Here is a 284,396-nt window from a genome sequence, read left to right as displayed (position 1 = left end):
CATCTCGTGATCGCGAGCAAATAGCCGTCCGTAGGTGAATTTAAGCCACCAACATTCTAATAGTAAATCTTGAGCTTGTTGGAGGAAGGATCAGGTTCCACAGAGAACGAATCCATGTTATCGTTTTGAATGCGTTGGAAGGTCCTTTCGTCAATCCCATCAACAATATCGAAACGGCTGATGGTTACTTGGTCGACTGTGGTGGGAGATTCGAGGCATCCCCAATCAACTGCGTCGCGTCCCAGACCACGAAGATTGTCGTCGGCGAGAGAAATGGTTAGAACCTGGTCACAAGATGTCGGAGAAAACAAATTACTGAAAACGAAGAATGCCTCAGCGTTTGAAGTGTTCTGAGTAGAGGTATACTTGCCATTTGTGGTGGGTTGGAAGACTCTTCTCCCACACATGACCGGGACGACTGATTATCGCTGGCTGCAATTGTTCGACTGTGATGGGAGGAGCGAGTTCTTCCATAATGCCAACTGCGGTGCGTCCCAGTATGCGTTGAATCCAGATGGCGTGATGCGGACAGCAAGAACGGAGCGGTAGCAGCTTATGGCGAGAGCCAGACGAAAACGGTTCAACCGTTGTATCGTTACAATTTGTATAATACTTTCCGGGAGAGATGGCTTGGAAGACCCCTTCTCCACCCACACTTACAAGATCGGGACGACTGCTAAATGCTGGCTGCAAGGGCTCGATTGTGGCAGGGAGACTGAGGGCTGTCATTATGCCAACTGCGTTGCGTCCCAGTATGCGCTCAGAATCGAAACTCCTTCACAATGGTGGTGCAGCTTGGTGTACTAGCATTGCCAATCATTGCGGAGTCTTCTGCAGGGTCGTTGATGGGCCGGGTTGCATTACCGGGGCGAACGCTTCTTCTGAAAGCGGAAGAAAATCAGTTTGCGGGCACCAAATGTTTTGGGTACGGTTTTCCTCAAACTCCCTGAACAGTATACCTCGCGGCCATGTGTCAGGGTTATGAGCTGTATCACGGTATGTTGAGTGAATTTCAAAGTCCTGACGTCTACGCCTTTTTAACAAGCGGAATAGCCTTATCTCCTCGCAGCAATTAAGTCTTTCTTTGGACAATATTTGACAGTCTCCTTAGTAATGCTGGGATGAAAGTGGGACAGATACAACCAGAACAAGGGCGTGGAAGGGGGAACCGTAACAATGTTGATATTATCGACTAGCTTTCGACCGCCAAAAAGAATATTGCTCGGATTTGAACCATCTTGCTAAGCGTTGCGTGTATCCAGTTCGTGATGCATGAAGGTACTGGAGGACCTCGTGCTGGTTCCAAAATGGATTCGAAAGACACGTTGTCAAAAGCACTTTCAATATCAAGAAAAACTCCTAAACTTGATTGCTTTTGCGAACAAGCTTTTTCAATGTTGTAGACATCGTGTAAGAGGGTGATAGTGGACTTCTCCTGCTGATAGAAGTAGAATGAGTAGAATATGGTCAAATGGGAATGGGGGTACAATAGGTATAGGGCATTATCTTTGCTATGGTATTGCAGAGGTAGATCATGTTGCGTGAATTAGACACACGGTAGAGAACATCGTTAACGATTGTCATTTCGGCTGTTACCGTGGATCAGTTGTATTCGTTACGGCGTCGTTTATATTTTCGCGTATTTTTTGCGAAAACCCATTGTTTTTCGTGTTTGGTACAGTACATTTAATTAGTGTAAAATAATGTCAAATGAGTTTTTTCTTGCGTAAAAATTGATGCTGAACAAGAGTATTGTCTTGGTCTTTCGATATTTTTGTTTTTGAAAAAACGGACATCAACATGGCACGATAGGTAATCCGTTTGGGGACACTATAGGTCACTACTAAAATGAAAATTTGAATTATTTTAACAAGAAAATTGCGCATAATTTCATGTGAAAAACGCCCAAAACGAAGTGAAGGGGATATAAAGAACGCAATTGCATCTGTTCAAGATGGCGCCAGTATTCGATCAGCCTGTAAACAATTCAAGGTTCCGTTCGAAACATTACGTGCTCGTGCGAAAGGAAAGTACTCGACATCAATGAAAGCCCGTTAGATATTTCGCGTGAGTTAACAATATAATAAATTAAGGTGTTGTTGAACCAGATAAACGAAAAAAATCATGATAGAAGAATAGAAGTGATCGTCGCACAGCTAAGCAACCACATGAGCAATGCACAACTTCAATTTCACACTCTGCCGACGACAAGGACACCGAAGAAGTAATTTGCATGTACAAAACCAGACGCAGCTGCTAAAAAACAGGATTCTTTCGACATTTCTTTCCGTAGTTTCATGATTTTTCACATGCTTGAAGTGTTCATTTGCCCTTTGAAGTAGAACTGATTCCATCTTATCCCAGAGCCTTATACGGAGCAAAACTTTCCATCGCCCATTTGATCGATTTGGTTGTTACAATTCTACAAGCAAATGCCCAAGAATCACAACTACCTGTAAAGAGCTCATAACCAGTCGTCGGTGATGGTTCCGTACAGCCTAACAAATGTGTGTGAAAAAGACAGTTGAGTGCTACAACTTCGCAGACGAGTATTCACCATTAGCAGTTCTAATCGAACTGACATGAAAGTCTTTCGATTTCGAATGTAACTTTTTTAATCTGCTACATTTGTGCAGAGGCTTTTCTAAACACTTCGCTCAGATGATCGAAGCACATTTGTGTATGCTTTGCGAGCCCACCTCCGATCCGTTGTTTTTCGTGTTTGGTACAGTACATTTAATTAGTGTAAAATAATGTCAAATGAGTTTTTTCTTGCGTAAAAATTGATGCTGAACAAGAGTATTGTCTTGGTCTTTCGATATTTTTGTTTTTGAAAAAACGGACATCAACATGGCACGATAGGTAATCCGTTTGGGGACACTATAGGTCACTACTAAAATGAAAATTTGAATTATTTTAACAAGAAAATTGCGCATAATTTCATGTGAAAAACGCCCAAAACGAAGTGAAGGGGATATAAAGAACGCAATTGCATCTGTTCAAGATGGCGCCAGTATTCGATCAGCCTGTAAACAATTCAAGGTTCCGTTCGAAACATTACGTGCTCGTGCGAAAGGAAAGTACTCGACATCAATGAAAGCCCGTTAGATATTTCGCGTGAGTTAACAATATAATAAATTAAGGTGTTGTTGAACCAGATAAACGAAAAAAATCATGATAGAAGAATAGAAGTGATCGTCGCACAGCTAAGCAACCACATGAGCAATGCACAACTTCAATTTCACACTCTGCCGACGACAAGGACACCGAAGAAGTAATTTGCATGTACAAAACCAGACGCAGCTGCTAAAAAACAGGATTCTTTCGACATTTCTTTCCGTAGTTTCATGATTTTTCACATGCTTGAAGTGTTCATTTGCCCTTTGAAGTAGAACTGATTCCATCTTATCCCAGAGCCTTATACGGAGCAAAACTTTCCATCGCCCATTTGATCGATTTGGTTGTTACAATTCTACAAGCAAATGCCCAAGAATCACAACTACCTGTAAAGAGCTCATAACCAGTCGTCGGTGATGGTTCCGTACAGCCTAACAAATGTGTGTGAAAAAGACAGTTGAGTGCTACAACTTCGCAGACGAGTATTCACCATTAGCAGTTCTAATCGAACTGACATGAAAGTCTTTCGATTTCGAATGTAACTTTTTTAATCTGCTACATTTGTGCAGAGGCTTTTCTAAACACTTCGCTCAGATGATCGAAGCACATTTGTGTATGCTTTGCGAGCCCACCTCCGATCCGTTCCTGCGTCTGCGATTCCAAGCTCTTCTGCATAACTTTTTGAGTCGAACAAGTTTTGTATTTCACCAAGGTATTTCTCTAGAAGCACGCATAACTCGAAGCGGACAAGCCTCATGGTATGCTGCTACTATGAGTGAGTTTGTTTTATCGACGATCTCATCCAAATTACTTGGAGATTCAATCGTCGGAAGATACCCGTGAAACCTAGTCGCCAAACCCCCTTCGTAGAGGTTTCAAATCGTAGACGATATGCAACGATATCTAGCGAGACGTTTAAATGGCCAAAGACGATGTATGTACTTATGGTCAGATAACGACGATTCGAGCTAGTTTGCCACCTCATACGTAATACTGTTAGAGTAGAGAGTTACATCTAACACCTCTTCTCTGCCAGGTCTTGTGTTGAGCGATTTCCTACATTAAGTATGTGCAGAATTCTACTACTTGAGTATTCCATCAATTCGGTGCCTCTCAAACTGATATCTGAGCTGCCCTAAATTATGTGGTGGGCATTTGCATCACCGCCGATTATGAGGCCATTTCAACTACAGGTTGATAGAACCCTTTTGAAATCATCAGAAGGCGATGGTGTATTATGCGGCAAATATGCGTGACAACAGACGTATTTTTTGTTTATGTTATCAACAGTCATACTGACCACGACAGTACAAACATCGCGAGTTGTGAGGTCAGGTATAAGACATGCGGTAATAGCACTATTCGCAAGTATACATGCACGAGCCATTTCACGTGGATTTGTCATGCAATTTTTGATGAAAGCTATGAAGCTTCTCCTGTCGTTTTCTAGTCTATGTGATAGTTTGTCTGATTAGACTTATATTTTAGTTATTTTTTATACTTAATTTAATTGTTTTGACACTAATAATATGCATTATAATGAGTGCTCATCAAAATAAAATAAAACAGCAAAAGTTACAGCAAAGCAACAAGGAGAGATATGAGAAACCAACAATAAACTACGCCACGCAAAAATTTGCCCAAAATTGATATGACAAATTTATTCATGGTACCTTAGTTTTGGTAGATGTTTGTTTCAATGTTCTGATTTAATAATTTGTCTTACAATAGAAGTGCTTCAGAGACGGAAACGAGAATATGTCGATACTGTCCAATTGCCAGTCACTGAATCGGTCTCTTACTGTGACGCTGTGCCATAGACTGACCGACGTAGCGCTTAGAGATGGGCAATTCGTTCGCGAACGGTTGAAGTGAACTGGTTCTTTGAAGAGAATGAGCGAACGGAAGTTCTTTTTAAAAGAACGGTAGTTCTCAATTCTCTTCAAAGCGAATGAACTGAATATGACCCAAAGCCGTTTAGCGAATTTCTCGGACCGATTTTAAGGCGAACGAATGAAAATGAACTGACTTGCCGTCCCACAAACCGCTCTCTGTGCTCTCCCAGAATAAAACCGGCGAAGAACGACTCATAAGCGAACGACTCATCTCATTCTCTATTTCTCTAGTTATACATAATGAAGAAATCGCCACCATTGATGAACTTGTTAAGCATACAGATAATAGTTTGGGCAGCATCTGTTTGGTTCCTCTCCAAGAATCGAATGTTTTGAGAGACATTCGCTAGATACAAGTAAAATATCAGCTGAACGGAAGAACGGTTCATCTGAACTAGTTCTTTTTATAGAACTGTTTAGTCGGGAATGGTTCTTCGAAGTGAACTGTTTCGCCCATCTCTAAGCGCTAGAAAACCTTTTACTGCTCTCGTAATCTTGACAATTTTTAAATCCTCCCGGTTCTATAGTGTTACAAAAGATGGTGTATTTTAAAAATTGTGTGTTTGCCATAATTTCCGTAAATTTAAGTGTTTTGTTTCGCGGTCTGCGGCTATTATTTTAATGATTTCCCTAGCTTTACATACAACTTGTATCGTTCGTATCCCGTAACCAGCATTATAGAAGCCATCGACGGAAACAATAACAAATCGATACCTACAACAAATCACCAACTACACACATATATACCAATAAACATAGAGGTTGTGCTAGTTTACGAACCACCGTAGGGATCCCCCTTGTGCTATAGTGGAAGAACCGAAACTAGGTGAGAAAGTCGAAGACAGCCATAGTAGTGCTCACCGCCGCCGTCATCATTAGACCTTCCTCGGTGTTACTGAATCCAAACAAAAATGAGCATGAGAAAAATAAAACCCATAACAAACCACAAAACTTCAGCATATTCAAACGGCACTTCGATTAGTCTGCTAGTAGGTCTATATAGTGAATGAAATATTATATTGATTATGAATTATCCATTGAAAACAAAAAACACATAAAATTAAGTAAAAGTCAGCTATTTACATGCAGATAGAGAGCAAACGTTAAATAAAAAGAATACTAATTACTTGTCCTTTACGAAAAATGTTCAGTATTAATTTGATGTTGTTCCGAGCAGTTGTATTCAGACTTATCAACGTCTATTAACGAAAAGCAAAACAAACAAAAAAAACACATATTAAAATCTTTCCTTATAGATAGTAGCAAACAACACACAAAAAAACAGTCAACAAGTGAGCCACGAAACAGCTTCTGAACAATTGCATGTAGTTTTTCGAGCTTAGTTAAGTGCAGATTTGGTGCTCTCATCCCTTTCTTCCTTCCAGCAAAATCGAGACGAGACTTTAGTCAACGCCGCCAAAAAATGCAGTAAATAAGCAGCATAGAGAAACTGACTACTACATACTATAGGTAGGGGTAGGTGCCATAGCTGAGCATCGCAGCCAACATGCTGTTCTAATGTATATGTTTGTTCTAGCGATCGTAAAAGCAAATCAAATTGTTACGAAACCTAAGAATGTATAAAATGTGATCCCACCAAGAGTAAATTAATTCACACAACAAATAAATTTAAAAAAAAAATGGAAAAGATCTACAATTTATTAGGTAATTTCAATAAGAGAGAGGGAAAAGTAAAAGTTTTAGATCACTAAACATTTAGATAAGGCAGAGAGAAAAATAAGTTATTATATAAGAAAATGGAATCAACAGCACGTGTTAACATTTTTAAAGTGGATTTAAGTGCATATATTTGATATATGCTACCAAGAGGGGAAGAAGATGAACCAACAAGTAATTATTTTCAGATGAAGTGTAACGTGTTCACCATTTGCCGTGAGTTGATTCAGGCATCGTGGCATAATTTTCCGGTGTAATTGGAGCCCTGCTCAAACTTGTGTCGTCTATTGTTTGTGTAAATGTTTTTAATATGTTCATTGTTTAATGTTACAATTTCCCTCACTTGTATGTGTGCCCTTTTGTTGTGTTAAATGGATATCAGTAATGTAAGCAATAAATACGTGTGTACACGGGGATAAGGTTGACGTTGTTGGTGTAACGAGGTCCTAAAATATTACACATAGAATATATCTGAGAGCTTTGTTTTATGTGGGTCAAACTGTTTTATGCGCCTTTTTATTAGTCGTGGCTTAGATAAGATATCATTAGGCATCAGTTTTGTCAAACGTTTTATTTATTGACTTATTCTCATTTTTCATCTGACCGATGTTGGTCTACATGAAATGTTTTTGTTGTTGTTGGATGGGAAACGCCCATTTCAAGGTTCACTTCAGAAACAGAGCACGAATGCGTGTAAAAACCCATCGTCTTTTCGTACATTTTTAACCTGATTATAATGGTCTCAGTTTACAATTTAACAAAATTACATAGTTTACAGCATTACAATAACATTACAAAAATATGTTAACTTAATCTTATAAACTAAGTCAATCTCCTAAGTCTATTTTTGAAAACATTACTAGAAACAGAAAAATCAAAATGGTCATAATACACTCTATTTAAGGTAAAGCGATGCCAAAATCACAACAAAGGTTCGGTTATGTTCGGCTATGTTCGTGTTACGTTCAGCATCTGTGTGCGGCTAGAAAGTACTATACCGATATGAGATGGCACGCACACAAGCGTATCGTTCAGCAATCAGCTGACTGGTTTTTGCACCCCGTGTTTCATTTGTTTTGAAAAATAAAAGGGTACAAATTTCCCAAACGAATCAAAATTCCGTGAAGAGAACCTATTCATCAGCTTGTGCTAACATGCCTGCATACAGTGATACAATTTCTAAGCAATCTGAGACAAGACACTCAAGTTACAAAAGATTTTGTCTTGCGCGCCAATGATTTTGACGATGAAATAAAAAGAAGAAGCAGAAACGACGGCAGCCATTTTAGCTGCCACCTTGTGGCTCTATTCAGCATGTCCTTAAAGACGCTGAATCCCTTTGGATAAATACTCGCAATCTGAATATTATTCTTATTATTTATATGTAAGTGTCATTCCAATCGAGAACAAGACTTGTCAAAAGCACTCGATCCGAAGAAAATCGCTTCGAATCCTTCTGAAACGAGGGCCATTGACAGGTCTCGTGCTCGATTGAAATGGCACTGACAGATAAATGGTAAACAAACGATTGACGTGTCGAGTCTTTATCCAGGGGGATTCAGCATCGTTGACTCTATTGAAAACATTACACATCGCCCTCATAGGTTCATTCGGTAGATACCCGCCCGGGGACAACTTGACAGCTCCCATATATTGAACTCATAAGCAAATTTTGTGGTTATTTGTTGATGCATGGCGGAACGAATGGAGCAAAATTTGAAAAAGGCGCATCCCATATATTTCCATATCTGTAAAAAATAAACAATTTAAGCATTTCCATCATCAAATTTATTTCGTTGTTCAAATTAGAAGCTGTTTTCATTCCGCTATACTTGAACAGAAACATAGATTCCATTTTGAATTTAAAAAATTCAAAATAAAATAAATTCGATTCTCGGAAATACAAGAAGATGACTTTCCAAATCAAGACACTTCCACTTATATTGGAATTCCCGAAAATCTTCCGGATCGAATCAACATTTCCCCAGGCATGAAATCTTCCGGTAGATGCCGTTCCGTTAGGTTTCTATCAGAGTGGAGAGTAAATTGCCAGAATAATTCGGGGGATTCGTACCAAAACCATCGCAATATCTGTCGGACAGAATAATTGCAAAAGTCGAACAAAACGCTGGCAGGAGTCGAACGAAATTGCACATTCCTGGCAGCATACTTGTTGAAACCGAGCACTACCTTGCTGCCAGAATTCTTATAAAAGCATACAAACTCTGCTTAAAACCAATTTTGCTAAATAGGTTGAAAATCCTACATATATTATTTTCCCGATCAAAATATTGGAATTCTTGACATTCTTAATGAACTTGAAACAAAATCTCGTAGGTTCACGATATGTTAAGCTTGGTGATTTACTTTCATTTGCCAAAATGTTTTTCATTTATATTTCTCAAGAAAAAAGAATTAATGATTTACCGACTACAAACTTCACACAAGAAAACTGAAACATTTTTAGGAAGGAGGTTGCTAAAAACAACGACTTCCAGCCAAATTTGTAATAAGATTTATATAACAGTGCTGACGGTTTCCAGTTAGGGATAAATTTATTCTCTAATAATAGTTTTCTTTATCCACATTCTGGAATACGCTTTTTCTGAATGTTGTTCTAGCCGCATTGATGGCGTTCATAACACACGTAACAAAACGCACTTTTCTCTTGAAACTTTTTCGTTTCGTTGTTCGTAGGGCTCGTACAGAGAAGACATACTAGCGCCACCATCAAATCGGTGGTACATATATGAAACAAGCAATATCTGTCAAATTGCCTCTGGGTTGGTAGATACAGAACACAAGATTTGGATTGTCGCTGGCAACATCATTAGGTTTGTTCCAGTACATGTAAGTCACTCAGAAGTAAACAGGAGCAAAAAAAACTTGCTTCTTTTTACTCCGGTTTGCTACCAGAAGAAGAAAAAAAGAGAAGAAGAGAGTACAGGAACGATTTTCTCCGGAGTACTTCCAGTTTCTCCTGGTACTGGAACAACCCTATTATTTTGATTCTGGTATATACCTGTCAAATGAACCAAATAAAAAAAGCAAAAAAAATTGTCTATCGTTTTATAGCGACTAATCGTTTTTGTTTCTTATAGCCAGCAAAACAATGGCTCCACATGATTGGAGTTTTGCGTATGAAAGAATTTGGACACGTTGAGAACCAACAAGTTGCGATTACACCAGTTACCGAAAGCATCTAAATATCGTTGAAGTTCGATACAGTTCTCTATTGACTGTACAATGAGGAATGCTTTGAGTGGGTATAAGTTTGCGCCCCAAACGTCATTGAAGAATAATGAAAAAAGCAACGGTCCAAGATTGTCCCTTTGATGTACACCCGACAAGTTGATGAAGCTGTATGTCCCGTTACTTCCTAATTTTACAGACCGAGAACGATCTACGAGACACGAGGGGTTCCCTGAGGCCGACTGCAAAATATGACCATCGTCAATTCGAACAAAAATTTGAAGTTATGTTCAGTTTATGAATCCCCATGATTTTCTCTGCCATTTGCAATATTTTGATACAAGCGCAATTTTTCAAAAGAGCGTAAACGTTTCTGTGTGCATTAATTTAAACAAATGTTTACTCGATTACTGTATTTTAAACAGGAAAACTATCTGAGAACGACTAACAGGTAATGCATACTTCTGTACGAAAAATGCGCACTAAAAAAATGTTGTGTAATTTTGCACAAAAATAAAAATTTAGGTTCAAAATTTAAATTACAAAGAACCCATCTTGCCAAATTTTTTATATTTTGTCAACGAAAACCGAAAATAAATAATTTGAATGTGATTGCATGATGGAGAACTTATCGGTAAAAAGTATTTCTAATAATAACTTTAAACGTGTTTTTAAATTTCATACAAATTGACATACAAAACTGTAATTTTATTACAGAATATATTTCTAAGCATAATTTCAAATCATAATGTATTTAACAAAAATCACCAGAATGCGATAATTGTCAAAATATTTGGAATTTTGCCCCAACAAAAGGAATTAATTCGTGCGATTATGCCCTTTTAAGAGTTATTCTCGTTACCGCGTTTTCAAACCAGTCTTGCGACGCATATAACTTTATAATTTTGTTAAACAAACGCATTGACCAACAATGCTGAGGGTTTTTGGTCGAATCGGCCACATCCTGGAGTATTCCGGGAACCTGGTTCGTCCGGCAAAAAGGTCACTTCTGGATCGATTATAAAACCCGTCTTGCGGGGTGCCAACTTCATATTTTTTCAACCTTTTTTGGGTTTTAAGTCAAATTGGACATACCCCGGGATATTCCGGAAAGCTGGTTCTTCCGGTAAAAGGGACGCTTTTCGACTGGTTGCAGAACTTCAAACTTCATAATTTTGCGAACCAAGTTCACTGAAGGACATTTTGAGAGTTTTTGGTTTAATTGGCCACAACCAGGGATATTTCGACAAAGATAGTTCCTCCAGCAAAGAGGACACTCTTCGACCCGTTATAAAACCCGACTTGCGGCATGACCAACTTCATGATTTTGCAAATCCGATGGTCTACTTTCACAATATTTGGCATGCGACATAAAACGGGTTTCACGACGGACCGAAAAGAGTTCTCTTTTCTTTTCTTTTCAGCATGAAGTTTGACATGTAGCAAAAGTGTTCTCTTTACCGGAGGAACCAGGATCTCGGAATACTCCAAGGTGTGGTCTATTCGACCAAAACGCGAGTGCATTTTTTACAAAATCATGTTGCAAGACAGTGTTTCAAAAGGGTCGAAAAATGTCCTCTTTGCCGAAGAAACCAGGTTCCCGGAATACCCCTTGAATGTGGTCAGTGAGACCAAAAACCCTTAAAATGACCTTTAGTGTACTTGTTTTGCAAAATCATGAAATCTGACGTTCTGCAAGATGGGTTTTGTAACCAGTCGAAGTATCCTCTTTGTCGGAAGATCCAGGTTACCGAAATATCCCGGGAATGTGGCGAATTAGACCAAAAGCCCTCAAAATGTCCTTTAGTTGTTTTTCAAAATCAAGAAGCTTAACGTGCCGCAAGGCGGGTTTTGCAACTAATTGAAAAAAGTCCTTTTTACCGGAGGAACCAGATTCCCAGAATACCCCAACGTGTGACCAAATAGAAAAAAAACCCTTCAATGAACTTGATTTGCAAAATCATAAAGTTTGACGTGCCGCAAGACGGATTTTGTCACCAGTTGTAAAGTGTTCTCTTTGTCGGAGGAGCCAGGTTTCCGGTATACCTCAGGTTGTCTCCAGTTTGATCAAACTCTTCAAACTATTCTTTAGTGCAATTATTCTGCCAAATTCATGAAGTTTAACATGCCACAATACGGGTTTTTTAATCGATCGAAGTTTTCTCTTTGCCGGACGAGCCAGGCTTCCGGAAAACTCCGAATTGTGGCCAATTCGTCTTAATGCTCTCAAAATGTCTTCCGGTAAGCTTGTTCTGTAAAATCATGAAGTTTGACGTGTCGCAAGATGGATTTTATAATCGATCGAAAAGTGTCCTCTTTGCCAGAGGAACCAGGCTCCCAGAGTACTCCGGAGTGTGGCCAATTAGACCAAAAACTTTCAAAATGGCCTCTAGTGTACTTGTTTCGCAAAATCATGAAGTTTGACGTGTCGCAAGATGGGTTTTATAATAGATCGAAAAGTGTCCTCTTTGCAGGAGAAACCAAGTTCCCGGAATACCCCGAGGTATAGCCAATTGCTTCGAATGCTTTCAAAATGTTCTCTAGTGTGCTTGTTTTGCAAAATATGAAGTATGAGGTGCCGCAAGACGGGTTTTGCAACCAGTGGTACGACGTGTGTGTGTATACAAACCATTTCCCACTGTCCGGCAGTGCTTTTATGGAAGAAACTTGTCTGCATCTGTGTAATGATATATTTGTTTTCATCGATAGATGTACACATGTTTGGCCCTGGAAATGAAAGGCGATAGCTTTATTGTACATCCAACGACCCATTTCAAGAATGCCTGTTCCTACACGTACATTCCGATACCGATGTACAGACCGCCTTCACATACAATAAGCCCTGCGCAAATTCAATTGGATATTTGCAATATGTTTGCACTTCCAGAATGAAAAATAATTTTTATTTTGGCTCGTATTTACAAAAAGAAAAATATTTATGAAGGTAAACAAGCATTAAAAAATGACATGAAACGTTCTCACCAGCTCTGAATAAATAAATTCATGAGATTTCTGTGAAGAATTCTCCTCCATCCGTGAAATTGTTGCATCAGCTTCTCAGGTCCAGGCGGTGCTGCAGGCACTAAACGGAACGAACGGACGTATTTTTTCGCGTCTTGCTTCACATCACATACTTCAATGGCAAAGTTGTGACGACAAATTTCACGCTTTTCTTGCGATATTTCAACCTACAAAATCACACTTTTCTTGCGATATTTCAACCTATTAACACGTAACTCAACAGGAAAAACTACCTACTAAACGATTGACTTCATTTTCCTGTTGAATATATTGTATACCACTGAAAAACTTCGAAAAATATTGGACGTTAACGATAACACGTCCGGGCGATTCGCCGGTGCTGCCACTTCACCGGCAGGGATGCCACATTAAAATCTGTGTTTCAGTCAAAACAATCTTTTTACCATCTGTGATGGATAAAACAGAAAAAAAATCTGTGAAAATCTGTGATAAATTTCCAAAAATCTGTGAAATATCACAATATTTCCAAAAAATTGTGAAAATCTGTGAAATTTTCATCAAAACGCCAAAAATCTGTCATCTGTAAAAAAGAATCTGTGATCAAAAATTGTGAAAAAAAATCTCTGACATTACAGAAAAATCTGTGAATATGGTAACCCTGTTCACCGGTCGCCACAGCGTGCCGACGTGTGACAAAACGCCAAAAATAAATGTCTTGTAATTCTTTTTTAAATATTTACTTCATCTTTCTCTCAGTTTAAATAAAATTATCCACAAGTTTTACGATAATTGGATGAAAAATGATTTTTAACATGTCATTGAAGCAAGTGATGTCGAGGATTTCTGGTTAATTCAATTTATAAGAATTGCTCGTACCTTCAAACTTCAAATGGCGATACGCGGCCGATTGGAGTAGTTTTGAGTTCTTTGGAAAGAAGAATGAATGTGCTAAACTATAGATGTAAGTGTTTTTGTAGAAAACATTTACGTTTGTTCTGCATCAAGAAAAAGCAATAGAGAAATTGAATATAATATCAGTAATTTATCTTTATACGTCTTGCAATTTTTGAGATAATCTACCATGGGTCACTTATTATGAATCTGACTCAAAATTTAGTGTAGTTTCAAGATATGTAGGGCTCAACTTGCGCATTTTCTTCTTTTCGCATTTTTCTTTTTCTACTATTCGATGTAATTGCTACTAATATTAACGTGTATATTAACCCTTTAACGACCAACGCCCTCAAATGCGTTTACATAAAAATTGTTAAAAAAGACCCAAAATTAGTTAGAAACTTTTAGCTACATAAACCAATTTTGTCACAACTTTGTATGGAGAGGACAGCTTCTTTTTTACCGGAGGAACCAGGTCCCCGGAATATCCCAGTGTTTGCATCTGTTTTGCAAAATTATGAAGTTTGACACCCCGCAAAACGGGTTTTAAAATCGGTCGAAAAGTGACCTCTTTGCGGGAGGAAGCTAGGTTCCCGGAATACCCAATGAGCCAATTCGACCAAAAATCGGGGTTATGAGCCAATTCGACCAAAAATCCTCTGAAATTTGGTCAATGAATTTGTTTCACAAAATCTAAAATTTTATGTAAGGCTGGTTTGAAAACAGCTATGAAAGTTTTTAGCTTTTTTGGAATGGGAGGTAACCCCAGTACTCCTAGTAATATACCCGGAACTATGGTCAGTACCGGAAATATGGGCTCGGTTCCTAAAACAGGACAAATTTTGTAATCGTTGTCAAAAAACCTAATTTGGATGGAACACAGCTGAGAACCATTATTTTGAAATTTAGCATTTCCAATGAAACGGTGGTTGTGGACGTAAGAGTTATCTGAAAAAGTTGCATTTCAGCAACACAAGACTCAGAAATCATTCATCCAAAAATCCAACGTCGAAGAATTCCAACAGTACTAACTGAAAGCCTCTCTGGTACCGTAGTGATATTCGATCGGCTAAACACTAGTAATCCAATTAGTATAAAACAGTTTGACAGACACGATTCGACTCTGTTGCATATGGTTTCGCTTTCGGTTTCCCCTCCTCCATTTATTGATTTTTGTTACCTCATACCGATCCCCAGCAGCGTGAATATTCCAAACCCATGGGAAATCGACAGTATTCAAAGAAGCAAAACTCAAATAGAGAAGAGGATAATACAAAAGAAAGAAAAAACGTAACCAAAATGATAAGAACAACGTCATACAACGATATAGTGAACAGTTTTATATTGTGTAACAGTAACACCTGTAGTGAACTTTGATATAAATATACCCAATTCCCAGGATATTGATCAAATAAGATAGACATACTATTATTATTATTATTATTGCTATTTGATGTTTAAAGTAATGGACCGCCGATCGCCCAAAGTTAAACGACCAGCATAAAAAAAGTAATAGTACTTGGTCCCTTCCGGCAATCGACGCACTTCATACAATCATTTCGCATAATAGAGCAAACACAACACAGTTTTTAATAATTCTCACAATTTGTACAGAAATTAATTCTTTTTATCGAAGTATGTATCTGCCTATTTATACAAGTTAAACAAAAAACTACGTATTACTAGGATATAGTTCTTCCAGTTAAGTCTCTTTCTCTTTCGATAGAGCAACATTTTAGCAACTGAACGTCTACGATTGCGTATGGTTAATTACTTTCGTGTCTAGGTAGCATCTGTAGTTAAAAGGCATCATCATTTTCCTATACCAAATGAAAAAAAAAACTAACGAAGAAACATCGTATGCATAGATTTCATTCTAGATTTATATCTCTTATAGCAGTATTTATCAAGTAAAGGCAACTAAAGAACAGAAAAAAAGTATTTAAATATATTTGTGGAATTTTAATACAAAACAAAAAAGTTTATCCATAGGTAAATGAATATGATCTTAAGTGTATGTTTTTCAGTGTATTTTCGAGATTTATGATTATACTCCTATCTAAATAATACGAAGAAGAAAAAAAACCTTATCCAGTGGTTACCAACTAGTCGAAGAAGAAAAAGAAGATGCTCTATAGTTTGTAGAAGATATTATTGATGTAAAACGTTCGTCTACCAGACCGCTGAGGCTGGAGGCAGTATAATTAGCTATCGTTCATTGAATTCAACATACTAAGTAAGCGGTGTGTTTCGTTGTTTAGTCTTAGGCCGATGACAAGCTGAAGCGGAAAGCGAAGCGTTTGCGGACGCGTCCATAGTGTTTTGCCGCGTTCGCCCCGCTTTTACTATGACAGTATTACGCGTTCTACATGCACACGCCAAAGAGATAGGTCAAACGCATTCGCTTCGCTTACCGCTACCGCATCGCAAATCGCGTAAGCATGTCATCGGCCTTAACGTCGCCGGAAACGCAAGATATATTAGTTGTCCAAGCTCTAGACAAATATAGGAACAACGGAAACATAATAAATGCTAAAACACCAACAAAACATTATATACATCTACACACGTTAGCTTAGGGAAACATTTTGAGTTAATAAAGCGGAAGATCGGGAAATATTTACAGATACAAACTAATCCAAAGAGAAACCAAGCAATGAGGAAGCAAAATGGTACTATAGCAACGGGAAACTTTTAATTTATTTGATTTAAATATTTCTGAAAACGTAAATCGACCGGTCATTTAGCGAAAGGGAACATACATAAACTGCACAGCAGTGATTCAAACTAGAAACCAAACGAACAAAACGGCGGTGGACGAAATATTCCGCTGGGTACCGCTATTGAACGACGGAGGTGAAGGACGGCTTCGAAATTTCTTCTGGTGAGTGGCGGTGACGATTGTCTTGACAGGAATTGATATCGAATATAATTGAAATTTTTCTAAACTTAACTAATTCCATTCCAAGTAAAAGACCATAAATCCATGAATAGTCCCTTCAAAAGATTATGAATACGGTCTGTAACTATCAAATTTCACTACCATCAAAACACTATTTTTGCTAGGGTTGTTCGCCCTCCGCAGGAGCGGGTCCAGAAAAAAAATTCGGAGGGAGGGTCCGAAATTTCGATTTTGAAATGTTCAATGTACAATACGTAATATGTAATACCCTTTTTTTAATTAAAATCAGTTTTGGTTGTCGAATGTGGTATGGAATGATTTGGAATTTGGAACGAAGTTAAAATAGAAACTATTTTAAAATTTCTCAAGGAGATAAAAAATTTCGGGGGGTGGGGGTGGGGGGTTCCGATCCCCCAGGATCCTCCCGCTGGATCCGCCCGGGCCTCCGGGTTTCGCCTCAATTCCTCCGGGTCTGGTGAGACGACACATTTTTAAACCTTTATAGTGCTGAGTATATATGCATAAAAAGAATTCGTCTGGTGTAATGCTGCCTGCTCCTGCAGCGGCCTTACCTGTTAATCAGTGAAGAGAGATTTACTTCTTAGTTGATACTTTTGTTGATATTTCACTTGCGACGAATAACCCGCAATGAATTTCGGAAGACGTTGCAGTGTTTTTCACTGTTCTAGAGTAATGCTCGGCTTATCCACTACAGCGAGAGTCGCTGGTGCTCTTGAGTTCTTTCCGGTTTAAAGTGAGGAAGTGAAATTCTACGCCCATCTAACTAAACTAACACAAAAAATGAGTGGTCTCAAAGCTTAATGTGAACGGAACAGAACAGTGGTACAAATTATGCTTTGCCAATATAAAACACTCACCGATGAATGTGAGTCAATTTGGTAATTTTTCAACCAACCAACCAACCCTGATCTCAGTAGGTAACCGATTACAGTTCTACAAAATGTGAAAAAATCGTTCTGATTCATATTTCTGTCTGATTTCAGTCTATACTCATGTTTTTTACAGTCTATCCTAGGTCAGTAAAAATCTTCGGGTGCAAACCTCACTGGAGGTGGCAACCCTAATTTTCGCACACTGCGCAGACCGTGATAATTGCCCAATCTACAAAAAGGGTGACAAGTGGGATTGCCGCAACTACCGCGCGATCACACTACTTAGCACTGCCTACAAGGTCCTCACCCAAATTCTTTGCCGCCGATTGTCACCATTTGCAAGGTAGTTCCTGGGGCACTACCAAGCGGGATTCATGGGTTCCCGCGCAACCACGGACCAAACATTCGCGATTCGGCTGGTTCTGCAGAAGTGCCGCGAATACAACGTGCCCACACCAGAGTTAAAAATATTCAAATTCATTGAATGAAAATCGATCATATTCAGCCGCATTCATTTTCTATAATCAGTGACGCAGCTGAAAACGTCAAACGAACAAACCGCCCATTCATCCATGCAGATTTTCATTCGTATCCGATTATTACACGAAGCGACCGTGCAGCCATGAATCAAACGCATCAAAGTAGGCCCTGGCACAATGTAAGCGATGATGATTGTTGTTTCGTGTGCTTTACCGGCATTTGAAAACATTTTCCTAGATAATTAGTGAAATGAATATATTGTTCGATATTCAACTGAATGAATAAGGATCGATATTCGAATGAATATTTTTTCTATTCACCGCGAGTCGCGTCAGGTTCATTTTCAGCCGTCAAAAAAGAGCTTCGATTATTTTTAACACTGGCCCACACATCATTTGTTCATGGTTTTCAAATCGGCTTATGACACAATCGATCGAGATCAGCTTTGGCAGATAATGCACGAAAACCGTTTTCCGGATAAGCTAACATGATTAGTCAAAGCGACGATGGATCGGGTGATGTGCGTTGTTCGAGTATCAGGGACACTCTCGAGTCCCTTTGAATCTCGACGAGAGTTACGTCAAGGTGGTGGTATATCGTGCCTGCTGTTCAACGTTGCGTTCGAAGGAGAGCGGGGATAGACACGAGTGGCACGATCTTCAGGAAGTCCGTCCAGCTTCTTGGCTTCGCCGACGACATTGACATAATGGCACGGAACTATGAGGCGATGTCGGAAACGTACATCAGACTGAAAGCTAAAGCCAGCAGGATTTGACTTGCCATCAACGTTTCGAAGACAAATTCATGAGAGGAAGAGGTTCTAGAGACGACAATGTGAACCTCCCATCCCGAGTTCGGATTGACGGTGACGAAATCGAGATGGTCGACGAATTCGTGTATTTGGGCTCAATGGTAACCGCCGACAATGATACCAGCTGAGAAATTCAGGGACGGATCTTGGAGGGAAATTGTGCCTACTTTGGGCTCTCCAAAGGATGCTCCGATCGAACAAAATTCGCCGCCGCACGAAGTTGTTTATCTACAAGACGCTGATTAGACCGGTGGTCCTCTACGGCCACGAGACCTGGACTATGCTCGTGGAGGACCAACGCGCCTTTGGAGTTTTCGAACGAAAGGTGTTGCGTACCATCTATGGTGGCGTGCAGATGGAAGACGGAACGTGGTGCAGGCGACTGAACCATGATTTGCATCAGCTGTTGGAAGAACCATCCATCGTGCATACCGCAAAAATAGGATATTTGCGGTGGGCTGGACACGTCGTAAGAATGTCGCACGACGACCCGATGAAGATGGTTCTTGAGGGCGACCCTACAGGAACAAGAAGACGGGGCGCACAGCGGTGGATCAACCAGATAGAGAACGACCTGCGGACCCTTCGAAGACTGCGAGGCTGGCGACAAGCAGCAATGGACCGAGTGGAGTGGAGACGGCTTCTGCATACAGCAACAGACAACAAGGCTTTAGCCTGAACGGTAAGATAAGGTAAGGACTCGCCAACTGCTTGTGGATTTCAAATCGGCATACCTACGATTCAATGAAACAAAACAAACTGTGGCAGATGGCTTTACGACAAAACTGGTAAAGCTGATTCCTTATAACGCTTGATTGGTCAAAATCAAGCGTCATAATAGTCGCAGAGACATCCTGTTCGTTTGATGGATGGCGGTAGATTTTTATCATTTGTACAAGATGGCGCTCGAAGATGTGACACGAAAATCTCATGTAAAAGAGAATGTAATCATAATCACGAGGCCTCGCTTGCTTCTTGGCTTAGCGAACGGCAACGACATCAATGGTGTTGATCGCAGAGCTTTGCAAGAGGCATTTGTATCTTTTAAAAGGGAAGCGGTGAGAATCGGAATGATTATAAACTATGACAAGGCAAAATATTCAGTATCTGGTGGAGGGCGAGGTAGTCCGAACGGTGATGGTTCCGAAGTGGAAATCTATGGGGTACGATACGAGATTGTCGACGAATTCATATATATTGGAACATTAGTTACATGCAATAACAATGCTAGCCGTGACGTAAAAAGGCGAGTTGCGGATGCAAAAAAGATTTTCTATGGTTCGCGTACTCAGGCAAAGTTCGATACCCAAGTAACAATTGAAGTTTTATAGCACGCTACACCTGCCATCTAAGCATTATCAGTGGATATAAAACTGTCATAAAACCATAATTGTTACTAGCGATAATCTACATATGTACATGACACTTGCTCAAATCGCTGATACTCCCTGTTGCACTGACACTATCAAGTGCTCAGTGTGTTTGAGAAAAGAATTTTGCCTTCAATACTCGGCAGCATAGTAGAAAATTTAAGATGGAGTAGGTGCATGAACTACGAGCTGTAGGGGATCTGGGGGTAAGACGGACCTAAAAAGGATATACTCAAATGTAGCATAGAAAATGCATGTTTTTGACAATATATAATATTATATGTTGTAGTTCCATATGTTGGTTTTCGAGTGTACAGAGGAATCGTGTTACAAAAATAAATAAGTATCTATTTTTAAAGAAATACAAACGAACTAATATCTGCACTTTTTTCAGTCTGCGGGTGAAACGGTCATATGGTGGGAATAAGACGGACATGTTGGGGATACAATTATCACAAAACAAATTATCACAATTTACTGTTTCTAATTGATGTTTTTGAATAGATTGTGACTCTGGACGGGTATAGCGTAGTGGGTAAATCGATTGCCTTGTACGCAGCTCACCCGGGTTCGATTCCCAACCCCCGCACATAGGGTTAAAGATTTTTCCAAATGAGATTTCTCTAACCCAAAAAGAGGCGAATGACCCTAAGGTTAAAATTACTATAATCAAGATTACAAAAAGATTGTGATTCTCCTTAACATATTTTCATTTCGAGGCGTAAATATACGTTTTGGGGTTAAATTTAGAGTGGAAGCATATGAAGTATTTTCTAATATCATTTTACTGTTGTTATAAAGAGAGCTGTACAACTTATAATGATCACTTAATATTCAAAACTGGGAAGTTATATATTACTTGTGCTATTGATAACATCAGTTCCTCGATTGCACACAGCCAAAGTATGGGTCGTCAACCATTTCCAGGTTCTAGGAATGTCGTATTTAGCCTCGGTCGTATTAACGTACATCCTGTCAAACTTCTGCTAGTTAGACGGTTCTACACGTTTGAGGGATTAGGTTTTCGTTTTTATACGTGAGATATTCCTATAAGGAGATATCAATCGAATTAATCAAGACAGTCTGTCCTGCACCTCCCCCCAGTACACATGTTTTTTAACGTTTGCACTTTTCCGCTCATTCATCAATCTACCTGTTATTTTTAACAAATATGTGACTTAAGAGTCACATTAACGAAATAATGGAAAAATTTGCGAAAAGATTGAATTTTTCCACAATAAACCTTAAAATTAGTGACTTGAAAATTACATCCGCCCGAAGATGCACTACGGATTATTATCAGTGGTTGCTTAAATTGTAAATGTTTAACAGTATTCATGGCCTACTGAGTGTTGGATAATTCAAGGTTATACATTTACCCACCCAATCCGTCTTTCCCACAGTTCCCCTTCCAAGTATACAAACATGCTGATACTGAAAGGCTGATCAAATACAGCAGACTACAGTGCGCTGTACATGTAGCGCGAATACAGGAAGAGAGATCAGCAAAAGTTATGCTCAGTAGAGAATCTGGAAGAAATTCTCAATTTCGGGGTTAATCCCGCACGTATTGATTGTGTTCAATCGAGGAAGATGCGGGTGCGAACGAACGTTCGGGATTGGATACACTGAAACCTCCATTTACGAACCAAACCGGGGGTTCGTAAACTGAATTAGTTCGTAAAAAAAGTGTTCGTTATTTGGGATTTAGTTCGTAAAAAAAGTTTGCTTCACATTCTTATTAATATTCGTTGGTTGAGAAATATTCTGGATAACCCTAACAATATGGGTATTTTTGAAACGGGCTTGACAAGTAGATGCTGAAAATGGACAATTGGAACCGATTTGAAATCCAAGATTGCGACTTCCGGTTGAGCAATATTCTTGATAACGCTAGCAATATGGGTATTTTTGGAACAGGCTTGACAAGTAGATGCTGAAAATGGACAATTGGAACCGTTTTGAAATCCAAGATGGCGACTTCCGGTTGAGCAATATTCTCGATAACCCTAACAATATGGGTATTTTTGGAATGGGCTTGCCAAGTAGATGCTAAAAATGGACAATTGGAACCTTTTCCAAGTTCAATATGACGATTGCCGGTTGAGCAATATTCTTGATAACGAACAATATGGGTTCTATTTCCGTCATGCGCTCGTCAACCCTATCCCGAAAATACCCATATTGTTGAGGTTATAGAAAATTTATCTAAACCAGAAGTCGCCATCTTGGATTCCAAAATGGCTCAAGACATCGATTTCCGTCAGTCACTCGTCAACCCCATTCCGAAAATACCCATATTGTTGTGGTTATATAGAATTTCTCTAAACCGGAAGTCGCCATCTTGGATTCCCAAACGGCTCAAGACATAGATTTTTGCCATGCAGTCGTCAACTCCATTCCGAAAATACCCATATTGTTGAGGTTATAGAAAATTTATCTACCGGGAGTCGCCATATTGGATTCCAAAACGGCTCAAGACATCGATTTCCGTCATTCACTCGTCAACACTATTCCGAAAATACCCAACTTATATTAGCAACAATTAATTAAGAATATATAAGTATATAACTTCATGCTGTAATGTACGAACTCAAACTTTCCAAAAAGAGTTCGTTATTTCGAATTTAGTTCGTAAAAAAAGAGTTCGTTATTTCGAATTTGGTTCGTAAAAAAAGTTACGTAAATTGAATATTACGTAAAAAAAGAGTTCGTAAATGGAGGTTTCAGTGTACTGGCAACTCAAGATTGAGTGACCTGGATATTTAAGATAGGGGCCATCCATATACCACTTGGATAATTTAGGGGAGGGTAGAGGTCACGAGAAAGTCCACGCTGGTCCATGGGGGGGGTGGCAGTATCGGAAACGTCCACGTGGACTTTTCATTATATTTTTGTCTTTTATGAGAAAATGAAATAAATTGGAATCGTCATTGTTGTTTTGAAGATTTTAAAATAGTTAAAGTGCTTGTAACAGCATAATGTGGTACGGTAACTAAGATCAAAAAAATCATAGGAAATCATGCGAAAGTCTGAGAAAAAATTCAGTCTGGTATTTGATTCAATCTTCTGTGACTTGGTCAAATACTACTAATTTTGTATCTAATGAATCGTTAACACGTAAATATAAAAGATCATAATGTTGTTCAGAAGTGAGATATTTTCATGGAAATTTCACGAAAGACTAAATAAGTATATGAAGTTCTGTTGTTGAACTTTGAACGATTTTTATTAAGTTTTTCTTCGCCATAGTAGTCTAACACATAGGAAAATTTTCTGAAAACTTAATTTTTATGAAACTACCCAGGGAAGGGGTACAGCAATTGTCCACGGAGGGGGAGGAGGGTGTTAAAACGAAGGTTTTTTGTCCACATGGTATATGAACGGCCCCATATATGATTCGAAGTATCCGGATTGGCCACGATGTGAGCTGGTACCCAAAAGAGGACGTTTTTTAAAGTCATAAAGCAAGAATTTGGTCGGATTTCAACAGTTTTAATCTGGATTCGCTCAAAGCAATGCAAGTACAAACCTTTCGTGTCATTTCTCATCGGAGAGATCCTGCATAACTCAAAGCTCTGTGCTGCGCTAGTGGTGCTGGATTTCAAAGAAATTGCCTACTCTCTAAGGGGGGGGGGGCAATCTTGCCTGGAATCGATAAGACTTTGGTTTAGTAGACCTTACCTTCTTCGCGGTTCTGAAGATTTGTAGCCTGTTCAACCTCCCTTAGCCTAATACTGGGCAATCGGGCGTTCGAGGAGGACAATTATGTCAGTGTCGCATCCGACGGGGATGTACCGGCGCCCACTATGAATGAAGTTAACGAGGCTATTCAACAGCTCAAGAACAACATGGCAGCTGGTAAGGATGGTCTAGTAGCGGAACTCTTCAAGGCAGGGCCGTCTTAAGACTACGCGGGGCCCCTGGGCACTATTGAGCTAAGGGGCCCCAATAACACGGTACTACAAAATAAAATAATTGAATGTACTTTGATATAGTTAAGGTTGTAGGTCTGGTCAAATAATCCACACAAAACCATGTTTGATCAATTTAATATACCCTCAAAATCATGGTTTATAGCAAAAAAACTTATTTTTCGGAACTTTCGGCACTAACAATTTTTTACGACGTCATTTTTCAACTGATTTTAAATTTGAGTTTTTTGGATAGAAGAAGAAATGGCCTTTCCAACGATATGCTATGTTATGTTCTTTTGTTAAAATTACTATGCGGTTTTGGGACGACAACAAAAAAATTACCATTATTTTGCAATTTTTTTATTAAAAATATGAAAATTGCGCAACATTTTTATTACAAAGCGTCTTTGTTTTAATAAAAATTTAAGAAGAGTAATTAATTCCCTATCCAACGACCTATTTATGATTAAAATTGGTTGAAAAATGGCAGAAATATTTTTTTTTCAAATTAGAATTTTGCTCGCGTGAACTTTTAAGGTGACGATTTTATATAAAATTTTCAAAAAAAAACCATTTTTTTGCTCGATTACGTATACGTTCAACAGTATGTGTGTGAACTTTGAACATGCAATTGGATAAATTAACGGAAGATATAATTATAGCATCTTATATTGCGAGACAATACCTCACTAATCCCTCAAGAGTTCATGCGAGCAGGTTTCTAATTTGAAAAAAATCAGCCATTTTTCAACCGATTTTGATCATAAATAAGTCATTAGAAGCGGAATTAAATGCTCTCCTTATTTTTTTTTATTAAAACACAGAAGTTTCTTAATAAAAATGTTGAGCAATTTTTATAATTTAAATGAAAAAATAGCAAAAATAATGGTAAGTTCGATGTTGTTGTCCCAAAACCGCATAGTACTTTTAACAAAAGAACATAACATAGCATGCCGTTGGAAAGAAAATCTTTTATTCTTTTTTAAAACAAAAAAAATTAAAATCGGTTGAAAAATGATCACGCAAAAACTTGCTTAGTGCCGAAAGTTTCAAAAAATCTTTTTTTTTTTAATATAAATTAAGATTTTGAGAGTACACAACATTTTTCATACATTGTTTGGTGTTGCATTTGATGAGATCTACAACCTACACTAGGTCTCTTGAAAAGTACAAAATCACTGTAGCGTCGTGTAATTGAATAGGTGTAAACAACTGTAAAGTAGGATGATCAAAAAATGATTCCCAGTATTACAGAATTATTTCTACTCCATGCCACCCTGAGACTCTTTTCCAAATTTGTGCCAAATCAGTCAACCGTGTTGAAATTATTTAAAAAAATAAAGTGGGATTCAACATGTTTTGAGAACAAAGAGTATTTCTGATTTCCACAACCAGGTGTCGTTGCTGATGGCCAAACCACCAAACACACTAAATACATTGATGGGAGTTCGATCTCAGGTGATGTATAGTGTAATGGACTCACCAACTACGCTATAGTCTTCCTAGACGATGTAATCTTACCTTCATAATTGTAAGACGTTGTTTGAGGATTAAAAGTGCCTCCATCAAAAAGGAGGAATGTAGGAGTAAGGTGGGTTAAGCGTCCATTAAACCAAAAATGAAGCGCAATTCTGTTTCCAGAATACTAGATGTAGTTTGCACATGTTTATTTACATTAATTCGTTTAGTGTTGATCTTAATAGCTTCTTGACGTTCCTGATATAGTGAAACTAAACAGAGCCGAAGCCGATAAAGCCATTTTTTCTATCAATAGAATATTGTGAATAATTGTTCACTTACAGGTCGCCGAATCTATATATTATCGGTTTTATTTTAAGTCCATGCGGGAGAATAGCCTTGTAATTCATTCATTTTATTCGCATTCCTTTCTGCCGGAATAGGGGGTACGGTTCTTTGAAATATTATTTCTTCATTATACGAATTGTTGGTGAGGTAGATTTTTGTTATATATTCCGACAGACGTTTTGTGCATTCATTTATTGTGACCGGTTCGGGAGGTGTAGAAAGCGAACTGATGCATTTTAAGAAATAATACTCAACAAATTGGTGTTTGAAAGACTGTTCTGGTGGTTGAGCGGCAAGGCGGAATGTGGGTCTGGGTTCATTCCCAGAAGAAGTCGTTGAGATCCTTTGATTTGAAAAATCTCTTGCTACATCTTCCTACGTGGGAGAATTAAAGCCATGTCATATGTAGGGCTCAGACTAGCACCAAAATTGGCACTGGTTAAACGCTAAAACCTTCTAATTGGCACCAACAAGATGCTAGTTACTGATGAGGAGAATCCAAAACGTTAAAAACTAACTCTAAGTTAGGTAGGATGCCTTCCGCACAAACCAATTCGGATCGATCAGAAAACTTTTTTCTGCGTCCCAACAAATAACATTTATTCCAACAGCATAAGAATGTTCTATTTGTGTGAAGCGTCCTTTGAAGACACACCACAATGCTAGAATGTTGAAAATATTGACGCTACTAAATGTCCAAAATTCTACAAATATCCTCAAATGCAAGTACATTGGCAGTGACACATTTAGTCAAATCTAAGGTAAAGCTAGGTTTGATACGTGTAGACACTCTCACAAGGGCATTTGAAACTACTTTTTTGGAATTTCATGAACATTTGTCATCATAATGGAATTAAATTGTTGTGATGGGGCGGAGTGTAGTGCAAAAACAACATTATTGGTTCTGTGCCAGTCTAAGACTGATTGAGCAGAGCGAAACATGCCGAATCCGTCCAAAAAGTGTCGATTCTTCGTAAGACCTCAAGAAGTCACTTTTGGGCCGTTGACAGACTCGGATGTGACGAAGAAATAAATATTTTGCCACATCCACAGATCGCTTGCCAAACAAGGTTTTCTGGTTGGTTGGCTAAGACTAAGGTGCCTTCCAAACTTTGTATACAGGGTGTACCAAACGTTGCATAGCTGTTGTTGAAAATAAATTGAAGCTTGAATCGAATTGTGTGATCGACGTTTGAATTGATACATTAGTCATGCTGTGCCTCGTTTCCTGTTACCCGGATGCTTTTTAATATCTTGATTACCTGAGACGTAGTGCAATGTGCGATTCCGAGTTGCTACTGATCAATTGTTACCCTCGCATTAAAAAGTAATGAATAATTGTTTGCGACTTTTATTTGAAATATATTCTACAGACGGATTTTATATTCATCCTAAGTACGGGGCCCCCAAAATCCCGGGGCCCCTGGCCCTGGCCCAGTGTGCCCATGCGTAAAGACGGTACTGCTTCAAGGTGGGTCCGGTGAAACTGGCGGAATGCATGCACCGAATAATGGAAAAAATCTGGGACAGGGAACAACTACCGGAGGAGTGGAAGGAAGGGGTCACCCCGATATACAAGAAAGGCGACAAATTGGACTGTGAAAACTACAGAGCGATCACAGTGACAAATGCCGCTTTCAAAGTGCTATCCCAGATTCTGTTCCGGCGCAGATCACCGTTGGTAAAGGGATTTGTCGGGAGTTATCAGGCCGGTTTCATAAACGGCAGATCAACAAGCGACCAACTCTTTACTATACAGCAAATCCTCCAAAAATGCCGTGAATACCAGGTCCCGACATATTACCTGTTCATCGACTTTAAAGCCGCATATGACACGGTGGACCGTGTGGAGCTATGGAAAATGATGGACGAGAACGGCTTCCCTGGAAAGCTGACAAGACTGATTAAGGCTACGATGGACGGTGTTGTGTCAAAATTTCGGGCGGCCTCTCGGGTCCGTTTGAAACATGCCGGGTACTAAGACAGGCGATGGGTTGTCCTGCCTGCTGTTCAATATAGCGAATGTAATGCGAAGAGCGGGATTCAACATGCGGGGCACGATTTCGTGTGATTCGCTGCAGACGTGGACATAATCGGTAGAAACAAGGAGACGGTAGCAGATCTGTATACCCGACTGAAGCGCGAAGCAGCATTAGTAGGACTGAAGATAAATATGTCTAAGACGAAGTATATGCTGGCTGGCGGAACCGATCGCGATAGGGAACGCTTGGGCAGTAGTATTACGATCGACGGCGCGAGTTCGAGGTGGTTGATGAGTTCATCTATCTAGGCTCATTGGTGACTGCGGACAATAACACCAGCCGGGAGATCAGAAGGCGTATTATCTCTGGAAAACGTGCTTACTATGGGCTCCACAAAACTTTGAGATCCAGGAAGCTTCACCATCGCACGAAATGCGCCAAGTACAACACACTGATTAGACCGGTGGTTCTCAACGGGCATGAAGCGTGGACAATGCTCGAGGAGGATCTGCAAGCACTCGAAGTCTTCGAAAGAAACGTGCTGAGAACGATCTTCGGTGGTGTGCAGGAGGATGGCGTGTGGAGGAGAAGGATGAACCACGAACTTGCGCGACTCTATGGTGAGCCAAGTATCCGGAAAGTAGCTCTAGCTGGAAGGGTGCGGTGGGCGGGGCATGTTGCGAGGATGTCGGACAATAACCCTACCAAGTTGGTTTTCACCTCCAACCCGGCAGGTACAAGACGGAGAGGAGCGCAGCTTTCCCAGTAACTGAACCAAGTGGAGCAGATCCTGGCGAGTATCGGGCACCTGAGAGGTTGGAGACAAGCAGCAACTGACCGAGTGACGTGGCGGAATATTGCGGAACAGATTAAATCATGATAATATGATGTATAATCAGGAAATAATAATAATAATAGCCTAATACAACTAAAGATCGCTGGACGTCTCAATTGTATCCGTGTTACAGCTGTTATCTCCGAACCATTGGTTGACGATTCATGTATCTCTCGATGGAGTGTATTGTTGCACTTTTCTACGGCTGATGTACGTACACTATACATAAAACAAACACTATAATTCAAATTTATCTAGGTTATCTCCATTACCGTTGGCCTGCAGTCGCCCTCCTGTAGGCAGGGCTTTTAAAGCCACCCGTCTGATGGTGGTTCTTGTCCGCTGGAGTATAAGGCAAACACTTCGGCCTCTGCGTGCAGTCTCTCGCAAGATGGCCCGACTGTCCGCATTTCCAACACATCCTAGATCTATCCGGGCCTTTGTAAACCCCTGCCAAATGTCCAAAGCTGAAACGCTTGAAGCATTTCTCCGCTTGCTTATTCACTCGTTGGACGGCATCTCGGCCATCCAACTGTAACTTTGCCTACCTCCAGCACCTTACCGGCAGCGGCTACCGGTAAACGAATCATCGATGTCTGAGTTGCTCCGTATCTCTTCTTTAACACTGCCGCGTTAGTGCACCTCTCAGTTCGCCTTCTGTCATGATCTCACCAGGTTCTTGTTCACAATCACAATTTCCGAGTTTAAGGTTTTAATTTCTACCTTTTCACCCAGTGATCTGGTTACTACTTACTACTTTGGTCTCCTGCAAGGTCGGGCTGTTAATCGTGGGATTCTCCTTCCACTCGCATGATCCCTATGCTCCGGGTCCGCTCTGACCTTCTTGAGTAGCGCTGCATACGTCTTCGCGTCATTGACTTTGACGAGCACAGCTTCTCTCTTTGGCGTCTTCCGACGAACCGGAGGTTTTCCTTCGCTCTCCTACTCCCCTTTCTTTTTCCGATCTACAATGCTACTCTAGCTTTCTCCCTGTTTGAGACCAAAGCTTCCATTCCGAAAATTCCGGGTTTTTTGGATTTCCCGGGATTCCCGGGACATTGTGTTCTCTCATTCCAGGGATTCGGAAATCCCGGGAAATTTTTTTTAGTTTATTCCAAAAGGCTTAAGTTTTGCAAAAGTTATGTAAGAAATATCTTGACCGGCAAATATTTGGAGTGAGTAGTGAATGCAAATTATGCTTTTTCAACTGATTTGAGATCAGTGGACTATATAACTTTAAGCTCGCAGATATTTTTTCGTGGTTTTTTCAGGTGTATAGTCCAAGCCTTACTTAAGTCACTTCTGAAGAATATTCATAATTTCATGCAAAAATGAATAAATTTGCCGGCTGTTGTACCGAAGCTTTTGCTTACAGTAGCGTTAGTGGAGCGCACGATATCTCTGTAACTGATGAGTCGATTGATCAGATATTTTAACAGTTTGTTTTAATAATTAGATCTTGAGTGGGCTTGCCAAACCCAAATTAGTTATGAAAGTGGTGCTACTTTCTTAAAAAATCTATTGGTGTTTGTTTCATAAATTGGAATGGTTTTTAGAGAAATCGTGCTTAACGAAAACACTAATAAGGAATGTTTCTAGAACGTCTGCAGAAATATTTGGTCGGTTCATCAAATGCATATTTCGTCTAATTTATTATACCGGAATTGTAATATCTGTTTCTCGTGAATTATTACAATTTATAATGTCCAGATATTTGAAATTTGGAATATATAAAAAGAATTACAGAACGCTGTATCTGTCCAATGTCATGCGCATCCAAACTCTTTTAATGTCGCTTTCAAGGATGCAGGTAGGATTTTTGAAGGGATCAAGCAATCCAGATACTCGCCTGTTGCTGGAAATCGATAGTAGACTTCATCCATGGCTGCATAGTTCGTCCATTACCTGCTTGATTTTGATTCGTATTTAATTCGGAATGATGTTGATCCTACTGTGACGGAAATGGATTCCATATATAACGTTTTCTCATTTGATCGGAAATAACTGCACATTACCCTGAAGCAGCTCAATCATTTCATTCAAGATTACCAAAGCAGGTGCTTTGCATTAAATTGATCATCGAAATGTTTTGATACGAAATATAATTATGGACAGTAACTCCAGCAGTTGCATTTATTATATCGTCCCAATCGCAATCGTAATTACCAAAATTTAGGTTACACATATTTCCAAGAAAAATTATCAAAAGAAGTTGTTGCTGTGCAAACTGAATGACGAGTTATCAAATGATCCAATGATGTGTAGTCCACTAATTCAAAAGGCAATTTTTTGCAGAACAAACTTTATTAAATTTTCTCTCTATTCGCAAACATTTGTCAGCTTATTACCTTAATGTAATAAAAAATTGGTGCCCATTCGAGCAGCTTTGCGACAGTTTGCAGGAACTTTTTCCATGGCAGTCGAAAAAGTCGATGTTGGCATTTCCTTGATTTCTTTCTTAATTTTGGTTATCAGATGTTTGATTGTTTTCGGACGAAAATTGTTGTGATATACTCTACGTTTTAAATTAGCCCAGAAATCCTTAATAGGACGCAGTTGTGGTACATTTGGAGGGTTATCAGTTTTTTGAATGAAAGGTATCCCATACTCCTTCATTGCGTCCAAAGTTTTCTTGGCGTAATGGCTAGATGCCAGATCAGGCCAAAACACAATATTCTTGTGTTTGTGCTTCCGGTTGATGAAATCAACAATTTTTGGTAAGCAAAAGTTTATATACCCATCGGCATTGACGGCTAAACCCGATTCGACATTCGGCTCCGACATTCCAAGCGGGCTGATTGCAAGCCACATTAGGACTTTTTTGGAAATTTTGTGTGCTCTACATACTTTACTTGATCAGTTACGCCCTCATTTGCTTCGTAATAATGATGACCTTGCCACTCATTTCCATCCAAAGTGAAATATGTTTCATCATCCATGATGCAAATTACATCATTTTTTGCGAAGAAAACTTTTTGAACTAGCGAATTCAAACGTTGTTTCTGTGTAATTTCTTGCTCCTTAGAAACCGCTGGCTCCACTTTTCTCGATCTTTCCCTTATTCCCATTGCGGCTAAATAAGTTTTCACTGATTTCCCATCACAATTATACTTTCTGCCCAGTTCTCTATATGATTTTGCAACTTTGTTGACAGTTGCTTTTTTCAGTTGACATCTTACCTTAGGATCCCCTAAGCTGCATGATTTTCCAGAACCAGACTTTCTGGCAGTAGTTTTTCGATTTTGGTATGTCGACAGAATGTTATAAATAGTACTGCGACTTAATCCAGCTGCGATGAAATGATAGACCACCCTTGGTTTGTTCCAGTCAGCAAAATTACAAATATTTATTCGTCGATGTTCCTCGTTCGTTGCCATTTTGTTTACAAGGTATCTCCTAGCGGGTCAAAATCAACACTGGATGTAAAAAATATGTGTGCCTCGAGTTCGAGTATGACGTTTAGTATGATGCATTGCACAGGGTTGCAAAAAAATTTTTAATGCTGGAAAGGTTGTCCAAATTTCATTCCGCATACGTTAGGACAGATATGCATGCAATCAAACGAGTTTGAAAATTTCAATATTTTTTTTTGTTTTCATGGAAATCTTTAACTTTTTTATTTTTCTTCTGTGTTTCCGGAATTCCGGGATTTCCCGAGAAATTTCTTTATTTCCCGAATCCCGGGAAGCTGAAAACCGTCGGGAAATGGAAGCTCTATTTGGGACGTCCTTTTATTCGGCAACGACAGCGTCTACCTCTTGGGCCTGCCTCATCTTCCGTCTCCTGGCGAGGTTCCTATCCTTTTTGGACTCACGAAATTAGCGTTAAATCTGACAAACTTGTGTCAGTTTAAACGACACACTCATACATACACTCAAACATTTTCGGATCTCGACGAACTGAATCGAATGATATATGAGCCACCCGCTTGTTTTCATTGGTTATTAGCAGGCTTTATGCAGAGCCGTAGCGTGACCTTGTGGCGCCCTTGGCGAAGTCCCAGTTTTGCGCCCCTTTTGTATTAAACATTGTCATTCTTTTTAGTTCGACTTTCGAACAATGATTTCGTGTGTACATGGAAATGGCTCCGTTTTTCTAAGGCGGTGGCCACAAAGGCTTATGCTAGCAGTAGCAGTATTATCAGCGAATATGCCGCGGTGAACATGGATTCCCCCGAAGAAAGACTTCATATGTAAAGGTTTAAAGAATTTCATATGTATATGTAAATACAACATGCGTTGTATAACATTCCACTGACACAAACTCGGGGATCAGGTGTTTCAATTCAATAACACCAATTTCTTTCTTGAATTGGGAGGGTCAAAGAAATGTTACAATGCAGTCAGATGTTTCCTTATTCATACGTAATCACAGGGAAAGGTTTTTTCTGACTTGACAAAACAGTTTCGGTTGAAAACCGTAGGGAATATCATCCCTTGCGGACCCCAGACTTACCGCATGTTTGCATTACTGTTCTTTGGCTTGTCATTCAATTTATTATATCACCCGTAATTTCTATCTCTGCCTTCGTATTCTTTAAGTTTTCACTTTGCAGGTAGGACGGCCTTTAGGTACGGGTATAAATAAACTCTCCAGGAATGACCCAAATTCCAATTTTCCGTTTAAAACATGGTTGAACTCGGTTGGACCATATTTGAGCTTCTTTCGGACCAAAGATAATTCGATAAGTATCGTAAAGATTTTGAAAGAACTAACGCAAACATTCAACAGTGACAGATATCCCGAAAGATCATCCATGGAACCCTTTGGTGTTTACATTCTCTTTCTTTTCAGTGTTCAGTTCACTTGGAAATGACACATTATCTTGACTTATTTCATGATTTATCCTCACAAAATTAAATACCGGTCATGATTTCAGCGCCGCTCTGAGGCTTGCGCCCTTGGTGGGGGCCAACCTGGCCAACCGCACGCTACGGCTCTGCCTTGTATAAAATCATTATTGCCAAAACGTTGCCAGATGTGTCACCTTTCCAACGAATGCTTGTTTGTCAGAATCAGTGCAGAAATACCATCGCACCAGCTCGCCAAAAAAAAAAACTGATCTACTTGATCCCACTCTACTATATTTGAAGATCTATCACGATTCAAGACACGTTCCTTCCTGGTTTAAGCAACCAAAACTTCGTCGTTCAATATCGGTATCATTTTGAACTAAACCCAACGAGAGTGACACAAGACAAGCTCATTACTCATGTAATTCTTATGTACGTACAAGCTCACATATGTAGCGGCAGTACACAGTGGGACAGTTATTTTAATAATTATGAAATCAGATCAATCAGCAACTAAAACAAAGAAAAAAACATGAATCAGACACAGACTGATTTCGCTCAATACTATATACTGATGATTCAATGGACACGTGAACTGAGGCGAAAAACCTACACATATATAGAAACAATGATAAACAGAAACAATATAGACAAAAAAAGAGTTATTACTAATATATATAGAGTATATTAAAATGATTCCTGCCAAATGTGATAAAGAAAATCATTAGTAAAATTTTTAACCGTGGGATGTGAAATAATGCCAAGCAAATGGGTTGAAATCATGCAATCGAGAATGAGTCAAATACACACAAACACAGATGCACTAATTCGTAAGTGTTTTTTACGAACGTTTTATAGGAGATCCACAGCAAAAAATACCGAGTAAGATCTACCCGTGGAATCCGACAAGGTACTAAAATACTGAGCGAGCGAGCAGTTGAAAAGGAAATCAAAATGTAGGCTAACCGAGAGATGAAGGTACTTGAAAAGTACCAATCTTAGAGAGTGGAATCGATTAAATCGATTGAATGGGCGGAGCATAAATCGAATGCGTGACGGATAACAGCACGTATATAAAGCTTAGGAATAATTATATCGATCAGAATGGGACAAACATGAAATCCAGAAGCAATGACGTTTAGAGAAACAGACAAACCTAAAAACTACCGAATAATTACAAACATGGGCCAACATAATAAAATAAACACAAATAAATTAAAATGTTTAACACATACACACACTAACGAAACGAGCAGTTTACCAATTATGTCCTAGTCTGTGTACCGAAAGGAAGAGAGATAACGGAAGGAGTAAACGATGAACAGAAGTACGCTTAGATAACGGAAGCTGAAGGAAGAGGCGCGATCCTTTCTGCCAGCGTGTGGCGAGGGGGTAGACTTTCCGACACCTTGTATGATGTTATCCTTTCAGAAATATCTAATTTGGAATAAATTTTAAGTCAGTCGGTTGATATTTTGATTGCCGTTGAAGTTTGGTTAGCTTTGAACTTCAATAAGTAGAACATCGTCGTTTGGGAAACGAAAAATCATGCATGACAGTGCTAGGAATGTTTCGGCGAGCTGAAGGATTATGTTACTATAGTAATCAGTTAGAAGAAAGTTACCCTAATGTTGATGTTCTTTAATTTTTGGTAAATTCAAAATTAGTTAAAACAAAAATTAATTAGTAATACGTAACTGCTTAATTGAAATATTATTCTTATAAGTCAAACAAAAAATGTACAATTCGTTTGACGTGAAACACGTTTAAAATCAGTTCGAAGAGAATATTATAGTAGTCACATTCACAATCGTAAACACGAAAGAAAAAAAATATTAAAACAAGAAACTATGTAATTAACAAGTTCAATAACCAGCGAATTTCTACATGTTTTATTGTGTTTCTGTAAGCAGTAAAATTATATATCAATACATTTGATTGAATTGATATCCAGATTATGATTATATTGATACATTCCTACTGTATAACTTTAATAAAACTGGAAGCAAGAATAAAACACCACGAAAACGTACCGCCATTCGTTTCGTTTGATTGGCCAACCGAAAATCCAAGCCAAATGATACCTATGTCTTCTAACTTCCCGCATGTGCCGTTTACCAGGTCCCGGTATCGCTGATCGTTTTGCGATAATTTAATTATTTGTCCTCCGCCGTCAAGCACGTGACGAGTCCTGGGGTAGGAGGGAAAACATATTACCGTTTGGAGTGGATGGTTTCAGCGACATGTATTTACGCCATACGATGCTATATCTTTAGGAGTTGGTTGGTTGGTTGGTGCACCGGCCCGGGGCCTCCAGTAAGGACACAATTCCAACATCGATAAAGTTATTGGCTCCAGGTACAGGTGTACTTTTTGTTAGACAAGTTTCAAACGTTCCTTCTGCCTCGTTGAAGCATGTTACGGAAAGCGATAAATTGCACAAAGAGAACCGATGATGATGATGATGGTAACCGTGGCAGCCGATAGAGGATGTCATTGAACTGGAACGTTTTGCTAATTTACAAAGAGCACATATTGATTTTACTATGCCGAAGTGTTTGAAGTTAAACTAAATAGAACAAAGGAAAGTTATTTCGGCACCCGGATATTCCCGGACTTTAGAAATAATGTGGGTCTTATATGTGTTAGCCTATGACCACAATAACATAAGAGAATTTCTGAAAGAATGTTGATAGAAACTGAATCAAAAGCCCCCTTAATATCTAACACTGATGCCATCTGCTCCTTGCTAGCATAGGCCATTTTAATTTCTTTTGAGAGCAACGCAAGACAATCGTTCATCCCTTTGCTTTTGAGGAAACCAAACTGTGTAACTGACAGTAAGCCATTTGCTTCAACCTGATTGCCGAGGTGAAACAACATCATTTTCTCGAACAACTTTCGGATACATGACAGCATTGCAATCGGTCGATAAGAGTTGTGGTCGGAGGCTGGTTTCCCTGGTTTTTGGATGGCAATGACCTTCACTTGCCTCCAGTTATGAGGGACAATATTATCCTCAAGAGACTTAATAAATAAATTCAACAAGCGTCTTTTGGCAGAGTCTGGCAGATTCTTTAACAAGTTAAATTTGATTATGTCTGTCCCTGGGGCTTTATTGTTACATAATAAGAGAGCAAGTGAGAACTCCACAATCGAAAACAGTGTTTTGTTCGCGTTATCGTGAGGGGACGCAGCGCGGTAGATCTTCTGTACCGGGGCGGAATCCGAACAAACCTTCTTGGCAAAATCGAATATCCAACGGTTTGAATATACCACACTCTCGTTAGTACTGTTTCGGCTTCGTAAGTGCTGGACCGACTGCCCCGAAGAGTGGTCATCGATGTTTCTCTCGCTAGCCCGTCGGCGAACCGGCGCTAGTTGCTACGTTTTTTGGCTTTCATTAAAGTCTTCATGCGCGTTTCTGCCATCGCGTACTGTCGGTAGCTGACTGGTAGCCCGTCGTCCCGGAAGGTCTTATACGCGGTGGCCTTCTCCGCGTACACATCTGAGCACTCTTTTTCCCACCATGGGTTGGGAGGAGGTCCGCGAGAGTTCGCGTCTGGTACACGTTTAGTCTGAGCTTGAATCGCTGTATCGAGAATAAAGCCAGCCAGGAACCCGTACTCTTCCTCCGGAGGAAGCTCTTGTGACGACTCTACTCTCCGGATATCGCAGACGCGTAGCTCTTCCAATCAACATGGATGTATTTGTATATGGAAGCAAGTTCTTTCTTTACCTTTAATTCTGGTTTGCTAAGCGACAAGTTCAATTCCTGGTGTCGAGAAGAGGTCGATTCGATTGAAAGAATAGCACTTTTTAATCCCCAAAAGTACTCCTCCGTAAGAGTCTTTTCGATCCAAGCGAATAATATTAAAATCGTGGAAGTGTAGGTTTATTTCTGAAGTAAGCCATGTCTCACATAGTGCAAATGCATCGCATTTCAAGTTATTTAGTAGGGTTTTAAAGGAATAGATTTTCGGAATCATGCTTCTGCAATTCCACTGTAGAACCGTGGACCTTGTAGCATCTTTGGTATCAGTTAAGAAATTAGGGTTAAGAAACACACTCCAACAAGAAACAATTAAGCGTACACACAGCAAGTCACACGCCCCTCGCACGCTTTGCGTCGATCGACTAAGGCGCCGCCGCAATTAATCAAGACGTCAAACATTCGGCTGTCAGTGATATTTCCGCTAAAACCACACTATAGAAATTCACTTCGAAAAGCAGCTCGGTCCAGTTGGCCGCACAAAGCACACGGTCATTCTCGAAACGGTGGACCGGCCTTATAGCACAACGGGAAGACAAAGCACGCTCGTAGGAGGCTGCATCACTGGAAAGATATTTTCACCAGGTTAGTCGCAAAATTGAAATTAAAAGAACGTGTACTCACAAGATCCGTCACTTCGCAGCACAGCTTTAAAGTAAGGCCGCTACTCACAGCTAAACGGACCTAGCAGGCAAGATTATTAAGACCGCTCACTCGATTCACCCAATCCGCATGCGATAATCGGCATATGGGGAAGCAAATCTGTCGAAGCGGTGGAAACCACGAACACGCAGAGGAAGATCTGAAAGACAGGTTAGTTATCGGATGGTTCGCAAAGCGTGATCTAATCAGCACCAACTCGTTCCACAGCATAACAAGCGAGACAAAGTCAAACGGATTGAGTGTCCGTTGGGGAATACGTGCATCATTACGACACGACGGGGATCGAAAAGTGAGTAACACAAAATACTGGTGAAATGACATTGCTGACTCTTGTTTCCTGTCAGGGTTCCCGTTTTTGTACATCGAACGAAGTCGTTCCGGTCATTGCGTGGTGAGAGATCCGCGACGAACGAGGTGAGCGATACCATCGTAAATACAGCACGTAAACTGCTGAGCCGTGAACGGCAGAGTTGTTGGATTGATATTGGGCGCTCAGTCGACCACGTGTGGCATATTATAGCAGGCGTGACCAGGATTAGAGGGCGTGCTTCTTCGTGTTGGAAACGCGGTGGACCAACGAACTAACCCACCGATTTTCGTAACGGTGGATCAAAAGACATAGGAGTGCTGCAAGACAAGCGTGGCGGACGAATGGAAGTAACGTGACGTGTGTAGTGTGGGGCCCCGCTCAAGTGTAGTGAGTACCTAAAATTAAGCATGCAATAGACAGGAGAAAGAGGAAAGAGGATAGAAGGAGAGGAGAGAGAAGAGAGAATGAACAAGATGCAGTAGGTTAAGAATAAATGTAGTAGTTGGAAGATGTGTCGTTGTTTTGTTGGTGCGTTCAGCTTATTCCTTTTTTGGTGCTAGCGGCACAGCGGAGGCATGTTCACGGCCGAAGCGATAAGATTATTACAACCTCGTTCCATGAATTAGCCATCGAAGAATACAATCGCTGAGAGGAGGGGCCATTTCGCAGTAAACTTCATCAAAAATGTTTTACTGCGGAGAGAAAGCTTATCAAGATGCTTTTAAGAGGGTCAGAAATATTTAAATGCTGTAAAAATACGGTCCATAATATCAGAGAAATTTATTAAGCAAGCGCTGGTTTCTTTCTCTGATTGAGATATGGGAACACTTAGGGTTTTTGATGTTCCTGGAAGTGCTTGGAACTCCTTTTCTGAGCATAGGTTTCTGCGACCGAGAACGACTTGCTTCGGTTTTGCACCAGTACTTCCTTGAGTAGTTATTTTAGGGGGACCTTTACGACGAAGCTTGGGAGAGGAAATGTTCCACCTTTTTCAACAGCATAAGATGTTCCCTCCTGGGGTTCATCGCAGTCGCCTTCTCCAGTAGACAAGTTGGTATAGAGGTTCGTACAGGCCGGTGGCGTAACATTTCTGCAAACGATCGCTTAGAGCGTCCCTGAAAGAAACGCTTAAGCTTCTCCTCGCGCTGTTTGTACGCGGGACATGACGGGAGATCATGTGGGTTTCCCCCAAAGCAGAGACACTTTTCGACATCCTTCCACTTCCGCATAATTCCCACCGCATTTCCCGCAATGGACCTTATTGCCACAATGAGTGGCGGTGCTGGGCTTTTTGCCGCTCGGGGCTAAAAGTGAAATTGGGCCGCTCTTACATATTTTTGACTAACCAAACTATCTCATCAATGCAGTTGTCCGTGTATGTGGATGAAAATTGTTGCAAAATAGTTAACAAGGATTACTTTGAACTGTATATATTCTTTTTGTGAAAACTAGTTTAAAAAAACGAGATTTGCCCGAAACATTACTTGATGTTCAAATTATTTGAAACTTGGTAGCGTCGCCACAAATTTCATTTTTTGGCAGATTTTTCATCAACAATTTAAAATCTTGCGGCATGAAATACTTTTCATGCTTTCCTTAAATTTTAGTAAATGAATGAATATATAGGATAAAAGCACGGACCAAATTAAATGGACGGAATTTCCTGTCTTTTTGACAATTTGGAATCAACAAAATAAAACGCATTCAAACTTGACCAAGTAGCCTTGCAACAGCGTTACATATCACGGTGCGCAAAGTGAGGCTACGATCTATGAATTCTATGAAATTCCAGTAATCTTTCTCAAGCTGGAAATTGCTACCTAGTGGCATCTTAGAATATCACCATGCATAGCTTTTGGGGGAATGAAACTAATGATACAGTAATTGGTGGCTTGAGGAAGGGCTCTTGATTTTCTTTTACCCTGTAACAGACCTGCAGAGTACACTGGTACCCCCAAAATCGAAATACTCATAACTATGACTTTTTTTATCCGATCCGGACACATTTGTATGTATTGAATTCAGAAAGTCAACTACTTTTAGAATCTGTAAAAAATCACCGAAGTCGCAACGTACCCTTGGTATTTTCAAACGGAAGGTGTTGAGAACGATCCATGGTCAGATGCAGTTGTGTTCCATGTGAAGATGGCGTGGAAACTACGAATTGCAACAGTTGTTTGGAGAAATATCCATCGTTCACACTGCAAAATATACGCGGCTACTGTGAGTTGAGCACGTCGCCAAAATGGTGGTCGACAACCCGGTAAAATGGTTCCCAAAACTAATCGGACTGGCGCAAGTAGATCGTTACGTTTGAAATTCAGGTTCAGATATACATTGTTTTGTTCCATCACATTCGTCGTTGTGATCGTTAACACTCTTAATCTACTACAGGCGCCAAAGTAATATGAATTCAAGCATTTATCGCGGTTAAGAAAGAATAATAATTAATTAAAATTAATAATAAAGTAATTTTATTATTAATTTGAATTAATCTTTCGCCCTCCCTAGCGCCGCTACTGGCCACAATGGGAGGCTGTGTGTTCCAATTGTTTGCTATTATTACAGTTCATGAACCGCGGCACAAAAAGGCGAACAGGTAGACGAACTTTGTCAAAGAGGAGGTAGCTGGGTAGCGCAGAACCGGTGAAGATCACCCGATTAGAGTCTGAGTTGACATATGTTTTCTTTCCGTCAGCTGCGACTAATGCTGAATGCAAGAGTTTGCACTCGAGTATCTTCACTGGCACTGGTTTACTTGAAACGGAAACAACCCCACAGACTTCAACCCTGTTAGCTGGAATATACACTCAGTACTCCTTCGTGAAAGGCCCGTAACCAGCAATATCATTTGCCTGATTTAAACTGTTTACAACGCCCCGAAGCTTATTCGATATTTCTGTCACGGCCGAACACCGATCCGTCAGAACTCGAGAAATCTGCAACAGATTCAAATACTTTTTGTCTCTGGTCTGGAAGAAGATCACGAATGGCCGAGCTTGGATATACTTTGAGCCGGGAAGCCGATTTTTTTTTCGACGTCCATCTTACCTTGGGGAAGTCATTTTTGCACGGGCCTATTGCCCAGTGCACGTTAGTAAGTGAACCAAGAAGGGGAAACGTAAACTAATACTTAACTTGTGTATGTAACGGTATCCAGACCAGAGTTAAAAATATTCAAATTCATTGAATGAAAATTGATCATATTCAGCCGCATTCATTTTCAATATTCAGTGACGCAGCTGAAAACGTCAAACGAACAAACCGCCCATTCATCCATGCAGATTTTCATTCGGCTCCGATTATTACACGAAGCGACCGTGCAGCAATGAATCAAACGCATCAAAGTAGGCCCTGGCACAATGTAAGCGATGATGATTGTTGTTTAATATGCTTTATCGGCATTTGAAAACATTTTCCTAGATAATTAGTGTAATGAATATATTGTACGATATTCAACTGATAAGATGGATAGTTGAATGAATATTTTTTCTATTCACCGCGAGTCGTAACAGGTTCATTTTCAGCCGCCATAAAATAGCTTCGATTACTTTTAACTCTGATCCAGACGGCTTACTAGAAGAACACTGCTTCACTGGTCACTGGTCAGCTAACCGTACTCGGCAGGCTTGTCATTTGCTCACACAATGTGCCCCAAAGATCGAACTACACTGATGAAAAATAGAGCATCACAAAAACACTGCGATGTGCACAACGACCGCACAAAGAGAAACTTGAAAACGAAAAAGAGAAAGATCTGTGCACCAAGAGTTGCACAATTTCGTTCAAAGTGCCTCCCCTCACTGGCAAACAGGTAGGAAGGCGAATCAAAGTACAATTTAGATAAAGTTAGATCGGAAGAACGTTTTTAAAATGTTTTTTGGTTGCTTTCTCTGCTTCCGTGCGCGTTGGACTAAGATTCACACTAAAGAGCCTCTTTATTTCTACTCTTTGAGATGTGCAGCCAAGGAGTAGAATACACGTATGGGAGCAGCAAACACCGGAGTGAAAAGGTTTATTGTGAAAGAGAAGAGCGGTGGTTCGCATGAAAAGTGCAAAGAGCGTTTTTTATTCTTCTCTTTGTTTTCTCTGAGTTGCATTACATCCCTGGTACTCGGAAGCAGAAACACAAAAGAAGCGAAAAAATACTGAAACCTCGACGAGGCGGAGAGTGCGCAAGATAACCTTGAACGCGGATTAGCACTATTCTTTGTCGCTATGCACTGCACGGACTGGCAACAAAACACTTGTGTCTCGACCGAGCCCTCGAAAACGAATGACATCTGAATGATTAGTGATTAAGATACTACAATTACCCTGTATGTTTCTTGTTAGACATGTATCGTACATAGTTGGTGAAAATGCTTCGACATTAACATATTTTTTCAACCATTATTTTAGATTTCAAAAAATGTCCAAAATAGGGCACGTTTATAGCATGTGGGTAAAATGAACACCGAGTAAAATTGTTTTTGCGTACAGCATGTCCTGTATGTATGCAATGCGCAATATGAATTTGCATTTTTCGAGTAATGCTGATGTTTGTTTCAGTCCGGACACAAAGCCGTGTTGTGTACGGCGGGCTGAAATCTTTTTGACTGTCTCAGCCAAGAATAGAACCTCTGGGAACTGCTCTCATGTTGTAAGAGGCGACTAACAACATGCTAGGAGATCCTAGGTCGAGGTATTGCTCTGTACCGAAGACTTAACGTGGACGGACCTTAAGGTTTTTCATCATAATCTCTATCCATTCTGTATTTAGTGAATCACTGATATATAGTCACCTTTTCTGATTCGCTATTCTCGATTGTGTACCAACGTTTTAAGTTTCTTCTGGCGGTTGTATATTAGCCGTAAAGGACGAAATCTAATTCTACACTAAGTAACAGCATATATTAATATACCAGCTCTTCCATGCCAAGGTTTAACTTCCAAAGCTTTGGTTTAAAAACCGTTTAAAAAAAAGTAAACTTTCATGTGGGAAATTTATTTAATTGACCTGACATGGAGCTGTCGAATTGCACAAAAAGCTTTTTATGTTGCAAGCGATCTGTAGATGTGTTAAATTAGGTTTTTTACATTTCTTATAAAAGAAATGTATAGAATTCGCTCAAACTTTTTTCCGAGGCCCGGAGGGCCGAGTCTTATATACCAATCGACTCAGCTCGACGATTTGGGACAATGTCTGTGTGTGAGTGTCTGTGTGTGTGTATGTAACGGACAAATTCTCATTCGTGTTTCTCAGCAATGGCTGAACCGATCTTATCCAAACCAATTTTAAATGAAAGAACCAAAAAACAGTATGAACGCTATTAATTTGTTTTTGATTCTGATGTTTAGTTTCCAAAATATGAATGTTTGAATGCGCAAAAATGGCGTTTTTTGCAGTTTTTTTAAAAATATCTGCCGAAATGAACAGTATAGATTAACAATTTATATGTTTTTAGACAGCTTTAACGAATACCTTTCGAACAAGCTATAGATTGTTGAAATCGGACTTTTATCAAAAGAGATATTTAACATTAAATGCGGACGAAAGATTTTTATCATTTCCCATTGCCAGAAATATGACCAAAAACATGTAATCTATTATTAACGCCAAAACGGCTTATTTTAGGTCAATAGTATCTTCGGGGAATTTAATGGAGGTAATATGCCCTTTCTTTTGGTATTGTGCTTTTGCTGATTAATCCCCCTATGAGTGAGATATTTTCACAAATTTTCTTGGAAGTGATTATATCGAAATGATGCCTTCAGCGAATTTGTAGCTTTTACTTTTGCGAATAACTTTACTGAAGACTTTAAATATCTATTTTGAATACTTTAAAAGTTATGGCTTGTTGTTTGTGGATTACTCTTTGTCGCCTATTTATTGTTCAATGTAGTAATAATCCATTGAAATAAGTCAAACATTATTTCGATAAATTGAATTTTGTATTTCATTTTTCTATCTACAACCGCTAGAAATAATCACCGAACACTTCCAAGTTGTCTGGAAGGAACTTGATAACTTATCAGTGCAAAAATGTTCATTTGTGCGAACCTTCTGACTGCAATTTTTCTAACTTATGACCATCGGATCGATCTGAAACCTTTCGGAAAATGAAAAGCGAAATAAATAACTCCAAGCAACGGCGTAGCCAAGAGAAGGTTTTGGGGTTTAACACCATACAACCCCCCCCCCCCCACACCACACCAAAAAAATATTGGATTGAAGTTTTAAATTTATTGATGCAGACTGATTTAACTCAATATTACAATAACATTATCTGATCCGTAGATTGATAACCTGTTGTTGTTAACATCATGAGGACTTTTGATAAATTGTCGGAATGGGGTCCTGATATGTAACTGATCTATTGGTCTTGATTTCACAGTTGTCTAATAGCATCAATATCAAATTCCTGCCTGAAAACATTCCAATAGAAAATTCCAGAGTTCTGTAATCAATCATAATCCTCAAATTTATTTTCAAATTTTCAGCTTTTTTCCTACACAATATTACGAAAGCTTATTAAACAATTTTTCCTAATAAGTTTGTGAAAATTACAAACTATTTGAAATTTTTTAATAGTTTTATTTTTTATTTAACCGTGATTTTTTAATAAATAGTGACCATCGTTTCACAACGTAGTCTATTTTTCATGGCTTGCGGTGAGCACGATCTCTCGAATTGCTGAACTGAAAATTATGGAATAGAAATTAATTTTTAGTATTCTTTACAGACCCGCTGGTGCCCTAAGACGATTTCGCTAGATTTTCAGAGCACTGTGCACCCAGTGCATTAACGCAAGTGACGGAAGGTTATCGAAAAGTTTCGTGAACATGAACATTCCAGTAATGATGATGATTTTCCCAAACGGTTCGTTTTCGTGAGGTTTTTATTTGTTCTTTGGCATTAGGATTAGCGATAATAATTCAAATCAAGGATACTGCTGGGAAGTCAACTTTAGAAAAAGTCGATGTAAAATTTGGAACTATGCACGCATGCACTTCAGAGATAGCGTGATATCAGGAGCTGCGATTTCATTTCAACGCTTTTTTGTGAAAAGAGCGATACTTACAAATGTAAACATAGGGCATTTTTCATACATGCGAATGAGGGCTTTGAAACGCAACAAATTAACCTAAAAATTTTGATACTACGATATTGCTTCCTTAAACTACAGCAAAAAATACAATGGGCGAAACTGTATTTTTGTTTGTTTATTTAAAGTTTCGCCCTCCACGCTCCATGCAAACAAACAGGGCGATACTTTTTTGCTAGCAGTTTAGAGGCGAAACTGTTATTTTCGTATTTTTTTAGGATTAACAAGCTGATACCAGCTGTAAATAGTAACAATGATCTCTATTGAAAAAACACGGACGAAATCTGTGGTGTAGAACGGTAGTTATTGTAAAAAAACGTAAGGGCAATACTTCAATGCTGATAGGTGGGACCGAAAAAGTAAACAATCGCCAAAGGGGCGACATCATTTTATCAATTTCAATAGCAAAAACAAATTTTAATTTAATAATTTCAAATACTTTATGAAATTTTTGGTTTCGATCACTGAATCATGCAATCTAGGATGTAAAAAAAAACACAATAGTTCTTAAATAGGAAATAAAACCAAGTCTGGAAATATTCACTGTTGATTTTCTTTGAATGGTATCACTGCTACCCGATCAGAATGAAATAACAAGATTATAACAGAACACAATTTTTGTAACATATTGTGTTATAAATTAGGTCTCGTTAGTAGTTAAAATAACAGAAATTTATAACAAGTAACAATGCGAGATATAGTTGTGAAATATTTCTGTTATGTGTTTCTGATCGGGTAGTATCGCCCTTTTCCAGAAAAAGCGTTGATTTCTTAGTTCTCAGTCGCGTTGGAAATTTGAGTAAAATATAAACTTCAAATCGATTCAAAAAAAATTCGTTTCTTTTGTTTCAGTACAATATATAACCCATTTAGGAAAATTCAGTTTTCCCACCACAATATAGATATTTTATTAACAGAGCATTAACAATAATTCGTTGGTATGTCTATTTTATGGGCCTTTTTTTCTCTTTCCCATTGATTTGGTTTGAGATTTCTAGCACTGATGTTGTCCTATGCTGATTTGAGCGATTCTCTGAGTCTTGTCACTATCCCATGTAGTATGTGTTATCAAAAACATCGCGAAGCATCAAGTTCTAAACGCTCTCAAACGATATAATATCCGAAGAGAGTGATAAGAGTTATAAGAAATGTCTTATCACACTGTTAGGTGGATTAAAAGCGTTTTTATCAAAAGAAATGGTTTCAATATCCTTTGAATACTTGGCAGATCAAGTGGCAAGGCAGTGTAGTTTGTTCTGAATTTTACAAATATTGACTTCATTTGGCTACCTGCTCATTTTACCACACTTCCCACCCATCTCGTTAATTTTACCCCTAGTTCCCCTATTCGGACGAACCACTAGAGAGTCACTCACCAATGAAACTCCCTCCACCGACATAATGACAAGATTTCAAAGAAAAAGTTTCCCTTCACTTTATCTGACACTGGAAAAAATTAAGGAGGCGCCCACAAAATGGACGGATCGTAACGACAGAGCTGTATAAAGAGTACTCTTCAGACTTCGTAGTGGAATACTTGTTGGTCAATTGTATGAAACTCCAGAACTTGCGATCACATTACCAATTCCCCCTCTATCGAGGAGATCTTCGCTAAACATCCGGTTAACGAAGAAATCCTCCTGTCATTCCTCAAGGATGCATGACTCTACGACAAAATATAAACGGATTCAAGTTAAGCGAATCCTTCGCCTGTAGAAATGCCCTTTCTATCTAACAATCAACAAACAACATCAATAGGCAATCAGAAGCTAAAACAAAACCAGCAGCCCTCCAGCACTGACCCTGACTGGGGATGTCATGGGTCCTCCCGATGCGCCTCCTGAGGCTGTCGGCACAGGCCCGGGTTTTATCCAGACAAGTACTGCCGTTCTACGCATAATTGTCCCATGTATACAGGAAATCCCATAAAACATGGGACAAATATGCTTTTAACGGCAGAGTATTTTTTTCATAAAAGGCATATCGACGAGGTGAACAGAGACCAGGCAAGAACGTCACGAAAAGAGTATCGTCAACTTCACATTAAACACACATTATAAAAGCTGGCCTCGGCATACATCTGCTTTAGATGAAGGGGAGGCTTGCCGTGGCTCATAACAGTGACCAGTAGTGCACCTCGATCACCACAGCTTTGTAACCAGCGCCTCGATGAGCAGGACTTGGTAATCTTTTCTGATTGAAACGATCAGTAACAACAAAATTATGTAATCAGGGATCAGTAGCGACTGGTTCAAATGGCACGTTTGCCATGTTGATCGTAAGCATTTTAACCTTTTAAGTGATATAATGCTAAAATGTTTGAATACACTGAAATTGGGTCATCACCATATTACCTGGAATATTTACAATTAGATATGCCCTTCCGGGTGATAAAAATCCTTCTCATACCGACGCACAGTGGCTGGAGGCTGGCCAAAACCTCAAAAGTTTATTTCTGAAATAATGATATTTTATATTTTTCCTGAATTTCTCATGTATTGAATGACGTATATTCAAAATTTTATGATTATTGGATAAGAGCACAATTTTTAACATGAGTGTGATCGTAGCAAAGTCCAGACTTTTTAATGATTTTCATTTCCGAAACCACCATTGCTCTGTTCACTTCAAATGCATGTTGCTCTTTTGATTTTGGTCCGATTTTAGCACAACTATTTTCATTGTGTAGAGGAACGAAAGAACTTGACTAGTGGATAAAATAAGTTTGGTAAATTTGCTTGGAACTATGACTTTTTAGTTCAAATATGTTTGAGGTGGTCTGATCACAAATACTTTTTTCACTAATGTATTCTGTACAAATTTCGGAATCATTTCGGAACGGTGACATAGAATACATTCTATGGGAAATAACCTCTACTTTTCGAATATCATGGTCTCGTTCTGCGCCTAGGTGCGCAAAAAGGTTTAAGGAGATTTTGAAGCTTTGTTGCTGATATGGAGGTACATGGTGTTTTGTGTAAAATAGTTAAACAATCTACAGTAAACCAACATGTTATACAATGGGTTTAAATTAGTGTTCTTCATTTTTTATGATATTGCTGTCATTGGTGAACAGTAACGGAAAATCTATCATATTTTCGCAATTTCTGCAAAGTTTTAATTATGTGTTCTTCAATAATATTGCACCAAATATATAAATAAAAAACTCGCGATAATCACCTGAATCAGTTTTCTCTGAAACCAAAAAAAAAAAACAGCTACGCTACCGAACAAATGAGAAGTTGTATTTTCAGTCACTGGAAATGTTGCACAGTGGCACCTGTTCATACAAAGTTGTGACAAAATTATAAAAATTGGTCTATGTGGCTAAAACTTGGAATTTTAACTAATTTTGGGTCGCTGAATCCATTTCTGCTATCAGTTTTGAAATTCCATATTACATTTTTTCGACTACTTTTATGTAAACCCATTTGAAGGTGTTGGTCGTTAAAGGGTTAATATAGACGTTAATCATAGTACCTAATCACATCGGATAGCAGAAATGGTTGATAAAACTAGTAAAAACCACTAATTTTTCAGAAATATGATGTTGTTTAGGCAACTAATTTGTAAGGAGATTTATGAGCTACAGGGCGTCTGCATATTTTCAAAAACATAGATATACCAACTTCGGCGCAAAAATGCGCAAGATGAGGCCTGTACTGAATTTTGAGTCAGATTCATGATAAGTGACCCATAGGAGACCATCTCAAAAATTGGAAGACGTATAAAGATAAATTACTGATATGATAAAAAATTTTTCAATTGGGTTTTTTTGATGTAGAACAAACGTAAATCAGCTTGGCACAAAAATCTCACATCTATAGTTTGGTATATTCATTTTTCTTTCCAATGAACTTAAAATTTCTTCAATCGGCTGTGTAGTTCTTGAGATATCGCAATTTGAAATTCTAAGGTACTGGAAATTCTAATTCATTGAATTGAACAGAAATTCTCGACATCACTTGCTTCAATGACATGTTAAAAAGTCATTTTTCATCCGATTATCGTAAATTTTTGAGATGCTTTTATTCAAACTGAGAGAAAAATGAAATAAATATTCACAAAAGAATTATAAGACATTGATTTTGTGGGTTTTGTCACTCGTCGTGCCACTTTGTGTTGTAGCGCACCGACTTGGCCGAATGCGTTGATTTTTAACGAATTCTAGATGGAACCAGACAAAGATTCGAAAAAATCCATGCAATACCGACTTCTGGATTAAATATGAAAATATTTATAAATCGGCTACTTTCAAAGCCACTCCAAATTTCGTGCAGATATTTAAAAGGATTTACGATAAAAATTTGGTCGGCTTAAACTTGACGGATTTCTTTGCATGAAATTCAACAAATTGGAAAAAAAACCCTCATTTGCGTTCGTGCAGGCTTTTTTATTTGACATTTGCTCTTGGACAGTGTCGTCCAAGCAAGAAAAGAAACACAGGGAAATTTTGCTCGCGTATTGCCTGAAGTCGAGGTACTTGCACGCCAAGTTAGTGAAACCGTTAAAAGTGACCAAATCAACTACCACCAGCGTAAAGGCAACCGGGAGGAACAGTTGCCGATATTTTCAAGCATATAAAGCTGTCGAAGATCACACAGAAATATCTGATTCGGCAGGCTTTCTGTACCTGTGGTTTGATGTGACATTTTCATTGCGACCGAGCTCGTCAACAAGGAAATTTATGTGAAAAAGTGCATGAAAATAACGTCTTTCATGAAGCAACACGATTATTCCATGCTATTTTGTTCGAATTTGGAATACTGCCATTACGGAAAAAGGACATGTAGTGCGCCTACAAGGATCTGGTGGCACCCAAGGACATGAACTCTCCCAACACACCAGAACTCCGCCCTATCGAGGAATATTGGTCCATCGTCAAGCGGAACCTGAAGAAGACTGTCAAAGTAAACTGTATGTGGTGACCAAATGGGACGAGGTGGTTGTACATAATTTGATGGCAGTAATTAAATGACGAACAACCGAAAGCATAGCTGAATATTTTTCTGTATTTTATGCTATTTTAACTTAATCATTGTTGTTTGACAAAACTTTGATTATAGACGACGCCGGTGGTTAAGTGGTAAGCGTGATCGCTGCTCAGTCCAGTGGGTCTGGCGTCTACCCCAACCGAGGTCGTTAGGATGTTCTGAGGTGAAAACTCTGTGTCACGTCTTTATTCACAAGGGAAGTAGAGTCGTTGGTCCCGGTGTAGATGAACCGATCCGATCTGGTTTTGGAGTTACCTCTCTGGTGTCAGTGATAGGCACACATTGCGGACAGAGACCGACGGAAAATAAACAAAAAAAATTGACCGCACTACCCTTTGAAATGATAAAAGTCATTGAAATTAACAGCACTATTCTCCTATAGTTCACCATGAAATACATAGCTGATATTTATTTTTCAGATTTGGAGATTAACAGTTTCTGTGTTCGAAAAATCTACAATGATGGAGGGGGCCCTGACTACGAACTTCCTCGTGCGGGGCATACGAAAAGACGATGACTGGGTCCATGAAAAAAAAAAATTTGAAACTCATTGAAAAATAATATTAAATTGCTTAGATATGTAGGCTGCGATAACTGATAACAGAAAAAAATTGTTTTTGTCGCGTTCCTCTTGAATGTTGGTTTAATTTCGTAGATATACATTAATTGCAAAGTGTACTAAAAACGTAACACACAATTTTAAAATTACACTTAACATAACCGTTCATGTAATTAATGTATGAATGAGAAAGACGCATTCGCACCACTAGATGGATTAAAACATTTTTTTGTGTAGTAGTTCTTGAAATATGAAAAATCTTATAGATAACACGATTTTGTGGAAGTATGCGAATAAAACCGTTCAATGTTGATTGCAAAAAGTTATGGATAGCGTTCCAGTTCGAAACATCGTCCACCATGCGCTCTCCTTGGCTTATTTATTGGCAGTCATCACGACAAACCTGTCGCTCATTCATCAGCTGATAGGCACCTACTATACAGGTGACATACAAGCACGCTAGGCGACGATGCATATATGCATCCCACCCCCACTGCACTGCTGGCTGCAGTGAATGCAGATTTCAACGATCGAGTAGGAACATCGCGCACTCAGTCAGACTCAGTCGCACCGATATGGCAGTGTAGTATCTCGACCGAGTTCTACTAGAGACAGTAGACAGCTAGCTATGTAGGTATATGGGTACGGATGCAACCTAGCTTTATACGCGACGCTGCCGTAGAACGATATCGACGACGAGTATGAGCTAATGTGTACACTATAAGCATAGAGGTAAGAATGGAACGAACATCGGCAGCAGACGAAAAAAAAACTGTTCAAAGTGGCCACTCAAATTAGTCGCTAAACGTTGCTCGTCGCGAACAGTACTCCACCGAAGCAGAGTGTCATCAGCAGCGGGTGTCTACGACCGCCAATCGAACGCAACGGTGATCTTCGGTGTCGTGGTGATAAATAGTTTCTGTGGAATCTTTCGAATCAACCAAACCGGCGTCGGTCTATAGTAGTCAGTGTCGGGCTGGTGTATCGAATGTAAAGATTGAAGAGCGTGCAGAGTAAATTGATTCCACAATTTTGGAGCACTCTCGGTACAGTGTCAGTGGTGCAAGAATTGGCGTGGATAGCTGAATCGTTCAAAGGCGCTTATCAGAAATCGTGATAACGTTCTGTGACAATTGATAAAGAGATTATTTGTGTTACTTCGAAAGCGGGGCATATCGTAGTAAAGGTGTGTGTTTAAGTTAATATTTATTTACAGTCACTTATCAGTTTGGATGTGTTAATCAATCATTTGCCCTTAATCTACTTTGTAGTACTTAACAGTTTCATCGTACTTTTGAGCTCTTGAGTGGTTACTTGTTATAGTTGTCGGTGTTGGGCGGAGTTCTATTTTCACACGGTTACTATTTTCACTATCGATGAGTGTTTGAAATGTGCGCCTTGCTAAGTTGTTTGTACCTACCAGCATTGACTCAAATGGCTGTGTCGGTATTTACACTCGTTTCGAATCGTTATCTCGTCCAACCACCACTGTTTACTTTTGTCACTGTGTCGTGGATATTGTTTTGTTTTTTTATCGGCGGGGGGAAACAGGGTCCGTTACGACGGCATGTGATAATTTTATTGTTTGTGTTTCAGAATCGAGCTTTTCCAAAGTATTCATTTGGCTTGTTTCTGCTTTATTTTATTCCATCTAATTGGAGGCTGATGTCCGAGCATGTAAACTCACAAAGCAAAGAATTTTGATACCTGCATCAATAAGTTTCGGTTTACACTGAATTGCAGGTAGTAACACCCGGAGTTTCTGGATCTATAAAAATTGTCAATGACGAATTTCGCGTCAACTCGAACAAATGTTGGCAGCACCCTCTCAGATTTTAATTAAACTTTCTGTACATGAGAACTTTGTCACAAAAGCCACTTTGCATACTTTGTTTTTCCAAAAATGATCTAGATTGTCTTTTGAAAAGGGTCAAACTTTTTTTACCATTTTTTTTTAAATGGTTGTAGTCTAATAATGACGAATCATATAAAAAATGTTGTAGGGGTGATTTTCACAAAATTAATCACATCACATTGAAAAAATTCTTCATCGACTGCTACACTGAAAAAAAAATCAATTTTAAAAATTTAAAGTCGATTTACAAAAAAACCCAATATTTGATTTGGATGAAATTCAAATTCAACAATTCAAGTTGGGCACTTTTAAGGAAAAAAAGTTATTTGAAAAAAAACTTTTCCTTGTCCGAACTAAGTTTTTTTCTTAGTGTATTTTTATCGAAAACTAAACCAATGAAGGTCATAATCATCTCAGAATTCAATGTTCCAACTGCTAGTTGCCTGATACATGCAAAAAGTATCAGTAACGAATTTGGTATAGCATCTCGAACTGTACTGGAACGAGACCGAAGGGATTCGTTTAACGGAGATCTGGTACTAGAACACTTAGCACACGACCATACAACATGTTTAATATCGCGATAACCACCACCACGAGCGCAGAGACCGCTCTTCACGACCCCAATACGCCGGAGATAGGCATTCTACGTATAATGATTGTAAATGACCCGAGATATCACCCGAATGAAGTCTTGACCATCAGCCATTCTCTTGGACCAAGGTTTGTTGATACCTTTGGGATTCCTGAACTTCCATCGCTCCACGAAATTTGCCAATTTTCTAGCGTCCTCTGAGCAGAAATATTTAAAAACTCGTAGAAGCTACGCGATCTTCAATAATTCAACCATCTCATTATCATTCTAATCCAATTGTCCGCCTTCTCATTACCAGGAATGGATTGCTGCGAAAGAACTCAAACTAAGGTAATCTGCTATGATTTTTCAAATAGGAACTCAAAAACTCCCATGTATTCCCCAGGAAATACAAAGAGTGCTTTCCATGCTCCATCAAACGGAGAACTTCCCGTAACTGTAACGATGTGGGCATGGTCGTTGTAGGTAAATATAAAACCATCAGTTTTGTGGAGAGAATGTTGGCAGCACAGCCTCTTGTATGATTGCACTCACCACTACTGTCATAATATTTAGCATAAAAGTGAAGCATAGCTGTCATCATATGACGAACGTTCCGTGTATTTCAACGATGAATCGAATACACAACGTAGGCCCTAGCCACCAGACAAAACATTGTTTCTCTGATGATGCGTCCGTTAAGCCATCGACGGACTGCTGCCAATAATCGCGTTTTCAGCTTTCATCAAGTTTTTCATTTGCATTTGTAACATTGCGTACATTGGGAAAAAATCGGGCGATCCGACGTTCAAAAGTCCCTTTCGCGTACAATTCTAAGCATTAATTCGCGTTGGCTATTCGTTTCGTCTGATCTTTAATCGTAGTGCAAATGCATTGTGAAAAACCTTGGGGAAAACTGTAGGACCTGAAATATAGTGACGCTTGGGGTTTTTGATATCCCATGTGGAAATTCCTGCTAGTTTCTCAGATTACCGTCACCAGGACCAATTTATTTCGGTTTTGTAACGACATCCTTCAAGGAACACTCTCAGGCCTTTACGAGGAAGCTTAGGAGAGAAAACTGATTTTCCTCTTTCGGAAATTTATAGGCACATGAGAAGATGTTCCCACAATCAGACAGGATGGTCAGACTCTCGCTCATTAGTGTACAAGGAAATGAAGAAATTAGTCGTTGTCGGTGGCGTAGCGCTCTTTTGCATTTCTTATCGGAGCGTTCTTTAGAAGAATGCTTCATTTTGTCCCCACATAATTTTTATGCGGAATATGTCGAGAGATCATGCGGAGTCTCTCCACAGTAGGAAAAAACTTTTCATGATTCTCTCTGCATTTTCCACAGCGTGCCTTATTTCTACAATAAGTCGCTGTAGGCCCAATTGTTTGCAACGACGGCAGTTCATGCCTTGCGGCACAAAAAGGCGAACAGGTAGACTAGCCCCGTTCAAAAGGTGAAAGTTTAAAAGAGCAGATTCGGCGGCGGGTTCGAAATGAGGCTGATGGAAAATAAGTTGTTTTCATATACACCTCTCCTGCTTTTTCCTGAACGGAATTGCTTGTGAACCAGAATTTTCACTGGCCGAAGCAAAAGGTTCTTGAAGGAGCGAAACTCATACTTCGCAAATAAGGTCCCTGTTGGAGACTGCGCCATCAATCCCTACTTCCCAGGCGGATACATAGACAAAATACTTCTTCGTACACGGCCAATTGGTGTCTCGTATATATCGATGATGTTAAATCGTTATGTTATCATTGCCATCATTCACGTTTGTTATGAATATATACCGAATTCGTTACTGATACTTTTTGCATGTTTCAGGCCTGGATGCCCGGTTGGGAAATTGGATTTTGAGATGACTATGACTTTCATTGGTTTAGTATTCGATAAAAATCCACCGAGAAAAAAACTCAGTTTGGACAAGGAAAAGTTTTTATCAAATAACTTTTTTTCCTTAAAAGTGCCCTACTTGAATTTTTGACGGTAGGTAGGGAACATAATTACCTATCTTGGAACAAAATTTCATGCAAATCAAAGATGGTTTTTTTGTAAATTGACTTTAAATTTTTAAAATCGATTTTTTGCAGTGTAGGAGTCAATGAGGATTTTTTTAATATTTTTATTAAAAGATTTGAGTAATTTTGTGAAAATCACTCCTACAAGATTTTTTGGAAGGAATTGTCATTTTTAGACTACAGCCATTTGAAAAAATGGTAAAAAAAAGTTTGACCCTTTTCAAAAGACAGTCTAGATCATTTTTGGAAAAACAAAGTATGCAAAGTCGCTGTTTGTGACAAAGTTCTCATGTACAGAAAGCTCATTGAAATCTGGGAGGATGCTGCCAACTTTGAATACGATTTGGCGCAAAATTCGTCCAATGCAGAGTGTCATTTTCCCAAAATTGTTCGGAGAAGTTTGTGAAGTGCATATAGTTTCAAAATTTAGGCGAAACCATTTTAGAATTCTTGTTAAAATAAAAAAAAAAATCTTTTTTTGAATGAATGTTTTTACCTTTCTGCCGTTTGGGTAACCTCAAATTAATCCATCTAGGAATGAGATGATTGTAGAAGCTGCTGCCCAGGAACTTATAAAATACAATTCCAGGAAATTTTCCTCAATATAAGTCAATATAAGTAGAATTTTCCTCAATATATATTATAATATCTTATTAGAAAAAAATCAATTAGGCCGCAACGTTTCTTATGCACACCTTAAGCGCACTGAAAACTTTAACCACGTTTTTCTCTAAACCCTTTTTTTGAGCAGGCCGGAAATGTTACTCAAACAAATGGTTTTCGATGTTTCTGAAATTGTCACAGTATATTTAAATCTACTTTCTCGTACGCTTAACGACTTTCGTAGGATTTTATTTTTTCATTGCGTAATTTTTTTTGTAATATTCAATTTTGTGTTGATTTTCAAAACATTTTCAGCCTTTTCCTATTGAAAAGTGTGCCATTTCGCGAAAAATCAATATATCGAAAAAACTACGTATGTCGCTTGGCTATTGAACTAAATCTAACCACTATTTCACAGAAATGTGTAGTTCGTGGGAATCGAATCTTGATACACAACCATGCACTACTGGGCCTCATGCAAAACTGACTCAGAAGTCGCTTCATTAAAATTTTAATAACTTCTTTTAGTAAAACCGGATTTACTAGCAGTCTTCGACAAACTTGTAGACAATTAAATTATTTTTCTTATTTTCACTTTTAGTGATAATACGATGCATACAGTGCTACCTAGCGCCGAAAATGCGAGCTAGTGGGTTTTCTCCATGTAAAGTGTCGAAAAAGTCCATACAAATTTTAGGCACGTTGGTCCGGTAGCTAGACTTGTCTGATTTGTCTCAAATTTGGTGCAAGTACTCCTGGTGATACTACACATCGACTCAGGGGTGGGCCGATTGGTTTTCAAAAATTCACTATTTTTCTGGACAGTCTAATGTATAACAAATCAAAATTTGGTGGTTTAAAAAATCCGAAATATCGGTGTTATCTTTGTGGTCACTTCCTAGCAGCACTTTCCGTTTTGTGGGTGCAATAGTGTTAACAAATTTTCTCAGATGCATACTGAATTATAGATTTTTTCCTTATACTTTTTCATCGTTAATAATACTTCTAAAATATCGAAAACGGATGATTCAATATATTCGCAGGAACGATAGTATTTTAAATAGAAATAATGTTGGTATATGAGATAAAGGTTATATAAACCATAGTTTTTACAACACCAGTTAGGTCTTACATTTTTCAATTACGCTCATAAGATCCAAAAACGAGGTATTGAGAAAAAACGCTCATTTAGCTGCGTTTGGTCAGCGATGTGAGTAGTTCGAGTTTCCATCGAAACTGCTAGCACGGTGTCCCTAAAACCGTTATTAACTAAAAAAATGACCATAAATTTGGCATACGGCATTCGAAAGATACAGTATCCAAGCATCTTCTCAGTGAATTTCAAAATGATCCATCGAGGGATTCGAGAGATATGGCGATTTGAAGTTTTATGATTCGTTTCATAAGTCTACCAGCAAATACCCACGGGTTTGGTCCAATCTCTATAAACAAAAAAAAATATTTGTCTACTTATTTGGTACATGACATTCGAAAGATATAGTAATCAAGTATATCCCTTGCAAGTTTGAAAATATTTCATTGACGGAATCGAAAGTTATAACGGTATGGATGTGGTATGCGGTCATAGATGGGTTTTCTACCAGAATTCAAGTGTGAATCCATGTTTGTCCATTGACTATTTAGATCGTTTATACGTGTCGCGGTTTTTAAAGGAAACCCTTGCGACTTAATTACATAAATATTATGTACAAATGGTGTTATTTATATGGCGCACTGAAAAAAATATGGAAATAGGGTTGTCTGCCAAACGTTAAATATAATGTGTAAATTAAAAAAAAAATAGAGGAAAGTTGGAATGTTTACTTCAAAAGGCCATATCTCAATGGTATGTTGACTGATTCTAATTATTTTTTCATTATTGAACAGGTAGACGTTTCATCGTTAATTTTCATCAAGAAGAATATAAAATAGAGTTGTCTACATACATAAATAGACAATATAATTGATCTCAACTATATGTATTACAATTATTTAGTGATTATTTTTGTATTAAAAATAGCGGCCTATCAATTTTTATATACTAGTTGATTGCAATTGCTGTTTATTATAAATTATGGATATATGACATGTTAAAACTAACACAGTCGTGATTCGCTGGTCGTTCAATTTTTAACAGGAGCCGTTTTTAGTTGGACCTCCGCTAGTTGGTCCATTGTCGACATCTGAATGTCAAATTCTCATGTTAAATTCAATTCTACAATAAAACTGACAATAGTGACAATAGATGAACTTGTACTAATAACATCCCCTTTGATCCCCCTACTAATAACATCCCCCAGTTTTAACATCTGTGAACCCAACCAGCGAATCACGATTGTACAAAATTTCCAACAAAAACCGTATCATAACATAAATTGATCTGAATCAGCAAATACCTTCATATTTTTGAATATATGTATTGAATTTATGATTTTATTTTTCCATGATTTGTAGTTTGCGTTCGTTGCATTCAACTAATGTATAGAAATTGATAGGTCGTTGTTTTTAATATAAAGATATTTACTAAATAGTGATAATACATATAGTTGAGGATAATTAAGTTGTCTATTGTTTGAAGTAGCCAACTCTATTTTATATTCTTCTTGATGAAAATTAACGATGAAACGTCTACCTGTTCAATAATGAAAAAATCATTAGAATCAGTCAACATACCATTGAGATATGGTCTTTTGAAGTAAACATTCCAACTTTCATCTATTTTTTTTAAATTACACATTATATTTAACGTTTGGTAGACAACCCTATCTTCATATTTTTTCAATGCACCATATTAATAACACCATTTGTACATTATATTTATGTAATAAAATGGTAAGGGTTTCCTTTAAAAATCGCGACACGCATAAACGATCTAAATAGTCAATGGACAAACATGGATTCTCACTTGAATTCTGGTAGAAAACCCATCTAAGACCGCATACCACATCCAAACCGTTATAACTTTCGATTCCGTCAATGAAATATTTCCAAACTTGCAGGGGATATACTTGATTACTATATCTTCTGCATGCCATGTACTAAATAAGTAGACAAATATTTTTGTGTTCATAGAGATTGGACCAAACCCGTGGGTGTTTGCTGGTAGCCTTATGAAACGTATCATAAAACTTCAAATCGCCATATCTCCCGAATCCCTCGATGGATCATTTTGAAATTCACTGAGAAGATGCTTGGATACTGTATCTGTCGAATGCCGTATGCCAAATTTATGGTCATTTTTTTAGTTAATAACGGTTTTAGGAACACCGTGGCTAGTCATGCGAATATCAATGTACGAGACTCTGCACTAAAATTTTGTGTTCATAGTGCTTATAGATCAAATATCAAAAATCGTTTTATCATCACTCTAGATATTTACCTAAAATTTGCACGATGTTTGAAAAATTTATCCAAATTTTACAGATTTCCTTGAAGATAGTAGGGCTTCTCAAAAGCTTGTGGGATATACAGGGTGCGCCATCGGGATGCGTCCTATTTCAACATTGAACAACTCTGCCATTTTCCATCCGATTTTGACAGATTAACGCAATTCTGAAAGGTCATTTAGTGTCATTTTAGCTATGAGTCGATTTACACCAAAAAACGCGCTGGAATCGTAGCGCTTTACATTGAAAACGATCGTTCAATAGTGAAAACTGTGCGTGCTTATCGTAAAAAAATACAATCTGTAATTTTGTGAAGAATTTCTTTGGGTACGAGTATGTAGCAACTCCCCAGATTCGTATTCGGCACATTTGCTCACCTATTTGCCACACCGCAGCCGCTCCGATCAAGCTCTTGCAGAGCAAATTCTTAGGATGCGTTGTCTCAAAAATGATGATTTGAAATGGCCTCCTCGTTCTCCGGATTTAACGGTACTCGACTTTTTTCTGCGGGGTTAATTTTTTTTGTAAATCGTTTATTTGGCACTGCTCAAGGCGTTTGCTTCACGGAGCCGTGGGTCTTTTATATATTTACATGATGTAAACTATAAAAATAATAAACAACGCTAAGATTGATCCCGTACGCGCGACTTGCAATTGCGCGCGGAGATCCGTTTTCGTGTCGGGGAAATATTTGCATCCACGTCAGCTATATCATGGGGGTCATTTGTATCTCTGTCGCCTTTGCACATGTCCGGGTCATACCCGGGGTTACTGCCTTGATGTTTGCGATCAGGTGTTGTTCCTAACTTTTTTCCCTTTCGGGTCACGAGCGTGAACCCTCCGTCATTGCTAGTAGCTCCCTCATTGATGGTATTAGCTGTTGAGTATTTGACACTGCTTTCGCAGTTGTCATTATTGCTTGAACAGCAGCCACAAATTTGGCAACCGTTTGTGGCTTAGGGAATGATATTGGAGACTGAGTGTTGGTATTTCTTTCTGTAGATGAGCTTTTCTTAACGGTTTTTGGGCAGGGGTGTCCGTAATGTGTCGTTTGTTCACAGAACTGGCACGTGTTTGTTTGTCTTTGATATGTATATAGAGTTCGCTGTATAATGGTATCATCCCTTTCTGTTGTGTACTGCAGGGTAAGGTAGGAGGGAATGGGATGGTCTACCCGCATTCTCACCACAAAAACACCATTTGAAATACCTGGAAAGTAGTTCCTCCACGTATCCTCCGTAATGGATTCCACTTCTCCGAAATACGACATGAATCTCCTAATGGCCACTTTGCAAGTACGTGGTGCCAAATCATGTAATTTAACTTCCACGTTTCCGTTATCCATATACACAGGGATCTTGATTTTTGCGGTGTCACAATCCAGAACGTGCTTCAAGTTGTTTTGTGAAATGAATCTTTTCGCCTGGGCGAATTTGTTGAACGTTATCAGCACCGCGTGTCTGACGTGCTCCAACTGGATGAAACTGACGCACAGTGGCGGATTTCCCTAAAAACCTGACCAAAAGTCGAACATGGTTTTGATTGATCTGCAAAGGTACAAACTACGGTTTTTTGGGGCGCAGATTACGATGTCAGATTTTCGAAATTCAAAATGGCGGATACAAAATGGCCGACATTTTTATATAAATATAATTAAATTTTCACGAATGAATGGTTTTAATGGTTCCACTGTATACCAATAACGTTTATAATGTATTGAATTTCAAATGGTGTATATGATATAATTTGTTGATTTGCACGCAATAATAGTTTTGGGTATCTAGATTATGTAGCTTTTATGAGAATTGATGTTATTAGTCATTTCAAACTATGTATTTTGAAATATTATACACCATAGTTATAAAACTGTTCAACTCTCTGTACGATTATTATTCAATTGCTGTCCCATGAACATATTTCTCAAAGAACGAAAAATAGTATTTTTAAATTATAGAAAATAAGCCGATTCTGCTACGAAATGCATGGATTGAAAATTGACAACAGGTTTGCATGCAAATTGTAGTAACTAAAAATGAATATGACAAAAATTCGAAAACAAGTGAAATTGACTAAGATTCATAGCTTTATTTAAATTATTAGACTGAGGATTTGTCCAAAGTCCATTATTACGATGAAGCGTCTATTTAAATGCATACGTTATATTTGGTTAGAACATGCTTGTACTGCTTCCTGGTATAGTTTTGAACAACTTGCTGACATACTACTACTGACAACCTTCTCACACACGGCTCACAGAAAGGAGGCTTGCTTTTCCGCGAATTGACAGTTTTCGGTGACGTCAGAGAAATCGTTGAGATAAACAAACGGATTTCTCGAAAGTTGTTAATTGACAATATTTGAGCTCTTACGGTGGAAAAAATAGTGTGCAATGGATTTTTGACGTAAATTACGCTATAATTACACTAGACACAGTGGATAATCAGTGCATCTATGTGATTATTGGCGTAAATCGGGAATTTGGATGCATGCCATAGAAAACATATCTCACCGTAATTTTCTGATCATAGCTAAGGTTTTGGACATCCGCATAGCTTCCTTGTGATTTACCAGGTGCCGATCATTCGTTAGCAGCAAGGGACCATTCATAAATTACGTAACGCAAAAATTGCCCAAAATTGACTTCCCCCTCCCCCCATGTAACAAATTGTCACAAACTTCTCTATCCCCCCCCCCCCTAGAGTGACAGAAAAAAATGACCCCCATCGGCCCACTCCTGAGTCAATTCCTAGTCCCACCAGGAGTGTCTGCTCCAAATTTGAGCCAAATCGAACAAGTCTAGCTACCGGACCAACGTGCTTGAAGTTTGTATGGGATTTTTCGACAATTTACATGGAGAAAACCCTCTTGCTCACATTTTCGCCGCTAGGTGGCACTGTATACATCAGATTATCACTAAAAGTGAAACTTAAGAAGATAATTTTATTATCTACAACATTGTTGAAGACTGCAAAGCGATCCGACTCCAATAGGAAAAGTTATTAAACTTTTAACGAAGTGATGTCTGAGTCAGTTTTGCATGGGGCCTAGCAGTGCATGGTAGTGTATCAGTACTAGGTTCTAACAAACTAAACATTTTTATGGAATAATGGTTAGATTTAGCTGAATAATATGTTCGGAAGAATTGTAGTACATAATACGAGTTATGTTTTGGTTAGAAAATTGTAGTTCCAGATCTGACCGCATAGATGGCGCCAACACTAACTTTTCAACGAAGAGAGATAGAAATTAGGTGTCTTCTACAAAGTTGTAGAACAAGAATATTGCAGTAATTCTTCCAAACATCTCGATATTCCATCTCTCTCCGTTGAAAAGTTAGTGTTGGCGCCATCTATGCGGTCACAGATTGAACTAAAATTTTCTAACCAAAACATAACTCGTAGTATGTACTGCAATTCTTCCGAACATACTATTCAGCTAAATCTAACCATTAATCCACAAAAATGTTTAGTTTGTTAGAACCTAGTACTCATACACTATCATGTACTGCTAGGCCCCATGCAAAACTGACTCAAACATCACTTCGTTAAAAGTTTAATAACTTTTCCTATTGGAGTCGGATCGCTTTGCAGTCTTCAACAAAGTTGTAGATAATAAAATTATCTTCTTAAGTTTCACTTTTGGTGATAATCTGATGTATACAGTGCCACCTAGCGGCGAAAATGTGAGCAAGAGTGTTTTCTCCATGTAAATTGTCGAAAAATCCCATACAAACTTCAAGCACGTTGGTCCGGTAGCTAGACTTGTCCGATTTGCTTCAAATTTGGAGCAAGTACTCCTGGTGGGACTAGGAATCGACTCAGGGGTGGGCCGATTGAGTTTTCAAAAATTCATTATTTTTCTGGGCAGTCTGCCCCCCCCCCCCTATTACGTATTACGTATTACGTATTACGTATTACGTATTACGTATTACGTATTACGTATTACGTATTACGTATTACGTAGTTTACTCCCCCTCCCCCATATGTCACAACATGTCACAACTTGCGTATTCCCTCCCCCCTAAACGCGTTACGTAATTTATGAATGGTCCCCAAACAATATATGAATTTCATGTAATTGTTTTCGCCGACGATTTCTATGACGCGCTCTCGTCAAATGTTTACACTCTAACGAGCTAGCCTAGTATATATAAGCCGTGCTTCTCACAAACAAATTCGCCAAGCTGGAGTGTACGCCAAAGTGAGATTTTTAACCAAATCACGGCCGGAGATCCCATTATTCTTTTGCACTACTCTACTGATTTTTGCTCGAAAAATCCAGTCATATATTCCACCTCTAGATTTGTTTTGCTTTGCATGATCAGACGTCATAGTTTCCCGGTAACGTTTAACCATGATATTCGTAATCGATTTCTGAAATTTGGGACCTTTGGCGTTTATTTCTTTTGACCTTGTTGGTTTTCAATATGAACGAACAAAATTATTTAAGTTTCTTGCATTCCACCTTTTTTTTATTCATTTCATTTATTTGTTAGGCACAAATGCGTTAGCTTGGCGGTGCCAAATTCTTTTGTTTTTACATTTTGGATATCTTAAAACTAGGAGGTTACAATGTTGAAATATTTTTTTTTACGAAAGAAAAGAAAGTTTACAGCTATCTTAAGACTAGAAATAAGATTCAATATATAAGAGAGGGCCAAAAGATTTTTTTATGAAAAATTTTAAAACAAGAGATTCAGTTTGATATACAAGAGGGGGAGTAATAGTATTTTACGAAATATTTTATAGTTATCTTAAAACTAACAATATAGTTTAGTACACAAAAGGGGGAACAAATATTTATGAGAAATTTCACAGATATCTTAAAACTAGGGATACAAAGCGTTCCCTCTTTTGATTACTTTTGAAAATGGTTATGAATATCGATGAGCCATTGCGTTTCTACTGTTAAATAGTGATCCGGCAATACTCTCACGATCGGCTGTGTGGAGTTGAAATTGCTTCTGTTTAGAAAACAGGATACTCTCGGTAGCCGGCTACCCAGAGTTTAAAAAGAACCAAAAACTAAAGAAGATCATCTTTTTCGAGCGATCGTGTTCTCGAAAACTAACTAAACTACTACGTAATAAACTATGCTTTACAGGTCGCATTACTTGCTTGGAGCGAATCCTAGACCCTATTTCCTTCTAAACCACCAACTCCGCGACACCTATGGAAGAGACTGATGAACGTTCAGTGTAAGATTCTTCATTTTATTCAAACGGTCGCCGGGTAAAATAAGCACCGACACGATAAAATTTGTTGCGTGATTGAATATTATTAAAAAATATAAGCAGTGCTCCTCATAGCCGGGTATCTGAAGTTCAAGTTGCATATTTTGCTAATCGTATTAATACAACAAATGATAAATTTCCCAAATTCTCGGCAGCCGGCTGCCTAGAGTAATTATTACATGATAACGCTATTGGCACACGTACTAACAACTCTCCCCTTCCCGTGATACATGTGGAGATGCAGAGGATTCCTCGGTCTCTAGTAGCAACATGTATCGGACTAACATTCCTTCCTTTCCCAGAAGATCTGCATTCGGACGTGGCCGGCGTCGGTACTGATCAACATGCAGGGATCAGCATGTTGTTCCAATGAACATTTTGCAACCTAATTTGGTTCTGGTCAATAACGGAGTAGCAACTGCGGGCGATCTCTTATGCTTATGCTTTGCTTTTGAAAATGTTTATGAATATCGATGAAATTTTCACTACTAAATACACAATTCTTCCTGTTCAAAATGCAGTATTGTGCGACACGCTATGACAACCAGAGGTGCAGCAGTAATTAACAGTACGAGTCTAAATTTTAAACTGAAAATCTTATAACCTGTCTGCGTCTCCACTTAATCAAATATTACGTAAAAACGGGCAAATTCGGGAAAGAGTTCTATAGATTTCTAAATAGAGAATCGTTCAAGGAACACAAATTGCCTTGAAACATACACACCAAAAAATAATGAAATTTAAACGACATGTAAATCAATACGAATGTAAACATACAACGATTGAATCAAAAATTTGATTGAAAATTACGTTAAAATCAATTGAGGCACCAAACAGCATGCAATTTTACACTTTCATTCGTGTAATATTACATGCCATTCATTTTACAGCAGTACTCGAGTAAAAATACATTGAAGTGCATTGGTTTTTCGTTTAAAGAAACTGTAATTTTCAATCCACGTGTAAAATTATAGTAAAATTTGTTGAAGAAAGCACGACAAGTCGTGTGTATTTGTGGTGGAACTTAATTTTACATTTTTATTAATGCTCCAAATATGTGCATGAAAATAAACTTAAAATTACAAAATATTTTTTTCTGTGTAGTGGACATACGTGGACAAAAAAGCATTTCAATAATTCAGCAAAAATGTGTGCTGAAACCGTTTACTACAAAATCGTGAAAGTTATTGACATTTTTTATAAACAAACAAAATAATATCTTTTGACATCAATACATATAAATAAAGCATATTCCTTCAGCATTCCATTATTCCATATTAGAAACCGGTAGTTTTATCAAAATCCAGCTACATTTGAATAATGCTGATATTTCGAGCGCTCGATAAAAAATATGAGCGATGGTTTAAACTGTTTGGATATGCCATCACCTCAAATATGGAAATTTTTGAGCGTTTCACTTAAAATAGCATGCGGCAGCACCATCTGAAGGACAATATATGTACTAGAACCCAAAGTACTAGCATGCAATTTTCGACTTTTGGCCATGTTTTTAGGCAAATCCGCCACTGTGTGACGTCTGAAAACCGAAGCTGCATTTTCTCCTTCAGCAAATGTTCCACATCACCAATACTCGGTCTTATGCGGAAAGACCAGAAATCAATGGTCACCGTGTTAGTCTGAAGAATCACATTTTGTTGTCGCGACTCAGTCATCTTGATATAATGATAGTAACGGTTCCCTTTGTTCTTCAGACAAAGCACACAAGAAAAAAGCAACTGCTTGCGCTGGCTTGGGTAGCAGCAGAGAGCACACTGGTATTGTGACTGATGCCTTTGGTGTTTGAGAATAGACTGAGTGGGTTACTTGAAAAACCCCTCTCTCAAACCTAATAACCTTGACGAACTCAAAGTTAATATACGAGCTGAAATTGCTGCAATTAAGCCCAAAATGCTGTCCAAATTTCACGCAAAAGCGCTGCTTTTTGTGTATCAAATCATTGAATCGTTGTATTCTAAGCCTGGTTTATAATAAATCTCGTAAAATAACCTGTTTACTTGTGAAAATCGGCTGAAAAAAGGGTGGAGTTGCTCAATGTTGAAAAAGGATACACCCAGCTGGAGCACCCTGTACATATTGTACCCCCATACCAATTTGACCCCATTCTACTCTAAAATTTTGGCAAAGTATTGGAACAAGCATGTATAGTGTATATTCTTCTACCTAACGAATTAAAATTAATATAACAACAACATATTTAAAATCAGATCGACGCGCTACTTGAAATCATAAATCGCTGAGTTGATATGAGAAACAAGACGATCAATTACTGAACAACTGCAATTTTAGCAACTTTTTTTTCTTACTTATATGTAATTGAATAAATTCCTAACTTTATGTTCTGTTCTATATTACTATAATTACATGGCCCGACAGGGGTCGTTTTTTCTTTGGTTTTTATGACATCCCCCGTTAAATACTTGAATCTATTTGCGTCAAATAACTTTTAATGCCACAAAGTTGGTAACGCTCATTGAGACATTATTACTACTGTCCATCACTAGATGCCATCATCTTAACCCTCCGGAAGTCGCGCAAATGGCTCACTGAACGAGCAGCCGCAGCTCTGCTCTAAGACGATTTCGATAGATTTTCAGAGCAGCGGAACTGCCGGAAGGTTAATCATAAGGGCCGCAATGGTCTTTACGAACACCACCTTTCTGGTGTTGCTTTCAAAACCTGCCGATGCAATTCTCTACTTTTCACCCACAACAGTAGATCACACAGATGTTTCGAACTGTATAAAAGAGGATGTGATTTACTTCTCTGCTAGTATCGTACTACCTTACCTAGCTGTGCAGGTGAGAGTAAGAAAGTAGGGCACTTATTGACAGTGTGTCGATTTGAGTATTCTTTCGAATGCAGCACGGAAGCTTCCGGGTAGTGAAAAGGCTCAATTCCATGGAGGCGGAAATGGTAACCCAGTTGATGGAACCCATTGAAAAGGATGAATCTGTAATGGTATTGCTTGATATTGATATTATTTTTCTAAATAATATTAAATATTAAATTTTGTGTTATCAATATTAATTTGGAAACGGGCTGTGATGGAGTAAATAGTGCAATCTTTTCTTGTCCTAAGATTTGTTGAGTGTCATTTGTTTAATTATTTTTTCTGATGACGGGCAGAAAATATTCAGATAATTTTATTATTTGATTTTTGTTACCTGCGGGAGGATAATAAGCGCTACCGTGTATCATACGCCGCAGAAAATATTGGTCTCGATCTCTGCCCCTACTAAATAACAGTGTAAAATAGCGTTTATCGTGCATAAATTCTAGTGGCTCCACAATTAAGTCTCATGCACAAATGCTAGTGGTACCAAGAATAAAGTTTTTTTTTGTCAGGAGAATCAAGTTTGTTTACTTATATAAGAAAATTTTGTATCCAAACCAAAGAATAATAAGTATAACATCATATTGAAAAAGTTTTTATTTTTAGTTATTTTATTTTTTCAATTATGTAAGTTATTAATTTACATAGATTCTGAGCTTGCAAATCGATCGGCTTATCAAATAGTATTAACACTTTTCCCACCGTGTCAGTTTCACTTACACGAACAACTATGCTTCGGAAACAGTATGTAAACTATTTTCAACTCGCTATAGCTCAACCAATTTTTACAATTGTGGAACTTACGGATTTTTTGGACTTTCTACACTACTGCACAGTGGTCCAGAATGCAAATTTAGCAGGAATTTTGAGATTTTACTAAAACTAAACAACTTAGCCTTATTAAGTCTTTGGAGAAGTTTTCGTAGTTTATGGGCCCCCTCTTTTTGTTAAAACAACAGTTAGGGTGGTTCTAATTTCACCAAGATCAAAAAATTAACCTTTTTAATCATTCTAGCTAGAGCCAAACGACCTTCAGCGAAGTTGTAGAACGACAAAATTTGGAAAAGTTTGCTGAAGACATATAAGGTCTATCTGTCATACTTTTTATTTTACAACAAATTTAAATTCGGAGCTTAGGGTGTTTCTTAGAAATACAGTTTTATTCAAATGACTTTTGCTATATTCATTCAAAACTAAAGTAGTCTTCAGACAACTTTAAGATTGTTTCAAGGCGAATAATTTGTTTCATGGCACCATATATCTAACCATTTCCGTTGAAAAGTTATGAGCACTTTTTCGCCAAAAATTGATTTTTTTTGGAATAACAATATCACTCATTTGGGACAAACAAAAGATAATTCTTTTTGAACTATAAATAAGTTCATGATTAGAGTTATAATTGAGAAAAAAATGGCGAACACAATATTTTTAAAAATTTCAGAAAATTAATTTAAAAAAATCTATTTTTGATATATTATGTGCTTATATCTTCTGAACAATAAAAGCTAGAGTTTTGATGTATTAGAAGAAAATGATCGTCTTCAAAAACTCTGAAAAACATCTGAAGGATAGTGTCGTACCGCTCTGAGGAAAAAAAAATGAAAACTGACAAAGTTATATTAAAAATTTGCAATGGCAAATTGTTTTGAACGTAACACTCGGTGAGAATCGTGTAGACTAACAATCAACCCAAGCAACCAGAAGTTCGGGTAATACTTAAAAAGTACACTTTAAAGTTCACATAAAGTTCTTAGCGAACTTTCAAGCTGCTTAAGCTTTAATGGAACTTCAAAGCTGCTTAATACACAGTCCACGCACTTGTATCGCTTACCTCATGAAAATAAATCTGCTAATATAAGTAAAAATTGTTCTGAAATATGTTGGTATAAGTTTAAGGCTCCCAAATCATAGATATATAGAATTTTTTTAAAAGAATTTTATGACGCTCGTCAATAAAAACCAGTAATACATTTAAGATTCGTTTTTTATAATTATCTATAATAATTATTCCCGTACCACACCGGTATATTCGTAATACAATTAATTTGGAGTGATCTTAAATTCCATTTTATGGTTCACATATTGTACAAAGATTTCATCTTTGGACGCAGATTTTTTGAGTGAATGGATGGCCGGATAAAAGGGGAGCAAAAATTGACCATTTTTGCGTTGTCCCCTAACGCAAAAATCATGTTTTTTTCAATTTTTCACGAAAACAATGCACGATATCTATGAAATATTTTCAGAAAAAAGTGTGCTATTTGTATATAACAAACTTTGAAATCGTTCTTTCATAGGGGTGCATTGAAGCGTTGTCCCCTAACGTTTCCGTTACAGTACGGTAAATCATTCTGCAGAGATACTTTGGGAGCCTACAGAACAGGATATAGACATAAAAGATATAAGCAACCTATTTCAGAAATAGCGCAGCCATGCAGTGGTATGAGTGGCCTAAGGGGTGGAAAGAGAGGGGGGGGGGGGTTATGCCATTAAGGGGAAGACCTACCTTATAATATTGCAAAATTATCGAGTTTTTATTACATCTATCAATGGATAAACTATCTAAGGATAAATCAACAATTTCAGAACAGAGTTCAAAGATATGGAATGGAACGCAATATGCCAAACAAGTATGAGAGCGCACGGAAGAACTTGGCCATAGGGAATAACACTCACTTGTCCTTCTTAAATATTCTTTCAATTGACGGTATAACACTGTTCAACACACGATCGGGGAGCAGAACGAAAAAAAAAAATGTCAAAAGTTTTTGGTCCGAGGAAACCCCTGGTGAATTTTTTTTTGAAAAAAATGGGAACCGGGCTTCGCAATTTAAAACCAAAGTTTGTATGGAGAACTGGGGGTGTTCAAGAGCCAAGATATCAATGAAAATGGTCATCTTAAATTTTCGCATAAAGTCTTACATAAAATATTTATTACATCGAAAAAGTAATCTATGCAAGTTTTTAGCGCAATCGGACATCATTAAGGGGGTGCGGCGTTTGAATATTGTTTTCATAATATAAGAAAAAATCCAAAGGGGGGAGCACATGAAATGTTGAAAATCGAATTTTTTTTTTGTCGAAATATGTCTAAAAATAGCATGAAACATCAGCATCTAGTCTCAAAACAAACGAAAACCGCTGAAAACAAATTATAAAATTTTTTTAGATCCAAGAACTTGGAAATTGTTGAAAAAATGATTCAAAAATCGAAAATTTTACTGTAATGCCCTTCGATTGAAAAAAATTCCCATCGAACTAGACTTGGTAGCAGCACAAATAAAAAGATGGCAGGGATTTGGGGTTCCAACTAAATCACCGTGAAGGAATATTTGAAAAAAAGGAACGGACTTGACACTTTAAAACCAAAGTTCTGTGAAATTTTTGAAAATTTGCATCTTTTAAGTGAAAATGGACATTTTTGATCGAATTTTTCCAGCGTACTGGGCTTAAGAGCAGAACAAAAAAAAAAGATGGCGGAGATTTACGGTTCCAACTAAATCACCGTGGAAAAATTTTGAAAAATATTGGAACGGGACTTCACAGTTTATTGACCACTTGGAACAAACCACGGTTTGTCTTTTCGGAATTGATTTTATTCTACATGAACCAAACATCGTAGTTTAACACAGCTTTTTGATATTTTATAGCACGTTAAAGTCAAAATTTTATCAATGATACGCCTTTCTCAGAATTCGCAAATAAAAGATACAATTTCACGAAATTCTCCAGTTTTCTATCATTTAGATAATTCAGTGACAAGCCGGCCAGCTGACCCATAAGACCGCAATTGTGTGCAGATTTTTAACAATTTTACTGGCTTATACCGAGTGATGTCTCGATAGTAAGCACAGAAGTTCTGTTTGCCGACGAAGAATATGAACCGAAACTGTCTTATCAAACAACAAAAACCGTACTTGATGTAAGGTATGTGTCTTTATGCACAAAAAAAATTTGTATCGTCCAAAATTTTCCCATTTGGAATCTGCATAATTTCAGGCGTTTGGGTCTTCAAACCATAAGACAGTTTCGGTTCATATTCTTCGTCGGCAAACAGAACTTCTGTGCTTACTATCGAGACATCACTCGGTATAAGCCAGTTGTTTAGTGTTCACGCAAGAAGTGTGACTTTTTGGATTTTAGTGTCTAACTAGTGCTAGTTTGGGTACTAGCTTAGATACATCGTCTAACCAGACACCCAGTTGGTGCTAGTTACTGACGAGGAGAATCCGAAACACTAACACAAAAACCGTACCTAATGACGTTGTTTGATCTGCCCTAATCAACAGTCAATCTTATTTTCAAGATTTTATAATGTCAAAAAACAAAGTCAGCGCATTAAAATTGCTTGAAAAAACTTATTTGGTCAACAAAATAAAAAATTGTTGAGTCACCCTAATAAACAGTTAATTTTATTTAATATATTTTCCGATGTCGATAATGTATTGAACTTACCAAAACTACTTGAAACCACCTTTTTCGAACCATTAGAAAGGGGCGATTGTGGTCTACACTCTACAATCTTTTCTATACCGGGCCACACTGTGGTATGCGGTGTGGCCTATTCTCAATCCATATTAATTTTATTTCTAAATATCATTTGTCAAATAAACATCAAGGTGAAACTAGAAATACATCTAGTTTGGTATTTCAAATCTTTGTTTTGAGTTATTTACATGTCTAGAGGTAATATACTTTGCTTTGTTTGAGCTTCAACAAACACTTTGGTCGCGTTAGGGGACAACACTTCATATGCGACCGTTTGTGTTCATTTTGGTGTTGTCCCCTAACGAAGCGTTTGCAACGGTCGTGAAAAAAATTTCATGAATGCACGAAAATCTAAGCATACAGTATTGTTCTGTGACTATCGATGATCAAATTCCTAGAACAAATGGATGCTCTAAAGTTTGAGATAGAGCAGGTTTTTTGATAAATACAAGTGTAGGTTGGAAAATCAATATTTTGCTCTGTTGTCCCCCAAACGCGACATTTTCACCTCTCAGAATGAAATGACAACCTGAAAAATATCGAACCCATAACATTAACGTTGTGTTAGGACTTTTAAAGTATTCAATAAGTGTTTTGAGCGTGCATCGTAGGATTTTTCAAACGACAAGCTGTTAACAGTTGCATAATGCGTGCAAACGTTGTCCCCTAACGCTGGAATGTGTCTTAAGCCTCTATTAGAACACAAAACGTATTGCAAAATTACTTAAAACGGGAAGCTTTTGCTCCTTAGCGAGTTATTTAAGGTGGAAGTTACCCCAAAAATATAGCAAGTTTCCAAGAAGGTGGGAAAATGTCTAAAAAAGTTATAATGAAAAAACTAACTTTAATGTTTCTTCCATACAATATATTCCATAACTTGCAAACTGTTAACGCTAGATATATGGTGCCTTCAGCAATTTCTTTTGTAGTTATATTTTCTACAACTTTGCCGAACACACAAAGGCTCTATCTTAATTAGTCCAGAAAATAAATTTCGTATATCACTTATAGGTGAATTAATCACTAAATGATATCCTCCTGTAGATGTGCAATTATGAGGGCAACAACTTCTCCGAACAAACTATACTTCTAAAGTTAACGGTTTAGACGCTATTAATTTTGAACACGAAAACGACGTTTTAAAACACTGTGCAATCGTGCAATATACACTAAATAAGTAAATATTACGAAAACTTTCGTTCATCAAGCGGCTATTTCTTCATACCACAATAAAATAGATTTTGCCGGTTTTTGAATCGTGATAAAAAAACGGTGTTGTCAAACATCGATCCCAAAAGATTAAATGGAAACAATATGAGGGTAATAAATACGAAAACTTTTCTAAGATGACCGAAATGAATACGTGCGATCAACGAAATCGTTCGTAATACACACAATCGTCTATGAAAATAAACGAAACATTTCGTTTCATTCACGAAAAATAATGTCGTTTTCTCATTCGTTATCGAGCACTCAGTCGAGATAGAAGTCTTTTGTCATCGGTCCGTACACTCTATAGCGACAAATAGTGTTAATCCGCGTTCAAGGTTATTTGCACACTCTACGCCTAGTTGAGGTTTCAGTATTTTTTCCCTTCTTTTGTGTTTCTGTTTCTGAGTACCGTTAGCCGGTCAGTGAAGTGAAGCAGTGTTCTTCTAGTAAGCCGTCTGGATATCGTTATCTACACAAGCTAAGTATTAGTTTTCGTTTCCCCTTCTTGGTTGTCTTAATAACGTGCACTGGGCAATAGACGTCGAAACAAAATCGGCTCCCCGGCTCAAGGTATATCCGAGCTCGGCCACCGGGCCATTTGTGATCTTCTTTCGGACCAAAGAAAAAAAGTGTTTGAATCTGTTGCATATTTCTCGGGTTCTGACGGATCGGTATTCGGCCGTGACAGAAATATCGAAAATTCGCCCTGATAAGCTTCGGGTGGTGGTTAACAGTTCTACTCAGGCAAACGATATTGCTGGCTACGAGCCCTTTACGAAGGAGTACCGGGTTTATATTCCAGCTAGCAGGGTTGAAGTCAGTGGGGTCGTTTCCGATTCGAGTCTGAATTGCGAGGACCTGCTAAAATATGGGACTGGCTGTTTCAAAGACCCCATGCTTAAGTCAGTGAAGATACTGGAAAGCAAACGTTTGCATTCAGCATCAGTCGCAGCTGACGGCAAGAAAATATACGTCAACTCAGACTCTTATCGGGTGACCTTCGCCGGCTCTGCCCTGCCCAATTACCTCCTCTTTGACAAGGTTCGTCTACCTGTTCGCCTCTTTGTGCCGCGGGTCATGAACTGTACTAATTGCAAACAATTGGGACACACAGCCTCCCATTGTAGCAATAAAGCCCGCTGTAGGAAATGCGGTGGGAATCATGCGGATGATTCCTGTGGTAGAGATGTCGTGTCTCTACTGTGGGGGAAACCCACATGATCTCCCTTCATGTCCCGCGTACAAACAGCGCGAGGAAAATCTTAAGCGTTCCCTTCAGGGACGCTCTATGCGATCTTTTGCAGAAATGCTTAAGATAGCTACGCCACCTGTCTCTACAAACATCTTTACCAACTTGTCTACTGACGAAGGCGACTGTGATGAACCCCAGGAGGGAACATCTTCTGCTGTGCCTAGAAGTAGTAGAAAAAGGAAGAACATTTCCTCTTCCAAGCTTCGTCGTAAAGGCCAGAAGGTGTCTCTTCATGGTCCCCCTAAAATAACTACTCAAGGAAGTACTGGTGCAAAACCGAAGCAAGTCGCTCCCGGTCTCAGTAACCTGAGCTCAGAAAAGGAGTTCCCAGCACTTCCAGGAACATCAAAAACCCCATGTGTTCCCATATCTCAGCCAGAGAACGTAAACAGCGCTGGCTTAATAAATTTCTCTAATATGTGGACCGTATTTCTACAGCGTTAAACATTTCTGACCCCCTTAAAAGTATCTTGATAAGCTTTCTCCCCGCAGTAAAAACCTTTTTGATGCAGTTCACTGCGAAATAGCCCCTCCTTTCAGCGATTGTATCCTTCGATGGCTAATTCATCGAACGAGGTCAAGGATTTAATCACTGTTCTACAGTGGAATTGCAGAAGCATTATCCCGAAAATCGATTCGTTTAAAATCTTACTAAATAATTTGAAATGCGATGCATTTGCCCTATGCGAAACATGGCTCACTTCAGAAATAACCCTACACTTCCACGATTTTAATATTATTCGCTTGGATCGAGAAGACTCTTACGGAGGAGTACTTTTGGGGATCAAAAAGTGCTATTCTTTCAATCGGATCGACCTCCCCTCGACACCAGGCATTGAAGTTGTCGCTTGCCAAACCAGAATAAAACGCAAAGACCTTTGTATTGCTTCCACCTACATCCCCCCTAGAGCCTTAGTTAGCCACCGACGGCTTTGCGATATTGCGGAACTCCTCCCCGCACCGAGGCTAGTTTTAGGTGACTTCAACTCCCACGGCACGGCATGGGGTTGCCTTCATGACGACAATCGATCTACCCTACTCTATGAGCTTTGCGACAACTTCAATATGACTATTTTGAATACGGGTGAAATGACACGGATTCATGCCCCTCCAGCGCGTCCGAGCGCCTTAGACCTGTCCCTCTGCTCGACATCGCTGCGGTTAGATTGCATGTGGAAGGTAGTCTCTGATCCCCACGGCAGCGACCATCTGCCAATCGTAATTAATATTGCTAACGGTTCAGGGCCACCGAATACAATCAATGTTTCGTATGACCTCACACGAAATATTGATTGGAAGAGCTACGCGTCCGCGATATCCGACAAAATCGAGTGCACTCAAGAGCTTCCTCCGGAGGAAGAGTACGGGTTCCTGGCTGGCTTGACTCTCGATACCGCGATTCAAGCTCAGACTAAACGCGTACCAGACGCGAATTCACGCGGGCGTCCTCCCAATCCATGGTGGGACAAAGAGTGCTCAGACGTGTACGCGGAGAAGGCCGCTGCGTATAAGACCTTCCGGGACGACGGGCTGCCAGCTAGCTACCGACAGTACGCGATGGCGGAAACGCGCATGAAGAGTTTGATAAAAGCCAAAAAACGTAGCTACTGGCGCCGGGTCGTCGACGGACTAACGAGAGAAACATCGATGAGCACTCTTTGGAGTACGGCCCGGCGCTTACGAAACCGAAAAAGTACTAATGAGAGCGTGGAATATTCAAACCGTTGGATATTCAATTTTGCCAAGAAGGTTTGTCCGGATTCCGCCCTGGCACAGAAGATCTACCGCGCCGCGTCCCCTCACGATAACGCGAACGATTCACTGTTTTCGATAGTGGAGTTTTCACTTGCTCTCTTATCATGTAACAATAAAGCCCCAGGGCCAGACAGAATCAAATTTAACTTGTTAAAGAATCTGCCAGACTCTGCCAAGAGACGCTTGTTGAATTTATTTAATAAGTTTCTTGAGGGTAATGTTGTCCCTCATGACTGGAGGCAAGTGAAGGTCATCGCCATTCAAAAACCAGGAAAACCAGCCTCCGACCACAACTCGTATCGACCGATTGCGATGTTGTCCTGTATCCGAAAGTTATTCGAGAAAATGATCCTGTTTCACCTCGACAATTGGGTTGAAGCAACTGGCTTACTGTCAGATACACAATTTGGTTTCCGCAAAGGCAAAGGGACGAACGATTGTCTTGCGTTGCTCTCAACAGAAATTCAAATGGCTTATGCTAGCAAAGAGCAGATGGCATCAGATTTCCTAGATATAAAGGGGGCTTTTGATTCAGTTTCTATCAAAATTCTTTCTGAGAAGCTGCACCAGCATGGTCTTTCACCGACTCTAAACAACTTTTTGCTAAACTTGCTGTCTGAAAAACATATGCATTTTTCGCATGGTGATTTATCGACATCACGAATTAGCTACATGGGTCTTCCCCAGGGCTCATGTCTAAGCCCCCTTCTATATAACTTTTACGTGAATGACATTGACGAACGTCTTGTCAATTCCTGCACGCTAAGGCAGCTTGCAGATGACGGTGTGGTCTCTATTACAGGTTCCAAAGCCGTCGATTTGCAAGGATCATTGCAAGATACCTTGGACAATTTGTCTGCTTGGGCCCTCCAGCTAGGGGTATCGAGTTCTCCACGGAGAAAACTGAGCTAGTCGTATTTTCAAGGAAGCGTGAACCAGCGCAACTACAGCTTTAATTAATGGGTCAAACTATTGCTCAGGTTTCAACTTTCAAATATCTCGGGGTCTGGTTCGACTCTAAAGGAACCTGGGGATGTCACATTAGATATCTGAAACAGAAGTGCCAACTTTCTCCGTACAATAACCGGAACATGGTGGGGTGCCCACCCAGGAGACCTGATCAGGCTGTACCAAACAACAATATTGTCGGTGATGGAGTACGGGAGTTTCTGTTTCCGCTCCGCTGCGAACATACATTTCATCAAACTAGAGCGAATCCAATATTGTTGTTTGCGTATTGCTTTGGGTTGTATGCACTCGACACATACGATGAGTTTAGAAGTGCTGGCGGGCGTCCTTCCGCTGAAAAATCGATTTTGGGAACTCTCCTATCGATTGCTCATCCGATGCGATATCTTGAACCCGTTAGTAATTGCAAATTTCGAAAGGCTTATCGAGCTCAATTCTCAAACCCGATTTATGTCCTTGTACTTCGATTACATGGCACAAAATATCAATCCTTCTTCATACTATCCCAACCGTGTCAATCTCTTTCATGCTTCTGATTCAACTGTAATCTTCGACACATCCATGAAAGACGAGATTCGTGGAATCCCGGATCACATACGTCCGCAAGTGATCCCAAGCATCTTTCATAGTAAATTTCGAGAAGTCGACTGGAACAAGATGTTTTACACCGACGGGTCAAGCTTCGACGGCTCCACTGGCTTCGGTATATTCAATCAAAACCTCACCGCCTCATTCAAACTCAATGATCCTGCTTCAGTTTACGTCGCAGAGCTTGCTGCTATTCAGTATACCCTTGGGATTATTGATACTTTGCCCACCGATCATTACTTTATTGTTTCGGATAGCCTCAGCTCAATCGAGGCTCTCCGTTCAATGAAACCTAGAAAGCACATTCCATATTTTCTGGGGAAAATGTGGGAGCGCCTGCGTGCTTTGTCTATAAGATCGTACAAGATTACCTTAGTTTGGGTTCCCTCGCATTGCTCCATTCCAGGTAATGAAGAAGCGGACTCTTTAGCTAAGGCGGGCGCTTTACAAGGTGACATATATGAAAGACCAATTAGCTTCAGCGAATTTTTCAGTATTACTCATCAGAGAACCCTCGAAAGTTGGCAAACTTCATGGAGCAATGGAGAACTGAGAAGGTGGCTACATTCGATAATCCCTAAGGTATCGACGAAACCTTGGTTCAGGGGGATGGATGTGGGTCGGGATCTCATTCGCGTGATGTCTCGGCTCATGTCCAATCACTACACGCTGGACGCACATCTCCGGCGTATTGGGCTCGTGGATACCGGTATCTGCGCTTGTGGCAACGGTTATCACGAAATCGAACATGTTGTCTGGGCATGCGCCACGCGGTGTGTTTCCGATCCGTATCTGAGCCGTACTACGAAATCGTCCGGAGGAACCCCTGCCGACTCGAGGAAAACCGCCCGGCGTCCCAATACTTGATGCATCCGTTCGAATCTGTAATCCTGGCCGTTAATTCCTGATGCCGGAAACTGAAAGTTTATATCTCCCCCCCCCCCCCCCGTTCAGCCTTGTCCACCCTCCCTCCCATGTCTCTGATACACAGATGTATGAATTCACCCCCTGCTCCCCTTGAATATCTTCCCAAAACTTATGTGCCCCCCTATCTTCTAGTTTTAGTTGATCAATATTTAATCTCGTTAAAAAATGCACAACAGTACCACTACTTTAAAATAGCCCTAATTAATTCCCCTTAATCTTGAACCACTCTCTCTAGTTATTTCTAGTTAATAAGCTTGTAAACTGTTCCGCTTAGTTAATAATTAATTTCTCCTACAATCTTCCTTCTAAAAATCATAAAGTGAATTATTATACAAAGAACACACAAAATGACCCGTCCCCCAAATCTTACGAATATTATATTATACCCTCTTTTATATGTATAAGTTAGCTGTAAAGTTTTTTTCTAGTTTCATTATATAAAACAAAATAATATTGAAATGTGTAACCCCCTAGTTTTAAGAAATTCAAAATGTAAAACAATGAAAAATGGCACCTTTAAGCTAACGCATACGTGCCTTATCAAATAAACAAATTGAAAAATGTCGTTTTCAACAATAACATTCATGTAGTGTATACTAAATATGTAAAATTTACAAAAGCTTTCGTTCACCAAGCGGCCATTCTTGTTCATGAAATGAACGAAACCTACTTTTTACAATGCACGAAAATACTTCGTTGCAGAAAACGACGAATGAATTCGTGCATTGCATGATCAATTTTGTTATATTCACGAATTTATATTATCAGTGCAGCTCACCTGGGATCGATTCCTAACCCAGCACACAGGGTTAGAGGTTTTTCAAAAATAGACTTTTCTAAACCGAAAAAAGAGGCAAACTTAAGGTTAAAACTTAAATGTGTATGTACTATAAAGAAAAATGTATGTAATTAGTTTCATTACTGGCACAATTAACCTCACTTTTCTTACATGTTCACTAGTATTCTTTATGGATGACTAGCTTTGCTCAAAGCCAAAACGCAGAGAATTTTTCTAGGTTCATGTAAACAGTACAAGCGAATGTCCAAAATGAACTCGTGCGTTACATCGAAAATTTTTAGATTTTCTTTTGTTTCTCTTATTTATAATAATGTTTTGGATAATTTTCATTACTGATTATATTCGTTGTGCTTTGTTTAATTTTCGTACGTACATACTGTCAAAATTGGATTGTTTCTCATTATTTGTTACTCTCCCGATTATTATCTAATTCGTGGCAAGCGAACTCATTTCTCCAGATAATTTCATTCACGTGCTTCGATTTCCCTGAAACAAATCCATAATCTTATCGTTCTTTTAACAACTCAAGCTGAGCGCTTCCACCTCAGTCATTAGTGTTTTTCATCACTTCGACTTGGGCTAGAATCTATCTAACGTAGTGCGATTTTCTCATCCATTGTGCGATTATCAGCGTTTAAGTTGTCTATTTTTCTACACAATTGCATATTAGCACAGTTGCCGACGTTCGGATGTGTTCCGGTCGCGGTGGTCGTGCTTCGCACAATTCACGGCTATCACTTAAGCTGCTTTTACTCTGAGCGATCGAGTGAGACAAATAATACGAGCTCTGCTAAATGTAAACAGACAGACACACAGACAGACCGACAGCATCATATCATCAACAGTTTGCCGATGATCAGTTCCCATCGCTTCCTCCCAATCGACAATGGATGCGACTTCACGACGAACGGTCGTTTCATGGCTGCCTAAATACACACGATACCGGCTGAACCGACGCGTTGCAAGGTTACGGCAGTTTACTTAGCACTGGCCGAATAACACGAACTGCAAACAGGTGATGTCGGCGTCATTGCGTTGTGCTCGTCCGTCCGCTAGTTCTACGGTGGTTGGGAGGGTTGGCGATCGTTCCGTCGTGGTAACTGTTTAATTTGTGAGTGCACAGCCTAATTTTGCTAGTTAAGCGAGTGGCTGAGTTTAGTTTCGGGCAATTAAAACTGTTAGAAAGAATGAAGTTAAATGAGTAATATAATTTCTCGCGCCTATTCTTGATTTTGACGTTTACAATGATCAACAGCGCAAGACCGTTTTGATTTCTATGTCAGTTGTACTCCCAGCCACCGAGTCATCGAATGAATGAAGACGGTGAATTTTAGATGAAAGCTAATTCCACCCTCACCGAGTTCACCCATTTTATTTCACCGCCAAAAACTGATTCGACTGTTCGTCGATTTTCCGATACTGCACCGCTTGCAAGAAAATATCCCTCCAGCGGAAGGCGCATGTCTGAGATAACCATTTCCCGATCTTTTTATATTTCCATTATTTTGATTTTTGTTCATTGTTTTGTACCAACTTTCTTTATGATTCATTGCACCTTAATTTAAAAATAGTGATGTTAGTATGTCATGAATAAATAATAATCTCCAGAGCTACCTCTACTCGGCAATGGGAAACCATTCCGAACGGTCCATTTAAATCTTCCGCCCAAAAATTTCCCTCTCGCATGAGGCAACATTTTCCGCACCAACACACCGACACCCGCGGTTGGTTTGGGTGCGTTTTTCCATCGATTTCCCACACAAACGGAGAGCTGCTGCCCACCGCTCTAATGCCATGTTGATCTACTTGCAGGCGCGATGGATCCCAGTATTCTAGCAACCATGGACCGTGACGCACTGAAGAAGCAGATCGAGAACATGAAGTACCAGGCTTCGATGGAGCGGTGGCCATTGTCAAAGAGCATCGCAGCGTAAGTACCCTTGTTATCTGTTATATGCACTAATATGAAAGGTGAAAAAATGAGACCTGATGAATCACCGTGGAGAAGAAACTTTTCAATGGAAACAAACTGGATTACGGTGCGAGAAGGGCCGGGAAAAATTAGTGCCAAATCAGAGTGAAAAGAAGAGGGAGGTGTGTGAACCCGTGTGCCAGGATAAGAAGGATACTCATTAAATGATTGTCGATATTTTCGGGGTGTGTATTTCCATTCCGAAGCCTACTGAGGATAGTTTGAAATTGTTTTCTATGAGTGTAAAACAGTCGGATAACATTTGCTCAAGCTTAATGGGCGATAAGGTTACCTCCAGGGACGAAAAATGTGATTTTTGTGAATCGGTGTTACAATAAGCATATCCGATGAAAAATAAGAAGAAAAACCGCACGCATAATTATGCTGCCGCTCCATGGTGTTGGTTCTCTTTCGCTATAAATCTCTCTCTCCCGTGCGGTATCACAACAGAGGGGTGGCTGACTATAAACCCTTGATGATGACGACGACGACGACGATTGCGATGATGGTGCTATACACTAATACATGTGATAGGGTGAGATAGGGATACAAGTATCGATTTTCTCGTGTTTTCCCTTCCGCCTGTCTCGTGCTCCGTCGACAGCGTAATGCAAAACTACTAACCCTCGTGAGTCACGGTATGTTGGTTGATGATTGTCGGGAACATGGCTGTCAATCAGTCAGTGGATATATGTATGAGATTGCTTAGTGTTTTGTCGGGCTTTCAAGTCGGTGTCTAAGGGATGATGGAAGATCGTTACCTGGTCTGCTTGAGTGTTTGAACTGGCGTATAGAAGTTTGCTCATATTAACACGGGTATTAGGATTGTGATGGATGATGTATTCCCGTGTGGGCTTACCCCGGATAATGAACGTTATCAGTCGAGTTTAATCCGCTGACATTCTAATCTATGTCTACATTTCCACTCCTACAGATATCACGAAGAAGATTAAACACTCTCCTCGGTTAGTGTAACTGACGTTTCGTAAAAATCGGTTGTTTCTCGTCAGTGTGACAGCTGATGATATCTAAGCAAGCTGTCAATGCACAGTGGTCGGAAACGCCGAAAACGTGAACTTAATTCATTAGAGGCCAAACCATCGAATATTTTCACAGAATGTCTTTGGAGGAATTGTTCATATGAATATTCCCCACAATCTGATAACAATTGAAATTAGGCATGGCTTACTATGATCGAACTAAAAAAATTATCTTTTTATACTGACGAGATAAAAAGTTGGTGTCTTCGACAAAGTTTTAGGAATACACATAGTGAAGAATTTTGTTGAAGAGCTTGAGCTTGTAGGAGTAAAGATTATCGATTTATAAGGCATTTTCTATGGCAACCCCCTTAACTCTAGTTTTTTTAATATACATTTTTTCATTGCGATTTTTCGTGCAAACTATGTTCTAGACAAATGTGTAGGTATCAAAACTACATAATATTGTCGAAGACTGTATGTAAAAATACTCATTTTGTATGGAAAAAGTTAAAAAACATGATAAAGTAAGCTTACCCTATTCAGGGTTCTAGAGTGCCACGCACCAAACCTTCTTAGCTTTATTGTGCATAGTTTAGAGAGTTAAAAAAGTGCCTTTTCGTGAATTTTGGTTTGCACCTTTCTTTCTTATAAGTAGTTGAAGTTGGTGTAAAAAATGTAAAAATCTTCTATAAATTTGAAAAAAATGAGTATTTTTACATACAGTCTTCGACAATATTATGTAGTTTTGATACCTACACATTTGTCTAGAATATAGAAAAAACTAGATTTAAGGGGGTTGCCATAGAAAACGCCTTATAAATCGATAATCTTTACTCCATTAAACTCAAGCTATTCAACAAAATTCTTCACTATGAGTATTCCTAAAACTTTGTCGATGATACCAACTTTCTATCTTGTCAGTATAAAAAGATATTTTTTTAGTTCGATCATAGTAAGCCATGTCTAATTTCAATTGTTATCAGATTATGGGTAATATTCATACGAACAATTCCTCCAAAGACACCCTGTGAAAATATTCGATGGTTTGGCCTCTAGTGAATTAAGTTTACGTTTTTGGCGTTTCCGGCCACTGTGCAATGGTTTTGTCTGAAATTCGACGGCAGTGACTTATTTTTTTGATAACCTCACAACTAATAATGCAAATAGAACGGCTAGAGCAGTGTCGTAGCCAGGAGGTTGGGGGTTCAAACCCCCCAATCCAAAATTAATTGGATTGAAAAAAATACTTGATGCTGACTAATGAAATTAAATATTGTACAAAAATAATTTTGGAAGTATACTGTCTGATCACTACATTGAGAACCGTAAACCGAGGTGACTTTGATCATCGGGGTGACTGATCACTCGAAACTTTTTTCGTTGATTGGTTATTTGGCCAGAATAGTCTACCGAATCCTTGAAATTTGAAATAGGTCTTATTTTAAACTTATAAAATACTGATTTGTTATATTTTTTGAGTGTATTGTTCGGTTTTTGGGCACAAAAAACACAAAAAAGCGAAATTTTAATTTATCTTATTTTACAAAGCTTCGTATAGTGTCTACTGTTTATAAAACAAAGAAATCTTAGATTTTAGCAAGAGTACTAAATTCTAAGTGAGTTAGTTTTTTTTTAGAGTAAGGTGCGCCGAATTTATTTTTTAATAGTTCGCTTATTTTAAAAACCTGTTTTAATCCACCTAGTGGTGCAATTGTGCCTTTCTCATTTGTCCAAACTACGATTCCTTGGCTCATTATGTTCAATACAATGGTGGAAATGTATATTACATATTCAGTACGATTTTCACATAGTGCATACAATGGATCGACAGCTACGAAAATATTTTTTTCTTTTCATGAAATATGTTTGTTATATGTTGAAAAACAGTATCCAAGGTACATGCATTAATGTTTGACTTATGGTACATTAACCGTTCACTTTATATTCTATAAAGTGAAAGTAAGACATGTAATAAGTTATTTAGCCAACTTATTTTATTGCGTGAAAATTGACATCAACCGCTTTGCTTTGTTGTTAAGAACCAATATAATAACACAAATGCGTTGAAAACAGTAAAATTCTCGTGTTTGAGCACAATGAAAACTCGAATCGAGTGCCCCTATTGTTGCGCTACCATTGGACTCAATGCGTTGAACAAAGATGGCAGACACTGCTCTAACCAACGGCTTCAAATGGGTAGGGTGATAATAGAAACGTGGCGCAAATAGGCTCATTACCCTACTTTTGTTTGGTCTAATAATCAAAAGGCATAAAACTAAATTCTCTGTGTGAAACTTTAGTCAACTTAATACTGGTTTTGGTTGATTCAGACAGAAATAACCACTGAGATTGAGATTGCGCACCAATAGTTTATATACAACAACAAAACTTTGGGAATCATCCAAGCGAAGCAACACTATAGAGAAGCCCACAAATTTGGTTCAAAACCATCCAACACAAGTCCAGTAATGGACGCCTGCTGAGCGTCGCCCAACGTTGGTCCAACAAAGAACCAGCATTGGACGATTTTGAAATATGGATTTGTATGGGGGATGAATTTTGCACACGAGGAATTCCACGAAGATCCGTCCGAAAATCTTTAAAATCGTGACCGACCATCTTAGATTCCAATGAAACTTTACACGTTTCACCGTCATGCAAGACTAAATATTTTCCACAGGTAATAAGATTATTTTGACTCAAGAGCAACTTTTCAAAAGGGCGTAAACGTTTCTACGTGTATGAATTTCAAAATTTTTTTGTTCGATTACTGTATTTTATACAGCAAAACTATCTGAGAACGAGTTACAGGGAATGAATACTTCTGCCTGAAAAAAATATGCACTGAAAAAAATGTGTCATTTTTCAAAAAAACAAAAATTTATGATAAAAATTTAAATTGCGAAAAAACCCATTTTTTTAATTTTTTTATATTTTGTTACCAAAAACCTAAAGAGAAAAGAAACATTTTGAATGTGATTGCATGATGGAGAAAAAATCGGTAAAAAAGTTTTCCTAACAATAACTTCGTACATGTTTTTAAATTTCACACTAATAGACATTCAAAATTGTAGTTCTATTACAGAATATAATTCTAAGCACCATTTAAAATCAAAATGCATTTAACAAAAATCTTCCAAAATGCGATAGTTTTCGAGATATTTGAAATTTTGCTACTTCAAAAACAATTAATTCGTGTAATTATGCTCTTTTTAAAAGTTATTCGCGTTACCCCATCAAAAAATGTCAAAAATTTAATGTTTATCGTTTTAAAGACGTAAAAGCAACTTTTTTAGTGTATTTGGATCCTGGAGAAGTTTTCAATAAAAAAGTTTTCCTAACAACAACTTTTGACATTTTTTTATAATTCTTACTATTTGCAGTCAAAAATACAATTTTCTATTTGAATATGATTCTAAACGCGATTTTAAATCGAAATGCTCTTAACAAAAATTTGACATCAAGGCGATATTGTGAAACATTTTAAAGTTACATGAAAACAACCAACATATGATTCAGCTATATAGTTTAATCAACAGACCCTATGGTTGAAATATATTTTGGTTGCTTTCATGTAACTTTCAAAGGGTTTACAATATCGCCTTGATGTCAAAGAGAAAGTTGCACGAAAGTTTACGGGCCTTTTGAAAAACCTATTATTGTTGATGGAGAAACGCGACTAACTTATGAAAAGGTCGCAATAAAACAAAATAATTGTGTTTTTAAAACAAAAGTTAAAATATCTCGAGAACTACTACATTTTAGAAAATTTTTGTTAAGAGCATTTCGATTTAAAATCGCGTTTAGAATCATATTCAAATAGAAAATTGTATTTTTGACTGCAAATAGTAAGAATTATAAAAAAAATGTCAAAAGTTGTTGTTAGGAAAACTTTTTTATTGAAAACTTCTCCAGGATCCAAATACACTAAAAAAGTTGCTTTTACGTCTTTAAAACGATAAACATTAAATTTTTGACATTTTTTGATGGGGTAACGCGAATAACTTTTAAAAAGAGCATAAGAGCATGATATTCTTAAAATATTTAAAAAGTTTAGATTGTTTTTTAAACTGATACGATAATAGACTGGTTTCGAAGAGTATTCTATATTATATCACGATACTGTTGGGAATATGTGATGGCATCATCACAGTTCCTCGATGGCGGAGTGGTTAACGCACCCAACTGGATACTGGAAGATCGCAGGTTCGATTCCTGCTTGAGGACTTATCTTTTCTCAGTGTTTCCGATAAAAAGGTGAATTTTCACCGTTTCTTCATTCTCACCGTTCCGGTCATTCTTTCTCTGTCTGTTTTCCAGTGGACACGTTCATAAAATTATAAAATATTTATTCTTCAAACAAATTTATTTCGAGATTTAATGTCTTTAGCAAAGTTTTCGAAAATGCTCTTTCATACAACTTTGTTGAATGGGGAGGGCAAAGCGTAGTTTAAGTACATCATATAACAAATTTTTCTATTCCTAAAAAAGCCGTGAGATACTAAGCTTAAAACCTGAGGGGGGCGTCACTTTAACATTCTGATTGGATTGATAAAGATGGACATTGGTTGGTTCGGAATAGATTCAAATTTTCAACATTGCTTGATAATGGTTTGGACTGGCCGATGATGGTTTGAAATGTGCCATGAAAATTGAATTGCTCGAAATTCACGTTTTGACAGTTTCAGTACCCAATGAAATTAGTCTTCCCAAATGAACATCGTACACAATGTTCACACTGGTCATGTGCTCATTTTAAATCAACACTTCATGTACGAACTCAAATGCGCTATTTCATACCCAAACACGTGCACACGGTCGCCTGCACAACTGAACCACATGTAGGTACACGGTGTGCATACACATAGGTTTGTGGCACCAGTTTTCTCTTTCTCACTCTCATCATCACTAGCGTTGACTCTTCTTGCCTTGTGCGGATTGTTCTCGTGTACATACCCGGTATACGTACACGAATATTTGAACTAGAGTTTGTACATCGTTCGTTTGAGTTCGATGTTCGAGGCGAACCTGTACATCGAGACGAAGCATGCTTGAGGTAGGCCGCGTGCACGAAATTTTGTACACAGGTACAAACTTGTCGATGATCATGGGAAGTATGGCTTATACTTCAAAAGAACAGTTCACTAAACTTAACTGAATTCTTATTTTCCGAGCATGAATGGCGAGTCGTAACAAATTTACTAGGAATTATGAACCTGTTCACGCATTCATGAATAATGTTTTATGTAATACACTTACTTACCTTACCGTTCAGGCTAGAGCATTGCTGTCTCTTGCTGTATGCATAAGCCGTCTCCACTACACTCGTTCCATTGCTGCTTGTCGCCAACCACGCAGTATTCGAAGGGTCCGCAGGTCGTCCTCTATCTGGTCGATCCACCGTGCTCGCTGTGCGCTCCGTCTTCTTGTTCCTGTAGGGTCGCCCTCAAGAACCATCTTCACCGGGTCGATGTTCGACATTCTTACGACGTGTCCAGCCCACTGCAAACGTCCTATTTTTGCGGTATTCGCGATGGATGGTTCTTCCAGCAGCTGATGCAATTCATGGTTCATTCGCCTGTGCCACATTCCGTCTTCCATCTGCACACCACCATAGATGGTACGCAACAACTTTCGTTCGAAAACTCCAAGGGCGCGTTGGTCCTCCACGAGCATAGTCCAGGTCTCGTAGCCGTAGAGGACCATCGGTCTAATCGGTGTCTTGTAGATAATCAACTTCATGCGGCGGCGAATTTTGTTCGACCGGAGCGTCCTCCGGAGTCCAAAGTAGGCACGATTTCCCTCCAAGATCTGTCTCTGAATTGTCGGCGGTTACCAGTGAGCCCAAATACACGAATTCGTCGACCATCTCAATTTTGTCACTGTCAATCCGAACTCGGGATGGGAGGTTCACATTGTAGTCTCTAGAACCTCCTCCTCTCATGTATTTTGTCTTCGAAACGTTGATGGCAAGTCCAATCCTGCCGGCTTCAGCTTTCAGTCGGATCGTTTCCAACATCGCCTCAAAGTTCCGTGCCATTATGTCAATGTCGTCGGCGAAGTCAAGAAGCTGGACGGACTTCCTGAAGATCGTGCCACTCGTGTCTATCCCCGCTCTCCTTATTACACGTTGAGCAGGCACGATAAACCAGAACCTGCCGAATCGCGAATATTTGGTCCGTGGTGGCGCGGGAACCCATGAATCCTGCCTGCAAATGGTGACAATCGGCGGCAAAGAATTTGGGAGAGGACCTTGTAGGCGGCGCTAAGTAGTGTGATCACGCTGTAGTTGCAGCGACCCAACTTGTCACCCTTTTTGTAGATTGGGCAAACGACACCCTCCATCCACTCCTCTGAAAGAATCTCCTGCTCCCAAATTTTGGCGATTACCCAGTGCAGCGCTCTGGCCAGTGTTTCACCACCGTATTTTAATAGCTCGCTAGGTAGTTGATCTACACCGGCAGCTTTGTTGTTTTTCAGCCGACTGATCTCCTCCTTGACTTCTTGGAGATCAAGGGCCGGTAGCCTATCCTCTTCTGTTATGTAATACACTAAAGTTTTTTTTAACACGGCAGCACTTCGACGAGCACCTGAACTGATGACCAAGGCAACGGAGGATTTGACTATGTCAGTGCAGTTGAGGACGGGAATGAACCAACTCCCACGTTGAGGGAAGTTAAGGATGCCATCCAACAGCTCAAGAACAACAAAGCAGTTGGTAAAGATGGTATCGCAGCAGAACTCATCAAGTATGGCCCGGAAAAGTTGGCCACTTGTCTGCACCGGTTAGTAGTCAGGATCTGGGAAACCGAACAGCTACCGGAGGAGTGGAAAGAAGGGGTGATCTGCCCCATTCACATGAAAGGCGACCATTTGGAGTGTGAGAACTACCGAGCTATCACCATTCATATTCCGTCGTCTATCACCTAAAGTAAATGAGTTCGTGGGAAGTTATCAAGCTGGCTTCATCGATGGCCGGTCGACAACGGACCAGATCTTCACTGTACGGCAAATCCTCCAGAAATGCCGTGAATACCAGGTCCCAACACAACACCTGTTCATCGACTTCAAAGCGGCATACGACAGTATCGACCGCGTAGAGCTATGGAAAATCATGGACGAAAACAGCTTTCCCGGGAAGCTAACTCGACTGATCAAAGCAACGATGGACGGTGTACAAAACAGCGCAAGGTTTTCGGGTGAACTTTCCAGTCTATTCGAATTTCGACGGGGACTGAGACAAGGTGATGGACTCTCGTGTTTTTATTCAACATCGCTCTGGAAGGTGTGATGCGACGAGCCGGGCTCAACAGCCGGGGCATGATCTTCACAAAATCCGGCCAATTTGTATGCTTCGCGGACGACATGGACATTATCGCCCGAACATTTAGAACGGTGGCAGACCTGTACACCCGTCTGGAACGCGAAGCAGCGAAGGTCGGACTGGTGGAAAGCGGAACCGAAAACGACAGGATCTGGCTAGGAAACAGCGTTACGATCGACGGGGATACCTTCGAGGTAGTGGAGGATTTTGTCTACCTATGATCCTTATTAACGGCTGACAATAACGTGAGCCGTTAATAAGACGCATCATTAGTGGAAGTCGGGCCTACTATAGGCTCCAGAAGAAACTGCGGTCAAGAAAGATTCACCCCCGCACCAAATGCACCATGTACAATACGCTTATAAGACTGGTGGTTCTCTACGGGCATGAGACTTGGACCATGCTCGAGGAGAACCTGCAAGCGCTAGGAGTTTTCGAGAGACGGGTGCTAAGGACGATCTTCGGCGGTGTGCAGGAGAACGGTTTGTGGCGGCGACGGATGAACCACGAGCTCGCTGCATTCTATGGCGAACCCAGTATCCAAAAGGTGGCCAAAGCTGGAAGGATACGGTGGGCAGGGTATGTTGCAAGAATGCCGGACAACAATTCTGCAAAGATGGTGTACGCTGATGATCCGGTTGGTACAAGAAGGCGAGGAGCGCAGAGAGCACGATGGGCGGACCAGGTGGAACGTGATTTGGCGAGTGTTGGGCGTAACCGATGTTGGAGAGCTGCAGCTACAAATCGAGTATTGTGGAGGCAAATTGTTGATTCAGTGTTATCATGAAATTTATGTTGAACTAAATAAATGAATGAATCTTGAACTCTCGTAAGCCTCACAGGTCTTTGTATAAATCGTCAATCTACTACTTTGTTCGTTGAAACATTTTCTATGACATCTAACGTTGAGTCATATTGTCACATCTGTCAGCGAAGCAAGTTACCATGTTCAGCGAAAACCATCGAACAGATATGTAAATGCTACGAGGGGCGGATCTTCTTTTTTCGTTACATGCCCGCAGCCCCGCCACATATGCAAATATAAAGCTAAGCAAACTTCGATTTTTCCTCCTGCAGCTGCCAGCCAATACCGTATTCAAATACGAAATGCAAATACATCTTCTCCTATGCGGGCGGTGTTATATTGAGCACGTTTTCCCTGATGGTACAATTTTCTACTTTTTTACCAAACAAAGTGTTGAATCATGGTGTGCGCTGTGCCGTAGACGTTGATGAAAATGCAAAACATAGCCTTGGTGTTACATTCCGTTGTGGAACTTGGCCTTCCGATAGAGTTTAGTCATCGATTATTTGCTTCTTAAAGAGCTTTTGCAGTAATCCTTATTAGACTTTTAAACCTCCTTGGGGCTCAAAGATTCTGGTTTATTTATTTATGTGGTCTTCTTAAAGCTAAAAAGCTATTGTTATCTATCCCCAGAAATATGGTACAGGTGTATCGAACAAAGAATCCATCACCGAGGCGACGATGGAAATAAATTTACCCTACATTTTCCTCCCATCCACCGATCCACACCGAATGAAAAATCACTCCAAGTCAAAGATCTCTTATTCATTGTTTCAACAGATTCATTGCTTTTTAAGCCTCGTTCGGTTCGTTGCCCAATTTTCCGACGCTGCTGCTGTGCTAAGAGGCACCTCGCCCCCCCCCCCCCATCTGAAAACCGCAGCAATAGTGGTTGTCTCATTTTCACCCACACATTACCATCAACCAGCGAAACAGATCGGCAAAGCGGTTGGGTAATGGGTGGGTTGCTTCGCACTTTGTAGGCTCTCGTCGTATACGGGCCTGCCGTTTTTCGGTTAAACGATAATTAATAGAACCGTTCCGTCCGGGCTCGTTCAGGTGAGACCGAAACGCGTCTGTGCTGTGTCGGAGGGGTATTTCAGTACCGACTTGCTACGGAAAATGCGAAAGGAAAATTGTAGACCGGGCGAAGACAATCGCCCCATTCCTCGTAGGCTTGGTTTAAGAAAATGAGTTCATCTTGGGAGCACAAGTCAAACTCACAAACCAGGAGGTTGTTTAGTAAAATCTGTGATGATTAGTCTTGCTAATCCTTTGCCAGAAACTGAATCGTTTATCAGCTGATCATAATGCATTATCATTATATGTGAGTACCGTTTCAAATACGTTATCTAGTCAATTGCGCGAAAGCTTAATCTACTACAATTTTCCTTACATTTAAGCATAAATAATAATCACATTACTTGTAACACAAAGCTACAGCATATTTCATAACCGCCATATCAGTCCTGCACGGTATGATATTCTACATTCTTCTCTACGTTGACCGTGGTCGATCCAGCGATTCTGGTTGGAGGGTGGCTTTCGGTTCACTAGTGCCCCGACGACCCCGTACTGGTGGTTTGTCGCGTTCAGTGCTACTCGGCGTAGTCCCCTGACGGTGCCGGTGGTTGAGTGGTAAGCGTGACCGCCACTCATTTCAGTTGGCCTGGGTTCAATCCCAGCCGAGGTCGTTGAGATTGTTCTGAGGTGAAACAATTTGTGGTCACGTCTTCCTTCGGAAGGGAAGTAAAGCCGTTGATTCCCGGTCCATGAGTTGATGGATCGATATCTAGTCCAGATAGTGGAGTCACTTCTCTGGCGTCGGTAATGCAGAAGTAGAATCCAACTTCTATACTTACTAACAAATATCCTCCTCCCCGCGATACTTGTAGAGTTCGCAGTAGTATATACGGCCTCTAGCAACAGTATGTATCGAACTAACGTTCCTTCCCTTTCCTTCCGCGATCTACGTTCGGGCCCGACCGGCGCCGGTATTGATCAGTATAACAGTTTAGGATTCCCTGCAGTTGCACATTGAAACATGTTTCGCTACTCCCAAACATAATTATTTACTGATTCCCTGTGCAACTTCAGCTAGTCCAGATTGATAACCGAGTAGCCGCCAAGGGTGGTCGCACAAGCTCAAGCTCAAGCTTCAGTGCTACTCGGAGTAGTTCCCGGCGGTGGAGCTAGCCTACCTAGACGGAGAGTTCTCCGACGAGCGAATGTCTCCCGCAAACGTTCACGGACGCGTTATTCTTCCTTCGATGCAGTCCAGCAGAATGTCGAGGTCTGTCCAGCGATTCCGGGTGGAGGATTGCGTCAGATGCACTAGTGCCCCGACGATTCAAGCCGGCGATTTGCTACGGACTACTCGGGATAGTCCCCGACGGTGGATCTTTCCTACTCCGATGAGCAGTACCCCGGCAGTGGAAGATCTTCCGAAACCGATAATACCCATGCAGATGCCAAGGTCGGTCCTGCGATTCTGGGTGGAGTGTTCCAGCTCACAGGCGCTCCGATGACCATTTGTCGGTGCTGTCTAACCTATTCCGAAAAAAAAATTTCCAGCATTGAAATATCTCTCGAAACCGTTATCTCGATGCTGGACGGTTAGGTGCCGAAGTCCGAGGGGAAGATGACTACCGGTTCTCAGGTGCCCCGACGACCTACCCCTTGGTTAAGGTGACAGCTTGGGCTCGCTTACGGACTCCTCTCGTACCACGATCCCTATAACACTCGCTATCTTCTTCGAGTAGAAGGTTTATGGGAGTCGTTACAGCTATCACGTAGGCGAGATAGTCCGATACGCGCTAGACACCTGCATGGCCATCAGCTTGAATGTGCGGTTAAGCCAAGATGTGTTCCTCTTCGTCTGCAGTGCCGTCACTCAAGCGGGCCCTGCGCACCTTAGCACCGATGTGGAGACACTCGCCAGCTATTTACTGCTGCTAATCGCCGAATTGTTGGGCATGATCCGCGATAGTGCCGCGATCACTTTTACAGCCCTCCCGCATGCGTGGTCGATGTGGCTATTAAAACTTAACCGATCGTCTATCATCACTTCCAGTTGGCTAATTTCCCGCTTTGAGTTGATGATACACTCTCCGACCATCTCAGTTTTGTGGTGAGCTAAATTCAGCTTCTTCTCGTGCATGCAGTCTTCCACAACATCTATCGCCTCCGTTGCGAGTTCTTCTACTTCCGCTAGTGATTCGCCGATCGTCGTCCGCAAAACCAACGGTCCTGAACTTCTTTTTCCGGCGTCAGTTTTGCAGATCAGTTGCCGCTTCTGGAAGTAGCTCCTCGAGAGGTACTCGGGCACTCTCAAACTGTGCAGTGAATCGGCGATTGTAGCCCAACAAGCGCTGTTGAAGGCGTTATTTAAGTCTAGTCTAACCACTGGCTTCGGCAACAGCACCACCTTTTGTCGCTTCCGGATGTCGTGAAAGTTACCATCGTCGATGCACTTTTGCAACGTCCTAAACATATTCGGGTTCGTTAGGATTGATATTTTCAGGGCTACGTTGGGGATACCGTGTGGTCCCGGGGCTCTTAAAGATTTTGCCACCATTATTAGCTCCTTGTTGGTTACCCAAGCTTCTTCTTCGTAGTCATACTGAGTTCCGTATGACGTGCGCGGTTCACACTGTGGAAATAGCGCTTCTACGATGCCTCTCATTCTCTCCGGGCACCTATCCGGTGGTACTGCCGGTCCTCTTTACTTCGCCATGGCAATTCTATAGGTGTCGCCCCACGGATTTGATTTGGGGTTGCGGTAAAGCTCATCTAAGCAGGCTTTTTACTCAGCTTGATTTCCTTGTTAAGTGCGGCTCTGGTCGCCTTATACGCTGGTCTCTTCTTTTAGCAACGTTGTGGGCTTTCTGCATTTTCCTCCGGGTGTCAACATGCATGTAGGTCGACAATCGCCGAATTCCACCAGCAGGCTGGGCGCCGACTGTATCGTGGTTTACCTTCGCTTGGCATGGTTGCATCGCATGCTCTTGCTAATGCCGTTGTCACTTCATCTGCACTGAAGTCAAGCTGATTGCATTCACGCCTCAACCCCTCACCCCTGACGAAGACACTCCTGTCGAACTTCGTTGTTTTCCAACTCCGTTCGTTTGCTTGGATCACACGCGCTTCCGACTATCTATTGCTTCCGACAGTGTACCGGATCGCTTGGTAGTCGCTGTGGGTGTACCCCTCGCACACTCTTCAATTTAAACTTCCAACCAGTCCGGGGCTGCAGAAGGTAACGCCAATAACGGAATGTCGACCTTCGCGGCGGTAGATGCTTGTTGTACCATCGTTTGCAACATCTACGTTCAGCTGTATGAAGGCCTCGAGTAGACTACCACCCTTGAATTGGTGAAGCGGCCGCCCCATTCTACTGTCCAAGCGTTGAAATCGCTGGCTATAATGACTGGTCTCTGATCGATAAGCTTCTCTGTCAGTTTGTCGAACATTTCTGTGAATCGATCAGTCGTCCACCGCATAGGTGTGTAGCAGCTGCAGAAGAAGACTCCATTGATTTTGGCCATTACAAAGTCTTCATCTGCACGATATACCACTTCCGGAAATGGATATCTCTTCGTCGTCAAAATCGTTATCTGCGCTGACTTCGTGTTATCTGCTATCCAGTTTCCATCGCTGACCGGAATATGGTAAGGCTCCGAAATGATAGCTACGCCGCATGCAGACTTCGCTACAGATTGCCGCAGCAAATGTTGTGCTGTATCGCAGTGGTTGAGATTGATTTGCGTTATCTCCACTGTGACTTCGTGGCAGTCGCCTGATTGAAGGCCGAACATCGCGGGCCTCATGTAACGTAGTTGTTACCTTCATCGGTTTCGCAGATCAGACATCTCGGAGAGTGCCGGTAGTATTTTGCTATGTGACCTTCTTCCCCGCACCTTCTGCATAATTGGCCCTTGTCAGGATCACTGTAGTTTCTCGCTAGGTGGCCGAACTCTTGACACTGGTCGCCGAGAGACACTCAATGGACACACAGACCAGCCAACTTTGATCTTTTCAATTTTAAGTGGAGTGTTGGCTGCTTCGACTGGAAGCCCAACAGTACCGTGCGTACCGAAGGGTCCTTCCTCATTATGATGGACATCTGCACTTCTCCAAGCTCGCACTGTTTTTTCAGATCTTTTCTTAGCTTTTCTTCGGAGGATACTACATCCAGGTCCTTACATTGGATGGTTGCCTCCGAGCACAAGGCTCTCACTTCCACCGCTTCGCCCATAGAATTCTCGATGTGCTTTTTATAAGAGAGCTGTTTGACTTCGGATCCTTTTTCAGTTCCAGGATCATCTCTCCGGTGCAAGTGCGCCTTGTTTTCTTAACGTATGAGCCCAGCTCCTTGAGTACCGAGTTTGTCCGCATTGCGCGCAGTACCTTTTCGTACGAGTCATCGTTAGCTTTGACTATGAGTGCTTCACCTTTGTTTCGTGCCTTGAACAGCTTTCGCTTTTCGGAGCTATGCATGTTGTTCGCCTTCCGTTTTGTGTTGCCGACGACTTTCAATTTGGTGTTTTTAATCACGTTGGTGGCTGCATACCACTGTCCTCGTGTTTCTGAAAAACTCATCTCGCATAACCTGATTAAGGTCTTGGTCTCTTCGGTGTACGGAGGGACACGATTTCCGTCCCATGGAGTTTGTCTTTCGCCTCGCACTTACTTTCGGTGATGCCACCGTTTGCCTTATTTCCAAGGACTTCTTGGCCATCAACAGCTCCTTTCCGGTTACCTCCGCTTTCTGCTCCAAGGTTCTCCATTCTTTGACGGCCAATCCGAGGTTTTCTTATATCAACAGGAACAGTGTCTTGAGGTCCTTGTGCATATTGCTCCTTTCTCAACAAATTTTTTAGCTACTGCTATACTCTACAAGCTTGATTTTGTCGCTCCTCTCCTGCTTTTCCTACTTCTGTTGGAGCTGCGGCTTGCGGCTGATGGTGCTTTTGAGGCTGGTGTTGAAGCTGCACCTTTATTTTTTAGTGAGCAGAAAAAAACTTTCAAAAAAGCTTAGAGAATGCAGGACAAAATATACAAAACCCTACTCAGCGAACGGGTTTGGGCTTGCCATCACCCGAGCTGCTAAAAACCACTGCTCTTGCCCAGAACCCGACTCCTCCCCGGCATTACTTCAGAGAGGGGTTTTATGTGCATAGCACCCACTCTATTTCAACTACTTAGAATTTAGTTTCTTCAGTTGCGTTACAGCACTTCTCCTCGACACACTACTAGTTCACTACCATCCACACAGACCATGTCATTCGGAGAGCTAGCTGTGAATCGAGACTTAGTGCTCTTCCCCTACGAAAACAATCTGGGTGGCAATTTCAGATTGCCTAATTTACAGATTCCTTCCGCTCCCTTGTGCCATTCAGCCCCACGGCCCGGCTCGCTTGTGTCATTTAGCACCGCAGCTCCCTTCTCGTACTATTCAGCACCACTTAATCGTTGAGCTCCCGACTTGATCGCGAATTACTCGGTCTAGTCCTCGATGATGGACCTAGCCTACTCCAACGGAGGATTCCCCGGCGAGAGAAATTCTCCCGAAACCGAACCAAGCAACCAGGTATCGAGGTCAGCTTGGTGATTCCGGTGGAGCAGAGCGTCCGGTTCGCTGGTGCACCGACGACCTGCGACTGGTGGTATCTCGTCGTGGTCTACTCAGTCTAGCTCTAGCGGTGAATCTATCTTACGTCGACGGAGAAGTTCCGCGGCGAAGAAAGTTCTCCCGATACCGATTCTTCTTTGGTTTTAGCACCACAACTTCTTGAGCTCTTTGGTTCCCTGTCCGGTAACATTTAGCACCGCAACTCCTTTAAGTACTTTGGTTCCCCTCTCGTTCCATTTCGCTCTACTTTCCGGATGAGTCATTCAGCTCCTGCCCTTACTTGTTCGTGAACTACTCGGACTATCCCGACAATGGATTTAGCCTACTCCGACGGAGAATTCCCCGGCGAGGGAGGTTCTCCCGAAACTGAGCGGTCGATTTCTCCTGATACAGATGTTCGTTTCCGTGAGCTATTCAGCTCTCCGCTTCGTCCCGATCTACTCGATCTAGTCCCCGGCGGTGAATCTAGCCTACTAACCGGCCCGGTTAGTAAGTGCTGAGGTCTATACAGCGATTCCGGGTGAAGCATGGCTTACGGTTCACTGGCGGCCCAAGGACCCACTGCTGGCTGTGCGACGTGGCCTACTCGGTCTAATCTCTGGCGGTGGACCTAGCCCACTCACGAGGTACCCGGTGGGGTGTCGAGGTCGGTCCGGCGATTCCGGTGACCCGGTGCTACGTCGCGTACTACTCAATTGTTCCCTGGCGGTGGACCTAGCCTACACCGTTGGAGAGCTCCCCGGCGGCGGAATTTCACTCGGAAGCAGATTTGTGGCTTTTTGTTGGTCCCTTCGTCGCTTCCTCTGCGGCTAGGAGAGTATGCTCGTAACCACTCTGTTGACAGCGTCCCAGGTATGCTCGTCGTGGCACACCAATTCGACGATATTGTCAACTGTCATACCAGGTATACTCCTACGAACGTCGTTGAACCTGGGGCATTCGAAGACCACGTGTTCCGGTGTCTCCTGCACAGTCACACACGCAAGGGGGTGACGAAGCATGTCCAAACCGATGCAAGTACTTCCGGAAGCATCCGCGCCCCGAAAAAAACTGCGTCAAATGGAAGTTCATCTCTCTATGTTTTCTATGCACCCAAGCCGACACATTTGGGATGAGTCGGTGGGTCCACCTTTCTTCCTCCGCGTTGTCCCACTCCTGCTGCCATTTAGCCAACGAGTCCGCTCGGACCAGTCTCCTTGCATTACGTGCATTTCTCCGCTGGTAGCATTCCACGTCCTCTGCCAGGGTGATGCAGATGGGGATCATCCCGGCGAGAACGCATACTGCCTCCGACGATATTAGCACTCGCATCTCGCACGGCCATCAGCCGGAATGTCCTGTTCAGCTTTTCACGGTTCCGCTTGGTTTTCAGCGCAGCACCCCAGGCAGGAATTCCATAACGAAGTATCGATGACGAAACAGTAGATAACAGGCATGTTCAAGAACTGCGTTTCACGCATCCAATAATCTTGTTTTGGAGAGTCAATAAGTCCTACAATTAAAAACAACAAGCCGAGAAAAACGCTTTGTATAATAAACTTTTTCATTGAGCCTTATGAATTAGACAACTTTGTTTTAGTATTTTTCGAAAAGTAGTTTTATTCCAGAGTAGTTGTATTCCGGAGCGCAAAGGTTTTTCCAACAGAAATGCGAATGGTACTGTTATATTTAATAGTCAGGTCAGTTCATCCATCTTTAATGAGATATTCATTTCCAATATATTGATGACCTTTTTGTTAGGTAAGGTTTTAAGCATAAGTTCATTCGCCTACACTGCAGAACTATTTCCCGCTGCTTATTATGTCATTCCACGACAAATTGCTTCAATACACATAGTTTAAATACTTCTAGCAAAGATGGCGTTTTTATATGTTTGCCTCCATTGCAACTACATTACTCAACTTGCAAATTATCGATTGCTGTTATTGTTCAAAACAGTCAAACTAGTAGGCTAATAAAAATCTGCTTTGAATTAGAATCAAATCCCAAAATAAGAGTACACAGATAAAAATATTTTGTAATTTTAAGTTTATTTTCATGCACATATTTGGAGCATGAATATGAATGTAAAATTAAGTTCCACCACAAATACACATGACTTGTCGTGCTTTCTTCAACGAATTTTATTATAATTTTACACGTGGATTGAAAATTACAGTTTCTTTAAACGGAAAACCAATGCACTTCAATGTATTTTTACTCGAATATTGTTGTAAAATGAATGACATGTAATATTACACGAATGAGAGTGTAAAATTGTATGCTGTTTGATGCTCCAATTGATTTTAACGCAATTTTCAATCAAATTTTGGATTCAATCGTTGTATGTTTACATTCGTATTGATTTACATGTCGTTTAAATTTAATTATTTTTTGGTGTGTACATTTTGGATCAAATATACAGATTGTGCAATATAGACTTAAGTAAAGCTTGACGTAAAGTAGCCCTCGTGGCGTAAAGTAACCCCCGATGACAGTAAGTAAATGTTTCCTTCTATTAATAATTCTAATGTTCATAAAAAGACAATAATCGCAAATCGAATTTTTGTGTGAAGCTGTATTGTTTGACAGTGTGGATGAGTCTCTGTTGCTACACGCTCTTATGTTGTTGATGTTTTAGTCGATTCTTGCTAGTAATTTATGCTCCCAAATTTCTCTGATTCTCGCTATTGCGTTTGTTGCCTTCGCCGACTTTTCGCAGGCGTAGTCGACGTGGTTGTTGAAGCTCAACCTGCCTTCGAGTATCATTCCCAATTGCTTCAGTGCACGGTTCGATGCAATCACGTGCTCTCCGACGTCGATCTGCATCCGCTGAACCGCTTTGCAATTGCTGACCAACAACACCTCCGTTTAATGGTGAGATATTTGCAGCTTGACCCCGTTTATCGAGCTCTTGATCGCGTCTATTGTCTCAGTCAACGACACCTCCACTTCTTCAAGTGTCTCACCCATCACCGTTAGTGACACGTCGTCCATGAAACTCACGATTTTCCTGGGCAGCCGCAGTACTAGGGCCCCATCGTAAATCTCGTTCCAAAGAGTTGTACCGAGAGTTGAGCCCTGAGGAACGCCAGCTGTGACTCCATTAACTTCTGCCGTTCGCTTGTCTCGTTTAGCAGCACTCTGTTCAGGATTTTGCATAGATAGTCCGAAACCCTCATTCTGTGCAGCGCTGCAGCGATGGTTTCCCAGCTGTTAAATGCATTCTTCACATCTATCGTGACCACAGCGCAGTGTTGATCTCCTTTACGCTTCTGTTTAGATGCCTTCACAGCACTCTCGAGCACTGTCCGAATTGCATCCACTGTCGATGCTTATTTGAGGAATCCTAACTGCATCTTGGACAGTCCGCACTCACCTACAGTGAATTTCGTCAACCCGTTAAGAATGATCCTTTCGAGAAGTTTTCCGAGCGTATCCAGCAGATATTTGGGCCTGTACGAGGCTGGGTCACCCGGTGGCTTCCCTGGCTTTGGCAGCAACACCAGCTTCTGGACCTTTTACATTTCAGGGAATTGGCTTAATATAGACACTTCCGCAGCACCATTCCGAACATGTCCGGATATGTCAGAATCGCAGCTGTCAGCACCACGTTTAGCATTCCATCCAGACCGGGGGCTTTCTTTGATTTCAGGCGCTTAGATGCTTCTGTGAGCTCGTCATTAGTCACTTGCCGATCGTCCGTGTTTACTCCTTCATCTTCGCCGTACGGTGTTGGTGGCCAGATAGTTGGATCGTGCTTAGGGAAAAGACCCACGACGATTGTCTTCAGCTTGATCGGGCACATTTCGGCAGGCGTCGTCGACCCCGTCCCGTCACGACTCGATACGCGTCGCCCCAGGGATTGACGTCTACTTCTCGGCACAGTTCCTTGTGGTAATCTGACTTGCTAAGTCTGAGCTCCCGTTTTAAAGCGACTCTAGCTTCCCGAAACGCTGCGTTGCGCTTTTCTCTATCTGGTTCCGATATCGCTCTCTGAGGCCGCCTTCTGGTTTTGAGACAAGCAGCGCGTAGCGTGCTAAGCGTCTCGTACCACCAGTAAGCTGGAGGCACAAATCCCCGACTATGTACGGGGAACGTGCCATTTGAGCCAATATATTCTGATTCCTGATAAGCTGGACGCAGTTTGTTGCGTAGTTTCAGCTTTCGCGGCACCGTGGCGTCACAAGCCGTAACAATCCTTCGTGTTAGGTCAGCCGCATCCACGTTCTCGGTCCCGCTGTTCGGCCGAAGTGCCTCAACGAAGAGGTCTTTGTTGATCCACTTTCGTTCACCGGTCTTCCTTCTCCGTACTGCAGCAGCGTTTCGTGGACCGATATGGTAGCGAATCGCCTGGTGGTCACTATGCGTATACGCTTCGCATACTCTTCAATCCAATGAAGCTGCGGCTGTATGTATGTATGTATGTGTGTATGTGAAAAAAAATGTCACCTCTGTTTCTCAGAGATGGCTGGACCAATTTGTACTGACTTAGTATCAAATGAAAGGTATAACCATCCCATCGGCTGCTATTGAATTTTTTAATTGATTGGACTTCCAGTTCCGGAGTTACGGGTTGAAGAGTGCGACCAGCCAGCAAATTCCCATATAAACTGGTACCACCTTGATATCAAATTGATGCAAAATTTAGGAAAATGGGCGCAAAATTACTTTGATTTGCCGGTCTAGGTCAATAATAACTAACCAAAGTCGCTTTGACCACATTGGCCACCTCGGCGGTTCTTGATTCCATATAAGCAGAAACTGAAAAATGCTCAAAGGGCATTTTTTAAATGGCAGTTAGCACCGCAAATCGTGTCGTCTGTCAATATTTTTTTTTGCATAGAAAAATTACAAAATGTTATTGAAATGATACATTATAATGTACAAAAGTTTCTATCAATTCACCCAAATTTCTAACAAAATGCGCTGAAACCCTTACCGCCACCTTAAGCACGGTATATCGAAATGTATTATGTCAGTCAAGTGTCTCGAGTGCTCTTAACACGGCACCGAGTAGAATAATAAGTACACTGTTTGCTTCTATTCTCATTTCAATATAAAAGCACTCAGAAAATTTGTTTTCGTGCCACTTTATTTTCAATAAAATCAGATAACATCCTAATACTGTTCGGCTCTGTGGCATAATTTTATTCTGAAATATCATTTGAACAGCAGCCATTGATTTTATTGTGAATCAATTTCTTATTCCACTTGTCAATTCATATTCATAAAAGGTAGCACATTCGATCCGTGCTGCTGATGTCGGATCCAGCTTATTGAATAGGTAAACTAATTTCGTAAACCCTGCAGTTGAATGGCACTGGCTCATGTCGTTGGTAGAGCAGCAGAAGATAAATCTGTAAAGGCCAATTTCCACACACGAAAGAGAACATGTGAACGGGATAATGCACGGGATAGCGTGAGATGAAACAGGTGTGCCACCAGCTGAAGGTTAATACACATATACACGATGCACATGGAAAAAGCGATTCTCCATTCATTTCATCTCATCTCACCCAGTATTTCATCTTTATTTTTATAGCTTAATGATTATGATCGAAAAACTTGTAGGTTTCGGGAGGAGAGAAAATTTTCCAGCCAAACACCCCATCATAATAACACTTCCAGTTTAGGGGCGGCTAGATTTTCCGTTGATTTATTAATGTCTGTGCAAATGTGGTTAGATATATTGCCAGACAAATATAAACCAAACATTTAACCTTCACCTTCGTGAATCATCAAAACAGATTTTAAGCTTTAAGGTTTGAGTTATCTTCTGTATTTAATCAATGATACATAACAGATAGGTATACTAAATGGCTTTCATTGAAGAAGAAATTGAAATTAATAGATTCGTGCACTGTATTTGGTTGCTCTTAAAAGGGTCAATATACTGGTGATTCTATAAACAGCAACTGATATATTGCTAACGGTCTAATCTGATCGGTTCTGGTTGCCAAGGTCCGCACGGTATGAGGACAAAAAACGGAATGAAAAGAAATTCAAAGGGGAAATTTAATTCATGCGTAGTTACCATTCACGATCATACAATGGGGCGGTGTTAGCAAGTGTGTGAGTGCATGATTGAATTCGTTCGGGTGATGTTAATTGTTGTGGTCTAATTAAATAAATTTTCAATCGAGAAAAATATCAATTACCGCTGCAAAATTGACACCAGCGGGTGCGCGAAAAAGATTTCTGTAAGGTGCTACGGTTTGTTTAACGCTTAAAGTGCAATCAACTTCACTAAAGCGATAAAACGCTTTGCTATTGCTACCGGTCAGACACAACAAAAGCCAACCAGTTGTCAGTGGCTTATCCTACATGAGAAATGTGCGGATCTCAAACCGCTAGTGCAAATGCCCTTAACAGCAATAATGCGCTACGATATGTGTGTTTTGACTGTCGTAAAAACAGTCTTGCTTGAATGATGTACTGAAAAAATGCGGGGAACTACAGAGCGCGGTTGCTGAACTGGAGAAGGCACAACATGAGCTGACCAACAAGTTGTTGAATGAATGCGTGGGTAGAATCAAAAACGGGATCAAGCAGCGCAACTTGCGGACCTTTTCCGGTCTAGCAAACAAGCGTCCGTGAATGATAACTCCGGCGAAAACTTAAATGTTCGTTCATATGCTGACGTCGTTCAAGCCAGTGTGGGCCACCCCGCATCAATTAGAAAGAGGAAAGCCTGCAGGTGATCTTCCGGTGCACAAACAGTCAAAATCTAATAATTGCGACTCCAAGGAAGTAGGTCAACTTCGGTCGGGTAAACGATCGATTTTTGACTGTTCCACCTAGCAGTGATAACCTTGGCAATGAGAATACGCCCAAAAGCGCACCCCTAAGTAACTTTGTAGAAAACATCCAGTTAAGTCCAATGCAATTGTAAAGCGAGAGCGAACAGTCATCATTAAACCAATCTAGCAGCAAGTCGCGACTGTTACAAAGAAGGAAATTCAAGGCAAGCTTGACCCAGTTTCATTGGGTGTCAAAGAAGTATATTACCGACCCAATGGAGAAGCAACTGTTAGATGTGACTCCCGTGAATCAGCGCTTAAATTGCTCAGTACAGTAAAAGCGAATCTGTCTGAGAAGTATAACGCCGACGTCCAGAAAGCTCTAAAACCCAGAGTAAAAGTTGCTGGCTTTACTGACGTCATCACTGCGGAAAACTTCGTAGAAAAACTAATTTAGCAAAATAATTTTCCCCATCCTGCCAACCTGACGGTGATACGAATTGTGCGAAACGAAAAACACAGACAATCCGATGTCTGCCATTATTGAAACTGATGTCAAAGCATTCGAAAACTACAACATGTCAACTTAGGTTGGATGCGGTGCAAAATCTCTGAATGTGTAAATGTGCTCCGCTGTTATCGCTGCTCGGAGTACGGCCATAGAGCTGCCACATGCTAGAAGTCCCCATGCTGTCCGATTTGCGCCGAAGGGCATGAGCACAAAGAGTGTGTCTCAGACATTCGAAAATGCATTAACTGTCACAATGCAAATGTGATGAATTTAAATATTATAGCAGCGACCTTTTCCGGTCAGGTAACGCTAAGGAGGGTATATGTCCTCCCGAAGCTACTCGAGATACTGCGCACTCTGCGTTTGATCCACCTGCAATGGCTGCCAACAGACGTAATCAGGTCAACTCCGTCATCGACACCCACCCGTCTACCACAGAACTTGAAGGACACGACATCAATCTATTCCGGTCAGATAACGCTCTAAACAAGTCAGACCAACTCGAAGGACATGGAATTCCTGTATCCGTTTTCTTAGGTAAATACAATGAATGTATATGTCCTTCCAAAGTAGGACATACAGATGCTGCCCTCGTTGAAAGCCCACCACAATTACAGGCGTTTGCTTCCACCACCACTCGATCTACCACCGTTCAATCGTCAGGAAGAAACTTGCAGGGACATCTTAAAATCTACTATCAGAACGTGAGAGGGCTACGCACAAAAATTGATGGGCTGTTCGTCACTGCTTCGGATGTTGATCATGATGTTATTGTTCTGACCGAAACGTGGCTGAGTGATCAAATCAACTCGCTCCAATTATTTGGCTCAAGGTACTCGGTATATCGTAGCGATCGCGATCCTAATAGTGCAGGGAAGAAACGTGGTGGTGGTGTGCTCATTGCAGTTTACAATCGACTCTCATCCAAACACAAAAATGACACACACAATCTCGAACAACTCTGGGTAAATATCCGTGGCCCCTATACTAATCTCTGTGTGGGTGTTGTATATATTTCCCCCGATTCCGCAAGTGATGTAGAAATTATTCAGAAGCACATAGACTCCGCACTTGACATTGCAACTTCCATTGAACCCAACACGGCACATCTACTATTTGGTGATTACAACCAACCTGGACTTCTTTGGAAGAGCACTCCCTCTGGGTATGCTTTCCCAGACCCTTCTGAATCAACCTTTTCGAGAGCGAGTACTATCTTACTGGACGCAATGTCTGTACTGAACATGCGACAAATGTCTACAGTGAATAATAGGCGAAGTCGAATCCTGCACCTCCTGTTTATAAATGAAGAAGCTTCAATGAACTGGACCATATCAGAGGCACTTGAGCCTTTAGTTGCTGTAGACGCACATCATCCTCCACTTCTGGTAACGCACATTTGTCTGCAGCTGCTTCTCTATGACGAGATGGAGGATTTTAGGGACTTCAACTTTTCGAAGACTGACTTCTCTAGGCTTCATAACTCACTACAAACAATCGACTGGGATACTTTCTTGAATTTCGCGATCGATGTAGATGCTGCCGTAGAAAAGCTCTCACTGGTGTTAAAACAGCTTTTCAGTATAAATGTGCCTGCACCTCGTCCCTGAACAAAACCACCATGGTCCAACAACCGGCTACGTAAACTAAAAAGATTGCGAGCTGATGCGCTTCGACATTACACTATTCGAAGAAACCTGATCACAAAAAGAGAGTTCACTACAGCCAGTAACAGCTACAAAACATAAAATCGTTTTCTCTACTCAAGACACGTAGCACAAACCCAATCGAACCTAAAACGAAACCCAAAACAGTTTTGGTCCTTTGTAAATAGGAAACGTAAAGAAAATGGGCTTCCTTCCAGTATGTTCGTCGCAAGTGCAACGTCCAACACTCTCAGCGGTATCTGTAACTTGTTCGCAAAACATTTCTCGAGTGTGTTTAAAAATGAATCGGTTAGCTCAACTCAGGTGGATTGTGGCCTTCAAGATGTCCCTCGCGATGTAATAAATTTTGGAAACATTCAATTTAATGACGAAGACATTCTAGCTGCCATAAGCAAGTTAAAGTCCTCTACATCGGTGGGGCCAGATGGGATTCCTTCCATTATCCTGAAAAAATGCGCAAGCGCATTGTGTACACCTTTACGACTAATCTTCAACCAATCACTGTCGCAATCAGTGTTTCCCGTGTAGTGGAAAAAAATCAGTAATGTTTCCCGTTTTTAAAAAAGGTGATAGGCAAAATATTGCGAACTATCGTGGCATAACTTAGCTCTGCGCTGGATCAAAGTTGTTTGAGATCCTAGTAGAAAATATGCTCTTTCGTGAGACCAAAGCATACATATCGAAGGACATGCCAACATGCCTTTTTACAGGCTGGTCAATAACCACCAATCTAGCTCAATTTACATCGTACTGTATTAAAAACATCGAAGATGGATCACAAGTAGACACTATATACACTGATCTTAGCAAAGATCGAGCGGCTGGGTGCTCCATCAAATTTTACAGGATGGCTTAAATCATATCTCGTAGATCGTTCTCTGTTTGTGAAATTAGGAAGTAACGCGTCATATAGCTTCATCAACTTGTCGGGTGTACCTCAAGGGAGCAAACTCGGACCGTTGCTTTTTTCTTTATTCTTCAACGACGTTTGCTATGTTATACCCCCAGGGTTCAAACTCATATATGCTGATGATCTCAAACTCTTTCTCATTGTGCGGTCAATAGAGGACTGCATCGAACTTCAGCGACATCTAGATGCAGTCGAAACTTGTTGGTTCTCAGTGTGTCCAAATGCTCTATAATATGTTTCACGCGCAGAAAAAATCCAATTCTCTGGAGCTGTCAGTTATCAGAGACCTTGGTGTACTCCTGGATTCGCAACTGACATTCAGAAACCATTACTCTCACGTTATAGCACAGGGAATTATAAACCTTGGCTTCATAATAAGAATAGCCAACGAGTTTACTGATCCATATTGTCTGCGGGCATTGTATTTTTCACTAGTTCGGTCTGTCCTGGAAGCTTCCGCAGCCATTTGGTGTCCTTAGTACAAGCAGGATTCCTCCGCTTTGCTCTTAGAACTTTGCCGTGGCGTAACTCAACAGAGCTACCACCATACATTGATCGCTGTCGGTTGCTCGATATGGAAACTCTGGCAAAAAGGCGAAATACATTCGGAGCGGTATTTGTTGGGAAAATATTGAATGGCCAAATGGATGCCCCAGACATTCTCTCACAAATCAACATTAACGTACCCCCCAGAAACCTTAGATCACGTAATTTTTTAAGACTAGACTTTCAGCGCACCGAGTACGGTCAGAACGAACCCATAAGGGCGATGTGTAATGTTTTCAATAGTGTGTATGACCATTTCGATTTTTATGTTTCTAGTGATGTTTTCAAGAATAGACTTAGGAGATTGACTTAGCTTATAAGATTATGCGAAAATATTTCTGTAATGTTATTGCAATGCTGTATACCTTGCATGTAATTTTGTTGATTTGTAATGTCAGATCATTGTAATTGTAGAAAAAAACATGCGAAAAGATTATGGGTTTTTACGCGCATTCGGACCATGTGTTGATGCGTTAATATCTATGGTCCAAATGGTTATATGAAAATGGACATGAAATGGGACATGGTTATATGAAAAAAATAAAATTTGGCTCCGAGTAACTTTTTAGGTCCCATTTAGCACCCAGAACAACTCTGCAAATTATTAGCTCGATCGGTTAAACTATAGTTTTGCGCTCACGGTTTAAAGTTTAAATGGGATTTCGTATGGGAAACTTGTCTTTTGCAAATTAATTCTTCCAAGAGTCGCCCGTTATGTCCTAACAATAAGTAGATGTCTGAATTTTATAGGAAATTTGTCAAGGAAACAAAGTCTAGAAGATCACGAAACGATCTGATGCTTGTGAAAAAAGTTATTAAGCAAAAACCGATTGATGTCCTGAAGATTGATGAAAATTTCACTTTTCATAGCATCACTGCTTCTGATGGTCTAATTATATACAAAATTTTTAACTTTCTCCTATTATGTACAAAAGAAGCCTCAATTTATCCCTTAAAACCTTGCGAAGTGGCCAAATAGTATAGATAAACGATTTAGTTACGTTAAGAGAGGATTCAAACAAAATTGCGTATAATTGGACAATAGACCTCTCCACATTTTGAAAAAGTTTTGAAATATACATGGGTCAGCTCAAATTTTTGTTCTAGAACTTTCGCCAAAAATGGCTTAATTTGGACATTATTTAGAGGTGTCTCCAATCAAAAATCGTGTTTTTGCTATGTTTCCATAGGAAGATCGCTTACACTCTGATTTGATAGGCCTTACATGCCCACATATCATCAAAGGTTGTTCCTTACACATGCCTTAACATGTTTTAACAGGTGAACATAGCTCTAATCGCAATAGAAAATTTGTTAACTGGATTTTCATATAGAAAAGTATATCAAAACCGAGGAAAATTAGTAGTATTTTTTCTTGGTTTTGGTATTCTTTTCTATATAAAAATCCAGTTTACAAATTTTCTATTGCGATTAGAGCTATGTTCACCTGTTAAAACATGTTAAGGCATGTGTAAGGAACAACCTTTGATGATATGTGGGCATGTAAAGCCTATCAAATCAGAGTGTAAGCGATCTTCCCATGGAAACATAGCAAAAACACGATTTTTGATTGGAGACACCTCTAAATCATGTCCAAATTAAGCCATTTAAGGCGAAAGTTCTTTAATTCACACCTATAACAAAAATTTGAGCTGACCCATGTATATTTCAAAACTTTTTCAAAATGTGGAGAGGTCTATTGGACAACCAACAGCAGTGGTGTTAGAAAAAATGAATATTTTATCAATCGTCAGAGCATCAATCGGTTTCTGGTTAGTAACTTTTTTCTCAAGCGGCAGATCGTTGCATGGTTTTCGAGACTTTGTTTCTTTATTAAATTTTCTATAAAAGCCACAAAACGTCTTATTTTCAGAAAGTAATGAGCGACTCCTGGAGGAATTATTTTGTAAAAGTTAATTTTCCCATACTAAATCCCATGTAAACTTTAAACAGTGGGCGCAAAAATATAGTTTCACCGATCGAGCTAAGAATTTGCACAGCTGTTCTAGGACCCAAATGGAATCTAAAAAGTTACTCGGAGCAGGAATCTAATTTTTATCCTACCCTAGTGAGTATGCACACGGCGCAGACAGAGACCGACGAAAATAAATATGTGCAAAAAATCTATTTGTTTCGTTCAGTATAATGGCACCTATTCACAATCAAATTTAAACGTAATTTGCTTGGAAGCCTGTACTGTAAAATCAATCATCGCAGCATGATGTTCTTTTTACGGTCTTTTAAAATAAAACGGAAACATTGAACGAAAACAAGTAAAAAAACCTGATTTAATCCACCTAGTGGTGCAATTGTGCCTTTCTCATTTGTCCAAACTACGATTCCATGACTCATTATGACTCAATACAATGGTGGAAATGCATATTACATATGGTCGGTGTTAAGTCAGACCGGACTAAGTCGCAAAACATCAAAAAATGAGATAATGACAGCACTGGATAAAGAATATCGTCAGCTACATTCGACTTTTGCCAGATTTGAAATATGTAACAATAAACTAGAGTTATGGCAATAATTAATTTCCAATCATAATGTAAAGGATGCTGCGATTCTAACTTTAAACATGTTTTTCTCGAAATCAATATTTTGTCACTAAGTCCGGTCTGACTTAACACCGACCATATTCAGTACGATTTGCACATAGTACGTACAATGGATCGACAGCCACGATTTTGAGATACTATGTTTCGACACTGAAACATCGCTTGAAACGAGCGGGGAATCAAGGAGGAAGATCCGCTAAGAAATTTTAAACTAGTTATGATTTTAAAGTAGCAGCCCCTTGCTGCATACTCGTACCTAAACCTATACAAGCCAAAAAATTAGGCCAAGATTAGGTTAACGATTTTTAGAGCGATTGCATAACCTTTCTATATGAGAAAGGCAAAAAGACCGGCGGATGCAAAGAGGCCGAAATAATGCTTCCCCAACCCTCCGGTTCCCAGTTCTTGGAACGGGAAATTAATATTTCATAACAGAATCGCCTGGCACGCGAGACAAAAAGAAGCACCAAACAACATTTTACCCTCCGTTTTGGGATTCATTATATTTTTATGTTGCGCCACCCGTATTTAAATGCGTTACGCTTTCCTGTCGCCTCGGATCAACTTTCAGACTATTTGTGCTACTACATATTCAGCTCGGTGTTTTGAATTTGCTCTCTTCCTTGATCCCGTGGCAGGATGTATCAACTGGGGGGCGAATAACTGCACGCGGCTGTTTTAAAACACCTCTCTCGTTTGTAGCACCATCAACTCACCCACCCATCAGAGCCAACCCAACTCGGCTAAACTTTATTCGGTTGCCATTGCAGGATCTTCTTTCTGTCGTCACCTCGCCAGTAGGAACAAATTCTGGGAAATCTTTTCCGACAGACAGATGCGAACAACCGGCAGCAGTGGTGAAGTTGAGAACGGATTACTACTTCTCGTTTTTTCATTTTCTTTTTTCGGGTACCACCTTCTAGCGGGAACTGGACCTTCCTTTCACGAAACGTAGTATGTACTGCTTACTCTATTTTTCGCAGTGTCTGTGATTTGTGCGGATGGTACCGAACGTAACAGATGCACGAAATTAGCCGGGAAATTTTTTCATTCAGTTCGGATGGTAATCAACCCTAACTGTTGGAGCCGACACTAGTGCAGGGTGCACATTGAAACTTTTGCAGATTATTTCAGTGTATGACGATTGACGCCTTCCTTCAGAGCTGGTACATTCGTTTCCAGTACGTTCTTCGCCCGCCGTTTTTTTCACTTTCTAATCATTTCGTTTACGTTCAACGCCTCTCCTTTAGTCTTCTGAAGTTCGCCACTTATGGTGCCTTTGATTCACTACGTTTGCCAACAGTGCTTATGGCTTGCCAAATCAGATACTTCCATGTGAATTTTGACAGATTCAGAAGCAATTTGATAGTTTGAAATGGTGATCTACAGCAAACTTGTCAGTATCTGTGAAATTGGTAAAGGAGGAAAGGTGAAATAGGTGAAGGAAGGTAAAGCTTCGATGGCATTGGTTCAAGAACCGTACTTCCGCAAAGAAAACTTCTATATAGGCAATGGCAAGTTACTTAATACTGCTTTCATTGCCTAAATCAAGACAGGCATGACTAACCCACGTGAAATGCCTCGTGTGAGTATTCTTGCTAATAAAGCTGTGGATGCACCAATGTCTCTTGTCTGAACGAGTTTAGCAGGTTAAATAAAATTCTCTCAAAATCGAAATATTTTCAATGGAAAGATGTTTATAATTGTCTCTTCGACGTACACTTTCCAGGTTGTGTCGATCCGGAGCTGAATAATGTTCACAGATCTCATTCTGGTGATTCGGACTCGTGGATTGATTACCACTGAAGCGGTCAAGTGGGCAATTGACTGCTTTGCTGGAATCTTTCCTGTGCTACTGCAAAAGGCATTTGATATTCTCAATCGTGTTTTGAAAAAGATTATTGCTATCCCGAAAGTATAGCGAGAAATAACTGTTAGATTTATTTTCAAAGGTGGAGCTCAAACTATGAAGAAGCCAAGAGTTTTAGGCCTATCAGCATAAGTTCTTTTTTCTTAATGCTTTGGAACGGATAATTGATCAACACATCAGGAATTTGAGTTTATTTGAATATCCACTACACAAAATGCAACATGCATATCAGTCTGGGAAATTCAAGATCACTCTGCTTCACGATGTTTTTTACAACATTGAATAGGCCTTTTCGTTTAAGCAATCCAGCCTGGGTTTATTCCTATATATTGAGAATTCTTTTGACAATGTGTCCTTCCAGTCTATTCTGGAAGCAACGCGCGGTCATGGGGTATCTGCATGTATCTCGGGTTGAATAAACGCAATGCTTAGTAACCGCATTCTTTGTTCGTCACTGAGACAGACATAGAAAAGGAAGCTGTATATTTGCGGCTGTCCTCAGGGTGGCATTCAGTCATCTTTGCTGTGGAACCTAAAGTCCGACGGCTTGTTGGAAAACTCAATGAGGCGGGATTTCCAACCTACGGGTTTACTGACGATTGCAAAATACTAATTCTTGGATTTTGCACCGGAGCAATTTGACTTAATGCAACAAGCATTAGGAAAGAGTTTTTCTTTGAGCGTCTTGGTGGAGGCTCACAACTAATACAATCAGTGAGGGAGCTATTAGCAATGACTGAGGGTTCACACTAGTGATCCGAAAGGGAAAGAAGTTAGGAGGAACACCTGATCGCGAACATCAAGGCAGTAACCTCGATGATGACACGGGCATGTGCGACATATATATATATATATATATATATATATATATATATATATATATATATATATATATATATATATATATATATATATATATATATATATATATATATATATATATATATATATATATATATATATATATATATATATATATATATATATATATATATATATATATATATATATATATATATATATATATATATATATATATTTACATCTTGTATAATAAAAATATTAAATATAAACAATATAAAAAAGATTCACGGCTCCGTGAAGTTAGCGCCTTGAGCAGTGTCAAATGAACGATTTAAAAAAGGTAAATCGATCTCTCACAATTTCGAAAAATATTAAGCACGTATTTGATTTATTTCGTGCGTTTTTGCCTTTCTCCTATAGAAAGGTTATGCAATCACTCTGAACATTGTCAACTTAATCCCGGCCCGGAGGGCCGTCTGTCGTATCCCATTCGACTCAGTTCGTTGAATTCGGCAAATGTCTGTGTGTGTGTTTTTTTTTATAGTAAGGTTAAAAAAGCTTCAAAAGCCTAGCCTGTAGTGTATTGACACTGTGTGGGACTCACGACTCAAGTTCGTGCCTAACCACTAAAACATTCCTTACTTTTAACGCCCTTCTTCCCTACGGAACTACGTCATCGTATTACTTCGTGGGAGGTTCGTTGCGCTTTCGTCGCATCTCTTTCTGCTGCTCTATCTCGGAGCCTCGCTTGGTTCATGGAGTGGCACGACCTATGAGCTTTGATTTAACTCTCGATTCCTCTCCTGCTTCTTATCTCCATCCATTACGTCGCCGTTTATTTCTCGTCCCTGTGGTGAGCCGTTTAGGTGCTGATTCCCTGAGCCATTCAGCTCATGTTTCCGTGAGTCATTCAGCTCCCGGCCTTATCACGATCCGCTTGGATAGTGCTCAACGGTGAACTCATCCTACTCCGACCGATAGTTCCCCGACGGAGGAATTTCCCCCTACACCGATACCCGCTTTGGCTCTACTATTTATTCATTTAGCTCTACTAAAATCTTCCAGCTTTACCGCTTATCCTACTCCGATTGAGAGTTCCACGACAACGGAATTTCTTCCGTTACCGGTGTTTGTTTCGTGAGCCAATTAGCTCCCCTTTTCGTCACGATTCTGTCGGGTAGTCCACGGCGCCGAATCAGCCCTATCGTGAATTCCCCGGCGGCAGACCGCTCCCGATACCGATGTACGTTTCTGTGAGCCATTAATCTCCCCGCCTCGTCTACTCGGTCTAGTCCCCGGCGGTGGACCTAGCCTACTCAACGGCCAGCCAGCAGATGCTGAGGTCCATCCAGCGATTCCTGGTAGAGCGTAGCTTCCGGTTCACTGGCGCCCCAACGACCCACTTCTGGCTGTTCGACGCGGTCTACTCGGTCTAATCCCCGACGGTGGATCTAGCCTACTCACGAGCTACCCGGTAGAGTATCGAGGTCGGTCCGGCGATTCCGGTGAAGCCTGACGTCCGGTTCACTGGCGCCCCGACGACCCGAGCCCGGTGCTACATCGCGTACTACTCAACTGGTCCCCGCAGGTGGACACAGTCTACACCGTCGGTGAGTTTCCCGGCGGCGGAATTTCTTCCGAAACCCTATTTGTGGTTCCACTGCGGCGTTCTAACCAATGTCGTTACTTTGTTGGTCCCTTCGCCACTTCCTTTGCAGCTCGGAGAGTATACTCGTAACAACCCTGTTGACAGCGTCCCAGATATGCTCGTCGCGGCACATCTCTTCGACGATATTGTCCACTGTTATATCAGGCATACCCCTTCGAACTTCTTCGAATCTGGGGCATTCGAAGACCACGTGTTCCGGTGTTTCTTGCACGTTCACACATTCCGGGCAAAGGGGTGATGAAGCGTGTCCAAACCGATGTAGGTATTTCCGGAAGCATCCATGCCCGGACAAAAACTGCGTCAGATGGAAGTTTACCTCTCTATGCTACCTATGTACCCAAGTAGACACATTTGGGATGAGTCGGTGGGTCCACCTTCCTTTCTCCGCGTAATTCCACTCTTGCTGCCACTTAGCCAACGAGTCCGCTCGAACCAGTCTCCTTGCATTACGTTCATTTCTCCGCTGGTAGCATTCTACGTCCTCAGCCAGAGTGATGCAGATGGGAATCATCCCGGCAATTACGCATACCGCCTCCAACGATATCGTTCTGTACGCACTCCGCTTTGAGTTCAGCGCAGCAGCCCAGGCCGGTATGCCATATCTCAGGATTGAGGATGAGACGTCTCGTGCTGCCTCTTGCCCCTCCGTGATTCGGCATGATCCTTGCCAATGCGCTAGCTGTCCTCGCAGCCTTCTCACATACATGGTCGACATGGCAGTTGTAATTCAACCGATCGTCAACCATCACACCCAGGTGCCTCAGCGCGCGCATCGATGGAATGCATTGTCCCCCGACGCTGATCTCGAGACGCTGGATTTGCTTACGGTTGCTAACCAGCAATACCTCAGTCTTGTGGTGAGCCAGCTGTAACTTGACGTTAACCATCCAGGTTTCCACGATGCCTATTGTCTCTGCCGTCAGCATCTCCACCTCTTCAAGGGTCTCGCTCGTTATCGTCAGGACAACATCATCTGCAAAGCAGACGATCTCCACTCCCCTGGGCAGTTCCAGTGTTAACACTCCGTTGTACATAATATTCCAGAGCGTTGGGCCGAGTATGGAGCTCTGAGGTACTCCCGCCGTTACCCTAATCGACCTCTGCCCGGTGTTCGTTTCGTAGACCAGTACTCGGTTCTGAAAGTAACTTTTCAGAACCTTGCACAGATAGTCCGGAACTCGCATTCTATGCAGCGCTACGGCGATGGCTCCCCAGCTAGCACTGTTGAACGCGTTCTTCACGTCTATCGTTACCACGGCGCAGTAGCGATTACCCCTTCTCTTTTGCTTCAATGCTTTCTCCGCGTTCGCGATGACGATGCGGATGGCGTCCACCGTCGATATTCCTTTCCGGAACCCGAACTGTCTCTGCGATAGTTCGTTCTCACTTTCAGCGTAGGTCGTCAGCCTGTTGAGGATGACTCTTTCCAGGATTTTACCGAGAGTATCCAGCAGGCATATAGGCCGATAAGATGTTGGATATCCTGGTGGTTTCCCTGGTTTTAGCAGCAACACCAGCGTCTGGATCTTCCATCTATCCGGGAAGTAGCCATCGTCCAGGCATTTCTGTAGGACTATCCTGAACATGTCCGGAAACGCCAGGATCGCAGTCTTCAGTGCCACGTTGGGGATACCATCTGGTCCGGGAGCTTTCTTCGCTTTCAGCCCTTTCGCCACTATAAGGAGCTCGTCGTTGGAAACCCGATTGTCACCTGCGTTTCCACCATCTGCATCAGCGTACGGTGTAGGCGACCATGCGGTTGGGTCGTGCTTCGGGAAAAGGCCCTCCACGATGATTTTCAGCTTATCGCCGCACATTTCGACTGGCGTCATTGGACCCTTGATCCTGGCCATAACGACACGGTAAGCATTGTCCCAGGGGTTGGCGTCTACTTCTCTGCACAGCTCCTTGTAGCAGGTGGACTTGCTTAGCACTATCTCACGTTTAAAAGCAGCCCTGGTCGCCCGGAATGTTACCTTACACTTTTCTCTGACTGCCTCAGATCTTGCTCTCTGAACGCGTCTTCTGACTTTTAGGCAAGTAGCCCGGAGGATGCTTAGCCTTTCGTTCCACCAGTACGCCGGACGCCGGTAGTTCCTCGGCTCCATTTTCCTCGGCATTGTTATATCGCATGCCCTAGCTATTGTTTCCGACAGCTCATCGGCACTCGGAATTGGAGTGACGGTGTCAGCACGAAGTGCTTCCACAAAAAGGTCCTTGTCGAATTCCTTTATTTTCCACTTCCGCTCGCCAGTCCTTACTCTCTGCGTCATCGTACGATTTCGCCGACCAATGGTGTAGTGGATGGCTTGGTGATCACCATGTGTGTACTACTCACAAACTCGCCAATTCATGTCATCCATCAGCGACGCGCTGCAGAATGTTACGTCGATGATGGATTCCCGACCGTCTTTGCGGAATGTGCTAGCGAAACCTTTATTGCACAGCTTTACGTCCAGCTTCGCCAGTGCTTCCAATAGGCTGTAACCTCGTGCGTTGGTCAGCCTGCTACCCCACTCCACGGCGCAAGCGTTGAAATCTTCTCCTACAACAACCGGCGTTCGCCCGACTAACGAGTCGGTTAATGCGTCCAGCATCCGGTTGTATTGCTCTGGTGTCCACCGTGGAGGAGCATAACAGCTACACACGAATACGCCGTTTATCCTGGCGATCACGAAACCTTCGTGTGTGCTATCCACCACTTCTTGAACAGGGAAACCGCCCATCACTTGGATTGCCGCCATCCCTGCACTATCCACCACCCAGTTACCGTTATCGGGAGGGACACCATACGGCTCTGCAATAATTGCAACGTCGCACTTCATTTCTGTTGTTGACTGCCACAACAGTTGCTGTGCAATGTCACAATGATTGAGATTGAGCTGGGTAACCTCCATCATTATGTATGTGTGTGTATATATGTATGTATGTATGTGTCCAAAAATATGCACATTGGTTACTCGGAGATGGCTGAACCGATTTCATCAAACTTAGTCTCAAATGAATGGTACAATAGTCTCATAGGCTGCTATTGAATTTCTTAAAATTCCGAGTTCCGGTTCCGGAGTTACGGGTTTAAGAGTGCGGACAAACAGCAAATTCACATTTTTGCCTTTCTCCTATAGAAAGGTTTTGCAATCACTCTGACCATCGTCAACCTAATTTTTTTTGACTTACATAGGTGTTCCGTATTTTAACAGGGTCGTAGTTAGGGGGATGCAGTGAGCCCCCCCCCCCCCACATCACTCACCACCCTTCCATAAACCGCCCTTTCCTCATCAAGTACCCGTCTACGCGAATAAAATTTTCTAATTCCTCTTGAATAAATTTTCCTGGTGGGTCTGAAAAATCAGTAAAAAATTTGGTTTGAAATGATTTTGAGTTCAGAGACTAATTTAAAATTTCCTAACTAGTTGAAAATTATTGGCGGGGTCCAAACGTATGTGTAAATCGCACTGAATATCTAATAGACATTTCCACCATTATATTAAACATAACCAGCCATGGAATCGTAGTTTAGATAAATGAGAAAGGCACAATTGCACCACTAGGTGTATTAAAACGGGTTTTTCTTGTTACCAATCATTAAAACCTGTTTTAGCTCTGTTGTGTGCACAAGATATTAAACATTTTATGTGACTCGGGTTTTTTGTACAATATAAGATTGAAAAATTGTCAACAATAGGACTTTGACGAAGATCAAAAATTTTATTTGGAATCTCAAATGATTTTAAAATGCATGTCGAAGTCAACGCAAAAATACAAGTTTTGAAAAGAAATGCCTTCCTTGGGAACATTTTTTGCCATCCAATTTTCCAACCCAACTGAACTGCGGAACTGAATTAAACCAAGAATCACCACAGGTTTAGGGCGTCTACTAAAATAAACATCTCCTTACAAACTTTTGTTTTAAACTGTGAAGCCATTTTTTAAAATTACTTCACCATAGGTTTTTAAAGACGCCAAACTTCGGGTAGTTTCCATGTTTTCGTCTTCTAAAGATATTTTTATTTGGTTCCGGGAGGGGAGTGCTCTGGCCCTATTGTTGCCTGCGGCCGTGGAGATAACAGAGGTTCTGTGTTCAACAAAATGTATTTGAAGACACGTACAAACACTCGAATTTTTAGCTTTATATCACTGATTGCTGCACAACCTACAAATGGCTTTTGTAGGAGCTTTTCCACAAACGTGAACGGAGAATTATCTACCCTACATTTGCATCTGGGGCGGCTGATTCCTCATGAATTCAAATTCATTCTATTTTCTCCGAAGCAGAAGTATGTTATCCCCGTATGTAAAGTGTTGCTATGAACCGCCAGCTCCAAAAAAATCTGCTGATGTCTGAGCGATTTCAAGTGGGATGTATGTAGTAGGTAGTATGTGCTAACGAGGAGATGCTTTTGTTTGCGTCGAATCGGCTGTAGCCCATTGGGTTGGGTGGGATTATACGAAGCGACAGGTTTTTTTGTCAAAGGCCTGGAGGGAATTGCGGCACCTGATACAGCTAAATTTAGGACAAAAATTCGTCGGTCGTGTTGGTGTGCAAAAAAGGCCGATTATCATAGTAATTCCCTTTGGGAAGGAGGGGGCGTATACGAACCAGAATGTTGCCGCATTCGTTTGTGATGAATTGTTCTGGCTTAATTCATATTCAAGAAAACATTTTTATATATCGTTATTTATGTGATATTTTGCATTAGTTTTGGGATTGCGTCAAACTTAAACAGATCTTGAGAAACCAATAAGAAATATTACAATGAGCATTGTTTTACGTGGAAAACAATTGCATCTCGACTAGTCAATCATTCAACAACCAAATGATAAATGCAAAACAAAACCCATAATCTTATTTCCTCTCCACCATTCGTGGCAAATCGAATCGCATTCGACTTAAAATAACGACATTAATCTAATTTCCTCCAGAGAATTCAATTCCGGTGTTTGAGTCATTTTTCTGCGGCGGCACCTGGAGAGATTGCTTTTCTCGGAAAGGAAACACAACTGGACCCAGATAACGTGCTGATTGCGAATCCGATTTCCATTTCGAGTTCAGAAGTGAAAACGGCGTCGAAAAAATTAATCGTCCCGGTGCGGTGTACTAAATCAACACTGGAAAAAATAGGGACGAACAGAAAAACATTAGGGTAATGGGACTATTTATCCCTCAACAATGCAAATGGTTTCTGAGTTTAAAGGAAATTGTTATTAAAAGTAAACATGATCTTACATGTCGGTTATGTTCTATCGCTGATAAAGGTGATAAAAACGGGTTTTGAACTCAACAGATTTCGAAATATTAGCCAATCCGTTTGAAAAAATCCTGTACATTTACATTGAATTAGATGTAACAAATAGTATCCATCAAATAGAATGCAGTATTACGTTCGTTATGAAAATTGCATGAACATAGTGCCAGCAGAAAAAAATGAAGGGGCCCGACCCAGCAACCACATGACCACTGAACATGCCTCTGAGCTACACCAACACACAGTTGCTTCTTCGAAAAACTGCATACGTAAACTTTACCTGGGTGCCATCTATCCCAATCTCGCCGAGTTACGGTTTACTAATTTTACAGGTTAAAATATGTAAAATTATATGGTTACCCCAAAAATTATTATGCAATGTTGTTTACGTCAACTGTAATATTAATATTTTTAGTGTGTAACCTTCACAACGGTAAAATGGATGAAACTGTGAGTCATACTATGGTCTGAAAATGAATGACCCATCAAATTGTATTAACGTTTTTGTGTAGTTACGATGAAAACAACTTTTACGTGAAGTGGAAAGAGCTGACGCTACTCAAAGTCTTAGGTACAAATGTTTGGACTATTTTTACCATTTTTTTTGTTAACCGTTTTTGTTAACGACCTATTGAGTTAATTTGTCAACAGTTTTTTCGGCATTTAATTAGCAAGGGACTGGAAGGTGAAGTATATTTTTCAATATTTAGAGCCATAGTACTCAAGGGAGAGCAAGGTGTTGAAAGGAGAAAGTTTAGAAAAGCGTGGAAGGATCATATATGCAAGCTTAGAGCTCACCGGCGACTTAACCCTTTGTCTGCTACCGTAGTGGTCAAGGTCTTTTGGCATTAGAAATGCGAATCACCTGAGTCTACGGCATGTCCGAACAAGCGTAAAGTAACTTGTTACTTCATGCTGTCGGAACCGACAAAAAGTTAAGTCACGGTAAACTTCCACACTAAGCATTTGCGACGTTGAAACTCATTGAATGAGCCAGTTTTGTTTGTTCCCTCACCAATTGCCTGCCTGAGTGATTTTATTTTATCGACTATTGTGACTGTCTCAGCGTGTGTGACAATATGGTCACATGTGTTGCTGATTTGCACGGTGTCGGCAGCTTTCACCCAACGCTGCAACGATGAATCCCCATCACGGTAAGTTCTATTTTTACCATTTTTTTTGTTAACCGTTTTTGTTAACGACCTATTGAGTTAATTTGTCAACAGTTTTTTCGGCATTTAATTAGCAAGGGACTGGAAGGTGAAGTATATTTTTCAATATTTAGAGCCATAGTACTCAAGGGAGAGCAAGGTGTTGAAAGGAGAAAGTTTAGAAAAGCGTGGAAGGATCATATATGCAAGCTTAGAGCTCACCGGCGACTTAACCCTTTGTCTGCTACCGTAGTGGTCAAGGTCTTTTGGCATTAGAAATGCGAATCACCTGAGTCTACGGCATGTCCGAACAAGCGTAAAGTAACTTGTTACTTCATGCTGTCGGAACCGACAAAAAGTTAAGTCACGGTAAACTTCCACACTAAGCATTTGCGACGTTGAAACTCATTGAATGAGCCAGTTTTGTTTGTTCCCTCACCAATTGCCTGCCTGAGTGATTTTATTTTATCGACTATTGTGACTGTCTCAGCGTGTGTGACAATATGGTCACATGTGTTGCTGATTTGCACGGTGTCGGCAGCTTTCACCCAACGCTGCAACGATGAATCCCCATCACGGTAAGTTCTATTTTTACCATTTTTTTTGTTAACCGTTTTTGTTAACGACCTATTGAGTTAATTTGTCAACAGTTTTTTCGGCATTTAATTAGCAAGGGACTGGAAGGTGAAGTATATTTTTCAATATTTAGAGCCATGTTTGGACTAACATTAGAAACATGGTAGAAATAATATATATATATTTAGAGCCATGTTTGGACTAACATTAGAAACATGGTAGAAATAAAGTCAACACCCTATTTAGACTATTGCCATTACTGCTGAATAATTTGAAAAAGCAGAATCCAACCGAAGTGATTTATGGTTGTCATTTGTTCTGCTTAATGGTGTAATAAGTAGATTAACAGAATGGGGGAAATTTGTGGGTTTCAAAAGGTGTTGGTGCAAGGAATCGGTAAACAGGATAGACATCTCAATAGTCAGCCGTTCGGTGAAGTAACTCAATTTCAGACTTGACACAATGACAAAATAGCAGAAAAAAGTACATGGAAGGAAAGCCCCACGATGCGGAGAATAGTTAGCAAGTAACGGAAGGTGAAGAAGAAAAACGAAAGAAGAAGCCTCTAACGAAACTACTAACTGTACACTAACCTAGTATACTAACCACTAAGCATGATATTGCATGAACTAAACATACTAAACCCTACATACTAAGATTGCATGCCAACTAACTTGCACCACTAACAAATTGTACTAACATTTACTAACATGCTGGCCCGGAAAGTGGCTGAAGAAAAACATAACCCCAAGAAGTGAAGTGATCAAGAAGAAACTAAAGTGAGAAGATTTGTGCTAACTTGACCATTCAGTGCTGAAACGAATTATTTTCAATATTTTTTGTGTTGTTCGATGGAAATTAGAATGAGTTCGTTTCTTCACCGATGGTGTCATCCATCCAACCCTATGCCAGGTAAGAGCTGGTGGCTTTTCTTCCATGTACAAATAGGGTGTAGGGAAAATGAGCTTGAGTGGGACAATTCGTAGCTTTTTCAGCAGTATCGTCGACACACCGAGATTGCGGCATAAAATTAGAAAAATCTTTTAGCAACACGTATTAGATGACAGGTAAAATTAATAATTTTTTATAATTTGTGCATTTAAAGTTAAATTATACTGGGATTGGAAACAGAATAACAGTTTTACTGACTGAATAATCGTGCCATTTAAGCCAATATATTCTGATTCCTGATTCAGATGAAATACTGTTAACTCAAATGGATGAAAAATTCATTTAGAAATAATTAAATAAGTTTTAATACTCAAATTTCTATAAAATATATCGAGAGTATATTCTATCAAAACATATCAAAAGCAAATTAGAGTTTTTTTCACAACACCCCGCTTGGAAGAAAGCTTGGAAGCAGCCAGCAGAAATCCGTCAGTGTTCCTGCAGTTGTCAAAATTATCAAAATGGCGCTGCCAGAACTTAGCTATGCACGCTCGTAAAAAATAACTCAAAAATGAGTAGAATCATACTCAATTTCAGATAGTGGAACAACCCACATATTGAGTAATTCCATGATTACTTTAATTTGAGTAAATCCATCTTAACCAAGAACTGAGTAATTAATACTTAGTGTTGAGTATAATATTATTTTATCCGATCCTCAATTTGAGTAATTTTAACTCAGATTTTGAGTACGATATCAATTAAACGAAACCAAAAATTGAGTAATTTTTACTTATATTTTGAGTACAATAAAGCGGTAACAAAAATAAAACATGAGTAATTATTACACAGATTTTGAGTATGATTTCAATTAGGCGAAACCAAAAATTGAGTAATTTTTACTTATATTTTGAGTACTATATAACAGTAACAAAAATAAAACATGGGTTATTATTACTCAGATTATGAGTAGATAATTATTCAGATTTTGAGTATAGTATCATTCTAACCAAGTCATGATAATTATTACTCAGGTTTCGGGAAGAATATTAACCAGTTTATAAGTACCCACAGAGGAGCCCAAAAAATATTTCAAAATCGTTCAATACGTGCCCAACGATGGCCGCCTGTTGAACGGTTATTTGGATCTCGTCCAACGAACGTCCTTTATTGAACGCTTTGAAACCAACCGTTCTTGGGGGTAGTAGATTCTGTACGAATTACTAGTCCAATGCAAGAATCGATTTCGAAGTCATTTGATTCGAAATCGGTTGTTGCATTTGAGCAGGAGTTCATTCATACAGGATTCAGAGCCGATTTCCGAATGGTCAGGTCTACTCAAATTCCGAATGGGAGATTGACATTTTGCTACTGTCGAAGGAGTAATTAAGGAATAATATTTTGAGGAAACTATTGTTCCTGTTTTGAGAACAATTCATTTCAGGCTTTCTTTCCTCACAGTCACCATTATAACTGAAAAAATTCATTTCATTCCATTTCATCTTTTTTTGTTTAACATTTCTTTCACTACAAAAAAACTTCTATTATTATTTATTTATTCACTGCTTCATCTGCAACCATCTTGCATGTTTCCGGATTTTGTAAAATCAGCCTTAAAATGCTGGTTAATGTAGTGGGCGACATCCTTTACTATTTGTACCCTTTTTCTTTTATCTGGTTTGGCAATCCCAGCAATGGTTTTCGTTATTCTACTTCAGCCCTGGGGTTTGGAACAGCACAACCCGCAATTCCGGACAAATAGGCTAGGTTGTCTTGTGGGGAAGCTACGTCTTGAAAAATTCCATTCAAAGATGAGCATGAAATGTTGAAATTCAAAGCGTTGATATCATTTAATGGAATAGAATTCGACTTTAGAAAATCTCTGAACAGGTTAAGCATGTAATACTCGCAATTTTCCAGAAGATTCGAGGTAACCTTTAAAAACTTCTTGATTTTTGTCTCGGGAAGACAGATCTTTTCGCAAATCTGTTGCAAATTTACTAATCGTCTTGGTGATGGCAGCCAAGAACGGAGCTGTTTTGAAAAAAATCGTATTTGTAATTCCCAACAGATAATCGTCATCTACGAGCATATTTTCCGGATTATCAATAACACTGACATGAACAATCATTCGTAGACTTTTCTGTTATGCATGGATGAGCTCATTCGATATGTCGTTTCAAGCTCTTAAACCTCTCATATAACGAACGAATTCTGAACAACGAAAAGGTTGTTCGGCTACGTTGCTGGTGCTTAAATTGTGTACCGACCGGAAGTGCTCTTTCAATTCATTCGCGTGTCCAGGAATCATCTTTCCGCAATATGGTATATGACAGGAGAAACCTAAAACCTTATTTTTTTCTCTTATATTAAAAATATGATATAACAATTACCTCGCAGCTTCATTGTTGTTTCAGCATCTACCTCTTCCGCGATCCTTTGCATGATGGGTATTTAAGTCCGGTTGTGAAATCTAGTATAGAAAAATGTGAAACATAACATTTATGAATTATAAAAATTTCGTCGAATATAAATGTAATTTACCTCATACACTTTAACTCTCAAAAAAGAATTGATTTAGATTTTCTATTTGAAAACGGATAAGCAATAATGTGTCAGGATAAGCGATAAAGATGAGCGTGTTGCCGATGAAGCGAAAATGGCGGATGATGCTAGAAAATTTTCGTTCGCAGCTAAAGCGTTCACTTGGTAACTTAATAATGGATTCTTGCATGCTACTCAAAAAAGAGTCAGAGTTACTCAGAGTGATAAAGCCAGGCAACTCATTTTTTGACGTTTACAAACAGCATTCAAAATTGAGTTCAAATTAACTCAGAGCCTGAGTAACTTTTTGCGAGCGTGTGGGATATTGCAAGATGACGTCGTATGAGTAAAGATGCTCGAAAAAAATGACAGTTCAGCGAGCTTGTTTACATGGTTACCTAAGAGAAGAGACGACAACTGGCTTCTTGCTCTTCTTAATCTTATCTACCAGGCCCTGTCGTAATTCCAAAGACAACAAGCATCCATCGTTGTCAGATTCCATTTGCATGTTTTTCACAATTGCTGAAAATAATTGTACCTCAAATATCGACCCTCTGTCAAGAATTCACAATACTAGCTGCATTTAAAAATTGAATTTTATGTTTATTCGTGTCTCTCTTAACAATACACGTAGTTATATCGTCATTCAGGGTATTTTTTCAATTTGCATGAAATGTTCATGTGTATGAAAAGTAGTCAAAATAAATTCAGCAGCACTGTTTTTCATCCCGTTTGAAAATATTATGAACGCTCTTGACTGGCAAAACGACCAATTAGAAGCCTGGTTCAATATTGAGGTTAGGACTGGATCAAATTGGCTACGCGATTGTCTTCTCTTCTCTTAGATGGTTACACCCAATACAAAAAACTTGGTTAGGATTCTAAGTCCATGTAAACAAGCTCTCTGAACTGTCAGAAAAGTGAGGTTATACATTTTCGTGCAATGGTCTATTCTCCTGCCAGTTATGCCGGGTAGATTGGTCTGACCGTTTAATTTTCTTCACATTTGCAACAAACTTCCAAGAAGGATAATTTTGGCAGATGAAAAATATAAGGAGAAACAAATATTTTGTTTTAAAACACGGTTAGTGATGTGAATTTCATGTCTCCAATTACGAAAGACATGTTTTTATTATAAATATATAAATATAAAAAAAATATAGAGAAAATACAAGAAAAGTCTGAAGCGGTACAAAACCGGTCATGTCGTTGCGTGCCTGGCAGAAATCTGTCAGGAAAAACCGTTAATAACCGCAAAGCGAAAAATTTGGCCAGCAACGGTTGTTGCATTCGAGCCGGCAGGCTGGCAGAGTTCTGTCAGCTAGACCCCCAGAAACTATGCCAGAAGTTTTATTTCGCTGCCGGCTATCTGGGGGGAAATCTGTCATGCACGTCCGAGCGGGACGACATCTATAACCCCTGACTTTAGATTTCCTTCAAGACACAGTGCTACCAAAAATAGCTCCTCTAGGAGCGAATGGCTGAAACTGGTGGTTTCAATCACGATTATATCTCGACAAACATATGATTACGGCTTAAAAGCCAACTGTCAAAATTCTTTTTGAAAAATGAATTCGAACAAGGCGTTATTCGCCACTCACAGATGTTGGTAGTAAACAAAAGAGAAAAGTTTTCTCTTTCATTAGCTGCTATGAACTGTGTTTAGCGGGTAACGATTGGTCCGGAATTTCCTTTCAAAGGCTTTTAAGCCGTAATCATATGTTTGTCGAGATATGTAGTGCGATTCATCAAAAAAACCATAATTAAAGGACGAACACGAAATTATTACGACACATTCAACAGGGAATAATTTTTTTACCATTGGGTAAAAATCAACCAAATTTTGCACACTTTCTCATTGATGTGTATTGTTTACATGCTGTCAAACTCGAAGTCGTGTTTTTCGATTCAACGAAAATGGAGGTGAACCAACGCGAGTCGAGAGAACAAATTCTTTCCAAACACCTGGAATTTCCTGACCTGTCGCACCGGCAGTTGGGAAAAATGTTGAACATTCACCATTCAACCATCTCCAGAGTGTTGAAGCGGTTCCAGGAGCGGTTGACGTTGGACCACGGCAAAGGAGCTGGAAGAAAACCGGGACAGGAGAACAAAAAGACGGAGGGAAAGGTGAAGCGGATGAATAAAGCAAATCCCAACGTCTCAAGCCGTGATTTGGCTAAAAAGATCGGCATGTCGCAGAGCTACGTCCAGAATTAAAAGAAGAGAGCTGGACTACATACATACAAGGTACAGAACTTCCCAAACCGCGATGAGCGGCAACAATCGACGGTTAAAACTCGGGCACGGCAGCTCTACGAGAAGATGCTGACAAAATATGGCTGCTGTGTGATGGACGACGAAACGTATATAAAAGCCGATTTTAAGCAAATTCCGGGGTTGGAGTTTTTCACCGGCAAGAGCAAGTTCTATGAGGACGACAAATTTAAGAAGAAGAAAATGTCGAAGTTCGCCTCCAAATATCTCATTTGGCAGGCCATCTGCTCTTGCGGACTGAGGAGTGAGCCTTTCGTGACAAAGGGCACAGTAAATGGCGAGATCTATAAATCTGAGTGCCTCGAGAAGCGCCATTTGCCGTTCTTGCAGCAGCACGACGAAGCTCCGCTATTTTGGCCAGATTTGACTTCATGCCACTATTCTAAAAGTTTCCTGGAGTGGTATGAGGCCAATTCTGTCCATTTTGTTCCAAAGGACATGAATCCGCCAAACTGTCCGGAACCGGTTCGGACTTCCAGCATGAATTCTAGCTCAAATGTATCAACCGATAGAGTCGGAATCGGTTGTTTTCTTTGAGCAAGATTCCATACTGAATCCTTTTAGGATTTCGAACCGGTTCTGGAATGGATTTGACGGATAGTTGGTATAGGTTGGTGTGGCGGCGCTAGTGTTTAACGTATATTAATTCAAATGTTTACACACGTTTTTTAAATATTTTTGTTCAATCATGGATGTCTGTTCTCTGTGGTATTAACTTGAACTTTGTTTTAACTTAATCTGTAAAGTAACGAACGTGTTGTGGTTAAAATGGCGAAAAATCATTTATTCAGGTTAAGTGAAATAATTGTATAATAATGGCTTGTTCTTTAAAATCGTATCTCACATTTTAGCAGATAATTTGTTTTTTTTAATGCGGTATCTTTCTGGATTCCGAGGATTTAGATTCCATTATTTTATAGCGGCGCTTCTTTCTTCGAATTTGACAGATGTTAGATACTACGCCCAAAACACGAACTGTAAGTTTTAGACGCAGATAAGCTTGATTCTAATGCGAATTTGGCATTATAACCATTATAAGGCACTTACAGCGATATTTGTCCGGGACAAAATGCATCACATGGTGATTACACTGCAGCAACTCATACAACCCCACAATTGGGAATGTGGTGAATTTTACTATGTCAGAGTGTTGGTTTTGAATTGATTCCGCACTAATACACATGTAAAGAGCTTTTTCTCTCGTAGACATCTGGCTCGCAATCTAAAAACGCAAATTCACGCTCAAGGACCTCTTTTCATTTCAACCTTTTTGTGAAAAGGGCGATACTTACAAACGTCAAACAAAGTACAGGTTCTCTATACATGTGAATGATGGCTTCAAAATGCAAAAAATGAACCAAAAATTTGAATTCTACGATATTGCTTTAACAAACTACTTTTTTAACGTCTAAGAGTGAGTCATTTTTTCATTTATGTTGTAATGACATTTAATTATCAAGGGACTGGAAGGTGTAAAATATTGTTCAATATTAGGGGCCATAGTACTCAAAGAAGAGTATGGAGTTGAAGGAAGAAATTTTAGAATAGCGTAGAATAGGGTCATATGAGCAAACTTAGACTTTCCGACGAATTAACCCTTTGTCTTCTACCGTACCGTCTTGAGTACTATGGCTCCTAATATTGAAAAAAAATTCACACCTCCCAATCCCTTGCTAATTACATGTTGTTACAACATAAAAATTAACAAAATACATAAAAAAATCAACTGGTGAAACAGTATTTTTGTTACGAGCATGTCGTTAGTCACTTGCCGATCTCCGTGTTTGCCCCTTCTTCTTCGCCGTATGGTGTCGTTTGCTAGGTAGTTGATACATTCCGGCTTCGGCGGGCCCATCTTCGCCATCACGACTCGGTACTCGTCCCCCAGGGTTTGGTGTCTGTTTCTTGACACAGCTCTTTGTGGCAATCTGTCTTGCTGTTAAAGCGGCCTTAGCTTCCTGCAACCCTGCCTTGCACTCTTCTCTATCTGGCTCCGATTCTGCTATCTGAGCCCGCCTACTGTCGTTGAGACAAGCAGCGCGTAGCGTACTGAGCGCCGTCTATTGCGTGGCACCGTCTTTCGAGGCATTGTGGCGTTACAAGTTGTCACAATTATTCTTGTTAGATCAGCGGCATCCACGTTCTCAGTCCTGCCGTTCGGCCGAAGTGCTTCAACGACGAGGTTTTTGTTGAAGGTTTTCATTTTACACTTTCGCTCGTTGGTCATTCTTCTTCGTACTGCAGCAGGGTTCCATTGGCCGATTCAGTAGCGAACTGCCTGGTGCTCGCTATGGGTATATTTCTTACATACTCTCCAAACCATGTCCACCGTCACTGAAGGACTACAGAATGCGAAGTCGATGAAAGACTCCCTCTCGTCTCTCTGAAATGTGCTAACGTAACCTTCATTGCACAATCGTACGTCTTTGCTCTCTTCGTTCTGTTTTTGCTATCTCCTTTGTTTATCCGTCCTACCTACAGTGGACACCAGTTTTTTCCCATGGACACCAGTTTTTTCCATCCTTCACTTTGGCAGTGAGAGCGTCCCCATGTGTCCGCTTGTTGGGCCCGCCTGGTCTTCCGTCTTCTTGCGAGATTCTAGCTAGGTTTGGAGTCAGGGATACTGGTGTGTTCTCCATTTAAACCGGCTTCTCCTTTCCTTGCTTCCGGGGAGACAATAAAACAGCAGCATTTGCAGACGTAGCCAATGCTCGCTCAGCAACATTCAAGTCCTCTGCGTGTTATATTCCTGCACAGCGGAAACTAACTTATTCGGATTCTGAGAACCATCTCCTTAATGCTCTTATGGCCATTGTTTCTCGCATCCACAAACTTGGGAAAGTGGAGGATCCACCAAGCTCTTCGCTGTCACTACTTTCTGTGGTGTTTTACTCACCCTGCTCTGCTTTTGCTGAATAACATCAGCTGATGCTGGTGGTGGTTGCCTCACCAAACCATCTCTGGCGAACGGATTCACCTCACCTACTCTGTATGTGCGAATTTCTTGTTTGTTCACACTTTATTGGATCCCAACTCCAGGCTGCTATCTTCACTCGCCGTATGTAGTCGCTTCTTTGAATCCCATGTTTATTTATGCAAACAGGGAGGTCATGCTAGGGTTGACACTATCCGTTGTGGGGAGTAGTGTTCAGAACTGGATCGGCGTAAAATCGGGAATGGTCCATCCGAACCTCGCACCATCAACTATTAGTGACAAGTTTTGAACGTACCCGGTGACTTGCCAAACCCCAGCATATCTTAGAAAAACTCCCCAACTCGCGGTAGATTCGGTGAAAGGGGTCGATAAGCCCCTGAACTTCTGTCTCTGCTACACACTTGCTTTATTAATTTTTTATAGTTAGGCTTAAAAAGCTTCAAAAGCCTGGCCTGTAGTGTATATTGGTACTGTGTGGGACTCACGAATTACGTTCCTGCCTAACCACTAAAGCACCCCTTTTTTCGTTTTTTCCCTACTGAACTACATAAAGTTTTTTTCAGTTGTTGTTGGGGGGAGTTGGGGGTTTGGATGGGGGCATTGTGCTTTCGTCACACGTCTTTCTCTTGCTGACGAGTTTTTCGCAGCCATCTTGGAGCCTCTCTTAATTCATGAAATGGCTCGATCTTTCAACCATTTCACTCTCAACTCTCTTATTGCATTCCGTCTTCATCTATTACGTCGCCATTTAGCTCCTCTTTCAGTGAGTCATTCAGCTCCCAGCCTTATTCCTATCTACTCTGATAGTTGACGGCAGTGAACTTTGATTGAAAGATCTCTGGCGGCGAATTTCTCCCGGTTCTAGTGTCTATCTCGTGAGCCAATTAGCTCCCATTTTTGACACCGTATGGTCGGATAGTCCACGGTGGTAAATCTACCCTACTGTAAATTCACCGGCGGGAGATTTGTCCCTAAACCGATCTACTCTATCTAGTTCCCGGCAGTGGACCTAGCCTACTCAACAGGCCAGTCAGTAGGAGCTGAGGTGTGTCTAGCGATTACGGATGGAGCGTAGCTTCCGGTTCTTTGGCACCCCAACGACCCACTGCTAGCTTTTTGACACGATCTACTCGCTCTAATCCCCAGCGGTGGATCTAGCCTACTCACGGGCTACCCGGTAGAGCGTCGAGATCGATCCGGCACTACCCGACTGCTTCCCGGCGGTGGACCTAATCTACATCGGCGGAGAGTTCCCCGACGGTGGAATTTCTCACAAAACCCGATTTGTGGTTTCAAGGCGGCTTTCTAGCCAATTACGCTACTTTGTTGGTTCCTACGCCACTTCCTCTGCAGCTCGGAGCGTATGCTCGTAACTACTCAGTTGACAGCGTCCCAGATATGCTCGTCATGGCAAGTCTTTCGACGATATTATCAACCATAACACCAGGCATACCCCTTCGAACCTAGGGCATTAGAAGACCACGTGTTCTGGTGTCTCTTGTACGTTCACACACACACAAGGGGTGACGAAGTGTGTCCAAACCGATGAAGGTACTTCTGGAAGCATCCGTGTCCGGACAAAAATAGCGTCAAATGGAACATCACCTCTCCATGCTACCTATGCACCCAAGCAGGCACGTTTGAGACGAGTCGGTTGATCCACCTTCCTTTCTCCGCGTTTTCCCACTCTTGCTGCCATTCAACCATCGAGTCCGCTCTGACCAGTATCCTTGCATTATGTGCATTTCTCCGCTGGTAGCATTCCACGTTCTCAGCCAGAGTCATGCAGATGGGAATCATTCCGGAAATGACGTATACCGCCACCGACGATAACGTGTTGTACGCGCTCACACGAACAGCCATTGAGTACAATGCAGCAGCTGAAGCCGGTACGCCTTACCTCAGTATTGAGGAGGAGACACTAGAGGGGCTCGCGATTGTATGGGAAAACTTCAAAATGGTTTAAACTACCGGGCACAGCACTTTTTGAGTTCCTTTTGTGCTCCCAAATGCCTGTGCAAAATTTGGTAGCGGTTGCTTGCTTCCCGGGTGAATGGGTTAAAAAGTAAAAAATAGGAATATCTTCTAAACATTACGAGATAAACCGTGAATAATATACTAGGAATCATGAACCAGTTCACGAGTACATGAATAATGTTTTATGATTTTGTAAACTTTTTCACGAACGTTGATATCGAATCTTGACTAATATATTATGAATTATGAATTAGTTCACGAGGCTTCATGAATAAATATTGACTTTCGGGTAACATAGCCTGGAGTTTCGATTTTCTGAACTAATTCACAAATACGAAATTCAGATCATGATCAAGATGTAATAAATCGTGGATCACTTCACTTCGTGTAGTAGGATTCTGAATAATGTTCCTAAGTCCATTAATGAAAACACGAGTCAACCTTTGGTTTTACGAATAATTTTCATATAGTTGTGAGTTAGTTCACGCACGGAAAATCGATTTAGTAAAGACATGGAGAAAACTGTTACTGAAGTTCACAAAACAAAAACAAATATCTCAAACAATAAAAGCGTTATGCGGGCGGTCCTCTTTTCGTAATGTTGAAACGTGATTGTTCATGGCACTTTATTCACAATTTTAGGAACAATTTTTTGACTATCGCAATAAAATTGTATAGTAATTACTCTTTTTTCCGTGTGGCAATACGGTATTATTATGCACTATGCGGCCACACTATGCCGCCATTCAGCTTTGATACAGAACTCCTATCCCTTACTTCGCCGCAGTGCCAACCAGGGATACAAACTGCCTTCTGCCGTTTTTTGCTTGAATTCGGGACTGGGAAGGGGTTTGAAACCAACCGCTGTCAGTTCATACATTTTGACAGTGGTTTGGGTTGGAGTCTGACTCAGCTTAGTTTCGAACAGAAGCGGCATTAGTGTCGATCCAGTGGTATCTGTGGTGATAGGGAAGAGGAACGAATGACGTGCATGTGAGCTGCTAGTGTATTTCATTTTTACTTATTTTCGGCCGCTCAAATTTCTTTCTGAATGAATTCGATAGTTTTTTGTTGTGGTCATTTTGTTTTCGACTTTCCATTAAATTTTTCGCGATCACATTATTCTTTTCCTTTTGTTATTAGGGGAGGTCGCAAAAAAATTAAGCAAGCAGTTCGGTTTCTCATCTCGCTCAGTTCAGACACTAGCAATCGCTCCGCTGCTGTAGCCGGGCAAGTAATCAAATTTACCCGCGCGCCGCTTGTTCTATTTGCAAAGGCAAAAATTGGTTCCTTCTACCTAGTGTGTGAAAAGTGAACAAACAATGAGTGACAATACAAACCAAGAGTATATCCCATTGCGGGAAAACTGTGTTGCTGTTGACTTCTCGAAATGTCCGGTAAGACCATCGATTCGTGAAGTGGAGCAATTGTTGAAGGTGAACATGAAGCTCAGCGTAGCAGAAGTTAATGCGGTGCAATTCCACCATTTACTGACTGTCCGGAGTTCAAGTTGCTTTTTAATTTTTTTTCAGAATTTGATCGCGCTTGGCTTTCGTGCATATTGCTGAGATCGTATTGTCTACCAACCATCTCCTGATCTTTTACCTCTATTACTAACACAATTCCTTTCCCGCGATGCTCGTGGAGATGCAGAGGAAGTCCGGTCTCTATCAACAGCAAGTGTGTCCAACTAACATTCCCTTCCTTCCCCGGTAGAACAGCATTGGACGTGGCTGACTTCGAATAAGAGAGAATGATATGCTCCTCCCAAGCGTATTTTTTGGTTCATTGTGCATTTTCGTGCGGTCAATCACGAAGTGCAACTACGGACAGTCAACCTAAGCGAGGCTGTGTGATTATTGTATTCTTTGTGTATGCATGAAACTGACATACCAGTGCATCATTTGAAATAAATACTATCAGTTACTGGTGGCAGTCATGGGATGTGTTGTCGCAGAAGAATGAAAGATGCATGAAATGCAGTAACTGCTACGACTTAAGACGTAAACTGACAAATTTGTCTTATATCCCGTTTTTATACGTGTGTCGCAGTATGGGATGATAAAGGGGCAATCCTAATAACGCTCGCTGCTTGGCCGAATCAACTGACCAATCATGGCGCGGATAATTACTGCTTACACAAAAACTCTTTTTTCCGTTATTTTTATTAATTGTACATTCCAGGGACATAGTTACAAAATTGTTGTGCGCATTTCCAACAAGATAGCACAAAAATCTGTTTTGTTTATTCTGTAAAACGGAAGTGATTGCTGCATGAAGGAAGAAAATTATGAACCTCTTGATTTCCAATATCATCATATTGTAACCTGATATTGCTGTTAACTTCACAAATCATTTATGATTAATTTTTAAATGAAATTCAAAACTACATTTATGTCAAAGTTCCTTAGGGAAGAAAATTGCATATTGCATTGGCTTGCTGGTGAATAGCAAGGTTTTGAATATGTCTCGTCAGCAAAGAACTTCTTCTTTTACGAGACATATAAACACTCATATAAATTATTAGTTGTTTAGCCTGTTCACAAGTAGTGTTTCCAATGTGGACCAGCGTCAGTCTGTTGCAGTAGTCAAGCCATGGTTCTGTGGAGTCGAAACACAAACTTGTGGACTTATGTAGAGAAGTAAGCTCTCAAAAAACCCGAGGCCTTTGGCTCTAGCCCTTGTGTGAGGTAAAAACTTCTACGCTTACAACTAATAACTTCTCCGCCTAAAAATCCGTATCGGCCATTCGTACAACTTTGTAGTACACGATAAATTTAGAATGAAATTGTGACATAACTTAACCAATAATAAACAATAAAATCCATGAGAATGTGTTCCACCTCCTTGAAGTGCAGTTCATTAGGTTTTACACCAACCGACATAACCCCACAAAATGAGCCGGATGAACTTCGTTTGACAATTCTCGGTGGTTTGTTTACATGGGAGTTACGTGAGTTCGAATGCAACAGATGAGCACCCGTTGCACTCGTACTCACGCAACTGACAAAGTAAACAAACCACCGAGAATTGTCAAACATGAACTTCATTCATCATGAGTTCATTCGTGTCGTCATCTTGTAGAACTCAATTCTTTTTTTCGAAGCCTTCAAAAGCATCGCAGTACCCTTAATCAAATCATCATGTTTTTCTCTTGTTGTCACGTTCCCACTTTTTTTTGCAACTCCATTCTACCTGTCACTTCCATTTTGCGGCCCCAGCGTAAATAGATGGGATGGAAATGGCTGTCTATGTTCTTGCGACTAGTTGACATCGCATCCGATTCCACCCGATAGCTGTGGGTTACCCCCTCATCAGTATCAGGGAGGCGATCGGTTGGAAACAGCAGCGCAGCGGATATGTCGACGCCAGAAATGATTTACCTTTTTTCCTCCCCCGTTGATGGTCCTTGCTTTTTTCCCGCCGCTTCGTGTGGTTTGGTTTGGCATTTTGATATTTTTGTCCTGGCTCGTTCCGTCGGCAACGACACTCGGTGGCTGGTGATAGAGTTACCGAAAGTGATGAGCAGAAATAGTTCGGTGTCAGCTTGTTAGGGTTAGTAGTAGTAGCATTATTATTATTATTATTATTATTGAAGCCAAAGTGGTCGATGAAAGTGGTTCAATTCTGGATTGTACATTTTTTGATTGCATTTCCAATGGAATTTGCATTGCATTAGAGTGATTTGATTGGGCTATATTTTGCATGGTTGGGTGGGGATGTGCCTGATGAAGCGGTCCATTGAAAATATTAAACGTGGGATGAGTGTTTGACAATCAGATGTGCATTGATGCAATAAAAGTGCGGATGGATATAGCATTTTTCAATCAGGGTGCTTAACCCTTTTTAGTGATTCGTTGATTAAACCAACCCCAACCAACTAATAGTTCCGCATCATATGGAAAAAAATGTCTTGCGGATTCACAATAATTTAATTTAAAGTTCCACGTTTGCAAACTACTAGCAAACCTTGTTTCCCTTTCTGTCAGGGAAATGATGAGACAACAGGGAAAAATTTAAGTCTCCGAGTAACAAGGGGAACGCGTCAATATGGTCAATCTAGTCTGATTCCTAATACTAGTTGTGAGAACAAAATTTGCAATAGCCAATTGAAAATTTAACTCAAAGCAAGAAGTTCCGAAAACCTCAGAGAATAAACTTTGGTCTTTCTCCCTGTTAAACATTCGGCTTCTTGGCATTTGGTTTAATGCCCGTTCGTACTACTGTCCATTTGGCCGAATGTTCTTCGGCCTAATGGTCGAACACCAACCTAAATAGCGGCAACCAATTTGTGGTTTGTGGTTCAGGTAATGGAATTGGAGAGAGATCACCCTCTAGCTACTTCCTTGTTTTAGTATTTGTTAAATCGCCATTGTCACACATCCAGATGCACACAATATTTCCTGTAACGAGCTCAATCACACTACAACCTGGTTGTCGGTTTCGTTCCACTCCCGGCAAACAATGACTTTAAATTAGATAAAGACAAAAGCGTAGCGACATCAATCTGACAGCCAACAAGAGTTGATCCTGTCTATGAATCGGATAACTTGGCAGATCCCCCTCCATCCGGGAAAGGCACGACCGTGTTAGGCGTAGATTTGGGTCTATCCGATGATTCCAACACGTTTATCCAGTCACTCGAAACAATGATGACTGGTGCTGGATTGAAATGGTCGAATAAGGGGTTGTATGGAACGCGGGACAACTTTTCTGGCTTATCGCATCGCTGACATCTGGGCTAGCTTTCCTTCGGTGGGTGCCGGATCGGGTGTTGACCGAACGAATAGCAGTTCTGGATGTTTATTCGGGACTCTTTGTAAATGAAGCAGCACGGGATGAGATTTGACTTTTTTTGTTTGCTGAAAATAAATGAAGAAGGGAACGATTTCATTATCAGAACCGATTCGAAGTGTGGCATTTTGGAATAGTATTTTAATTGGCGAGACGAGTGAGATTAGAAGGATAGCAAAGGATGAGATATATTGTAATTTTAGAAATTTTGTGCGAAACCTTCTTTATCGTTCTGAGCTAGCATGAATTCTTGTTACCCATATTGGCAATGGTAATTGTTTTAATTGGAGTGGCCTATGTGTTTATAGCTTTTGGATTGTCTTGTTTTAAAATGGCGTCAAAAGTATAAGTGTGAAGTTGGATATTTGATTTACAAATTTTCCTTATCCGTAGCTAACAGAAAGACTAGGTCATCGTATTGACAATTTTCGGATAGAGTAGCGCAATTGTGCCTTTCTCATGTCTCCTACCTACGATGACTGGTTATGTTCAAAATAATTGTTATAATGTCTATTACATTCTTAGTACACTTTGCACCTATGTATATATTTTTTACAATGGAGAAGACGTTTACGTACTAGTCCAGTAGGTGTCCAAGTTACCACACGGGGTGTACTGGGGGCGAGTCGGGCTCGAATGGTGACGCTGCCATTAATACCGACTAAACTCCATTGGGCTCCACCATCGTTCCTCCCAGGGACTACCTCTCGGTATCACTTCTGGGGGGATGGCTATACTTGATGTACTCATTCACTCTCGCTCACGTGTTCATACGTCCTGTATGAGGCTTACTTGGGTGCTCTCTCTATCGCACCTTGATTCATTCTTTAACACTCCACATGAGGCTGACTTTTGTGCTCACCTTTCTCATTCCTTGCTAGGCTTACTTTTGTGCTAGCCTTTACCATACCATGTGAGGCTGACTTTTGTGCTCACCCTTTCACTCCTCTGCCACGCCATTAGGCATCGATAGCTAAGTCCCAACATACTACGCTACGACCCTCCCATCTTGGCATGAGGCAGTCCACATATACGCCTATACACTCGCTCTTCTGCCTTGCTTCGGGGTGGCTGGGTTTAACTCTTACGCTGTGCCAAACCTGCCTCAGCATGGACAGACCATTCACTCACTTTTTGCGCTCGGCCCTTTCCGCTCCAACTAACCAATCACTAGTTAGTCGTGCCCGTCGTCTGTTGCTCGGTTCGCCAAATTACCTGTAGCCCGCAGGCAATCTGGGTGATAGCAGCCGAGACTGCGTTCCACTTCTCCATCGCTTGACACATCCGCTGAATAAGGGTATCAGGGGTTGTGTCCCAGCCACAGACGTCAAGCATTGCTCTTCTTTCGACGTCGAAACGAGGGCATACGAACAGTATGTGTTCGGCAGTTTCGTCTACACCTGGGCAGTCAGAGCAGGCGGGGACCTCCACGTGCCCGAACCTGTGGAGGTACTGTCGGAAGCAGCCATGGCCTGACAGGAATTGTGTCAGATGGAAGTGAACTTCCCCATGGGGTCTTCCCACCCAGCTCGATATGTTAGGTATCAGCCGGTGGGTCCACCTACCTTTCGAGGAGTTGTCCCACTCACGCTGCTATCTGGCGACCGAGGTCACCCTGGTCCTTCGCGGGCTCCTCTATTTCCACGTAGCTCGAAGCACTCCTCATCTTCCCGAATGACCAGCCCGACTGGCGTCATGCTCGCTATCACGCAGGATGCATCGTGTGATACCGTGCGGTAGGCAGATATCACTCTGAGGCACATCACGCGGTAGGTGCTCTCCAGTTTCTGTAGGTAACTAGTTACTCTCAGTGCTCTTGACCATGACGGGCCGCCGTACCTGAGGATGGATACGGCAACGCCTGCCAGTAACCTACGTCTACTGGCGCACACCTTTGAGCTGTTGGACATCATCCTCGATAGAGCCGCAACAGCAGTCGACGCTCTCTTGCATGTATAGTCGACATGGCTGCCGAAGGTCAGCTTGTCATCTATAATGACTCCGAGAGACGTCATACTCCGCTGTGAGGTGATCACGACTTCTCCCACATGGATAACTGCATGTTGTGCCGACTTGCGGTTGTTGACGATAACTACCTCTGTCTTATGCTGAGCGAGCTCCAGGCATCTCGCGCTCATCCATTCCTCCACCGTGTTGATCGCGTGTTCTGCAGTTAGTTCTACCTCAGGGATTGACTCCCCGTAGACCTTCAAGGTTACGTCGTCGGCAAAGCCGAAGATCTTGACCCCACGAGGGAACTTGAGTCTTAGAACCCCGTCATACATGAGGTTCCATAGCACCGGGGCTAGGATCGAGCCCTGCGGAACTCCAGCGGTGATCGGATCCCTTTTCTGACCGGCATCGGTCTCGTATAGCAGTACGCGGTTCTGGAAGTAGCTTTCCAGGATCCGGTATAGACCCACAGGTAGGCTAAGCCGGTGTAACGAGAGCGCGATGGCATCCCAGCTTGCGCTGTTGAATGCGTTCTTCACGTGCAGTGTCACTAACGCACAGTATCGAATGCCTCGCCTTTTTCGTTGGATCGCTATCTTGGCAGTCTTTATCACTGAGTTGAGAGCGTCCACTGTGGACTTACCCTTCCGAAAGCCAAACTGGTTGCTTGACAGGCCGTCCGTACCTTCTGCGTACGGGGTTGACCTGTTGAGGATGATCCTCTCAAGCAGTTTGCCAGTCGTGTCGCTCAGACAGATGGGTACGCCGATGGGTCGCCTGGCGGCTTCCCGGGCTTCGGCAACAGCACCAATTTCTGCCTTTTCCATCTATCGAGGAAACGGCATTCATGAAGGCATCTCTGCATAGCTAGACTGAACATGTTCGGGTTCGCTATGATCGCTGCCTTGAGAGCGCTGTTTGGAACTCCATCCGGCCCTGGAGATTTGTTCATTGCTAGGGATTTAGCCACTGCGAGCAGTTCTTCATTCGTCACCGGAGCCACCATTTCGGCCGTACCCGCACTGTCTCGTAGTGCAGGTGGCCAGGGGCTTGTGGCTCGAGACGGGAAGAGTACTTCGATAATCGTCGCCAACCGGTCCGGACACCGTTCTGGGGGTGAAGAGCCCTCTTTGGTCTTGGCCATCACGATTCTGTAGGCGTCACCCTACGGATTCGCGTTGGCACTCTCGCACATGTTGTCGAAACACGCTCTCTTGCTGCTTTTAATGGCCTTGTTAAGGGCCAATTTCGCAGCTCGAAACACTTCACGGCGGTTCTCTCTTGCATCCTCGGTCCGGGCTCTGCATCCTACGTCTAGCTCTGAGGCAGGCTGATCGTAAAGCTGCAATCTCGGCACTCCACCAGTATACCGGGCATCTGCCGTTTCTTGGCAGGGTTTTTCTCGGCATAGTGGCGTCGCACGCGCGTGATAGAACAGCTACCAGCGCATCCCCGCTTAGACTGTCGGTGTTGGCCTCCAGTCCCAGGGCCGATGTGAAAGCTTCGCTGTCGAAGTGATTGGACTTCCACCCGCGTACCTGACAGAGATCTCCCGCCTTCGGATGCTGCACACCATAGTTGATCCTAAAGCGGATTGCTAAATGATCGCTATGGGTGTAGCCTTCGTCTACCCTCCATTCCATGCCTGGAACCAGACTCGGGCTGGCAAATATTACGTCAATCCATGCCTCCACCCAGTTTCTACGGAATGTGCTAGCGGCTCCATTGTTAGCTAGCACAGTATCGAGTTTCGCAAGTGCCTCCATTAGCGCTTGGCCCCTGCTATTTGTACAGCGGCTGCCCCACTCCATTGCCCAAGCGTTGAAGTCTCCCGCCATAACTACTGGTTTCCGGCAAACTAGGTCTGACGAGAGCCTGTCGATCATCTGGTTGAACTGTTCTATGGGCCACCTTGGTGGAGCGTAGCAGCTACAATAGAACACACCATTGATCTTGGCAATCGCAACACCCTCGGCGGAGGAGTGTATTACCTCTTGAACCAGGAACCGTCCCGTTCTACAGATTGCCACCATTCCAGGCCCGTCCGACACCCAATTGCCGTTGCCGGCAGGGATGTTGTACGGGTCTGATAGGAGGGCGACATCTGTCCTCGACTCCGAGACCGACTGCCACAGCAGTTGTTGGGCTGCTGCACAATGGTTAAGATTTAGCTGTGTGACGTTCACGGCTTCTTCTTATTTGCCTCACCGAAGGGACACGAATATCCGCTCATAGCATGATTACGGGCTTGCTTCTTAGCGGTGCAGATAAGGCACTTGTGCGCCTTAGTGCAGCCCCGCTCCTTATGCCCCTCCTCGCTGCAGCGACGACATAGTTTGCTCCTGTCTGTGCCCTTAAATTCGTAAGATTTATGGCCGTGCGGTCGTGAACTCGTCCAGATGCTTGCATTGGAGAGTCATTTCCGTCCCTAACGACCTGACCTGGGCGCCTTTACCCAGGACCTCTTGGGCCAAGGCCTTATACACTGCACTAGATTGTGCGCCTCGCTTCAGCACCAGAGGCATTTCGCCTGTGTTGGTGCGCTTCACACTGCGCACGTCTTGCCCGAGGCTGAGAGGATTTCGGCCACCCTCATCGACTTTAGGACGTCGGCATATTTGTCCTTGTCGGTTTTTAACCACAAGGCCTCGCCTCTGTCCTTGGCCTTCTTCGCGGGCCGCGGTACTGCCGGTGTCGGTGCTGGCTTCTTCTTGGTAACCAGTGCCCAGGGGTTTACGCCCCCTGCCCCGGTTGCGCCGAGTTGCTGGTACCTTCACTCTGCCCAGCGGGGTCATTCTCGCCCCCGTTTACCTCGACCAAACGGCGTTTGGCCTTGACGGTTGCACGCCGTGTGGTGTTGGTTTTTGCACCCTCGCCTGGTGGCTTCCTAGGGCGCTTCGCGTTCGACACCGTCTTGCGCTTGCCCTTGCCCTTCGAGGGGAACTCAGCCGCCGCTTCGAGCGACTTGGCTGCTCCATAGAAGGGGAAGGGGAAGGCCCCTGTCTGGGTACCTATGTCGGCCTTCTCTCTTCCCTCCCTCTTGGAGACCGCTGTTTGGGTTCCTCTGTCGGACTTCTCCCGACATTACACCCTCTTGGCGTAAGCCTGCTGTTCCTGTCTTGCGACACGAACAGCTTTACGGAGCATCAGCAGGCTCTGTTTCAGCTCCTTGCTAATATTTTGTTTCGCGCCAGTGAACTCAATTATTGCATCGAGCTGCTCCACCACTTTGCGCATCGCGGATAGTGGCCCGTCCAGCGCGTTGGCAGGGCTATTTTCTACCACTGCTGTGGGGGGGGGTTATTGGTGCTGTCGGATACAGCATTCGTCGCTCCACTACTCTCCCCACTGGGGGGAGACCTCGTCAAACCACCTCTTGCAAAGGGGTTCGGCACCTCCGTTTTTTGGTTTTTGTTTTTGTACACTTCACTCATATTGATTCCCACGAGTTGCGCGAGAAAGAAAGGTCCGCCACGTCAGAGCTCCGCAGTAACGTGGTAAGGGACGCTTCAGGAATCAGAATATATTGGCTCAAATGGCACGTTCCCCGTACATAGTCGGGGATTGGGGATTTGGGACGCTTACTGTGGGGTTTGCCCAGGCACCCCACAGGCTCCGTTAACGATCGAGCATCTTTTTCACCTCCTCGATCACTCATCCCTCGGTACGGGTCGCTTCACGCCTTGGAATTGGGGTTATGACCTATTTTGCTTTACGTGGTGACCGCGGTCCAGATCATCACAACCATCCTCCTTTACCAGGGCTTTGGACCTGTAGCTCTGGTTCTCAATAGTTCCAGGTACGTATGTTATTACAGACATGCTACTGTTGAGATCCGTCATTCGCTAGCGGAGTTAAGTGCACCTATGTATATACGATGGCTCGCCAGCCACGAACCTGACGAGCTACGTGTCGAAACTGGAACATTTGGAACTAAAAATACAATATTTAATCAGCTTTATCAGCATTAGTACACGGAAACGCTCTCGATCGTATAACAACTAAACTATTTCTGAAATCGATTAGTTAATATTTGGTACAGCTATTATTTGTTGATTTTTCTAACCCGTCATTTATGTTTTAGCAACAACACAGAAGTTGGCAGAAACAACTAATTTTCTAGTTAAAAAAATTATGCTGTCAGCCAGTCAACACTCAAATTTCTCAATTTCATTGCTTATATTTTGTTAGATCAATTACATTTATTGTTGATTCCAATAGGTTGGCAATTCAAATTCAAAGTAGCTTTAGCTGTTTCAATTATGTGAATGATACATTTATGATTGATTGATTGATTTTGTATTGCCTTCGATAAAAATATTAGATCGCACAGACTAAAAAACTATAACTATAAACTAACTATGTAATTTTAATTTTAAAGACACTTTACTTATACTAAAATCAAAAAGTGGATAAATGTTGTTGAAGAGCTGGCATGAAACATCCAGAGGATTATTCTGGCCGTATAGCGCCGAAAAAAAATCATTTCTCCGGAAAGATCTTCCTGGAACGTTGAAGTGAAGCTTTGCTAAGAGCGCAGGAGAATCTATGTTGTCTGTAAGCAAGTCGAAGGTGAAGAAGAGTCGTTGCAGAAAGATTCGCCAGCGTAGGGTGATTGATGAGAGCGCAGCGATCTTCGTATGGAGGTAGTTGTAATCGATTTTGTCAGGGCAGCTGACGAAGGGCAAACCTGACAAAGTTCTTCTGTACCCGTTCAAGACGATTAATGTGGACGGTATGATACGGGGCCCGAACGGTAACTCCATATTCCAGAATACTGCATACTTGTGCGATGTATAGAGATTTTAGACAGTAAACATCAGTGAAATTACGAATGTTGCGCTTGATGAGTCCAAGAACAGCGTAGGATTTAGCTATGACGGAAGATACATGTGTGGTAAACCGTAGTCTACAGTCGAGAGTTATACCTAGATCCTTGACGGATGCGGACAGGAGCCGAACACATCAAGTATTCGAAAACAATGGGCCATTGTACTCGTGTGAAAGTGATTATGCTGCATTTCTGAATGTTCAAACTCATGGCGTTTCTGTCACACCAATCCGTAACCCTTTCGAGGTCCACTTGCAAAGCGCAACAGTCAACCATAGTTTTTATAACGCAGTACATTTTCAAATCATCTGCATACATGGCTTCAGTCGACGACAATTCACTGCACAGGTTATTCACGAAGAGTACAAAAAGAAGAGGTCCAAGATGACTTCCTTGAGGAACACCCGATGTAATGTGGCAGGGATCCGATAGTGTAGTTCCAAGTCGCGCACCGAGGCGCTACGGTTCGCAAGGTACGAGCAGGTCCAATTTGTCAGCCAGTAGTCCGGCAATCCAGTCCGCCTTAGCTTTTCCACACGATATCCTGCAAAACCGTTCAAACTTGTTATCCAACCTCCGTGTTCACTTACCACCATCCCGAACAAAATGAACAAAATATCAACATAACACACGACCAAATATCGCCCATCAATTTGTTAATTCATCGCCCAGCAGAAATAAACATCATCGCCGCTGCTGTGTTTTATTTCTGCCAACCGAAAGAACATATACATCCAGGTGCCAGAACGAGAAAGAGGCGATCTATAAATGACGTAGCATTTTTGAGTGATTTTTAACACCCTCCTCCCCCATCGTAGCATTTCGTCACAAATCTCTAAATACCCCCCTGGTAATTTCGTAGCTTGACGGTAATGCTCCCCCCCCTTTGGCGCCACAAAATTTAAAAAAAAAATAAAAACGATGTTAATTATTCCCCTTTAAAACAGCTACGTAGCATGACATGACCCCCTACCCCCCTGTCGTCACACATCATCACAAAATACAAAACTCCCCCTCCCCCATATAATGCTACGTCACTTATGGATGAACCCAAAGGTGAGAAGTAATTCGTAGTTGTTCTGGTTAGTTCTTTCTTGCGCTCCTTTGATCTTAAACCTAAGTGAATTTCGTACCCAAAAACATACCTGTCATCATCTTGTAGAGTGTAAGTGGCGCCATCTGTTACTGAGCATTTCAACTAGTAACCCTTACTCTACCGCATATCGTAAAATGCCTGGATTTTGTGAGAGTTGCACTGATAAATTTTACGATGGTCGTAATGCTGTAAAATGTGGCGGTTTTTGCTCTTCGTCATTTCGCGCAAGATGCTGCGGACTAAACGACGAATTATTTGCCGCTGTTGTTAACAAATCTGACTTATTTTGGATGTGTAACACCTGCAAAAATGTCATGGACAAAGCACGTTTTCGTAACGCATTAGTGTCCGTTGAGTCCGCAAACCAAATGGTGATCGAGGAGCTTAAAAATTCAATTCGCACCGACATACTGGAGGAATTAAAGGTTGAAATTCAGACGAACTTCAAAACGTTGATCGGCGCGGTACCAAAACTGCCGATTCCTGGACCGCGACAATTTTCTTTTAATGCTGCTAAAAGAAAGAGAGACAACGACGATACAGGCTCCAATCCTTCTAAGCTGCTACGTGGTACTGATGCCGCCGGTTTATTGACACCATCCATCGCTGTGAATCGTGAAGATAAAAAGGATCTCAAAGAAAAGGCTATGACAGCGTCCACATGGCCAGTTGGCATTGCTTATCGTGAGTTTGAAGAGAAGTCGGATTCCAGAAAGGTTTTTTGGAAACCGAATGCGCCCGACTCAGCAACAATGACTGCTTCCACTGCTCTTCACCAGCCTCCCAACTAGTTACATCGCCTGTTTCACATCTTATATTGCCTGTTCCCGAAGTTGCCGCACATTCCGAGCAGTTTCTTTCCGTTTACTACCAGAACGTGCGAGGAATGAGAACGAAAACACAAGAATTCCAACTAGCGCTTTCTTCTAGTGACTACGACGTCATTGTCCTTACGGAAACCTGGCTGCGCGAAGACATATTAAACACTGAGCTCTCGTCGAACTACGTAATATATCGCTGCGACCGCAACTCAACAACCAGTCATCTGTGTCGAGGCGGTGGCGTCCTAATAGCGGTAAAGAACAACCTCGTAGGCTCGCAGCTAGGCTTGCCTGGAATTGAACGCCTGGAGCAAATCGCCGTGCGTATCGCCCTCCCGAATCAATCTGTATATATTAGTTGTGTTTATCTCAGGCGAAATAGTGATCCGGATATGTATCACGCGCACGCTAATGCTGTTCAAACAATTCTAGACAATGCTGGCAGCACCGACACTATTCTCGTCTTTGGAGACTACAATCTTCCACGCCTTCAGTGGTCGCTCGATAATGATCTAAAATGTTACCTACCTATTAATGCCTCTTCGGAACAAGAAATAGCTGTAACGGAGTCTATGGTTGCAGGCGGTCTGTACCAGATCTGCTTATTGACGAATGTGAACGGGAGGATCCTCGATCTAGCATTCGTAAACAACACGGATATCGTAGAGCTGCTTGAACCTCCAACTGCTATTCTCAAAGTCGACCATCACCACAAACCGTTTGTCCCGCGGCTAGATGTACGTACCAACACTGGAGATGATTCATTTCATTCGATTGACGAGCTTGATTTTGACTTTAACCGTTGCAACTTTGACGAAATCTCTGCACTGATTGCCACTGTCGACTGGACCGACTTAATGTGTTTTTTTTTATTTCGATTATAGAGGTTTTAACCTAAAGGTCATTCGCCTCTTCGGGTTAGAAAAATCTCTTGTGAAAAATTTCTAACCCTATGTGCGGGGTCGGGACTCGAACCCAGGTGCGCTGCGTACAAGGCAATCGATTTACCAACTACGCCACGCCCACCCCCCTTACTTAATGTGTTGTAATGAGCTTGACGAAGCAGTCGCGCTGTTTTATGGCAAAGTATATGACATACTCCGTCTAAAGGTTCCACTGAAACGAGTCAACAGGAGGGTGGATTTAAAATTTCCATGGTGGAACGCTGAGATTCGCCGTTTGTGTAATGCCGTGCGAAAAACAACGCAAGCGTTATTTCCGCCATAAATCAGACGAAAACAAAGTTACTCTTCGATGGATAGAACTGCAATACGAAACGTCCCGGAATTCCGCTTTTCGTGAGTATTTGAATCATGTGCAAAATAGCCTTCGCGATCACCCTGCAACATTTTTGAAATTCGTTAGCAGCAGAAAACGATCTGGTAGTACTCCCACTGACGTTTTCCTTGGAAACGTAAGCGCGCAATCTCCAGCTGATACCGTAAATTTGTTTGCTGATTTCTTTCGCGGAGTGTTTAGAAGCGACTATACCGTCCCTTCGGAAGAGTATTTGGAAACATTACCATCGTACAACATAAATCTCCCCCGTCCCACTATAAGTCGAGCTGACGTCTTAAGGCTCTGGCTGCTGTTGATTCATCGAAAGGGCCTGGCCCCGATCATCTCTCGCCCCAATTTATAAAAAGTTGCGCCCACACGCTGTCTCTTCCAGTGTGTATCATTTTCAATCGCTCTCTCGCTGAAGGCATGTTTCCTATCGCCTGGAAAGAAGCTGCTATCGTTCCCATCCATAAGGCTGGAAATATTCACAACGTCGAAAATTACAGAAGGATCTCATTATTAAACTATCTCTCTAAAGTTCTCGAAAAGCTGGTCTACAACGTCAAGTATGCAGCAGCACCCCACATTATCTCGGAATATCAACACGAGTTTGTCACAAAACGATCAACAACTCCTAACCTGATAGCTTACACTTCTAAGTTGTTTCCCGCCGTCGAGAAGCGTCATCAGGTGGTCGCAATTTACGTCGATTTCTCAAAAGCTTTCGACAAAGTACCCCACAACATCGCAATCTTGAAATTAAAGCGTTTGGGATTTCCCACCTTGCTGAAAAACTGGTTGCAGTCGTATCTTTCCGATCGCTCGGTATTCGTGAGTATAAAAAACACGCGTTCAAGCACATTCAGAACACCCACAGGTGTCCCGCAAGGCAGTCATCTGGGCCCGCTTATTTTTATTCTGTTTATTAACGATATCTGTAGTCGGATCAAGTCTGGGAAATTGCTGTACGCGGACGATCTCAAAATCTTCCGAACTATCGCTTCTGCACTTGACGCCGTAGTGCTTCAAGAAGATATCTGTACTATTCAAGAATGGTGCACGCTTAACGGAATGGAAGTCAACGTTAATAAATGCAAAGTAATCAGTTTCGGACGCTTGCTTACTTCAGGACGTTATGAATACAGCCTAAAAGGAAGAACAATAGAAAGCGTCGACTCGATTCGTGACTTGGGAGTGCTCTTCGATAGGAAGTTGAGCTTTTCCGACCATATCACCGCAACAACAGCTAAGGCTTTCGGAATGCTGGGCTTCTTAAAGTGGAACACGGCGGACTTCGATGATTGCTACGCACTAAAAGCACTTTACTGTGCCCTGATCAGAAGTGTTCTGGAGTATGCTGTGCAAGTGTGGACACCGTACCATGCCGTTCAAATTGATCGACTAGAACGTATACAAAAATGTTTTGTGCGATTCGCCCTCAGGAAACTTCCATGGAATGATCCAGTTATGTTGCCTCCTTATGCCGATAGTTGTATGCTACTCGGTCTGCAGACTCTGGCGACTCGCCGTATCTTCTTGCAAAGAGTTCTTGTTTTCGAGCGTTAATTTGTATGCGCCTCCTCGTGTTCTTCGTAACCCCACTCTGTTGTAGATCCCTAGACACTGTACTTCATATGGACAAAATAATCCACTGGAAAGATGTTGCCGCAGATTTAACGAAGCTTCTTCAGTGTATGATTTTAACGTTTTCAAGCATAGATATCAGTTATAAATAAGAAATATATATATATATATATATATATATATATATATATATATATATATATATATATATATATATATATATATATATTTATATATATATATATATATATATATATATATATATATATATATATATATATATATATATATATATATATATATATATATATATATATATATATATATATATATATATATATATATATATATATATATATATATATATATATATATATATATATATATATATATATATATATATATATATATATATATATATATATAAGCCGTTGATTAGAGTTAACCGACCGCACTCAAATTGGCGCCCCAATGATGTTTTAGTTAGCTAACCTGTATTACTTGGTCAAGGTTGGTCTCATGAGTCGTGAGACATATGAAAACTTCGGGGTAAATGCTTCGGAAAATTTTATGCCTAGATAAAACAACACTTAACTATATGTCGTATAGAAATATGTAGACTGTTTCTGCTTCTATGGCAATAAACTGAACTCGTAAAAACGGGTGGAGGGGCATGCACCGGAAAGGCCTCAAACAAAGATTTTACTACGATGCGTCAACAGGGAAACATTTACATTGATCATAGCATAGCAAGATTTATGTGCAGATACTGTGGTTGCTTTTGTGTTATAGTTAATCTGGACATCCTGCAAGCAAATCAGACTCAGAACCTGAAATCTTTCCGAACAGATTATAACTGGTTACAAGAGAAGATATCTTCCAGTTCGTTTGTCCAACTCAACTTGGTTCGTTACAAATTATCGTACAACTGCGATAAATTACACTACAATGATAAACTAATTCAATTTTAGATAGTTTTGCGTCCCGGACTGTCTGGTGATTACGGACCGCACGTGACTGACTGAGCGAATAGAACCGGCTGCACATTTCATTCGGACCATTGACTAGAATGAAAGTACAAAAAAATGGTGCCACAAAATAATGTCGCCAGCAGCGCGCCGGGAATGTATAGATAACGACATAACTCGATTAGCGTCCGGAAAGTGTCTATACGGCAAGCCTATGTACGCACGTGATTGCTACGCGCTAAACCATTTACTGTCACGTTAATCCATCGAAAACATCAGCAACAATCAACGTCACCACAGTGGGAAGAAAATTGCTTCATGGTTTTATTCATGTTCAGGAAGGCATAAGAGATAAAGCCACTGGGATGGGGATATCAAAAACCTCCATCACAGCCGCCCGGATCGGAGAATTTGAATAAAACAAAATCGATCGAAAGCAACAGCATGACATGGTCGGGCAAAGTTGAAAGGTTAGCGGATAATAATACAAAGGGATCAATCTAGCAGTATGTTGTTCTTTGGCCTATACGGAAAAAGAAATCGACTCTTTCGGTTATCGGGTTGGCGTTGTGCGACTCAAATACATTTACGTTTTATTCGGATGGGTATTTAATTGGTTCAGATATAAGAATAAAACGAATAACGGCGGCAGGCACAAGTTTGGAAGAAGCATTTAATAATAATTGACGAATGTGGTAGATTTTAAAATGAACCAGGCTTCTCCATAAATGTTCATTACGATGGAAGTGCGTGGTAGCTCACAACAACTTAGTGTTCCACATTATTTTGCGCCAAGAAAAATAAACTTATTTAAACGTCTTATTTTAGTAATAATATTAATCTTTATGGGGATTTTTGTTCTTGAATATAAGATAAAATGCGTACCACATCAAATACAGCTGGGTCAGGAGACGGAGAACTTGTTGTCTTGAATGACGCAGCATTTTTTCGGACAGTAATGACACCGGAGGATTGAGGGAGCAGTTGAGTGATTGGGAGGAGGCTTTTGTGCCACCAAAATGAAACCAAAGCCAGTTTTTTCTTTACCTCCCGCTGTAGATAGAAGAGAGATGTTAGTTGTCATGTTACAAAAGCAATGGAAAAAAGTGACACCGTTGTCTTCAATCTAGTGTATGTTGGGTGTTCCAGCTTTTGGGAGTGCTGAAAAATGGCCTATTACAATGGCATGTCGTCGAGCGTGAACTAACAGAAACAAAAGTCGTTTTCGAAACAAGGGAAAGGGAAATGAATTGTCGAAATGACAATGAATTGGCAAAATATATTGTTTATTAAAACTGCTATTAATACATTTTGAAACTGTCTATGGTCTCTGTTATTTTTTTTATTAAAAGCTTTCAATCCATTTTGAAACGGTTAAATACATACGCAGCAACTAATTTGCGTAAAGACAAAAATATGGCAAATTGTGAGATATGATGTATTGCCCCTCAAATACTTACATCAGTCGCATCAAGTACTCTGGTTGAGTAATTATTCGGTCGGTAGCCATTGCCGTCGGTCAGTGTTTAGATGTTTACCTAGGCTAGCGGAAAGACACGCATTAATGACACTATGTGCAAGTATACACGTGGATTATTTATTTTTGTTGAAGCTATGAAAGCGGTCTTAAGGGGGAGGGGGGTCACCGTAAGGTTAATTCCGTAAAAAAGGGATGTTTCAACAAAAAATTGCAGTGGCTACTAAAATTTCCATTGCCAAATATTGGAAATTGAGCAGGTGACACCTAATTTTTTCTCCTTAGGGAAAATATAAGATTCTGCATAGTGCTTTTGCTTGCTAAGCCGATCCCAGATTCAATTTCATAAATTTGTCATAAGCCTGAAGTCTTCTAGTTGTGCGGTTTCAAAAAATTCGATTTTTTTACAAAATTTGAACAAAAACCTGTCGGTTTTCGAAAATATGTTCCGAGCTCCCGGACTCGTAGTTATCTTGACTTTTGCCAATTTTTTCAGATGATACTTAGCAGGACAATGTCCCGTAAATAAATCTGTGATTATACGTAGATCTTTTCGCTTTAGATCCACTATTTTTTGGCTCTCGTTGAATCTGGATGTATGAATTTCTTAGCTTGTCGAGCGCCTTCTACGTTACGCCAGTCGTTTAATAGTTAGTCCCTTGCCCAAGCCGAAGGTTCTTGTTTGATTGCACAGGTAGATATACCTAGAAATGGTTCTGGTCCAACAAACATGTTTGATGAACCGCGGCTGGCTAATTCATCGGCCACTTCGTTACCATCAATTCCTTGGTGACCAGGTAACCAGAATATCATTACTTTATTCCGAGTTGCCAGTTGTTGTAAAGAAGTGATGCACTCCCAAACCAGTTTGGACTCACATTTCGACGACCTTAATGCCAACAGTGCTGCTTGGCTGTCCGAGAAGATTGCGAATTTTGCATGTCTGTAGTTTCGTTTCGTACAGATATTGCATATACCTCTGCCTGGAAAACTGTGGGCCACTTTCCCATTGATATCGCTTCTTTAATTCTTGATCCGTAGACTCTCGAGCCAGTCACCTCACCTATTTTAGAACCATCTGTATAGAATGATATTGTATCTTGAGGTACCGTCGTGCGGGGCTACTTTGTACACTTTAGTTTTTCAATATTTACTAACAGACAGCGCTTTTATTAGTTTTATTATACCTTTGACATTTGTAGAGCCATGTCTTTTAAACATGTTGCATATGCCTTTTGTCATTTTTCTTCGCACTGTTTATCACAACAAACAAAACACTTCAAGGGTCGATAAAAGTGATAGGAGGCTCGTAAAATATGACTGCTCAACATAAAAGAAAATCTTAAGTGTACCGAGACCACATAATGTTTTTCGGAAAGAAGAAGAAAAAAGATAAAAAATGGCGTTTTCCGTTTGTTTCTAGTATGTAAGGATTGATTTTAATAAGAATTCAATGGTTTTTGCGTCTTTAAAAAAGTTGTTTTTAATATCATTATTAACAACTTTACCGAAGATACCAAGCCTCTAAATAATGTTTTGAGTTTATTCTCCGTAATTATATCCAAGAGAAATAATTACCAAAATTGTTTTTTTAAAGAGTTGCTCTGCATTATGTCGTATAATTTCTTTGAAGACATTAAACCTCCAAAGTTGGTGGTTGCGAAATAATGTGATTTTGGCCGTGAAAAACTGGTTTCGAACCTTTTTTTCAGAATTCTTGACATAAAAAGTGCGTAACTTTAGAACGTGGCCATGTGTACTGATTACGCCATCAATTTAGCACTCAACTATACGTCATAAATAGTCACTTTTTATTTTGCGAAATTTTCAATTCCACCGTGTGGCTATTTTTATAATTGATAATTCAAAAAATCTTTAAATGCTCTTAAAAACCTATTCTGACATATTATAAATAAACTGATATTGCCATTTTTCATAATTTTCCTTTTTTCTATACGAAAAACAATATGCAGTGTCACCCCACTCAAGTTTTTCTGACAAGTAACGTTGTAAATATTGAATTACTGAATGAATTACTTATTTTAGAAAATGCGATAAATGTATAAATATCATTAGATATAAATTAATGATATTTCAATGAAAGTAAATAAAACTGATTAATTTTTATTTTATATCGAATTCAAGAAGTGTGCAAAGTAGCCCCCAGCTAGTAAACAAAAAAATATTTTTGAACGCTATATGAACAACTTTTTTATGTGCAAACCAATTCTGCTCATATTTTTCATAAATAATACATACACGATGACGATAAATCTGTGCTGATATGATACAAATCCATCGATTATTAAAGGAGTTATAATTCATCAAAATTTAAAAATTGATCAAAAGTGCGCAAAGATAGTACGAGTTACGTTTCACTATGTGAACCTCATATGAGATATCGAAGTTTGGTTTAGCCTCCATTTTATCTTGAACTGTAGTGGAGGCAGGGTTTAGTTTGAGTTCCTTTATTATACTCAGGTGACCATGTAAATCCCCATCAAATAGTGATTTACCCTTTAGCATTCTCAGAGAGCCAACTCTCGCCTTCCTCATAACATGTTTGTGCAATGCAGATAGATGAAGCATGGCTTCCATAGCTATAGTGGGTGTTGATTTCATAGCGCCTGTGATAGAGAGGCTGGCTAGCCTTTGAAATTTATTTAGTTTAGCTTGGGCGGTTTTTTGCTTAACTTTGGGTCACCACACAATGGAGGAATAACTTAATCGTGGTCTAGCGATGGTCGTGTAGGACCAGTAAGCCAACCTCGGTTTGAGACCCCAAGTTTTGCCGAAGAGTTCACTGCACGCCCACGGTGCTGTTGTTGCTCTATTAACGGCGTATGTCAGGTGCGAGTTCCAATTCAGTTTTTGGTCTAGGATCCCGATCAGAAAGAAATAAAATTATTACAGACTGAGTTACTTTGTTATGATAATAAGTTGTGTTATACCTTTGGTCTCGTTAGTTGGTAAAATAACAGAAAACATAACAGAAATTCTTCTAGTATATACCAAAAATATGACAACCTGTGATAGGCTTCTATCAGAATTATAACAAAACTTGTTAGGTTCTCCCACGGCCAATATAGCTTTTATTACCTATTGTATAGAATCAACGAATTTAGCGTGCAGGTCTAAAAATAGAATAAAATAGAAAAATATAGCATACATTAAGGCGCTTTTCGTTTGGCAGCAAAAAGCTTCATGTAGCAAAAGCTTTCTATAGTTTTGTCAAATGATTGCATACATGCTGGCTGATTGTTTTTATGAATATATGACAAGCTGATTGTTATTAGTGGATATAGCGATTTGATCCTGGGTATTCTGAGTTTTATGAGTTGCTTTCGACCGATGTTTAATGTTAACATAATATTCTACGCATTCGTCAAGGGCAAAACGATTATAGATGCAGAAGATGTTTCCAGAACGCACACATTGAACTTTGCCAAAACCAAAGGACTGTTTGTTTTCCTTGTATAATACGCTTTGTTTTCGGACAGTTTTGCTCACTACTACAGCTGCCTATATTACGATAGACTGAATAGCTTTATAATATCTTTTCAGATTAGGAAAGTGGGGCTATTTTTAGATTCTGAATAGTGCGCTTCGGTGCTTCTCTTGTACGTTAACATGATTTACACGATTTTTAGGAATAATGTCGATGCGATATGGTAACATTTAACGGATAATTATTTTACGGAGAATTCGACAAATGTTACTTATGATACCGAATAGATTTAAAGAAACAAATACCAAAGGCTTGCATTTTGAGATTTCAAGTAAAGTCGCTTTTGGGGTTTTGTTATTGGCATTTTTAAAATGGAGAAGATTAAGCAAACCAGTACAATTATCTCACATCTAATAAATTCGCAGAAATACATTTTTTTACAATAGTTCAATCTATCAACTGCGAATATTATAACAGATAATCATAAAATTCGAGAAATTTTTGAGGATTCTTCTGTGTGACGAATTTTAGAATATTTCATGTTTTCTAAAATACATTTTCTTTTCTAAATTTTATTTAGTTTTAAGTAGGAAATTATTCAATATTTTTACATTAATGTTTTTAACTATTTCAAGCACTATCTAAAACACATATTTAAATTGTAACAGCAAACAATAATACCAGCTGGGATGTGTATTTATTCAGAGATTTCCAGGCCATTTTGAAATATTGATAGCTTTATGCAGCATACTCCCAAATATTAATTTGAACAGGTCGCATTATTCCTTTTATAACTTTCTACTAAATGAATCAAGTATCTTGATTATTACGAAAATTTGTTATTACGATGTTTTTTAAGACGAACCCATCGAATACAACGGAAACATTAGTACATATGCGCATTTAAAGCAATTGTCAGTTCATTGTAAATGTCAAACTGTCTTAGGTGGAATGAAAAGATACAACAATCTCAAACTCAAACATTTTTATGCGGGGGTTGAAATAAAAAAAATTACAATGCTTTGGTAATTCGGAGAACGCACAAAATTAGATACCCACAAACTGGACAAGTTTCGGTTGTTTATGAAAAACCCGCATAAATAGGAAAAATCGGACTGAAGATCCTCGAAGATCCTCAAAATTCATAACGGTATTGTGGAAATCAGTATAAATCAAACAGTTTTTTAAGTTCTGAAAATTTTCGCAATATGCACAATTAATTAAAAGAAAATTATTTATAGAATCATTTGACTAAACCATAACAAATAATTTAAAAATGCTTTTTTATTTGAATCCGCGTTTCTTTATTTCATCTGGAGTGCTTGATACTTCTTGCATCTTCTTTAAAATAAGTTTTATATGAAAACTATATTCTTTAGAATAGCTTGTTGATAACTTTGCGATTCCAAAACTTTTTGAATAAAGACTTCAACATTGAAATCATAAGTCACATATTCGAAATTGCGTGTCAGACGAGTGTCTCAGAAAATAGGTAATCTCTTAATCAAAATGCAACCAAGTAAGTTAAACACCTTATTTTCAAGTTTTCCGACCACTTACATCTAAAACTTATCTATTCGCAAAATCGTGGAACTTTGAATATCCAAGTGGAAAACGCAAGTATAAGGAAATAGAAAAAAATTCGAAAATTTGCTTTAAAAAGTTGAATAAATACGCATAAAATGAGGCTTCAGCGTATTAGCAAATAGACGATCATTGGTGTAATATAACAATCATTCACAGTTGATCGATTGATTTGTTTATTGGGGCTTTAACCAACTGGTCATTTGCCCGCTTTACAGTTTACAGTTAGCGTTCAAAGATAATTGTGAAAGAGTATTTAATTATAACATCATCGTTATATGCGTACATTAAATCATATTAATTATTAATTTAATTAATCAATCAATTAATCATATTAGCAGTTCAATGATATCACCAGGAGATATAATCTTGATATAAGTTTGCTTGCCTTGCTGATAGGGATATCACAAAAATAACACAGTGAGTAATAAATATCAACATGAGATTATCCTTTTAAATACATATAGGGTGATGAGCCTATTTTGGCACCATTATGGAGAGGGTCGCACTATTTTTTGAACAACTTAAAAAGAAGCCATATTACCTATAACCTTTTTCAGAATAAAGTATCAGTGTACTGTTTCTTAAACATCTGTATAATGCTTATTTGGCAGAATTGTCTCAATTTTCAGCACAAATGAAAATAAATGTTCTATTCTGTGCATCTATTCCCACTTGAACGTTCCAATTATCGCCTCATGGGTGTGCCGATTTCCACCTCATCGAAAAACAATCTAGTTGAAACGCAATGCCTCATATTTCATTTGCGTCAATTCTAACTAGGTATCCAGATCATGGACGCCAACGCGTGATTTGTAAAACGAATCATTCTGCTTTTTTCAGCCGATCAAAACAAACGTAAACATCACGCACATCAATGAAACTCATCAGCTGTTAGTAGAAGAGCGCCCAGAATTGCGCACGCAGAAAAAAACCATTCGAAGGTTAGCAACTGCAATGACAAGTTTCACATCACATTGCTTTCTCCCAATCCGAATTGTATGTGCAGATGAAAATAAAATATCTGCAATCAACAATTAGTTGAATAACTTGAAGTAATTGATTACTTATACCTGAAATTGCATTACATTATATTTACAAGTTCATGTTTTGGTTTGGCCGCACTGGTGATTCTTTTCTGTATGATGGATACAAAAAGTTGGTTTTGATTGTGGTAGTGTATCAGCAAAACATGCCAATAATAGGAACCCCCGTATTTAGTTTTATCCTATTATAACACTAGGCCTATTCTAGTGTTTGACGAGTGATTTTAAAGTGAAATTATCATAAAAAGCTTCTCCAGCTAAAATAAAGGTATGTATCAGTGCAATATTTAATATATTTGTGCCGGAATAACGAGATATGAGGCGGTAAATGCTGGCTCGAAAGTGTTTATTTTGCTAAGCGCCGTTGCGTCCTGTTTCGGTTCACTACGCGAGTGAGGCGGATCAGCAGATATTTCAATAAGGTGATTTTGTTTTAATTAAAAGTTGGATTTAGTGGATAGTTCTGAATACGTATGTGCACAACAAATAAAGAATATAACTTGAGCTTATTTTTGCACACCTGTTTTAGCCAAATCGATATTTTCATTATCTCATATGCTTGGTTCGAAACCAAGGGGTACGAAATAGGGTCACAATAGGCTCTACTGCCATAATAGGCACATCACCCTATAAATTTGATAGCTTTCTGTTATGTCGTTCTCAGAGCCTAAAATTCTCAAACCTATTCAATGAACGACGAAATTCAGAGAATTCATTTTCGTCCTTTCCCTGCCTCTTTCGTCGCTAACTGCATGAAAAAATTAAACAATAAAGGCGATGTCCCCTCCTCTTTCGATTCTATGAAAACGAGTAGCAGCAGCAGCGACTTTCGTTTTCCTATGACAATCCGAAGTTGCAATTTCGTTTTGATGCATGCTCAGTAATTTGCGACTCTTATTCATTAAATGAAATTAATGCAATGTGCATCTAATAATGCTACTAGAACATAGTTAAGATGAGAAATATGCACACCGATCAGGCTTCCGTCTTACAATACCATCATTAGCTCGCAAATCAACAGAATCGAGCATCGACAAATAAATACCATTGCTAGTGTATGGTCGTTTCTCCAGCAGTAAGTTCAATATCGAATGTACCAATATCATTCTGAATCTCAAAGCGAAAACGAGCGTGTGGAGAGAATAATGAAAACGCTCTGCTAGGGGAAGATGGGGTAAAACGCACCCCCTAAGGAAATATGTTCTTAACCCATTCATGCCCATGTTGTTTGTGGACAACAACGTTTTTAAACAGCTATAACTTTTGATTAAGGCAAGATTTGCTCACCAAAACAAGTAAGGCTAATAAATGTGACTATTGGCTTTCATTTGAGTATTAACGTTTACAATGATCAGCTCTAGAACTGAAGTTATTGCAATTATTCTGATTGAACTCCGATGGAGCAGTGCTGCCAGGGACCGTTTACGTTGACGACGGAAAATAAATTTTTCATATAACTTCGTTATGCTGCAATATTAGTGAAAACTGATAAAACTTATCAATTTAGACTATTTTTGGCTACGTTTTCCACGCATTTGGACTATTGTAAATATTCTAGGAGAATTGTAGTGAGCATTGGAAGGTAAAAATTGAGCAGCTTCTAGCACTGCAAGGAAAGCACCTACCTTTATGAAAAAAGGTTTTTCAAGTTGCTTGACCCCACCGTTTTAAAGAAAAAATAGTTTTGAAACCCTACATGCACTAGAAAAAAGTTGGGCATGAAAGGGTTAACTCAGCTATAGAACATAAATCGGGAGAATTTTATTTATGATATCTTTTTGCCAACATTTTCCTCTTTAATCACAATCATAACACTTTGAAAACTAATCAAGAACATGAAAAATATTCGATTCTTCAAAATCATTCAAAATTGCCTTTCGAAAAATAAGCGGGGCAAAACGCACCTGTTCGGGGGTAAAATGCACCACAACAACGGGGCAGAATGCACCGCAACAACGGAGCAGAATGCTCGGTGAACAAGCAAGTAGTTTTGTTTTCTAACGAGATTTCACAAAAGTGTGCCATTAAATAGCCTTAGGTTATGCAATTAGTAGGTTTTCAGAACAATTTTTCTGTTTTCGATTAAAAAATCAGCCAAATCAAAGAAGAGAGCATTTTGCCCCCGATGAAGCAGAGATATAAATTTAGCAAAAAGTGATTTTTTTAGTAGATTTTTCATATATAGTGCGAAAGAATAATGAACAACGGCATAAATAGAACTGGAATGCACTGATATAATACAAATTGCATTTATAAGAGCTGAAAATCCTTGTTGCACGAGCCACGATAATGACATGAGAAGAGCACGTTATTGTCTTTTGTTTATTTCTCGAGCTGCTATTGATGTACGGTTATCAAACTTTGACAAAGTATGTTTACTTTGGCGGACTTCCGACTGGTGTTACCTTTTCTATAAATTTTCAGTAGTTTTCGATATAAGCAAGGGGTGCATTTTGTCCCAGGGGTGCGTTTTACCCCATCTTCCCCTACATGCTTGCTTTGTCCTAGCCTGTCTCATTTTCGATTTCGCAACTTGCTAGTGGTATGGAAAGAAGCTTCGTTCTTTCGTCAGTTTCGCCTGATTTTGGCAAATGAAAAAAACATTTTCCGACTCTGGTCGTTCTGATCGGGATAACACCTAGGTGCTTCGCTCCTTCTGCGTAGTTGATTGTATTTTCACTGAGAGTTGGGGGAATCAACTTCAGTTTTTTTCCTATTGGAAAACGGTACAATTACCGTTTTTGCAGGGTTCACGTTGAGTCTGATGAAAATCGCAAATTTTTCGAAAAATGCTAAAATTTAATATGAGTTTGATAAATTATTGAATTGAATCAACATGGAACAGTTTTCAAACCTCTATAGATTATTTTCTTGTATAATATTTCAATGAAGTCAAAAATTGCAATCTTTTAAAGTGGGATAAATGATCGAAAAAATTTTCAACGTTCAAGATCACCTAATTTTATAATCCTTTACTTTGAAGTTTTGACAACTTCGGGAAGTTATCAACATAAAACAGCGCATACTTTGATATAGAAATTTTAGTGATTTATTCTCATAGATGTATACACCTAGAAAAAATCGTGTAAAATTTCGTCTCCTAACCCTGACATATACGAGCGTCAAAAATGACACAGTTTTACGTTCGATTCTAATTTTACATGACATTGAATTTCGATAATCACGTAATTTTACTCCAGATATGGCGTTTGTCTTAAATGTTGATACGTGTCATTTGATTGCACTGCGCATGGAAAGTACGTACATCATGTAAAATTAAACGGAACACAGTTATATTTCGTCATATCGTGAATTACTGTTTGTTAAATTGTGTCATGTTTGAAATTACCTAAACGATAAAATTCATATTTTTTGGTGTGTAATTATGGAGAATTAATTCTTCAAAAATATTAAGAGACATGGTGCCTTCAGCAAAGTTTCTGATAATGTCGTTTTAAACAATTTTGTTGAAAATATGCAGGCTACATGAATGCAGCATATAGGGATTTAAATGGACTGGGCATGCTATATTTCTCCTTGGTGAAGAAAAATTTAGATGAAAACAATTTTTTCTGCGCTACGGAGAAAATTGTTTGAAACAATCATTGCGAGTTGATAATACAAAACCTATAACTAAGTTATGGATGAATGGAACTGGAACTTGCGTTTCGACTTCATCTCATCAGAATCCGGCACTAACTTGGTGGGCGGACTAAGCTAGCGCCGAATTGATGCTAGCTCCTAAAAATGGAATCACTCTTTGTGTTTTTGGGCAAACCGCTAGTCCTTTTAATATCTGGGAATTTTGTTTTAATCCAGTTCCCTTAAATATTTTTTGTAAGCTTCAGAGGCATCTTGAACGCAATGTAAATTTATTGTTTAATTATCGCAGAAAAGATTTATCAAATACAGTAATTTCAGAATAGCTTGTTGTAAAGGTTTTCTACTACTATATTTCGATACTCTGAATATGTGGGATATTTATGTCTTTGACAAAGTTGTTTGAAATAGTATTTTCGAAAACTTTGATGGAGACATTAAGTCTCGACCCAAATGAAGAGTAAAATCTCTATAATTACTTCTAGGAGGATTAACCGCCAAAATTATTTTATCAGCAGATGAACAGTTTTACGTTTTGAAATTCTTCAATGTTACTTAACATCGAAATTTGGCAGTTTAGAATGAATGAGATCGTGGCCGTTAAAAATGTATCGAGCATTAATTTTACTTTTCTTCATTAGTCAACCTCACAACTTGTAAAAGAGTACTAGTACCTAGCACACCGAATTTTAGTACGCCATTCATTGCAGCACTCAAATATACACCATTAATAACCACTAACTTGAAATATATCTACATATTTATTAATTCCAATCCTGCTTAGAGGCTATTCATATAGTTGACAATACAACAAAAATCAAATGCTCATAAAACCGATCCTGGCCTGCTAGAGACAAACTGTAAACGTCATTTATCATCAACTTTTAACTAGTTTCTGAAATGTTATTCTTATTGTTAACCATATTGAATTTTTGTCTAAACTACACAATCTAAAAAAATACATTTTCAGCAAATGTTTAAATGTATGCAAATTTTCGGTAAACAAGTTTATGTTTTATATGCAATCAACCTATTCAAATTTAGATTCCCATTCGAAAAATTGTCTCTAATCCATATTTTGGAGCATCTTTCCAAAAATGAGCTCATAATAATTCAGACAGGTATTTTATTTTACATTGAAGTAATTTGGCAACTATGGGATGTCGGCTAGGAGATAAGTTACAAGATCCCCTTCCCAGAATTTTTCAAAAGTTCTCATGACGCTTTAAACACGGTTCTCAGTGTAGTGATCAGAGAATATTTTTCCAAAAATATTTTGTAGAATATTGAATAAAATTCGTCAGCATCAATTTTTTTTTCAATCCAATTAATTTTGGTTTGGGGGAGGGGGGGGGGGGGTTAACGCCACTGGTGTGAAAATCTAAGAGAACCTAGTTTTCCAGTTTTTGCCTTTCTCATATAAAAAGGTTATGCCATTGCTCCAAAAACCGACTTTCCAACGGAGGCCCGGAGGGCCGAGTGTCATATACCATTCGACTCAGTTCGTCGAGATCGGAAAATGTCTGTGTGTATGTATGTGTGTATGTTTGTGTGTGTATGTATGTGCGGATATATTAACAAAAGTTCCTCGTTTTCTCGGAGATGGCTGATCCGATTTTCACAAACTTAGTCACGAATTGAAGGTACAAGGCTCCCATCGACTGCTATTGAATTTCATTTAATTCTGATTTCCGGTTCCGAAGTTACGAGTTTAGTAGTACGGTTACATACACGGAATTTTCTGAACCGATTATCACAAACTTAGTCTTAAATGAAAGGTACAACGTTGCCATCGGCTGCTATTGAATTTTGTGTGGATTGGACTTCTAGTTCCTGAATTACAGGATGATCAGTACGATCACGCAGAAAATCCCGATTTCAACGGATACTGCGATTAATGTATAAAAGTGAATTTTTTTCAAAAATGTGACCGCAACTGCTTGGATTTGTAGTTCTATGTCACTAACAGTCATTCAAAGTCTCTTTGGCTACATTGACCACCATCGACGGATCCGGAAGCCCAGGCGGAAGTATCCAAGAATAATAATTACATCGGTTTTTCGGAGATGGCTAGACCGATTAAATCAAACTTAAATGAAAGCTTTTACTACCCCGTAAACTGCTGTTAAATTTAATTTTGATCCGACTTACGGTTCCGGTGTTGCGGGTTGTGGCATGCGGTCACATAGAAAATTCCGACTTAAAATGATACCTCGATGAAGGCAAAAAGGTAAAAATTTCGCTAAAATGAATATATCTTTGTGTCAAACAACTTGCATTAGCCGTTCTAGGTCACTGACGGCCAACCGTAGTCTCGTCGACCGCATTGACCATCATAGACAGTTCCGGAAGTGCCCCGGAAGAATCGAAAATTAACAAACTCACATCAGATTATCGGGGATGGTTGGGACGATCTTCACAACTTAGTCCCAAATGAAAGGTACATAATAGCTGTGTATAAAATTTCGTACGGTTCGGTTATATGGTTCCGGAAATATAGACCGAACCCTCCGGTCACATATGAAATTCCCACATAAGCCGGAACATTTTTTTTCTTAAGGGGACCATGCATGAAACGACTAGATATTGTGGTATGTCGAAATTTTTTTTGGCTGCTATTGAATTTTATGTCGATTTTAATCCATTTCCGGAGTTACGGCTTTAACCCACAAAAGGACAAGGGATCTTAGAGGCCCGGCAAGTTACTGTTCTCTAGTTTCAATTAACTTGTAATTTGAAATACACACCAAAAAAATCTGAATTTTATCGTTGACGTAATTGCAAACATGACACAATTCAACAAACCGTAATTTACGAAATGACGGAACATTACCGTGTTCCGTTTAATTTTACATGAAACGTATACTTTACATGCTCAATAACATAAAATTACACTTCCTACCATTCAGAACAAACGCTGTATGTGGAGTAAAATTACATGATTTACGAAATTAAACGTCATGTAAAATTGAAATCAAACGTAAAACTAAGTCATTTTTGATGCTCGTATATGTCAGGGTCAGGAGACGTAAATTTACACTATTTTTTCTAGGTGTGTACAAATGATCGAATGTTTTCGGGGCTTCGATTCTTTCACTGATAAAACGACAAACAGAGGCTTACGATTTCGTTGGGTCTTAGGAGTGATGCTTCTTAAAGTCACAATTATAAGAGTGCGACCACACATATAAACTGATACCACTATAATAGTCTAAATCACTAATGACACCCCAAAGTCGCTTTGACATTGGCCATACACCTAGAAAAAATCGTGTAAATTCACGTATCCTGACCCCGGCATATACGAGCATCAAAAATGACTTACTTTTAAGTTTAATTTTAATTTTACATGACGTTGTATTTCGTAAATCACTTAATTTTACTCCATATATAGCGTTTCTTCTGAATGGCAGTAAGTGTAATTTTATGTCATTACGCATGTAATGTACATGTTTCATGTGAAATTAAACGGAGCACGGTTATATTTTGTCATTCCATGAATTACGGTTTGTTAAATTCTATCACGCTTGCAATTACGTCAACGAAAAAATTCATTTTTTTTTTTGATATGCATCTACGACGGTTCTTGAGTTCACAGAAGTAGGAACTGAATACGAAAATTTAAGAAACGAATTTATATTTTTGCTGCCAAATGTCTTTAAAATGCATGGAACGTCGAAATTTGATGAAATCTGGAAATAACAGTAGACCAAGATTGACTTTTTTGTATTTTGGCAAATTTTTGCCTTTGCTTTTCTCATATAGAAAGGTTATGCAATCACTCTGAAAATCGTCAACCTGATTTTCTTTCGACTGACATAGGATTTATGGATTTTACAGGAGCGTAGCTAGGGATGTAAGGAGGACATCAGGTCCGGCGAGTGTGTGTAGGTGCAAAGTGTATTAACCCTAGAACGTTGCATTGGGGTACAAATGTCTTCTCTGGAGCTGTGTGAAAATGAGAATTCGGCATTTACCGACCTGGGACTCTCACCATAATTCAATTTGGAGTTCCTAGTAAGAGTAGAAAAAGGTGGTATAGCCAGTTTGCTTATAGCCTTTGTGGAAGCAGGTGTCAAAGTTGGCGTGGGGTACATTTGTACCCCAGTGTACGGTTGCCGTTAGTGTTTCGTCAGATTTCGCGCTGTCAGTGGAAATGTGATTCGTGACAATACCAGTTTATATACTGGTTGTTTTATTGCGTAAATAACAACTAGTATTATATGATGGTTTTTAATCATTTATTTAATTTATTTGATTTAATTTTGAAGCGGATCAAAAAATTGTTCTCATTTTTGCTGATTTTTATTGTTTTATTGTTTATATTTTATAGTTTTTCAAAGCAATGGTTCGCAAGTATAATTTGTGCACAGTAACTGCAGTAACAGAAACGTTGCGTGTTTCCAATGTATTACTGGTCAGAAACATTTTTTCATTTCAATTTCCACCCCATTTCATGGTATTTTCCAAAACACGATTTTTAAACATTCACTCTTCAAAATAATTGCACTTTTTCAAAAATATCGAAATTCCATTTTGCACCGTTTCTAGACCATTCTTTGAACTTTTAGAATCATTTGATTTTTTTTCAAATCGCAAAATTGTAGTAAGCGATTTTTTCATTTTTTCTTTTGTTCAAACCAATTTATGTATCATTGATTCAATAAATTCCTTACTTTCAATTACACAGCTGTTTTCGAAATTTAAAAACGAAGAAAGTGATGTATTATACATTTCTTTTGTTTGCATTTTTACCTTCGAAAAATGCGATCAAACGCGTGGGATACATTTATACCCCGGTGCAACGTTCTAGGGTGGAAAACGCAAGTACAGTGTTCTAGGGTTAAGAATGTAATAGACATTTCCACAATTATATTGAACATAATCGGTCATCGAGTCATAGTTTGAAGAAATGAGAAAGGCGAATACATGTGTACACCTTCTATCCATTCTTCACATGTGTGTTTGTAGTTTAGGATGGGGTAGATGTATAACACAAATCGTTCTCCTTCCAGCCTTCCTAACCAGAAACTTACTGCTTCCTCAATTATAATTCGTTGTTCTTCCTGGAAACGTGTCGAACGCTCGGTACGAGTAACTTTCTGTTCTCCTGCTTGCGGAACATTTCCTGTCAAGTTGCCCCGAGCTGCTGATATAACGGCACACAATCAGTGCTGATTTGATGTTATATTTTATGCTCTGAAAATTGGCAACAGAATTCCCCTACCTCAGTTACTTGAGTAATGGGTTGTAAACTTTTGCTCGTATTTTCAGTTACACTTCTGCAGTTGAGCTAACGGTGATGTCGTCAATTAGGTTAGGAAATGTTGGGTGTATTTTTGTAATTAAAAGTAACGCTGTAAGTTATGGTAAACTGACCTTCTAGTGTGGCTCAATTTTTGGCAGTTTACGGTGTTTTGTGGTGATCGAAACAGATGCTTTTATCGGAAATTAAAAACAGATCTCACTGATTGAACAATCGACGGAGATAGAGTTAAGGAAACCGAGGCATTTTGAAAACCTGGTATTTGAATTGACAAAACCGGTATTACAAAAACTAGAAAAATTGTAGTTTTCAAACTAGGTTTTATATAAATTCCTCATCTTCTGTATCCGTTTTATCACACTAAAATTCAGCTGGTTTATTTATACGTATCATTACTATATTGAGCAATAGGTGCTGAAGGGTTTCACAAACAACGTAGAACTATAATGGTAGACGCCACTACAACCAATCGGCTTCAAATGAGCAAGTTGATGATCGGAATAGGGTGAAAATAGTCTCAATACCGTATAGTCAGAAATTTTCACACACCTAAATCTCTGTACATTATCGCAGGAGCCTTCAAACGGTGTGACACAAGGTAAGGTAAATGCAAACATTTGCTCTCCGTTGATTAATATTTTCCAGCAAATACTACCATCCATAGAATCGAAGAAAGACACGTTTCACGGAATCTAATTTCGCATTTTTTTCTGTTAGTTGGCAATAAATCCGACTGCTGGTTTTGCCATTATCGGTGGAACAAACCACTCTAGATAATTGTAGTGCAGTCGACATCTTCGGCTGTTCTTGGTATGAATTTATATGTAAATTCTTTCCATTCTATCAATATATGGATCTCACGCCGATGAGAGGCAATGACAACGCACGTCAATCGATTGACGGTGTGTAGAAATTTGGTCCAACATCGGAGCAAACTGACAATGTTGTATGGGGCGTTAATATTGAAAATATCGTCATTTTTGAGTTGATAACCCTTAACAAATCTTCAATTGTTATTCCCCTGTCTCTTGTCAGCCGAAATCATGCCAACTTTGCGATCAGAAAACTTCCAAGCGATCCAATATCTATCAAATTGATACGAAGAGGTCCTTCTGAAAATTGCACAGCAAACACCGATTTCCATCAAATGGAATCAACAAACACATCTAAAAGTGCCGTTTGCTATTAAATAATTTATTGCCTTGAAGCGATTTTGATATCAAATATTTGCGTTCGAGTTTTTGTCGAACTCGCGTTCTTTTCATCCTGAATCCAGCGATAGAGGTTGCGTACATGTATTTTACTGGCTTCTCTGCGAAAGGAATGTTTTAGATGAGATGCTTTTCCGGGTGGGATTCTGAGGTCGATGCGTATAATGCATTTTTATATTGTACATGTGTACGTTTAAAATTGGCATAAGTGTTTCTTATTACAACAAATCTTAAGGTAAATTATCGTAATTGAAAATTTCTTACCAAAAAATGCTCATCCATTTCCACCATGGCCTGAAGAAAGTGGTGTGCCCTTTCATAGCGATGTGCTGTTCGATAGCCAAAAGTGTATCACCCTTTTGCTTTGTCAATTGAGTTATTTCGACCGTCGTTTACCTTTTTTCGTTCGAATTAGTTTGACAAGGGTCATGACTGATCTCAATCCAGGATGCAAAACAGCGTTCAACTGAAAATCTATCGATTCTTTCTACTGATATTTTAACCCCACGGATACTTTTTGACTTTCTCATATAAAGAAAGGCTATGCAATCATTGAAAAAATCGACTTTTCAACCGAAGCCAGGAGGGATGAGTGTCATATACCATTCGATTCAGTTCGTCGAGATCGGAAAATGTCTGTGTGTGTATGTATGTGTGTGTCATTCAAACTCACAAAATTTTCTCAGAGATGGCTGAATCGATTTTCACAATCTTAGTTTCATTCCCAAGTAACAATCCAAATGCTAATTGGTTTTATTTGGGTTTTATGGTAGTTTTATCAAGGCATTAAATAGTGAATCTGGTTTTAACATTGCTTTTGGAAAGGGCATTTAGTTTTATATGCTTGACGGGGTTTAAGAGTGCTTCAAGAACTCTTGAAGAACTATCCATAAAACTACATTTTTCAAAAGAGTAATTAGTCTTATGAGCAGTTTTAAGAGAATCTTGAGCCCCTTATTAAGCCATCGCTTTCGAACCTCCTTAAAACCAAAAGATATTTTTATGACATTCTTGTTGAAGCATAATGTATCTTAAGAATGCTACCATAAAACCTCCTTAAATCTTTAAACGAAGTGAAAATACTCTTGCATAAGAGCGTTCTATAACAAACAAACTGTAACGACTGGCGGGATATGTGACGTATCCCAACGGAGAAGACGTGACGTGTACCTCAATCATGTATAAACAGCAAACTCGATAATTATAAATTATTCATTTAACTTTGCAAATCTGTAGGCGCTGCACATATAGCGAGATGTCGTTAGTTGTTCATATAGCTCTTTTAAACATGCGTTGTTGAAATAAATCAACAACTTTTAGATGGAATTGTAATTACCATAATAATTAATCATAGGCATTTTTAATTCAACCTTGACATTTTCAATGTTAAATAGACTGGATTTATGGCGATCTTCCATCTAACTTTCCTGTCTTGAAAAACTCCTATTAGTTTTATTCAAGTCCAACAGCTCTTCTTCAAGTGTATCATAAATAAAAATGAATTTTTCACTATCTTGAAAAACTCCTATTACTCTTGAGCAAGAATAATTAGTTTTATTCAGATCTTATGGCGGTTTCAGTTAAATGACAAGTAATGGCGTCGTGGATATTTTTGAACGCTTCGAAATGGTAGCCATTTGCATTAGAATCAAAATAATAACTTTTTTTCATATACTGAACTGATTCTAACTGATTGAAATGCATTTCTGAACTAGAAAAATGTTTATGCACGCGTTTAATCCAAAATATGACAATTATGAACAATTACACATACCGTAAGCCGGGGTGACATTGATCACTTCTCGAAGTAATCATTACATATATTTAGACGCAACACATTTTTTTCAAGTTTAATATTTTTAAACCATGTACTGATGTATGGAGAACAAGATTGGATGGTTTTACATAAAATAGTCCGTTTACAGCTATTTTTTCAAAAATAATTTAAAGTTGAAGTCCGTTTTCGTGTTCCGGGGTGACTTTGATAACCTGCATGTTCACCCACATTAAGTTATTGATGTCAATGTTTTTCATTCAAATGTTTGTTTAAACTAATTCTGGAAGGATACTCATTGTTAAATAGATGTTAATTAGTATTATACTATTAATGTACTGTAAAATTTGAGTAACCAAAATTCGTATAATTTCTGTCCAACGAGAATAAAAGATTCTGAAAACCTTTAAAACTACTAAAAAATTTTTGTTTCAGTGTTTTATCAATGTACAAAAAGTTTCATCCATTTTAACACGTTGGAATATTGAACAATAAAAAAAATGTTGCGAATTTTAACTTAAAATAATTTGAAATAATTGCCAACTAGTTTCACAAAAAATGTATCAAAAATAAACAAACTCTTAAAACTAAATTTAACACATCCCAATCTAAAGGAAAATAAAAACTCGCTTGTAATTTATTACTTTTGCCCAAATCTGAGATTTATTTGTTTTATAAAAAATAGACACTTTACGAGGCTTCGTAAAAATAAGGTAAGGTCAAATTTCGGTTTTTTGTAGTTTTTGTACCAAAAACGTTATTAATCCACCTAACAGTGTGATGAGACATTTCTTATAACTCTTATCACTCTCTTCGGATATTATATCGTTTGAGAACATTTAGAACTTGATGCTTCGCGATGTTTTTGATAACACATACTACATGGGATAGTGGCAGGACTCAGAGAATCACTCAAATCAGCATAGGACAACATCAGTGCTAGAAATCTCAAACCAAATCAATGGGAAGGCGAAAAAATGGCCCATAAAATAGACATACAAACGAATTATTGCTAATGCTCTGTTAATAAAATATCTAAATTCCTCAATCAATGCATTGTGGTGGGAAAACTGATTTTTCTAAAAGGGTTATGTATATTGTACTGATCCAAAAAAAATCGATTTGTTTTAATCGATTTAAAGTTTATACTTTACTCAAATTTCCAACGCGACTGAGAATTAAGAAATCAACGCTTTTTCTTGAAAAAACCCACCATTCAAAGAAAATCAACAGTGCATATTTTTAGACTTGGTTTTATTTCCTATTTAAGAACTATTGTGTTTTTTACATCCTAGATTGCATGATTCAGTGATCGAAACCCAAAACTTCATGAAGTATTTGAAATTATTAAATTAAAATTTGTTTTTGCTATTGAAATTGACAAAATGATTGTATATATAGTATATAGTCCCTTTGGCGATTGTTTACTTTTTTGGTCCCACCTATCAGCATTGAAGTATCGCCCTTACGTTTTTTTACAATACCAATTTTACAATTGGTGGGGGTTTGGTGAAAATCGATCTTAATGTCTAAACGGCATAATTCTGAAACCGTAATTTTTGAAATTTTAAAATTATGCAGAATTAATTTTTCAGAAAATAGTAACAGAGCAAATAAGTACCAAAGTCCAAAAAAATCAATTTTTGTCAAACGTTATTTTTCGAGTTTACATCAAAATGCATTATAATGTCATTTGGCATGAAAAATACAAATTTGATTTTGAAAATTTTTCATTTCAGTTTATATTGGAATTTGCTGTGTGATTGCACTCTTCAACTCGTAACTCCGGATCCGGAAGTCCAATCAATAAAAAAAATCAATTACAGCCGATGGGAAGATTGTACCTTTCATTTGAGACTAACTTTGTGCAAATCGATCCAGCCATCTCTGATTAACAGAGGTCATATTTTTTTTCCACATACACACATACTCACACATACATACAGACATGCATACACACAGACATTTTCCGATCTCGACGAACTGAGTCGATTAGCATATGACACTCGGCCCTCCCGGTCGGGATTAGATCGACGAATTTTAGAGTGAATGAGAAAGGCAAAAACATTTTTAGCAAATGTTGAAATTTATGCATTTTTTGGTGAGCAGTTCTATGTTTCATAGACATTAAATCAATTTTAACTTCGCTTCCTATTAAATAAAGACCCTTATTACAGTACATCTCTACAAAAACGAGATCAATTTGAAAATAAATCTGAGGATTATGATTGATTACAGAACTCTGGAATTTTCTATTGGAATGTTTTCAGGCAGGAATTTGATATTGATGCTATTAGATAACTGTGAAATCAAGACCAAGAGATCAGTTACATATCAGGACCCCATTCCGACAATTTATCAAAAGTCCTCATGATGTTTACAACAACAGGTTATCAATCTACGGATCAGATAATTGTTATTGTAATATTGAATTAAATCAGTCTGCATCAATAAATTTTCAACTTCAATCCAATATTTTTTTTGGGTGTGGTGGAGGGGGGAGGGGGGTTGTATGGTGTTAAACCCCAAAACCTTCTCTTGGCTACGCCGTTGCTTGGAGTTATTTATTTCGCTTTTCATTTTCCGATATGTTTCAGATCGATCCGATGGTTATAAGTTGGAAAAATTACAGTCAGAAGGTTCGCACAAATGAACATTTTTGTACTGATAAGTTATCAAGTTCCTTCCAGACAACTTGGAAGTGTTCGGTGATTATTTCTAGCGGTTGTAGATAGTAAAATGAAATACAAAATTCGTTTTATCGAAATAATATTTGGCTTATTTCAATGGATTATTACTATATTGAACAATAAAAAGGCGACAAAGAGTAATCAACAAACAACAAGCCATAACTTTTAAAGTATTCAAAATAGATATTTGAAGTCTTCAGTAAAGTTATTCGCAAAAGTAAGAGCTACAAATTTGCTGAAGGCATCATTTCGATATAATCACTTCCAAAAAAATTTGTGAAAATATCTCACTCATAGGGGGATTAATCAGCAAAAGCATAATACCAAAAGAAAGGGCATATTGCCTCCATTAAATTCTCCGAAGATACTATTGACCTAAAATAAGCCGTTTTGTCGTTAATAATAGATTACATGTTTTTGGTCATATTTCTGGCTATGGGAAATGATAAAAATCTTTCGTCCGCATTTAATGTTAAATATCTCTTTTGATAATAGTCCGATTTCAACAATCTATAGCTTGTTCGAAAGGTATTTGTTAAAGCTGTCTGAAAACATATAAATTGTTAATCTATATTGTCAATTTCGGCAGATAATTCAAAAAAACTGCAAAAGCGCCATTTTTGCGCATTCAAACATTCATATCTTGGAAACTAAACATCAGAATCAAAAACAAATTAATAGCGTTCATACTGTTTTTTAGTTCTTTCATTTAAAATTGGTTTGGATAAGATCGGTTCAGCCATTGCTGAGAAACACGAATGAGAATTTGTCCGTTACATACACACACACACAGACACACACACACACACACACAGACATTGTCCCAAATCGTCGAGCTGAGTCGATTGGTATATAAGACTCGGCCCTCCGGGCCTCGGAAAAAATCTTGAAAGTTTGAGCGAATTCTATACATTTCTTTTATAAGAAATGTAAAAACCGAACAATATACTCAAAAAGTATAACAAATCAGTATTTTATAAGTTTAGAGTAAAAATCAGTTCAAATTAAAATGATTCGGTAGATTACTATGGTTTAATAAGCGATCTAGGAAAAAAGTTTCGAGTGATCAAAGTCACCCCGCTGATCAAAGTCACGGTACTATTGAATTTTCGAATCGTTTTATTTATTCCTATAAAAATCAATGTTTTAGAGATTGTTTGACGGCGCGTTGAATTTTTCGCACTTTTATACTGCATATTATCGGAAAACTGGCAATCGCCTGCATATTTTCTCAATTATGAGCTTAAAAAGCTGGCCACTATATTATCGATTTTTATTTGTATCCATTTTGGTAATGGAATATCATATGATGGATATATTTTTTTCCCCAAGCTTATTCTTTTCATCTATACACCAACCTCTCTTTTCAACAAAGCAGTTTCATATCAGCTCTTGAACACCACTATAAGAATGTATTGATAAGACCTAAAAGTTTTAAGAAAACCTTGGAAAATACTCTTGAGAACCATCTTAAGAATGGGCCTTTTTCGTCTTCAAAAGGGTTTATGGTTGTCTTGAAGCAGTGTTGTAGAGTAGTTGGTTTGTAAGTAGGGGTTTGCCCACTACTCGGGTTCTGGTTTGCCCGGCGAACCCTTCTTTTCAGGGCGGCCTAGGTGCCTCTACAGAATTTCGGATGTTCGTAACAAACAAAAAGGGAAAAACAAATAAACTAAATTTTACCGTGTTTATTCCTTCTGATTATCTCCACTGCTGCTGCTGTTGAGCTGCTACTGCTGGGTGGAAAGGTGGGTGGTCTCGTCCGACCGGCCGGGACAGCAACGGCCGAGTTCTCCTTGGAGTATTGTTTGCTGCTCCGGCAGCGGTCCTTTGCAATTAGCTAGGGAGGTGAGCGTGGCTCGTTTGTTGGAACCTCCCTAGCGACGATGGTGACGAATCACCGGATTCGTTTGCTCCCCGCAAAGAATCCCGGAAGACACCGCAGTGTTCTTCCCAGGCGGATCCGTTGTCCTACCTGCTTCGCCCTCCTTGGCTGTTAGCTGGAAAGGAGAGCAAGGCTCGTTCGGCTTATCCTTCCCAGCGAGGGCGGATCGGTGCTTCTAGATCCTTCACGGTTAGCCGGGGAAGCGAAAGCTCCTTTACACTTAGCTTCCCACAAACGGCGATCTAGCACCACACAAGAGCACTCGAACCACAGGCAGACACTTTTGCAGATATTTCTGCTCACCACACACGGACTGCCGTGAATCTTCAAAAAACTATCTCGATCGAGACACAAAACGACTGTTCACAAGCGTGGTTCGAAGCTAACTCTCCTGGCTCCGATGGCTACCTCTTGCTCGATGTCAATATGCCACTCCACCTTCCACCACCACCGTCGCTGTCACCCGCTGAGTAGCGTATTCAGCAATCGTTTTTGCCAGCAAGTGGAAAATTTAAGCCTATCTAAACTCTACTGTTAATTCACAAACATGCAACAAAAATTATCTAATCTAGCTATGTCAACAAAAACGTTCATGGATAAAAAAACAAATGAAATTTACATGAAAACATGAACGAACATATTGAACAGCGGTGAGTCTAATTTTATGTAAACAATACACTCTACGGAGTGTATACCCAATAAATGGTATATTTCCACCCAGTGCTAAATTGTTACCCTGACGGGTTACAATCTCGCCCACACCGGGTGGAAAAAAATTGGCAACAATTTTTTTCTAACCTAACACCTAACACCGATACAATAATAATGAACGAAATGAATAATTAAATAAATAAACAAAGAAAAACTAACTACACCTAATCATTTCTTCCGCAATTTATAAATTTTCATCTCAGAACTAATCGACCGGATGTCCTAACCGGTGAACTGTTTGTCTGTGTTGGGTCTGATAATACTGACAGCATACGCGAAGCGAGAGGTTGTCAGCCATCGTCATTACTCGGTTATGGGTTGAACCCTAAATCTAATCCGAAAACAAGATCGGTAACAACTCGATATTCCTAAAATTCTGCAAGTGGCATTGACAATTTTCGATGTTCCAACTTGCAGGGGAACGGTTGTCGGCATTATATTGTTCTTTTTTTCCTCGACTGTCCAGAAATGCCTCGTGTTCTTACGGTACCAGTACTACACGCCTGTGTTGGGGTTTCAATCCAAATACATTCATACAATTATCCCATTCATTCATCCTCAATCACTGGCCTACTCGATCATTCACATTCCGATAAGCACTTCGAATTAACCCCAAAACAATTTGATCTAATCATTCACACGAACATTCATTCACTCTGTTCGATTCCACACTCATACATTCACACATACGATACCGCTTAACACGTCATCATTTCTCCCACTCACAGACATTCCGGACCAAAAGTTTGTATATTCGTCCCTTTTCGCCTCAAAACGCTTCGTACATAGCAAAAGAAACGTTTGAGAGGGACCAAAGAATGCCTTTCGCATAATTTAAAAATATCAAAATGATTCCCGCTGGAATCAAACGAACCACCCCAGGTTTAACCACAAAACCCAAAATTATGCGAAATAAAATTTTATTATTCGATTCGAAATCGAAGACGCGAGGCGCTGTTTAACCCACATCCCTCTAACACCCATACCATCCTGATCCGAATCGGGCTACACCTGCATGATGCAGAGCATTGATGCGAACATCGGGGAAACTGTCAAAATTGATGATGATATTTTCGCCCATCTGAATGGATGAATGAATCATCCTCAAAATATAGATAAAAACAAAACAGTTCGCGAAATCGGTTCGCAAACTGTTTTCTATTATTCCGTTTACGGTCGGTCCCGGAGTAGTGGAACCCCTCACGCGAACGAAGTGTCCCCGGCGAAGAGGGGAAAGGTGTTTTTTTTTATATAGTGACCCAAACAAGGAGAAATTTTATATAATTTAGTGCACCCGTAGGTGCGAGTGTTCCCCACAGAAAGGGGTTTTTGAAAAATTTTATGTTGCCGAACACGGCAGAAGAATGATGTATTTGATGCGGCCGGGGACCACTGTGTGTTTATTGAAGTGGATAATTCTATCCTTCCGTGGCCAAGACGGGTCCCCGACCATACATTAAGTGAGATAATTTGATTACCTCACTGCGTGAGTGGGGCGCTAAAGAATTTTGTTTCTGTTTGCCGAACACGGCAGGTAGTGTATTTAGATGCGTTCGGTGCCCGGGAGAACGGCACGGTATAAGATTAATATTTTTTTTAGTGGAGTATTCCACCCTACCGTAGTCGTCGCCGGGGCCGGAGCATATATTTCGTGCGAGTGTTTGTTTACCACACTGCGTGAGTGTGGCTCTGAAAAATTGCAAGAAGGTGTTGAAGAACCTTCTCGCGGCAGAGTTGGTCTTCCGCAATAAAAATAGAGAAGACGGAGAAATTGTTATTGTTTTTTTTTATTCGGACCAAAGTCCGTGTTGTTGCCGTCGGGAACTGACGGCTGCTTTTGGAAAACTCCCAAGTGAGTAATCCATATAAAAGCATACCGTCAGTCCACAAACGGCACGGAAAAGTTTTTTTATGCTGGTTTAAGGAGATTTGCTGGCCAAACTCCGAGATTTTTACCTGCTAAATCCTCCAGCTCGTAGGAGGATACACCTTTTTTTGAGACAATTTTTGCCGGTAAGTATTGTGGTCCAAGTTTAGCATTGTAAGACTCGAGTGCATTCGACAACTTCATGTTTCGACGGTATACCATTTGTCCTGTTTCAAAAGGTTTGGAGAACTTTCGATGACGCAAGTTGTACTGATGTCGAATGCCCTCGCTTGCCTTTGCCAAATTTTTGACCACAATCTCCCGGATTTTGTCTATCTGTTGGTGTCTTGTTTCTAGGTCACCCTCACCGGAAATCCTGCTGAAGTCATCGGCAGATGCCATTTCACACCCGTGTATAATGAAATGAGGACTAAACCCAGTGGAGGAATGAACGGCAGTATTTAGGATGCGCTCCACATCGGTGATGTGGACATCCCAGTTGCGCTGCTCGGTTCGAGCATATGCCCGGATTGCGGTGTTTATCGAGCGATTTGTTCGCTCCACTGGGTTAGCCTGCGAATGATAGCGGGAGTTCAGCCAATGTTTGACGTTGGTTTCTTTTATGAATTGACTGAACTCCTTCGAGGTGAAAGTGGAGGCATTGTCGCTTAGCAGAATTTCCGGGCTGCCATGGCGATTGAACCACTGTTCGCGCAGTATCGTACAGAGTGACGTACTAGCGATTTTGCGAACGGGGGTTAACATGACGTACTTGCTGAAGACGTCGAGGACGACAAGCAAGTGTTGATTGCCACGTTTGCTTTTTGGAAGAGGACCAATATAGTCCACAGAAACCATTCGCCATGGTGCATTAGTCGCACGCGACTTACCCATTTCGGGCTGGACTGGGACGAAAGGAGCTTTGATTTCCTTGCACGTCCCACATTCTCGAATAAACTTTCGTACTTCAGATCCCATACGAGGCCAGTAATATCGTAACTGCACTTCGTGGATCGTTTTATCGTATCCCACGTGAAGCAAATTTTCGTGGGTACGTTGAATCAAATCTTGACGGAACTCGGGTGCTGGGACGAGTTTCCAACTGAACCGCGAGTCGCACGGAACAACTTTTGAGTTGACATACTTAAAAAGTTGATCATTTTCTACTTTGAAGTCGGCATAGTCGTCAGGATTTTGGATAACTTTGGACTTTATGGAACAGTACCAGTCTGAGGTGGACAAAGCTGAAACGGCTGCTACGGCCCGGGATAACGCATCAGGAACGACATTGTCCTTGCCTTTCCGGTGCTCAATAGACATGTCGTAGAGTTGTAATTCTAAACTCCAACGACTCAAACGTGAACTGGTTTTCCATTTAGTCTTCAGTATCCATGTAATCGCTGACGAATCAGTGACCAGTCGAAAATGATAACCTTCCAAGTAACCTCGAAAGTGTTCAACCGCCATTATCACCGCCAGACCTTCCTTTTCAGTTGCATGATAGTTCCTTTGGGGAGTGGTCAGTTTGTGCGAAAAGTAAGCAACTACTTTCTCACCCTCGGGATACTCCTGCACCAGAACAGCAGCGACTGCTACGTCACTAGCGTCTGTCTGAAGAATGAATTCTTTGGAGAAGTCTGGTGGGACTAAAACTGGAGGAGTGACTAGAAGTTCCTTAATTTTAAGGAACGCGAGTTCTGCCTCGGAGTTCCAAACTAAGCTCTTGGTTTTCGTTTTGAGCAGATCGGTCAAGGGAGCAGTGACCTCACTGAACCGATCAATGAAACGGCGGTAATAACCGCACATCCCGAGAAAACGACGAAGTTTCGTCACGGTAACCGGTCTCTCGTAGTCGAGAATCGGCTGAATTTTGTTAGGATTGACCTTGAGTCCGTCCCGATTCAACAAATAACCAAGAAACTTTAGTTCGGGGACTCCAAAACGGGATTTTTCCAAATTGATGGTTAGGTTGGCTCTTGCTAGACAATCGGCGACTGCTTTGAGCAACTGTATGTGATGCTCGAACGTTTCGCTTACCACGATGATGTCATCTAGGTAGACGAAAACGTAAGGTTCCCATTTACCTCGTCCAAGAACCTGGTCCATCAGTCGCGCCAGAGTAGCGGGGCTGTTGACGAGACCAAATGGTAGACGGGTAAATTGGAACATACCCCTGCCGAGAACACTGAAAGCGGTATATTTGCGACTATCCTTAGCCAGGGGTACCTGGAGAAAGGCCTCCTTCAAGTCTATGGTAGACAGGTACTTCGCCTTGGGTAAGCCGCCCAATATTCGCCCAGGGTGGGGCAGAGGGTATGCATCCCGTACAGTACGCTCATTGAGAGGCCTAGCGTCTAGACAAAGGCGGATTGAGTCGTCTGGTTTCGTGACCGCCACAATATTAAGCGACCAATCCGAATCAGACTCCTCGATAATTCCCATAGACCGCCATCGGTCAACCTCTTCCCAGACCTTTGACAGTTTCTTTGGGCTCATGTGATAAGGATATCGGCAAACGGGTACCGCACCTTGGAATTCATTTTTGATGACAATCCTGTGCTCTGTGAATGAGGTTGGGCTTAGCTTTCCGGGCTCTACTGCCTGGAAACACTTCTTTACTTCTTCTACGCGCGCTAACTGTTCCGAAGTGAGTATCGACTCACGCGGTACTTCATCTTCTTCATCGTCTTCTGATTCCTGACCTGAGTTCAACAGAGCACAGTTTTGTATCTCAGGAGAAATCCCAAAGGCGCGCCAAAAGTCCATACCTAGAATGGAGTTGACGGTCAGATGCTCTACTACAAGAGTGCATAGGACCTTTGTCAAATTTTGAAAAGTATACGGGAGATACGCTTGTCCAATGATTGGTAAGGATTGACCATTTGCAGAACGTAGTTCGAATGGTCGTTCCAACCTTTTCAAGGGACTTTTCGAAAACTTTCGGTATAGCTTTTTAGTTATAATTGTGGCGTTACTACCACTGTCGAGCAAGGCTTTGAAGGATTTGCCGTACACTGCGACAATTGCAAACGGACGGTTATCGAACGGGTCGTCAAGGACGATGGTTTCGACAGACAACGAATTATCATAGTCCTCATCACGAGCCGGGCGAAAACTGTCATAAATCTGGGGATTAATAATGAGTTGTTCTTTGGAGCGCTGCTTTACTGCCAACTGCGACTTCAGTTGGTTCTGATCCCGTTTTTTAGGCAGTAAGGGCAACGAGAAACATCAAAACCTTTAAACGCACACACGATGCAGAAGACCCGCTTTGGTTTCCGACATCCCTCATGTTCGTGTCCTTTGTCTCCACAATTGTAGCAGACGCCGAGCACGGGAGGACGATGCTTTTCCACCAAATACTCCAGACATATTATAGGTTTCTGCGGTGGTTCTGTAGGTTTTTGATTGTTTCCCTCGAGATTCTTTCCATCCTGATTCCCTTGCTGTTTCTTTTTCTGGTTTTCAGGAGGCTTACTTGAACCAAGAACTGCCGGTTGGGCATTCTTGTTCCAAAACGTTTTGGATTTTGCGTTGCCGTTATTCTGTCCACCTCCCTTTTGGTTTTGATTATTTTGTTTTTGTTTGTTTTGTGGTGGATTATCAGAATAAGCAGCAACTTCCCGAGAAGAACCGAAAACTTTCTGATAAATCGGCGTCTTGGAGGCGTCGATCGATTTACCAAGACTCATCAATTCTGAGAGCGTGTTCACTGGCCTTAGAATCAGCATTTGTTTATAATCGGCTTTCAGGTTCCGCTTGAGCACGTCGAGTTTTTCGCTCGGTGCCATTGGAACCGTCATAGCACGAAATATTTTTTCCATTTCCAGGAAGTATTCCTGGAAAGATTCGTTACGCATCTGCCGACGCTGGAGAGCCTTCATTTTGAGCGTAGCATCAAGTTCAGGATGAACAAAATTTACCTTGAGCTCGCAAACAAGATGGTTCCAGTTAAACAACCGGTTTTGCGCACGCATAGCCTGATACCAGGTCAAAGCATTGCCAGTGAACAAATGCATCGCAGAATTGAAAAGTTCGTCTTCGCACATTTGCTCACACGCAGCGTAACTCGCTACGGTGTCCAAGAATTCATTTAGTCCCGTTCCTTCATCAGTTCCAGCATACTTCCGAATTTTCCAATCAGCGACGCGTTGCGGGTTACGCGAGTAATTTCTTGGGGCTGCCATCGATCCGTTTCCCGCGTTGGTAGATATTGAAAAGTTCGGATAGGATGGTCCCGTCCGCTGTCCGGTCCATTCAGGAACGTGAGGCTGGTTCTGAGTTTGGTACGGGGCTGTGAATCCGGTATTCTGTTTCGGTTTCTCGATTGGAAGTGATGGACATATATTTTGTTGACCCGAGAATCCTCGCTTCAACACAAATTGATCGGGACTGGGCGCCAGTGTTGGGCGAGGAATCTCTGGTTCATCAAATGAATCGGGTACGTCCATCAAACGCAAATCTTCCAGATCGGTCTGCAGATCCATCTCGGGAGCACTTTCCTTCTGATGTACTAGTGCCCGAAGTTCACTGACGGATTCACGAAGTGAGACAACTTCTTGAACCGTCTTTCTTAAAACTGACGAAATGGTTGTCAGTGAAGCAATTCCACCCATTAGCGTTTCAGTAGCTTTTGAAAAAGCATCAGACCCCTGAGACGCTAGGGCTCTATTATCGTCGGATTGCTGTCGCAATTGTCGAATCTCGTCCCTCATCTCGCACAAGACACGCAACAGGTCGTCTCCTACGAGCTGTTTGGAAAGAGATCCTTCGTTATCGGAAGGATTGGATCCCTGTGGAATTGCAGGTACGTCTGTACTCAGCAAATCTCCCAAAATTTCTCCATCCTCCCCTTCTTGGTTGTCGGGAGGAAGTGCTGCCTGTTCGTCGTTAAAATGACTGGCATAAACTGCTAGAACTTCCTCCAGCAACCCCGAAATTTCCTGGTTGACCTCCCCTGCCGCATAATTTCGGATAACCTGGAGCCTAGACCCCAAATGAAGCAACCGTGTTCGGTAAATCTCCTTGTTTGGGCACCGGTACTGGAGATCTTCCTTGATTGTTAATAATTTACCAAGGCAGATCTCCTTTTCTTCACTCACGTCACCCCGGAAATTGCGTACTAATTCCCTCCGAGACGACCGCTCATGCGACAAAATTCCCCGAAGACGCCGCTGCCGCTGGACACCCGAAAGATCCGAATCAGGAGAGATAAAAATGCTTCGAGATAGCAACTCAAAATCCAGCTCATCGAAATGCAAATGATCGACGCGCATGAACACACACGCTTGGTTGAATTTCTCCAACGCCATCATAACTTGCGCTATATTGGAAGAAATCACCAAGACACAAAGCATGTAAGTACTGACACGGTAAAATTTCTGATTTTTCGCCCACTAACGATTCCCTTAAAATTTCAGGAAATCAAGCTGCTCCAAAAATGTCTCAAACCGGGTTGAGAATTCAAGGCGATTGGCCACCGCAACCGAATAACACCAACCTTCAAACTACTCGTCCGGCAGACCAAACACAAACAACGCAATCCACAAATTCGGACAAAAAAAGAAAATGCAAAAATCAAAAAACAATACCAAAAATGTAAATAAATAAATAATACGACCGCGGAACAATATTGCGGAAGAAACCTCACCACTGTTCTACGAAAATCCTCTATTTAGTAGAAGCACCCCACACTCCGGAAGAAAAAAATATTTTCCAAAATTGGAAAATATTTTTTTCAGTGTGTTTTGCGCTGTGCGCCAAATGTAAGTAGGGGTTTGCCCACTACTCGGGTTCTGGTTTGCCCGGCGAACCCTTCTTTTCAGGGCGGCCTAGGTGCCTCTACAGAATTTCGGATGTTCGTAACAAACAAAAAGGGAAAAACAAATAAACTAAATTTTACCGTGTTTATTCCTTCTGATTATCTCCACTGCTGCTGCTGTTGAGCTGCTACTGCTGGGTGGAAAGGTGGGTGGTCTCGTCCGACCGGCCGGGACAGCAACGGCCGAGTTCTCCTTGGAGTATTGTTTGCTGCTCCGGCAGCGGTCCTTTGCAATTAGCTAGGGAGGTGAGCGTGGCTCGTTTGTTGGAACCTCCCTAGCGACGATGGTGACGAATCACCGGATTCGTTTGCTCCCCGCAAAGAATCCCGGAAGACACCGCAGTGTTCTTCCCAGGCGGATCCGTTGTCCTACCTGCTTCGCCCTCCTTGGCTGTTAGCTGGAAAGGAGAGCAAGGCTCGTTCGGCTTATCCTTCCCAGCGAGGGCGGATCGGTGCTTCTAGATCCTTCACGGTTAGCCGGGGAAGCGAAAGCTCCTTTACACTTAGCTTCCCACAAACGGCGATCTAGCACCACACAAGAGCACTCGAACCACAGGCAGACACTTTTGCAGATATTTCTGCTCACCACACACGGACTGCCGTGAATCTTCAAAAAACTATCTCGATCGAGACACAAAACGACTGTTCACAAGCGTGGTTCGAAGCTAACTCTCCTGGCTCCGATGGCTACCTCTTGCTCGATGTCAATATGCCACTCCACCTTCCACCACCACCGTCGCTGTCACCCGCTGAGTAGCGTATTCAGCAATCGTTTTTGCCAGCAAGTGGAAAATTGAAGCCTATCTAAACTCTACTGTTAATTCACAAACATGCAACAAAAATTATCTAATCTAGCTATGTCAACAAAAACGTTCATGGATAAAAAAACAAATGAAATTTACATGAAAACATGAACGAACATATTGAACAGCGGTGAGTCTAATTTTATGTAAACAATACACTCTACGGAGTGTATACCCAATAAATGGTATATTTCCACCCAGTGCTAAATTGTTACCCTGACGGGTTACAGGTTTTATGTTCGGTTTTATTATAAAACTAAATTTGTTACTTGGGTTTGAAAGGTATAACGCTCCCATAGAGTGCTATTGAAGTTTTAGTTGATCCGACTTCCAGAGTTACGGGTTGAAGAGTGCGGTCACACAGCAAATTCCACTGGTACACCAAGTTCCTAAGCAAATATCACACCTATTACCCAGCGAAGTCTCTACCGATTTTTACAAACTTGATTGATGATGCTTGAGGAAAGATACAGTAATGCCATTGACTGCTGCTGAATTTCATTCGGTTCTGACTCTTAGTTCCGGAGTTACAGGTTGGTTAGTAAGCTTACATTGGAATTTCCCATATAAATCGGTACAATCGTAACACCGCAGAGGCTAAAAACTATTGAAATGGTCACCAAATTACTTCGATTCGTACATCTAGATCACTGATTGCCAATCAAACATTCTTTGGATATATTGTCCACTATCGACGATTCTTGAAGTCCCGGATTCCGGGCATATTCCACAATTTAAGTCACATCGGTTCTTCGGTGATGACTGAACCGATGTTCTCAAACCAAGTCTCAAATGAAAGGTAACATTTGCGGTTGAGTATTGTGTCGCCACTCAGCACACCCCCCCCCCACCCTTGCCATCACACCTCGCTCCTTCATCACACCTCTCCCTTTGTACCACCCGCACATCCGCATTCCCTTCATCCACTACGTATACCGAAATAAGATAAAGGATTTCTGACACATCCTCCACTCCCACTCTACTAAACCCCCACCCGCTCCACTTCCAAACTCATTCTACCAACATTTCAAAATATATTCACATGAAGATAACATTGAATTCATATTGATTAAGTTAATTAAATATTAGGGGAGCCCGGGGCTAGTTGGTGGTTGGGGTAAGTTGGCGGATTCCCTTTGTCTTCGTTTCTAATAGACATATAGCGCAGCCTCTCATTGTGTAGCTCAAGTTATGTGAAACCCATTATCCAATGTGTTTTCGTTAAAAAACATTTTGTTTTGTAAAAGTTGTAGGCGATATTGTGATTTCGAGCATACCAAGTAATTTTTTTAAATTTTAAGCACTTTCTCAATTGATTTTTTTTTCGATAGAGCGAAAAAAGAGCTTTCAGTATCCGTATAGATATTAAATCTATCCATGAATTAAAGTTATTTTTAAATAGTTTTTTTTGTAAAATATGCGGTTGAAGTAAGTTGGCGGTTACGCACGCGGGGCAAGTTGGCGCTACTATTTACACTGCAAATATAGCCATCAAATATTTTTATTTTTGGAATTCACTCCAACGTAAAACTTTGTGTATCTCGTCAATGCAGGGGATATATACTTCGGCCAATCGCCTGAAGAATTTCAAAAATATGCTTTTGAATATGGAATACGCGTCAAAGTAAAATGCCGGGGTATTGAGATTGAAATATATTAGCAATTGTCGGTTAATATACGCAAAATGTTAAATTATATATAATATATTGATGACTGGCACTAAGAACCACCATCAATATGAGTGTCATTTGAAAGGTAGCCATTAGTAGAAGCTGAAAATTGATTATTGGCGCCATTTTGAAATCCAAGATGGCGGCTTCCGGTTACCACAGAACATTGGATACCACTATCAATATGGGTGTCATTTGAAAGGTAGTAACACTAGTTTACAGCACTTCTGAACTAAGTAAGCTGGTGGTCATTTTTAATGCAAATCGTGTGCTGGCTGAATTCGAAAATGAAGTCCAAAAAAAATTAAATGTTTGGTCAGGATTTATGGCAAGATAAAGCAATTCTAAAAGCCATATTTTTAGTGGAAATTAAAGCCTGCTAATAGCCAATGAAAATAAGCCCTTATCAGTTTAAATCCGATGAAAATTGCGAAAGTTATAAATTTTTTAGCGAAATAGAAATTTTTGAGTTTCTTGCGGTCAACTTATTAAACTGTATCGATCCCATTTTTTTCTAGGGTTTGTTTCATAATATATGAGGGATTCTCTGTTAGAATTCTGTAAAATATATAAAATGAAAAATTTTGAGAGTGTTTAGTCTGGGGTAATATTCGACCTCGTTCATCCAAATGATACAAGTCTTCTGATAATAATAATTTCAGGTTCAGTAAAGTGATAGGTACGTATAATGTTTACATGTGTCATACAGAATCGTTTATGTTCAAAATTCGGTGTAAACTGCACTCTCCACTATTGTAAACTTATGACGGCGCAAAAAAAATGTTAAATGCTCTCACTAGTTTTATAAATGGTGCATCACGTTTTCTTCTACTAACAATTTATTGTACGTTATCAAAACGTGTAGAAGTTTGTATTTTGGAATTATATTGGATGCACATAGGCTTCTACGACGTACCGATTTTACTGTCCTGGCCAACAAAACTTCAATGTATTAGAATACATTGCGTAAGACAGTGTACTAGTGTACACAGTGTAATTGCAAAATATTCAATTCACGTTTAGAGGACTTTGAGGTTTTAAACGTTTTATGTTCGATATCCTACATAATTTCAAAATACGAACTCAAACAGATGGTAGGGAAAATAAATTATTAGTTTGACAATACTTGACGAATGTATTCTGCCTGTGATCGCAAGCCAGTCCCATGTAGATAGAGAATCCCATAGAACATGGGACTGACTTGCGATTATGGGCAGTATTGGTATGTATTATCACATATATGTAGGGTTTCGTAAAATTTGAATTAACAGTGTACAAAACATAGTTGAGCACCTCTAGAGTTTCAAGATATGAACTTTATGACTCGTGAGGATTTAGTTTACAAAGCGTTTTGTATTAGAAAAGAATTATTTTCTGCATGACACATGTAAATATTACACGCTGTATTGCATACTAATCATTCAATGATTTATCCCTTCACTGCGCCTGAAATTATTATTATCGGAAGACTGGAATCATTTGGATAAACGAGATCAAATATTACTCCAGATCAAATTTTCTCAAATTCTTCATTTCATTTGTTCAACAGAGTTTTAACAGAAAATCCCTAACATTTTATGAAATAAGCTAAAAAGGGTTTGGGACGGTTCAATCAGTTAATCCAGAGAAACTTAAAAATACTCATTCTACAAAAATTTGAATAACTTTCACAATTTACATCCGATTTAAACTCATAAGGGCTTATTTTCATTGGATATTAGTAGGCTATAAGTCGCACTAAAAATATATTTTTTAAAAATGCTTAATTTTGCCCAAAATCTTGACCAAACGCTCAATTTTCTTTAAAAAATGAGGAAAAAAATTCAACAAACTCGTAAATAACATCAGAACCATTAGTCACATCAAAACAAAATGTTCGGACGACCGAAAGTATATGAATTTACTTTTATTTTAACATAACTATATTTCATTTTGTTGCACTATTACCAAAGGTATATGGATTTTACTAAACGTACTTTTTCTTTAAAGGTAAAATTCAGTTTTTCACTCTAACTCGAAAACTGTCCTACTGTAATTTTTTTGGATATCATTTTCGAATTCAGCACACAATTTCACATCGAAAATAGAGGTCATTTTTTGAAGTTCAGATTTTTATTTTGTAAACTAGTGTAATTAGTAGAAGTTGATTACAGTGAATATTACATGAGGAATGAATTATGCCATTATTGCAAATGTTTTCAGAAATCCTTATTGAGACTTTTCAAAACATGTTTTGCGTTTACTTTCGTTTCGTTCGAACTTGAACGTTTTTTCCATATAGCGATATATCGACGAAATGCTAGACAATACTGAGCTTATAATGATGGTATAAGGCGAGTAATGAATTCCATAAGTGTCATTATTTTCCGAAAAGAAATGTACAGCAACAAAACCATAGGTTTCACTGTGATAGTACACTAATTTTACGATAGTTACCGTAAAGCCCAAGGTGCTTAGAGTTCTAAGGTGATTCGTCTTTGCCAGTAACTAGGTGAGGAGTGAGGTAAGCGTGCAGTAGACTGCGGGGAAGAAAAATGACAGCGAACAACTTTGTTTACCTACTGAAATCCAAGCAAAAATATGGAGAGAACTAGTAAACAATATTGTCATGACTAACGACTTACCTTTCAATATAGGGGCCCCTTTTCAAAATTTCGGAAGAAAAATGATGTAAGATTTTGAACGCTTATATCTTTTGTTGTACTGAATGGATTTAATCAATTTCTTCGGCATTTTGTCGAAAATATTTGTACCAATGTTGTATTAAATTTTGAAATATTGTAACCCGCCAGGGTAACAATTTTGCACTGGGTGGAAATATACCCTTTTTTGCGTATACACTCCGTAGAGTGTATTGTTTACGTAAAATTATGCTCACCGCTGTTCGGTACCGTTCACATTTAGTTGTAAATTTTTGTTCATTTTCGCGTTTGTGAACGGTTTTATTCGTACAGATAGGTTAGATAATTTTTGTTTTACGTTTGTGAATTAGTAACATAGGGTTTAGGTAGGTCTCCGCTCTCCTCTCGCTGTAAAAGTGATTGCTAACTATGCTGTACCATGGCAATGACAGCTATGCGGCGGTGTGTTTTTTGGTGGTTGGTTGGTGGAGTGAAAAAAGGCGGCCATCGAGATAAGGTAGAAAGTGACGAACCACGGCGTAGAACAGACGTCCGTAAATAGTGTTTTTCCGGGACAGTTTCCCGCCACTGGACTGAGAGTTAAGTGCGCGCGTGCGACGGCAAGTAATCCCGTCGAAAAGTGTCGGTCGTGGTTCGGTTACCATAGTGTTCTGTGGTGTTGGGTCGCCGGATATCAGAAGCTAAACGTAAAGGAGCCACTCGCTTCTCCGGCTAATTACCAAGGACCCAGTAACACCACGCCGCCCTCACTGTGGAGGATCAGCCGAACGAGCATAGCTCTCCTCCACAGTTAATCGCAAAGGAGGGCGAAGCAGGTAGGACAACGGATCCACCTGAGGTAGTTTACTGCGGTATCTACCTGGGCCATTCACGGGGAGTGAGTGGGCCCGGCGATCAGTCGCCCTGTCGCTAGGGAGGTTCCAACAAAAGAGCAAAGCTCACCTCCCTAGCTAATTGTAAAGGACCGCTGCGATAGCAGCCAACGATACCAGCAGGAGAACTCGGCCGTCGGAGTCCCGGCCGGTCGGATAAACCCCCGCCTTCCGCAGTCATCAAAAGCAGCAGCAGCAGCAGTGAAGTAGAGAAGCGGAGAAATAAAAGTCGGTAAATTTAGTAAATTACTTGTTTGTTTACTTTTGTTTTTTTGTTGTTACGAAAATCCGAAATTCTGTAGAGGCACCTAGGCCACCCTGAAAAGAAGGGTTCGCCGGGCAAACCAGAACCCGAGTAGTGGGCAAACCCCTACTTACAATATGTAGGACATTAATTATCAACGGAAATATAGTGTTTTGAAAAATCTTTCGAAAACGACTCGGAAAAGTGAAAATTTTCAGCCCTTCCCGCACAGAGCCGTCAATATGGTGCAGCAAACGAACAATAAAATAATGAGAGCAGTTGGTGGGGGAAAGCCGGCATATTAGTTTTGGTTATGCCATTCGAAGCCGGACGGAAAGGAAAGGCTCATGCACGCCACGAGAACGAGCGAGAAAGCGATAGTAGTGCATATTAGCGTATGCGTTACGTACATTTTGAATCTTAATAACTTTTCTTCTACTAAACGGATTGCCAATCTTGTTTCATAAATCGGAAGGAAAACGTTCAACGCTTGCTACCGATACGTTGTTTGCTATATAAAATTTGTTTAAATAGTTCAAAAACTACTTTAAATGAGAATCCACATTAATGATAAAACCTATAAATAGGGGTGTCGCAGCTTTTCTCAAAGCCAGACGTGTGTAAGACGCAGCGCATAACAGACGTGCGTGGTCGTGAGAAGCTGCATCGGACGACCAATCAAATCAACTACCACCGGAGTAAAGAAAAACTTTGGTGGAGGTGGTGGCCGTGAGAAGGCCAAAAAGCCAAAGGGTAAGAAACGCAGTCACTGAAAAGGCGGTAGTAACTGCCTCTAAAAATGCCACCAAGACATCGAAGGTTGTAGCGAACAAGCCAAACCTGCCAAGAAAGCTGCCCGAAGAAGATAAGTAAATTCACGCGTATCTAATGTTGCCAACAGTCCTTTTCAGGACTAACAAAATACTTGTAAAGAATTAGTGGTGCTTATTTTCCGTTAGCGCTGTTAATTGTAGATAAATTTGTGTCATAGTTGTATGCAAATCGTCCTTAGGATGAATATATAATGGAAAAAGAATTTTATTAGGAAGTTGAGTAAAGCCATGCCAAGTGATCCTCGAATTTTTCGCAAAATCACCGATCTTCATGAGGTATATTTTATTGTATAGGGATTATGGTGAATAGCTTTTGGTATAAATATTTCGTTACAATTCCTTTTTTTCTTTATGATATTAACCCTTAAACTTTATTGCATCATAAAATTGTAAATTTTATATCTCAAAAACTACTGAAGATAATTCAATGAATTTTTGTACAATTATGGAATGATACTTGCACTATCTTATAAAAATGTTTTTACTTTATAATTGTATGAATAACGGTACTTTGCATCTATTTAAAATTTTCAATTGCATTTTTTCTTGTGTTCTTCACGCTAAAAGTGTTCAAAACGTATGTCAAATTAGGCGGCAATCTTTCACCTTCAATAATCTGAATTGATAGTTTTTCATTTTTGTTTCTATCGAGAGTTATGGACGATTTTGTAACAGTGCGCTCTTTCAACGCACGGCCCACCTTGATGCAGTCCGCGAGAACGTTCATATTGGCAACGTCGCACGTCGTTACGTCAGAATGCGCATCACGTGGGAAGTGCGCATCGCATGTCTAAAAGAAATCACATCTCTCTATTAGCGCTAAAGGGGAAACTTTTCTATACGGATTATCGAAGGTGATTTTTTTCCGGATATTTTGAGACGCGTTAAATTTTTTTGACCGAAGTGCACAACAAAAATTATAGTTGTTTAATATATTTTTTATCATTATAATTTAACGTTACTAACAATTAACATCTTTAAAAACACTTTTGTTAGTCAAAATACATCTACGTTATATCCAAATTCATTTTTAGTCTACATCTTTAATATATGAAAATGGAAAATCTTATGCCAACAGCATTTTATTTCACTTTTTTTTTCACCGAGTGATATTACCTTTAAACAACGATGTGTCTTTTGAAAAAGTTTACATAAAATCTGTTTTTGAATCGCATCGATGTTGGAGTTTTTTATCACTATTGCTTCTGTTAATTGGTGATTCTCTAAGTTCTGGTAAGATATTATTTACTTTATCGAATTTCAATAAATCATCTACGATCTTTATTTCAAAATCATCGTTACAGTTTTCCGCATGTACCTGTTGAGTCATCGAATATTCCAGTTCCATTACTTTGGCAAACACTATAAGAAGGAAAATTAAACGTGTAAATTTTCCTATATTTTAAACACGTTGTATAGGTGCCCATTACTATAGACATGGGATGTAAAATTGAAAATTTAACGAACAATGTATTTTGTTCATGGCCATATTTATTTTCGTGGTATTTTTTGCGCCCATTACGACATATGCTACACATGTGTTGACCAATATAATTTTAAATTTATCACTGCACATGGATGCCACAAAAACAAGCTACGACGAACATATTGATGAATTTTTTTAAAGGAAAACATCATCCTTGTGATCGACCCATATTTATAATATTTATAATATTGTCTATCTTGAGATAATATAGCATTTCGTCGAGTTGTCTCTATATGGGAAGCACTCAAGTGCGATCGAAACAAAAACAAACGTCAAAACGTTTTCTCACTCGCACTGATGCAAATCAAACGAGCGCGTAAATTAACGCACGACCCGATGGCGCATGGCTGAAAAGTTGCAATGTGGATTTAAGAAAAGATTCGCAATATACCGTGCTACCTCTCAGACAGAACCAACTGAAAATAAAACGTGGTGAAGTATGTCAATTTGCGAAAAATATGTCAACGCAGGTTAAAGCATGCCCACTGCTGAACTTTGCTCATCGGCTGGCACCATCCAAGCGCGCTTGTCCGAGGTATTGAGTGACAGAAAATTAAATAACTCCTGAACAATATAATAACGCTAAAGAGCATACAAATTACTCAGAAAACATTCACTTTCAATTATCCATAAAGAAAAGCTTGTCTTTTTACTTTAATCTTAGAGATGCCAATTTTGAACATGAGATACGCTCCTTCAAAGCGATGCGCATTAGGACATTGCGACGTGCGGCGTTGCCAATATGTACGTTCTCGCGGGTTGCATCAAAGTGGGTCGTGCGTTGAAAGAGCGCACTGTTACAAAATCCTCCATAACTCTCGATAGAAACAAAAATGAAAAATTATCAATACAGATTATTAAAGGTGATAGATTGCCGCATAATTTGACATACGTTTTGAACATTTTTAGCGTGAAGAACACAAGAAAAAATACAATTGAAAATTTTAAATGGATGGAAAGTACCGTTATTCACACAATTACAGAGTAAAAATATTTTTATTAGATAGTGCAAGTATCATTCCATAATTGTGCAAAAATTCATTGAATTACCTTCAGTAGTTTTTGAGATATAAAATTTACAAGTTTATCATGCAACAAAGTTTAAGGGTTAATATCTTAAAGAAAAAAAGGAATTGTAACGAAATATTTACACCAAAAGCTAATCACCATAATCCCTATACAATAAAATATACCTCATGAAGATCGGTGATTTTGCGAAAAATCGAGGATTACTTGACATGGCTTTACTCAGTTCCTTTTATTAATTTGTATAATTAAAAATAATTATATAAGAAAATATTTTTCAAGCTAATCTGCAAACCCGAAGGTTTTAGTAAATCCTTCCAAGAAAATCAGTGAATTTGGTAACTCTGCCACTAAGCGAAAGCTACACCAAAACGAATGATGAAAATATTTTCATTTATCGCACAAAAGGATAACCTTCCATCTGCATTGAAAAGTCAATTAATAGGAACGCCTTGATGCAAAGCGTGCTCATTCGGTGTGAGCTGCGAAAGGGGAATGATCATATGTGTGTACGCAGTAAAAACAATCGTCGGCAAGGTTTGAATTGTTTCAAAAGATTCTCGTCTTGTATCAACATAGTTATCTACAAACCGTCCTTATTAGGACGAATGAAAAATGGAAAAAGATGGGTTGGTAATGTATATGACATAGCAGGGGTGTCGTGACCGCACTTCGAAGTTATTTCAAATCTTGCAAAGCATAAATTGACGTTATTTCAATGATTGTTCCTATATGAATGAAATGACAAATTTTCAGGTCAACGCGGCAATAACTTTGCAATTCATAGAACAATTTTATATTTTTAGTTATCATATATTAACTGTCATCTCTTCCAAACAACTTAAACCTCTGCTGCCAACCTCGTGGTTTTTCAGGGTTAAGGAGAATCATTGTAAAATGTCCAATACATGATTTTATGTTGTTACCTCCACTAAAACACTTCAGAACACTCCCACCTGTCATACATGCACATTGTCTGGTTGTTGAAATCATTATATGAAATTATTGACCTGTATTCAATGCGGAGAACTCGGTAATAAAATTGTTTTGCTGAATATACTAACGAACGGGATCCCCAGGAAAATTTCGCTGAGCCCGGTGAATCGAACTTAATGCGTAAAATTTGAAAGAGATACAAGCAGAATTTTAAGGATTTGATCATCGTGGTTATGTCCCGGACATTACCCGCCCCTAGTGTTTCGCTAAGCGTGTTCATTTCTGTACGCTAGGAAAAAGATTCCAATGGTCGATTCGAGAGATTTTTACATTGATATTTCAAAGCAAGAAAATATGAAATTTGTTCATTTCATGAATGAATGTCTCAACGAGCTTAGAATACAGCGCATCCCTTATCAACGCAGACGCCAACAACAAAGGTTCTTTTCAGAACCACCATAATTATTATAAAGAATAACTTGAAACATTCCCACATATTTCATTGAGTATCATTCGATTTGAATTACAAGTCAAACGAGTAGTCACGACACTCCGGTTATGTCCTAGACATTACCCACCCATCTTTTATTAGCTGTCGTTTCTAAAACCAACATGGCTGATCGGCGTTTTTGAGGATCGTATCACCTAAGAATAAAAACCCTTTGGTAAAGCCTCTACGCGTTGTTGTTGCGTTGTGTTGTGACGATGATTTTGGCGGATTGCATACTGACTTCATCATGTTTGACTACTGATTATCTAATAAGAGTTGCTTAGGAATAGTTACCGTAAAGCCTCTAACTCAAAAAGTACACTTTGTATTTGAACTCTATTGATTTCATTAGAAAAATATTTCATATTACAGAATATTTCATATTAAATCAGATATTGAGTTTAAGTTACAATTTAAAAGAAAAAGTATTTTAAAGTAAGTTTTTTATCGAGTTTTCGTCTATTTCTCGAAAACTTAAATAGTTAACAACTTTATTTTAATACTTCGGATTGTTCGCATGAAAAAGCTTCATAATTTGTTCTTTGACATCATACACTTATCTCTTCTTGTTGCCACGTGTTTGGGTTATTGAACTTGGACATTTTTATTTTATTTTTTCTACTAGCTATACATAAAAAGTATTCCACTTATCATATTTTTTTTGTTTCCACTGGAAAGCTAAGAAAATTTTACATATAAAAATGCACTAGTATCTTACAGTTAAGTTAATTTAGCAATCTTTTAGAAGTAAATTAGTTCAAAGTAAGTGTGTTTTCAGCGTTTTTGCTAATTTTCTATAAAATAGTAAATAACAAATAACACCTTTAATATTATCGAATTGATGCATCTTAGCAAGTTCTACAATTCCTTCTTTGAGTCCGTATCAGTGTCTGTTTTCATTTCGACGCAAAATCATTTGAATCACTTCATTACAGGAGCAAAACAACGATTTTGAACCCAATGCATTTGTGACGACGTTGTTTTGTATCTACTATTAAATTGCAGCGAAATAAAAAGAGTGAGAGATAGAGATGTGTCAAAAACAAATTATAATGAATTTTAAGAGGCATAAAATGAACAATCGCAATGATGAAATTTGCTGATTAGTAATTAGTCGAATTACATAACTCCTCTAAAGACATTAATTCAGTTTAGAATTAATTCAGTTTAGAATTAATTTTTAGTTTTACTTGTACTACTAAACAACCTCGAAATCTTCAATTTTTTTTAAATTTTTAAGTTTCGTAGGAGTACATTATTGCAAGTATATAAATGTATATAGTATTTGTAATTATTATTTAGTTTGATTAAAGCATAATATTTCATTAATTGTTCGTTATTCATGTTTACCACGTTCATAAAATTTAGTTGGTACAGTAGCACAAGGCTTCTTCAAAATAGACTTGCTATAATACACTTGAGTTATCACCGTTCTTTGCACGCCTCAATTTGTAGTCTGCTTCGCCTAGCGTCGCTTCCGATGGAACTTTAATTTGGCTATCGAAAGAGGCCATTGAGCTTATCAAGAGTTCGTGAACGCAACCTTCGGTGAAGAGTCTGTTTCACTCTGATGACTGGCCGGCGATAGGCTGGTACAATTGAAGCCACCCGTAAAAATGAGAAAGTCGTTATGCAACTGAGGGAGCTCGGGATTGTTAATGCGAATTCGAGAATGTCGCTATTGTCCACTTCATACCTTTAACCTTCTCAGAAATCTACGGAGCACATATGCATAGTTTGGAGTCGATCCGTGCAGCGGTGATGCTCGGTCATCGCAAAAACACTTTCATTTTTATATTATAGTAAGATTATATGCAAAATTCCACTATTCTCGCAATCAATTCACGAACCAACCAACAAACACAGTTCAGTAAAAGAAAATTCCTGGTAAAAATTTAATTCCTATTTCCAATTAATTACTTGAACAAAGCCACGACCGAGCGACTCGATAGTACTCAATTGACCCTCGAATCATCAACGAATTGTATATGTGCTAGAGATGGTCGGGTTCGGGTTTTTGGACCCGAAACCCGGACCCGACCCGAACCCGACGGGTTTCGGGTTCTGTAAATTAAAGCTTCTCGGGTTCGGGTCGGGTTCCGGGTGTTCAAATTTGAAATTCTCGGGTTCGGGTCGGGTCCGGGTTTTTGAAATATTGAACTTTCGGGGTCGGGTCGGGTTTTGAACAAAACAACCCAACCATTTCATGACAGTCTTTTTTGTAGTAATGAATTATACTTCGTGATACGAATGGATGACACATATAACCGTACCAAATGTTAGCACCTCTGAATCGCTAGAATTCGTCGTATTTTCTGGTGCTCAAATATTGTATTTTTCATTCTTGCATAAAATTCCGTCTCTTCAGACTCGCAAACTACCTGAATTATTTAATTTTTTAAACCAACATTCTTGAGAGAGCATTCAACAATACGTGTTTCGCATCTAAAATCTCTTTGCGATTTATTTTTCATGATAATTAGTAATAAACCAAGTCAACAGGAATTTATCGAAAAATATCTGTTCATCTTTCTATAATGGAATATAAATTTCGAAAGGTACTTTAAAACCGATACTTAGGCCGCGGCGACTTTTTCTCTACGTAAGCGGGTCGGGTGCGGGTTTTCAAATTTTGAAATTCTCGGGTCGGGTCGGGTTCGGGTTCGGGTTTTACAAAATTTTCATTCTCGGGTACGGGTCGGGTTCGGGTTTTTAAGTTTTAAAATGTTCGGGCTCGGGTCGGGTTCGGGATTTTCAAATTTTATAATTTCGGGCTCGGGTAGGGTTCGGGTTTCTAAATTTTCATGCTCTCGGATTCGGGTCGGGTTCGGGTTCGAAAAAATTGAAACCCGACCATCTCTAATATGTGCGCACTTTGAATTCATTAGAAGTTATATTAGCACGTTTCAAGCAATTTGTAGCTTCATTCCGATGACCTTCTAAGGAAAGACATCCAAAATCGCATAGCATACCGAGCGGCAGGCCCGTGCGCGGAAAACTCCCAAGGGGAGGGTTTTGATTTTTTCCAATTCTTGGAAAAGAAAGGTATAGAAATCCCTATTTTTTCCGCAGCCTTGAGGGCGAAGTCTTATGTACCAATCGACTCAGCTCAACAATTTGAGTAAATTTCTGTTATCAAAAAGGATTATTTAACAGACACCGCTTCTTACTGGCTTCTAGCAGCTAAGTCTACTTTTAAACAAAAACCTCTTGTTTCTCGAAATCCTCATCCATTCTGGGCAATCGTTAGGTACTTCTACTACTTTTGCTCTTTTTATTTTATGTTGATCGTTTCTTGCTTGCTGTCCAACCTTCGCGGTATATCTTATGATTTACACCTCTTTTCAACCATATTCGCAGGGTTTCTTATCCTTCTTGATGCTACTCGTTTCTATGTATCTGCTGGCTGATGCTGAGAATTTCTCGACCGCGGTATTTCTCCTTATACTGATGCCATTTAACTGACAGCCACTCCGGTCATCGGTGCTGAAATTTCTCCAGACAACGATATCCCGAAATTTTTCCGACTTCGTGTTTGTCCTCCTGAGCTCCCGTTGCTAGCCCGCTGATCGAACTTTGCGGCTTAACTGGTCTACTCACAACCAAGTAAATGGGTAAATCGTATCTCGAACCGTTCATTCGTCATTCACAAGAAATATTTCTTCAGTTGTGATGCATTCTGTTCGCTTAGAAAATGGGGTATATCAACCTGGTACTGCGAACATACGCGAGCCAAAGCTAACAACCAATGAAGAAGCACATCCGTTGATTTTTTATTCTATTCTTTTTCAACGCGGATGGCTTCGCCCGTGAAGATCTTCTCGAGTAGCTCGCGGTTTGTACAAAATTTCACTAAACAGTTTTATTTTGTTTTTATATTCGCAAAATATAATATATACTTAGAAAATCATCTACCGTTTATTGAATAGCTTCTCTCTCAGTTTCTTCAATGACTTGTTCCTAAAGGGACCGAACTCAAATGGATTTTTTTTTGTATCAAAACGCAGTATATTTTTTTCCTGAACAGGAAGTAAATAGTTTTTTAAAAGTTATTCAAAATCTTCATGAGAGGGGTTTGAGCCGCTAAACCCCTCTCCTTGTACACGGGCCTGACTTGAGAAAATAATTTTGAGTCAAGTAATTGTAGTAAATAATATTGCTATGAAAGTAGGTAGGACTGTAAATATTGTTCTGGAGAAAATGTTCATTGGCTTAAATTGTTTGCTTCTTCTAGAACACTGAAAGCGATGCTATTTCTTTGAAACAAAAATCATCCTAAACGAATTACTTAGAGTTTCCGATGACAATTTATGGCACAAGCTAAAAGGGAAAAACTTAAGTGTATTCTTCTGCATTGCGGTTATGTCTCTTACATTACTCACTCATCTTTTTGTTCTCGTCTTTCATCTAGCACAACTTTTTTCAGATCATCTCAAGACAAAAAAAAATCCCACTGAAACACGTGTATTTTCAAAACTGACAGAGCTTTCCAAATCTAACCACTTGTATGGACCACTGCTAAAGAATTATTAAACTGTCCGAATATTAAATGCGACATATTTCACCATTGAATTAATGGGTCCTTTTGGCGGTCGAATCTGGCATGGAATGATTTTGAGTTCAGAACGATTTAAAATGGAAGTTATTTTGAAATTTCACATTAAGTTAAAAAATTTCGGGGGGGGGGGGGGTCTGGACCCCTAGGACCCTCCCCTGGATCCACCACTGTGGATAGATGTACTCCAGATGTGATGGACGGGGCACAAGGCGGAGCATGTGTTTGAAACGTAGAACGTAGTACAACGGGTTTAAAAAAAAAAACAAAATACGATGATTAGACTACGAGAATGTTACCCAATCAACAATACTGTTTACCTTAACCCTTTCATGCCCAACTTTTTTCTAGTGCAAGTTAGGGTTTTAAAACTATTTTTCCTTGAAAACGGTGGGATTAATAAACACGAAAAGCCTTTTTTCATAAAGATTTTTTTTCTAGGCTTTCCTTGCAGTGCTAGAAGCTGTTCAATTTTTACCTTTTAATGCTCAATACAATTCTCCTAGAATATTTACAATAGTCCTATTGCGTGAAAAACATAGCCAAAGATAGTCCAAATTGATAAGCTTTATCAGTTTTCAATAATATTGCACCATACCGAAGATATATGAAAAATTCATTTTCCATCATCAACGTAAACTGTCCCTGGCAGCACTGCTCCATCGGAATCCAATCAGACTATTTGCAATAACTTCGGTTCTAGAGCTGATCCTGGTGACTGCTCAAATGAAAGGCATCAGTCACATTTATTAGTGTTACTTGTTTTTGTGAGCAAATCTAGCCCTAATGAAAAGTTATAGCTGTTGAAAAACATTGTTGTCCACAAACAACATGAGCATGAATGGGTTAAACGTCAAATCCGTCGATTTTAAAATAAATTTTGATTTTACATTGACTAACATTTTATCTTTATCTCTCTTTCACCTTAGGATGCGAGAATACGTGGAGGAAAACGAGAAGAATGACCCACTGATCCACGCACCCGACAAGAAGAACAACCCGTGGGCGGAAAAGGGCAAATGTGTCATCATGTAAATACCATCCAAACAGCGTCAGCTACTACTTCTACTACCACTACTACTACTAGTACTGCAACACATCCACCCATACAACCTTGTTCACCTACTTCCACACCTTCCACAGTACCACAACTACTACTACCACTACTACTATAACTACTAGTAACTACAGCAGATACTTGTTAATATTTTACCGCTATTCGAGCAAACGTTTTTGAAGAATCTTCTACGAATCTGTATTAGAATATTACTGGACAAATTCCAATCGTCCGTTTGATGTCGTGCGTTTTGTTTTTGATTATGTTCAACTGTTTTGTTTTGCGTCCGTGTTTGGCTTACGTTTAGTGTTCGTATCAAGCAGAGACAGTTAAATGATTTGAAATAAAGATACTCGAAATTAATGATGAGATTATCGAAAAATCTCAAGCATGATCTTGCAAAAAAACAAGCTTTGTTTTATTTGACTTTTGTGACAACCTGCTGTACATTTTTCACATAACTTGTTTTTCCGCCTGGTACCTGGTGCCGTGAAAAGTTAGCAAATCATTTCGTTTGTTTTTGTTATGTTTTCGTTCTTGCATCGTTCGTTTTGTGCGTGTGCTGTGTTGTTTTTCTGCGTTCTACCTCGTCAGCCTAGCCTCACAACAGGTTTCGTATTTTCCTCGTTTCCTTGTTTGACAGATAAGAGACATACACTGTTCCCATCCCCTGCACACAGTGGTACCCGTTTTTCCCGTGACAACATCGCAAAACCGACAGCATTCGAGTGTTCTGGGGTGGCACCGGGATCGACCGTAGGTGATCGTGATTTGTATCCAAGACGAAGAGGATGGTGTAGGTGGTGATGATCGGGGAAAGTGTGTTGGGTTTACCCTTAGTTTGGCACTTTGTTTTGACATAAGCAGTTTATTTCGACTCCAACCCAACAAGCAGACAGGCGAAGCCACAGAAGTTAACAGAAACCACGAATGTAGAATTGGAGGGAAATGTAAGGTGTTGATGAGAATTAGTTAAAACTGCTTGTTTGAAAATTATAGCGAAGGGCTCAATTTATATTTTTAAGGCGTAACAATAAAATAGATTCCACACTAAATTTCACCTGTGGTACTGATGTGTAGGACCGTGATTTGAATTAGACGTTTCAGTTAGTCTATTTGATGTACGATCCCTTTTCGAGCAAGAAAGTATTAGATCAGCACGGAAAGCGGACTGATCAGCTTTTCTAAATGTGAGTTCTCGCTCCCAATATGAAATCGAAGGCACGAGAGAAAAATGTTGAGGGTTCTGTATTTAGCAATTTACATCCTGTCTGCATCCTACGAGATAACATCCCATTAATAATATAAGGCGATCAAACAAAAAACCGTCATTATTACCATTAAGCAAGCTAGAACAAACAATCATATGACCAACTATAATTACACGAAAGAAACAAATAGATCAAAGTACTTTAAAATGCTGCACAATAAAAATCTCTATTTAACTTTATCAGTCACACATCTATCGAAATAGAAGATCGTTCAAGATTAAATTTTATTCCGCGTGCACTATAAATAAACAAAAATCCACGAGATAGACATAACATTAATACGACAATGATTCGCAACTAAAATTGATTTATTAGTTAGATAGTCTTCGGGAAATACATTTGTTTTTCTATTTTTTGATAAACTATAAGCGTTCCGTTATTTAACCGTAATACCCCATCGATTTTATTGATATCAAGTGTGAGAACCAAATTAAATGCATTCAGTGACCCATTTCTACAACCGTCAAATTCTACAACAAATTCCAAGCATGATATCATTGAAAGAGAAGACAATTTGAAGCTCTACCGTAATCGATCGCGTGCGAGAAGTTGTATGCAACTGTTTGAGCTAAAATGGGTTTGCGCTCTCGCTTGCAAGCTAAGGATGTGATGTGATGTAAACACAGACCAAATTCGGTTCAAATTTTAGCAGACCTGCCGTTGATTTATTCCATTTACTCAAATTCGCCTAAGTTCAAATTTTTCTTTTGCGAGATCCGAAATTCGAAATGGCACATTTTTTGCAAATAAAAACAAAATCATTCAACATTAATTGCCAGATAGCTGAAAGGAAATGTGAACGATATCATTTGTTATTTATCGTCTTGTCATTTTCAAATTAATCCAATTATTTTCTTTTGTGCATAATTTATTGAAGATTTTTCTTAATAACGCAGTACAAATCAACACTCTTGAACAAAAAAATATTGCTACCACATTATAATGCGAAGGAGCTTCAAATTCGGTGTTCGTTTTCTTTTTTAAATGATTGAGCAACAAACTTAAATCAGCTTCCCAGGGAATTTTTTTTTCCAGCCAAGAAAACAATCCAACAAACACTAAATTATGGTACATCATTGCTGAATCATAAACATCATAAAAAAGTGTTCACATTAGAAATGAGAAAAAAGCTGCGTTAAATATTTCATAATCTAAATAAAATTCCATGAGATAATATAAATCAAGTAATTAAAATTTGTACTAATCTATTTCAACAAATTGTGACAAAAAAAAAAGAAATGATAAAATTTGGTAAAAAATCCCCATTCAAGGAAAGCAAACATTAAACTTAAAAATTAGATGAGATAGGACTTGTCATTCAAAAAAAAACTCAAAATCTTATACTGCCGTGATTCGGTTGCGCGAATAGACGACATAGGGACAGACGAATCGTTTGGCAATAATCGCCATCCAGGTAGAGAGAAAGAGAGAGAGTGGACAACCATTTGCGATGATTTCAACGAAAGGGATAGATCTAAGACGCATGGATGCAACAACAAGACGTCGATTTTGGCTGAACTCAGGCTGCGAGACTCTCGAGTAAGTAGAACATGACACTAGATAGCGAGAGTAAGGGAGACAAAACATTCTAGACGTTTGAATTACTTTGCGAACAATGACAGTAAAGAAGTAGTAATAAAAATTACCGAATCAATTGGGTTGGCGGTTGTTGTTGTTGTTGTTTTCAGTCTCTTTTTATCCGAAATTGTCCCGTGGATTCCGAAATAACACTTAAATGGTTTCGGTATAATTTAATTACTTTACACAGTGAAATATCTATATGCTTGAGCTTTTGTACACGAAATAAAATCTGTTCATAAATTCGTGAAAAAATCGAATTCTTTCGGATCCTTTTAGCAAACCCAGATTTAGGTATTTAGCCACTTTGCATACTTTGTTTTTTTTTCCAAAAATGATCTAGACTATCTTTTGAAAAGGGTCAAACTTTTTAAACCAATTTAATTTTTCAAATTGCTATACAGTAGCGATTCGCTGGTTGGACTCTTTTTAACTGGACCGCTTTTTAGTTGGACCTCCGCTAGTTGGACCATTGTCCACCTAAAAAGCATGTCAAAATCTTATGTCAAATTTACTTTGACAATCAATTTGACAATTATTAGAGATGTAAATAGATGCAATCACACTACTAACGTCTCCTTTGAAGAGTTTTTGACATCTGTCAGTCGGTCCAACTAACGAATCAAATTGGACAGAGATGTGGCCCAACCAGCGAATTACGACTGTAGTCTAAAAATGACAAATCCCACAAACAATGTAGGAGTGATTTTCACACAATTAGTCAAATTTTTTAATAAAAATATTGAAAAAATTCTTCATCGACTCTTACACTGAAAAAATCGATTTTAAAAATTTAAAGTCTATTTACAAAAACAATCTTTGGGTTGGGCACTTTCAAAGAAATGTTATTTGATAAAAATTTTTCCTTGTCCAAACAGATTTTTTTTGTCGGGGTATTTTTAATTCAGGGTCCATAGCTCATAAACCAGAATCCCGAGGAGGGAACCCAGACTCCAGATTTCATAGCCCAGAGTCCCGAGGAGAGAACAGAATCCAGAGTCACGAGCTCTTAACCCAAAATACTGAGGCGAGTCTATAGTCCAGAATCCAGAGTTCAGTGTCGAGAATGCAGAGTCCAGAGTCCATAGCGCAGCGATCAGAACACCGAGGTCCGAAGAAAGAGCTCAGTGTCCAGAATCCAGAGTTCCGAGTGAAGAGTTCAGAGTCCAGAGCGCAGAGTTTAGATACCGGAGCCCATAATCGAAAACCTACATTCCAGAGCCCAGAAACCAGAGTCTAGAGTCTTATCCCAACATACTGAGTCCAAAGTCCTCAGCAAATAATCCAGAGCCCGGAGCCCAAAGTCCAGAGCCCCTAACCCAAAATAGTGAGACCAGAGTTTAGAGTCCAGATTCCAGAGCTCAGAGTCCAAAATTCAGAGTTAAGATTCGATAATCCAGAGTCTAGGTTCCATAGCCCAGAGACCACAATCCAGAGTCACGAAGAGAGAGCCCAGAGTCCGGAGTCCAGAATCCAGAGTCCCGAGTGCAAAATGCATAGTGCAGAGTTTAGAGTCCAGAATCCATATTTCAGAGTCCAAAGTCCAGAATTAAGACCCAGAGCCCATAGCTCATAGACCACAGCCTACAGTCCAGAGTCCATAGCACAGAATCTCGAAGTGAGAGCTCATAATACAGAGTTGAGAGTGCATAGTCCAGAGCTCAGAGCGCAGAGAACAGAGTCGAGAATCCTGGGTCCAAACTCCAGAGCCCAAAGTCCTCAACCCAAATTACTGCGGTCAGAGTCCACAGCCTACCTAACCTCTGGTTTAACTTTTATTTATGCAATTGATCCATAATGGTAATTTTACTAGAACTGCACTTCACAACTGTTGTTACTAGACTGCTTTAAGACTTTAGTATTATTGTATTTGGTACAATAAGTATTGATGCAGGTAAGGTACAGGTAACCAGAGTAATATGCCAAACGAATACCAAATTCTACTATGTTTTAATTGCCGCAGGGTTCTACTGTATCGATTTTGTTGGTTATTTTCGGCAAATTTGAGACTAAGATAAACGAAAGCAATGGCGGTAGACTTGGGTGCAACGCCCAACTCCTACTTAGCAGAAGTAGGTAGTACGCAATGACCCTCCCATCATGAGGCACTCCACATATACGCCTATACAATCGCTCTTCTGCCTTGTTTCGGGGTGGCTGGGTTTACCCCTTACGCGGTTGCCAGTCGCTGCGCCAAACCTGGCTCAGCATGAACATACCATTCACTCACTTTTTTGCGCTCGGCCCTTTCCGCTCCAACTAACCAATCACTGGTTAGTCGTGCCCGTCGTCTGTTACTCGGTGCGCCAGATTCCCTTTAGCCTGCAGGCAATCCGAGTGGTTGCAGTCGAGACTGCGTTCCACTTCTCCACCGCTTGATACATCCGCTGAATAAGGGTATCAGGGGTTGTGTCCCAGCCACCGACGTCAAGCATTGCTCTTCTTTCGACGTCGAAGTGAGGACATACGAACAGTATGTGCTCGGCAGTTTCGTCGACACCTGGGCAGTCAGGGTAGACGGAGACCTCCGCGTGCCCGAGCCTGTGGAGGTACTGTCGGAAGCAGCCATGGCCTGACAGGAATTGTGTCAGATGGAAGTGAACTTCCCCATGGAGTCTACCCACCCAGCTCGATATGCTAGGTGTCAGCCGGTGGGTCCACCGGCGACCGAAGCCACCCTGGTACGCTCGCGGGCTCCTCTATTTCCACGTAGCTCGAAGCACTCCTCATCTTCCCGGACGACCAGCCCGACTGGCATCATGCTCGCTATCACGCAGGATGCATCGTGTGATACCGTGCGGTAAGCAGATATCACTCTGAGGCACATCACGCGGTAGGTGCTCTCCAGTTTCTGTAGTTAACTGGTTACCCTCAGTTGACCATGACGGGCCGCCATACCTAAGGATAGATACGGCAACGCCGGCCAGTAGCCTGCGTCTACTGGCGCACACCTTTGAGCTGTTGGACATCATCCTCGATAGAGCCGCAACAGCAGTCGACGCTCTCTTGCATGTATAGTTGACATGGCAGCCGAAGGTCAGCTTGTCGTCTATAATGATTCCGAGAGATTTCAGACTGTGAAGTTATCACGACTTCTCCCACATGAATAACTGCATGTTGTGCCGACTTGCGGTTGTTGACGATAACTACCTCCTTCTTATGCTGAGCGAGCTCCAGGCCTCTCGCTCTCATCCATTCCTCCACCGTGTTGATCGCGTGTTCTGCGATTAGTTCTACCTCAGGGATTGACTCCCCATAGACCTCAAAGGTTACGTCGTCGGCAAAGCCGACGATCTTGACCCCAGGAGAGAACTTCAGTCTCAGAACCCCGTCGTACATGAGGTTCCATAATACCGGACCTAGGTTCGAGCCCTGCGGGACTCCGGCGGTAATAGGAACCCTTTTCTGACCGGCATCGGTCTCGTATAGTAGTAGGCGGTTCTGGAAGTAGCTTTCCAGGATCCGGTACAGACCCACCGGTAGGCTAAGCCGGTGTAACGAGAGCGCGATGGCATCCCAGCTTGCGCTGTTGAATGCGTTCTTCACGTCAAGTGTCACTAACGCACAGTATCGAATGCCTCGCCTTTTCCGTTGGATCGCTATCTCGGCAGTCCTTATCACTGAGTTGATAGCGTCCACCGTGGACTTACCCTTTCGAAAACCAAACTGGTTGCTTGACAGGCCGTCCGTACCTTCCGCGTACGAGGTTAGCCTGTTGAGGATGATCCTCTCGAGCAGCCAGCCAGTCGATTGGACAGATTGGTCTGTACGCCGGTGGGTCGCCTGGCGGCTTCCCGGGCTTCGGCAACAGCACCAATTTCTGCCTTTTCCATCTACCGGGGAAGCGGCACTCATCAAGGCATCTCTGCATAGCTAGCCTGAACATGTTCGGGTGCGCCTTAAGAGCGCTGTTTGGAATTCCATCCGGTCCTGGACCATTGTTCATTGCTAGGAAATCAGACACTGCGAGTAGCATTCGTCACCGGAGCCACCATTTCGACCGTGCCCGCACTGTCTCTCGTAGTGCAGGTGGCCAGGGGCTTGTGGCTCGAGACGGGAAGAGTACTTCGATAATCGTTGCCAACCGGTCCGGAGACCGTTCTGGGGGTGAGGAGCCCCCTTTGGTCTTGGCCATCACAATCCTGTAGGCGTCACCCCACGGATTCGCGTTGGCACTCTCACACAGGTTGTCGAAACACGCTCTCTTGCTGCTTTTAATGGCCTTGTTAAGGGCCAGTTTCGCAGCTCGAAACACTTCACGACGGTTCTCTCTTGCATCCTCGGTGCGGACTCTTTGCATCCTACGTCTAGCTCTGAGGCAGGCTGATCGTAGAGCTGCAATCTCGGCATTCCACCAGTATACCGGGCCTCTGTCGTTTCTTGGCAGGGTTTTTCTCGGCATAGTGGCGTCGTACGCGCGTGATAAAACGGCTACCAACGCATCCCCGCTTAGACTGTCGTCGTTGGCCTCCAGTCCCAGGGCCGCGATGAAAGCTTTGATGTCGAAGTGATTGGACTTCCACCCGCGTACCTGACAGGGATCTCCCGCCTTCGGATGCTGCACACCATAGTTAATCCTAAAGCGAATTGCTAAATGATCGCTATGGGTGTAGTCTTCGTCTACCCTCCATTCCATGCCTGAAACCTGACCCGGGCTGGCAAATGTTACGTACATACATGCCTCCATCCAGTTTCTACAGAATGTGCTAGCGGAGCCATTATTGGCTAACACTGCGACAAGTTTCGCAAGAGCCACCAGTAGTGCTTGGCCCCTGCTATTTGTACAGCGGCTGCCCCACTCTACTGCCCAAACGTTAAAGTCTCCCGCTATAACTACCGGTTTCCGGCCCACTAGGTCTGACGAGAGCCTGTCGATCATCTGGTTGAACTGTTCTATGGGCCACCTTGGTGGGGCGTAGTAGCTACAATAGAACACACCATTGATCTTGGCAATCGCAACACCCTCGGCGGAGGAGTGTATTACCTCTTGAACCGGGAACCATCCCGTTGTACAGATTGCCGCCATCCCAGACCCGTCCGACACCCAATTGACGTTGTCGTCAGGGATGTTGTATGGGTCGGATAGGAGGGCGACATCTGTCCTCGACTCCAAGACCGACTGTCACAACAGCTGTTGGGCAGCTGCACAATGGTTAAGATTTAGCTGTGTGACGTTCACGGCTTCTTCTTATTCGCCTCACCGAAGGGACACGAAGGTCCAGCCATAGCATGGTTATGGGCTTGCTTCTTAACGGTGCAGATAAGGCATTTATGCGCCTTAGTGCAGCCCCGCTCTTTATGCCCCTCCACGCCGCAGCGTTTCCATTGTCTTGTGTTGCATTTGGCGAGATCTGTAGCACTGTAGCAAAATCACTGTAGCACCGTGTAATAAATTATGTTTAGGGGAAGGGTGTATAACAAATTGTAATATACTGAATCGGGGAGTAAACTAGCTTGTACCGTAACCTGTTTTACTGAAGACACGCACGCTCTTGAAAAAACTGCATTTTCAATGTCATCGTGGTTGTGTCCTGTATACAACCATTTAATTTTTTATTTAATAATTTCAGCATGGTTCATTGAATTTTATTGTGGCATAGAGTTTGATCAGCCTACTGTATAGCGATTAGCGATTTATACCTGTTCAATTATAGGGGCCCCTTAGCTCAGTAGTGCCCAGGAGCCCCGAGTGGTCTTAAGCCGACCTTGTTTTCAATAAGTTCACGAAAAAACAGTGAAAACGAATTCAAATCAGACGGTTGGAAAGCATCTTTTCCAATTATTTGAAGCCTTATTGAAACCGCCTGCCGAAATCATGGACATGCGCATCGTATCGCATCTACACCCAGGTTCACACTGATTCCTACATATTTCGTTACAAAACGTTACCCAGATCGAGCTTTAGTAGTTAAGCTCAAGCTTCCCTGTTTTGCGTTTCGCTTCGTCCCATCATTCATGCATTCAGGCCAAGAGCTCGCGAAAATCCCGAGCTCGATAGAGATGCGATTTTCATTTGACGTGTGTCCCACTCATACACAGGCATATTTCACATTCACTCATTTTTTCATATATCCCCTAAAAAAAAACTAGGGGGTGAGTTTGTTCGGATACGGTGGCACCCCTCGCAATTTTTTTTTACACTTTGCTATTGCTGCTGATGCTGATAGCACTACGGTCTGTGTGTGAACGGTAAAACACAAGAACCGAGTGGAAAAGCGCGTATCGCGTTTTTTTTCCTCTGCTCTCGTGGCCAAGCGAGGGTGCTTTTGTCTTATTTTTATTACATTATGATGCCGGAAAAGGAGGGTGATTTTTTTTCTTCCCTGCACTCGCTAGACGTTTTCAACCTGGGATCGGGTAGTGGTGCGGGAGACTGTGTCTCAGACTTCCCCGGAGCAATTTAAATGTTTGACGGCGGGATCTTGTCAGTTTGGGAGCGAGTTTTTTCTCGTTTGGTTCGGAGGGTGTTCTTCTTTTTTTCTTTTGCGTATTGATGTTGGTAGGGTATTTTTTCGTTGCGTTGGAGAAATTAATTCATTTACGCAATAGTGAAATAAGTTAGATTCTCATTAGTCTTTGAAAATAGACTTGCTACTGAAGTTGACCTACGGTCGCGGGACTTTAAAAATATTTTCGTTTTAGAGCGATAAGAAAATATGTTCAGCTTCTAATTCACCCGAAAAAAGTACAGAACAAACATTTTTGTTTTTATAGTTAGTTCAATTCATAGCACGGGTAATTAAATATGTAGCAGAGACGTATGTTGCTAACAGTTCTCATGAACATAATGTTTCAGATTGAAAGTTTTGATGTTTGGAATTTCATTGTCAATTCATTGAGAACCTTTTGTTACAAGTACCATGGGAACTTTTAGAAAATTATGGGAATGGGATGTTGTAACTGATCTCTTAGTCGTGATTTCATAGTTCTCAATTCATAACAATATAAAAAAAAAACCCGTTTGAAAACATTCACATGGAATTTTTCGAAGTTCTGAAACTAATCATTAATTATAGATTTCAAATTATTTTGAACTCACTTTTTCGAAATATGGAAAAGAAACAATTTATTGAATGGAAAGCGAAGTTTCAATAGATTGATTGTTTATGAAACATTAAAACGTTCAGAGAAAATATCTGCTGAAAATGTTTTTTTTTGGGAATGAGTAATGCTAAGATTGACAAAGAGAACAACACTTTCCGAGAGTAGAAGGAATCTATTGAAAAATGACGTTTTCCGTTTGTCTCAAGTTTTTATGAGCATCTGATGTTTGTTGTCTTATCAATTTTATGAGGAAATATGCAGGGAATATTTCCTTAAAAAAGTTCATTTATATGGTGACTTTCGGAGCAGTTAGGCGTGCAGTACAACATTACAACGTATAGTGCAACGTTTTCTAATCCGCTTCCTCCGAGGATAGCTTTTGCGATATCCGTATCTTCAAACTTTTTGGCATTTTTTCCTTTCTTTTGCGTGTGCACGTAAATAACCGTTATTCGACTAGTCTAGCAATACAACAGCTCTGGTTCTTTTCTTGTGAGCCGCCTGAATACCATTTTACAGCAAATTAATGGCCTTATATTACATTCCTTATTACTGTATTCTCTACTATCCTGTGCTGGGCTCTAGGCCAGTGCAAAAATTACTTCCCCTCAAAATGAATCACCTCAAGGTGAGATGGATGTCAAAATAAAATCGACTCCCCTATAACTATATCCATGCTCCTTAACCGGGCCCTTTATGATCTTTTCGAAGACGAACTTATATTTGGCCGTAACAGCAATATCGAAAATCTGCCCTAATAACCTTAAGGTGGTGGTAGATAGTTTTTTTTTCAATGGAGAATGCAATTTACGCACTAACCCAGTACACGTGCAATTAGTAGATGCCAAGCTAAAACACGGGGTGTACTGGGGTGTGTCGGGCTCTCATGGTGACACCATGACTAGGTAATACCGACTAAACTCCATTGGGCACCGCCATTGTTCCCCCCAGGGACTACCTCTCGGTATTACTTCTGGGGGGATGGCTGTACTTGATGTACTCATTCACTCTCGCTCACGCGTTCATACGTCCTGTATGCGGCTTACTTGGGTGCTCGCTCTGTCATACCCTGATTCGCTCTCTAACACTCCACATGAGACTTACTTTTGTGCTTACCTCTATCACGCCATGCGAGGCTTACTTGTGTGCTCACCTTTTTTGTTCCTTGCGAGGCTTACTTTTGTGCTCACCTCTAACATACCGTGTGAGGCTGACTTGGATGCTCACACTTCATGACTCTGCCACGCCACGATGTATCAATAGCTAAGTCCCAACATACTACGCTACGACCCTCCCATCTTGGCATGAGGCAGTCCACATATACGCCTATACACTCGCTCTTCTACCTTGCTTCGGGGTGGCTGGGTTTACCCCTTACGCGGTTGCCAGTCGCTGCGCCAAACCTGCCTCAGCATGAACAAACCATTCACTCACTTTTTTGCGCTCGGCCCTTTCCGCTCCAACTAACCAATCACTAGTTAGTCGTGCCCGTCGTCTGTTGCTCGGTGCGCCAGAATCCCTGTAGCCTGCTGGCAATCTGGGTGGTTGCAGTCGAGACTGCGTTCCACTTCTCCACCGCTTGACACATCCGCTGAATAAGGGATGTGTCCCAGCCACAGACGTCAAGCATTGCTCTTCTTTCGACGTCGAAGCGAGGACATACGAACAGTATGTGTTCGGCAGTTTCGTCTACACCTGGGCAGTCAGGGCAGACGGGGACCTCCGCGTGCCCGAACCTGTGGAGGTACTGTCGGAAGCAGCCATGGCCTGACATGAATTGTGTCAGATGGAGTGAACTTCCCCATGGGGTCTACCCACTCAGCTCGATATGTTAGGTATCAGCCGGTGGGTGCAACTACCTTTCGAGTAGTTATCCCACTCACGCTGCCATCTGGCGACCGAGGCCACCCTCGTGCGATCGCGGGCTCCTCTATTGCCACGTAGCTCAAAACACTCCTCATCTTTCCGGATGACCAGCCCGACTGGCATCATGCTCGCTATCGTGCAGGATGCATCGTGTGATACCGTGCGGTAGGCAGATATCACTCTAAGGCACATCACGCGGTAGGTGCTCTCCAGTTTCTGTAGGTAACTGGTTACCCTCAGTGCTCTTGACCATGACGGGCCGCCGTACCTGAGGATAGATACTGCAACGCCTGCCAGTAGCCTAGGTCTACTGGCGCACACCTTTGAGCTGTTGGACATCATCCTCGATAGAGCCGCAACAGCAGTCGACGCTATCTTGCATGTATAGTCGACGTGGCTGCCGAATGTAAGCTTGTCGTCTATAATGACTCCGAGAGACTTCAGACTCCGCTGTGAAGTGATCACGACTTCTCCCACATGGATAACTGCATGTTGTACCGACTTGCGGTTGTTCACGATAATTACCCCCGTCTTATGCTGAGCGAGCTCCCGGCCTCTCGCACTCATCAATTCCTCCACCGTGTTGATCGCGAGTTCTGCGGTTAGTTCTACCTCAGGGATTGACTCGCCATAGACCTCCAAGGTTACGTCTTGACCCCAGGAGGGAACATCAGTCTCAGAACCCCGTCGTACATGAGGTTCCATAATACCGGGCCTAGGATCGAGCCCTGCGGGACTCCGGCGGTAATAGGAACCCTTTTCTGACCAGCATCGGTCTCGTATAGCAGTACGCGGTTCTGGAAGTAACTTTCTAGGATCCGGTACAAACCCACCGGTAGGCTAAGCCGGTGTAACGAGAGTGCGATGGCATCCCAGCTTGCGCTGTTGAATGCGTTCTTCACGTCAAGTGTCACTAACGCACAGTATCGAATGCCTCGCCTTTTCCGTGGGATCGCTATCTCGGCAGTCTTATCACTGAGTTGATAGCGTCCACCGTGGACTTACGCTTTCGAAAACCAAACTGGTTGCTTGACAGGCCGTCCGTACCTTCTGCGTACGGGGTTAGCCTGTTGAGGATGATCCTCTCAAGGAATTTGCTAGTTGTGTCGATCAGACAGATTGGTCTGTACGCCGATGGGTCGCCTGGCGGCTTCCCGGGCTTCATCAACAACACCAATTTCTGCCTTTTCCATCTATCGGGGAAACGGCACTCGTCAAGGCATCTCTGCATAGCTAGCCTGAACATGTTCGGGTTCGCTATGATCGCTGCCTTGAGAGCGCTGTTTGGAACTCCATCCGGCCCTGGAGCTTTGTTCATTGCTAGGGATTTAGCCACTGCGAGTAGTTCTTCATTCGTCATTGGAGCCACCATTTCGGCCGTACCCACACTGTCTCGTAGTGCAGGTGGCCAGGGGCTTGTGGCTCGAGACGGGAAGAGTACTTCGATAATCGTTGCCAACCGGTTCGGAGACCGTTCTGGGGGTGAGGAGGTCTTGGCCATAACAATCCTGTAGGCGTCACCCCACGGATTCGCGTTGGCACTCTCACACAGGTTGTCGAAACACGCTCTCTTGCTGCTTTTAATGACCTTGTTAAGGGCCAATTTCGCAGCTCGAAACACTTCACGGCGGTTCTCTCTTGCATCCTCGGTGCGAGCTCTTTGCATCCTACGTCTAGCTCTGAGGCAGGCTGACCGTAGAGCTGCAATCTCGGCACTCCACCAGTATACCGGGCGTCTGCCGTTTCTTGGCAGGGTTTTCCTCGGCATAGTGACGTCGCACGCGCGTGATAGAACAGCTACCAGCGCATCCCCGCTGAGACTGTCGGTGTTGGCCTCCAGTCCCAGGGCCGCGGTGAAAGCTTCGCTGTCGAAGTGATTGGACTTCCACCCGCGTACCTGACAGGGATCTCCCGCCCTCGGATGCTGCACACCATAGTTGATCCTAAAGCGAATTGCTAAATGATCGCTATGGGTGTAGCCTTCGTCTACCCTCCATTCCATGCCTGGAACCAGACTCGGGCTGGCAAATGTTACGTCAATCCATGCCTCCACCCCGTTTCTACGGAATGTGCTAGTGGCTCCATTGTTAGCTAGCACAGTATCGAGTTTTGCAAGCGCCTCCAATAGCGCTTGGCCCCTGCTATTTGTACAGCGGCTGCCCCACTCTACTGCCCAAGCGTTAAAGTCTCCCGCTAGAACTACCGGTTTCCGGCCCACTAGGTCTGACGAGAGCCTGTCGATCATCTGGTTGAACTGTTCTATGGGCCACCTTGGTGGAGCGTAGCAGCTACAATAGAACACACCATTGAACTTGGCAATCGCAACACCCTCGGCGGAGGAGTGTATTACCTCTTGAACTGGGAACCGTTCCGTTGTACAGATTGCCACCATCCCAGGCCCGTCCGACACCCAATCACTGTTGCCGGCAAGGATGTTGTACGGGTCGGATAGGAGGGCGACATCTGTCCTCGACTCCGAAACCGACTGCCACAGCAGCTGTTGGGCTGCTGCACAATGGTTAAGATTTAGCTTGTGACGTTCACGGCTTCTTCTTATTTGCCTCACCGATGGGACACGAAGGTCCGCCCATAGCATGATTACGGGCTTGCTTCTTAGCGGTGCAGATAAGGCGTTTATGCGCCTTAGTGCAGCTCCGCTCCTTATGCCCCTCCTCGCCGCAGCGACGACATAGTTTGCTCCTGTCTGTACCCTTACATTCGTACGATTTATGACCGAACTCAAGGCACCGATAGCACCTATCCACTGAAGGCGGCTGGGGTATGCTGATTGGGCATACTGACCAGCCGATCTTCAGTTTACCTATCACGGCAACCTTTTTGGCATCTGCCTTCAGTAGCCTGAGGTAGGCTACTTGGGTGCCGGAGGGTTTCCGTCTCCAGCGCACAGAGGCCCGCTCGATTGTTACGTCGCATTGGTCCTTGACGGCTGCGACGACATCGTCTGCGGTCGTGAACTCGTCCAGATGCTTACACTGGAGAGCCATTTCCACCGCTGACGACCTCACCTGGGCGCCTTCACCCAGGACCTCTTGGGCCAAGGCCTTGTAGACAGCTCTGGATTGTGCGCCTCGCTTCAGCACCAAAAGCATTTCGCCTGTATTGGTGCATCTCACGCTGCGCGCGTCTTGCCCGAGGGCCGAGAGGCTTTCGGCCGCTCTCATCAATTTTAGGATGATTTGTCCTTGTCGGTTTTTAACCACATATTTGTCCTTGTTGGTTTTTAACCACAAGGCCTCGCCTCTGTCTTCGCGGGCCTTGGTGCTTCCGGTATCGGTGTCGGCTTCTTCTTGGTGACCAGCGTCCAGGGGTTTACGCCCCCCTGCCCCGGTTGCGCCGGGTTGCTGGTACCTTTTCTCTGCCCGGCGGGGTCATTTTCGTCCCGGTTTACCTCGACCAAACTGCGTTTGGCCGTGACGGTTACACGCCGTATGGTGTTGGTTTTTGCACCCTCGCCTGGTGACTTCCTAGGGCACTTCGCGTTCGACGCCTCCTTGCGCTTGCCCTTGCCCTTCGAGGGGAACTCAGCCGCCGCTTTGAGCGACTTGCTGATATTTTGCTTCGCGTTAGGGAACTCGATTTTAGTATCGAGCTGCTCCACCACTTTACGCATCGCGGATAGTGGCCCGTCCAGCGCGTTGGTAGGGCTATTTTCTATCTCTGCTGGGGGGTCACTGGGGCGGTCGGATACAGCCCTCGTCGCTCCTCTACGGGAGACTGGGGGAAGACCTCATCAAACCACCTTTAGCAAAGGGGTTCGGCACCTCCGTTTTTTGGTTTTTTGTTATTTTTCACGTCGCTCATTGATCCCACGAGTCGCGCTAGAAAGAAAAGTCCGCCACGCCAGAGCTCGGCAGTAACGTGGTAAGGGAAGCTTACTGTGGAGGTTGCCCAGGTACCCCACAGGCTCCGTTAACGATCGAGCATCTTTTTCACCCCCTCGATCACTCATCCCTCGGCACGGGCATCTCTTGGCAATTTAGGTGGCTTGTCGCGAATCATTTTGTCACCTACGCATGGCGAATCAGATCACTTTTCCATCTCATCTTTAGTTTAGAAATATCTTAAAATTTATCTTCTATAGCCCTAATAAAAATAAACCGCAAAAATATTCCATTTCTTCTACTTTTTGCTCCCTACCAAACTAAAAAATGCCGATTCAACACATTCCACGCATTCTGCCATATCTCAAAGATGATAGCGATTATTTTAAATTATTTTAGTCTGTGGATATATTAAGGTGTCTTTTACAAATACCAGACCATTTCCAGAATCGACCAATGTTTATAGTAGTTATTCCCCGCAAAACAAAACTATGTTCACAACTCCCCACCTTCCCCTACATATTTAAATACACTGAATGCGGGTCGATTTCTTCCTTCCGGGAAGGAATCGAAAGGTGGGGCTGGTTGATGGAACGATGACCTCGGAACATGTCTGGCGCTGTACACGAAATGGGTCATCGGAAAGTCAATTGAGCTAACACCTACCTAAATCCATGAACCAAGTTATTTGCATGAATATATTTAAATACATGCAAACATTTTTTTTTGTAAATCACTACCAGCTAGTGGGAGATAGGATGGTTAACACACACCCACACACACACATTTACGAATTTATTTTATCGGTGTATACGAGCTTCTTAGCTGCTTTCGACAAGATTAATCACGCTATTGCACTGGCAAAGTGCGACAGACTTGGCTTAGGTACCAATACTTTCCGTTGGATGCAATCGTATCTCAGTGATCGTCGTCTAGCTGCTAAGATAGATGATTGTGCATACGATGAGTACTGAACTTCATCTGGACTTCCACAAGGCAGCCATCTCGGTCTTTTGATTTTTCTCCTGTGTTTCAACAACGTCGACCTTTGCTAATAAGTTCCACGGTTGTCATTCGACCTCAAGTTATACCACAGTATCCGGAATACTGCCAATGCAGCTGGTGCGAAATCAACCGAATCACCATCCTAAAAAATGAACGTTCATTGCATTCTCAAGGCAATAAATGCCAAGTCGATTCGTATACTGTCCTCATACACCCACAAAGGCGTGAGATGAACGATTTATCCTAGAAGATAATTAATATATGTACGTAATAGAAGCCCACCTTGCAGGCTGATGTTTTGAAACGGGTCCTTTGAGTTAAAGGTTACAGATTTTTTTTTTTCATAAAAAGTTTGGCATAGTACTGAATACACCAGAATATAATTGATTATTTTATGTCCCCTGTTTGATAATACCAGTTTACCGTTTTTCTGTTCTAGTTAAATAGAATATTAAAAAGTTTTTATCCAAGATAAGCCAGAAAAGGCATCGGTAGGATGTTTGTTTCAATGATTTTCATTTGCTAATATTCCATGCAATATCCATATACCTAGCACTAGCAGTTTCACACAATTTCAGATAAATCTCGACACTCGTTTTATTGTCGCTGTTGCATTGCCAGTTTTTTTTTCATCATATTTTCATATTTCTCAAATGTTACTTCCTGGAGGGGAAGTTTAATAATTAAAGTACATGCATCTTCCACCCATGCATGCAGGCACTACTACGATAGCACAAAGTTTTCCGGTGTCGATAGTTTTTTTTATGGTTTGCGTGCATTGAGCACAAAAAAAGTGTCTCATCCTCTCCCGCTATCATTCTGTCTTGGAACGCTCGTGTAATGTAAAAAAAGAGTCCTTCTGGCGTCCGAATTACAAGTGATACGAACGAAGGCGAGAGCAGTTTGTTGCACTTGCGCGTCGAAATTCATTCCAATATTTCTTGTTGTTTTCATCCTCATTCGGTGCTCGTGCTGGACCATGGAAAATTGAAAAAAAAAATTCTATGGTTGTAATACTCGGAAATGGAACCCTGAACGTTGGCAGGAGAGGATGGCGTTCTTTGCGAGTGTCAGCTCGATTCCAATTAATATAATTAAGAATCGGGTTGAGGGTTGACCTCAGGATTCGGAACGCAAAGCGCAAGATCGGCACTGCCTGTTCTAATGAGACGAAATCTCCGGGCGTTTTCCGGAAACGACCAACACCCTTTTAGGACCGTTTAATTAATTAATTTACCTTATATACATCGCGTACGGGAAACCTACACGTTTCCACCCCCTCCGCGGCGGACCAGGCAAAGACGAGATGAGTTCGCGTCAAGCATTGGCTATTTGCGCTTTTTCGCACTCTCGTCGCATCGTTGGCAACACCCACAAATCTTGTGTACACTTGGGGGGCCCTAGTGTCGTTATAGTTTGTGTGCCAAGTGTCAGCGAGCGAGAAGGAAAAAATTAAATAATTATTCTCATTGTTTCATCCCTTCCCTCGCTCGCCAGAGGCTGCAGGATACGGGAATAATTATGAAAACGGAGAGTATTTAGTCCTGCACACTAGCACGTATCAGCAGCAATAGGGAAGTCTTGTCGGTGTTCCCATACTGACGGTGACGCTGGGGTTACTCATACATGCAAATTGGCGGTTCTGATACACTTTCGGGCTCCAGTTACTGCGCAGCTGTGACACTATGCCCCAGGCAGCAAGGGTTCGGTGCTCCCCTACGCTATGTAGATGTGCGCGTACATAAATGAATACACACGTACACCCTCATCCGGGCGGTGGTCATTAGCCAATGAACAAACGCGCTTCTAATTTTACACAAATGAGGAAAATCAAGCAGCTCGGTTCGCGCTCCCTTAGTTGCGATGAGTGAGGATGAGAATGTCGAGTGCCACCGGGAGTAGTGAGATGGCAGTTGTGAGTTGTGAGCTGCAAAGGGGTGCTTGTGAGAAATTGTTTTTACTTTAGAGTAGACAAGATCTGGTTGGTATAGTAGTAAAACATAATCTCAATATAATTTTGTTTTTTTTTGTCAATTAGCTTGGTGAATTATTTTTATTTCGATTATAGAGGTTTTGACTTTATGGTCATTTGTCTCTTTTCGGGTTAGATAAATCTTTTTAGAAAAATCTGTAACCCTATGTGCAGGGTTAGGAATCGTACCCAGGTGAACTTCGTACTAGGCAATCGATGCATACCCCACGAGAATTGGTGTATTTATTTATTTATTTATTTATACTTTTTAATTTTTACATTCGATTAGTTAGAGATTACTAAGAAGGGAGAATTATGAAAATTTAGAGCCATAATTCACAAATGAGAGAATGAATGTGGAATATACAGATCGGAAAACTAGAAGAAACAGGCTTCAAATCTTACGAACTAATCTTTTGTCTTCTACTGGTAGGAGTCGAGCCCAGGCAGATTTATTACGAATCGCTCAAGTCTACCAACATGTCTCATGGCAAAGACAGACTAGTCCCTCTTTATTTATATAGGGTGAGGTGGGACTTGTCCCTCTTTTTTATATAAGGTGAGGTGGGGCAAACCCGACCTAGTAAATGTTTTTGGCTGTAAAATACTCATTTTCCATCGGATCAAGTCGTTATATATGCTAAATTAAAGGTTAGGTGCATTTTTATATGCATAGCACCTTATTCAAACATTTGAAATTTTTTTTGGTGAATTCACCTTACTCCATACGATAGTTCCCAAACGGAGGAATTTCTACCGACAGCGATGCCCGCTTCCTTGAGTCATTTAGCTCTAACGTCTATCAAGATCTACTTGGCTGTTTTGGGGGGGGGGGGGGGGGGTAAACTACCCTACTCCGACTGAGAGTTCTCCGGCAACGGAATTTCTCTTGGTACCCGTGTTTGTTTCGTGCGCTAATTAGCTCCCATTCTCGATTCTGTTGGATAGTCCACAGAGGCGAATCTACCCTACTATGAATTCCCCGACGGTAGATTTCTCCCGATAACGATGTTCGTTTTCGTGAGCCATTTAGCTTCCCGCTTCGTCCCGATCAACTCGATCTAGTCTCCGATGGTAGACTTAGCCTACTCAACGGGCCAGCCAGTAGGAGATGAGGTTCATCCAGCGATTTTGGGTGGAGCGTAGCTTCCGGTTCAACGACCTGCTGGCAGCTATTCAACGCGGTCTACTTGGTCTAATCCCTGGCGGTGGATCTAGCTCACTCACGAGCCATGGTAGGGTTTCTAGGTAGATTCGACGATTCCGGTGAAGCCTGACGCCCGGTTCGCTGGTACTCGACGACCCGAACCCGGTACTAAATCGCGTACTACTCAACTGGTCCCCGGCGATGGACCTAGTCTACACCGTCGAAGAGTTCCCCGGAGACGGAATTTCTCCCGAAACCCGATTTGTGGTTTTCCGGCGGCGTTCCAGCCAATGGCGCTACTTTATTGGTCCCTTCGCCACTTCCTCTGCAGCTCGGAGAGCATACTCGTAACCACTCTGTTGACAGCGTCCCAGATACGCTCATCGTGGCCCCTTCTTTTCGACGATATTGTCCACTGTCACACCAGGCATACTCCTACGAACTTGTTCGAACGTAGGGTATTCAAATACCACGTGCTCCGGTGCCTTTTGCACGTCCACACACTCCGGGCAAAGGGGACGAAGCATGTCCAAACCGATGCAGGTACTTCCGGAAGCATCCGTAAGCGGACAAAAACAGCGTCAAATGGAAGTTCACCTCTCCATGTTTTCTATGTATCCAAGCAGATACATTTGGGATGAGTCGGTGGGTCCACCTTCCTTTCTCAGCGTTGTCCCACTCTTGTTGCCACTTAGCCAACGAGTCCGCTCGGACCAGTCTTCTTGCATTTCGTGCATTTCTCCGCTGGTAGCATTTCACGTCTTCAGCCAGAGTTATGGAGATGGAGGTCATCCCGGCAATCACGCATAACACCTCCGACGCTATCGTTCTGTACGCACTCGCGGCACTAACAGACATTAGACGAAACGTGCTTGTTAACTTCGTCCGGTTCCGTTTTGACTTCAGCGCGGCCCAGGCCGGTACGCCATACCTCAGCAGTGAGGATGAGACACTCGTCAAGAGACGTCTCGTGCTGCATCTTGCTTCTCCGTGATTCGGCATGATCCTTGCCAATGTGTTAGGTGACTTCGCAGACTTCTCGCATACATATTCGAGATGGTTGTTGTAATTTTACCGATCGTCGACCATCATTGTCCCCCGACGCTGATTACGACACGCTGGATTTGTTTACAGTTGCTTGCCAGCACTACCTCCGTCTTGGGGTAAGCCAGCTGCAACTTGACATTAGTCATCCAGGTTTCCACGATGGCTACTGTCTCTGCCGTCGACATCTCCACCTCCTCAAGGATTTCGCCGACTATCATCAGGACAACTTCATCTGCAAAGCCGACGATCTTAACTCCCCTGGGCAGTTCCTATGTTAACATTCCGTTGTACATTATTTTTCAGAGCGTTGAGAGAAGTATGGAACCCTGAGGTACTCCCTCCACGACCCCAATCAACCTCTGTCACATGTTCGTTTCGTAGACCAGCAGTCGGTTCTAAAAGAAACTTTCCAGAATTTTGTACAAATAATCCAGAATCCGCAGTCTGTGTAGCGCTGCGGCGATCGCCCCCAGGCACTGTTGAACGCGTTCCTCACGTCAATCGTTATCACGGCGCAGTAGCTTCTCTTCATTTTTTTTCTCTGCATTCGCGATGACTGCGAGGATGGCGTCCACCGTCGATACCCCTTTCCGAAAACCGACCCGCTTCTGCGATAGTCCATTTTCACTTTCAGGGTAAGTTGTCAGCTTGTTGAGGATGACTCTCTCCAAGAAGTTTACCAAGAGTATCCAGCAGGCATACAGGCCGATGCGATGCTGGATCTCCTAGTTTGGCAACAACACCAATGTCTTCCATCTATCAGAAAAGTAGTCATCGTCCGGCATTTCTGTAGGACTATCCTGAACATATCCGGAAACGCCAGGATCGCAGTCTTCAGTGCCACGTTGGGGATACCATCCGGTCCGGGAGCTTTCTTCGCTTTCAGCCATTTTGCCACTATAAGGAGTTCGTCGTTGGAAACTCGATTGTCTCCAGCGTTTCCACCGTCTGCATCAACGTACGGTGTAGGCGGCCATGCGGTTGGGTCGTGCTTCGGGAAAAAGCCTTCTACGATAATTTTCAGTTTGTCGGCGCTCATTTCGACTGGCGTCGTTGGACCCTTGATCCTGACTATAACGATACGGTAAGCATTGTCCCAGGGGTTAGCGCCTTCTTCTCTGTGCAGCTACTTGTAGCAGGTGGGCTTGCTTAATACTATCTTGCGTTTAAAAGCGGCCCTGGCCGCTCCGAAGGTTACCTTACACCCTTCAAATCTCCGATCAACATGGGGAACGTGCCATTTGAGCCAGACGCTACTGATACACCCTTCTCTGACTGCCTCAGAGCTTCTCTTTGAACAAGTCTTCCGTCTTTTATGCTGGCAGCCCACACACCAAATAATAATGAAATTTAAACGACATGTAAATCAATACGAATGTAAACATACAACGATTGAATCAAAAATTTGATTGAAAATTACGTTAAAATCAATTGGAGCATCAAACAGCATACAATTTTACACTTTCGTTCGTGTAATATTCATTCATTTTACAGCAGTACTCGAGTAAAAATACATAAGAAGCGCATTGGTTTTCCGTTTAAAGAAACTGTAATTTTCAATCCACGTGTAAAATTATCATAAAATTTGTTGAAGAAAGCATAACAAGTCGTGTGTGTTTGTGGTGGAACTTAATTTTACATTTATATTCATGCTCCAAATATGTGCATGAAAATAAACTTAAAATCACAAAATATTTTTTTCTGTGCAGAGGATGCTGAGCCTTTCGTTCCACCAGTACGCCGGACGCCAGGAACTGGACTTTATTTTATTCGTAAGTGTTACATCACATGCCCTCGCTACTGTTTCCGATATCTCATCGGCATTCGGAATTGAAGTGACGCTGTCAGCACGAAGTGCTTCCAAAAAAGGTCATTGTCGAAGTCCTTTTTCCACTTACACTAGACAGTCTTCACTCTCCGCGTTACCGTACATTTCCGCCGACCAACGGTGTAGTGAATCGCTTGGTAGACACTATGTGTGTACTGCTCACTAACTCGCTAATTCATGTTCTCCATCAACGAAGGACTGTTGAATGTTACTTCGATGATGGACTCTCGACTGGCTTTACGGAATGTGCTAGCGGAACCTTCGTTGCACAATCTCACATCCAGCTTCGCCATGGCTTCCAACAAGCTGTAATCTCTGGCGTTGGTTGCTACCCCACTCCACGGCCCAAGCGTTAAAGTCTCTTATAACAACCGGTGTTCGTACGACTAACGAGCCGGTTAGTCCGTCCAGCATCCTCGCTCGCTGTAGTTTGACGGAAGGATCCTTTTTCAGCTCGAAGATCATCTCGTCCTTCCCGGTGCGCCTCTTTTTAACAAAATTCTCTCCCAAGCCCTTCAGCTCTCACTTTCTTAAGAGGAGCGGCATAGGACGACTTATCGTTCGCTTCGATGTATGATTCATGGGACGTCTTATCGTTCGTGCATCTCTCTTTGGTGCCTTCTGACGAGCCAAAGGTTTTACCTTTCTCCTTCTGCTACCTCTTGCTCTTGCTGTATACCGTGTTTCTCCAGCCTACAATGGTACTCTAGCTTTCTATATGTTGGGTGACGTCCTTTCCTTCAGCACCAACAGCGTCCTCGAGCGTCTGCCTCTTGGGCCTACAATGGTCTTCCGTCTCCTGGCGAGGTTCCTGTCCTCTTTGGAGTCATGGAAACTGGCGTGTTCTCCGCTGCAATCTGCTTCTCTTTACCCTGCTTCGGAGGAGCTAGGAAGATAGTAACCTTAGCCGACGCTAATGCTCGCTCAGCTACATCAACCATCCGAGTAGTGTTCAAAGCCGGATCAGCGTAAAATCGGGAGTGGACCATCCGAACCTAGTACCACCAACTAAATGGTGACGAATTTTCAACGTACCCGGAAACCTGCTAGAGTTCTTTCGCGACGGAGGCAGCCGTGCTGTTGCAGAGGGGCCCACTCGCCATTTCAAGTCAGTATTATCCATCCTTACTCAGGGAGTAGAACAGCACGCCTGTCAGCCCAAAGTCGCCATCCAATCCGTGATCCGTGTCCTGTCCGTTGTCGTTCGTCAGGATGTTACTGACGTCGATCCTGATGTGCCGTCTGGCACTCCGGTTGGGTTAGAGTGCTTTTGTACCCCCTAGAAATAATACCGAGAGTTAGTCCCTGGGGAGAACAATGGCCTAATGGAGTTTAGTCGGTATTACCTTGTTCATGGTGGAGCCCGACACTCCAGTACACTCCGTGTGGTAGCTTGGCATCTACTAAGCACGTGTACTGGGTCAGTGCGTAAATTGCATTCTCCATTGTAAAAACAAAAAAAGAAAGAGTGCTTTTGTTGCGATGATCTTAGATTATTGGAATCTTAGGATCTTAGCAGGAGCGACACATAATCGATTCGTCGGAGCTGCTTTCGGAGCAATGGTTTTTTTTAGAGGTTTAGCAGAGCCCAATCCAAACCCCACCATATCCTAGCACAATTCCCCAACTCGCAGTAGGACCAGAGGAGGCTTCGTTAGGTCCCTAGACTCCTTTTCTTCCTGTTCCTGCTGCCCCCGTGGAACGCATTTTTTTATCGAGGGGAAATCTTCAAAAGAGATCACTACCGACTTGGCCGTGGTACTGTAGGATTGTTACTGCAGCTCTTTCTCCAGCAAGCCTACCGACTAAACCTCAACCTCCTGTAGCTCCGTATCCTCTTCCTCTCGGGACCACCGTTGAGTATTACTTCGGTAGGGGATGGGGTTCTTCTTACATAGAGCCCCTTGGCTCCTCTACTGCGCCTGTTCGCTGTGCGGGTGTTTTATCAATTTATTAAAAAAATTTGATTTTTTTTTGTAATTATTTTTTGTTATTATTTTTTATCAATATTTTTTTATTATCAATTTTTTTTCTCTTTTTTTATTATCAATATTTTTTTATTATCAAGATTTTTTTTAACCGCGTACAGTTTGCAACATTATCGGTCCGCCGGCGACCTCCGTCGTCAACGTCGGAACCCGACTAGACGTAAACCGATGCTCCTATCTCCGCTGCGCGAGCGTTTCGACAGAATTAATGTTACTGTTATTAACTCTTAGCTGTCCTTGAGACCGTTGGCCCCTCTGCAATACGCGAAGCCCGTTGGCGTAGGTCAGTGAGTCAGCACGCTAACCCTCGCTGTGTAACCGGTTGCCAACATTAAAACCCGTCGAGACGTGAACCGATCCGGAGATGCCGAAACTTGACTCGCATCCCTTCACAGCCACCCTCGCAGGATTTTTAAGCGACGTGAAACTGTTTCTAACTTAGTGCTAGATTCTCGCATACGACCGTCACCGCGCTGGAACCCGTCGAGGCGTAAACCGTCCGCGTCCCTTCACGACAACACTCATAGGATTTATAACAGACTTGAACCACTCGCCCATATTTTACTAGTTGGTGTTGCTAGCATGCTGTTCTATTCGCCCCTTTCTCTGAAGTTCCGAAAGTATTAGTGTCACTACGCTGCTGACGGCATTCCCCGTGTCCTCGTCTCGACAAATCTGCTGCGTCAAATCTAGTACAAACGAGGATCACATACTCCTGTGTTTCCTCGACGTTTATGCATCTGTAGAAACGTCAATAATTCAACATTTTCGCTTTATTTAGAAATGGCATCGTCGGGTTTACTTCACTCGTCTTCCATCCAGCACAACTCTTTTTTATTGTTGCACGAAACATGTGTATTACCTATTTGCCTTTCTCATATAAAGAAAGGCTATGCAATCACTGTAAAAATCGACTTTTTAACCGAGGCCCGGAGGGCCGAGTGTCATACACCATTCGATTCAGTTCGTCGAGATCGGCAAATGTCTGTGTGTGTATGTATGTGTGTGTGTGTATGTGTGTGTGTCATTTAAACTCACACAATTTTCTCAGAGATGGCTGAACCGATTCAAACTTAGTTTCATCTGAAAGGTATAACGCTCCCATAAGCTGCTATTGAATTTTTAGTTGATCCGACTTCCGGTTCCGGAGTTACGGGTTGAAGAGTGAGGTCACACAGCAAATTCCCATATAAACTGGTACCACCATGATGTTTAAATGATGTAAAACATATTAAAATTGATGTAACATTACTCTAGTTTGCGGGTCTGGATCAGTAATGATCAATCAAAGCAGCTTTGACCACATTGGCCACCTATGACGGTTCATGACGCCCCCGGGGAACCCGCCAAGTTCCTAAGCTAATATCACACCCATTCCACAACGAATTCTCTACCGATTTTTACAAACTTGATTTCAAATGAAAGATACAGTAATACCATTGACTGCTGCTGAATTTCATTTGGTTCTGACTTTTGCTTCCGGAGTTAAAGGGTGTTAGTAAGGATACACTGGAATTTCCCATATAAATCGGTACAATCGTAATACCTCAGAGGCTAAAAACTATTGAAATGGTCACCAAATTACTTATAATCGCACATCTAGATCACTGCCAATCAAACATTCTTTGAATATATTGTCCACTATCGACGATGCCGGAAGTCCGGAATTCCGGGCATATTCTACAATTAAAGTCACATCGGTTCTTCGGTGATGACTGAACCGATTTTCTCAAACCAAGTCTCAAATGGAAGGCAAAATATACAGTTGAGTATTGCGTCGCCGCCCCTCCCCCCGCCTTGCCCTTACACCTCCCTCCTTCATCACTCCCCTCCTCTTGGACCACCCTCACGCCCGCATTTCCTTCATCCACATTTCCAACTGGATTTTTATATAGAAAAGTATATCAAAATCAAGAAAAATTAGGAGTATTTTTTCTTGGTTTTGAAATTCTTTTCAATATAAAAATTCAGATAACAATTTTTCTTTTGCGATTAGAGCTATGTTCACCTGTTAAAACATGTTAAGATATGTCTAAGGAACAACATGAGATGATATGTGGGCGTGTAGGGCCTATTGAATCAGAGTGTAAGTGATCTTACTATGGAAACATAGCAAAAACACGATTTTTGATTGGAGCCACCTCTAAATCATGTCCAAATTGAGTCATTTTTGGCGAAACTTCTTAAATTCACACGTAGAACAAAAATCTGAGCTGACCCATGTATATTTCAAAACTTTTTCAAAATGTGAAAAGTTCTAGTATGTATGTATGTATGCATGTATGTATGTATTATGTATGTATGTATGTATGTATGTGTGTGTATGTGCGGATTTGTTAACAAAATGTCCACATCGGTTTCTCGGAGATGGCTGAACCGATTTTTACAAACTAAGATTCAAATGATAGGTATAATATTCCCATAGGTTGCTATTGAATTTCATTTTCAACCGACATCTTGTTCCGGATTACGAGTTGAAGAGTATGATTACAAAACAAAATTTGTTGATTTGTCCACATCGGTTTCTCGGAATTTTCTGAACCGATTTTGACAAACTTGATTTTAAATGAAAGGTCCATCAGCTGCTGTTGAATTTTGTGTGGATCCGAGTTCTGGTTCCTGATTTACAGGGTGATATGTACGATCACGCAGCAAATCCCGACTCTAACGAATTCTGCGATGAATGTAAAAAGGTGATTTTTTTTCCAAAATGTGAACACAACTATTGAATTTGTAGATCTAGGTCACCAACAGTCATTCAAAGTCTCTTTGGCCACACTAGCCACCATCGACGGATCCGGAAGCATCCAAATTCAGAATAACGGTTATATTGGTTTCTCGAAAATGGCTAGAACGATTTGATCAACTTAGTCTCAAATGAAAGGTGTTGCGTCCCCGGAAATTGATATTAAATTCCATCTCCATCTGACTTCCAGCTCCGGAGTTACGGGTTATGAAGTGCGATCACATAGAAAACGCCGATTCAAACCGATACCGCGATGAATGCAAAAAGGTGCTCTTATATATACTTACCAAGTGTAATAAGAATGAAAGACATTTCCATAATGTTATATTGTACGAACCAGCTATTAAATAATAGTTTGGTGAAATGAGAAAGGCACAATTGCACCTCTAGGTGGTTTAAAATAGGGTTTTCTAATGAAGAGTTGTTAACTTTGTCAGCACAACATGTGCATTTTTGGCCCATATTTTTGCCAAAAAAGCCCCATAGTGTGCACAAACCTAATACAGAAAATCAGATTGTTCACAATTCAAAAACTTGTCATTTATCTAACAAATGGAGTGGGTCTTTTATATATTTCTATTACGCAAACAATAAAAATAATAAAACGTGTTTAAATGATTGTCCGCTAGATCTCGCTTAGCCATTGCACGTGGTGACCAGTCTACGAATCCATTTCTCTCTTGCTATTGTACATTTCTATATCATCATCGTGGTTGCTGCCTTTACGTTCGTGAACATCTGATTGTTTCCTTGCTTCTCGTTCTTACGAGTATGAACTTCCTCAATGATGGTGCTGGCTGTAAATTTTAAGGTACTGGAGGTAGCTCACTGTGTAACGGTACTTTCGCATTGTGTTTTGTACTGTAGTGCCAGAAAGGAATAAATTAATAAATCCATAGATATATTCACCACAAAAACACTATTTGAAATACCCGGAAATATTTCGTTCCTACATGTGTCCTTCGGAATGGATTCCTTTTCTACTAAATGTCATATGAACCTGCAAGTATGTGGTGTTTGATTTTGTAGCCAAACATTGATTTTCTCATCGTCTATGGATATGGATATTATAGCATTGTCACCCTCAACGGAGTTTCAAATTACTCAAAATGAATGGATTCGCCTGGTCAATTTGTTGAATGCTTTGAGCGCTGAACGCCTGACATAGTAGAACTCAATAAAGCTCGCTTCCATTCCACCTTCTGAAATTGTTCCACATCATGAATACAAGTCATGAGTAATCATCGTATTTAACCGGAGCACTACTTCTTACTTTTGCAACTCACTCATCTCCACAGATAACTACGGCAAGCATTATAGTAAATCGCCGAAAAACAAGTTTTTTCACATCATTTTTGAAAATTTTCTAGAGCACCTTCCCCCTCCCCCTTTGGCTGCTTTCGATCATTTACGGCAGCACTTGTCACCTCATTGCATCGGCAAACGGAATAGCGTTTTAAAATTCTGCAATTTCCGATATTCTCTCCATTCGCAATCGCATGTGGTGTGCTGCGGAACGAGTTCTGGGGATCTGTATCTTTTTAGCAAAGCGTAAAAGTCCGACAATGTATAACGAAACAAAGTCGTGTGCATTCGGGGCAGGGAGCGAGTTTGGTGCACCTTGGTTATCAGTACTATATTCCTTGAGTGATGTAGTTGTATGTGTGACAGCTTAGTAACCACAAGCTCCATTTTCACCTTTATTAACTGTTCAACCTAGCGCACTGTAGATCAAAGACGAATCTGCGTAATATCATCGCAATTGTGATCTCCCGTAATGGACACAATTTATTTTGTTCAGTCATTTCACTCACAGTACCGGGAAACGGGACTGCTTGTTTGCTGTTCACAAGCGGTGCGTTTTTGGCTTCTGATGCAAGATGAGAAAGCAGACTGACTTTGAAAGCATTGCAACTCGACATCGGATCCAATTATATGGATATTTTTGATTTATTTTCACACTCCTGTATACACGCTAGAGACGTCTCTTAAAACTATACATTTCTTATTAATAATTTATATTTATGCATGTTAAAATCGAACAGAGAAGTTTCGTTAAAAATGCGTTCATATGCAGTACGGTGTCCAGGGCTCCACAACAGAGTGAGGTTACGGAGTAAACCTCCAAGAGAAGATTTTGACTGTCGCTATTACCTGGAAGAGTCTACAGTACGAGTAGCATACATTTATCGGCGTAAGGCTGATATCTAAGTGGATTGTTCCATGGGTGTTTCCTGAGAGCAAATTGCTCTGATAGATTTTTCTATGATTTTATATAACAATTAAAACATTTCTGTAACCTTGTAAGAAAATACAAATGGAAAATACGTAAGTGACAAAAAGAATAAGCGACTGAAATTTAAAATGGCGTTATTGACAACGGGCTCCTATTGTAATTAATTAAAGATACTTCATTCAAATCCATAACGGCTTTATTTCATTAAGGTAAAACTATTGCCCGCTCCCTACTCATATCGCTTCTCACTAAACAAACTAAAATGAGCTGAACGGGCGTTGATGACTGCCCCACTACTCTTTCTCTGCTCATCATCTACCACCCACTCATCAACATAACCGCTCAGCATCTCGCCTCATTACTCCCACTCAGCCGTTTCCACGTCCTCATCCTGTGATGCTAGAAGTGCAATATACATTACACCACCACGCAGCACGGAGCTGATCCTTCGTGTCAACGGTTAGCATTTAATAGCAAGTGAGCAAGTAAACGGCAGAGACGTGTTCCACACGGGCTCTCTCTCCCTCCCGACAGGCTCGGGCAGGCAGCATGTCGGAGGATCCCGTCTCGATAGCAGCAAGAGCAACAATCGGCGGCACCACCGACGAAGACGGGACGAAGCGAACAATCGAGAGAGCGGGAGAGTTCGTCCTTGTGCAGTCGTTAGCAGTCGCGTGGCTGTATTGGTGTTACGGCTACGGGAGAGCCAATTCGCCAGCTACGAACACATCCGTCTGCCGACAGCGAGCCTGTGTGCGTCAGAAATTGCTCTCGCGAGCGTGAGAGAGACAAATCTTAATTTGCATATATTTCTATATACGAAAATAATTTTTCCTTTTAATATTTCATTCGGTGATAACTTCATTCTGGTGTGAAATAATTGCTTCGTAACTTTTTACATCATTATGCTGTCTACTTTGTTTATGCATGCATACGCGAATCAGGCAGCGAACGCAGCGGAGCCTTTTCTGGGCAGCTCCCAGCTGCTAGCGAGCTGCCGTGAGCCTGCCCTGGTTGAGCAGCAGCAGCAGCAGTGGCAGCGGCAGTGGGTGTGAATCGGTTTACGCAGTTTTGTAACCACTAGACTTAGTGCGTTGGACCCTTTTGATGGTGCACAGGTGCATAATTGTGGATTTTAGTTTTTGACGCAACAACAAAAAAAAATCATCACCCATGGATACCATCCGTTGTGTGCTATATTCGTGCAAAACATGTGACAGTAGTGACGGTAGCAAACCGCTCTCGAGGTGGTTTTGCGTGTGAAGTGCAGTGTGATGTGTCGCCCTTTCGCGGGTTGCTCCTTGACCGACTGTCCGGGGTCAGCTGAAGAGGATGTTGTTTATTTCGGGCCTGTGTCCGCACGAGCGGACGGGCACTAGTAGCAGTGTGTCAGTTGTGCGTGTGAAGAAGAAAAAAAAAATACGCCGACCCCCTCAGTGCCGAAACTTTGCCGCGCTGTTGTTTACCACCCCAAAGCAGACAGACCACCCGCCCGACCGATCAACCGACCGACCGACCGTCAACAGCGAACAAGGAAGCAAAAGTGGTGGTGAAACCAGAAAGTGAAGCAAGCAGTGAAAGGATTGACCAAAACAAACATCACCCGCAACATTTGGACATACCGCTAGCCGCCGCCACCACCCGTTTCTCCCCTCGGGTTGATCGCTGTGGTCGGCTGGGTCGAGAATAGCCAGAAAACATAACAACATGTAGTACATTCAGTCACCTGGCTCGGGAAAAAGCGGCTACTACGAAAACGATGACATGAGAAAATTGTTTGCCGATATTTACGTTCATGCCCTTTTCGGTTTGTTCCTGTTTATGGTCGCGCGTCCAGAGCGTCTGTGGATTATTACGATTTTTCAATGCTGGTGAGTGAGAAATTAAAATGTGTTATTTTTTTTGGTTGTGTATGAAAGGACTCTGCGTCGGGGGGCGCTTTTGCAGAAGGGTATTTTTGTGTGGTAATTAGTTTTATTGATTAAACATTTGATTCGGTATTGGGGCGATGAACTTCGAGTGAATAGTTGTTGAAATAAACCATAGTGCACTGGTAGTGGGCAAGAACTGCATGCTGTTTATTGTAACATCGTTGCATTTATACAGTTCCATCTGTTGAGATAATATTTAAGTGATACGGATTTTTCTTGTTCTCTTCTTGCAGAACCTTGTGAACATAACTACTGCAGGAACATTTTCGTGAGCACAGTGATTCTCCAACAAAAGGTAGGAATAATTGCCTTCATCTTAAGTTTAATTCGTGTGGTTGAAAATTCTGCCTTTTTTCCCTCAAACTGTCATGTTCATGACTCAATCGCAAACTTAACTATAGTAATGTCAACAGGATTCCGATTTCAAATTATAACAAATGTAAGGAACATAGTTTTGCCTTTCATAAAACTAAATTTTAAAGCTGTTTTTTTTTCTCAACACCCAGAGGAATTGACACCTACAATTTGACTTATTTCTGCGGATTGGGCAAATGTCCTTGTGTGTGCAGGGCGGCGGAAAAAATATTCAGGATTAACGCTTCAGACATAACCATATTGCCTGTATTTGAAGCAATATTATATTTTTGAGAAATGTTAGCGGAAAAATCCGCACATTAATTCTTGAAAAAAAAGATCACGATTTCGTGAAATGAATAATTTACGGAAACCGTGCCGAAATGTTGAATAATAAACCTCGTATTCATGAAACTATTTGTGTGTTTCAAAAAAATCTAGTTCGCGCCGGATATATACATGGCGTTACATTCGAATGTTTGGTACGGTTGCTGTGGGTGTTCCCTGGACCTTTTTTGTTATGATCCTTGTTCATATTTTGGGAATACACAGCAGACAGTTAAACGATGTTCATGATTGCAGGAGCTTATTCGCGATTTTTGTGACTTCTCATCACGTTACCGTGATCTTTTATTCATAAGTTTACAACATTGTTGAATTTTTCTGTCGGTGTATTGTGATTTATGTTCATGATTGCAGGATCTTAGTTGCAATAATTATTCTCAAAAAGGAAAGTTGGATCAAACCAATTTGCACATTAAGGGCACAAAACCTAACTTAAATTAAGTTTTTTTGTGTCTAACTAGTGCTAATTTGAGTACTTGTTTAGATACATCGTCAAACTAGACACCCAGTTGGTGCTAGTTACTGACGAGATGAATGCGAAACACAAAAAAATAACAAATCAAACTTAATCTTAGTTGCGATGTTCGTAATTACTATACACGTTATCGGCATATTGTAGTCACGAGTAGAGTGATTTATGTTCATTATTTCAAGATCTTAGTCACGATTTTTGATATTTTTGTCACGAGTAATGTGATTTATGTTTTTTTTTTATTTTTAGAATCTTAGTCAAGATGTTTGTAATTTATTTGCACGTTATCGTTATTGCATAGTTTACTTTCGAATTTGACACGTGGAGTGATGAGACTTATGTTCATAATATCAGCAGTTTTTTTTTTCAATTCGTTTAATTGATAAGGCACGTTTGCGTTAGCTTAAAGGTGCCGTTTTTTCATAGTTTTACATTTTGAATTTCTTAAAACTAGGGGGTTACACATTTCTATATTATTTCGTTTAATATAATGAAACTAAAAAAAAATTACAGTTAACTTATACATATATAAGAAGAGATAATATAATATTCGTAAGATTAGGGGGACCGGTCATATTGTGTGTTCTTTGTATAGTAATGAACTTTATGATTTTTAGAAGGGAGATTGTTGGAGCAATTAATTCTTAACTAAGCGGAACATTTTACAAGCTTATTAACTAGAAATAACTAGAGGGAGTGGTTCAATTTTATTAAAATTAGGGGAGATTAATTATGGTTATTTTTAAGTATTGGTACTGATGGGCATTTTTTAGCGAGATTATATATTGATCAACTACAGATCTTACAGAAAAAGCACGCAGGCGCTCCCAGATATTCCCCAGAAAATATGGAATGTGCTTTCTAGGTTTCATTGAACGGAGAGCCTCGATTGACCTGAGGCTATCCGAGACAATAAAGTAATGATCGGTGGGCAAAGTATCAATGATCCCAAGGGTATACTGAATAGCAGCAAGTTCTGCGACGTAAACTGAAGCAGGATCATTGAGTTTGAATGAGGCGGTGAGGTTTTGATTGAATATACCGAAGCCAGTGGAGCCGTCGAGGCTTGACCCGTCGGTGTAAAACATCTTGTTGCAGTCGACTTCTCGAAATTTACTATGAAAGATGCTTTGAATCACTTGCGGACGTATGTGATCCGGGATTCCACGAATCTCGTCTTTCATGGATGTGTCGAAGAACACAGTTGAATCAGAAGCATGAAGGGAATTGACACGATTGGGATAGTATGAAGAAGGATTGATATTTTGTGCCATGTAATCGAAGTACAAGGACATAAATCGGGTTTGAGAATTGAGCTCGACAAGCCTTCCGAAATTTGCAATTACTAACGGGTTCAAGATATCGCATCGGATGAGCAATCGATATGAGAGTTCCCAAAATCGATTTTTCAGCGGAAGGACGCCCGCCAGAACTTCTAGACTTATCGTATGTGTCGGGTGCATGCAACCCAAAGCAATACACAAACAACAATATTGGATTCGCTCTAGTTTGATGAAATGTATGTTCGCAGCGGAGCGAAAACAGAAACTCCCGTACTCCATTACCGACTATATCGTTGTTTGGTACAGCCTGATCAGGTCTCCTGGGTGGGCACCCCACCATGTTCCGGTTATTGTACGGAGAAAGTTGGCACTTCTGTTTCAGATACCTAATGTGACATCCCCAGGTTCCTTTAGAGTCGAACCAGACCCCGAAATATTTGAAAGTTGAAACCTGAGCAATAGTTTGACCCATTAATTAAAGCTGTAGTTACGCTGGTTCACGCTTCCTTGAAAATACGACTAGCTCAGTTTTCTCCGTGGAGAACTCGATACCCACCTGTAGAGCCCAAGCAGACAAATTGTCCAAGGTATCTTGCAATGGTCCTTGCAGATCGACGGTCCTGTAATAGAGACCACGCCGTCATCTGCAAGCTGCCTTAGCATGCAGGAATTGACATTCGTCAATGTCATTCACGTAAAAGTTATAGAGAAGGGGGCTTAGACATGAACCCTGGGGAAGACCCATGTAGCTAATTCGTGATGTCGATAAATCACCATGCGGAAAATGCATATGTTTTTCAGACAGCAAGTTTAGCAAAAAGTTGTTTAGAGTCGGTGAAAGACCATGCTGGTGCAGCTTCTTAGAAAGAATTTTGATATAAACTGAATCAAAAGTCCCCTTTATATCTAGGAAAACTGATGCCATCTGTTCTTTGCTAGCATAAACCATTTGAATTTCGGTTGAGAGCAACGCAAGACAGTCGTTCGTGCCTTTGCCTTTGCGGAAACCAAATTGTCTATCTGACAGTAAACCAGTTGCTTCAACCCAATTGTCGAGGCGAAGCAACATCATTTTTTCGAATAACTTTCGGATACAGGACAACATCGCAATCGGTCGATACGAGTTGTGGTCGGAGGCTGGTTTTCCTGGTTTTTGAATGGCGATGACCTTCACCTGCCTCAAGTCATGAGGGACAATATTACCCTCAAGAAACTTATTAAATAAATTCAACAAGCGTCTCTTGCCAGTGTCTGGCACATTCTTTAACAAGTTGAATTTGATTCTGTCTGGCCCTGGGGCTTTATTGTTACATGACAAGAGAGAAAGTGAGAACTCCACCATCGAAAACGGTGTTTCGTTCGCGTTATCGTGAGGGGACGCGGCGCGGTAGATCTTCTGTGCCAGGGCGGAATCCGGACAAACCCTCTTGGCAAAATTGAATATCCAACGGTTTGAATATTCCACGCTCTCGTTAGTACTGTTTCGGTTTCGTAAGCGCCGGGCCGCACTCCAAAGAGTGCTCATCGATGTTTCTCTCGTTAGTCCGTCGACGAACCGGCGCCAGTAGCTACGTTTTTTGGTTTTTATCGAATTCTCCATGCGCGATCGCGTACTGTCGGTAGCTAGCTTGTGCCGTGAGTTCGCATCTGGTACGCGTTTAGTCTGAGCTTGAATCGCGGTATCGAGAATCAAGCCAGCCAGGAACCCGTACTCTTCCTCCGGAAGAAGCTCTTGTGTCGATTCTACTTTTTCGGATATCGCGGACGCGTAGCTCTTCTAGTCAATATGTCGTGTGAGGTCATACGAAACATTGATTGTATTCGGTGGCCCTGAACCGTTAGCAATATTAAATACGATTGGCAGATGGTCGCTGCCGTGGGGATCAGAGACTACCTTCCACATGCAATCTAACCGCAGCGATGTCGAGCAGAGGGACAGGTCTAAGGCGCTCGGACGCGCTGGAGGGGCGGGAATGCGTGTCATTTCACTTTTGTTGAAAATAGTCATATTGAAGTTGTCGAAAAGCCCATGGAGTGAGGTAGATCGATTATCGTTATAAAGGCAACTCCATGCAGTACAGTGGGAGTTGAAGTCACCTAAAACTAGCCTCGGTGCGGGGAGGAGTTCCGCAATATCGCAAAGCCGACGGTAGCTAACTGAGGCTCTAGGGGGATGTAGGTGGAAGCAATGCAAAGGTCTTTGCCTTTAATTCTGGTTTGGCAAGCGACAACTTCAATACCTGGGGAGGTCGATTCGATTGGAAGAATAGCACTTTTTGATCGCCAAAAGTACTCCTCCGTAGGAGTCTTCTCGATCCAAGTGAATGATGTTAAAATCGTGGAAGTGTAGGTCTATTTCTGAAGTAAGCCATGTCTCACATGGTGCAAATGCATCGCACTTCAAGTTATTTAGTAAATTTTTGTAGGAATCGATTTTCGGGATAATGCTTCTGCAATTCCACTGTAGAACAGTGATTAAATCCTTGACCTCGTTCGATGAATTAGCCATCGAAGGATACAATCGCTGAAAGGAGGGACCATTTCGCAGTGAACTGCATCAAGAATGTTTTTACTGCGGGGAGAAAGCTTATCAAAATGCTTGTAAGGGGGTCAGAAATATTTAAAGCTGTAAGAATCCGGTCCACAATGTCAGAGAAATTTATTAAGTCAGCACTGTTTTCTTTCTCTGGCTGAGATATGGGAACACTTGGGGTTTCCTGGAAGTGCTGGGAACTCCTTTTCTGAGCTCAGATTACTGAGACCGGGAGCGACTGGCTTCGGTTTTGCATTAGTACTTCCTTGAGTAGTTATTTTAGGGGGGCCATGAAGAGACAGCTTCTGGCCTTTACGACGAAGCTTGGGAGAAGAAATGTTCCTCCTTTTTCTATTGCTTCTAGGCACAGCAGAAGATGTTCCCTCCTGGGGTTCATCACAGTCGCCTTCGTCAGTAGACAAGTTAGTATAGATGTTCGTAGAGACAGGTGGTGTAGCTATCTTAAGCATTTCTACAAAAGATCGCTTAGAGCGTCCCTGAAGGGAACGCTTAAGATTCTCCTCGCGCTGTTTGTACGCGGGACATGAAGGGAGATCATTTGGGTTTCCCCCACAGTAGAGACACTTTTCGACATCTCTACCACAGGAATCATCCGCATGATTCCCACCGCATTTCCCACAGCGGGCTTTATTGCTACAATGGGAGGCTACCCGATCAGAAAGACATAGCAGAAAGCTATCAAATTTATATCTCATGTTGATATTTATTACTCACTGTGTTATCTTTGTTATATCCCAATCAGCAAGGCAAGCAAACATATATCAAGATTATATCTTCTGGTGATATCATTGGACTGCTAATATGATATTAATGTACGCATATAACGATGATGTTATAAGTTATACATATGTTCTTCACAATTATCTTTGAACGCTAACGGTAAACTGTAAAGCGGGCAAATGACCATTTGGTTAAAGCCCCAATAAACAAATCAATCAATCAACTGTGAATGATTGTTACATTACACAAATGACCGTCTATTTACTAATACGCTGAAGTTTCTTTTCATGCGTCGTTATTAAACTTTTTAAAGCAAATTTTCGAAGTTTTAGATGTAAGTGGTCGGAAAACTTGTCGGTAAAGTGTTCGACTTACTGGTTTGTTCGACTTACTGGTAATGTTTGAGTTTGCTTGATTGTTGTATCTTTTCATTCCACGTAAGATAAATTTGACATTTTACGGTTGAACTGACAATTGCTTTTAATGCGCAATATTCTAATGTTTCCGCTGTATTCGATGGTTTTCGTTCCTCTTAAAAAAATCATCGATCTAACAAATTTTCGTAATAATCAAGATACTTGATTCATTTTGTAGAAAGTTAAAAAAAATAAGGCGACCTGTTTAAATTGTTGTAAGATTAATATTTGCGAGTATGCTGCATAAAGCTATTAATATTTCAAAATGGCCTAGAAATCTCTGATTATATACATATTCCAGCTGGTATTATTGTTCGCTGTTACAATTTAAATAATGCTTGAAATAGCTAAAAATTTAATGTAAAAGCATTGAATAATTCTCCTTAAAATAAAATAAAATTTAGAATGGAAAATGTATTTTAGAAAAACATTAACTATTCTAGAATTCGACACACCGAAGAATCCTCAACAATTGCTCGAATTTTCTGATTATCTGTTATAATATTCGCAGTTGATACATTGCCCTACCGCAAAAGATTAGTATTTCTAGGAATTTATTAGGTTGAGATAATTCTACTGGTTTGCTTAATCTTCCCCATATTAAAAGTGTTAATAACAAAATCTCAAAAACGACTTTTCTTGAAATCTTAAAATGCAAACCTCAAAACTTTGGTATTTGTTTCTTTGAATCTATTCGGAATCATAAATAACATTTGTCGTATTCTCCGTTAAATAATGTACGTGAATTATCCGCCCAATGTTACCATATCGCATCGACATTATTACTACAAATCGTGTAAAACATGTTAACGTACTAGAGCTGCGCCGAAGTGCACTATTCAGAATCTAAAAATAGCCCCACTTTCCTAATCTGCAAAGATACTATAAAGCTATTCAGTCTATCGTAATATAGGCAGCTGTAGTAGTGAGTAAAACTGCATGAAAACAAAGCGTATGACACAAGGAAAACAAACAGTCCTTAGGCTTTGGCAAAGTTCAATGTGTGCGTTCTGGAAACATCTTCTGCATCTATAATCGTGTTGCTTTTGACGGATGCGAGGAATATTATGCTAACATTAAACATCATTCGAAAGCAACGTCGTTGGTTCATGCAGGAAACATCCACATAAAACTCAGAATACCCAGGTTCAAATCGCTATAATCCACAAATAACCAGCAGCGTGTCATATATTCGTAATAACAATCAGCCAGCATGTATGCAATCGTTTGACCAAACTATAAAAAGCTTTTGCTACATGAAGCTTTTTGCTTCCAAACGAAAACGCCTTAATGTATGCTATATTTTTCTATTCTATTCTATTTTTAGACCTGCACGCTAAATTTGTTGATACTACATAATAGGTAATACAAGCTATATTGGTCGAGGGAGAACCTAACAAAATTTGTTATAATTCTGATAGAAGCCTATCACAGGTTGTTATATTTTTGATATAGGGGAATTATGGTTAAAACCGACACCTTAAGATTAACAATTTTTCTAAGTTGCCACAAAACCAATAAAATTATAGTTTGTATGCAGAATTCTTCTTCAGAAAATTCTTAACAAGACTTAATTTTTTCAGCGCTTCAAAAAATTAATTTCATTAAAAATTATTGATTGTAAAACTTGGAAAACAAAGTGACTTTTTGTAGGCACTGTGGGTAAAACCGACACCCCATAGGGGTAAGATCGAAACCCCCTTTATTTTCTCTCCACTTTATTAAAATCTTTATCTTCATTAAAAATGAGATATATGCGTGATTAATAAAGGGTGAGTATGTATGATGCAAATATGTACTTTTTGTTGCTTCATCGTGTAGTGAGGGGAAGAAAGTTCGAAAGCGTAGTACTATAAATAAGAGTATTTTATGCTATAGGATTATTTATTGATATGAGTATTTCCTAATAATACTTGCGCACATCATTGCAACCTTCAGTGTCATTATATTTCGTAAGAGAAGATTTGCAAGCGTTCTACGTTCTGCTAATTGGATTCATTCACTTATAAGTGACACAGACACTTCTTAGTAAAATTATCTTTTTTAGATTTGATTTTCCGGACTCTGATCATCAACGATCTATTGGGGTATACATAAGATCTCATTATGATAAAGTTCGTCTATGACAAACCAAGAGAACACCATAAATTCGGTTTGATGAGCTTTTTGCAGAAATAGCAAAAGCTTCGATAGAATCAGATAAGCAAAAATTCCAATTTTTGATTTTTAAAGGGACTTACAAAAAATAAACACAATAAAAGTATTTCTGTGTATTTCTGCTAATACTATAGTGTTCTAATAGGCTAATTGAAGTGTCACAAAGATCCCCAGTATTTTGAAATGAATCGCAAGTATCTTAACAGCGTGTCGGTTTTACCCTAACCACAGGGTGTCAGTTTTACCCCAACAGCTCACATTTTTTATAAAAGCTATTAAAAATATTGAATTTCTCAAACTCGTCTTCAATACACTTAGTTGATCATAGGACAGACCGATAATAATAGGTACTGAAAAATGTGGTGATTTGAAAAGCTGTTGTTCGGTTAAAACCTTAAAATCTACCAACGAAATTTAACATCCAGATGAGTATGAACGCTGCTGTCGTATGTTTTGTTTATTTTTATGACATTCGGCGTACTAACGTAAATACAATTTTTCTTCAAATGCTCTAAACAAACGTACTAATAATAATGTATCATTATGAAATGAATAAAAATTTGATTTCTAGGAAATGTTGTGGGGTGTCGGTTTTACCCACAGTGTCGGTTTTTCCCACAATTCCCCTATACTAGAAGAATTTCTGATATGTTTTCTGTTATTTTACCAACTAACGAGACCAAAGTTATAACACAACTTGTTATCATAACAAAGTAGCTCAGTCTGTAATAATTTTGTTATTTCTTTCTGATCGGGTATGTGTCCCAATTGTTTGCAATTAGTATAGTACATGACCCGCGGCACAAAGAGGCGAACAGGTAGACGAACCTTGACAAAGAGGAGGTAATTGGGTAGGGCAGAGCCAGCGAAGGTCACCCGATAAGAGTCTGCGTTGACGTATATTTTCTTGCCGTCAGCTGCGACTATGTTTGAAAATCGATTTTTGGATTGATTGCATAGCCTTTCTTTATATGAGAAAGGCAAAAAGGTGGGAAAAAGCTATTTGAGGCCTTAGATGCCATTTTGGAGCCAGCATTTCTGCGTGAGATATGTTCAAAATTTTATTCTGCAACTTTTTAAATAGATTTTTTTTTGGATCAAGAACGGATTTACTCGAATTCAACTTGGTTCGTCTGCTGGAGCCCATCAAACTACCAACTATCAATTTTCATATGAGGCTGACAAAACTGGGTCAAAAAACTGATAAAATCTGGTCTTCGCTGTACCTGCAAGTTTGTAGAACATATTAAATTAATCAATTTCGATTTTTAGCATGGAAAAGTCAACAAACAGATTTATAAAAAAACAATAACATTCTACAACTTTCCCGAAGACATTAACCCTCCGAAAATGTTTGAACAAATATTTTTGCTAGAGTACTCTACTTCAGTCTAACCAGAAAATATTTTATTTAAAAAGTTGTAGAAGAATATTGTGAACAATTCCTGTGAAGAAATGCTGGCTCTAAAATGACATCTAAGGCTTCAAATAGGTTTTGTCCCACCTTTTTTGGATTGGTCCCACTGTGCGACGGATTCTGTAAATCGATAGCATCGAAATCATCCTTCTTTGAATAATGTATATACAAATGCGGATTATATTTATAAAGTTCTACATATCTCTATCTTTTAAGAATGCATACTGGGTAAAAAATTGATTAACCAACAACCATTCCTGGTATGGTTCAGCTATGGTTTTTGGGATCAATACGAAGCTTGATCAATTCAATTAAAGTATGTATGAAAACCTGCTTTATCGACACAGAGAATTCGACTATGGCGATAATATACATACTTAAATTACATTCATATTTGGATAATCAAGTTTTTACGATGTATTCTTGAAAAAGTGATTGTAGTAAGTCCAATTGTAGTAAGGCCACTGAACGATTTAAATCAGACAAACGGATGCGTAAACCGGCTCTTTTATCAGTTTAACTTACATTTGAGGGGTGGGCGTAGCGTAGTTGGTAAATCAATAGCCTTGTACGCAGTGCACCTGGGTTCGAGTCCCGATTCCGCACATAGGGTTAGAATTTTTTCTAAGCCGAGGAGGCGAATGAGCTTAAGATTAAAACCTCTATAATCGAAATAAAAAAAAGCTTACATTTGTTTATAGACTCAATCATTGTGCAAAAAATTGACGATATGCTAACGATTCCATGATGTTCGAAAAATATGTTCGAGAAAAAATACATTTTTGAATGGTACTGATACTTAACTATCTATTCAGTGTATCGTCAAAACTTTGAGAATATGATAAATACCATCATCAATGCGATTCGCGGTATCACTGGTTTATGGTAAGTTTCTAAAATAGCGGCAATGTTCAATAAAAAAGTTTCTAAAAATATAATGATTTCTCGTAATGTTGTTGTATGATACTATTCTTTTCGGGTTTCTACTGCGTTGCAGTTTGTCCTGAATCTAAACAAGTTATCTCTTTAGTTATTTCGTTAGGTTGGGTGATTAACTGAAATTTTTGTTTGCTTTTTTTGTTTTAGCCCTAGTAGGCATGGGATGAAGTTACCACATGTTGTGACAAAAACGTGATTTTAACAAGATTTATATTTTTGATAGGACAATAAATTAAATTTTCATTGCAAAATAAAGAAAATTAAGCGAGTGACTGCGAGTTTCCGAAGGTGTCTCGAACAAAAGTTCTGTAATTTTGCAAAGTGCTTCTCATAATTACCCAGGTAATTACATTTTCATTTATTTGATTTTCTACTTTTAGTAGCACTTGGATGCCAAAAAACGATTCTCTCCATGAAAAAAATTGTTAATTTGTTAAATTGTAGAAATAATAACAATAATATTAAAAGAAAACCTGTTAATCCCACTAGAGGTCTCATTCATCTAAGCATGATTTGGCATGCCTAATATATTTTTTTTGTTGGGGACGAACCACGCACCACCAGTATTTAGATCTATTGTATTATAATATAAATTTGAAAATGTTTTAAGTTGTTATTACACTTATCCTGTACACTTATTATCTAAAGGAAGAGTTAATTATGGCGAAACTGTAGATTGATTTGAAAATCGGCCATAGTTTTCGGAATGAAACCTAACTTTTACAGTAGTTCAGTAGGGGACCGCGGGGCAAGTCCGACACCTTAAGCGCAATATTTTTTTTTTAATTTCACAAAGCTCCTAAAATTGTATATTCTGTGCATAATCCTTGTTTAGGTGGTTCTTAACAAAATGTAATTTTTCCAGCGTTTTAAAAAATTGAATTTATTAAAAATTACTGGTTGCCAAAAAATGGAGAAAAATGACATTTTAAAAACGCTGCGGGTAAGACCGACACCCCAAAGGGGCAACCCCCTTTTGAACTTTCTTTTTGTCCATTTTTTTTCCATTAAAAATGTATTGTGTATGTGTGATAAAGTGCAATTATGTGTATATGAGTATGTGTGATGCAAACGCATGCTTTCTGTAGTTTCATCGCGTATCAAGAGGAAGAACATTCTAATGCGTGGTGTTATGAATAAATCATGTTTAACGCATGGTTTATATTATGGTACGGGTTTTCTCAAGTAATTCTTTCGAGCTTTATTGCCACTTGTATAGCCATTATAACGAAGAAGAGCTGTTCTGTAAGCAGGTTATACACGCTGTTACTAGGACTCATTCACTTAAAAGTGACGCACGCTTCATAGTAAGCTATCCGGTTCGTGTTGTGATTTTTCGGAACACTGTTGATCAATAATCCGACGGTTAATGAAATTTTTTCATCAATATCATTTCAAAATCTCATATTAGATTATACTTTTCATTTCTTTTTGTAATATAACTATGAATCACGTTCAATTTAATTCTTAATTTTTTTGGTCGGCATGAGATAATAGGGTAAGGTGGGGTAAATCCGACCTAGCAAATGGTTTTGGCTGTAAAATGCTCATTTTACATCTCCTCTTAGACTCCTGGACAACTTTCTATATACAGCGTTTTATTCGGAGCTTGGGAATATTTTGAGATACAAGCTTTTAACGAAAATGTTCATTTTTGCTGTTTTTAAAAATGGTGGGGTAAACCCGACCCCCTATGTTTTTGGTTGATTTAGCGCAGATATTACCTAAATTATATGGTTTTTCAATGATAAATCAATGAATGTTGTGTTATTGAATTGTAACATGAAAATGGAGTTCAATGTCAATCTTGGAATGCTAAAATCACGAGCAGTAGCACGTATTGATATTCCCATTTGCATCGGAGCAATTGCTTGACGAATACTATAATCATCATGTTTTTGTGTCTTTCAATTGTAATTATGAACCATTTTTCATAAAAATAATGTAAAATAACAATAAAATATATTTCAATTTGACAAATAAACATTTTCTTAGCAAAAAAGCGGTCGGATTTACCCCACTATTTAGAGGTCGGATTTGCCCCACCGCGTAATTTTTCATTACGATGCAATTAAAAAAAGTTATGAAAAAGGTTGAACCAAATTCATCTACACACTTTGTAGGACTTTATTCAAAGAATTTAAATCCACTTACATTTTTTATGCAATCACTTTAACAATCAGAAATATCCTGTAGGCAATAATGCACAAAAGTCAAATAAAAAGTTGTAAAAGCACACTTTTTGTCGTTTGAGCATCTCAATGTAGATTAATAAAATGCTGTCATGCCACCATTATGATTATTTTCGATGCTCTACACGACACCATTGATATTAGTTCGCGTAGTGCTTCTGATTTTCGGTAACAGAGGGGGGTCGGGTTAACCCAACGGTCGGATTTGCCCCACCTTACCCTACTGATAAATAAATGCAAAAAAACATAGTTTCCGTGTATTTCAATTATAAACATGACGTAATTATAATATAATTGAACACAACAAATATACCCAGTCGTTTGTATCGAATCAAAAACGAACCCAATCATCTAAACACCGTGTCGGTCTTACCCCACCCCAAAAACTGTCGGTCTTACCCCAACAGCGCACATTTTTGTTAAATGCTCAATTAACAGTATTGAAATACTCAAACTTATCTTCAATACTCACAAATAACGATATGGAGAGTATAATAGAATGTGTGACACAAAAACTGGTTATTTTCAAAGCTTTTGTGTATTAAAACCTTAAAATGTATCAACTAAAAATAACATCCAAAAGCGCATCAACTTTGCTTTCGCTTGTTTTGTTTTTTTCATTGACGTTTAATGAACCCATATGGCATCGATGTGTATCGAAATGCCTAAAATAATCGTACTAATAATATCCTGTCATTATTGTATGATTTAAAACTTGATATCTGGGAAAAGTCGTGGGGTGTCGGGCTTACCCAGGGTGTCGGGCTTACCCCCAGTTCCCCTATATGTATTTATTTCAGGTCATACAAGTCGGTTAAACTTTAGAATGAGTTTGAGTAAAATACTCGACAATGGTGATTGACGCCCTCCATTAGAGCCTGTACAACCCTTTCCTGTACGATTGTCTCAGTTTTTTCCCCTTCCTCATCATTATCTTTTCGTCCATCCTTTGGTTTTCCAAAGTTCGCATCTCATAATGGCCAACTGGTTTCGATCGGACGGAACATGGAACAGTTTGGCGGATTCATATCTTTCCACACAAAATCCACCGAATTAGCTGCATACCCCTGCTGCACGATGTTTTGAGGGCACTAAGTTTTGTAAATCTCACCATTCATGGTGCCTTTGGTCGGTTTACTAAGTTTGCCAGAAGTGCATATGGCCCACCAAATCAGGGGCGACATTTTGGAACCATTTCGAGTCGAGTCAACTTTTTCATACAAGCTTGCATACAATAAACCTTTCGCTTCGAGATGCGTAATGCCACCGCAGGTATTTCGAAGCTAGCTTTTTCCATTTGAAACGGTCATCCACAGTATACTTGTCCTTATCCATGAAATATTCCTGTCCCGGCTCAAAATCCGCGTTGAAGTCGGTCTCATCATCAATGACGCAGCCCCAATTTTTTACTAGCAGCGTTGATTTCTTGAGCGTTTTTTCAAAACGTCATATCTGCAATGAGTTACTCTCTTTGTTTACTTTCTCTTCTGTTAATAATTCGGTCACTTTAACATTTATCCCTCAGCTCTTTGCATAATATGCTAGCTAAAACCACCGTCTTTCGATCTGTACTGTAAAATAAGTGAAAAGTGTTATAGTGACGCCGTAAAAATCGAAAGAGAAAGTATAAACAGAGAGTAACTCATTGCAGATATGACGTTTTGAAAAAACGCTCAAGATTTGGGAAGTTTTGCACCTTGTATGTTTCCAATCAGAATTGTTTCTTGGCTCTCTCTCTCTCTCTCTCTCTCTCTCTCTCTCTCTCTCTTTGCAAATCATCTGGTTTTTGGGCAAATACCGTGTCGAAATGTTCGGGTTTCGCTTGAAATGAGCAAACGAGTCTATTGATTTTTTTACGCGTTGTTCCCGGTTTTCGTTCAACTCCTGACTTGTGGTCTACAGCCATTAGTTCCTTAGAACCTTTGAAGCACATTTGAGATGATCGAATGATGTATATTTATCAGTTTTCCCAAGGTGCGACAACCGAAGACTTTGCATATTGGTGAATGAAATCGTTTTGAGAACGGTTTGTTGATTTTCTTCCATCTCGACCGGAATCTCACTGCCAACTGCAAAGCTTAGCAATACATGCCAAAGAGAAACTGGGTAAAATTAGAGTAATATGTGATAAGTATAGGTTAGCAGGTTTAATAGTGTCGCAATAGCTGTCGAGTCACCCTTTATTTGTTTATTTATTTTTATCTATTCCATCAATTAAATTTATAATATACTAATGGCTTCCCTAATTTATGGCATGTCAAATAAACGAATTTTATAAAAAAATGGTTTGATTTGAAAGGTTGAAACCGTTCAATGGTTATTCAAATAAAAAGTTATCTTTAATAAGGCCCGTCAGTATTTTAAGTCTCGGGACCATACGCGGCTCTGGACGGCACATGCTACATACGGAATATCCGTATGGGTATTTTACACATAAAAATTCGGTTAACTATTTTGCAAAACTGTACAAGAAAGTTGTGCAAAATGATCTACCCAAAAATACGCAAAACACTATATTCAGTTTAGAGTACAGGAATCAAAGCGAAGGTGATGGATACGAACATATTTTATTAACAGTCATAAACATTATTTCACATTAATGCAGGTCCCAGAGAACATACCCAGTTAGCTAAACACTCGCCTCTAAAGGTGATTGGTTGTCTTCGAATCATGGTTCAAGTGCTTATGTACGGCAAAACTACTGAACTGATGTAATCCGCACAAACGGGTTGGGATGAAACCGAACGTTATTGACATCATTATAATTGCTCACGTGCCACCGTCGTGCAATCTCGCATTCAAATCATACATGATTTCCATTTTATAGCGTCCCCGAAGCAGCACCAAAAATACTAATATCGATCCGCATTTTCGCCATCAGCGCTCAAGACTCGTTCGTTGAATTTGTCAGGATTCAGAGTAATTTCGCCATCCCTTCGATTTTCTTATTGCTTTCCCACCCCTCCGACTCGCTTCCACCTCTCCAACCTCATGCCACGCGATCACAAGCCCACACCAAGACCGAGTTCCTCGGGAAGAGAAAGAATCGAACAGCAGCGCAGAAAAAAAGAAGAAATTTCTTCTCGCTAAATTCAATCGAGTTAAATGCAAATCACATATTTTCATACACACATACCTACTCCTCTTCTCCGGGCTAGTGTCACGTTTCCCATCCCTCCGTTACCTTGTTTGGTGACTACCTCCTCCGCCCCTACTTCCGTTCCTGATCATCCATTCGTCCTCCACTCATTCCACCCACCTACCCGCACCACCAAACAGCGACACGAAAACATATAAACACTGTCATGTGTTGCCTTCCGATTGCCTACCTCTTCGTTCCGTCATCGAAAAACCGACCGAAGATTTTCCACATATGAGCCGCACGCTGCTGCCGCCCTCGCGGAGAAGAATCCAGGGGATGGTTTTTTTTGCGCTTGTTTTTCCTCACGGACAGCAGCTACCTACCTACCCATCTAACCGAAACCTACTTCTTCTTCTGCTAATGCATTTCGCTAACGAACGGACTCAAAGTTCAGCTTCATTTTTTATTTTTGAGACAATTTTTGTGGCTTGACTGTGTTTGAACGTGGGGAAAGAAAAGCTTGAGGGGGTGATGTGTCGAGGGTGGTACAGATCCTTTGAATGCGAGCGAGGGTAACTGTCGGCAGTGTTGGTAGCTGTCAGGATATGCGGAATAAATTTTAATAATACGAATTTTCGAATTAGGTATTCGAGTATGCTTATTCGGGCATAACAGTAATCGTTACAAATTTGTTAGTCAACTTCGGAAATTTCCACCAAGATAATTATTACGATTTGTTGTCTGTGTTGTTAAAGGAATCATTCACAATCTTGTAAACCATCAATACTGTCAATCGGGTAAGTTTACAATTAGAGGTAGTTGAAACTTGGAAAATTGAATTTTAATGTTTCGTGTTGCACTCGTCAGTAACTGACACCAACTTGCTGCCAAATGGGCATTGTATTAAAACTAACACCAAATTAGCGTCAGTTAACTCTAAATTGGTACCAGTAACTGGTGCCAACTTGGTGTTAGTTTTGATACATCGTCTAATTGACAGCAAGTTGGTGTCAGCTACTGACGCATGGAGCACGAAACATTAAAATCCAATTTTTCAATGATTCGTCTTGTGCCTTTAGGTTGAATTGATTAATTTAATATTATTCTTTTGGAAAAAGAGGTTGCAAATTAAAACTTGTTTTTTTTCAAGAACGTTCACCAAAGAAGAGATTTTTTTTCCTAGAATGTTCACAAAAAAGCAAATTTCCAACACTGCCCATTTTCCATTACCGCCTCAGTTCTTTGCGCCGTGGGTGGTGGTTCGGTTTGTTGGCTGAACTTGCTGCGAGTTTTTTTCCTCTTTAGATTTTTATTTCTTGAATTTATTAATAAGAGCAAAGAAAGTCGTACATTAGCGACGGCAGCATATCGAATAGAGGCTAGAGGAAGTCCACATGTGTGAATATTCTACGCCACGTTTCATTTTTTTTTGTCACGGCTGTAGTTGGTGTATGTTCGTATTTGCGCCCCTTCGCACATGTATGCACGGTCGTCATGTGTGAAACTTGTACATCGCACGTATTTTTTGTTGTTGTTGTAGCGTTCGGTCCGTCTTAATGGGTGGTACATTCGCAACCCCTGAAGGATAAAAAACATGAAGATATGCTTATGGGAAGGTTTTCTGTTTTCGCTGGCCCTGCTCCTCCCGGGTTAGCACATACACATTACGTATATGAATTTATGTATATTGTCTCCCGAAATGGGAGTGAAATTGGAATTTGGAAAATGTTAATGATGGCGCCCGGGGAGGGTGCACATCGGGGCAACATCCGCACGCAAGAGGATTTCGATAAAGTTGCTTAAAGAAATGTTGAGTTGCTTGCGGTGCGTATTTGCCAGAAGTTTTTAGGATATTTAACACACAACACTAATCTTGAACGATTGATTGCAACTCAAATGAACTCTCATACGAAAGAGAATCAGCGTCGAATTATTTTGTTTTAATATGCTGTGTAAAGTTCATTAGTCTATGAACTTTTTGGTTCCGCCATTCCCTTTTACAAAGAAATGAAAAAATCGTTGAATTGAAACACAAACGGGAAATGAATGGACCTTCAAATAGCTCAGCGTTGGCGGCTCCAGGAAGGGCCACACGCATCTCTACCACAGTTGAGGTGAATTTTGTTGTGACTGACCAAGACCGAAACAGCAACATTATTTATTCGTTGGAAGTTTCAAGTTGTAAATTTTTTTCAGGGTAATTCAGATTATTCCTATGTACAAAACATTCAAATTTTGGTGCACAAAAGACCATGTGGAAGTGAGTTGGCCGGTATACGTCAACCTGATCACCCGTCCACAATTTTTTATTTTAATTTGAAATTTTGTTAAAAATCAGTGCTGTTAATTACAGTGAGTAGGAGAACTGAATAAATGCGTAATGCAGAGAAAGAAGGAAATTTTAACCTTGCTGCCTAATCACTTCAACTGTTGGATTCGAAAGAAAGGATTTGCCTTACTACCAGTCGATACGTTAGGGCGACAGTTATTCTTTCTCTGTTACATTTGACAGTTGACGCGCCGCTGTGGACGGTCGATAAGTTGCCGCGTCGATAATCGCATGTTGAACGGAGGACCTCGTCAAATCATTCCCCCACCAGAGATGCCACACTGAAATCTGTGTTTTTGTCATAACAATCTTTTTATCATCTGTGATGACTTAATCCGAAAAAAATCTGTGTTAAATTTCCAAAAAATCTATGAAAAATCACATTTCCAAAAATTTGTGGAAATCTATGAAATTTTATCCAAAATGCCTAAAATCTGTCATCTGTGATCAAACATTTTGTAAAAAACGGTCACATAACAGAAAAATCTGTGAATATGGTAACCCTGTCCCCCATCCGTGACCCTAACTGATATTCCGGAGCAACTTGAACTTGTAAATCAGGTGCACAACACTCTACAGCCAGTCTCGTGGCTGGTCTTCGCAGGGTCCTCGAGGATGTCCGTAGGTACCAGCGCCTGTCGAACTCGGTCATCCCGACCCGGGAACTCATCCTCGATCTGTCCTCGAATCCACTGGCTCCTCTCCGTTTCGCCATCAACTAGTACCAAATCGTCAATCTCCAGGTCTTTTGTCTCCTCGAACCATTTAATACTCCGACTGATAACCGGCAGATACTCCTTCAGCCTGTTGCGAAGGGTTGCGCCATGATTCAAAGGTTCTGATTCAAAGTGGCTGGGCGTCGACGCTTCCGGGTCAGTCAACTAAGTACGTAAGCGGCCTCGAGCTGATCATTGATTCTGCTTCGCGAAGAATGGTTTCCAGTGTCTCATCGTCCGGTTTGCGAGGTACATCCCAGATTACACCAACAGCTACATTCACCGAGAGTACGAGTCTTCACCACGCACCGATCATATACGAGGAGGCTGGTGGTTTTGGGACCGTTTTCATCACGCGGCACCAGATGCAGTTGGTGCCAACCTTCTTCACAAGCGACCTAAATATGGCGATCTCGAAGCGTTGGCAACTCTCATTGACAATGGTTTCTTTGTTGGCGTGGCGGAAAGGGCGATGATACCAATCTACAATAAGAAATGTGCTGGTGGTAGTGTTTGTGGAGGATCACGGGAAACTTAGCTTCGTCCGGTACACATGGTGCTAGGGCGTAAAGATTGAACGAGACATGTCGACGAAAATAAGACTGTCTTTTTGAATGCCTTGGGACTTGGTCAGTACAGAAATTTCGTGCGAGAAGGCCTCGATTTGCGCTGTTCTTCACAATGCGTATTCAGCTCGTTGTAGTTCATCCTGGGTAAGTATACCGTAGTACAGATATCGACCCATGCTATTCCAAAGTATGTTGCCTAGATAGCGGATAACATAGGAAGTGGTACGATACAATATAGTCTATGAGCTAAAGAGAGAGAGAGAGACATTCATATTTGGAGTGAAATGACCCAGATTGAAATGAACCGGACGAAGTTCTTCGTAAGTAAGCCACTGAGCCATAAACTTCTGCAGAATATCTTTTTTTTATTCAAATTGTTTATTTGATAAGGCACGTTTGCGTTGGCTTAAAGGTGCCAATCTTGGTTTGTTTAACATTTCAAATTTCTTAAAACGAAGGGATTACATATTGATTTTTTTTAATTCAACTAAAGAGAATTTATAGCTATACATATACACAAGGGGGTATAATTTTGGTAAGATTAGAGGGGTCATTTAGTTTTTATGGCAATATGGTTTGACATTTTTGGCAGGGAGATTATTGAAGCAAATAATTTTTAACTAAGGGGACAGTTTTTATAACTATCTTAAAACTAGGAATAACTAGATGCCGTGATTTAATTTTGTAAAGATTATTTAGGGTTATTTTGATGTGGTATTAGAGTTGGGCATTTTCAATGAGATTATATAATATAATAGTTAGAACTAGAAGAGACAGAAAGAGCTAAATGCTTCGGGGGCTATTTGGTGGACGGGGGGGGGGGGGGAGTAGGGGGTGATACTTCTGGGTATAAGAGTCAGGGGAGTGAGGGTGGACAAGATGGCAGGGAAGAAAGTAATTAACTTTCAGTTTCAGGCATCGTGAGATCAACGGCATGGGATGCAGACTAGGGTGGCCTTCATCAGGAAGAATTATGTACAGGGAGGCCGGGTGTTCTTCCTCGAGTCGGCAGGGGTTCCTCCACACGATTTCGTAGTACGGCTCAGATGCGGATCGGAAAGAGTTCGAGTTGCGCGTGTGGTTTGTACGTAGGTCCCGTGTTTGCTGGCTCATTCGACAGAGATGTTTGGTGTCGCCTTGGAGTTGCATCAAACCTTCGTAGATGTATGGTACAGGCGGAAGAGGGCACTTCTAAGAATGATAAGAAAAATAAAAGAAGTAGTTAAATATGTAGATTAATGGTTTTTAGGAAAGTGCATACGAGGGACATATAGAGGAGATCGCTGCTTGTTATAACATCTCGAACCGGGACCTTGGGTGGTCTTCCTCGGGCCCGCAGGGTATCCATTAGCCGAGACCTGGCGGAACTGCACTCGGTGCACGCCCAGACAATGTGCTCGATGTCGTGATAGCCGTCGCCACAAGCGCAGATACCACTATCCACGAGCCCAATACGCCGGAGATGTGCATCCAGCGTGTAATGGTTTGCCACGAGTCGAGACTATCGAATGCCTGTCTGCCTACTTCACCATTACTCCACGAAGTTTGCCAACTTTCGAGGGTTCTCTGATGAGTAATACTGAAAAATTCGCTGAAGCCAATTGGTCTTTCATAAATGTCACCTTCTAAGGCACCCACCTTAGCTAAGGAGTCCGCCTTCTCATTGCCCGGAATGGAGCGATGAGAAGGGACCCACTCCAAGGTGATCTAGAAAGATTTGGCAGATGAAGCACTTTGTAGCTCCCGTATTTTCCACAAAAAAATACGAGGATTGCTTTCCCTGTTTCATCGAGCGAATCGCGTCAATGGAACTGAGGCTATTCAAAACGACGAAGTAATGATCTGCGGGTAATGTGTCAATGACTCCAAGGGTATACTGAATGGCAGCTAGTTCTACGGTGTAAACTAAGCAGAGCCACTGAGTTTGTAGGAGGCGGTGAACTTTTGATTGAAAATACCGAAGCCAGTGGACCCTTCGAGGTTTGATCCGTCAGTATGAAACATCTTAGAGCAGTCGACTTTTAGAATTTTATTATAAAAAATGTTTGGAACCACTTGTGGGCGTATGTTGTTTGCAATTCCACAAATCTCGTCTTTCATGGATGTGTCGAAGAAAACAGTTCAGAAGTATTTATGAAATGCACACGGTTGGGATTGTAAGAAGAAGGATTAATATTCTGCGCCAGGTAGTCAAAGTACAGGGACAGGAAACGGGTCTGAGAATTAAGCTCAACAAACTTATCGTAAATTTTAATCATCTCCGGGTTCAAGATATCGCATCGAATGAGCAATCGATATGAGAGTCCCCAAAATCGATTTTTCAGCAGGAGAACGCCCGAAAGGACTTCGAGACTCATCGTATGGATCGACTACATGCACCCTAAGGCGATACGCAAACAAACGATACTGAATTCGTTCGAGTTTGATGAAATGTATGTTCGCAGTGGAGCGAAAGCAGAAGCATCCGTATTCCATTACCGACAGTATCGTTGTTTGATACAACCTAATTAGTACGAAGAAAGTTGATCGTTTGTGGGCATTTCTGTTTCAGATACCTAATGCGGCATCCCCAGGTACCTTTCGAGTCGAACCAGACCCCTAGATATTTTACTGTGAAGACCTGAGTTATAGTTTGACCCTGTATTTGAGCTGTAATTGTGCTGGTTCACGCTCCCTAGAAAATACAGCTAGCTCAGTTTTCTCCGTGGATAATTCGCTACCCAGCTTAGAAGCCCAAGCAGACAAATTGTCCAAGGTATTCTGTAATGGCCCTTGTAGATCAACAGCTTTGGGTCCCGTAACAGATACCACGCCATCGTCTGCAAGTTGCCTTAACGTGCAGGAATTGTCAAGACATTCATAAATGTCGTTGACATAGAAATTGTATAACAGAGGGCTTAGGCATGAGGCCTGGGGAAGGCCCATGTAACTAAATCGTGATGTCGATAAGTCACCATGCGAAAAATGCATGTGCTTTTCCGACAAGTTTAGTAAAAAGTTGTTTAAAGTGGTAGTTAGACCATGCTGGTGAAGCTTCTCTAAAAGAATATTGATAGAAACTGAATCAAAAGCCCCCTTAATATCTAATTTTTGCTACAGTGTAATATGCTACAGTGTAATACAACGCTTTTTAAATTATCAGAAGGTGGTGGTTATGAGGTAGATATTTCGTACAATATATATATATACTTCCTGTCTATGTAACCAACAGTCAGAGTTACCGTGACAGTCCGGATATCGCGAGTTGTGATCGCTGATATTAGACACACGCCAATAGCATTATTTACAAGAATGTATGCATTATATGTAAGGCATTTCACGTGTATTAGTCATGCCTGTCTTGTTGTTAGCAATGAAGGAGTGCTAAGTAACTTTCCAATATAGAAGTTTCCTTTATGGAAGTACGGCGAAAATATTTCGGTGTGTAGAGCGTACGTTCCGTTGCGTAATGCAGTAGACTGGGGAGTTAGCCAGGCACTTCCCATGGCCCATTAGTCTTTGAAAATATTTTAAACTCCGTCAAGATTTTTCACCAAAGCACGGGTCGTATTACACTGTGGAATTGGGGTTCCTTGTTTGGTGGGTTTTTACCACCGGAACAGGTGGTCCATATCGTAATTATTAACCGATTGAAACCTCCACTACCGACACTACACGGCCTATCTAGGCTGTTCGGAGAGAGAATCTGACATTGAAGCTTCCGTAGACAGCCGACAAACCGTAACCGATGTATTGTGTTATATTGTTTGGTATATATTAGAACAAGTCTTACGTACACAAAACCAGAACTGGAGATAATTTATTGCATCGCGTGCATTTTCCTTCCTAATAGAATGCAATTGTCGTTAATGGTAAATTGAAATCATTTGCTGGTATTTAGACGAGTTCAAGTAGTTTGATTGCACGTTACATGTGTTCTTACGTTCTACTTCATTAGCTAACGCTATTGGCGTACTTCAATTTGCTTCTCCTCTTCTCCTGTATACCAAAATTAATATCGGTCAATTTGTACGCTTCTTCTTTTTGCATCTTTTTATCTTTTTTCGGCATGTAATTTTTCTTTTCTTACTCTATCTTAATATATAGTCCACGTACAAACGCTCGTGGCCTTTGCGATAACTCAATCCTGGTCATCAACACAAACATGCAATTGACAAATATACTTATATATACATATATATATATATATATATATATATATATATATATATATATATATATATATATATATATATATATATATATATATATATATATATATATATATATATATATATATATATATATATATATATATATATATATATATATATATATATATATATATATATATATATATATATATATATATATATATATATATATATATATATATATATATATATATATATATATATATATATATATATATATATATATATATATATATATATATATATATATATATATATATATATATATATATATATATATATATATATATATATATATATATATATATATATATATATATATTAACGTGCGATTGTGAATTGGTCACGTCCAGAAATCTCTACCCTCTCTAGACTAAACTCATACCTTTAGTTGGACTAATTTAAAAAAATATCGTTCATATCCACTAGACAACACGTTCCATGGCGACATCACCGGGAATTAGTATCTGAACCGTACACTGAAAACAAGCTGCAGATTACTGAAGTTACACGCTAGCACACGCAACAATAACGTTAACTTACAAACGTTCGAGCCCTTCGCGATGATACTCAAAGCCGAACAGGCAGTGGTGATCATCCACATACAACTTTGCCCAAAACTTCGAAAACACAAAAACGCCGAATGATTTAGTGAACGCTATAACACTTAATCTGATTAACGTGGTCTCAAGCGCGCACAAGTAAACACTCATTCCCACACAATCGACCGAAAATGACATCATGTTAAAAAAGTCATCGGGCTCACTTCTGAAATGAAAGGTTAGGGTATTAGGAGAACTTTCTTCTTCGGAGTGAATTTGCTAAAATGCTCCCTACTGGTGGCGAATTTTGATTTTTTGAAAAATGGGCCGATTTTCGGTAAAATTTCAAATTCATGCCTCTTGAAGTGCTCCTGAACGACCTTAGTTTTTTTCCAGCATTTTTTTATTTTACTCTAGGTCCTAATGGAGAAGTTTGGTTAGTTAGTTTGTATAAATTTTGAGTTATAAGAGCGGCAGAGCCATTAAAACTTAGTAAAAAGTGAAATTTTCGGTGTTTTTCATTAGTTTTTCTTCAAAACTGGGTATCTACAAAATTGTAAAAGTATAGAAAACACTTTATATAGTTGATTAGAATACAGAGGCGCAATTTTGCTGAAGAAAGTGCATAGCTACGGCTAATGGGGAATGAGTTATTTAAGTTTTTGTTAAATAACCTTTTGACATTTTATAATACTCATAAAAAATAACACTGTTCTACAAAATGAAACAACTTAAGTGTGCTTAGTCCGCATATTATTTTTCTGAAAATAGAAGGAAAATGATGAAAAATGGCGTTTTTCGCTTGTTTCTAGTACATCAAAATCGGTTTTTATGAGCATTTGACGATTTTTTGTAAAATTATTTTTTATACCAATTGCCACCTAGCGGGTTTGAAAATCACTAAAATTAAACAAATATGTCGAGTTAATGGCAAGGAATGTGTATTTGAAGGCTGAATTGATTGGCGTTTTCACATTTTGTATATAAGGTCTTATTTCCATGTTAGGAACTTTAAAGTGGTGAAAAATGCAGAAGAGTGAGGTGAGTGTTGAAAAACTGATATTTACTGTTTAGAACACATAATTCCGAAATAGTCACATTTGGGGCAAATATCCTCGAAAAAGTTTTACAACAGAATACAGCGCATCTTCTGACACAATTATTTTGTTGAAGATGCCTCCTAGAAGCAATTATGAAGAATTAACTCTTCAAAAAATTATTAGAGACTTGGTGTCATTAGCAAAGTTATCAATATTTTTATAATTTTAGTTACAAAAAATCATCAGCTACTCATTAAACCTCGTCCTAACATATTAAAGATGTACAGAAAACTTCATTTTATATCATTTTCTTTCTATTTTCCGAAAAACAATGTGTGGTCAAAGCACATTTGAACTGATTTACTTTTTGGAACAGCACTATTTTTGATGAATTGCCAAAAAAATGCAAAAGGTTATTTAACAAAAACTTAAATAAATCATACCCCATTAGCCGCAGCTATACACTTTCTTCAGCAAAATTACGCCTCTGTATTCGACTCAACTATACAAAGTGTTTTCTATACTTTTAAAATTTTGTAGATACCCAGTTTTGAAGAATAAATGCTAAAATACACCGAAAATTTCGCTTTTTACTAAGTTTTAATGGCTCTGTCGCTCTTATAATTTAAAATTTATACAAACTAACTAACCAAACTTCTCAATTTGGATCTCCAGAAAAATAAAAAATGCTGAAAAAAAATCTAATACAGTTCAGGACCACTTCAACAGGCATAAATTTGAATTTTAACCTTAAGCAGTGTTTTATTGGGTGATATTTCTCGTCTCGTCTGCAATTGTAGTGAGTGATTCTAACAGGAAGTCCTTCCGAGAACCCAGCTGGAGCTGTACAGTAAGACAACTCTCGAAAATAAAGAAAAAAAATTAATTAGTGAGCATTTTATGAGTATTTACTGAAATAGTAGAAGAAACAAGTATTGAAGAGTACCGTAAACCGGGGTGACATTGATCACTTTTCGAAGTAATCATTGCATATTTTTAGACGCAAGATATTTTTTTTAAAGTTTAATATTTTTAAACCATGTACTGATGTAAGGAGAACAAGCTTGGATGGTTTTACCTAAAATTGTCCGCTTACAGCTATTTTTCCAAAAATGATTTCATATTGATGTCCGTTTTCGTATTCCGGGGTGACTTTGATAACCTGCATGTTCACCCACATTAAGTTATTGATGTCAATGTTTTTCATTCAAATGTTTGTTTAAACTAATTCTGGAAAGATACTTATTGTTAAATAGATGTTAATTGGTATTATACAAAGTATTCAATGTACTGTAAAATTCGAGTAACCAAAATTCGTATAATTTGTGTCCAACTAGAATAAGAGATTCTGAAAACCTTTAAAACTGCTAAAATTGTTTTATTTCAGTTGGGAGTTTTAGCTTAAAAAAATTTGAAATAATTGCCAACTAGTTTCACAAAAAATTGTATTTAAAATAAACAAACTCTTAAAAGTAAATTTGGTACATCCCACTCTATTACTCTTGCTCAAATCTGAGATTTATTTGTTTTATAAAAATAGACACTTTATGAAGCTTCGTAAAAATAAGGTAAAGTCAAATTTCGGTTTTTTGTAGTTTTTGTACCCAAAAACCGAATAATATACTCAAAAAGTATAACAAACCAGTATTTAATAAGTTTAGAGTAAAAATCATTTCAAACTAAAATGATTCGGTAGACTATTCTGGTTTAATAAGCGATCTACAAAAAAAGTTACGAGTGATCAAAGTCACCCCGATGTAAGTGAGAATATTTATTTGTTAGGAAACTTGGGAATTTTACAAAATTTCTAATTTTTTTTGAACTTGCGCTAGATCATGCTAGATCGTACTTGTTTTAAGCTACATTCAAGTTAAGCATCACGAAAAAAATCGAATAATCTCATGAATACAGGATACATTAAATAAATAATGTAACTGCATTAACAAAAACATTACACCTCCATTGTGTGTTTTTAGGCGGATTGTTGATAAGAAAACAAAATGCTACAAAAGCATCATTTAAATCAAATAACATAATAAAGAATAAATTGAATTAATAGTTTCATCCCCCAAGGGGAGATCCGTTTTCTCTTTGTCTAGCGCACTAATGACCACCATTATTAGATCCCGGAACGAGGTCTCGAGATCTGCGATCTTTTTTGCATACAAAACTCGTATATGACTTTTCCACACACGCTCAGTTTGGCTCCTTCTGTACACAACCACATTTACACTCTAATTTTGTCTCACATCCTCATTCAGCGGAGCTGTCACCGCGTTAGTGGAAGTACGAAATTTGTCTTAATGTTTATGTATAAAAATTTGCTCCTTTGCGCGAATGAGTGAAGTACAGCAACAACAACAACAACAAAAAGATAGAAAGACCACTCCACAAGATACAGGCAGCACCACACTCTTCCCATCGCGGGCTCCCAGGTTGGAATGGGTATGCAACGGAGCACATTCTCTCACTTGCTTACAATCCACCGCCGCCTCGCCGAAAGGAAAGGATAAGATTTTCCACTTATGCTGTCGGTTCTTCTTTTGGTATGTGCAAAAATGCTAGTGTCCTCTCAGCGCGCGTGGTGGTGTGCGAGTTTGGATGCAGTTTTTACGCTCCTGCCAGAGCAAAATTTCCCCAACTTTTCCCCATGGCCATCGAGGTGGGGATCAGACCGAATTTGCAAGCTCGAGAGCGAATCCACCAACACTGTCAAGCCAAGGAGTCGGCGTACTTCCCTGTCGAAGCATACTTTCGCACACCGGCTCCGAACTAATCATAATTACATAAACAATCTTTAGCTTATCATTGGTGTTTATTAAACTCGCGCGGCAGCGACGGAAAATATGAAAATCAGGCCGCTCGGGTTCGTTGTAATTGTAAGTGCTGTCCTCGGAGCGACGGGTTTTCCCGGTATTGGTGCAGTAGATGGTTTTCCGTTTCACTCACTCACTCATTTACTCGTGCGAATTTTTTTTTGTTCCAGTTTGCTTTGTGCGAAAAAAAATGCACCCGTGCAAAAGTAGCTGGAAATGAGACAAAATTTTCCCCTATCTACTTGGCTGCTTTTTTTGGAACAAAAAAAACACAGAAATAAAGAAGGATCCTTGCTGGGACAAATTTTCCTCTCTTGCTTGTGTTCGTTCCGTTTCGATCGACAGCGGTGGCGTTTCCCTGTGTAATTGTTGTCGTATATTTATGTATTTCTCTTAAAGAGCCCACGGGAAGAAAGGAGAGAAAAAAAATGCTACTCAGCATAATTTATTGCATATATAATATGAGTTTGTAGTGTGTTGTCAGGGATAAAAAACGGGAAGAGGGAAAAAAATCCCTTAAAAAATCGATATCGCTTCTTTTGCTTTCTATCCCGAGCGAACACAGTCGGATTCTAGTGGGGGTGGGGGTGGTTCGCCAAACAACTCGCCTGCCTGCAGTGGGGGAGGTGGGTGCTGCAAATTTTTCACTCTAAGAAGGAAGTAAAGTTTAATAAGAGTTTGTTAGCCGCCTTTGCCCGAAGTCAAAGATAGTGCTGGTACGGGAATTCTTTTAAAATATGCGGGGAATAGGACCGGCCGCTGGATGGGTGGCGTGGGTGGAATCGCTAGTGCCAACTGTTGGCAGTGGATATTGGGTACGATTTGCGGGAGGAATTTCGTTTCGCAAGTGTGAAGTGCAGAGATGTATTGATTTTGTTTATTAGGATTTTTTTTGGTGTTCGGGATGTGCAACATCGAATTTAGAAAAAACGGCTAATATTGTTGTCATATGAGAATAAGTAAACAATTTTACGAAAGAGAATTTGTTTCAAACAATTTAAATTCTACTGATATCCAAATAGGTTACGGGAATTAACCAGTTTCATACTAAATGATGCGCCTTCAAAAGTAATCCTCGAAAGAACAAAGAACGGCATACTTATTGCCGCGACATCATGTTTGCTTATACAAGGAAATTTTTCAAAAATGAATTTAAAAAACCAGCGTACTCCATCTAGCAGTGAGAGAAGACATTTCTTACACATATCGCTGTTGGACCATTCATCATTTTGCAGCACTCATGCGAAGTTGGCACCCAACTAGAGGTGAGATGAAGACAGTTTTTAGTCCTCCCCGAATAAAATCTCGAATGAATTGAATAAATTATAGAAAGTCCAAAAAATGGATAAAATAAAAAATGGTTTTCAAAATGGCATCAATTATCAATTTCCAAATTTTTCTGACCATCCACTTTCAAATAACACCCATACTGATGACGGGTTTCATTGTTTATTTAGAACCGGAGGCCAGCATCTATCAGATAGCTTTAAAACCTACTTCTAGCTTTTGCCGACCACTTGCTTTACAATGACCATTATTGATAGTGGTTTGCACTGCTTTGCAATAAACGGAAGTCGCCATCCTGGTTTTGAAAATGGCGTTAAAAATTAATTTCTGTCTTCTATTCTTTCGAATGACATCCATATTCCACTGTTTTGCGGTAACCAGAAGCCGCCATCTTGGTTTTCAAAATGGCGTCAATCATCAATTTCTGTCTCCTGCTGAACATCCCCTTTCAAATGACATCCATATTGATGGTGGTTTTCACTGTTTCTTTGGAGCAGCAACCCGCCATTTTTGGTTTCTGAAATGGCGCCCAAAAACTGCTTTTGCGGACAACTTGCTTTACAATGACATCATTATTGATGGTGGTTTGCACTACTTTGTGATAACCGTAAGCCATCATCTTGGTTTTGAAAATGGCGTCACAAATCTATTTCTGTCTTCTATTGACCACCCCCTTTCGAATGACACCCATAATGATGATGCTTTTCACTGTTTTGTGGTAACCGGAAACCGCCATCTTAGTTTTCAAAATGACTTCAAACATCAATTTCCGTCTCCTGCTGACCATTTCCTTTCAAATGACAACCATATTGCTGATGGCTTTCACTATTTTGTGGTAATAGGAAGCAGCCATCTTGGTTTTCAAAATGGTGTCAAATGTCCATCCGCCCGGAACCAGTGCCGGAATGGCCACAGGTTGAGAGAGCTGTAGAACCGTATGATTGAAAGAACTTCGCGTTTCGTATAAATTTATGAACCCAAAAGGCTGGAATGATAGGAAAATGTATGCATTTCCTTAGGTTCTCCCGGAACAGTTTTCCGGTGGACAAGATTGGTCTAAATTATGTCTATTGGGAAGGATCAATGGTAGGGGAGACTGAAGAGGCTTGATCCCCTGGAGACTTGATCCCATCATTGTAACTCAAAGGCGGATCAGAATATATTAATCGAATATACTATAAAGTTGCGTAGTTTTATCTAAACATAAATTTCATTAACACAGAAAAAAGAAATTGGACTTTTGTGTAACCGAATTTTTACCGATTTAAAAAAAAGTATCAGAAGAACTGATGAAGATTTATTTTTCAAATTTTCAAACTTTTATAAAATTGATGAAATCACCCACTACATACTCTACTTTTGCATACAGAATTACAGGAGAATGTCAATTATATGAATACGTTATGATTGAGCTGATTCTTTTGTTCAATTATAATTTTACTAAAGTTTGCTGAAATAGATGCTAAGGGTTCACTTGATCCCTTCAAATTCGTGGAGATTTGATCCCCTTCGCCATACTTCATACACACCACTGAAAATAACCAAATTCACACCAGAACACTTGAAGTCATTGTTGTCATAAAGAATGTCAAAAATGAACGCTTCATCGTAAAGAAACATAACTCTAATTGTTTACTACAGTATACGTAGCAACTAATGGCCCTAGTATATTCTCTATAGACTGTGGTAGCAGCCATTCATCCCGCATTTGACGTTCCTCAATCATAATAAAGACAGCTTTCAAATAATTGCACGGAGATTTGGGGAATTCGTAAAAAAATCAGGTGAGAGATGCGTAATATGTAGTAACAAAAATAACAATATCTAATCATAACAATTTAATCAATACTACAATCCATTTATAAAATTGAATGGGGTAATGTACCCGTTTTTGCCCTATTAAGAAGGGTACCACATTATTACTACAATAATTTTATTATTTCAGCTTCTTTGATTTGTTATTAAGGTCCATTTTTTTATTTCGATTATAGAAGTTTTAACGATAAGGTCATTCGCCTCTTATTAAGAGCCAATATAATAACAAAATTGTCTTGAGAATGGTGAAAATCTTCTGTTTGAGCGCAGCAAAATCTCTAATCGAGTACTCCCATTATCGCAATACCATTTGAGTCAATGCGTTGAGCAAAGATGGCAGACGCTGCTCTAACCAAAGGCTTCAGATTGGTAGGATGATAGTAGAAACAGGGCAAAAATAGGCTTATTACCCTACATGCTCTTTTAAACACGTTTTCATAAAGGAATCAAGTGTCCCCAAATTAGGGATCGAGTCTCCACTAATCTAAGAATTTTCCATTTTTTTGTTGTTTTCCAGAAATGCTCATAGCTCATGTCCAGTATAATATTTCCATGTAATTTTTTTATGATTATTAGTCATCCCTAGAAACAATATAAAACTACAAAAAAATACATAGTTTTTTATCATTCCACGGAGTTGGATTGAAAAATAAAAAAGATGGGTAGGTAATGTCAGAGACATAACCGAAGTGAAGTAGAATACACATAAGCTGTTAATTCGAATGCTGCAATTTTTGCTATCTTCTGCATTGAAATCAGCTATTTCTATATTTGTTATGATGTATTATGTCCCGTTGTTGTGCATTTTACCCCTGCACAGGGTGTATTTTATCCCATCTACCTCTACATACGCTTGCATTACATTCACATAAATCACTTGCGACGCGTTTGTGCAAATGGAATCTTGAACATACCTCAAAAATTTCAAACGTGCACCCGAGACACATGCGTGGCAAAATTCAAATGTTAGGTTTGTTCCAAAGTTTCGAGTGGATAATTATTAATTACCAACTCGATTATTTTAAAGTGGATAGTGCTACCTTTTAACTACTCGCATTACCCACCGGCCCTGATTATTGAATATTTCATTACACATATGTATAGTGGGATCAAAATACATTCGTCTTGGTGAATATTTTTATAAATAGGCCACTTAAAAGTATGACATGTACAAATAAAGTAAATTAAGGGCCAAATCGGATAAAAAAAGTTTTTGGACTTACTGTAAATTGTACTTACTCTACAGTTAATAACCAGCAGAAGGGCATTTGCGCGTGGAATGTCAGCATTAGAGAGTTAAGGCGAATGCCGTATACATATGTTCAAACCTTCACCAAGCAGGTTTCTTAGCGTGGAGTTTTCGCAATAAGCCTGCAATTGTCACGTATGATAATATCCCACAACGAATGTAGTGCCAGGCAGCGATGCCACATGTTTTTATGAAATGTCTGTAGAAGAATTATTAAAATGTTTGTAAATGTCTCTAGATGGTTGAGTAAATCCTAGTTACACTAGAATATTAATTTAAAAATTGATTGAAATTAGAATACTATTAGTGAAGGAATCACTCGTAGACGAATAGTTAAATTTTACTAAATACTATTACTCTTTTAAAAGTCTGTAGATTTCCAACTACGTCTGTTGGAGGATATCAAAAGTCTGTAGAATTCCTGTTCCTTATTCCTGAAATGTCTGTAAATCTGGTATCGCTGGTGCCAGGACATTACTTTTAATGGAGCATTTCACTAGTTGAACTGCGAAATAAGTAAAATCATTTAGCTGAACATAAAATAAACCGATCTTAATGTGGATGTACAAATCCCGTCATACATGCAGCAGTTATACAATTAAACTGTGTTTATAACAGCATATACATAGATGATATGTAGAAAGTTATCCCAGTTTGCCCTAAATGAACGGCAGAAACATATTGTATCAGTATCCAATAAGCCAACATCATCTCCTTCACACAACAACCAATGCTATTAAAATCGTCATCGTCAATCATACTACCGCTTACCAAAAGAAAATTAAACAAAATCATTTAATGATGAATTTATCTGAGCCCGCCACGCATAATAGAGCAAGAGAGCGCAGTCTTTCGCACTCAACCACCCCTTCACACGCGCACACTTGCAATCCGCGTATTGAACTCCGAAAAAAGAGCGTTCTGCCTTTTCTGCGATGTGCGCTGATCATTGTATGATCATTGCATTGGATGGAACGATGCCTGGAGGCAGTCATTGAATATATTCCAACCGAAGAGTTTGAGCTGACACAAAACGTAGCAGCTACTACGAGGTCAGAAAGCAAACTGACAAATTTTCTCTTATGTGCCGTTTTTATACCTGGCTAAGTTCATTTCATAAAAAAAGAGGCAGTCTTAGCAACGCTCGCTGCTTGGTTGAATTGTACGGACCAATCAGCGCAGATAATTACCACCTTAACAAATTACATTATTTTTGTTATCTATAATAGACGTACATTTTACGGGTTCAAATACAATATACGTGCACATATTACCGATCGGATAGTGCAAAAATATAGCGATTTCGATCAGTACAACGGAAGTTATTCACATTTGAAAACTGGGAAAATATCTCAGCAGAAATTTTTGAAAAGGGACCCCATATTGAAACGTTAGAAGTGTTCTACTTTAAAAGGGGATCAAGTCTCCTCAGTCTCCCTTAAATAGTCATAGTAGCGCATTCCAAAAAAAAAAACGATTAGTCTATGAGATGTTTCTTCGAAACTCGTGGCAATTCGGACTAATTCCGGAACCGGTTTACGGATTTGAACGCAACTAGGTACATAGAAACTATACTACATATCTTTTAAAGTTGGTTCCATCCAATTCAGTCAAAAATTGACGAAATGAGAGCTTTAAATTTTGCTCTCATTTCGTCAACATTTTTAGAAAATTTATGAACTGGTACTGTAAAGCTAAATCGATTTTAAATCCTTCTTCACCACTAGAAAGGTATGTCTTTCGTTAGAAAAATAGAATAATAAAGTTGTCTACCGTAAGTTATAGCAAAAAGAGTAAAACAAAGTCAGGGAAAGAAAAAAATGGGAACGCTACTTCGACTTGTTTTTCATTACCATTGGATAGGTACATTTTTTACAAAAACATTGATCATAAATTAATGGAAAACAAATTTGAATATCCGAAGTAATTGTAAGAACAGTTACTGAAAGTCAGTACAGATAAAATGAGTTTTTCTGTTCAAATTAATTCCTTAGACCTTCTAAATTTGTAAGGCATGCAATATATAGTTGATTTTCAAAAAAATACTATGTTTTTTAATGTTTTAAGCGGGATGATTTTTACAATGCGCGCGTTTAATTTTTTTTGCGCCTTCTTTAGTTTTACGGTTTGAAATGTAACATTATTACTTAATAGTTCTAAATATTATATATTAATATTATTATTTCAAATTGTTCGTGCAAACGTGGGGAAAGGCAATATTGCACCAAAGTTACAAACTAACAGTGTGTAATAGAAAACATTCAGTAAATACGAAGAAGATCAGAATTTTTAAAATATTCGTAACATTGTAACATTAAATTTAAAGCGATGACCTATACCTCTTTATATACCAATCGATAGTAACTGATTTCGGCTACAAATTATGAAGAACAAGTTTTTTATTTCCTCGAAAAATATACAGAAATGCGTAGAAGTACAGAAATTTTATTTAGTTGGCTAATATAGTCAAATTCTAAGGGATGACCTATACCTTTTTATGTACCAATCGATTGTAATTGATTTCAACTACAATTTCTAAAAGTTTTTTTTATATTCTCTTATAAAATAAACAAATATACGTAGACCTACAGAAATTTCATTTAGTTGGCAAACATCGCGGAATTCTGTATTGCTGTAGTTCTACGTACGTTTGTCTATCTTTCTATCTCTTGAGAAAATATAAAAATTCTTATTTCAGAAATTATAGCCGAAATCAATTACAATCGATTGGTACATGAAAAGGTACAGGTCATCGTTTTAAATCCGAAGTTATTTACCAACTAAATGAAATTTCTGTAGTTCTACGTATTTTTGTCAATTTTTTAAGAAAATATAAGATTTTTTCCGTTAACAATTTTAGTCGCAATCAATTACAATCGATTGGTACATAAAAAGGTATAAGCCATCTCTTTGAATTGCCAACTGAATGAAGTTTCTGTACTTCTACGTATTTTTGTCTATTTCTTGAGGAAATATAAAAATTGATCTTTCAGAAACTGTAGCCGAAATCAATTACAATTGGTATATAAAAATGTATAGGTCATCGTTTTGAATTTGAAGTTATTTGCCAACTAAATGGAATTTCAGTCGTTCAGTAGTTCTTATATAATAAGTAGAACTATTGAGTAAACATGTAACATTTCAAAACGTAAAACTAAAGAAGGTGCAAAAAATTGAAACAAGTGCATTGTAAAAATCATACCGCCTAAAACCTTAAAAAAGTATAGTATATTTTGAAAATCTACTATCTATTGCATACATTACAAATTGATGGAATTGATTGACAAATGGCCGAGATACGATTGTTTGAACAGAAAAACTCATTTTATCTGTACTGACTTTCAGTAACTGTTTTTACAATTACTTCAGATATACAAATTTGTTTTCCATTAATTTATGATCACTGTTTTTGTAAAAGATGTACCTGTCCAATGCTGAAGAAAATTTGAAATCGGTGAACAAACAGCTAAGATATGGCAAGTCAAAGTTGCGTTCCCTTTTTTTCGCTGACTTTGTTTTACTCTTTTAGCAATAACTTAGGGTAGACAGCGCTCTTCTTCTTTCTTTTGCGACGTATTAACGAAAGACATACCTTTCTAGTGGCGAAGACGAATTAAAAATCGATTAAGTAACAGCTTAGTATTCCGAGTGTTTAATGAATTTAATTATTAAATAAATGAAATGAATGAAATTAATAAAATGAATCAAACGAATAGGAATCATTAAATAAAATAAACTTAAAAAATGACTTGAATAAAATGAGTAAAATAGTTAAAATAACATAATGGGACGGTTGAAATTAATAAAATCAATGAAATGAATAGAATCAACAAAATATACAAAATGAATAGATTTGGAAAAAAGGTATAAAAAGAGAAAGAAAATATAAACAAAAAATAAATTAAATGATTCAAATATAAAATTTTGTAATATCACAAAAGTTATAAAATTGATAGGTTAACTTAAATTGCATTAAGTTATTAATTTTGATAAAATGATTAAAATGAATGAATCAGAAAAGTTAGCACTATTTTAAAATGAAGAAACCAAATAAAATGTATGATCTGGAATAAATGAATAAAAACCTATTTTAATCCACCTAGCGGTGCAATTGTGCCTTTCTCAATCATGAATCACGAGAATGTGTGCGTTGTTTATATCAATTAAAAACTTTCAAATGCATATATTACATTTTATTATTATACATCACATGACAACTATATACAGGAAAATAAATCATTATTCGAGTTCTAAAATTTTGAAAAAGAAAAAACAGCACCTAGCGGTGCAATTGTACCTTTCTCATTTCTCTAAACTATGGCACGGAGGCTTTTTATGATCATCATAATTGTGGAAATGTCCATTACATTCTTCGTACACTTTGCACTTATACACAATGGCATGCCAGCCACGAACTTGATGAGCTACGTGTCGACGGTGAAACACTTGAAACAAAAAAAATATCATACTCCATTAGCCTAATCAGCATTAGATCAATGTTATCTGCTTGCTAACTCATTTTGTCATGCGGGGGTGGGTATGTGAGGAGGGCGAAAGTCCCATGAACGAACGACTCCCCAGCTTAAATTGGTATGCTTTGTGATGTAGTGGTGGTTTAAAGATGATGGGGTTGAAAGGAAGGGGTATGAGGGCTGGATGGGGTGGTGGTCTGAGGGGTGATTTAAGGAGATTTTTAAAGGAAGGGAGTAGAGGGGGGGGGTGTAACCCCTCTCTCCGTAAACCATCAACTACGCCCCTGTTAAAATCCAGAAACCTTACGCGAGTCGAAAAAAAATTTGGCCGGGATTAGGTTGACGTTTTTCAGAGTGATTGCATAACCTTTCTATATGAGAAAGGCAAAATGTGCCAAAATCCAAAAAAGTGAATTGTCGTCAAATTTTTTTTCGAGTTTGCATCAAATCTCGACGTTTCATGCACCTTGAACACATTTAGCATCAAAAATAAAAATTCTTTTTTTAATGAGTGACATTATTTGACACATACGCACATACATACATACCCACACATATACACACACATACACACACATACAGACTTTTTACGATCTCGACGAACTGAGTCGAATGGGATATGACACTCGGCCCTCCGGGCAGGGAATGGGTTGAGGTTTTTCAGAGTGATTGCATAACCTAAAAATCGGTTTGCTTCTGAAACCGAACATATCCGAACCCGAATTCGCTGTGTCGGGAGAACGAATGACGAAGGAAATGAACCCATCATTTAATGCATCGCGGTGGGCATGAATTTGATTTTGTTTCTCTTTCAAGTTCGCGCAGGGATGTTAATTTTGTAAACTCTTATTGTGTGCCTTGTCTGAAGAACAATTGAAACTATAATTCTTGCCGTAGTAATCTGACGAAATGCGTGAATCGCAGAAGCGAGAAGTAGTGCTCCGGTAATCACTATCACATAAGACCGCGCATTTGTGACGTGGAACGTTTTATGAAGGTGAAAATGGAGGTTTGACTTATGGGAGTCATCTTTATCGAGTTCTACCATATCAGGTATTCAGCGCTCATGGCGGTTTAGAAATTGGCTCAGACGAAACCATTTATTTTGAATAATTTAAAACACCTGGTTGTGTGGGACAACGCTAGAATTAAGATTCTCATGCAAACTAAAGCGAATTTTTTATCCGATTGCTTGGCTTCCAAGACATCATTCGAGTTGGAACCAGTCAGTTGTTTGACTCATTCTAGACATATGACTTTTTGGATTTAGTGTTTAAGTAGTGCTAATTTTGATACCGTAAACCGGGGTGACTTTGATCACTCGAAACTTTTTTCGTAGCTTATTAAACCAGAATACTCTACCGAATCATTTAAATTTGAAATGATTTTTACTCTAAACTTATAAAATACTGATTTGTTATACTTTTTGAGTATATTGTTCGGTTGTTGGGTACAAAAACTACAAAAAACCGAAATTTGACTTTACCTTATTTTTACTAAGTATCGTAAAGTGTCTATTTTTCATAAAACAAATAAATCTCAGATTTGAGCAAGAGTAATAAATTACAAGCGAGTTTTTATTTACCTTTACATTGGGATATGCTAAATTTAGTTTTAAGAGATTGTTTATTTTAAATACATTATTTTGTAAAACTGGTTGGCAATTATTTTAAATTATTTTAAGCTAAAATTCGCAACTTTTTTTTATTGTTCAATATTCAAACGTGTTAAAATGGATGAAACTTTTTGTATATTGATGAAGCACTGAAATAAACAATTTTAGTGGTTTTAAAGGTTTTCAGAATTTTTTATTCTAGTTGGACACTAATTATACGAATTTTGGTTACTCGAATTTTACAATACATTGAAATACTTTGTATAATACCAATTAACATCTATTTAACAATGAGTATCTTTCCAGAATTAGTTTAAACAAACATTTGAATGAAAAACATTGACATCAATAACTTAATATGGGTGAACATGCAGGTTATCAAAGTCACCCCGGAACACGAAAACGGACTTCAACTTGAAATCATTTTTGAAAAAATAGCTGTAAGTGGACAGTTTTAGGTAAAACCATCCAATCTTGTTCTCCATACATCAGTACATGGTTTAAAAATATTAAAATTGAAAAAAATGTGTTGCGTCTAAAAATATGTAATGATTACTTCGAAAAGTGATCAATGTCACCCCGGTTTACGGTATATAATTAAAATAATTAAAAAAAAACCCTTAAAATATCATCGTTTTGCATCCATGCAAAAAATCTTTAACGATTTTTTACATACTCCTAATTTTGCCACGTTATTCAGCAGGCTTTAGGTATGTAAAAAAATATAACGAAATTGAAAATAAAAAAAAATATGTTGGTTATTGGCCAGGCATTTGTTCTAGTTACTCTCTCCCGAAATTACCCTATAGCATAGTGCTTTCGCATAGGCCTGCTAAGCCAAGACAAGTTTCGGCTTCACTGTGTCTTATCGGCATAAATAAAGCTTCTGCTCGGCCGGGACGGGACGTTTGATCAGTCGTTCAATTGAAACACGAAGTGTGTCTTAGTTTTAGGGATTTGCGTCATGTCGGCGCTAATCTATTCCGACAAAAAGTTAATGTAGGTTTCTGATGAGACGAAGTCGAAACACACCCATTTAATAACAATTAGTGTTATATAATTGTTTTAAATCATTTATTCAATTAATTTAATTGGTTTTTGAAGTAGGAAATTTTTTTTTCGTTCTCATTTACGCTGATTTAATTTTTTTTTCTATTTTTTATAATTTATCAAAAAAAATGTCTTGCAAGTACAATTTGCGCACAGGATATGCTGTAACAGTAGAGTTGCGTGTTACTAATGTATTATTGATACATTAAATCAGAAATAATTTTTCATTCCATTTTCCGCCCTATTTTCAACTTTCACTCTTCCAAATTATTGCACATTTTTTAAAATTATCGAACTTCCATTTTATATCGTATCTGGATAATTATTTCTACTTTCAGAATCATTAGATTTTTTTCAAATCTATTGAAAATTCGCAAAGTTATAGTAATTTTTGTGAAAAAAGTCGAACCGCGTTTTATTGCTTTTTTGTTCAAGTCAGTTTACGTATCATTGATTAAAAACTCCGTATTTTCACCTACATGGCTGTTCTCGCAGCCGTTTGTACCCCAGTGTAACGTTCTAAGGTAAAAAGAAGTTAGTGTAACGTTCTAGGGTTAAAACAAGGCATTGTAATTCTCATTCACTCACCAGAAAATAATTTATCCGATTAATTTTAACTGAATTTGCCTTCTCACCGGAGAAGGTGTTAATATTTTATTTTCCTAGGAGTTAATAAATGTGTGAAAATATACGTTCCATTGCCAAGAGAACCGATAACGAAGTAGAATTGACTTGTTTTGTCGTATTTTTGATGGGAGCCCGTTAGGTAGTGAGCAGAAAAGGGATGTGGTGTTAAGCCGTTCATCTCATTCTCCGAGGAATTTATCCGAATAAACAGTGCGTTTTACTTATCCGGAGTAGTTGTGTGAGTGCTAATAACTTTTCATGTGAAAATGTGAGTTTTGATTATCGAAGTGTTTAATTATCTGCACTCATCAACTCATATGAGTGATAAATGCAATGCCTTTTAAGAGCATTATAGCTCTCGTACTTTATAGGTACAACGAATTGTTTCGTCGTATGGTTCTCTAACCAAAAAACTACTTCGAGTTTCGCTTTCTCATCAGCAAACGTCATCGGATTCGGAACTAGTCAGTTATTAAATTCATTCGAGACAGTATGGATTTTTGGATTTAGTGTCTAATTTTGGTACTAGTTTATATTTAACCGGCACCAACATGGTGCTAGTTACTGATGAAGAAGATTCCGAAACGCTGAAAATAAACTTTAAATTACTACATTTTTTTTCTTTTCGTTTCAGGTAAATTGTCTAAGGCATCCATTATTCATAGCTCAATGGGTATGTGCATTTTCAAAAATATACATAGAATTAAATCTGCTAGCTGAATTAAACTTTTGAACCGTGATACGCGTGTTAGTCATTTTTATCATAAATTTGGATGAATTGGCTCGATAGGCACGTTTCTGACGTTAATTGGATATGTGTGTTTTGTCATGTGTTCCTCTAGTCATTTTTCAAATGAGATGGGATTAAAAGAAGAAAACAAAGGTTGGGAAATTAAAAAAAAACACTAATCACAACACCAAACAACAAACAGTCTGGATTATTCCATCTCGATGGAGCAATGAACCCTACAGATGGGGTCACATTGGGTTTGAAACGGTAATGTAAATTATCAAATCTTCAATTTTTTTGTGAGGGAAACAGAAATTTACTGCAGTGCAGTTTCATATCAGATAATGTGATATTCCGTAACAGGATCTACAGAGATCGCAAGAATAATGCTTAGTAGTAGTAGTAGTAGTAAAATATTATCCCTTTTCACAGATAGTGATAATATCTACACTAAGTCAAAACGCTTAGCGAAATTCATAAGATTTATTTTATGACGATTAGAAAAGAAACAAAACTATGTTTTTATAAGATTAATATGAAAAACATACGACTTTTATGTTTAGTTTCACATTTTAGAAGTTATTGCATATGCCAGTCGTTCGAATTTAAGAGAAACGGATAATATTGTCTTATGATAATTCAAAGATGCCTTATGGGACATGAAATCATAGCAAACCGATTTGACAAAATAAATGCCGTTTTATAAGATAATCTTATGATTTATATACGTACTAGTGAATAAAAATTTATATACGTACTAGTGAATAAAAGTGCTTCATAAGATGGCAAAGGAAATGCTATCCAACCTAGTTTACGAAGGGCAAATAATATGAATTGTTTTTGTACAGATTCTATTCTTTCTTCATGTGTGCTTGAAAAAGGGCACCAAACGATGCTGCAATATTCCAATATCGACCTAACATAAGCAATATATAATGTTTTGATTGTATACGGATCTACAAAATGATAACTAAAGCGTTTTATAAAACTGAGCATGTTGTTAGCTTTGTGAATAATTGTGTTATAATGATCAATAAAATTTAACTTGGAATCTAATATAACGCCTAAATCCCTAATTCTTTCACATTTTGCTACAGTCTGTCTTCCTAAGGTAATCACAACATTCGATGTTTGTCGTTTTCGACTAAAAGTGATTGAATTGCATTTTTTCACGTTTAGCTGTAGGAGGCTTTTTTGACACCACGTGTGGAAAACTAGAATTTCGTTTTGGAATGTATCAATATCCTCGGCATTTCTTATCTCCAAGTAAAGTTTCATGTCATTGGCATAGATTAGTACTTTCAGTTTTTTGAGAAGGAAGGAAATATCGTTCACATATAAAATAAACAATAGAGGTCCTAAATGAGAGCCTTGTGGAACTCCTGAGGTGACTTCAATTGGATTAGATTGCTTTCCTTTGAATTTGATTATTTGCTGGCGGTTGGATAGATATGATTCTAACCACGTACGCAGCTCAGGCTCAAGTCCCATCTTTTTTAATTTATAAAGTAACATTGGGATGTCGATTCGATCAAATGCTTTACTAAAGTCTGTGTAAAGTGCTTCCACGTAGTTTCCATTGTCCATTGCAATCAGTGAATAGTTAATAAATTCTAGTAAATTTGTTGAGGTCGAACGACCTTTGAAGAAGCCATGTTGGAGGTTAGTAATTCTGTTTTTTATTTGAAGAAATATTTTTTCGTTAATGATTGATTCAAAAAGTTTCGGAATGCTGGAGATTATGGCTATTCCACGATAATTGCGAACGTCAGATTTTTTCCCAGATTTATATATAGGTACTAAGAAAGAACTCTTCCATGTTTTGGGAAACTCTCCAGATTGTAAAGACATATTAAAGAGCCAGAACAATGGAGTTGTAAGCTCGGTTGCTAGGTTTTTCATAAATAATGGTGGAATTCCATCAGGGCCAGCACCTTTTGATGAATCCACATGGTTTAGAGCATTGAAAATGTCCTCCACTATGACATGACTGACACCAATATCCATAGGAAAATCTGGAAGAAAAGCAAAATAATCGCGATCGCGGTCTTGTTCAGAAAAAGTTGTATATATTTCTTGGAAGAATTTTGCAAATAGGTTGCAGATTTCTTTCGGGCTATTATGTACGTTGTCATCCAAGTGCATTGTTGATGGGAAATTGTCTGATTTTAATTTAGTTTTGACGTAGTTAAAAAAATTCTTTGGACTGGATTTAATCTGCTGTTCAGTTTTGGAGTTGTAATCCGCAAGTGCAGAATCTATGACAATATTTAGTTTATCGCAAATGTCGAGATATTGTTCCAAGTGCTCGTTATTTTGATTTTTCTTGTATAGCTTGTGGGCTTTTTGTTTCCTATTTTTCAGATTTTTAATTTGCCTATTGTACCAAATAGGATGCTTCTAGCTACCGTGTCGTCTTTTCTTCTTAATGGGCACCTCTTCATGAATAATTTCGAAAATTATTTTGTAAAATACGTCCAGGGCGGTTTCAATATTCGCTTCATACCTAAGAGTATTTTGCCAGTCGACATTACCTACCTTCCGTCTGATATTGTCATAATTAGCTTTATGGTATTCAAAGACTTCCTCAAAGTCATAGACGTTGGGTTCTTGATTTTTATGGATGAACAAAGAAAATTCAATAGCAGTATGAAAAGCTTCATTTTTCCACAAAGGAGCCAAAGATTCAGATACACAGAAATCATCCAGAGTGTTTGTAAATAAAAGGTCAAGATAGCAATTCTGTTGATTTTTTACATGATTTATTTGATTTAATCCTATGCTAGCAGTTTTGTCAAAGATGAAATTCAATGTTTCGTTTTCTCCTACGACTGGGATTAGAATATTTTCATTTTCAGAATCCGGAATAAAATCGGCATTGCGCTGGTTAAAGTCTCCGTAAATGTGAACTTTGACCTCGACCGGAAGTTCAAATAAAATTTGTTCAGCAATTTTGAAAAAGGCTTCATACGATGATATATTAGCATGCTCTGGTGGGAAATATACAGAGGCAAAAACATGTATTTCACCTGAAATGTTCGCTTTAACCCACACATGTTCAAATTCTTTAAACTTCACTGTGGGAAGAATTTCAGAATTAAATTGAGCCGAAACGCCTATAAGAACTCCTCCACCAGACTTCTTTTGAGATTCTAAAAGATTTCGGTCGTCTCTGAATACGTTAAAGCCACTACCAAAAATTTCCTCACTTTTTATGCTATCGTTCCAACTTGTTTCAGTGCCTAAAATAACAGAATAAGAGGAGCTCAATACATTACTATAGATTTTGCTCATTTTAGATGCGCTCTGCATACGATTAAAATTTTGACAATATATCAAAATTTCTGAAAGCGTTTCTGATAAAGTTAATGGCAATTTGTCATACTTAGAAATATCTTGCAAAACTATTGATCCGTTTTCATCCGTAACCGGTTCGTCATGGTCTGCCTCTGAAGAGTGCGTTAGGTTGGACGAAAACACGAATGCTCACAGGAACAAGCTGAACAGCGCTGAGAAAAGGAATTCGTCAGGACGGGGGTTACAAACCTATCTGGTGCGAAAGTTGAGTTAAATTGATGTACAACCGGGTATGGATTCAGTGTTTCACCACGTTGAAACCTGATACCACGCTGATTTTCAAACGGAGGCCTAGGGAATTGCACCCTTGCCGCCGCAAGTAGATCCTTATCCCGGGGAAGAGAGTTGCCAGCTGTTGGACGACCGTATTGCGTATTGTTGTTGTTGTTGCGATTATTGCTGCTATTGTTGTTGCGATTGTTGTTACGATTATTGTTGCTATTGTTGTTGCTATTGTTGTTGTCATTGAGGTTATAGTTATAATAACTGCTTCTGGATATCTGATGTTTATTTGTCTCATTAGTATTACGGCTACGTTGGTATCTGTTTTTATTGCGATCATTTATTACCCGATGTAACTGCTTTTTATTAGCTTTTCTTCGTGCCATCGCCCTATCTTTCATCTTTTGCTGTTGAATTCTACGCTGATTACGTGTGTCGTACTCCGTCCAGTCAGAGCGCCACACTTTCTTCGAACCCAAAAAGCGCCACCCTTCAGTGGCTTCGGCAGTGGAACCGTGACCTGAGTCACCCGATTTTGTTGATTGGGCATTTAATTCGTCCATCAAGCTGGGGCCCGCTGGTGGCAAACAAGCATCGCGTATACTGCTATCCAAAGTGTTAATTGAGCTGGCAAGAGATTGTACTTCTTTGAGAATGTCACTGCCAACTGAATTTGTTATAATTTTCACTTCGTCTAAAACTTCACGTGTAGGACGCGATTCACTCAGGTGGTGTTCATTACAATGAGCTGCCATATCTATGGTAAGGGTGCTCAAGTTCTGAACTTCGCTGCAGATTTTTTCCAATTCTCTGCTCAAATCGGCAGTGAGATCATTTACATACTCTTCAATGTGTTTTTTTTTGTGGATCCCATAGATATATTGAATAGTGATGTGATATGGTTTTTCAGCGTGACCAGCTCATCGGCCTTATTAAAAGAGTTACTGTCAATGGCCTGCGATAGTGCCGATACAGCATTTGCCACTTGCGACGATGTGTTTATGTTCACATTCGCCACTGATTCTTTAAGCTGCAGCTCAACATTTTCGAATAAGTCAACAATTGAATTGAACTTTTTTATGTCGGCTGCTATTTGTAAGTTGCAGTCCGTTTGCGTAGTTATAGATTCAAATAATTTTTCCTGTTGGTACAGCACTTTTCGTGTGTCTATGCCTACCTTTAGATTATGCTGGCAATCTGCACACAGGGGAATCATGAAGTGCGAGATAAATTCTTCTTGATTTCGCTGGACTCCTACACAAGCTGCATGATAACATTTTCTGCAGAATTCACACTGCCACAAGAAACGATCATCGCTGATATTACAAGATGTCACACTGCAGCTCATTATGATAACCGTTGTTTAATAGGATTGAACACACGCGCGACGGTAGAAAGATAAATAAATAACAATTAACAGCGGACCGTAAAAACACGTCTATACTCAAAGGCGTTCGATTACCGAATGTGTCATCGCAGCAAGTTACGTCTAACACCTTTTTATTGCCAGATGTTTCTAAAGATGGGCGATTCACTTCTTTGTGAATATGTATATTTGCACTATTTATGAATTTCATTATTTCAGAGCCACTAAAATCGACATCTGGGCAAACCCAAATGGTGTGTCAATCATTCGCATTTCAGAGAATTATGAGTTCCACTTGTGCCGCAGTTTAATATCGTTAGACGCTGATGAGTTAACGTGCGGGAAATAGGCCGATCAATAGACGTCTTTCCTGTCTATGCAATCACCCGTAAGATTTACTGTTACATCAAAAATATCGATAGTTGTGTGGTTGGATATAAGACATGTGTTAATTGGATTATTGGAACATTTGCAAGCACGGGGCATTTATCGTGTATTGTTCATGTCGCAGGTGCCCATTTTGTCAAGAGAATGCTATTTAGCTTGCAATCAACCTCCAAGTGGACACTAAATGGTAAACATTAGAATTTTGCTATACTTATTTTTTACAGCATGTGTCGTGATTTTATACAGAGTATCTTTGCAGAAAAAATCGTGTTAATATGATGTTCTGGGCATTATAATGGCATGCCATCTGAAAATTTCTATACTGGAATCCTAATTAACCTAATCACGCTCATCATCTGCTCCCCTCTCACCCTATGAAACTGAACAAAAGTGGATTAAACACCCATGTAAACATCGAGTAATAATTTCACACATCCACTTGTAATCTGATACAGGAACCTCGACTTGCTTCCCTATACATACATCCTTCAAACAATGACTGACGAATCGTTTCATCCTTCGTCACGCGTGCATAAATATAATTCTAATTAAAATAATATTCCCCCGGAAGCGGTCGTCCGTCCACGAGCCGTCCCGTGGAATGTGTGCTAATCACATCGCCTAAGGGTGTTCCTGTTGTGAACTGGCTGATGACTGGTGTGCTCATTTAGCTACAAATGCCACCAGGTCATCCTTTGTGCAGCAGAGTTCCCGATGAATGGCCCGAGGGTTTGCTCCAATCAAGGATCGCTTTTTGACCCTTTTTTCCCACACCGCAAGGACACGGAATGGCCAGATTGTTTAATCACTCTGGCAGAAATCCTGCCTTATCCTACGTGCAGCGGAGGGCTCGCTGACTGGAACTAAACTGCGCTGCGAAGGATGGTGGGGTAGGGGTGGGGAGAATTAAGGAAATTACACGCAATTAATATTCCTACTGCAGAGTATGCCGTGCCGGAGGAAATTATGAAAGGGTTGAACTCTATGAATAAATTATATTTTCTCAGTCGAGTTCATTTGCAGATGGGATTTTGAATGGAGTGTGATGACAGCTATGAATGGAATGGGAGAAGTCAGGCACGAGCGGTTGGAGAACTTTCCACCGCAGTTTAAATTCTGATCGTCTGATCTGTATAGCTGACACATTCGTGTGCTAGGAAACGGTAGGGTTGTCAATAAAGTAATTATTGAAACTATATTTCATACAGTTATTAATTTTGAAAAACAACTCGATTCCGGATCAAAATGAACTCTCTTCATCAAATTACGATTTTTTTGGATTTCACACTTTAAAGCTAAACAGTTTACGGTTGACCTACGCAAAATCGATCAGACCACCCTAGTCCCACACAAATCCGAACAACCCCGACGTGTTGTAATGAAAAGACGTGTTAAAATTACTATTATTATTATTTGCAGCCACTGCTGCTGCTGCTGCCAGCGCCATTTGCTGCCATTCATTTGCCAGTTTGAAACAAAGTTGAAATTACGCCACGAGACTGCCACGGCCGTTCATTATTCAGTCATCGGACGGGGTGGTAAGCCAGCAGCAAGGTGCCGCGGGGGCATTCTTGGCACCGGGTTGCTTGCATTTCAGTCCAGTCGGTGCAGCACCACTGCTGAATCATGCTGCCAAGTTGAGCTACGACGAGTTTAATTTGATTGCGGAAACTTTTAGAAAGCTCTTCAGATAATTACACTCGATCGATACCGCAAACGCTTTTCCGAGCTGGCTGATAGGCCGAGAGCGAGGATAGGGGGGCCAGAAAAGAAGCGGCATTTTAAGGTCATCAGCCCACCACCGACCGACGACGGGCTGTTCGGGACGGTTGTAATGAAAAGTTGCTCTTACGATTCAGCACCGACCGCGCAGAAGTTGGGGAAAGTTTTCTGCATTTTTGATTTTGAAACATTTAATCGCTTTAAAATTGAAATAACCACTTCAAAGAAGAGAGCAATCCACCGAACGGTTGTGGGAAAGTTTGCTCGGAAGGGGCTAAACTGAATCGCGATTTTCCGGCTGGCTGTGGTGTGTGGGAAGAAAACAAATAAACGATAATCGATGTAATTTGAACAAAAGAAGAACGCACTCAATTTCGTGCCATGTTTCGTGTGCAGGGGGTTTCATCGGCAGAACATTCCTGTCGATGCGTTCTAATGCGAGGGGTCAGCGAATCAAGCGCAGACCATGGGAGAAAGGTCACACCAGATAGCTGTTTGTTGTCGTTTTGGTTGGTGAACAAACACACGGAATGTGTGAAATCTAACATCACTTGTAGTAGCCCGTGAGGGAGAGGATGAAAAAAGTCCCCGACACCACAGCAGACTGGATAACTTTCCTTGTTACGGTCAGTGCAAGATAAATAAGGACATACTCGACACGTCTCGTTTCGTAGAAGGAAAAAAAACTGATCACTATTCGCCAGAAGGAAGAAGGAAACAAGAAAACGATTCAGAGCTGACCACCTTTTACACAACACATCACGTGAAGCGTTCAAATTATACTCCAGAAGTACAGAGTCGGTATCTATAGTCGAATTTCGGAGGGAGTGATATTTGAAGAACTTGATAAAAATAACGATTCAGTAAAGCAGCAGGTAATTTTTAATTATTCTTAGCGACAAAATATTTCAATGTACTTAAAATTCGAGTAACCAAAATTCGTATAATTTGTGTCCAACTAGAATAAAAGATTCTGAAAACCTTTAAAACTGCTAAAATTATTTTATTTCAGTGCTTTATCAATGTACAAAAAGTTTCATCCATTTTAACACGTTGGAATATTGAACAATAAAAAAAATGTTGTGAATTTTAGATTAAAATAATTTAAAATAATTGCCAACTAGTTTTACAAAAAAAAATGTATTTAAAATAAAAAGAAAATAAAAATGTCAAAAGGGTTTGTGCATAATTCGAAGCATCATTAAGGAATGAAATCATTCAGGATCACGACAGTTCCGTACGGTAGTGATAGACAGATTTGTTCGATGTTTTTTCGAAGATATTTGACCAAAGTTTCCTGCGTAATAATGGATGACAAAACTTTAACCACACAAAAAAACTATTTTGTGATTTTTAATTTATTTTATGCAGATATTTGGAGCATGAATATAAATGTAAAATTAAGTTCTACCACGAACTCACACAAATTGTCGTGCTTTCTTCAACGAATTTTGTTATAATTTTACACGTTGATTGAAAATTAGAGTTTCATTAAACGGGATACCAATGCACTTAATTGAATTTTTAATCTAATGTTTCTGTAAAATAAATGACGTGTCTTATCACACGAACGAAAGTGTAAAGTCATATGCTTTTTGATGCTCCCGTTGAGTGCATCGAATTCAACCTAATTTTCAATCAAATTTGTTTATGTTTGCATTTGTATTGATTTACATGTCGTTTAAATTTCATTATTTTTTGGTGTGCTGCTTCATGGTATGTTTTTCTTTACTGCTATGCTATGAAATGAGGTAACAAAGTAATTCTGATCGATAGAGAAGTCTATGTTTGCCTAAAAATATGTGGCTTGGCAGGTTGTCTGTAACAGTGGATGAACCAGTAAAAACTTCGTACGAACAGGAAGGTACCCTAGAATATCTACCAGGAAGATTGTTACCTGAAACGATTCTAGTGCCGTCATAGTGTACTCTTTCTGTTCTCAGAGCCGTAGCGTGCGATGCTGGTGCCTTTGGTGGGGTTTCAGTTTTGCGCAGTACCGTAAACCGGGGTGACTTTCATCATGGGGATGACTTTGATCACTCGAAACTTTTTTCGTAGATCGCTTATTAAACCAGAATAGTCGACCGAATCATTTTAATTTAGAATGATTTTTACTCTAAACATATAAAATACTGATTTGTTATACTTTTTGAGTATATTGTTCGGTTTTGGGGTACAAAAACTTCAAAAAACCGAAATTTGACTTTACCTTATTTTTACGAAGCTTCGTAAAGTGTCTATTTTTTATAAAACAAATAAATCTCAGATTTGAGCAAAAGTAATAAATTACAAGCGAGTTTTTATTTTCCTTTAGATTGGGATATGCCAAATTTAGTTTTAAGAGATTGTTTATTTTAAATACATTTTTTTGTAAAACTAGTTGGCAATTACTTTAAATTATTTTAATCTAAAATTCACAACATTTTTTTTATTGTTCAATATTCCAACGTGTTAAAATGGATGAAACTTTTTGTATATTGATAAAGCACTGAAATAAAATAATTTTAGCAGCTTTAAAGGTTTTCAGAATCTTTTATTCTAGTTGGACACAAATTATACGAATTTTGGTTACTCGAATTTTAAGTACATTGAAATATTTTGTATAGTACCAATTAACATCTATTTAACAATAAATATCTTTCCAGAATTAGTTTAAGCAAACAATTGAATGAAAAACATTGACATCGATAACTTAATGTGGGTGAACATGCAGGTTATCAAAGTCACCCCGGAACACGAAAACAGACTTCAACTTGAAATAATTTTTGAAAAAAATAGCTGTAAGCGGACAATTTTAGGTAAAACCATCCAATCTTGTTCTCCAGTACATGGTTTAAAAATATTAAATTTGAAAAAAATGTGTTGCGTCTAAAAATATGTAATAATTACTTCGAAAAGTGATCAATGTCATCCCGGTTTACGGTATTGATATTTGTTTAGCCTTCATCTTTAACAAAACTTTTGAAAATTAATTCAAGGAGGCATTAGAGTTTTTATCATGTTTTCTTATTCATTCCAAATATATTCTCGAATGTAAAACATGTTGAGGTTTGTTGCATATGGTAAAACATACATTAATCTTCAAAAACATTTTTAGTACCATGCGCAAAGCTCTTTTTCACTTCCATCCGGTTCCTTGAAGTGGAAATGAAGTAGCAATTATTGGAGCTGGTATGTTAATCGGAAATAAAAAAAATTAAAAAAAAGTATCTTAAAGCATATTCAATTGTCATATCCCTCACCCATCCTTTTTCAAAAATCATGAACAAAATGGTGGACTCAAGGGTGGCAATAATCGGTTTTTTTCTGCATCGCTAAAAATGAGGCTCACTTACTGCTGGACTTCACGCCCATCACTGAGCGATAGAAAATAACGATTATAGAGGGATAGAATTAACACAGACAAACAGACGTAACACGAAATGAATTTTCATTGCCCACAGAAAAAACAGTCGATTTGAATTATGAAAAATGCGCCACCTCACCGAGCGTGGCGCTTGTGAAGCGATTTTGACACATAGCCATAATGTGTCACTTCGTTACCGCAAGCACCCGAAAACCAAGATGAAGGGAAAGAAAGGTGGGAGCATTCGTCACTTTTGAATGTATTAGTTTAATACACGTCAAATTGAATAGCGTCCGCGACCCATAAAATAAATAAACATAAAGATCCGAACAAGCACCCTGATTCTTTTGCGCACGATGAAAAGAGAGAAAAGGCTGAACTTCACCACGGATCTTCCGATTCGAACACTTGGTGATACTTTTTTATCTCGAAACTACCGATAAAAATAATTATGACTGAACCGAACCAAAACCTCTGGTCACAGAAAAGCCCACCACGTTATTTGTTTACGTTTTTCTTCTTCATATTCGTTCGTTTTATCGAAGAAAAATGACAACAATGGTCCAGATATGTGAAATGTATTCCTGTTGAAGTGTCCAAGGCAAGAATTGTTCAAAATCATCTCGTAGTTTTCTGCACGATGTCGATTGGTGAGCAGATACATTTTAAGCTCTTGCCAATTCCCCGGAACTTACGCAGAATTTCAACGTTGGCAAGGTGCAGGAGCTATGAAAACTAAAGATACGCTGAGACCATATTCAATAAAGATATATTTAATAATTAGTGGCAACCCAACAAGCGATAAAACATCAAGTCGTGGGATTATTATGAATGATATTAACTTCATATTTAGGTTGCGTCAGGATACAGTTCCATAGAAAACCAACACATCGAGCATAGTTTGCACTCAAGAGAAAGATCGAAGATTTCGTTGAAAGGGAAAGTAGTGTCATGTACTCGTATGCAGAATCCTCGTGGCGAACCATCAGTTTAGAATTTCATAAAATTAAATTCTCGCATAGCCTACATAGTGAGTTTTCATTTACGGAAAACTAAAAATGAAATCGTTGATGCGAATTGATCTTGATAATGGCAAAGAAATTTTAAGAGTTGTGCCTCTGCGATCTTGATCCAATGACCTCGATAACACAGCCAACTTTTTAAAAACAGGCTACATAGCCTTGTTTTTATAGTAAAAGCACAGACTAACAGACATAACACTATGAGGGAATTCCCTCAAAAAAGATCGATCCGACAATTTTCCCAGAACACTAGCTCCACCTTTTATTCTCAGTCCCAATCACTCATTTACTGGTGGGTTACCCCTCAGGTTTGGGAACAATTTTTCACTAGTGGTCTATCCCCCACATGCTTGTTCATATGTCAGTGGCGCCATAATTTCAAATGTGGCCACAGTCCCAACTACAAATATATTTAAAATGACCGTTAAAGCGGGCGAAGCTTTGTTTTTGAGTGTTATGTCTGTTAGTCTGTGGTAAAAGTAAACGCCAGTTTGGAAAATAAAATAAAGAGTTCCTGATGTCTCCGGGATTCCAAAAGAGCGACGGCAAAGAAGAGTAAATAGAGACAAAAATCAATCATACGACCAATTAACGATAAGAATTGATTTCTTCACACGAAAAGAAAAACAAATGTGGCATTGCCTAATTTTCCGTAACAATAAATGGTTGAGTTGGATTTTAGAAATGCAGACGTAGCTCTGCATTCTTTAAATTTGTCAATTGTAATTGTTATGCTATGGAAATTGAAGTACGTGACATAGGCGATTTTTCTATTTCGCTTTTCAAATTTAACAACTGCAACAATGCTCCTACCTTTCATCTACTATCTTGCAGTTGACAAGCGGTGTGGGCATTGTTGCCAGGACTTCGGTTGAAAAAAATTTTTTTCCCATGGTTGCCAGAATCACATTTTGTGCAATGTGTTCAACAGATGTCGCTAGTATAACGTGGGCGATGATTTTTTTAGAATTTTCTTCGAGCTGGTACGTCTGTTTGTCTGTGGAATTAATACATCGCTCACGCATCGCTTGTCGTGCCATCAGTAGATGAGTTGTAAATGTATGGCTCAGTGATAGAAAGATAAGCGATGTTATAAGATACTATTTTCGAGCATCTGATGTAGATCTGATTCTCATTATGATGGAATTTTATTATAGAATGAGATTTATGTACAATGGATGACGAAAAGAGAAGGGAAATAGATGTTTACCGCCATTTTCAAATTCAAGATAGCGACTTCCAGTTACGCAAAATCGTCAACAACCCTATTAATATAGGTATTTTTGGAATGCGGTTGATGAGTATACGACGGAAATCGATATTTTGTGTCGTTTTGAAATTCAAGATGGCGACTTCCGGTTACGTAAAATCGTCAACAACCCTATCAATATGGGTATTTTTGGAATGCGGTTGATGAGTACACGACGTAAATCCCATTCCAAAAATGCCCATATCGATGGAGTTATGAGGAATTTGAGTAACCGGAAGTCGCTCATCAACCGCATTCCAAAAATACCCATATTAATAGGGTTGTTGACGATTTTGCGTAATTGGAAGTCGCTATCTTGAATTTGAAAATGGCGGTAAACATCTATTTCCCTTCTCTTTTCGTCATCCATTGTACATAAATCTCATTCTATAATAAAATTCCATCATTATGAGAATCAGATCTACATCAGATGCTCGAAAATAGTATCTTATAACATCGCTTATCTTTCTATCACTGAGCCATACATTTACAACTCATCTACTGATGGCACGACAAGCGATGCGTGAGCGATGTATTAATTCTATCCCTCTATGATCGTTATTTTCTATCGCTCAGTGATGGGCGTGAAGTCCATCAGTAAGTGAGCCTCATTTTAGGGTTGAAGGAATCAGTCGATTATATCTGCTCTTGGAGCTGATCGAAATCGGAAAACGAGCCTCAGTATTGATTTTTTGCCACCTTTGGGTGGACACTTGAAAAATGAAATTGATTTTCATTACATCTCCATAAATTCTCCATAAATAATAGTCCGATTTATTCTCGACCAGGACGATTAGGGCGTTTGAGCCAACTGTCAAAATTCACATTGAGTTAAAACTGCGGACGAACCGTGATTTTCCATTCACAGATATTGGTAGTAAAACCCTGTTCTAG

The 284,396-nt window shown here is 39.9% G+C and overlaps 1 protein-coding gene and 1 long non-coding RNA gene across 3 annotated transcripts; both read left to right on the top strand.

Moving 5' to 3' along the window:
• Positions 1 to 37,617: 37,617 nt before the first annotated feature.
• LOC131681285 (uncharacterized) lies at positions 37,618 to 38,829 on the top strand. 2 transcript variants are annotated; one of them, XR_009303886.1, is made up of 4 exons: positions 37,618 to 37,903; positions 37,962 to 38,131; positions 38,189 to 38,270; positions 38,326 to 38,829. It is a non-coding gene; the product is annotated as an uncharacterized LOC131681285 (long non-coding RNA). The 2 variants fall into 2 exon arrangements; XR_009303885.1 differs by having other exon boundaries at positions 37,962 to 38,270.
• A 12,698-nt stretch (positions 38,830 to 51,527) lies between these two features.
• On the top strand, positions 51,528 to 198,768 carry LOC131681284 (guanine nucleotide-binding protein subunit gamma-e). Its single transcript, XM_058962008.1, has 3 exons — positions 51,528 to 52,118; positions 81,268 to 81,385; positions 198,222 to 198,768. Exons 2-3 carry the CDS (start codon positions 81,273 to 81,275, stop codon positions 198,325 to 198,327), a joined length of 219 nt encoding a protein of 72 aa, XP_058817991.1. The 5' UTR covers positions 51,528 to 52,118; positions 81,268 to 81,272; the 3' UTR covers positions 198,328 to 198,768.
• The last annotated feature ends 85,628 nt before the right edge of the window (positions 198,769 to 284,396 follow it).

This window comes from Topomyia yanbarensis, chromosome 2 (assembly GCF_030247195.1).
Source record: "Topomyia yanbarensis strain Yona2022 chromosome 2, ASM3024719v1, whole genome shotgun sequence".
NCBI lineage: Eukaryota > Metazoa > Arthropoda > Insecta > Diptera > Culicidae > Topomyia > Topomyia yanbarensis.
Note: the sequence above shows the minus strand (reverse complement) of the source record. Positions and strands in the feature narration are given on the sequence as shown.

What these genes read in the sequence shown, in the direction of transcription:
- LOC131681284 (XM_058962008.1), top strand. Translation starts at nt 81,273, where the DNA reads ATGGATCCCAGTATTCTAGCAACCATGGACCGTGACGCACTGAAGAAG. An exon ending in TTGTCAAAGAGCATCGCAGC is followed by an intron (nt 81,386 to 198,221) that starts GTAAGTACCCTT and finishes CTTTCACCTTAG; the next exon opens with GATGCGAGAATACGTGGAGG.